Source organism: Cheilinus undulatus, linkage group 9 (genome assembly GCF_018320785.1).
Source record: "Cheilinus undulatus linkage group 9, ASM1832078v1, whole genome shotgun sequence".
NCBI classification, from domain to species: domain Eukaryota; kingdom Metazoa; phylum Chordata; class Actinopteri; order Labriformes; family Labridae; genus Cheilinus; species Cheilinus undulatus.
The window spans coordinates 14,891,512-15,106,655 of record NC_054873.1 but is presented as its reverse complement, the minus strand read 5'-3'; the positions used below and the strand labels follow the sequence as shown (position 1 = coordinate 15,106,655).

Sequence of the window (215,144 nt, the reverse complement as noted above, 5' to 3'; positions counted from 1 at the left end):
ATAGCCTTTTTTTTGCAAAGTTTGGGGCATCTGATCAGGATGCCTCCTGGGCGACTTCCTGTGGAGGTCTTCCAGGCACATCCAACTGGGAGCAGACCCCAGGTAAGCAGAAGAAGATGGAGGGATGGAGGGCTCAGACTCAATGAATATAGAAATTTTCTAATGATGATTGCATTGTACAGGCCTATTTAAAGCCACAAAGCACTGCATTTCCTCCTTTCCCATTCACTCCTAATGGCTGGCCCCCACATCCTGCCCCCAGTCGACATTTGTGTGTCACCCAGAATCACGTGACTGCAAACATCCGACAGGGATCTACCTATTGGTAAGCTGCATGATATGAAGACATTTGGGGGCTTTCTGAGGAGCTTGGGGTCCTCCACGGAGACTTTTATGAAAATAAACCCCCAGTTAGTTGTATTTTTCCCTCTTGGTCCTTTCTTTTTCTTTTAAAAAAGCATATTGGCATTAAAGCTTATTATATTCGACACATGCCTCATATTTAGAAGTGTACTTCATATTTGGTGCACACCTATGCTGACAAAATCCCGAGGCCCCAGGCAACTGTCTGTCTTTACTTAATGGTCAAACAGCACATGAGCATCCACGAATGATGTCTACTTTTGACTATCTTACAGTTTCTCTGCTCATAATGGTTGCAGGATCTGCGTCAAAGAAACAGGCATTAAGTTGTTTGTAGCTGCACCCACAGATCATTATAGAGATTATTATGATTGTACTTTAGATGCAGTGAGTGTTGGAAAGAATGCAGAGGATGAGGTAAAAACCACAGGAGGGAAATCAGTAGTCTGTCATTTCAAGAAATACAAGCTCTCCCGTGGTTTTCTAACTGAAACTGCAAATAAGTTCTTCTCTTGTTGTCAAAAAGTGGCGAGTTTCTGAATATTTTCATGATGTGATGGCAGTAAAAGTAAATAAATTGTTGCTGAAAATCGTAAGTGATGTCCTGAAACCTTCCCGCCATCGAAACCATTTAGTAAATAAACTCTTAAAACCTTCACCAACACTTTCTATCATTAAAATGAGCACAATGGTGGCATTTGAATCCTGCAAAAACAAAACTCCATTATTTTTCCCAGGACTGGGCTTGTTATTTGGCTGCAAATAAATTACACTGCACTTCTACATTCACTGCTGTGACCTAGAAGGAAGACTGATTTCAGCTCAGCTCTGTTTACCCTCATTTTTTTAATGCTAAAAGTACTGATCCTCCTGGGGCGAACTTGTCCTCTGTGTTTGACCCATCCTGAGTATTTATAGTAGGGATTTAGAAGCTCATACCAAATACAGACGTTGTTTTAACTCTAGACACAGTCAAACTCAGGGCCTGAAACATGATTAAACTATCTTTAATTTAATAATAATTACAGCTGATTCATAATTGGTGGACTGTGACCTGCAGCCAGTATTAGTTCTGTATCCTGATAAGAGGCTGTTACAGAGGAAACGCTTTGAACCAGTGACAAAGATAAAGTCATTTGCTCTAATTTCATTCCTCCGTCCTTTGGGATCACACCATTAATTTTTTCAGATAGTTTTTGCAGGTTTGTCCTCGTCTCAACTCGGACGTGCTGTGCCGGGAGTTTGAAGGTAATGGCATTTGGAGAGATATTAAAGCTCAGCCACCTGCAGGAGGCCATGTTGGGCTTCTGATCAAATTTTAGGAGAGCCAAGCTGAAAAGTGGTATTGATCCAAACAAGATGATGCAATACAGGAGCTGTTTCAGCAATCATCAGCATTATCAGTGTGTAATTAGAGGCAAAACTCACTAATTAGCTCACTCTGCTTTGAAGCAATTGTGCAAGTTTGTTTATTATAGATTTAAATGTTGAAATAAAATAAAAATGGCAAAAAAAAGTAATGAAAAGATGATAAAATGGAATCATTAAAATCATCTCCCATCTCCAGGTGTGTCAAACTCAATCAGAGCAGGGGCTAGATTCAGAATTCAGGTTTAATCTTGGAATCTAACAGGGTCAACATTAAACCTTGGACTGTCAACCTCCTTTTACCCAGTAATGAATTATGGTTGTAAAAAGATAGTACTGATGATAAATGGTTTTGAGGTAAAGAGGTCAAAATTATAGATTTAAAAGCTCAAAATCTGACATAAAAAGATCAAACTTTTTTGTTCAAAAGGTCAAAACACAACATGTGAAGCCAAATTAATGTTTTAAAAATGTAAATATAAGATAGAAAGTTGAAATCATGAATTTAAAAGATCAAAATATGAGATTAAACTCAAAATCATAACTTTTGAAGATCAAAATATGTCATTAAAGTTAAAATCATTAGTTTGAAGGGTCAAACTGTGAGATAAAATTCAAAACAATAACTTCGACAGTAAAAATATGATATAGAAGTCAAAATTGCAAGTTTAAAAGGTAAAAATATGGGATAAAAGTCAAAATCATGACTTTAAAAGGTCAAATTATAAGATCATGAGCTTAAAAGGTCAAAATATAACTGAAAATTCAAAATTGTAAATTAAAATGGTCAAAATATGGAATTAGAAGTCAAAGTTAGAAGTTGAAAAGGTCAAAACAAACTCTTGATGAAATCTTCAAACTTTATACCAGAGGGGCAGTTATAATAAAACTATGATATGATCTTACTTTTTCTTCTCACTTTGTCTCACAGTAGTTCAAGTTCATGTATTTTCATCCTGTCGTTTTTATCCTAGAAAGTCTAAAGCAACAGGCCAGAGCCAAATATGTGATGGGCTGTGTCTAAATAAGCACACTGCTCTATTTTCACTCCCTTTTAGCTTTCTTTTGGGGAACACTTCTAATGTCTGACCTACTAAGGTGCTGTAGAAATACACTTGACTGGCTCTGCCCTCTTTGTCTTAAATAATGACAGTCATAGAAAGTAGTAAATTACTACTTTCTATGACTGTCATTATTTAAAACAAAGACAATTACTACTAGTAATTGGGACAAAAGCATTGTGAAATAATCTAAGAAAAGAAGAATTAAAGTGAAAAATGGTATTGTCTGGTATGATATTATCTTTATGATTGTTAATGTCATGATAAGATTGTGACATTTCATATAAACAGACTGATTAAGACTTCCACTAGCTCTGTTTCCCTCTGTGACTGTAAAGCAGCACTAATTAGAGAAGGGATGATTAACTGCAAGCATTCGTCAAAATGACAAGTGGTCTTTATCACAAAATCTTTTTATTTTTAATCTGGAAAAAAATGAGGAAATTTGCAGAAAGCATACTTTACCTCTGTAAGTGTAATCCTCAGGCTCTTGGCTGCAATTAACAGTAAATCAAACACACCCTTTCAATCTAAAACTGTTGACAAGTCACCCACCATTGCTTGCTTAATCAAAAAACATGAAACGTTCTTTTAAACTGTTTCATTTTAGAAGCTGATGGCCAGCTGATCCCAGTTATCGCCTCCCAGCTCCCACAGCCAATCACAGCTCTTTCTCTCAACATAGAGGTGTATTTAAATATGCCGTACTTCTCACTAATCCCTGCCTGCATTAATGCTTACGCACCAGGTTGCTGCTGGTGGAAAAGCTAAACCTCCTCCACCCCAGCCACCTCCTTTGTAGCATAAAGTTTGTTGCACCCTCATACTGAGATTCATGTTACTATGGATTAATTGTTTTTAAACTAGTATTATTGTATTCAGTACACATTGTTATTAATGCAGCCATCCCTTCAGTAGCTGATGATTACCAAATATTAATTGGAGAAAAAAATATTTTGAACACCCAAATTTGCTGCCGTGATTTTGAATTTTGAAACTGACACAAAAAATCTTAATAACAAGATGGTCAAAAGTTCATTTGACGTTTATCCTCTGAAAATATTTGCAGTGCAACAGTGATATGACCATACACATTGTATTATTCTGAAAGACTACTTTGAGGAAGCTTGCTTTATTTGTTATGTTTGTCCATAAAATCACTTAAAAACCACACAACATTTCAGCCAAACACTTTTATACTCCTCTTGTTTTCCTTCCTTTGCTTCTGCTCGGTGTGGTTTACCACTGAAGCACTACTTGGACACTCAGATCGGCTGCTTTAAGTGGACATCACGATAAAAGTAGCATTATTATCTGATCCAGACGGATCTTAATGTGGAGTGTGTGCCACAGAAGATCCGGCCTGAGCAGACAGGGCATCAGAGAGGCAAGGCTTAATGGAGTTTTAATAGATAAATGTTGGCAGGATGTATCTCTGGCTCCTCAGTAACAGCAGGATGTGGAAATCCAGACAATGGTTTTTAAATGGTGATGGATGGCGTCAGCTGGATTCATACGCACAGATGGGAAGAGATGGTTTCAGGCGTACTGGAAGAAGAGGTCAAAGATGGAGAGAGAGGAGGAGAGAGAGCCAATGGAGAAAGCAGAACCTTTGTGTAAAAGTCAGAGCTTATTAGGAGAGCCCCAGACAACCTGGTGACAAACTTCTTGGCTGCCCGCGGTCTTTGATGCGGGCGGGCAGCGGCAGGTGTCTGATTTGAAGCGAGGTGTTGAGGTCTGACAGGGTGAGACTGTCAGTCTCCTCACCATGTTTTTCTCTTCTCTTTGCTTTAATGATGTTTTCTTATGAACTGAACTGGATGTGGCTCTGTCAGCTGGAGAGGGTCATCACTTTGAGGCCAGATGAATCATCTCATGGTGTATTGATTGGCTTTTTAAAAGAGCAAAGACGGTTCATTCAGAGGCTTATTGAGCCTGTCTGGCTGATAAAGAGGATGCAAAAGGTTATCGGATAAGTGTCTGAATACAAAGTTTTCCTTCAGCCTTCAAGCAGATGGTTGAAAAAATAATTTCTTTTCAATTCCAAAATTAATTTATCTTAATTATTTCTTATAAGTTTGACAGATATTTAAACCCCTGGACCAAAATGTGACTGTCCAATTACAGATTGGCAATCAATTACCTGGAACAAGAAGCTAAGCTTTATTAAAAAAAGTACAAGATTATCTTCATAATCCTTTCCTATGTGGCGATTTCACCTGAAAATGCCTTCTCACTTACCAGCAGGACAAATGAATCCCGCTTTCATAATCCAAACATCCAGTATGTCACATTGGTAACAGTTTAATCTTAAATTCATCTTCTTAATACCACAAATGCCCTTCACAACACTTCATCAAAACCATAAACACCCTTTGACTTGCAGCTTTAGCCTCAGGCTTTTAGGATAACATAATGTATGCAGCCATTATCTGCATGTAAATGAGTCTCATTTACATGCACACTGTGTTTTTCACTTAGCTAATTGAGCTAATGGTAATTAACAGGCTAGCTACATTCATATATTTCTTTCATTTCTGCCTGTAAAATGACTGAATAACTCAACAGGTGGTTGTGTCCCCCTTTAAAGACAACAATCAATTTTTGATCAAATATAAAAAAGTTTGTCTGAATTTTTGTGTCATTTTACAGTGCAAATGTAGCTGCATTTGAGTTATGAAAGAGAACTTGATGAGAATGTATGCACACAAACACAGGACCTATCCTGCCCTAGATATCAGTGCAAATGCTCATCTCATGCACAGCACAGTGCAGCCCTGATCAGCTAAGACAAGAGGGCAGAGATCAGAGAGAACACACAGGAATAGCAGGTCAACGGCAGCGATTATTTTGCCTTTTTGGGGTTGATGCCGTTCATTTCGGCATGATTCCATGATTTTATTGCTTCCATGGGTGATTACATTATAAAGTTAAAAGCTTCAAAGATTCTGTGGTATTATGTAAATTTTGTGGTTTTTCACCTAAAAAATGAATGTTTCTTCATTAATGGTGCTGCTAAAGCTCTGCCACCCACTGACCTCATGACCTTTTGCTTGTGCTACAAGATGAGACGTGATGTTAAAATAGTGATGATTTAAGATTGCATTGTGTTGTGTTTTGAAGCTGTCTGAACACTTAGCGTTTGGATTGATCTGCTCTTTGTGGATTACTGTGGTTTGGCAGAAGCCAGTAGTTATGTTTACATGGACCACATGTAATCGGAATACATGCCTGATCTGAAAAAAATGCGTCATATAAACAATTAAATCTGAATAAAATCCTGATTGAATCCTGATAAATTCCTGATTCTGATTGAGAGGGGTGGTTTATGCAGACAGTCGTTTGGATCAGTGTCCATGAAAACACTTGATCTGATCAGTAAAGCCGGTTACATCCAGATCATCTCTTCCTGTTCAGGGTGATTTTGCCTAACTGTGCATGTCTGTCCCACAGACAGCTTTTGTAAACGAGTTGGGGTAAAGAAATTGTGAGTGCTGACTGCTTAATATTAACAAAGGCTAAGAGGAAGAATTTCTTCTTCTACGGCAAAATTTCCATAGATTTGGGACGATGCTGCACATGTCAGAGCAGTTTTATTTAGATTAAATGTGTGATACATGAGCACACACATCTGAATCGGATCATATCTTTTAGCGTCCATGTAAACATTGAAGTTTAAATCTATAATCAGAATAAATACCATCGAATAGTGTAAAAAAGCTCATGTAACTGCAGCTACCGCCAAAGGTGCTTCTGCATGCCAGAGCTGGACCAGTGTGTGGGCAGTAGAACCACTCTGATTGGCTAAAAAGGGATCTATTTGCTCTGCAGTGGGTTTTGCAATCCCAATCATAGCATTGTCCTGTATAACTGCAATTGCACATTAGTATCAAACCATTCTACACATCAGTAAACCTTGTTTTCATATCATTGATAGATTTCAAATAATGAGGGGAAAGGCTGTTAAAAGTGGCTCACCCAGCCTCTCCAGGTAGGCCACTTTTAACCACTTTTCTCTGTCATTATGTAAAATTCATAAATGAAACAAAAATGGTGGTTTACTTTTTACTAAATATGTCATATGAAGTGTGGTGTTCACTGAATAATCCTACATATAAAACAGAAAGTAAGCAGCAGAAATGGGCAGAGGTAAGCACATTTGTTAGTACTGTTTTGATTAAGAGCCCCCTAGTGGCAGAATTTGTATACTCTGCAAAAATAGTCTAACAAAGAAGTTCAATTGTTCAACTTAGCAAGTAAAAAGACATATAAATAAGTTGATGTAAGCGTCAATTTATTATATTAAGTGGAAATATATTACATTTTTACATGTTTAACTATATAACAGTATTATTATTGAAATAGTTGAGACTCATCTGCCAAAAACAGAACTGTTTCAGGCCTCTTTAGGATTCAAAGGCTTGATAAAATAAAATATATCATCTTCTGCTAAAGAGCACTTGACACACAAAGGGATTTAAACACACTGGAAAAGATAAAACTTTATTTCTCCCTGTCGTGACGATACAAAGTCAACAAGTGCAATAACAATCCAACTGAAAACGGTACTGGACATTCTATCTAGTAGTAAATACATAGACAGAACGTGGTGCACATTATCACCACCGTCACCACCACCACACACAAAAAGTGAGGTACCAACCACTACAAAGCTTCTGTGTACAGGTGGGTATTCAACTGTAAGGCAACTGTTACCTGGAGAGACTGAAACAGATGTGCGCTCCCCTCCTCCTGTTTTTTTTTCCCGTTTTATTTTATCAAAGGAGGAAGGTAGAGCTGATACGATTCACAGTACCACATCACATCAGTCCAGAGTCGAGACTGTTTCCCAACAAAAACAGAAAAAACAGCACAAAACCATTGAAGGCGTAACAATTTTAAGAAACAAGGGGGAGAGATTCCCCGTTAATAACTGGAGGGAATCTGTTTGTGACCCTGCTACTGCTTTTCAGAGGCAAGATTCATTGTTTTTATTTCCCTGGGTGTCACTGGTGATAATATACATACACCTTCTTTGACTCACTGAAAAGCCTCTTCAAGTTTTTACCATTTATCCAGTATCTAGAGCCATTAACTTCTCCTCTGTGCTGCTTAAGGCTGGGTATTAAAAATGTATTTTAATGTTAAAAAATGTACCAGTACCTGTACCAGAACCTTTTAAGTAAAAAATACCAATGCAGTACTTAATTTGATACCTTTCTACCTACTTTATTTAACATCAGCCATGTAAACGGAAACATTCAGCAGTGTAAAATCACACCATCACTTCTCCTAAAACAAACAATTTAAACACAAATACATTGCAACTGCCATCTTTGTCATAAACCTCAGTTGTAGGTGCTATGGTGGTGAATGAATCATTAAATTTAAGGTTTGCTTTGAGTGGCTGCAAGAAAACCTTAACAGCTGCTCTGTGTAGGACTGGACGATACAATGGGTTAAATTCAACAGAGATGTGCCATCTAACAAAGCAGTTCTCTTTGATTTTGTGACTCAAGAAAGTGTGCAGTCGCACATGATTCACCATCCTTTTACAGCAGCCATTTTCCTTTGATAGCTCGCTCAGGGTGGAACTTAACCACTGTTATGATGATGTGGCCTGTAACCTTTTTTTCCTCTTTGAAAATGTGAGGCATCAAACAAAACTTTCTAGAATGATCAGCAATCAAAAAAAGTAATGGACCGGGAAAATATGGGGTGCATTTTAAGGCAAAATGTTATCTTTACTGAGTCATTACATTGAAACAGCTCAGTCAAAATGTGTCACCTTAGCATTTAATAACACGTGTGTGATGTGTCAAAATTCACCTTTTAACTATCTGCATCTTCCTGATATTTATTCTTTTGATGAAACTTTTGCTAATCCACTTAATTTTGTTGTTTTGTTGTTTCTCTTGTCCCTCTTGCTGCATCTTCCTCTTCTCTCTTCCAACTTCTCCAACTACCCCATTTCCAACTCCAGCGTGGCTGTCAAAATGAGTGTGGTCCTGCTTGGGGTTCCTGCCCGTTAAAGGGGAGGTTATCCTTGCCACCGTAATAAGGCTAAATGCTGCTAGTGCTGGGCTCATGGTGATTAGCATTGGGTCTTTATACTTATGAATCAAAGAGTATGGCCTAGACCTGCCCTCTTTGTAAAGTGTCTGGAGTCAACTTTACTTATAAATTGCTGCTGCACAAACAAAGATTGACTGATTGATTGATTGATTGACTAACAAAATGTTGGCTGTGAAGCAGATGAATTCTAGTGTTAGCTGTTGTGACTTCGCCTTTGACATCTTAGTATTCCTTGCTAACTTTAATTTTGGCTTGGAACTTAAGTTCTTACTATACCGCGTAACTCTGTGACTACAAAAATGTTACCGTAGGATTTTTCTAGTGCTAATTATGGATTTTGTTGCCAAGCCATTTGTATCCCAGGATTGTTAGCTAATGTTAGCAAGGAACTTCATATTGTCAACATATTAGTATCCCGAGATAACTTAAATTTCAGCAAGGAATAAAACTCTCCCCCCTTTTTTTGTGTATGACAAAAGACTAGGGAAAAACACCGACCAGCACACTGGCATTTGTGTTAGCTAGAACATGGTTGAATGCTAATTTTATCTGTTTTGATGTAGAAGCCATTTAAGAAAAAGATGGGTCACTAGCCAACTTAAATGTTTGCCAAAAACTTTGTAACAGCCAATTATATAAGCTGACATGGGTTAATGCTAATGTGAGCTGTTGTGACTTCACAGCTAGTACCTAAGGTTGACTAGGTAACTTCGGTGTTAGCTAGGTAGTTACATCTTAAACACCGTATTAAACAACTCATAAAAAACAAAAATGACAGCAAGAAAGAAGGTGGGACTAAGTCATAAAGCTAGCGTTACTGTTATCTATAAATTGAAGTCATTTCCAGTATATTGTTTAACTTCATGACAATGTTAGCTAGAAACTGGCTGTATGCTAACTTTTGCTGCTCATTAACACAAGTTTATATTTTATTTTGACAGATCTGAAGTCATCCTGGCATTTTCTTGTCCACTGTTGTTTGATTTGCTGAGCAAACACGACGTGTTGTGATTTTAATGGTTTAGTAAGATTTCCTACATTTACCAAATATTCAAACTGGAACACAGCTGTAGAAAATTATCCTTTTTGAAAAACAACATTTAAGCTGCTGCGTGAAATGGTGAATTTGGACAGACACGACAAAGAAGAATTAGGCTGTCAGCACTGAGACGCAGAGTCATCCCACCAGTTACTCATAAAACATTTGTTTTAAATTTTTGAAACTATAGGGCTTCCATTTTATTTTGTTTTAAAATTCCAGTGTACTCGCATGTGAAACCCCTCCCTAGTTGAACTGAATTTTATCCATGTTACTCAGCCCTTTAACTAAATATGAAAAAAAAATTGCCTGTAACATTTTTTAACAGTTTAAAGACAACTAACTACTGGGTCAACTCAGCACAAATTTTAAACATATAGAGTATAGCCCTCAAGCTACCATATCTAACAAAAAACTTGCCTTTTTGTTTCATAGGAGGCAGGAGGAAGAGGAGGAATAAGGAGGCAGCCGCAGAGTGGAAAGCCAGAGAGTGTAATTCAGAACCACTGCTGATCTCTAGGCCAATTATTTCACTTGGACACATCCTTTTCCTCTGCCTCTGAAAGCTTGAGCCTGCTGGGGCACACACACAATTAAACTTTAGCCACTGAAATGGGAATTACCTTGCTCTAACAACTCAGCAAATATGAATATTATTGCTGATAAATGGGGATGACGCCTGCAGCACTTGACCAGAGTTGAGAGGGCTCACTTCAACCTCATGGAGAAGAGACGGTAAACATAACGGGGAGTCTCGTGGCCTGGCTTGTTTCTGTCTGTATGAGGCAGAAATTTGGAGGTGAGCAGATTCAGCACGCGTACAGGCCCGTCAGGTACAAGTTGAAGATGCAAAGATTGGGACGGACACTTTTCTTCTTTTGAACCTGCCATCTATCCTCTGGGTATTCAGGCGCTATCGCTCATGGACTGTCTGGCACTAAGATCTGCTTTGTTTGAAGAGAATTAATTTCAGAAGTTCATTCAGATTTGGGCATGGGTAACTTTTCTTGAGGGTGAAACAATTGGAGAACCACAACAATAGGCCCATGTATCATTTGATTTCATTTATTTTAGGCCTAGACAGAAAATTGTTTTAATATGGTGTTTCCATTTTTCAAGTAACAATTCCATAAAGTTTGTACTCAGCTTCTCAGGTATTGGAATTTTATTTTATAAAGTGAGAGAAAGTACTCACCCCTTGAATGTTTTACCCTTTACTGACTTAACAAATCAATCATGGTCAATACAATTTGGCTTTTTCAAAAAAAATAAAGAAACTCTTTAATGTCAAAGTGAAAACAGATTTTCACAAAGTGATGTCAATTGAATATGTGATGTAAAATAAGTGACTGCATTGATATTCACCCCCTTCAAGTCAGTATTTAGTAGATGCACCTTTGGCTACAATCACAGCACTGAGTCTGAGTGGATAGCTCTCAATCAGGCTTGCACATCTTTGACACTGTGATTTTACTCCTCTCTCTTTGCAAAACTACTCAAGCTCTGTTAGGTTGCACTTGGACTGGGCATGAACAGCCCTTTTCAAGTCCAACCACAAATTCTCTATTGGATTGAGGTCTGGGCTTTGACTCAGCCACTTCAGAACATTCACCTAATTGTCTTGAAACTATTTCTGTGTAGTTTTCCCTGTATGCTTTGGATCATTGTCTTCCTGGAAAATAAATCTTCTTCTGCGCCGTAGTTCTCTTGCAGACTGAATAAGATTGCCCTCCAGGATTTTCCTGTATTTTCCTGCATTCATTTTACCCTCTACCTTTACAAGCCTTCCAGGGCTGGCTGCCAAGAAGCATCTCAACAGCATGATGCTGCCACACCATGGGGATGATATGTTTGTGGAGATGTATGGTGTCCCCAAACATAGCGTCTTGTCTAATGGCCAAAAAGCACCATTTTGGTCTCCTCAGACCAAAGACCTTTCTTCCACTTGATCATGGAGTCTCCCACACGCCTTTGGTGAACTCTAGTTAAGATTTAATATACTAGTAAGTTTTCTTTGACAGCGGATTTGTCTTTGCCACTCTCCCATAAAGCTTTCACTGGTGAAGAACTTGGGCAACAGCTGTTGTATGCAGAGTCTCTCCCATCTCAGCTGCAGGTTAACTCCTACAGAGTAGTCATAGTGGCCTCTCACTAGTCTCCTTCTTGCACGGTCACTCAGTTTGTGAGGACAGTCTGATCTAGGCAGATTTACACATGTGGTATATTCCTTCCATTTCTTGATGATGAATTTAAGCTAAACTCTTGGGGATGTTGAGTACCTTGGACTTTTTGTATCCATCCCCTGACTTATTCTTTTCAATAACCTTTTCTCTAAGATGTTTGGAGTGTTCTTTTGTCTTCATGGTGTAATGGTAGCCAGGAATACTGATTCACCAGTGACTAGACTTTCTAGAAAAAAATTATCTTTATACTACAATCCCTTCAGACAAATTCACTGCACCCAGGTGATCCCCATTTCACTCACTGCGATGGGGTAAATATGTATGTAGTTATTTTTTTTACCATACATATTTTTATTTGGCATTACTTTGTAGGAAACTGTTTTCACTTTGACATTAAAAAGGGTTTTTTTATTATTGTTTTTGACATTAAAATTCAAACTATATTGACCATGACTGATTTCTAAAATCAATAAAAGGGAGTGAATACTTTTTATAGGCGCTGTATGTCTTTGATAACCAGAAGACACTACAAAATGGCGAAGGACTTTGTTTTAGCTATTTTCTGACCCTTCATAAACTAAGAAAAAAATGGTGATGTGCACTTGACTCATTCTCTTGAGTTATTTCCAAGACTCCATACATGATAAAAAACTGAAATTGTAATTTCTTTGGATGTCAGTTGTTTAAAACAAGCACTTAAATCCCTACTCTTGGGGTTTCAGAAATAATATAAGACAGTTTGACCAATTTTCTGACATGTAAAGGACCAAATGATTGAGAAAATAACGTCACGGCATTTTCACCTTCTTGTAAAGTGTAAACTAAGCTGAACCCTTCGTGATACACCTCAGTGAATACCCAGTGCCATTTGGCTGACCTCTCCGACTCTTAAATACCATGTTATCCTTCCTATTTATGCTACTGTACATTATTGCTGACATTGGAGGGGATTCAAATGTTTTTTTTTTCCTTTACATTTTCCATTATGGCTAATCGCTTACAATTGTCTATTAAGAGTGTGGGATATGGTGTGCTCCTTATAAAAGAGCCAAATGGATATTCATTTGCATCATATTGCTAATGGAGCTGTTTTTTTCAGGCATCTCCGGTAATGAGGAAGGGTAATCGAGTCATAGATGGGGTTACCCTGGCTGTCTCGCTCTAAACTTTCATAAGCAATGGTTTAAATGGAATCCTAGGCTCAGAGCCAAGGGTTAAGGTCAATTCAGCATAAAGCTTTGTCCTTTTGCAAAAGCATCCCTGATCCTCATTAATGTTTTGGGTGAATAACTTATTGAGTGTCAGGAGTTTCCTCATACAAAATCTCAGCAATAACCTACTGTAAAACCTTTAGATCTACAGCAGTTCAACTGTATGGCAGTGTGTCCTTGTCAGACACGTTATAATAAAGACAAATCACTGACTCTGCAGAGAGGAGATCTAAAACATTTCATACAATTTCAGCATGGCTGCAGAGAGGTTTCGTGTCTGCTCTCAGTAACAAAAACAGTCTACTCTACTTGAGATGCTCAGCATCAACCTAAGCTGTCACATGTTCCTCCGAATGTTAACCACTCACATATTTCTCTGACTAGTTCACATAAATAAATCACCAAATAGATAACCCACGACTGTGTCTAACTGCTACTCAACACAAACTGACACAGCAGTGTAATAAACATTTTCTATCTAGAAAGATGAGCTTTGTTTGTTAAAAACAGGCGGGGCTCCTTCTCACTTGCCAGTACAGTTTATCCAGTTCAGCCTGGATTAGTTTGGGAGAGTCCAGGCCTTGGCAGCCATTTTGAGGGATCACTGAACACCTGTGAGTGGCTGAATGTGTCTGTCGCTCCTCTGCTGTTGTCCTCCGTGTTTTCATGTCAGCCTGCTCCTTTCAGTCCACGGGTGTTTTTGTGCTCTTTAGAAAGGGTCAGTAGTCACGTCTAACTACTACAATATGGCTAGCCCAGCACTGAGTCAGTGTCTGTGTCGGGCATCTCCACCGTACCATGTAAGGAAACAAGGTGTTGCTACTCTTCAGTTTGTCCACCAGCAGCATCTTTCTGCAAAGAGAAACAGAAAAAAAAAATGCATTAGTAGATTTGACTGAAAGGCCCCCCTCATGGCCTTTTAGCTTACTGGCCTATTCTTGGTCTGTTCCTGGCTGCCAGTCAAATTATTAGCATGCTATCTTCCCTTTTAACATTCACCTTATACCTATAAAAGCCTTACTGCTAATAGACATAAAAACATATCAAACCAAACATGCAAAGTTATAAATAATTTTCAACTCTTAGAAAATCTTGTTTTTGTATCTCTAACTGTTTCACACTTGTTATGTTTGTAATATTGACCTCCTTTAAGCCAGGTACAGACTATGCAATTTCAGGCTGATTCAGACACAAATTTTGATTTCACTCAACTCAGCTGGAAGTTAGGTCAACTTTTGGCCTGAACATGTGGCGTCAGATGGATTTCTTGCATGTCTGATATTTTGGACATATGACTGCACATGCTTGCAAGTGAGAGCAGAACCACAAATAGATCCTCCAACTTTCCTGATTTTTTCTTCTGTGCAAAATGTCAGACAGTGTCTGAATTTACCACACAATAGCAGGGATGTCTCTTTGATGTCCCTTCTATCCTAAAAGACACAAACAAGCAGGAGATACCTGTAGACCTCCATCTGTAATGATATGTTGTTCGTAGACGAGTTTATTCTAAAAACCTGCTCTTCTATGTGAATGATGAGAGTGTCATTTTTTCCCTCTCTTTATCATTATCACATATACCTCAGAGTAAAGGTCTTTACTCCACATTGTTTGGCCACAGGCACAGCAACCACTCATGGCAAAACATTGACGTTTTAAGCCAAATATGCAAAGTAAGTTTTCCAGTGGAAAAATGTGGTTTAGTTTAATCATGACGAATTATTTCAAGAAAAAAATGCACAAACATTAGTCACAGGTCAAATGATTGAGTCTCACAGTGTTAGCTGACATTCCACCGCAAATCGAGTGAACTACTGCAGTTCAGATGCTGCCATATATCAGCTGATTACACATATGCTCTCATCAGTTAATTCACTCTAAGCATGCAATTGGCTAATAGCACTCATGCTGCCTTATTTAAACTGCTCTAACCTGTCTACTCTTTGCTTCCCCATCTGCAAACTGTTTTTTGTATCCCTCCTCCACCCCAGCTCCTCCTTTATTCTGCTTCTGACTTTATCAACGTTGTTGTCATTGATACTTGCTCTGCTCTGGATTTTTGCAGCTTCTCTCCCTGCCTCGGGCTTTCCTTGTTGGCATGGGAAAAGCAGGAATGTGGGCTGTTCGTGCTTGATGCTTTCCATGGAAGGGCAGGAGGATCCCAGAACAGCCAACAAATTGACAAAAATAAATAAGGACCATACCTGCAAACTATTAACTGCTAATAAAGACAAATATTTATATCTGCAAATCATGTGTGTTTCTTGTTAAAATGGTCCCAACTGAACCGTTATAGAGTTGCCTTGAAATCACAGAGTGTACGCCAAGCTTATGACGGTGAAGTACATTCCTAACTTGATGTCCATTACTGAGCCTTCCCTGACACAGTTCATACTGTTAGGACCTTTCCACTTAAAAAAAAAAAAACAAATGTTTAGACTTTTGACTCCAGTATAGATGTACAAGCTTGTCAAAGATCGCCTCTGGCATTGCATACTTGCTATTTTGGTTCTATTTTGGCCTGGTTTCCAGTTTCAGTACACCAGTTAAGTACACAAGAGACTGAACTAATACAGGGAACAGATGCACCCAGCTGTCCCCGAACCAGAATGCAGTCTAAAGTATTCCATCTGGTTTACAGTAATAATTTCCAAAAGCAATGGAGCCTCTCTTTCATTGGCTTTGATTTCTTGAATACTTACTTTGACAGTGCTGTTCAAGACCTCTACAGCTTTGTAGGCTTGGATCCTTTTGGTTTTTGAACATATCAACAAAAAGACCATAGAGCCTTCCTGTCCTGACCTGACCTGACCTGGCTAGAGTAGTATTTGGTGCCAGTCCAAGTTCCTTGTGTTGGTTCCTCAAATCAAACCCGACCCTTGGAAAACTAAATTATCTCCACATTAACCCACAATATCCAAATGCATTTCAAGGCCATAAAAAATATGGTCAAAATTTGGTGAAAACCATGTAAATCAAGTACAGACATTTAAGGATCACCAGCATCCATATATACATTCTCAGATATTTTCAAGACTTCATGCAAATGGAGCTAAGAAAGCATAAACAATTAACAAATGAAAGAAAGAAAAGAATTTTTGTGTGTATGACTGTATTCCTCTGAGGTGTTTAGGAGAAGAGGGGCGCCTATTGAACAACACAAACATGGCGTGGCTGCAATTGCCTAAGATCACAATGTGTTTTCTTTGTGCTTAATAGTCCTCACCAATCTTTATAGAAGCACATAATGGCTAAAACATCAGCTCAAGGCCTGAAAATACAGACTTGTAAAACTGGTCAGCTTTGCCTTTCAAAAAGCAATCAGATTTACAAGAATATCTCACACTCCTATAATTTTTATAAAGACTTTGAGCTCGCCCAAACACTAGGAATCTCATCCATTGCTCTGGTTTCTGCTGCCCAAAATGATGAAAACTACATTGTTTATTGGAAAATACAAGCATTCACCTCTTCTTCACCTTATGATCTTGGATTACAAGGAACAAAAGATATCAGTAAAATGAGGCATCATTAATGCCACTGATCCTGACTGGATGCTTTTAGGACTTACTGTCATCCTGATCCTGAAGTATGAAATGCACAGTGTTTAATTATTAATAGATTTCATGAAAAGTCAGACATACATCTTTAAAATGTCTATGACCTCACTTACTTAAGACAATGCCAACCGTTGTTTTACCTGCAGAGAGTGAAACCTGTTCTCTTTATCTTTAGCCTGAAGCACAACTCTGTGCCTGGCTGCCTTTGTAGCATGTACAATGTTAATTAACTCACACCACATGGAGCGTGTTGCTTTAATTGGACAAGGTCTTGGCATACTGCTCTGTGGACAGGCAGGCCAGGATGGAATATAGTATTTTTTACATTTACAATTCTATTATGACCACAGAACACCGACCAGTAAGTTCAAATATGGATGTGAATGTGCAGAGTGAGGCTTTGATCTCATTCTGACAGGGAAAAAAGTAGTGAAATGTTGTGTCAGCTTCCTGAGTGTCATTTCAGGTGTTGCTGCTGGCGTTAGGGATGGATGCCGAGCACCAGAGCGGTTCCAGACAAACTGAGTGACAGTGACTTAGTTCACTAGACTGGGTGATATCGCTGAGTCAGTGTAAGAGGAAGTGTTACGATCAGTGGTGAGTCAGGTATACGCTCAGTGTGGTGACAGACGCCACCTCACATGGACGGCTCTATCTGTGGTTGAGCTCAGCAGATAAAATAAGCGTCTGACCTTGAGTTGAGTAGGCGGTTACTGGCACAATATGCTGCTGTAACGTGACGCCAAGGGATTTATGAATCATAAAGCGACTCTTTGACGTGCTCAAGTTGATTTGCAGTGGTGCCATTTGATGTTGCCCAACATTTCTTCCACTTTTATCTACGGCTCTGATGGCTTATGCTTAGCACACATTAAACCAAAGATGAGTCATCGATCCATTCATCCATTAAATATACTCACTTATCCTTGAGGAACACAGGGGGAGCTTCAGCCCATCCCAGCTGACATCAGGCATGTTGTATTTTTAATGCAACCACCAAGCATGAGCAAAGTAGCAGCTTGTGTTTTCTAATCAGGATCTCACAGCTGTTATCGCACTGTAAGTCTTGATCAGCCTTGACTAACGACAAATTTATAGAAATGACGGCAACAGATGAGATACTTCTGTGGTTCTATGAGTGCAGAGTTTCAGAGTAAAGCTTAAAAAGAATGTAAAATGAAGATAATGAAGGAGATCACACTACAGGCTTCCTTTAAAATCTTCCTTCTGGAGAAATGATAATGATTGTTATGATGCTGCTGCTTTCCAGTAACACTAATAGCAGGAGGGGGCTTACTAGACAAAGAGGGCTGGCACAAACACAGGATATATCAAACTTCTGCAGTTTGTTTCCATGAAGTGGTCTGGCTTTGTTCAGAGCAGTTTGGTACCATTTGGTAGCCCTGATCATGCATTCAACAGCCCACTGTATCCCTATTTGGTAACTATACTGCTACAAATGCAGCCACACAACCACACAATTAATCAGTGAACCAATTCACTGATTAATTTCCAGCAACGACAAGTTTATAGATCAACTTATAAAACTTAACAGAGTGCCACTAGTCATGCAGTGTTAATTTTGGCAGCTATTTTTCATTTTAGTCTTAGTCTTTAGACAAAATGTCTTTTAGTTTAAGTCATGTTTTAGTCATTTTCATCCTGTTTAGTTTTAGTCTAGTCTTAGTCCATAAAAGTCCTCACATTTTAGTCTTTACCTTTAGTCCAAATTTTCTTGCCTGAATCTGTTATCTAATCATGCTAGTGTGATCTATACACACTGCCAAACCTGGGGTCCCTGCTTTCTACAGAGGAGATACAGCTGTATTGTTTATTGACAGATTTACCCACAGTGGAGAAATATCATGGATTTTAAATGTCCTTTAAATGTCTTTTAGTGTAGTTTTAGTCATCTTGATGAGAAATAAACTTACTTTTTGTCAGTTTTAGTCATCATAGATCTATTTTTGTTAGCCTTAGTGTAGTTTTTGACATGGAAAAAAAGGCTGTCGACGAACATTTTTAGTCATAGTTTTAGTCAACAAAATTAACACTGTACTCGTGGGATCAGTTCCTTCTCTTGACACTTGTTTGGTACATGTCTTCCTCATATCTTGAAGTGAGTAGTAAACACTGTGTTTACATTAACAATCACCAGTAATAACAGCATCAGATGAGCTCAGAGTGACTGGTGATCAGAACCCACCATCTGCTCTTCGTTTCTTAAACCATTTTTTCTGTGCACAGACGTAACAGTCTGGTGGTTAGCTCTAATTAGTGGCCATGCTAAGTAGTGACTCTAAGCTGACTTCAAATGTAGTTGCCATCATTACAAACAGAAAGAGTCTTTGCAAATCAAAGCATAGGCCAAATAATTGGCATGGCCTTATTTATAAGGCTATACTCTATCTGCTGCGTCACAAGACTTATTTTTGTTATCTGTGCCCAAAAAGCATCTTGAAATGGATAAAAGGAGTTTCAGGTATGCTACTGCAGCCTGAAACCTGCTACAGGAAACTCTATGTATTAGAGTGGGGGGATGGCTTCAAGGATTTAAGACCTGAACGTTTTCTTGAAAGCCCTGAATATTTTAGACTTGTGTAAGTATTTTTTTCAATAAATGCAAAATAAATTATTTATAGTGTACAAATGGAAATATTCTTGTAAGCAAACTAAATAAAATCAACCATTTTAGATTTTATCCATTGTATCAGATATTAACATTTTCTCTAGCTTTTAAAGTATGTCTACATCTAGAACTCCCCATTTGACTTTATGTTCCTTTTTAAATGAACAGTGCCAGTTGTAAACATTTAAACTCAATTCAAACCCCATGTTGTGTAAATTTAAAACAAAGAAATATTTAACAGTTTCTGCATGGTTTAGGCAGAAGAAGTGAAAACTATTGCTCTTCAATACATGGTGTTAGAACAATGGGCACATTTTTAGAACCGTAGCACTTAAAATAAGTTATGTTGGCTGCAAAAGATGCTTTTTAAAAGACAAAAATTGGTCATTTTTTTGCTTAAATGATGTATAAATTTGTTGGTGTTTTAAATTTAAATTTAGCATTTCTAAAGCATTGAAATTGCTTGAAAATAGTGCATACAACTGCCTGATGAGTGAAAACCAACCCTTGACCCTCCCCGCATAGCGAACACCTCTGGCTTCGCCTCTTTATCTTAGGCAGCAGGTCTCTCTGAATCTTTTCACAGTAGATTTAAGTCGTAGGAGGATGATGCTTCTTGTTGCAGATGTTTTTGACTGATGACTGTGCTCTGTGACTCAGGATTGATTGATCTGTGTTTGTAACTGTTATGTTTCATGTCTGTAACTCTGTTAAATGTGCTGCTGCCTGGCTTGGCCAGGACACTCCTGTAAATGAGAATCTTGATCTAAGTAAGGCTGTTCTGGTTAAATAGATTCAAATAAATAAATAGATAAACACATTTGTCTTTAGTTTTTCACTACTAGCCTCTATAATCCATGTAAACTACAACTCACAGCTGCATCGCGTTCATTTTTGAGGGATGCGTAGCACACGTGCGCTTGGTTGATAACCAAGTCTATCTCCAGCTGGAGCCAGCAGGATGTCTAGTTCTGGCCTTTAAGGTTGGATAGGTACACTTACTGCCCCAATGTAGGGCATACTGAACGGTTGTTTTGGTACATTTCCTATCTTTTGACATCGAAAAGGCAAATAATTGTGCATCGTACTGAACCAAACGGAACAAGAATGCTTGGTGGAAATGAAGCATTAACATCTTAACAACCATGCATGGACAGCTAATCAGTGCTTTAATGCTGAGTAGGACTGAACAGTCAATTTACATACTGTTGAAAAAGGCAATTTATTGTGTAGGCCTAACTGAAATTATACTAAGTGGAATTTCTCCATGTCAGACTAACACACCTAGATAAAACAGTCTGGGGTTCAATCACTCTTGTGTGCATTATACCTTATTCAGAACCATACTGGCCTTGAAGCACGCTCCATTGCATCTTTGCTAGGCTTTGACCCAGAGGCTGAACGGCATAAATCTATAGCGACACAAAAGCCGCCTTTGTAAGCTACAGGGACAGAGTGCTACACATTTATGCCAAATTTTAAAAGGGGCACATTAACGAGGGGCATTTACGAGAGATGTAAATGTTCAGAGATGTCTCATAGAGAGCTAGAAGGGGCCATATTGCCACCTACCATAGCAAAGTTGGATATACTTCCTAATAAATCAATTCTCCTTGTTGCTTATACAGTACACTGATGCAACAATAGTAGTCATATTTAACGGTATAATTGAGATCTAACTGTAGCTCAACTTAGCTGTACATACAAAAAAGTGCTAACAGACCAGAACTTTTAGAAACAGCAGAGTTTACTGTCATTTGCCATTTCATGAGAGCTACTCTTAGAGCTGTGACCCTAAATTGTTTATCTCCCCTATTCAGCTAGACTCTCTTACATAACAGGAAAAAAAAACTGATGCCCTTGCTCTGTTTTAAGATTACATTAGCAACCAAACAGCACCTCAAAGCTCACAAATAAACATGTTGGGTGATGTAGATGGTGGATTTGTGAAACATTTCTTTCATACAATAAGCCATACATTTGCTATCATCTTGCTGTTTGCAGTGCTCTCTCATTCTGAGTTTTGTAGTCTCTCTTATTTCAGCTGTCTTGGCACAGTCAGGATTGCACCTTGAGCAGTTGCCCTTTTACAGCTGGCAGCCGCTCACTAAATAGTAATCCTGCATTTGTCTGAATTTCCTCTCTTCAGTGCAAATATGTGGGCATGTAGTCTTCTGAATCACTTTCTAATTTTTCAAATCAGCAGAGCGACTTCTAAATCTTTTAACTACAAAAGTAGACCCAAGAGAACAAATCCTCCTGATTGGAAATCAATGTTTAAGAGAATTAAGGTCTTTATTTTCTGACATTATGCCTGGGTTTGAAGATTAATCAAATCAGCAGTACTGGCTGCAGGGATTAAGAGTACCCTGTGCCCACGCCATGTGCTAATGCATGAAGAGACCGGCCTCCTGGCTGTAGAACTGAATGCGATGTTGATGGTATGAAGTGGCACATTACCAACAACAGACAACATGAATAATATGACTAGTGAGGTGCATCAACAATTGCCTTACAAATCAAGTTGTTGTGAAAGATTTTGATTAACCTGACATACCAGATAGACTGTTTCAAATATCCATTGCATAGGATAAGTTTCACAACAATATGGGACAATTCCCATACAAATGTTTGGGAAATATCAAAAACAGCTGATATCAGCTAATAATTATGTGTAAATGATCCATCAGTGCATCCTCAGCATTGATAGAAGTTGCTCTCATGACAGTGCAACTTTCTGGAGGACCTAACAAGAAGAGAGGGTGTCAGAGCAGTCAACCAACTGGAACTGAGCTGCCTTGTTTTCTCTCACTGTTTTAAGGCTTGTTTGTAAGCCTGAAATCCTGTTGCTTTTGCATAACGCTGTGTAAATGGCAATGCCAAAAAACACCAAATATTTAAAAAACATATATCCTCACTGCCATTTTCAAAAGCAAACATCAAAATAAGCCTGTATTATCTTCTATTCACATATGAGATTTGATCTTAGTCTCCTCGTCTTTTGTACAACCCATCCAGGTTAGAATCTATTTTGCTGAAACTTCTGTATTATTTATAGTATATGAAATGAAATTGAACCATTTATTTAGGCATGGCAAACCCTTTCCTGAAGCCACACCTTGATAACATGTCAGTTGTTGAAGAATGGCACAGGTTAAGATTCTTTCAAAGTTTCAAACTGCTCTGAACACATGAACGTGAAAGTTAAATAAAGGTTATCCACTGAGAGAAAGCAATAACAGTTTCCCAGGCCGCCTACACCAAACCCCCAGCAGATCTGCAGCAGTATATACCAGCCTGCTCTCGTTGTGATATGGTAAACAGTATTCCCACACGCAGAACGTCAAGCTGTACTTCCTCTCTGAAGAAACGTTTCTATGCATGTGGAGTAAAGATTTGTTTCTTTGACTGAACATCAGGATCGCTCTGCTGCATTGGTAACCATTCTGCCGGATTCCTGAGTTGCTGTGCGACGGGGTTGTTTTTAGATGCTGCTTCACCAGTTGTGGGATTTGACCCGTCTTTGTTTGTTTACATTTGGCCGGCAGATGTTGAACTAAATGGACCTGGTTTCTAAGCCATTTACCCTGCATCCTCTCTGGGGATAAAAATCCGTACCCCCGCAAATAAACCATGGGCCATCTGATGACGCACTGTGTGGGCAACTTCATCTGTGCTATATGTACCGTTTCCTCCATTGAAGTTTCTTCACACGTTAAACAAAAGTGTAAGTGTTATCTGTGTTGTGAGAAATGCTTCACTGTGTAAACCTGCAAATAAACTCTTTTAAACTTGCCCCAGAAACTCTATTTAGCCTCCAGCATCTGTCACTTTTTGGAAACAAAGTGAGCGATTACCTAAGACTATTCTTAGCTTTATGCTAATTCGGTCCCGTTTATTAAGCTCTGCTTTTTATAGCAGAAGGTGTTGCACAAGATAATCCCACACCGACATCCATCCTGAAGCAGTTCCCATCATCAACATGAATAACCAGGTACTTAGCATACTTTCTAGGCTCAATTTGTCAATGAGCATTTGCAGCAGCTTTTTATAAATATAGATAAGCTTAAAGCTGGAGAGCAGATTCTACAGGTCAGCCTCACATCCCAACGATTGATGAGTCCTTTCATTCTGAGCAGCCTCCATGTCTAATGAGCAGGCTCCATGGAAATGTCCACTGTTAGTTAACCTTGTTTCTAGCGGCAGAGCAGCCTCAGGATCCCTCTGCAGCATCCCCGCTCCTCGCATCTTCAGCTCTCACAGTCCGCACAGCTTCTGCTAGTCATTTGTCAAACCTCTGCCTACATTAAATTATCATGACCCATGAGAGATATCTACCTCTAGGAAGAGACTCTGAGCTCCAGTTAGACAGATAGGGCACACAGTGCCTGAGATGGAATGAAAAATTGACCGTGAAGAGGCTAGGTTTGTTCATGCTTTGCTCTGTGATTGTGTTGCTGTATTATAAAAGCATGAACAATGTCTTCCAAAAGAGGAGAAGTTCCCTGCGGCTGCTTGGTGTTAAAGTTCACCCCTGGCGTCGTAAATCATCCTGTATGTTTTAACAACAGCCGCACGCAGCCCTGTACACACTGAGACTCCTGTGACTGCTCTCGAAGGCAATAAAAAGATAAACAGAAATGACAGCAGATGGTGTTTTGCCACAGAAGCTTTCTTTTGTGACTCAGAGTCGAACTGTTCAGGTTAAATATGAGTTAGGGGCCCCTGGCGGCAAGTGAAGCTCCCATATTATGCTGTTCTTTTCTATCCATTAGTAATGACAACCCCCTAATGAGCTGGTCCGTCTTAAAAACCAAGAAATGTTCTTTTTTTAAAATGGTGAGACTGAGTGCAGCTATTTGGAGATGAAAGACCAACACAGATCAGATGCTATAAAGAAATCTATACAAGGGTAAGAGGGCAGAATTTTCAAACTCATCAACTCTGCGTTTGAAAAGCTTGTATTAAATTGAGTGTATTCTTTACCCTGGTGTAATTTTAAAGTAAAATAAAGTCAGCCTTATCTTCTGTAGGCATTAATCTTGTGTGCATGTTGTTGTGCATGCTGCACTCTTAATAAGGAATCCGAGTTACAAGGAGCTCGATGTATGAGCTTTCTCCCTGATATCTTGGGAATACTTTGCTAGAAATGCTCTAATTCCTGTCTTGTTAGTCACACTGTAGCGCTGAAATGTTGCTCTCTACATGACAAAACACAGAGTACAAAAGGAAAAAGGCACAAAGACGTAAAAGTACACCTCTAAATGGTACTCGACAATTCTCCTAGTCATCTGCTACACTCATTGCTTTCCAAACAACAACAAAAACAAGTGTCTGCATTGTTAATGAGCTCATCATAGGAGAGCGAATCATCTTTGGAACAGTCAGTACAGAGTTACGCAACACGACCGACTGTGTAGCTGTCATTTTGGCTGTGGTTATTAGTCATTTCATGGAGTGATTGATTAAAATACAGATTTTCATAATTGTTTGAATTCCTCACTAAATTCGAATATTGAGAGATCAACTTTTAACATGTACTGTAACATGTACTGTCTGTGAATGAAGATTCTACAGGTTCTGCACAGTTAAAGGGGCATAATTATCATTTTAAAGAAGTCACAGCGGGCTCTGGAAAACTATGATGATGAATCATTACAAGTCTGACGTGTAAAAGAATTGCATTTGAAAATGATAAACAGTTAAATATGAAGCAAAATAGTTTAATCCACAGCCTTGTGCCATGTGTGGAACCTCATTTTAAAAAAAATCCTCTTGGCGTGCCTTAGATTTTTTTTTTATTATTTATTTTCTCTGTGATTTTTTGGGGGGACTTTAGCCTTGGCTGTTTTATTTGGGCGTCTCGGCTGCGTCACGCCTTGATTTTCAATTTGGCTTACACGTGAACAAGTCTTTCAGACTGCCTGTGTGAGGGAATGAAAGACTCAGCTATGTTTTCTGTGAGAATGGCTCAGCCAAAACAGATAAAAAAATGATCAGATCAGAGCCGTATTTACCTTTTTATTTAAGCAGATATGCATGTCCACATTGCTAGAATATTGTATGTTTGTAGTGTGTTTCTTAAAGTCCCTGATGAAGGCCACCAACCAGCAAGCCATCAGAATAAAGCTGTTCACTAAACTTTAACTATTGCAGGAGCAGAATGCTTCACTGAGGCACAGTATGATTACACTTCTGATTTGTACTTTTAAAAGCAAAACCCCAGTCTAGTATTTCTGTGGAGAAACATACCTAATTTGTACAGAATGATTTTATCCTTTCCTGGCTCTGTTCAGCTATACATTTAATCAAGTCCCTTGCAGGGAGATTTATTTAGGTAAAACTTATGAAGAAAGACCGGACTACAACAACAGGGAGGCACAGCTAACACGCAGCACACATGTGCTTTCTATGAAAGTGGTGTGAGCAGGAGAGGACACGTGCTGTAGCTGCACACAGCAAACACGTACCCAGTCTTACACAGGGTTAGATATGACAGGAAGCATGGAAGGAGAGAGAGTAGGGGAAAACATGCATCAAATAGTGCTGGCATCAGGGCTTGAGCACCTGATCTACCAACTAAGCTAAACCACTGGCTGTGTGCTTTTATTGAACAGAAAACTCACTTTTACCATGGTTAACTTGTACTGAAATGTTGCCTTAAAGTAAGAAAAAAATGGCCTTATCTGCATTTTGCACATCAGCAACTGATGTGCAAAAAGCTGCTCAAACACAGCTGCATTCTGCTGAGCGTAAAGATGAAAGTTTTGTCGTGATTTTTTTATTTTCAGGTTAAACTCTGATGGCCATAATTTCATTGGCATTTCAAGAAAAAAAACAGCAAATCAGATAGTTTGGTTTCGATTCAAACACTTTCTAACTAGGGCTGTCAAACGATTCATTTTTTAAATGATAATAATTTAAACATTTCTATTCACTTTACGTAGCCCCACCCAATTGATCCACTTGTCGTTTGGCTTCCACTCTAGCTTCTTTTCCTCCAATAATGGCAAAATCCTCCCACAGAACAAATAATAATTGACATAATAAATAAAGATAAATAGAAAACTTGATTTGAAAAAAATGCCATTTATGTTTGTCTAAAACTCTGCACAAAGTCACATCTAATAACTTCTATTTCACACAATGTCCAAGCCACTCAGACAATTGAAGTGGCAGACACTGGAAGTCAAAAAACAATCAGAAGTATAAATAGTTAGCACTGATTATGGGTTTGTGTACAAAGTCGACTTTTTTACTTCATTTTCAGAGCACTTCCCACCAGCGTTTATTGTTGCTATGCTGCAAAAAATTAATCCTGCTTTCCTCAGAAGAATCTGCAACATTGTTTTAAAATAGCTCTAAGTGCTTTATATTTCTGTATTTCAAAGAAATATCACATAGAAAATATGCAGACAATCTGAAGAAATCCTATCCACAGGTAGCAGCTGCAGACCTGAAAACTACCTCCGAAAAAAACACAAGGAGAGGCAAGTTAGATCCATTGCTCCTCCGCTATAGGCTCTATACATGGCAGGGGGTGGCGTATTTCCGGTGGAAAATAAGACCGTTTCACAACTTCCACCCAACTATACGTGCAAAGTCAAAATGGAATCTAAACTGCCTTACTGCCTTAATTTGTCCATTTCATTGGGTTTTTTTGTTTTGATTGTTGTTTGTTTTACTCTATCATCATCGCTTGGCATCCAAACATGCTAAAATGATGTTTCAAAAACAGGTTAAAAGCACTTCTGGACATCGTTGCTGTATGCTGCAATGTACATCTTCAGCTAAATTTAACTCGTCATTGACAGTCAGCTCAGGTAACTCATGCAAACAGCGAGTGAACCGCAACGAATTTGCCATCATACACCTTTCTCTTCTCCCGACTGAAGTGTGGGAGCGGTCTAATGCCAAATGCGGAAGCAGTTCATGCATAGAGCCCATTGTCAGAATCCTGTCCTCACTTGATTTTGACTGGCAGGTGAGTGAGAAGTGACACTGATTAGTGCAGCGCTGCTCCAAACGAGAACACTTTAAGCACAGCGACAAAAACAGCGGCTACTGTTTCTTGCCCTGGATGCTTAGCACTGAGAATGCTGAACTAGATTGTTTTAAAGTAAAAATATGGGCTGCCAGCGCTTAAAAGGTCAGCTGTGAACACAGGCTCAAATCTTCTTTTTCACATCTTGAAATTCCACAATTAGCATTTAAAACTGTTTTTGTTTGATTTGGGATTTTTGTCTTAATCTAAGTGGTAAGTGACTTCCTGTCTGGATACAGACCTGCTTTTATTCTGAAAGACAACATGGCACACAGGGTAGATCAAAGATCATGACATGAATCTCCTTGGAAAAAGGAACTTGCTATGGATTGTAAAGGAAATAAGAAACAGTTAAAAAGTAAAATGTTTGATAACAAAAAGTGCTGTTAACGTTTAACTTGTCCACTGAGCTGTCTGTGAGTATTCTAAAAAAAAAAAAACAAAAAAAAAAACAAAACATTAAAATGTATTGGTGGACTGATTCTGTATTATTGTAGCTGCAGGAAGACACTGCAGCGATTTCACAAAATTAAGGCACTAATTATGGACCATAACCACATCGTAGTTAATGCAATAATACTGATAACTCTCTTAATAACCTACAATATCAAAGTTAAATAATATACCTTTTATACTTTAGCTATGTTCTTTATATTTTGTGGCACCTCCTTTCTTTAATTCTAATTTTAGAATTTTCATTAAACATTTTATTTGATTTAATGCTCCTGCAAGTAACTTAAAGTTTTTGTCAGTCTTAGCATCCAGATTTTCTATGGACATTTTACACCTGCATTTGGATAGATTGGGAAATAAAAAGCAGGAAAGGAGTGACAGATTGGACTATCCTCTGTACATGAAGCAGGACCTAACTGCTAAGCTGCTGGTGCCCTGTCAGTAATGTCTTTTATGTAACAAAATATCATTTTCTGCTTTCTTTAACTGTCAAATGCATCACTCATCAAGAATATTTGCTATGATAAAGGGAAAAACTGTGTAGGCAAGGTGCTATTAATCACTTAATCTGACACCTACGTGGCTGTGATTTCAAGCATTGGTTATAATAATGTAGAGCTAATCTTTCATGCTACTGATGGTCCTGTATGCTTTTGAGGGTCATAAAGATATATCAGTTTGACTTTTATTTTATTTCATAACCAGTTACAGACACCTCACAGGACCTCTTAAGTTTATTTTTGAGTTTAACTTGAGTTTAGGCATATATTTGTACTTAAATCCCTGTGAGAGAAATTTGCAGTTTCGGGGTTTCCAAATGACAACAGTCCAACTGTCTTCTCCTCCCACCTGTCTATCTTGAATAAATTATTTGCACATTGCCAACTCTCCCATGCAGACACCAGCTGTGGTTTATCCAGGATGTTTGTGACTCAAAATGTTTTCCCTATTTGCTGATTTTTGCAGCTTCACAGCAAACATGAGCCAAACTGAAGATTGGCAGTTGTTATGTTACAGTGACTCACCATGCTGTGGATGTGTTGTAGGGCAGGAGCGTGGGGCTGTGGCTCTCCCCTCTGAGGCTGTGTCTCGGCTGGTAGTGGCTGGGAACCATGGGCTGGGCTTGAGCCTGGGCCTCGCTCTCCTCCGGCATGGATCTGTGCCACTGACTCCTGGCCTTCTTCAACCAGCGTCCCCCCAGACCCCATTTCTCCAGGTAGACCCGGCACAGCTCATAGTTTATGGCTGAGTAGTAGAGGAAGTCCAGCGCTAGCAGAACCATGACGAAGAAGCCGTAGATCCACACGCCGACCAGGGCTGTATAGTTACTGGGATAGAGATGGACAGAGTATGAGAACGGGGTTATCAACATGCCACCAAGAAACCCTTACAGGCTCAATATATGAATTTTAGACCAAAACAGAGCTCCTGCCTCCACATCTCCCTTGCAACTCATGTCCTGTTAACTAGCAAGTGTCAGACAAGTGCTGATTCTGCATTAATTTCAAGCAATGAAAATTGTTATCTCTATGTCTTTTAATTTCAAGAAAGTCTTTCCTTTTGGTTTTGAAATTCTGTTGGTTCTACTTCAGTGAAAGTTCAAGCAGGAAGACTTTTTCTACTCATTCATTAGTCACCACTTGTTCCTTTATCTCTCTTCTTCCATTCTTATGCTCTTCCCTTTCAGCTCTTCTCCTCTCTTAAGTACTCAGCAAATCAGATTCTGCCACAACCTCATTTGACCAATCATCGTGCACCTCTCATATTTTAAATCTGTCATTCTCTCTTTCACAGTCCACCTGTCATATCAGTGTGGACACAGAAACCCTCCTCCACCCCAGCCACCTCCATTCAGTTCATTTACATCTAGTCCAGATCCTTACAGCTCTTCTGCTTATCTCATCCTGCATACCTCAGTCTCCTCCTTCAAGCCACCTGGTCCAGCATCTCGAAAGTCCACTCCTTATCTGATTGTGTCTAAACTCCATGGGGGATGTCCCATTCCTGCTGTTGTCATCAGAATGAAATCTAAATGCCGAAGACATTGCACATTTCTCTTTCATTAAGATTCATAGAATAAATTATTGTTAAACTAAGTCGCTCCTTGTACTACTGTGATGATACTCTGTTATCATACCCCCAGAAACAAGCCCCCGCATGGGCAGGGACATTTCTCTTTCCCCCCTTGGTTGCAGGGCTAAAGACTGAGAGGAGAGAATTAGATTAATGAACGTAACGTATGCTTGAGCCTCTGAGAGAAGATAAAGGAAGCACTGTGATGCTGGTGTAAGCACAAAGCTGAAAACAGCAAACCCAGAAAAAGCTTGACTTCACAATATGGAGTCTGTATATAGTGTCTTTAAGATTTTTGCTACTGATAATAAAAGTTTATGATTTTACATCTTTGAACCTGGGCTTTTTATCCAAGTAGCTACAGGAATGTTTGCAGCTTATGCAGCAAGACTAAGACATCTGTTTAATCCACTCTGGATAAATCAGTTTAAGAAATAAATATATTCATTAAATGCTTTTATATATATTGCTTTGTAAAATTGGACGGTTTATTGGAACAAAATATTCCTTTCACCTCTTGTTAATTTCTTCATCTTGTATGATCCAGCTGGACTCATGGGAGGAATTTTTAAACTGTTTTTGGTCCATTTACATCAATAAAAGTGCAGCAACTTGCTGCATTGCCAGAACAGTGATGCTCAGTCTTTTGGTGAGATTTCTCAGTTTCTAAGGAGTCAAGAACAAAAAAATCTGGCAGTATCAGACAAACTGAGAGTGATTTTGTCCTGTTGGAATGCCTCTTGAAGACATTACCGAAAATCTATTATTCTTGCTTGTAGGACAGAGAATCTAAAGTGTTTACCAGTAACTCAAAAACAGAGAGTCATTTAGAAGGAAATCAGTGTTTTATTGCAATCTGACCCACTTTGCAGTTTGTTTGACGGCACTGATTAAAGCCCTTAAAAATGTGATATTTAAGTGCCTGTAGTTCAGTAAGTCAAGAGGGAATCCACTTCTCTGTGATGTGGCCTTCAGAATATTTATCAGAATAAATGACTTGAACATTTACACATAAGCTGCTAAAGCAAGCACTTAGGCTAGTGAAAGCCGACTGCACTCAAATCTAAATGTATCCTTAACTGCATTTGCCTCTCCCCACCTCTGCGTCTGAGACATTTACCTATAATTTAGTTTAAATGTCTGCTAAGGTACTTTGTGAAGGTATCAGGTGTTCTGTGTAGGATTGAGTGAGCCGTAGGGTAAGTAAACAGCATTATGTGCTCAGTTCCTGAAGTGATCGATTGTGACCACAGAGCTAAAGCGAATGTTATCCAATATTTAACACTGCTTCCTTGGAGAGGAAAAGTAGATGCAATTGATTAACTGTCAAAGAATTGCAGCTTTTCTTGTTGTTTAAAGCATATTTCTCTAAGGTGACACCTTCATACTGGATCTATTTGAACTCAGCAGCATTTTAACCACTCTTTGACTAAATAAGGCACTGTAATGAAATCCTCTAACACCTTTATTTTTACCTTAAACTGCAGTAAAACTCAAACTATAACAACATTTTCTCTGCATTGTATGAGCAGAGAGCAGAATTAAACACAGTTTAACTCACTTGTGGTGGTAAATATCAATCCCACAGTCCTGACGCCCAGTGAGCCAGGATGAAAGAGTGGCCCAACAGGCCACCTGACACTGAAATGAAATATCACGACCTGCTGCAGGGCAGTGGGGACAGTCTGCGACAGAGGCATGCTGGTAGGGCATTAGCACAGAGAGCTGTGGTTTGGACACCTGAATCTCCCGCTGAGAGCTCACACAGACCAAGAGGGTCATTTTTCTGTGTCCATCACTCAACTTAAATCTGCTTTACTGCAACGAATGGTTGTGGAACGACTCTCCTGCTGTCATATCATGTGGGCTTTTTCCCATTTTAGTTTTATGAGCGTTGTATCTCAGTTTTAGTGCATTATTGATTCAAGTTGTGCTGGCAGTGGCATTGGCGTGCAGCACTGTTAAAATAGGGTAGTCCACAGTGTTTTCACTAAGGGCCACATAGAAAAACATAAGGATGACTGGGTCCCAGAAATAATCAAGTGTATGCTAAAATATTCTTTATGAAGGAGAGTACCAATAGAAAATAACAGCTTACATCACAAATGTTCATTGAAAGGTGAAAGGCCTATCATTGTTCAGAGAGTTGGGGTGGCAAATCTGAATTTAGGGGGCCGTGGCTACCACTTGATCCACCCCTGGTCAGGTCGAGGATGAGCTCTGTGCAGCAAAGAGAGGAGTGGCTGATGGCTCATATCCATCCACGCATAAAAGAAGAGACAACTGCATGAAGCAACCAACTTTATACTTTTGTGACGACCCCTCCCATTCAGTTTCCATTCTGCCTGATTGCCTCCATGCATTGTCTCTCAGCCATGATTCCTAGTTGAGCTGGGAGGCTCATCAGCTGGTTCCTGCACAGCTGAGCAGGGCCTCTAGGAAGGCATATAGGCCTGCATGGTTGAGATGAACATTCTCTCTCAGCTGGGCCTCCCTCTTTTGTTTGGTTTAATGCAAAATCACACTACACATCTGCTCATCAATGCTTTTCTGAATTAACTAATAACTTATATTTACATATCACATCAATTAACCTGTTAGGGTTAGGATGTTTGATCTAGGTCTATCAAAAAAAGCATATTTTAATGGTGAATAATCCCAGAATTTCTGCAGTTAATCATAATTAATCACACCCTTTACAATCACATTTGAAAAATTCCATCATATTGCATTTTAAACTGTTTTGTGTCATTTTTTAATTTTTCCGCAGTCTTTAACTGTCACTGACTTCCTGTTTGACTACAGACCAGATTTTATTTGCAGATTGAAGATTTTAACATAACCATGGAAAAAGGAACTTATCATGGACTGAAAATTAAATAAGAGAAGATTTAAAAGGTTCAGATGACTTCTGCCTTGTCCACTGCGCTGTCTTTGTTTCTTATAGTACGATGGGATATTGAGGAGCAGTTGTGGACTTAGTTTACATCGCTGTGGCATTAGGGAGACACTGACATGCCTTAACCAAAGTATGTTTAAGGGGAAAATAAAACATTCAATTCACTGCAGTAAAAAAAAAAAAAGCACTAAGTGCACTAATTGTGGACCTTGATTAATCACAATCAACTCCATTAATCTTAAGCTAAAAAAATAACCTTAAAGAAACACTAAAAGTGTCCTGAGCAGTCAATGTATGCTGCCTTTACAACTGTTTTTGCGACTACGTATTGTGGTCTTGTTAAATCAGGGTCGGGGGGTATCCTGGATGAGGTATGGATTGGCACACTACAACAGTGTTTTTCATTCACAGCGTTCATATTCAGGCCCAGCGTTTGACAATGGGCTGCAAAGTCAACTGTTTACTAATTTCACTGACATCACAATTTTGTCATGAAAAAAGCAAGTCAACAAATTCTTCCTATATCAAACTGTTTGCATGCAGATTAACAAAGAAAGACATAAAAAAAAACTGTCAAGCACAAGATTCATGTTTTTATTTAGGCTACGTTTAATTTTAAATTCAGAACCTCCTGCAGGCCAAATAAAGATGTATCACAGGCCATAGTTGGCCCACGGGTCGTAGTTTGGGCATGCCTGTTCTAACTGTTGATGGGCACAGGAAAGTGCACCCGTCAGCACCCCCTATAATTAACAGCTTTCAGTGAAACAATCATGTGTTGTTAAAACGGGGCAGTGTTAAGTAGAGACTGCAGTGATTGCCAAAGCTAGAAAGATGACAGTAATTAGTGTTTTTAATGAATAATGGCTTTTTTTAAAATCCTGTTGGTTTCAAAGGGTTACTCAGAATGGCTGGTGTTTTGTCAAATAGGATGTGCTTTCAAGCCGCTCTGTACAGGCACAGTGCCACAATCAATCCATGCCTATACATTTATGCAGCCTTTCCTTTGTGAATAATATTAAAGCACCAAAATGTGAAAATGCAAATGGGGTCACTAGCTACTGTACAATATAATATAGTGATTTTGTACCGGGAGCTTTATCTGATAGAGGGTACTGGTTCATTGAGATGCTAATCTCCTCATATATTCTCTACATCTATTGTAATATGGTCAAAACATGATCCTCTTTCTGACGGTCTAAATTTAATGATTAGTAGCGTAACATGAAGTGACACACTACTGGCAGCATTGTTTGATAAGAGATATTTATCTACTGAGATATGCCTCTCCTCTCGATTCAGCCAAAGGCAGCATTTTTCAGCAGAGGAACAAATCCTGATAGAACACCAGCACTCAGGTCGAGGTATTAGTGTCAGTATCAGGAGGGATAAAATGTTATCTGAAGATCTTTGTTACTTTTTGATATCAGGTCCAGGTTTCTAAAGCTTGCCATAATAAAGTCCACACAACCCTTGCACTTACAAAGCTGTAGTGACAGCCACTGCCTTTCCTTCCCTAGACAGGCTTTATGAACATGTCCTTTCTCTCCCTTGCTTCTAGAAAGGAATCAGCCACTCTGATTCAAAGCACCTGGGCACGGTGCGCCCAGGGCATAAAGCACAACCCCTGAGTTATTTGCTCTCTTCTCTCTCTCATATTCAGCCCAGATTCATCCTAAATGAAAGGCTAAAGAAAGTTTGTCAAATAATACTGTAGATGTTAAAAATGGAAGAACAGTGTTAGGATTAAATACCCACAAAGGATCCTCCAGTTAAAGTACATAATGAGCTAATGATGGTTTTTGAGCTGTTTGCACAAAAAAAAACACACACAGGATAGAGCAGAAATCCAAAAACAGAGCACACAGAAGCAGTCTAAATGGGAGAACAGTGAAAAAAATAACAACAGGTCTGATTGCAAGCACTAGGGAACCATCAGGGCCCTCCAGACCAGTTGCTCTCAACTAGATAGGCGTCAGGACCACCACAACCTCCTTCAGAGAAATCACAAACCAAAATTTGGGTGATGTTCAACGTCTCAAATTTTTTTAAGGGGAAAATGTTTGGACCCTAAATGGAAAAACCCATACAGAACAAAGAGAAAGGACAAAACAAATGTTTAAAAAGCCCATTATTTAAGAGGGACCTGCAAGCATACAGTACCTATAAAATATATTCACCCTCTTGGATGTTTTACCCTTTTTTTAATTTTATAAATCAATCATGGTCGTTATAACTAGGCTTTTTTGACAAAAACAATTACAAAAAAATCTATTTAATGTCAAAGTGTAAACAGATTTCTACAAAGTAATGTGAACAAGGCAACTGGTGAAGCATCCCCACAGCATGATGCTGCCACCACAGTGCTTCACAGTGGTTATGGTGCGTTTGTGGTGATGTGCGTTTGGTCTGATGGCCAAAAAGCACCATTTTGGTCTCATTAGACCAAAGAACTTTCCCCCACTTGATCATGGAATCTCCCACATGCCTTTAAGTGAACTCTACTTGAGATGTGTTTTGTGTTTTCTTCAACAGTGGCTTTACTTTTGCCACTCTCCCATAAAGCTTTGACAGGTGAAGGACCTGGGCAACAGTTCTCCAGTATGTGCTTTAATGGCTGTTTTTTTTCATAAACCTTAACACTTTTTAAATAAGTCACTGATCTGCTACTTTAATACTGTTATATATTAACAGTGCTGCTTATTTGTGGTGGCAGATTTCAGAAAGTCACTGCTCCTGGTCCTGAAGTGTCTGTCTCTCTCCTGGCTGTGTGGGATGTCACGATGTGTCTTACATGAGATGTTGGTCTTGTGTGGTAGGGAGGTGGGAGTAGCTGCCACTTGTTTACACCACAGCCTGTTTTTAGTTTTTATAATCAAATGCTAATGGCGTTTGTGTAAAAGGAAGCTTTTTGTTGTTTCAGAATTCTCTGTCTTTATTTTCCTCGTTGCATTGTTGAGGCTGGACTTGTAACTGATCTATGGCTTTATGCTATTCTACAGAAGCATAGAAAGTAGGGCTGCAACAACGAATTGATAAAATCGATAATTAAAAAAGCTGCCAACGAATTCACGTGTTGTGTTGCGCGATTATGGCGTCACTTGGCGTGACACAGAGCAGTTTACGTCACACACAGACTCACTTTGTGTTCTAAATGTTCGCTAAAACAGGAGAGAGGAGGAAAAGCTTGCAGTCACATGGCTGTTGGGTCTGTGTGTCGGAGAGAGGTTGTGTGTCCATCCGTGAGTGTGGGTTAGTCTGACAACAAGTATGAACTAACTAACGTTAGCTTGTTGAATACGCGAGTGATAAATGTTTATAAGTTAACATAATATCAATAACTTTAAGAGGCTGAGGCTTACCTGTGGCTTCTCTGGGATAAAATAATTGCAAGAAGATGTAATAAAAGCAGAATTCCACTATAAGAGTCTGTCATTCAAATCATATCCTCAGGCTGTTGTCATTAGTATGATCTTAAATGTTTATGTAGGATGTAAGGAGGAAGGCAAAGTAATAACATAGAAAATATCCTTTTAATTTTTAAAAATAATTTATTATATTTTTTGTGTTTATTCTGTGGAATGTTCAAGTTATTTGATTTAACAGAACTCAAAAAATGTTTTGTTTTAGTTTTAGAATAAAGACATTTAAACTAACATTATTTTTGACAGCTTTGGAATATCCATGTTAAATTTTTGAATAAGGGATGCTGCCCCCCGGGAAACATCCGATTCTTCGATTAATTGAGAAAATAATCATCCGATTTATCGATGATTGAAATCATTGTTTGTTGCAGCCCTAATAGTAAGATGGACTACCATTGGAAAGGGGCTACAAAGGTGCGATGCATAAGAGCCTCAGTTTACTACTGAATGCAAACATTCCTTTTTGGCACAAGCAGTGTGAAATCCAGGAGCGAGCAGGCTCAGCATTACAAAATCCAAGCCATTCTTTGTGAACATGCTAAACACATAAATAAAGAAGTAAAACTAAAAACATAGCAAGACAATTGTTATGAAGTAAACTATAAATAGCACAGGAATTACTTTCTTGCAACTGCTCCATGAGTGCATACTATAGTGATACTCTATACACCAGCCAGAACTTAACACCTGCCTATGTGAGCTATCATGTGGAGGCGCCTCTCTCTTACAACTGCTTTCAGCATCTGCTCCTCTCTGTGCTGCTTTTGAATGCCTCTGTAGGTGGAGATCAATGTCAACAAACCCTCTGAGCACGAGGCAAACGGTGTCAATGAGAGCGACACTGTCATGGGAGCCAAACGTTTGTGAGCAGGCAGACTTTCACCGGCTGTTTTCATTTCATCTGAGGGAACTGAATGTGTTTGTTCCCCATTGTGCTTCCCATAAAACCCCACACAAGATTTTTATATTTCTGTATAATTACTTCCACCAAGACAAGAAGGTTTCTGTCAGTCCCTGGCTGTTTGTGTTTATAAGGCATCTCAGAAACTACAGATTTCACAGTTTTAGGTGAAGGTTTTTTCCTTTTTTCAAGGAAGACCTGATTATCTGCTAATAGAGTGTTAATGAAGCACTACAGTTTAATAATAGGACTCATTATGTCTGAAACAAGAGGTTTAGAAGTGCATGTCTTTCCTGACATTAAATGGAACCATCAGCACGTGCTGCATTTCCATCATCAGGAGGACGCCACAACATTCACTAGCCAGTCGTCAGGGACAACGCATGTGCTTGAATCATATCCTGGTCCAACACCTAACAACAATGCGATCAAAATCAGAAAAATGTCAGTAGTTGGGATGAAATTCTAAGTTAGGAATAATTTTGTTAAAATTGGTGCATGCTCCTGTGATCTCAATCATTCTGTTTTTCTATAAGGCTGTCTTTTTCTCATCTTGGCGTTACAGTAAAGTCAAATGTTAAATGTTATTGCAGGTCTTAAGTCTTCTCTCATGCAAATTTTTTTGCTCAATGACATGACCATTGCCAACAACCAACAGAAGCAATCTCTCCAGCACCATACAGGAACAGGAACGGAGAAGGAAACAAGGCTAGGTTAAAACTTATGGCTGACCACAGCTATCTGGGATGTCTGTTGAAATGCCGGACAGGGGAGAGTAGTAGCTCCACCTACGTCCCCAAACAAGGCATTCACAGCGCTACAGACAGAGCATGGCATTAGCTGAAATCCACTATGGTCCATGAACTACCATTAGATGTCACTACTCCTCCGCTGACGCAACTCTGTATGCCTCTGAAAATATAGCCAGGCAGGCAGGCAATTTCAGCCCACCTCTTTTCCTTCTCCACTCTATCATGATCCAAAGGGGAGGACACATCAAAGTTCTGATTTAAGCCAGAATAATCCCATGAAGGGGACTGACATATTGCACTGGTGGCATGATTTGGAGCCAAAACATGAGCAGAAGGGACCTGGAGAGCCAAACCGTGGCATTGCAGCCTCATCTCTTCCACTAACCAGTGCATATTAAACTCACAGGTACAGCTTACATCAAAACAGTCCTGTACTGGTTTGAAGCAGGTTATGGGGAGTTCAGTGACTGTATTGCTATTTTTTTTAAATGTTTCCTCCAACCTTTCCTTCTCTACCCTGCTAGTCTGGTTAAGAGCTAATTTTTTTCAACAGATCAGCTGGCAATAATGACATTACATCCATTTTTTATATATCAAATAACTGAGTAAAACAAAATTACTTAGTTATCATCATGATTTATGATTATGGTTTGCAGGATGCAGCTAACATTAGCAATGATGCTGGCTCTCCATCTGCTGGTCAACGTTTCACGTCGGTGCTGAATATCACCTTTGATACCCTTCTATCACCAAGGCAGTTCTAGGACACGATTCAGAGAAGTAGTGCTTAGTCAAGAACCAGTTCTTGGGTTTTACATGGCCAAAAAACTGGCTCTGCTGCAGAAAAGCTGATTCCAGCATGGAACACCTTGCTGGACCAGCGGAAAGAACCTGTTTATGTTGGGGCCTGTGTGCTTACGTTGTGCGTACGTTGGGAGCTGGGGGTGACATTTGAAAGTACAAGGACGAGTACTGTATTCAAACAGTTGAGCTTGGCTTCAGTGTAGACTTCAAAACCATGGTGAAAATACACATGCCTGAATGAATAAAAAATAAAATATGTTGGCGCCAGCTACTAAGGGATTCTACTTTAACTGTTCAGCTGGTGCACATCCTTAGTAAGTTTTGAATCTTAAACCCAAACTCACAAACTTTATCAACTTTTAGCCTCTGTAATGCTAATGCTACTTGTGCTACTCATATATCGATCACACACTAAATGTTGTGACTGTTGTAGTATAGTCATACAAATAAAGATTTTTAGATGCCATTTTCAACATTTTATTTCTAACCAAAGGATCTGCAACAAGAAAATCTAAGTGAAGCCCCCTTCTCTCTCAGTGGGCTCTACTTTTCAACAAAATGCAAAACATGTTGGTGAAAGGGTTTGGTGACCGAGACAGCCTGTGACTGGCAGCCTTGCTTGATAATCCATCCATGGATTTTATTTTCCTCCAAAATCAACATAACTCACTGTCCGTTATCATGTGCACTTTAATCATTCTACAATTTTCTGAATGTTTTCTGTTATTAAAGTGACATATGTAGTACAGCAGCCTTGGTGGGGGTTTGTACTCTTTGAGAGCCTTTTTCATAATAAAATGACAAGAAATCAATAATCAATAATGTGTTTAACTGCAGCGTGATTACAGGTTTTTTTTACTCACTTGTGTGCATAACCGTCTGAGGTGGTGGTGAGGTTGATCTGCATGACCATCTGAAACTCGGTCTCGTTGCAGCAGTACTTGAAGGCCGTGTTGTTGTGGTAGCAGCAGAACATGTAAGTCTTGTTGTCTGTGAGGCGCGGGCAGTGAAAGCCAAAGTGAGGGCGCCCCTTTTGGTCGTCGTAGGGTTCACACACTCGGTAATGAGCTGATAGGGCTGCAGTTTGGAGAAAGACAGAGATTTCAGGTGTCAAAAAAGTGTGGTTTATTAATGTAAAACAACTTGAAAGAAGGCATCTTTCAAACCGCAGAAGCCAACTGACTACTGAGTGCCTTTTGTTCCTTTGAAAGCACGACTAGACTGACGGTGCATGTATTTTAACAGTGTAGGAACAGAAAAAGAGTGTACTTGCAAAGTAAACAGATTCACATTTAGCATTCATGCACCGAAGGCAATGTCTCTGTAACCTTTAATTATTGAAGGAACACAATAACCCCCCCCCAAAATTAACTCTAGGTCATTATGCGAACATCAGAGTGTCAGTGCTTCTGCATGGATGCACAAAATGTGCCCTGAGACTGGTTGCAGAATTAGTTATGTCAGAATTACATTAGACATTCATGGATGCTGTTTTTGGTGATGCCAGAGCAAAAAAATTAAACAAGAGGAGATGAAAGTGAAGCGTATTTTTCTCTTTACAAGCATGGCTCCAGCATCTCATCAGCTGTTCTTCAAAGGTTTAGTGAGCGTTAAAATACCTGGATTTTTTTTGACAGATGGAGCCATACAGAAGAACAGAGCCTAAGTTTATTATAGAGAATGCTCAGATCTGCAGTAGAAGTAATGTATAGCTTATTTGCATTTGTCTGTTACTATAAATCAAAGACCCTGCAGCTTCAGCGAAGCAAGCTAAATCCATGCATTGTTTCATTTACAAAGGGAAAAGAAAAGCAATATTGTTTTTCTTATGAAATCTGGCAACCAACACAATCTAGTTATATGAACTCCCAGTCTACTTTAGCAGTACCTGAGACTTTGTCTGAAACATGCAAATGGCACTTTCCTTCAGAATGCTGTGGAAAAAAATGAGCTAAATTAAAGAAGCATCAATTTGTGGGTTAAATAATAATCATACTCACCTATTCAGGACCTTCATAACTAATGAGTCTGACATTTTTAGCACCTTTTCACTCCTATCACATAAATGCAACCAAATAATGAACACAACATTTTGCTGAAACTTAGACAATGTAAGATGTGTTTCAAGAAATACATAACACTTACTGACACAATTATAACTACAACTACCCCCAGGAGGTTAAAAGCCTCCTCAAGGTAAACAGACAGTAAAGGTAGAGGGTAAATAAGAAGGGCTTGAGTGGATTCTGTTGTAGTGGGTTTACAGAAATCTTGGAATAAACCTGAGACCCACTGAACCTCATGTTCATCCCATCCCAATCCCATAAATGTTCTTGACATATAAATTTCACAAGCCAAGTTTAAAGACAGTCCCTCAAGTGAACATGAGGCTCAATGACCTTGATTTTTGACCTCCAAAATCAAATCAGTTCATCACTGACTCAAAGTGGCCATTTGTGGAAAAATTGAAGAAGATACCATAAAGGTTGCTGGGTTATGTTTAAAAGAATATGAATGACAGAAAGAAAGAATGGACTTGGCATGGAGGCATATAAACGCTGCACATCCATCCAATTGAATTTCCTAAAAATAAATCAGATAAGCCTTGTTTAAGAGTAAGCGTGTACACAACAGCAACAGAGAATTACAACTAGAAAACATGCAGCAATATCCAGGATTTAAGTTGCACAAATAATAACCTCCAATTCTACATGCTCCTCCTGCCAGCAGAGCAAATCACTCCCTTTCTTGTCAATCTTTGCAATTCCACTGCCCAAGCACTGGTGGATCGAAGAAGCACCAGGTCTGGAGATACGGGCAGGTCTGTTTTCAGCACCAGCTACTGCCAATTGCATCTATCCTTGTAGAGCAGATGGATCCAAACAGACGGAAAAAACACGCAAAGTATCCAGTCAACTTCAAAAAGCTCACAACGCACGAACTCCTGATTATAAATCATTATTTTATCTGCATTACGTCTCAACCTGTGGCACAAGCAAACGGTCATCTGGAAGTGGGTAAGTCACAGACCTACTACGGTACCACTGACATGGAAAAATTAACTTTTGAGGTGGGGAACCACATGTCCTTTACACATCATAAACCTTTTAACTTCATAAAGTACTAACCAGTGATGGAAGCAATAAAGTCATGGAATCATGTTGAAGTGAATAGCATATCAAACCCAGGAAGGTAAAATAATCTGCTGTTTAGATATTATTCCTGCATGAACTCATACTTCTTCTATGATCATGTGTCTCCAGCTACTCAGGGCTGCACAGTGCTCAAGACACGCTTCCAGTATGATTGTTTAGATCGTTTCAATAAGGCAGGGTAAACTGTAAACTGAATTGCCCTTCGGGGATTAATAAAGTTGTCTGAATCTTAATCTGAATCTGAATCTGTAATGTTGCTTGCCTAGGTCACAAGGCTGCACACAGGTGGAGTATGTGGAAATTGGAGGTAAGAAACAGCCTACTTGACACCGTGTTCAGCAAAGTTCACAAGATGCAGTGTCTTTGCAGCTCAGTAGCTCATTCTATCTTGCCATGATCTCTGCCTGACTTCCTGGCAGGCGGCACTCCTGCCTGCAATTTACCCGTGTGATGCAGCACACCTGATGAGGATCTCTAATCAAAGATTTACTTTGGTTAGAAGGCTGGTAGCATGCAGCCGCCAGAACATCTTTGTTCTCTCAGATGTTACCAGCCATCTTATGTTTTTTTAGATCTGTGAACAGATTATTTAGTATTTAATCCAGCCTCTCAGTTTTTAATTTTGACTAGAAATCTGAAGAGTGATATTTTGTTCAGTACTTTTTTTTTCTTTTTTAATTAGTAAAGTTTTTCAACTTCTACTACCTTGTGTAATTTGTAATCCCTCTAGCAACCAGTATGATGGTTTAGCTCTTAGCCTGTGGTGATAGTTGTGAAGAACAGACCCACTTCTAACTGCACTGCACACTTTTTGTCTTCAATTGAAGATGCTTGTTAATACAGTACAAAATGATTTCCTCTAAATGCACAATTATGACCTTATGTGGGAGAAAAGCTATTAAAAGGTGGTACTGCCAGCCTCGTCTGTGTCAATTGTCTCAGCATGCTTTCAGCAATAACTCAGCTACTTATGATATACGTCAGCATTAGTTTGTTTGCAAAGTTAAAGTAATGATGAGTGGGTGGTAATGATGTATGTCACAACATTTTACACTGGTATGTTGGCTGGATTAGTAGAACACAGCTAACTTCTTACATGAAAAAATAGGTGTTAAAAATGTGTTGTACAACAAATGTCACATTAAATGAGGTGAAACAAAATATGCAACAATCAAATTTGGCTGAAACATGGTCATAAAATAGCAAAAACAAATGGATTATATCATATTTAAATCCTAATATGTCATTCATTGTTAGACCTGCAATGAAAGAGGAATTTTCCACTTTAAAATAAACTTGTCTGCTCTCTCAAACTGTGTGCTAATGTTAGTGTTTCTAAATCACCATGAACTCATCTTTGGCATTTCATTTCTGCAGTTTGCTGTGACTGATTTGCAGATATGCTGATTTAATTTTCAGCACCAAAACCTAAAATCAGACTGACATCTGCTGCACTGATGTCTAAATCAGGCTCTATTTGTGTGTTATTTGCCAAATGTGTCATAAAAGTACCTCTTTGATTCCTCAGCCAAAGTATAAATCAATTGATGTGACTGTGTTAAGTGTGTCCAGTTTTGGTCAATTCTCCCTGAACTGTCTTTGTAATGTGTGTTTTCTTTCATCAGAAGAGACTAAAAATCTGTCAGTAGGACCAATAAAAATGTTGTAGCTCTGATTTAGTTCAAGGTGCACTTATGCTGCGGTGTGATAGAAGTCTGTCTGTAATCCCAGATGGGAGCCAGATCAGCATTTGAAAGGAGAGAGCTCTTTCAGGTTATAATGAGCTCAGTGCGGTCAGCCATCTTCACTTCAACAACCTTACTGTGAGCAGGAGAAGGTCCAAAATGAGGGGATCCTGAAGGACATGGGAGAACCGGTAGTCAAGGTTGCAGATATAGTAAGAGAAAACTCTTCATTGACCTCTGCATGAGCTCTACAAGTAATTCATCTCCCATAAATCCTTGCACATAAAGTAGGGGTCAGCAGTTGTTGTAGCTTAAACTCACAATAACATAACAGATGCCCTTGACATTGGAAGTGAACCATAAAGTCCTGTAACGATGCTCGATTTAAAATTTTTGAGGGAGAGGGGTTCAGGGGAAGTCTCTTAGGCTTCAAATGAACAACAGCTGGTTCTGGAAAGGGTACTGTTGTAAACACACCCACCTGCTTAATTTCATTAACACCTCTTGAAATTTAAGATTCCCTTAACAGCTTGGCTGGATGTTTACAACCTGCGGTCTGAAAGCTGCCATGACTGTCTCCAACTTCATCGAACAATAAGCAACATCTGAGCATCAGTCAGCGTTCGCACGTCATTTTTATTTATTTATGGCTACAATCACACGCACAGTTTGTCTTCTTTCTTCTGAGAAATCAAAGAAATGTTAGCTTTGTCATGACTGAGTTACTCAGTGTTCATCACCAAACAAAAGAAATACTGACTCACCATTGGCTCTTTAGTTAGAGATTACTGAAGAGGGATAGTAAATTTCCACTCCCCTTACCTTGGGCTAAGTGTGTTGCACCTTCTTGCTGTTAATAATGCATTAAAGACAGTAGAAGGAAAGCCTCAGTCTGTATGCCATCAGTGCATCAATAGAACTAGAACCAGCTTTCATCAAGCAACACAAGCTGGCTCCAGCTTTTCAAAAGTGATTTTTTAAATCTCTGTTTCATATCATTACTAGAATATATTTAGAGGTTTAAGACAAACTTGATTATTTGCCTTTCATTTCTTCATTAACCAAATTTAATCTAAAGACTGTTTGGGTTCTCCAGTAATGTTGTGGGGTTGTTAACTTTAAAGTGGCTCCTTGGCTCCTGCATGGAGAATGAAAATGTGTGTTCCTCTGTTAAAATAAAATTTGTTGTTTTAATGTTTTAAATCACTGATGCTACTGCACATCAGTAACCAAATCCAAGATAAATAGCCATCAGGGCAATAAATGATATTTTATATTGTATCGTTTCTTATCACGTTATCGTATCATATTGTATCACATAGTTTTATATCCCTTCTATAACGTATTGTATAGTATCGTGTCTTATTCAAGTGCCAACCTCTGGTCCTGAGAAATGAAGCCAACGCAAAAGTGCAAAAAATTGCAACAAGGTGAGTGTCTACTTGAGGCTGGCTACAGGAACACACCGGAAGTCCCGTGTGAACACATGTTAAAAAACGTTTTTTACGCTAGAAATAAACTGGTTTACAGCCTGGTTCAAAAAAGTGAAACGTCTCATTAGCTAATGTCTTCATGTGCTCTCACTCTACAGGGGGGTGAATTTTTTTGATTTTGATTTTTTTTAAATTTTGCCTTCAGTGGCATAAAAGACATCTGAAAATTGTATTACAAATGTTATTTTATTGTAAAATAAATAAAATAAACACAAAATACAGCACAATACAACTGGACTGCCGCCACGGGACACCCGATACGCCCACGTCCTCTCCTGCTTGCGTGTCCCCTGGCACTGCCTGTAAATTATAAAAGTAATATAATACAAAATGTTATATAGATTATATATATAATCTATAATCTATAATATAGAATTTTTTTGTTCTTACCTCTTTTTCTGCCAACAGATGGTGTTGCAGAACTGCATGGGGCTTGCTCTTCTCTCAAGTAGCTTCTGAAATCACATAAGTGAACGCATGAGTGATGGTTTCATACGATAAATTTGGCTGAAATTTCAGTGGGTTCCTAACGTTAACTTACCTCCATCGCTCTGGGGTGGAGAACAAGATCCACTCGGCTCACTCGGCAGCCATTCCTCAGAGTCTGGGCTGGAAAAGTCCGTCTCTGAAGTGTCGTTGCTGTATGCATCCAGCTGGATAGCGGGTGTCTTTTCTCTCCGACGCACAGGGGAAACCTCGCGGCATTCTTTAGCTTCTTGGCCAGCCGAGGCAGATGAATGAACGTACTGATCGCTGGATTCGCTGTTGGTTTCAGCGAGTAACCAATTTCTAATGCAAAAGTTTAGAGTTTCTTCCAGTGTCCGCTGGCGAAACTGGCCACTTGACTCCCTCAGTTTTTTGGAGGGCATTTTGTGCCGATACTGAATATTTTAGAAGTTTTAGCTTAGATTACCTCCATCCTGGCGTCTCTACTTCATGCTCTGATCTCAGTGGCTTTGATCTACCGTCTCTTCCGTGTTCCAACTACGTATCCCAGAAGCCCCAAAATTACAGGGAGTGTGAGAGCGCCCCCTGTGCCAGCCGCCGAAAAAAACACTTTAACGCATATATACGTCAATGGCACTCAAGCCTTGGCTTTTAAATGTTGTATATATACGTCAATGGCACTCAATGAGTTAAGCCTGCCACGGATTGGCTTTAAAAGCTGTTTGAGTTTGCGTATTGTAAGCAGACGACTGATGTCACACAGGCTTTGTGAAAGTCTTTCTACAGTCTAGAATCTTATTCCATCAAAACGTATGTATCTTACAGTATCAAATTGTATCCCATTGTATCATATCATATCCTGTCGTGTCGCATCTTATCGCGTCATGTTGTATTGTATTAACCTTGCAAAGCAGTTGGATACGCCTGTTTCCTTGTTTCTCACTGGCGAATCCATCTTGTGAAGCTCCCATTTGAACCGTTTGGGCCCGATTAGAAAGTGACAGGACCAATCAGCTACGAGGGGCAGTAGAGTCGTGACGTAAACAAGCAGTAGCAAGAGCTAGTGCAGTTATGGAGGAAGAGATTAGCGTGGATGCTGCTAAAGCGCCAGTTTTATCAGAACTTGACAACATTTCTTTGTTAAAAGAAAAACAAAGAATAGCAGGGAGCAGGGAGTTGTTTACTTTTCAAAAACGACAAAAGTCGAGTACTTAACATGTCTGTTGTCGCCATGTTATTCCTCAGTAGCTGTGCACGCGCAGCTCGATAGCGGCTATGTCACGTGTTTTGTTGCTCTGATTGGCCCATAGAGATGTGACAGACAGGATGTTCACCCAATCACACTCCGAATTGTTATCAAAGCCTCCGCCTTTTCTCAAACGTTTCCTCTTGAATTTCCAGGTCAGGTGTCAGGTTAGTATTGTATCATATTGTATCATATCCTGATATGTCTTACATCTAATTTTGTATTGTATAACGCTGCATCTTTTGTCTGTATCATTGTATTTCCATTTGTTTCCTTTAAATCATATCTAATTCTACCATTCACTGTTTTGTATAGTTCCATATCATTTCTATTGCTCTTCATTGTATCGTACTGTTTTGTATCATTTTGTTTTGTATTGTATCATATCTGTACTGTATCATTTCAATTGCTAGAATTTGAAAAAAACTCCACATGAAAGCCAAACGGGCTTTTTTTGTGTTTTACACTGAGGAAAGGCTTCCATCCAGCCACTCTGTCATTAAGCCCAGATCTGTGGAGGGCTTAATCCTCCCAGAAATTTGTCCCATCTCCACAGAGCTCAGTCAGATTGACCATCTGGTTCTTGGTAACCTCTCTTACTAAGGTGTTTCTTCCTCTAATTGCTCAGTTTGGCTGGGTGACCAGCTCTTGGAAGAATCCTGGTTGTGCCAAATTTCTTCCAATCAAGAATCGTGTAGGGCACTGTGCTCTTGGGAACCTGCAACAGAAATTTTCTGTAGCCTTCCCCAGATCTGTGACTTGCAACAATCCTGTCTCTGAGCTCTGCAGGCAGTTCCTTTGACCTCATGGCTTGTTTTGTTTCCCTGATATGCATTGTCAGCTGCAAGGTCTTCTACAGAGAGGTGTGTGCCTTTCCAAATTAAATCCAGTAAATTTAATTTACCACAGGTGGAATCCAACTTGGTTTAGAAACATCTCAGCAAAGATCCAGAGAAATGGAAGGTATCTGAGCTAAATGTTAAGTGTTCTGGTTAAGAGTCTGATTTAAATAGGATATTTTAGCTTTTTATTTTTAATAAATTTGAAAAAAATCCTTTTCAACTTGTCATGATGGAGTACCAATTGTAGATTAAGAAGAAATGAATTAGAATGATTGTAGCATCAGGCTTAACATAAAAAAATGCTCATCTTTTCCCAGATTTTGATCTTTTCCTGATATGATGTTCAGGGTTGCATATCATCACAGCATTGTCAGCCTCATCTATTGTTTAGTCAGAGGAAATCTAAGTTATGCTGTGGTGAAGAAAATTCAAATGTATTCTTCTTGTCCTCCAAAGAAGGCAGAAATCCAGGTACAGCACTCTTTCTCTCTGGGGCACTGAATGCATATCTTTATATACTGAACTTAAAAGGTTGTCAAATTCCTCTTTGAATGAGGTGGATTAATCCAACCTGCTTTATACTTCTGCTGTGCTGATTTCCTCCTCCATCCTGCTCATGCCCTATTTTGTCATTTTTAAGACTTCAGTTGGCATCTTTTCCCTTGTGCATAATGTATATTCCATATGTGCTGGCTGAGCTTTTCCCCTTGGTATCTTTTGAGGTTAGAATGTACTTTCTTCACATTTTTACGCTACATGGCCTCATTTAGAGAGCACCTTAAGGTTCAGAGTTGTTCCTGCCAAGAGCAGTCTTTTTCAGGGGGCAATGAATGCTTTTAAACCTCTTGATGTTGAGTGTCTCTGACTGAACTTTTGGCCATCAGATAGTAACTTCAATCCTTAAAATTGTGTCCTCTGAGGTTGTTTGCTGTATTAGGTTTCATGCACTGGTGGCTCACCCAGAAAAAGGCTGAAACCAAGATTTTGGAGCATCCAAATCTTGCAAAAAAAAAAAAAAAACTGCTCCCAGCATCCCACCCTGAAACTCACACATTAGAGACTTGAGGCTCCAGTTATGAAAAATCTAAACTTTTGAGAGCCACAAAGGCTGACTTTATGATAAGCTCTCAGTAAACTTTACTGACCTGCAGTGGACAACAGCAGGAATATGACCGTCAGGATATTGAAGGACTGCCGGCTGGTGATAGTCATCTTCTCCTCCTCATGTGGGAAGAAGGGAGGGAGCACAAGGGAGGGAGAAAGGCTGCTCTTCTCTAGCTGGACGTGGGCATCCTCTGCTGTGTGACGGCTCCTCTCACATGGCTGCTGCTCAGAGTCAGGACTCCTGATGAGAACAAGACAAGCGAAGAGAGGAAAGATTAAGCCATTTGATTAGGATTTCAGGAAGTTCCACCCCACTGTGTGGACAGCTTGTCTGGCGGTGAACGCCCACGTTGCCTTCTCAAATCTGTCCTAAGGTTTATTTAATAGGATGGCTTAGACAATAATTTGAATGGAAATTGGCATTCTGACAACACATGGGCTCTGATTCGTTCCATTTTTTTTGCATAAATTCTCATTTTGATGACAGTTTTCAGCTTTAGACAGAAGAAATTGTTGCACTTGGATCTGCTATTTTAGAGGTTTAGGAGACACTTTCTCCTTTCATTAACCTATAATGATTTTATAAACAAGAAACTACAAAATAATGACACAAAGCCGTTAGGAAATTGCTTGTACATTTGCCTCACTAAGTCAAGTTGTCCTATTTTACAACACAGATTTTCAATATTCATTATGTTTGACCGATTATAAATGCCTCAAAGACTGTTACATACTAGGGAACAGGAGTATGGACATTAGTCTCAGAATCTGACTTTAATCTTAGAATCCTAACTTTGATCTCAGAATTTGACTTTAAGAATTCTAACTTTAATCTCAGAATTCTTACTTTAATCACAGAACTTGACTTTAATCCCAGAATTCTAACTTTAATCTCAGAATTTGATTTTAATCTCAGAATTCTGACTTTAATCTCAGAACTTGACTTTTATCTCAGAACCTGACTTTAATCTCAGAATTTGACTTTAATCTCAGAATTCTAAATTTAATCTCAGAATTTGACATTAATCTCAGAATTCAACTTTTATTTCTGAATTCTAACATTAATCTCAGAATTTGACTTTAATCTTTGCATTCTAATTTTAATCTCAGATTTGACTTTAATCTCAGAATTCTAACTTTAATCTCAGAATTCTGGCTTTAATCTCAGAAGTTGACTTTAATCTCAGAATTCTGACTTCATTCTTCAGAATTCTGACTTCAATCTCAGAATTCTGACTTCATTCTTCAGAATTCTGACTTTAATCTCAGAATTCTGAAAGTCTTAATTCTGATTTTTTTTCTCACAATTCTGACATTAATCTCAGAACTCAGACTATTTTTTTAATCATGATTCTGACTTTAATCTCAGAATATACTATTTCTCACAAGTAAAAAAAAAATTGTGTATCAAAAATGTTTTTTCAGAGGCCCTTATCCTCTTCCATAACATACAATGCATGCAACTAAACACTCTCGGTCTTGAATTTTGGGAAGCAGAAAACTCTTACTCACATTTAAGACAACAAAAATAGCTTGACTAAATCTAGAAAAACATTGGAGAATAACTGATAGTCACAAAAATACTTAGGTAGGACAACTTTTAGCCAACAAACTTAAAGGAAATTGGACTTTCTCTATTCTTTAGGAAGTCATTACTCAACCATGATTTATTCCAAATATCTGCCATAGTTAGTTAAATATTCAATAATTTAATTTAAGCTCTTCTGCAAGAGTTATTATGATGAATGCAGCCCTGTTCATGCTTCAGTTGCCTTTCCTTTATTGCCTATAGGGCTTTATTTCTCCGACAGACCACATACTGCCCCTTAAGGCACCATATATTAGCAAGTTTCAAAGACAGGACCATGGCTAGATAATAAATGCCCTCTTTGTAGAAATATATTTAATTTATCATGTTGTTCCATTGATAACAGCTTCTATACGCTGTTAAATATTCACTCATGCAGCGATACTTTGGAGAAAAGTGCATTAAAGTATCAGTTTTTCAGAGAAAGTGATGCCTTTACCAAATATTTAATGAATCACACAGAACTTGCTTCTTCAGCACAGTGCACACAGTTTTGATTGTGGAACTGCTGAGGAGTAGTTTGCTTGTAAATGATGCATCATGGGAGTTTGTAAACTCTTCTTCTTCCAGCTGAGAATCAATGTACAGTTACTGCTTGGTGCTGCGTCACAGCCATCCGTCCTCTGATTCTAAGTGAGATTAATGGGGACGGTGGCACATTTTGCTTCGCCATGCTCCTTCTGTACTTGAGAGGATTTATTTCTTTAATAGCACCAGAGGGACACACATAAACGGTCCCTGTCCCTGACTCACAGGTAAAAGGTGGTGCTTATGGTAATTTATTACGAGCTCTGTCAATGAAGCATTTACATTTGGCAGAGGTTTCACAAAGTTAATAACATATGTAACACCCTGCAGTTGAATGTGACTTTGAAGCAGTTCAATGTCAGCCACATGTGAAAGAGAAAAGTGAATAATAATCATTGAAGAGGGGCTTTAATGAAAGACACCAAAGCTATGGCTGTCTGAACAAGATTTACACAAAGTAAGATGTTCAAACCGTGTGGAAAATCTATTCCTCTTTCCTTAAACCATAAAATCTTCACCTCCATGATTTATGACATGACTTCAATTCTAACTTAAGTACCAAAATCTTCCTTTGAAATGACCCCAGCACCACCGAGGCTTTTGGCTGCCGGTTTGTGCAAAGAAAGTTAAAACATCCTGTCTGTGGAAGCTGCATGGAAAGTATTATAAAACCAAAGTCCTGAATTATTGAGCAGCTGACAGCAGCTGACAGCTGAATGGAAACCACATATAAGGATCAAAATCCATCGACAGAAGGCCATTGATGTTTTTGCTCTTTTTGTGATTAAAACAATGCAGTGGTGGATCGCATCCGGTTTAATGTTGCATCATCAACGTTTACTGGTTTTATTTCTTTCTTAAAGAATTTACAAGCTGTTGTGGCGAACGCTCTGTGCCAATTGTGGAGCAGCAAAATTTCTGTTTGGATAAAGAATAAAAAGCTTTAGTCCGGCGGTATGTTTCTCATAAAGACACAAACAGAAAATTGACGTCAGCAGAAAACCTGGTGGCAAGTTTAAAACCAGTCCTTATTGTACCTGTGTTAACACGATCAAGGACATAGTTGCAAATTTTTTAATTTTAAGTCAGTAATAAAAAAATATCGGACAATTGAATTGACTACAGAACATGTTGCTAATATTTCTCTAATCAAGCCACATCTGGGTGTGGGCTGTAGCAGATATGAGGTGCTTGGTAGCTTTTACCATTCCTCCTTGAAATTATCCTTAACTGTTCAATAGCAGGTTTTAGTTACTGACTAGCTGAGGTTAGGTAATCTTACCTTCAAATGCTTCACATGTATAAGCTCAAGTTTGAGCAACTAATAATGTTTCAAGTCAGAGGGTTAGAGATTACCTATATATGACAGCCAATGATTGTAGCAGAGAAAAAAATTAAGTAAATGATCACAACCTAACTTTATTTGATGTTGAGCTCACAAAATATTGGTTAACATCTTCCAGGTGTGTCTGGAGAGTTTAATAGTTAATGTAGCTACACTTTTATGCCTAACTGTAGATGCCAGTAATATGCATTTACTGACCACTTTATTAGGTACAGCAACTCAGTGCATTGATGCATGCAGACCTGGTCAAGACAACTTACTGAAGTTCAAACAGAGCATCAGAATGGGGAAGAAAGGTGATTTAAGTGACTTTGAATGTAGCTTGATTGTTGGTGCCAGACGGGCTGGTCTGAATATTTCAGAAACTGCTGATTTACTTGGATTTTCACCCACAATCATCTCTAGATTTTACAGAGAATGGCCCAAAAATGTTGATGTCAGAGGTCAGAGGAGAATGGGCGGGTTAATATGAGATGATAGAAAGGCAACAGTAACTCAGCAAGGTTACAGCCAAGGTATGAAGAATACCATCTCTGAACGCACAACTCGTAACCCTTGAAGCAGATGGGCTACAGCAGCAGAAGAACACACCAGGCACCTGTCAGCTAAGAACAGGAAGCTGAGGCTACAATTCACATGGGCTTACCAAAATTGGACAATAGAAGATGGGAAAACCATTGCCTGGTCTGATGAGTCTCGATTTCAGCTGCATTCAGATGGTGGGGTCAGAATTTGGTGTAAACAACATGAAAACATGGATCTATAACGCCTTGTAGCAACAGTTCATCCTGGTTGTGCAATAGTATGGGAGATATTTTCTTGGCACACTTATGGACGCTTAGTACCAACTGAGCATAGTTTAGACTCCACAGCCTACCTGAGTATTGTTGCTGACCATGTCTATCCCTTTATGACTAGAGTGTACCTGTCTTCTGATGGCTACTTCCAGCAGGATAATTCATCATGTCACAAAGCTCAAATCATCTCACACTGGTTTCTTGAACATGACAATGAGTTCACCGTACTCAAGTGGCCTCCACAGGAGATTTGCTGCTGACAAATCTGTAGCAACTGCGTGATACTACCATGTTTATATGGACCAAAATCCATGGATTTTTTCCAAAATCTTGTTGAAACTATACCACGAAGAATTAAGGCAGTTCTGAAGGCAAAAGGAGGTGCAACTAGGTAGTAGCAAGGTGTACCTAATAAAGTGGCCGATGAGACTATATCATGCAGTTTCCCTTGTGGTTGTTTTGGGTTTTCAATCCAAGTGGAGAAGTTAAGAGTGCTGGCCAGAGTTTGGTCTTATTAAGAATATAGAGTGACATCTGCCTCGTAAATACCAATGTGCAAGCCTGCAGGTGCACCTAACAGGAATGAGAAGTGACAGCATGATAAGTTTTAATGTCACACCCAAAACACAGCTATGCAGGATCAATCAACTTAAATCAACCTCTTTGCACGCTCTGCCTCTTTCAGCACCCACATTTTTGTACACACCCCAAATCACAGTGCTTTGCATCATCAAAATAGGGCTCTGAGTTTATGCCTGCTATTCCCTAATATTGTAGGATCATCAGGGCAGATAAGACTGTTTGGCTTAGCCTCAAATCTGTAATGACCCCTCTGTTGCTTGGAGGGTCAAAATATACCCGAAATCTGCCAGATTATTCTCTGCTGTGGAGCCAGCTTCAGGATGCTCTACAGGCTAACAAGCAGCCTCTGTCAAAAAGAAGATCGCAATAGATGTAATTTGTCTGAACAGATTAGGTCACAGTGGTTCACCTCATGTCAGCACACATTTTCTCCTGTGATGATTCTGATTGTGTGTCCACTTGGTTACACATGGATACTAAACATATTGACACACACAGACCTTCAGCAATATAACACATTATTACCTGACCTGATGAGGATGTAACTTCTTTTGACCTGTGACGACCTGTTTACTATTTTTAGACCCCCAATCATAAGAGGAAATACAGTGCATAGACCCCCTGGTTTGCTCTAAATGTGGTGTAGTCACATAAATGTGAAGTCAGGCATTATTAAGAAAGTATAGGCCTGTATAATTGAACCTCCATGGATAAAGAAATGTAACCCTGTTCCCTTCCAATGACTGCTCCAGCCTCTACTTGTTACCATTTTTCTTATGCACTCCCAACAGTATGGACTAATGATCGCACACGACCAGACCCATATATATAAAGCCACTGCTGTGGATCAAGTGGACAGAATACGTACGCTAAGCACAGCAGGCTGTTTCTGTTGGAGGCTTTTAAAAGGGGTTTCAGATCAGACAAGCTGTTCCTTCTTCAGAAAACCAGGCAGCTGAGGTCCCAGGAGGCTTGTTAGAGTGGCATTTTCTGCATTTTTTCCCCATCTTTTTACTTCTGGTGAGAGCTGCCAGATGACAACGCGCTATATACAATGAGGGATTCCCATCATTACGAAATCTCCCTCACAAACTCCTCATCCTTTCGACTGTTGTAGTCTCTACGAGGTTTTTAGGTACAATATTTCTCCTTGTTTTTTTCACACAGAGGAGTCGTATCATTGTCACATTACTCCCTGTGCTGTACACGCTATAAAAGGGCAAGGTTCACTCCGTCACAGGGCTCGGCTTGTTTGCAAAGACAGAGAGTGTGAGAGGTTTGTGTAATGAGCCTGATGGTAGCGAAGCAGAACATGTAGTGTAAATACACAGACGTGCGCGCATACACACGGCATAGTACACAGCTCCCTGCGACTGAAAATAGAACATACCGCCCGGCTGAACAGGCATGCAACACAGATGGAGGGGTCCAGCTACTTGCTGTTTATATCTAAGATCAAACTAAAATATACATAAAGACCATGACAGCCTGCTCCCACTGTAACCACTCTCAGAGTAAATGTAAAGGAGGTTATGAGCGGCAATATGTAAAAAATTAACAGACTCACAGGGCGCACAGAGCTCTTATAGTTGTTGTTGCCTGAGAGAAGAAGGAAATATTAAGTGACCAATTACTGCAGCAACCACTGTGAATGTAACTGCACACTTTCATCACAACGCAGCAGGAGACCCAAATCTGTCAGACAGTTTGATGAGAAGTGCAGCAGGAAGTTTTAAGGCTATTTAAAGATTACATGCTGAGCATATCTTATGATCATTCTTGTCCATGTCTTAGTTTTGTTTAGACATTAACACCAAAGTCTGCAACACTTTATCATGCTTTCTAGAGATCATTATTTATTTATTTCAGCCTTCTCTGTCTTTAATATCAGTCCTATGGGTTTAAGCCATGCACTCGACGTTACAACTCCCTCTCTCTAGAGAGCTTAAGTTATTTTTAGGTGAAACATTTCAGCCTGTCATTTTGAGTATTCACATAACCGTTTTTCCGCCGGATTATAACACTGTAGGTGGATATTTATTAGATATTTATGCAGCCGCTGAGCCTCGTTATTAGGTTTGTGTTTCCCTTAGAACTCACAAATACACTCTCTGTTTCAGGGATCAGCCCTTAATAAATGCTAATGTGCATAATCAATCACACTAAAACACATGAGTTCATGAGCATCGGGAGTGAAGTACAGTTTAGAGATGAGGCTCCCACTTCACACTGTGACTGAGCGCACACTAAGTGATTTCATTTCATATCTGTTTCTGCTGATGGGCTAGCATCCAAACACTGATCAGTATTCTGCTGCAATCAGCTATGTGTTTAATTGATGCTCCCTTTAACTGTCATCATAATCAAGTGGGTTCATTCACTTTCAGTGACTCCAAAGCTTCACTCCATCATGACTAAACTGATCTCATGCTGCTTTTGGATATTGGTTCAAAATGGAGTCAAATGGCTGGGATAGTTACATGTGACAGCTGGGCTGATCCCAGGCTGATACTATTCAGATGAATGGATGCCGTCTCACTGATCTCACCCGCTGGTTTCTGAAGGGCTGTTCTGATGCCCAGCAATGGCAGTTGCTATACTGGAAATGCTGACTCCAAGTAACCTTTGGTCATCCTAGAAAAGACAAAGTTGGAGCTAAATAGCTGCCTGCCTGCAAGTAAGATAACACATGCTTTAATATTATCAAACTGTACACTGTGTGACATTAAAGACATGCTATTCAATGCTAAATTATTATTTGAACCATGCTGTAAAAATGTCTATTTCTACTGGGTGTTTCAGTGTTTTTGTTCATGGGACATGAGTGTTTTCTTGCAGCCAAACTCAAGTGGACACTTGATAAATTGCACGATCCTAGTTTGCACACTCTGATGCATACAGTCTAATAATTCAACACTAGTATCAGATGGTAGCTGTTTTTATTTCGACTTAAGTAACAGGTGAATCCAGACTTTAAAAGATTGATTTCTTCTTTGAATTGGAGCCATTGGGATTGAAGACTTTGTGTTTTTGTATGCAGGTTGGTTGTGGCCAAGTTCTAGCTTGAAACCATGAACTGGTTGGTTGGTGAATGCAAGGATTAAGATGGACTAAGGATGTTAAAAAACAAGGTCAATGACATAATAAAAAGTTAAAATGGATCAAATACAGATACACAGAGAGTTTGACAGTTTAAGTAAAACAATTTTGTTAAAAACTGCAGAAAAAAAGGGGTGGCTCCTTCACTGCATGTCTCTTCCCCATTATTTCTCTTCGCCCTCTTCACCCCTTTTCCAAATAAAGGCATAAAAAGCCTTTATCCATCATTACTCCTCACCCTTTAAAGTGAGTTTTAATCACAGAAATTAGTTAATTTGTTAACCCTCAAGCTTTAAATTGTGTGTTTCAAGAACTGAAGTTTTAGGTCTGAACTACATTTAAATATCAGTATCGATATGAGTATCAGCTAAAATTAATTTGTACATTTTAGCATATTGGACATTTGCAAAAATCCATTGTTGTGCATTCTTAATTTGAACAGTTTTCACATTTTTTATAGGGTAGTTGTAACGGTCCTTGTCTTGTCAAAGCCTTGACCGAAACCCCATCAAGAGCACTGCATGTTTATTGTTGCCAGATGTAATGTCAGAGTGCTACAGAGGGCAGCAAGAGCTGCAAATAGAAGCTGCTGTTCTGGTACTGGATCACATTTATGTCATCATGATGATTCTGCATATTCAGTTGCCTGAGCAACTGTAACATGCAACTCCGTCCAACTCCATTACAGTGTTGCCCCACTAGACATTTCCAATCAGAGTACACCTCACTTTTTACTTGTTATTTACATCTGAGGAGGCAACTCAACAAAAACTGTGCTCCGTAAGGTATATTTACCACTGTTTTCATTTCATAGATGAATTTCACATAATGATGGAGACAAGCTGTCTTGAAAGTGGCCTTCCTGGTAAACACCAGAACCAGAATGTTTTACATGGAGCTCACAGCACATACTAGGAAGGCCACTTTTATCAGCTTTTCTCCCTGCAGGTGTGAAATTCATCCACAAAAGGAAAAAAGTGCTTCACTACGTAGCACAGGTTTTTTTTTAAGGATACTAAAAAAGCAAGCAGCAGAGATGGGTGAAGCTAAGCAGCACTTCTGTACACGTCATCTTATTATTCTGATTGAGAACCCCCTGGTGGTGATATTTAAGATCAGAGGAGTCTGCTTGAGGCTACACTGTGATAACCTTTACTTGCACACAATATGTATGGCCTGTCAAGTTATAGACAGCCATTACACCTAAGAGAGGAAAGATGGATGCGGATTGCGAGTCAGCTGTCTGGAGGTGTTTCAAGCTTTGTACGCTCACAAACTCAAAGGGAACTTGCAATACCTGCAAAGGTGTTGCATTTATTCTACAAAGTTAGAAGAGTGATGTTAAGCCTGAATGCGCCTTACACATCAAAGCCAGACCCCAGTGTCTTGCACACAGTGACGCATACAGCTTAATAATTCAAAACTTGTATCAGATTGGTAGCAGGTGTTCTGTGATACTTACGTAACAGGTGTATCGATACTAGGATAGATTTCTTCTTTGAATCAAAGCCAGTGATGGGAGACTTAGTGCTTCTGTGTGCAGGGTGGTTGTGTGTAAGTTTTAGCTTTAGACTAGTAGTGGCTGGTTGTTAAATGCGTGACCAAGCACAGTTGTGATGGACTTGGGAAAACAAAATTAGGTCCATGACATGATGAGTCATAGCTGCAAACCAGGGCTTTCCTTTCATGAGCCCACTGCCACTGGTTTTCATCTAAATATACACAAACTTTGAAAACAGGTTTATTCATATTCTACAGTCTTCCCAACAACCCTAATGTCTAATTCTAATGTCTAAATATGTTTCTAGCTTTTGATATTGTTACTTTTTGTGTTATTGTACTGTAACCACGGCTGCCCATAAGGGAGGAAAGCTTTCTGGGGTCCAGCCCTATGGAGGAGCTCTGGTTGAATCCTATAAGATATGAAAATCATATTTAATACTTAAAAACTCAGTTAGATTGATGTATATTAACAAAGATCATGGCAAAACTTTACTTTTACAAATGTCTTAAAACATATGTAAACCAATTTTCTTAGGCTTTTGTCCATGACACAATTATAATTAGTAATGTGCTTTTTGACAGTATATCACTTTTTGATTTGTGTGATCTTTAAGGAGCTTTTTTTTTTAAGGTACAGGTATGGGTAGCTGCGTTAGAGAGTTGTCTTTTTCAGCAAAAATGCAGCCTGTATCAAAATGTAAACCTCATCTCCTTAAAATTGTTCCAGCCTTTACCAGTCAGTAGGCTGGGCACTTAACTGGTGTGCCTCTATTTTGGATTGTACATTGCCATAAGTGGATCTTCGAAAAGTTAAGATCCAAAAAACAAAAGGAAGGTTAAGTAAAGGATGGAGCTGGCTCACACATTTGACAACAACATGGTAACAGGCTTATTTCTCAGTCAGTGCCAAAATCTAATCAGAGCCAGGTAAAAAAGGCTAATTTTAGCCAAAAGGCTACCACCAGTACTACTGATCAGATCTCCTTGCAATGAAACTCAGCGTTAGTTTATCCAAAACACAACAGTCATACGCCCAGCCATGATCAGCTGATGTCCCTAATTACTGCCTCCCAGCTCCCACAGCCAATCACAGCTCTTTCATTCAACACAGCGGTCCATTTGAACATGGCATACTTCTCACTAATCCCTGCTTGCGTTAATGCTGCTGCACCATACTGCTGCTGCTGGCACAGCTTAACCTCCTCCACCCCAGCCCCGTCCTTTATAGCATACAGCTTGTCGCACCCTCATTCAGATTCATGCTACCATGTATTAATTGCTTTTGAACTAATTTCATTGTATTCAGTACGCATTGTCATTTATGTACCCATCCATACAGTATGGGGGTCTCTAGCCATGCGCTCTCGTGAAAGCCAAAGCATGCTGCTTGACTAACCCAGGGAGCAGCTTTTGAGCAGGGCCTTCTCTGCCAAGTTAAATTGTATATCCATTTTCAAAAAAATGGTTAAATGTATGACGAGAATGTTCTTGACTGAAATGATATTGACTCACATTTTCCAACCGTCATCATGACTCTTTCTTCTGAGCTGTGCAGTTCTTCTATCTCACCTATTACACACATTTTGGATTGTTTGCTGTTGATTTTATCTTATTATTTTTTAGCCCCATGACTGAGGAATATTATTGTCCAGTTTTCTACTTGTATATCCTACTTTTATATTTGTTACTTTGGCATCCAAACACCAAAACAAATTCCTTGCATGTTTAAATTTGCAATAAATAAACTTCTAAATCCAATCACTGGCTAAAAGAGGGTTACACACCAGCAGACATAACTGCGTAAAAACAACTTCTTTTCTTGATATGTCTGAGAGGATCTCTTCAAACTGAAGACTGGTCAACACAAGAACCCTCTTTTATATATAGAAATCATCACCAAGCAGGGAATACAAGGGGAATTTTTGTAACCAAAACAGAATTTTAAAACATCACTGACAAAAAAACTTTATTTGCGTTGGATCGGTTTCGCAAGTCCAAGACCTGACCTACTTAGCCAAGTTTTTATTGGCCATGAAATGGATCCAGTGGTTTGGATAACCAAAAACCTTTAATTAAAACTCAAACTGGGATTTTAAAATGAAAGAGAAAAAGAGAATTCAACACAACAAATGACCATTTCTATGAAGTATTATGTTTCCACAGCTGGAATTAATAAGAATTCACCAAACAACTTGACTTAAGGTCAAAAGCAATTCATCTGACCGTAAATTTCACTGGAAAATTATTTGCTGTTTAGGTTTCCCGTAAGTGTTCTGATTTATTTCTTTTACACCATTCTTGTAAAAAATAAATCTGAGTTGAGTATTATGGGTCCTCAGAGCCAGCTGTAACCCCAGGCTCCAACCAAATTTAACACTGGGCGAAGAGATGCTGATCCAATTTTGATTTTGCTGTATTTAATAAAGATGTGCTGTAAACAGGAAATGCAATCTCATGAGCATCAAGTTTATTTTTATTGCCCTGCAAGCCTTTGAATAGCTCCCCTATGAGTCATGGTTTTGTGATAAAACCTGAATGATTTACACGTCTTCATATCCAGTTACTGTGAATAATCTAAAAAGGACAAAATAAAGATACACTTGGTAAAGAAAAGCAATAATTCCTGTTAATAATTCTGCAAAAAGAAATGCTTTCATTTTTTTCCACTGTTGTTCATACAAATTTTTCCATCACACGCTGATGAAGCACTGTAAGTGTAACAAACACTGAATATTCATTTGTGCTGTATCATTGCAAGCTCAGAGCTGCAGAACCCAACATAAATCTGAGTGATGAGCTGAGTTTCTTCTATGGTTTACATTATCAGACACTGGAATAAATCTTCCAGATCTAATATTCTAAATAAAGCTCAGAGGCAGAAACGTGTTTTGGTCTGGTGGCTTGATGTCGCTAGGGAGACGCTTGCGTCACTCCAGATACAGAGAGCATGTAACATGTTGTAATTAGCATCCACAATGTAGAGCACAGGAAATGAATACAGTTGCTCTAAAGGCAGAATGACACATCAGGGTTGCCATAGAGCTTTTAGCAGAGAGATCGGCCAATATGGCATCATAATGGGCTTGGTTATTGTGTGCACTGTATGTGGATCCACCTTGCTGCATGGGTGGACTGTTTCTCTTTCTAACTGGGTAATGGTTTGTTAGCCTAACACAAGGAGAAGATGAGCGAGAGGATGCAATCAAACGTACATCTGCTGCTGGCTTGTTGGGGTCTCTACCTGCTGAGGGCTGTCAATTTGATGTAAACCTTTCTGCCTCCTTGTCTCACACCTGTAATTCATCATCTATTTGGATCCTGAAAGCAGATTGGAAAAGAATGGAGGTATCTGGCTCAAAATCTTCCCATGCCTAACCAGGATATCAATTCTGATCAACAGCTGTGGTAATGGAGAAAATGGAGGAACAAAATAAGGCTTTGTAGGGAAAATTACTGATTATGTGGAGGAAAAATTATCAAAGCCTCCAATCATTATGGCAAATTGGCAAGTTCGTGATTTCTTGGTCTTGAAATCCACCTCATTCCCATAAAAGCTGTGCAGAATTTCATGAATCTCTAGGGTAGGACAGCCAAAATCATTAATCTAATATGGTACATTTTCATCTCTCCTGTGGCCTTTTTTTTAACAACAAAGATCTTTGTTGTTGAAATGAAATACATCCCTAATACATCATGTGGCTACAACATAACCTGGGGCTTCTGGTGTAGCCAGCAATTACAACTGGTGTAGCCAGCAATTACAACTTTGACGCCTGTATTTCCTTTTCCTTGTTCGTAGATAGTCGTTTAAAAGATCATATAAAGTTCACTCTATGCCAGATGATTGCTGAGGTTACCCTGTTGCATTAATGCCAATCCGTCACATCTCTTATGCTCAAATCATGACCTGTACTCCTGTGTACAGCCAGAAACACAGGGATGTGTACTGTAATCATTGTTGTCATTTTTACCCGCAAATTTCACATACTCAGTGTCCACAGTGTTCCATGCATGTAGTGATTCTGCTCTGACGGTCGGCGCAAGCCTAAAGGGTGCAAGGGCTTCAGCGTAGAGGAGCACAGCCTTGGGGAGCTGGAGTTGAGAGATCACAAGGGAACTGCAAGTTCACATGGGAATTGCAAGATCACAGATAGTGAGTCCAACCTAAGAGTAGAAGGTAAACAACAGGTTAGTTTGCCTTTTGGCAATTGATTTGCTGTTCATTTCAATATTATCCATTATTTTTTTGCCTCTATCATGAGTGACTTCTCTATGTAATTAAAAGGTTAAGTATGTTTTCTAGAAGGAAAGTTTGGTGTCATAAAATCCGGGGTTTTCCACCTCAAAAATCAACTCCAGTTGTCCATGGTGTTGCATTGCCTGTGTGACTCTGACACATGGGCTGATGACCTGCAGCTTGTGCCACAGAATGGGAAGTAATGCTGATAAAGTGATGGGCCATCTGGAGTCTGTGCATTGTGTTGTATTATTGTTGATTCTGACTGCAAGTTTTATGTATTTTTGCAGCGGCCTCTACTGTAAATAGACTTGGTGCGTATCTCAGAATGGAGTGGCACTTCGGACATGTGCTGAGGATGGACGACAGTGCGACTGTGGAATTGCTAAGATTGGCTTGTAAGAGAGGAATTTGTTTCAAAGCGCACTTCAAATGCAAATCACTGTGCAGACAGAGTGTATGGGGTTTGAGGACTGGGCTACAATAGTTCATCCAATTAGGGTTATACTGTATGTGTTACAGAGCTTGTTGAGTTTGCGTCACTAAATATATATATAGATAAACTTTACATTCATGTCTAATTTCTACAGCCAGCTTTATTCATTATTCACAGATGCAAAGCATGTCAGATTACATCAGCAACAACTGCACGTCACTCCAGTAAGTGAGTGCATATCATTGGCATCAGGCCAAAACCTCTTATCCCCATTTATCGTAATTGTGAATTTTTCATAAATCAACGCTGCTGGTCACTCTTTACATCTGTCAGTAACCTTGCAATGCAGATGAATTTGCCAGACTTCATCTCTGCTATCAGGCAAATCCACCTTGAAAAGATCACATCCACAATACTGGGGCCAAATCAAGTACTGTTTGGACCATTCAGTGTCATTTGAGGAGAACAAGTCAGTAGCTATGGGTGGGATGATGGGGATGATGTTTTCGCTCTTCTGCCGACCTGCCTCAGCATGACTTACTGAGAGTTACGATTGGGGTCTACCGGTGTGTCCTATGGCTGCTGCTGTGGTAGCTATTAGCTGGGATGTAGCTGTAATGTTATTCACTGAGAAGCTCTGATGTAAACATTCTATGGCAGCGGTAACCTATCAGCCCAAGCAGCGCATGCTCACAACCTGATTTTGTCTTGTTTCTCTGATTGGCCTTTAATGAATGTGACCAACAGATTGTTCCTCCAACCACCCTCCGAGAACTTTTGAAAAGCCCTGCCCTTCCAAAATGGCTTCTATGGGAGCTTTCCCAGATGAATGTGACATACATCAATGCAAAGGACATTTTAAATAGTCGGTCTGGCTGTCAGCTTAGTCTGTCAGTGGGTTTTACAAAATTTTAAAGCAATAAAAAGTGTAAAAAATATGCTGATCCCTATTCAGTGTTAAAAGTAATTAAAACATATAGTGTTTTTTACGTTCCCTGAAAAGTGAAGATTTTGGAGATAGGAGGTTTTGGCCCAATGACAGTGATATAATAAATAGAAAATTATCTGTCACACATGAAGCAGTAGTTTGAGAAACAGGGGATAACAACACCCAAAGCAAGAAATATGGCTTAAACTTGCATATGATAGAAATACTAAACCATATGCACCTAAAGCACAAATAGAAACCAGCAAAGAAAAGCAACAGGATTTGCATCATTTGCTACAGCTCTGATAGCACACATTGCAGTGATTTTTCCAGAGGAAAAGATAGAAGATTAGCCTGCTATAAATGAAAACAATGGCTGGAGATACGCTCCTATAAAGTTTTGTGTAAGGAGACGGCTTCTGGAGTTGATGGCGTTTGTCGAGCCACAGTACAAGCCAAAGTCACAGCCAAGAACAGATAAGAGAAGGAAAAACATCATTGAGGAACGTGATTTGCAAAATGTCGATAAAGTAGTTGTTAATACAGACTCATGGGCAGGCCTCTCAGTGGATTCCTGCATTAGCAATACTTGCCATTTCACTCAGAACTGAGATTTGATGGCTGTTGTCCAACAAAGATGCAAGACTGATGAGTGGCACATAGCAGAAGACAAAGTAGTAAATATTTTTCAAGCAATCAAGTATTTATTCATAAAGTTATCAGAGTATTTGAATATTGAAGTCATTGATTATGCCCTAGTCAATGACACTTTGACTGCAAATGGAATCCAGAATACTTCAACACCAAAAACTACTTCATTTTCTTATGGATTCTGGTTTCTTCTACCCAGTATGCATACTATATTAGCACAGAACATCTATTCTTGTGTCAGTACAAAGGAAAAGGACAGCAGGTTAAGTTCCTTCTGCTTAAAAATCAAAATCAATCTAAACTCAACACTTACACATTTACAATGAGGTCTAATGATGCCACTAACTTAAGAATCCATTTGCCTATAAACTACCCTCATCAGTGGGATTGCCATGTTTCTCTCTCTTTATTTTAAGTTAAATAAGCAACTCTGGAGTGGAAGGAGAAAAATACATTTTATTCAATTTCAAAAACTTTGAATATATATGAAAAAAGGAATGAGGATATTAGAATAAATCAAAACTTCCAGCTGAAAAGTGTGATCTAATATCTTAGAAAATCTATCCTTGACCGTATGAGTATAAAACGGGGCATTTCTTTTCTCATCCACTATGCATGCAGCGAGGGAGAGACAACTAATGAGACAGCTGCTGGAGTCTAATAAGTTGAATTCATTATACAATCAAGGTCTCAAAATCAGCTGGGAGAGGAAAATCTTTCAGAGCCCCTATCTGATATAATGCAGACCACATAGACCAGTTTCCATGTGATGCAGAATTAATGAATCCAGCTCATTCGATGCTATGTGTAAATATTTATCAACCTTTTATTTTACTGTGGAAGAGGAGCTTTGCTTAGCTTCTATCTCTTTGAAAAAAAGCACTGAAACATCATTGATTTGTCGACATAATATAAACAATTAGGCTGCTTCCACATGTATAGCTTGCTTGCTTTGTTCTGATTCAGATTATAAAATCATAAATTGCAGCACTTTTTGTGCCTTATGCCATTTTGCCTTCACAGTGAAAAAATGGAAACAGACTAAAGCACAGATCAACAGAAGGTCTTCACATCATTATGTCACAGCCTGCTTTTCTCATCAAATACACAAACACTAGTCACACTTCAGCGTGGATGCTCAGAGATACTAGTTCGTCAGTTTATCGACTAATAAAATAGGTTGCATATGTGGAGATGTGGATGAGATTAACAAATTTGCAAATCAGAGCATGAATGACAAGGGGCTTTCATGAGGAGCTGCTGGTGATACAGTTTAGCATCTGACCATCTTAACTGTTGCTACTGGAGTTCTCGTCTTGTCTTGTCTTGTCTTGGAATCGACTTTGTTTAGGTTTTATCAAAGAAAGACGTAGCTCGAGAAGCTGATGGACTGGCTGGATTCCACATCTGTCATCAGCAGATCTTTCTTGCCAAGTTTCAAGCTGAAACACTTGTTTCCATTCACAAAATAATCACATCAGCCTGTGTCATTAGAGGAAAAAGAGGTGTAACTGAGGGTGTGGTGTAGCTGAACTGCAAGCCTGTAAACAATGGCAGCCAATGATGGAATTAGTATGGATTCAGCAGCCCATGCCCACTATTGCTCTTAATGATCCTTAATGAATATAACAGAAAGATGTTTTTTTAATTTATTTTTGAAAGATTCTGCCCTTCCAAAATGCATCATCAGGATGGTTAGGAAATATATCCCATAGCATGGATATGTGAACAGTCTGTCTGGCTGTCTGGTTATATTTGATGAGCCATTTTTGATATTAAAACAAAAAGATAAACAAACAGGCATTTGTCAGATGGTGAGTAGTATTATCCTACCACTGTTTTCATGCATATTAGTGCCCAAGCACTTTTTGTCATTCTTGAAGCCATTGCAACGCCCCATTGATGCTATCCATGCCTTTGTAGTCCTTACAGAAGCATTTCTAGCTACCCTGGAACTAAGACAACCTTTTAGGGATTTTAAAGATTAAATTCAAACTAGGATTTTTGTTTTCCCAGAATGCTTTGTGAGGGGCTGTCAACCAATGGCAGGCTGTTCCGCTGTGTCAAACTGTGCATACCTAAACATTCAGATCATTATGGTGATGGCCTGAATAGTGCCTAATAGAGAGAAAGAGAGACAGAAGCTGTTTCTAAAAGCCAAGGAAGGATCCTTCAAGTGACATTTTTGTAGGATTTTACATCATCAACAGCCGTCAGAGGACTGTTTTAATGTCGAGGATCCTCAAAATCTTTCCAAGGACTGAGTCACTCAGAGAATTTCCAAGGATGCAGATGTGCAACCTCCGTTCACAGGAATTACCCACACTCCAATGAGCATTGTTTTCTTTCTCTTAAAAAAGTAGCATAATATTAGGAGAAAGCCAGGTCCTAACGCACTCACTACACTTTCAAATGTCCTGTTTCCACCGTGAATATGTAGTCATCATTATTTTATATCATCAAAGTAAAGCTGGATGGGTCAAAGTAGTGCCATATAATATGATTATATTATATAATAATATATGTGATTATATCAAATAATCAATATGATATTTTATTATACATTATGATAATATGATGTTGAAATAGCTTTTTAGATGGCGCAGGGTAAAACTTGTGAAAGTTTTTGTTAGCACCCCTACCATTTTTATTTCTGCCGCCGCATACATGGGAGCGACCCTTCCTAAGATGTAATCACGCACACTTGTTAACCTGTTCCAAATGTGTGTTCAAGTGTTGCCAGGAAGGACTGGCCTCACTTCCAGGAGACCTGACTTGGGAGGATCCTTCCCATAGAGGAAGGATCCTGGACTTTGAGAAACAGCTAGAGAGCCTGTGATGTGGCCCTCTGTATGAGTGTTATTTTAACATTTAGCAGTAAAACTCACAATAGTTAGCAAGAAGAACAACTTTAAGTGTCACAGAGAGGTTGAACATTACAATTCTATTTGTTGAACCTTTTCTGAGTTTTATGTCGGTCTAAAATAATGTGCCAGTTTTCCACAGCACAGTCAATCCAGAAAGTTTACACTGGTATTGAATCGATACTCGGTATTGGCAGATGGTATTGGAATTGATATAGGGAAGGGAAAAATAGTAATGGAACATCACTTTAAACACTACTACTGCTACTGTTTATACTAAGAGGTACAGGAGTTTGAAGAGTCGGATAATTATTTGTGTCATTTCCTCCAATGGGTTTTAATGTAAGTGAGGTGAAAGCACCCCCTTTGAATAATCTCGACCGGCTTCTTCCACATAAATGAACACAACAGTCAGAGTTTGATTGTTTACATACATCCAAACTAAGCAAAAGACTTGTTTTGAATTAAAGTGTGAAAGCCCCCCCATAAAGCTGTTTCACTCACTGAAAGGTCTCTCTGCACATGACCCTTTCCCAGTTGGCAAAGCATTATGGGACCACTAGTTTCACCTGTGAGGGCTAGAACCATTTCCAGGGTTTTAAATAAGATATATCTGCCACTGACAATACCAGATTTTTTTTTTTGTGATTTCACTGTATTTTTTTGGACACTATATTGTGAGTTGGATCTAGATCTATTCCAATACATAATGAGTTCTTCCTTGGCTCAGGATAAACCTCCCACAAATAATCATTCAGTATGAGCAGGCTGTTTTTCTACTGGCAAACAAATAAACAGCAGCAAAAAAATGAGGTAATAAAGCAGACAGACAAACAGAAATCATATCCAAGGGCTGTGTAAGAGTTGAGTGCTTCACATTAAAGGTCAAAGTAAAAAAAGAGTGAGATGTTTTCATATTTTTCTAGGATTTATTTTGGGTGGCTTTTTAGGCCTCCGTTGTAGATAAGACAGTGGATGGAGTTGGGGAATGACGTAAGGGAAGCCAGACTCGATCCCATGCCACCCACATTGAGGACAGCAGCCTCTTAAATCTTAACCTTGGGAAACATCAGCTATCCTATTCTTTCAAATTCTATTAACTTTTGATCATATATGCCTTATTTTGAAAGTTTTTCTGTTTACTGATCAGAGGAAACAGATTTTTCTGATGTAATATTTTGTGTTGAAAACCACAATGGGCATTTGGCAGCTTCTAGACATTTTAAAAACTTCAAAATTAATCAACTCATCAAAAACGTGTTGACAGATGAATAGATTATGATGAAAGGATTTTGCTCACAGTTCTGCTTTTGATTTGATTTTTGTTGTCCCTGAGCTGCATCTCTACCATTCAGAGTTTTGCTTTGATCAAACAAACTCAGAGAATTGGCTGTTGTTGACTTTCACAGCTAAACATCATACAGATACAGTAGCTGTGGCAACCATGGCCCTTTCAAAGCAGCAGAAAACCATCCAGGAGTGTATTCACACACACAGCAGCTCTCAACACTTGTAGTCTCAACAAGGTTTTACTGTCCTACAGGCTACGCAGAGGCCTCATCTGTCAGCGCATCAACGCTTCGGCCCTCAGATTCAGTTTTCCGTGGTAGCAGGCCTGTGACTCGCACACAATCACTGGACTTGTTTTGGCTGCGGGGTTTGGGAGACATATCTTGTGGACTGTTGGGTGTCTGTGATGCAGACAGACAAGACTATATCTCCCAGACACAAGGCTGCTTTGTTTGTTTGGATTTGCTTTAACACCCCACTCTGGGCTCGGTTGGTTTCTCTTGGAAATGTTTCCCTTCATCATCCGCCTGACCCTGGATTTAAAATAGCTCTCCACCCGCAGACAAGTAGCCTGGTGGGAATTTGAAAAATGAAGAAAAAGGATAATATGACATGGGACAGCAATGCATGACAAAACTGCAGCTCAAACTGAGCAACTTGATAATCCTTGTTGTCTGCCCTGAGGCATGTTTTAATATTCTCAATTTACGACCACCATGATTGTGAGGAAACAACAAGAAACAACACAACAAAGTTGGTTATTTATAAAATTACGGTTATGGATGTCCCAGCGGAGGTAGTTATGGCTAATACACCAAGTAGTACATCCATTGCCGGGAATAAGGCATCATAAAAGTGCCAAAAATACCCTGAATGGCAACTTGATGATGCATCTTCAAAAACAACAAAAACTCCGCAGATCCTCATTTTGAAATCCCTTATACATCTACAGAAATAAACATTTTTAAAGCCCAGCACCGAAGGGTTTCTGGCGTTATAAGGTACTTTCCATATTCATAAAAACTTAATGTAGGGGTGAATTTAATGCACGTCACCTGTTTAAATAATTAAGGCTTAAAGCCATGCATAATTAAGAGCGTCTACCCTCAGAGTGACAGGTGTGATGCTAGCCGTCTGCTGGCGTCACCTCAGCTAATTCCAGTCGCTGAACTTGATCCCATGGGTATCACCTCTCTCACCAAGGTAAAGTCACTTGGACTTGAAGAAAAAAAAACAAGACAAAAAATAATGTTATTTAGATTTGCTGTATGACAGAGGTCCTGAAAAACATCAATAAGTATTTAACAGAAGTGTCAAAACCATGAAAAATAAGGCCCTAATATCTGCTCTAGAATGCTGCAGTCAACTGTGGTCAGTTGAATGCACTGAAGCTGTTTCCACTCATAAGAAAGGCGAGCCTCTCTAAAATAAAAAAAATGCCACAACCTGAAAGGAGGACTCATCCGTCTGGTCTATAGGACCGGCCAGCTCTGTCTCAGCCACCAGAGTCACAATCACTTTCAGAGGCTGAGTTTTCTGCTAATAAGTTTTCAGTTTTTTTTTCCAACATTGAAATACTTCAGGCCTTCTTTAATTTTATTTTCTATGTGTGATGTGACAAGTCAAGTACGTCTCAAGTACATATCAGATGTCTGAGTTGTTAAGATGTTGTGGAATGCACTCATGGCTCCTTTAAGAACAAAAGTCTTCCATGAAAATGTAATGAATTTGTAATGTATCTATCTTCAAGTGACACTGTGACAACCACTCCAGCAAATAGCCTGCACCCATGACCTCAGAGCTTATAGCTGTGTGGCTCTGTATCAGAGCAGGAGAGGCAAGAGTTTGGGATTAAATTTACAGTTTTCTGTCACAAATCAGTAAGTTCAATAACTCTGAATAATCTGCCAAAAACTGTGGCTGGTAGTGGAGTTGTTCCAATTCCAATACCAGTACTGGAAATGTGTCCGATACTGCTTAAAATGCAGGTATTGGTATGTTTTACCTTATTTAGCCATGCTATATGTTAGCAATTCTTCTTCACTGATTGACAACACTGCATGCATGAGCTTTTAGGAGCAGCGAAGAAGAACCAAACAAAGAACCCACAGCAGCTGCAAAGTTTGGAGGCAGCACAACATTGATTATTTTCTATATCATCTGATAAAAACCCTCCCAGATAGGCATTGTTTTATAGTGAGACAAGCAATCAAAAATTAAATAACTTTCAGACCATTAGACATAGCCTTTCACTCTTTATTTCCTCTTGAAGCTAGTCGCTTTTATCCATGTCTTCATAGTACTTACAGAAGAATTTCTAGCAAGCCTAAAACTCTTGTGACTTTCTGGGAACTCAAAAGACTAAATCTACAAAATTTAATCTGAAACTGAATGTCTTTTTATCCATTTTAGTCAATTTTCTCTCATTTTTCCTCCTTGCTTGAATGCTTACAGCCATATTGATGCTTTGTGATGGGCTGTTAACCAATGGCAGGCTGTCCCCTCATCACGTCATGCTTTCTCAAACTGGGCTTGCGCTTACATGCAGATCATTACTGCGACAGCCTGAATTGACCAAATCTGAGGAAAGATAGATAAAGAGCCTGTGATGTGGCCTTCTGTGGCACTGTTTTTTAATATTTAGCTATCTAACTCACGATATTTAGCAGGAAAAACAACTTTAAGTTTCACTGAGAGACTGCACATTACAATTCTAACAGCTGAGCCATGTCCTGAGTACTGTAGGGCTAAAATAATAATAATAATATCTTGGGTTTATATTGCGCCATTCAAGGAACCCAAGAACCCTTTACAAGAACGCATAACAGACATGGACAGACTATGTGAGGGATTGGATGAGTGCAAGGGGTAGTTTAGTGAAGACTGTAGGCTGTGGTGAACAGGGAGTGCTTATAATAATAATGTTAATAAACCAGGAAAACCAGGTATTGAAACTTACATCCCTAGCTGGTAGACTGCGCAAATTCACCTGACACTGAAGGAAAAAATGGCTGGCTGATTATTTACAATGAATGCATAGTTGGCCAGCTAGACTACAGAATATATTAAGATAGCTATGAATACACTGCATGCTTGGTTTTTTCATACCACTGTGGCGTTATGGGGTTGGGATAAATCATTCTGGGCCCTCATTTGTCACTAAGGCTTGCGACTGGCTTGGAACCAGTCCAGGGTGTACCCCACCTCTTTCCTAATGACAGCTGGGATAGGCTCCAGCCTCCCCACGACCCCGAACGGGACAAGGAGTATAGATAATGTATACGTCACTTAGTCACACTTAGCTCTGCCCAAAAACAAAGAAATAACTTGCTCAAAAGTGGTGACAAACCACTGGTATTTTCTTATTTGGGCTTGTTGTTATTTTCTTTATTGGCAGGAATCAAGACATTGCTAACTTAAAGAAAGTTACACCACTGCTATTAGGTATGTATACATTTAATTCTTCATACACATTTAAGTTATTGTTGTATTCACACTTGACCCTGCAAAAAGAATCTCCTTTAGTACAAAAGCCAATTGAAAAGTAATGAGTATTAATTAACAAGAGACAGTTGTTTTTTGGATGAAAGGACACATTATTCAGCCAGAAGCTGGATAGGAGAGGTTAGACTTGTGCTCTGCCATGTAGTCAAAAAGTCACAAGGCACTCTGCTTTGTGAAGAATAAAAAAGCCTTTATTATATGAGCTTGACACGAACAGGATAGGCCTCAAGGGCTTGATGCCTAAAAGGGAGGTTTTTTTTAAAGGCTTTTCTTTTTCACAAAGCTTTGTGCCTGAGAATTTCTTAACTTTGACTTTTTGACTTCAAAGCTGAACACAAGTCTAACTTCTCCTCTCCTGTTTTAGGCTTCAATTTCTTTTGTAATTACAAAGTTTTATCTTATCTTATGTGACTGCATTCTTGTTTTTACTTGTGAAAAATGTTGAGAAAAAGCTGTTTGAGTATCTCTTAAACCTTAAAGACTGAAAAATCATCACTTGTAATTGCTAAAAAAAATACAGTACATATACATATATGTTATTTATTGCAGAAGTCATTTGAATGATTGCTCAATGATCACATCAATCATGCAAATAAAATAGAACTACCCCCAAATTTCCATAAATATGACCTGTTGCATTAACTCACTGGCGAACGCAGACCAACTCAGAACTGCTTATTGGAAAAGTAAGTTCAAACATGCACATCATGCTGAAAATTTCTGTAAATTTCAGGATTTTTTTCTTGCGTGTATGAAACCCCACCAGAGAAGTTCTTCTTAGTGGCTTTTGAATGCTTCAGATCCAAAATTGGCAAAGCGCAAACAGAGGAGGGTATGAGTTTCCCCTCAGATAACCTCTCTGAACCACAGTCTGTCTTAAGAGGTTTAACACCTCACACCAAACCCCATGTAACTCAGCCCTGAAATAGCCATGACAGATAAAAACCACAGAGACCATGAAGGGATTTTATACACCTCCAGGTCCCAGAGGTCAAACAGGGCAGTGGTCACAGACAACCTCCCCCTGCACCGCCAAGAATACCTCAGAGGAGAGCCGCTAATACTCCGCGCTTCTCTGAATCCAAAAGCTAATGGTGTTTTGGCAGCAGGGTTTATACAGCCTGTTAGAAAAACCCTTAAAATTCAAGAAAGCGTTGATGTAGTGTTCCAGCAGTCATTATTGGACGTGTTGGTTGACTGGCCATCGTGGTGGGATTGCACCTCATTAATGAGGCTGTCCTGGTTTTGACCTACAGTGAATGAACTCAGCTTGCTTTGCATAAGTTTGGCAGCTCTTCTATGAATAATAACTTCCTCTTATGTCCTCAAATGCTCCCATGTGAGTTCAACTGTGAGCTCTAATATTTTAAATTCATGCTAAATGCTGTGAAGTTTGTTCTGAAAAGGTTAAACTGAGATGATTCCTGAGTTGAATTTATTTTTTATTATCAGCCTGAACAATAGCAGTCACCTGCTGTTTCTCAGTGATAAAACGTGAATGTGATTATCGTCTCTTTTTAAATTATTAGTCATTAATGGGGAGAGGGATTACAGTGAGCCATTATATTGCACAGTGAATCAAGAATTACAGTCATTTGAGCCCATTATGACTCATGGATTATACTGAGTCTTTATGCAACACATTTTCTCTGTCAGCATAATGAGCAGTCATGTTTGGTCCTCTAGTGTACACACATTTCAAACATGCATGCATCTTAGGGATGGGATTTTACAGTAAATTCAGAACTTTAGAATCTGCCCAGTCTTATGAACGAGTACCTGGTGATCATTAAAAATAAAGCATGGTTTATTCATCTCTCTTGGTGGAGTCCCCCGTGACCCATGAATTTCAGACACTTGCTATTTCTACTGAAGTTAACAAAGTTAACTAAAGTGGGCAGTAACTGTTGAGCACTGTGGTGAAAACAGATGGGACCATAGCTGTCACTAGCTACCAGATCAGCTAGTAAAGTAAATTCAGTTCCAGCTGACCGTTTCAACACATAGAGGGCACTTGCTGTGCACATTTTAAGTCTAAAATGAAGGACTTAAACATATTGTGCTCAAATGTCAGGATTTAAACCTGAAACGTCACATATTATACAAAATACACTTTTTTAGGCTTTTCTAACAAAATATGTGCCTCTGGCCCATCCACAAGCCCCCCAGGAATCAGGAAAATCAATTCCCTCCCCCCCTGCCTCTTTCTCCAGCTTTTAGAAAATGTGTGCTTAAACAAGCCAGTCCCAGATTTTCCCCTCATGATGTCATGTGGGGAGTCAGCACCGCCCCAAGGTTTGGTTGGCCCTCCCTGCTTGGAAGAAAGTTCCGCCCTCCTCTCCTGATCCTTGAGGATCAGGAGAGCCACATGCATTTCCTGAGAGGGGCGGAGTCAGACAGTGCATTAATATTTAAAGACACAGTTACAGAAACTGCCCCCTCTGAGCAGGGCTGAAACAGAGGGTCTTTTAGACATGCAAAACTCCAATCCTGGAGTCTTTACTCAGCAACAAGCTTTACAGGCATGTTTTGGGAGCCTCTGAGACCAATATAAACTTGTCTTAAAGAGGTCAAATATGTGACCTTTAACTGATCAAGCGTTTACCCATATACGAAGTGGTCTGAGGCATGGTTATGATGGTTTAGGATTTTTTTTTTTAGTTTTAATTCTTTCTTCGATTTCAACTTTCGTTTCAATTTTAATTTTAGTTTGAATTACTTTTTTTACTTTTTTTCATTTAGTTTAGTTTTAATTTGCAAAAATACTTGGTTTTCGTTCAGTTTTTTTTAGTTTTAGTTTCGTCAGCAATGTGGGATACCAAAGGTCTCTTCACTTTTCACTTTATTATTAGATTTTAATGTTTGTATGAGACCTAAAATTACCATTGTGTGAAGTTGTCTTCAATCAAAGCAGGTGATTTTACTCTCTCCAGCCTCGGGTGTTCATGTCAGACAGTATGCTAGTGTAAAAGACTACAAATAAGGAGATTTTGTCTCTAATTCTGTTTCCTTTAAGTTAGTTTGGTAAGCACACAATACAGTTTTAGTTAGTTTTTGTTTTATTTGTAAAACTCAGTCTTCATTAAGTTTCAGTTAAAATGATTTTTATATTTTAGTTTTAGTTATTTAGTTAGTTTTAGTTAACTATAACTATAACTATACCTTAGTCTGAGGGTTTAGTTACAAAATATAAGTAGCACAATGTGGACACAACGTGGAACTTACCCTGCGGTGTCTGAAGCAGAATTTCGATGCCCTTCCATGTTGGTTGCCATATTAAAGATGGTGACTCTACCTAATGTTGGCTACATATTAGATGAGTTCAAGCCCAATTTCTGGCAGGACTGCCCTCCAAAAAATTAGGAATTCTGATACATCCAACATGTTCAATGTTTATGACACAGACAGCAGACTGAGTATTTGGATGTGTACTTTTACATCTCTATAACATTAACACAACTATTCCATCTTCTCGGCCAGGATTTCACTCTTCTTCTTTTTCCACATTTTTAGTTTGTTTTCTTTGCTCCACAAAACAGAACACACACAAGGACAGCCAGACACTAGACAGCGATTTGTGTCTGCAGAATCTCCACAGTGAAGCTGTCACCACAAAAAGCTGGTGCATGCTTTTACAGTCTAGCTGAATCATAAAATGTGTGCGTGTGGAGGATTGTAACATTACAAAACAGTTAAAACTTAACTTATGTCTGTGCTTAGGGGAGAAAAGTTAGAAAGATTCTAAGGGTCCACTTCTGAAGGGTCCTAAAAATTATAACAGAACATTAGTGTTATTAATTTCTGATTATTAACTTATCAAACATAAGAAACTTTTCTTCAAAAAATATGAATAAATGGCACCAATGAGACACATTAAGGTTTTATTTTCGACCCACTTCAAAAACTGAAAACTCTCAACTGTTAATTGTATTTTGCCATAGAGATTTTCCAAAAACCTTCCACTGGCTCAGAAGCTATTAGAGATATTAAAGGTCCATTAGAGTCCTTGTAAAGGAGGTCTTTTGATACAGGAATTATGAATAGATCAGAGTTTTATTAATCTTTTCAAAGCTTGAAAAAGTTATTGTCTGCAAACCCTTGAGTACATGAATGAGATCTGCACTGTTGAGTTAAATTTAGAAAAGGTTATGAGACAAAATATCCTTCACTAAAGGAGCCATCAGGAATAGATTCACAGCCTACAACAGCAAATGCATTACAGCTCCATAAGTTCAATTTCAGCCGCCTGGCTCTCTGCTTCACTGTTTTAGTTCACTCTCACGACTACAATGTTGTTTTCTTGCTGCAGCAGGCAGCAGCTGTTTTTTCAGTGACAAAGCTCTAAAATCCCACTGTACTCAACGTGCTCAGCATCAGTAATCAGACAGATAAAGTGAGCAGCGATCTGATGGAACTAGTGCAGCATTTAGAAACAAAAGAAGCTCTTATTTCTCTGAGGAACAGACCAAAATGAATAATAAAAAGAGCGCACATATGTTCTTATGCTTTTTTGCCATTAATGTTTCTCCTAAAGATCAATAAGGATGTTAGGAGAACACATCACATGAGAATGGCCCAACATACAAATCTAGGATGACATAATGTCTGACTTTTATTCAAATAAAACAAATTCTATTAATTAAAACCAAAAATAGAGCAGACCTCTAATAAATAATCCAGAGGTTTTGTGTCCAGCTAATCCTCCAGCCGTCTCACTCTCTCCTTCTTGTTGACTCTGTAGATGCATTTAAGCTGTTACCTTGACATGCTCCTTTTATCTGGTGATAAAAGCTTTTCTCTCCGTTGCACGGCTTAGCCAAAGTGACAGAGGCTCTGCTGCACCTCCGGCTCTGTAATCAACAGCACGAGCCTGACATCAGCGTTTAACCCTTCGTCCACTCCCCCAGCATCTCGGCTGTCAGTCAGTTTGTAACTACAAGCCGTCAGTATGGGAGGACAGCCATGCACATATATGTCTTTATATGGAAGTTGTTGTGAGGAGCAGAACAATCTGTTTAGTCTGCTTTGGATTTGGAGGCATAAAGATTATCTTAAGGTTTTACTGATGTTGTGTGGTTGATTGTTGCCTCTGTTCAGCATCTGTCCTGACTTTACTTTAGTTATGTGTATTAGATATTGCCCCTCAGAGGAACATGTGCAGCTCTTTACTGCAGACATATTTTAGTTTGGGCAGCAGGTAGATGATATCAAATGGGTATGTTGTCTTTAAGATGAGTTATACTAAGAAATATGTGAACATTCATGTATTTACAGCACTAGGTTTTAGATGTCAGAACAATCTGAATTTTGCCTTTCAACCCATTAGCAACACCAAGCTGTACATTCCTGTGTTGAAAAATGGAGACCAGTGCTGAAGTGCAAGAAACTGCAGTTCCTCAACTATCCACTTGAGGCTGGCTGCAGAGGCAAAGTAAATCACTTTCACATCCCATGTTAAAATGCTCATTTTTATTGCAGATGTAAACATGTCAACAGCCTGATTCAAACAATGATGTTTATGTTGTTATGGGCACACACTGCAAGAGGGATTTTTTTTTTTTTTAACAAGCCCTTGTAAGTCTTAAAAAGGTTACGAGTTATGCAAAATTAAAGGTATGTCTACAACTGCAACTACAACTGCAAGCAAGCGTATTTTAATTACTGGTATTTGTCAGAAACTTTAAGACCCTCCTCAGCTCCATCTCTGTCTGTTTTTTGGTTATTCTGTCAACACCCACTGACTTTGTTTTCACTGTGCAGCACTGCCAGACAGCTTGGCCATTTGGCTGAAATATTCCCGCAGTAATTAATCACACCTGGTCATACTACTTAAGTGCTATACCATCAGTAAATTACCTTTTATAAATAGCTAAGTAACTCACTATTTACTCCCATGACTCCAGCTATGGTGTTCCATGCTTCATCTTTTAATGTTATCCTTGTAGAAAAGATGGATGGTGCCATAAATTATTTTGTTGTTTACCACCTCCAAGATCAACTGTTGATTCCTGGCTCGGCTGCGACCCATTATGGCATTTTGTCGATGTAGTAAAGTGAAATACGATCTGGCATCAACACAGAGTATTTTATTCTGAAATTTAACCAGATATTTATATTTGGTTTTGGGTGAGACCTCCTGCCTCGCTAATCGTTCTCCATGTACATTTATGCGCGGGAATCCAAAAAGGAACAGAAGTTCTGTGTATCTGCTGCAAAGGGCTCTGGTCTGCCAGAGCTGTGACGTAGATGTGATGGAGCCACGACGGAGTGAGAACAAAACACGGCATAGCTAATGGAAGAACTCTCATTGACTTAAACTAAAACCTATCAGCGCGTCTGGTGGAATTTAGGTGTAAAAACATTCCCTGTTAGTACTACTTTGATGAGTGCTTCCCATAAAAACAGTTGTCTCGTATCCTGTTCCAAACTTACAATCACCATTGACAAGCATTCAAATCAACTTCAAATATAATTAGCTGTTTCACACTTCAAATACTAATAAAAAATGATATAGATTACATTTTTATGCATAAGATTGTGTAAAAATCAAGCAGATTTAAAATTAGCTCCACCTATTAAAAGCCCTGCATGAATAAGTTAAAATCTATTAAACTATCAACAAAAACTACATTACTTTTGGTGCATCTTAAAAATGGTTCTTTCCACTTTATTGATTATTGTACCCTCTATCCATCCATTATCTATACTCCTTATCCCATTTGGGGTTTCAGGGTGCTGGAGACTATCCCAGCTGTGATAGAGCGAGAGGCAGAGTACACCCTGGACTGGTCGCCAGCCAATCACAGAGCTGATATATAGAGACAAAAAGGCAGCAATGCTCACACTTATGGGCAATTTAGTCACCAATTAGGCTTACCAGCATGTTTTTGGACTGTGGGAGGAAGCCAGGGTACCCACGCATGCAAAGGGAAACAAACTCCTAAAAGACTGGGATCTGAACCACAAACATTATACTATAAGGCAACAGTGTGAACAACTGTGCAGCCCATAACTGTAAATTATTCTGAGTATTTGAGAGATGTGGTACCACCACTGTATTCAAAAAGGAAAAATATCTGCACCTAGAGCATTTGGTAATAACTCTTGTTATAATGTTAATGTCAAAAAAAACATTGTTATGTATCTAACATGACAAAAAGGCCAGTTTACCTTTAGTAATAAACTGATTTATGTTTGTACAAAAAGAAAACATGATGGTTTGATCATTACAAGTTTCCCATCATTACAGGGCTTGCGTAACACTGATCTATGAGGTGCTGTAATGGAACAAGTCAACAGGAGGTTAACCATAGGTCAAAGAGGAGGTCATGTGGAAACGCCTCGCAGTCACAGGTCAGACCCCGGCACACCAAATAATGAGAAGTGAATGGGGTCAATGAGGAAGGAAAGGGGTCATGCATACAGATTTCAATGTCAACCTGTCAATAAAATTGTTATGCTCTGAGAGTTTCCTCTTTTCAAATTCACCCCTGAGAGAAGACCCCTGACCCGCTCTCCTCAATTATGGTTGTTAAGAACTGTTTGGGAACTGATTGCACTGAGAGGAGTACAAAGCACAGACAGAGCTGATAATTTATGCATGAAGATGAATGATAACCATAGATACTGATCTGCATAATGGGTGCACTCCAGTAAATATTTACCTGACCTCTGGGTTCCCAAAGTGTTCTGTTTTTTTTTCTTTTTTTTGCTCTTGTTAATGATCATTTGTGTGTGATTTAACAGTTTCAGGGGGTCAATGATACAATGATTTTAAAGGACTGAGTTAGTGGGATTCTTCTTTCTTTTTCAGTAAACCAGACTCGCACGCAGACACAAAAACACAGAGGAACTGTGCATTAATATTCAAAACAGCCACTGGGTGAACCTGTGTCTGAATTTCAACAGCTTGTTCACTATTTGATCATTCCTTCAGCCTCTCGTTTCACTTACTGCACAAAAATACAAACACATCTCTCTCTCTTCTCCTAGATACACACAAAGCTTAAAGCACTGTATATAGACATAAAGGAATGAAGATGAAAACGAGTACACTCTTACATATTGACATTTTGATACAGAGAAAGCATTTAATGGGCTGATTTATCTGCTTGCTGAGAGTAAAACGTGCAGTTATGTTTTTGATTGAAAGCAGACATGTTACAGCTCTTTGCCTAAAGGCGGGTCAAGATGCACGGAGTCAACACATGGAGCAACAAGCTACTGATATCAGCATTGACAGTGTAATGGGACAAAGTGCGAGCCGGCTTTCTGCCTCTGGCGTGGTTATGGTATTAAAGCACATGGGGGTCACATGGAGAGAGAGCGACAGCTGATGGTTAGACTGTGTGATTCCCTCTACAGGCCTCCCTTAGATTATCATCTGCGGTGGAATCAGATACGAAGGGAAACCGGCATCAAAGGCAACGTGAACGCTGCATCAAGGAACCGTCTTCTGTCAGCCTCTATCTCTGTTTTTTTCCTTTCTTACTCGCTCGCTAACACACAAAAAAAAAAAACAATAGATACGCACACGCACTTGTATTCTCAGCCTCACAGCGTAAACACATGAACATTCATACTGTACAAATGCCGACTCTCTTTTCAACTCTGCCTCTCTAACAATCACACAGGCATATGTCATGATCAACACAAATTAGAATGCGTACACACACTGTGCAAACACGCACACTGATCTGAGACCGGGGCACAGGAAGTCGGTGTGAACCCGGGGGAGAGAGAGATGTCACGATGACAGACAGGCCAAATGAAAATGAATGCAGAGTTTTCTGCACCGCAGATCGGAAAACAAGACACTTGTGTGCACGCAGCGCGGCCGCACGCTGCTGTTTATTTTGGAGGGGAGGACGTAATTATTCGGCTGCCAATGCTACTGTTGGTGTTATTAATCAGTTAAACTCTCAGCTGGAAACTGTTCAATATGATGTTTCTGAAAGGGGTGAGAGGGGGGATGAGGGCAGGCAGTGCACTCAGAAAGTCAGATAAAAGGCTTTGCTCTGTTCAGATGTGCAAATATAGACGCGTCTTCATGCTGAGCTCCGGCTTTTAACTGAGTTTTGACTTAAACATGTATAATCAGCATCCACAGAGAAACTATATGCCATCTTTCTTTATAAGGATGTTCCTTAAACCCCTCAGACTACTCTGAATGTTGGAGATATTTATGTAAAAAAGTTATACATAAGACAGTTTCTTGCTCAGGTTCAATAAAAAGATCAGTTGAGTTAACCATCATATTGTCAGCCTGCACTCACAACATAATCCAGAGCTCAACACAATTCTTGGTGGAATAACGGTCATTCTTGTGTTGTGAGCAGAGGCAGACTGAAAAAAAAATGGCCTTCGAGATTAATGTCTCACAAGACAAAAGTTCAGAGATAAAAAGTTAGTCTAAAAGTTGCTTGGCCCAACTTTTACAATGATAGATTTCATTCCTCTTTTCTGTTATCAAACAAAATATATTTAGAAATTTTTAGAAATCTTCATCAACCCTTTATTCATGCAGATGAAACCATAGACTGTATATAAACATGGATATAGTCTCAGTGATGTCGCTCAGTGTTTTCTTAAGCACATTTTTGAAGCCCATTGGTAGCAGTTGACATATTGGAAATACTGTCAAAACTAACTTTAATAAGCCAAATGAAGAAACTAGTTATGCACAATATAAATAGCATGATAGTGGCATCACAAGATGTTAACTTAAAAATTAAATTGTTGGTTTTGGCAGATATGAAATGATATGATATGCAGATAATTACAACTGATCATTTATCCATGAAATGCGCCTATATCAGCTGGCAATATTCACCGTAAGAACTAATAAGTTAATGTTTTTTTAGGCTGGACCAACCGGCTTATGTCAGCTGCAGTCTCTCTCTTTATTCATCACCATTTCTTACAGGAATAAAGTGAAATTTGTATTGTCTATCCTCACTTAAAATTGTGTGTATTAAGGACTGAAGAACTACATTTAAACATCCATCCATCCATTTTCTACACCGCTTATCCCATTCGGAGGTCATGGGGGTGCTGAAGCCTACCCCAGCTGTCATTGGGCGAGAGGCAGGGTACGTCCTGGGCTGGTCACCAGTCATACAGTACAGAGACATACAGACGACCAGGCACGCTAACACTAAGGCCGATTTAGAGTCACCAATTAACCTAATTAGCATGTCTTTATTGGTGGGAGGAAGCCAGAGTACCCGGAGAGAGCCCACACAAGCGGGGAGAACATGCAGTTCCCCACAAAAAGGTCCTGACCGGGAAGCAAACCAGGAACCTTTTTGCTGTGAGGCAACAGTGCTAATCCCTACACTGCCATGCAGCCCCTTCTGCAATATCTTTGCTGATGCCTGCATCAGCTAAAATTAATTTGTTAACCTCATCAAAAATCCATTATTGTGCATCCCTACTAGAAACCTACCTGGCATGCCATATACATGGTTTCATTTATCTATTGCATGGGATATTTTTCACATCCACGGGGGAAAAAGTCCTTACACAGGTTTGAGAAGGGCAGAACCTTTAAAAAAATCTTGGAGGGTTATTGTCTGACACGTACAATAAAGGCCAATCAGAGCAAAAAAAACATGGCGTAGTAGTCCTGTGCCATCCTGGGAAGTAAAGTACTGTTCATTAACAGTGGAACCACTTGGCAGATTAAACTCTTGCCAAAGATGGTTGGAGAAAGAGCAAAAAAAAAAAAACTTTTTCCACCAAGAAAAGCTTTCAGTGTGACTCTCTGCTCTTCTTTTAATAAAGAAATGTTTCCAGTTCTCATAAAACTGCCTCTGTAGATGCTTTCACACTAATAATCTCTTCTTGGCTGTTGTGTTTACAGTCCTACAATCACTTCGACTAAACCATGCCTGTAGCTACTGCTTCATTCTTATCAAGTACAGCTGATTGATCCTGTCATTTTCTGACCTGGAACAGCTGTTTTAGAAATGAGCCATATAGACCAAATTTCCAGTTTGAACCAGACTAAAATGTGTTTGTGCTGTAAAAATGGCTTTCTTTCTGAAAGGGTGTGTATGTGACTTCCAGGACTTACACTTCCAGCCTCAAGTGGACATTTGAGGAACTGCAGTTAAAAACTAGCAATTCTAAAGGTCGCTGTTTGGGAGTATTTTAGACACAAAGCACAAGAACCATGATGTTAATAAACAAGCAACTGGGAAAAAATAGTTAAACTGCAAATATTTGTCAAAATCAACCACAATCAAATGATTGTACACAGAAACCATCTAAGGCCAGATGATCCTGCCTACTTCAAAGCTTTGTGGCTTTAAGTACTTCATACTGGGCTTAAAAAATGAGATGACACAAAGTGTAAAAGTGCTTATTAAACAAATTCACATCATAGAATAGTTACTTAATAACATGATAATATCTGAACATTAACTGGTAGTCTTCTTTGAGGCCTGTATTTGTGTTAGTGCTCTCACCAGCAGGGATCACGTGGATCAACACATCCCGATGTGGTTTGCAGCTTCCCTTCAATCAGAAAAGCAAACAAACCACAGGTCAGAACAGCTAATAAAAGTGCTAAAGCAAACAAGCCTAGCAACAGATTAGAGGGGAGGGCAATCAAACCCCCCTGGTTCTGGCTCAAACTGATCCACATCACAAATAGTCAAAGTTACTCCTTAATCAGTGTCTTTCCCTCCTGGTAGATGAGAGGTAGAGGAGAAAGGTGGCACAGGTGATGTTGACAGGCTTGTCTATTTTATTCATTGACTACTGATGTCATGTTGGCAATTTGTCTTATAGAATTGTTGGTACGTACATTTAAAAAAGAGTTATGTCTGTGTTTTAATAATAGAGGCTGAGAGTCTCAGTGAACTTCATCTGCAGCGAATGATTAAGTTGTCTTGGTGTGTTTTCAGGCTAATGTTTCTTTCAGATAAAGCATCATTGTTGAATCTATGAGATCATTTGCAACCTGTATCTGTTTCACTCATTTTGTTCTGTTGAGTGCAGCAGGAATTATGTTTTGTTTTTTTGTCACACAGAAGTAAGCTTCCCCTGGTCTCTCAGGAAAAAAGCAAATTGATTTTTCTATTGGATTTTGGATTATTGCAGAAAATGAGTTCTGTCGTAAACAGAAGTTTATGATACTTGTGCCTTTTGTTCAGAAATATGATCTCTGAAAATGAACAATACTTTCATGATTTTTAAGCACAAATGTCATCCATACATGTAGAAAAAATCCTCAGCAGAAACAAACATCTAGCTGTGCATGATGGCAACATAACACCAATAAAATTGCCCGTGTTCTCCATGGTGAGTATCAAGCTCAGTCCCAGGACTCCTGTTTGATTTTCACTCTAACCAGAGGGTTTTTCAGGGGCACATCCCAAACCAAGTGTCATGGGTAATGCTTCGCTAATGACTAATGCATTAATGTATATAATGTTGTATAAATGTATTACAGTCCTTTTAATTTTGAACAAGCATTCCAAAGTAATGCAAACAGTATAAATGTTGGGTTTCAAGTGTCTTCACTCCAGGTTTTGCCCCACCCACATTTGCACAATATGTAACAGTAGTGGATCATCGATACTGATGCCGGTAATTAGTAGTTCATGAAACCAACAACCAATGTATCAAACTGATATGCAAACGATTTACCAGATCAGCCACTAAAGAGTGAAATTTCTTCCTTATAACTTACGTATGTCTAGACATACAGCAATCAAATAACAGCAGTAAAAACTGATCAATAATAGCAGCGTCGCCATAGCTAATGTTGATTGCTTTATCTTGTGACATCTGACCAATCAGACAGGAGAATGTGCAGATTGAAAAGCAGTGCTAAAGGGGCACACTTTTTAATCTATTATCTTTATTGGTGATCTATAAAACAGTGTTAATTTCATCGACTAAAACTATGACTAAAAATCAACACTCTTTTATTTCCATGACAAAAACTAGACAAAGACTAGCCAAAGATAGATCTTTGATGACTAAAACTGACTACGGGTAAGTTTAGCTTTCGTCAAGATGACTAAAACTAGACTAAAACTAAAAAGGGTAGAAATGACTAAAATTTGACTAAAACTAAAAGATGTGATCAAAAGATGGAGAATAAAACTAAAATTTAAAAAATCTGCTAAAATTAACACAGCTTTAAAGTAAAATATCAATACACATCATTGGCAAAATCTGCCCTGATAATCAGGAAGGCCGATAACTGGTCTATCCCAAATGTTAGATGATCCAGACGTTCAGGACTTTTGGTCAAGTATGGCCTGTCTTAGCCAATGTTAGTGAAACATGGTTCCTTTTTCACATAATATTATTACTGAAATCATAATTTTGCATAAATGTAACCCAGTCTCTGAGAGGACTTGACGTACAGATGCCTACTAAAAGTTTGCTAGTATTTAGCCTTGCTGAAGCTTAGTTAAAGAAATGGATTCCTCTGTTACTGTACATTATCTGCTTAGAACTTTCAACACAGCGGCGCTATGGACAGTTCAATAGAGACTTTGTCAAGAGCCCAGGAAAGAAATGAAGTTAAACAACACAATCTATGCACTGCTGTAACATCAATGACTGTTTAAAGTTGTTTTACCTTGCTAGATGAGAGATCAAATATGCTAACATTTGTATTGATATTTTTTCTGTTTTTTATAAATTCATTTTAACTGTCATTAATATTATCAAGTTACTATTAAGTTTGGATCGATGTGCCATGGGTTGGTCAGTTATGTGGGGGGGACTGAAGAAATTAATTTGTCAGCCTATGATTTAACACGATATTTATTTCAACCTCTACTGTGGAAAATGACATCTAATCAATTAAATTTAGCAATATTGTTAGTAGGGATGCACGATACTGCATATTTTCTGATATCTGATGTGCAGATATTTATAAAATCATTTTGGTTGATACTGATATTTAAATGTAGTTTAGACCTAAAACATCAGTCCTTAATACACAATTTAAAGTTGGCAGATGAACTAATTTCAGTCCTTACAACACACTTGAAAGGTTAAGGAATAATGATGAACAAAGAAAAAGACTTCAGCTGATGTTGGTCTGACCTTAAACTGGCAGATTTTTACAGCCAAAATATCAGCAGAAATCTCCTGCAGATACCGCTGGTTCAATTTTCAAGCTAATATGTACCAGTATCGTTATCATGCTGATAATGTCATGCATCCCCAATATTTGGTAATTAAAAGCAAGAAATTACCCAATTATGCCTTGGACTCCTAAAGCTGTTGCAATGGTACTGAAACAATAGCGGATATTGTTTGAGTTAAGTTAGTACTGAATCAAAACATCCTCTTTTTTTGTAGTTTGAGAACAATTTAGGGAGAGATAATAAAAACAATTTCATAACCAGTGAAGAATTAATTTTGTTGGCAACTTTAGATTTAGTTAAGATTAAAATGTTCTTTAGTTTTAGCCACATTTTGTCCTTAATAACCTTTAAAGTTTTAGTCTAATTTAAGTTGATAAAAACAACTGAAAATTTTAGTCCAGTTTTGGTCAACAAGAAGTCCTTGCATTTCATTCTTTTTATATGTCACATTTATTCTCTGAGAACTAATTTAATGTAATGTAAAACACTCATATTACTGTCATATCAATAATTAAATTGATTTAAAATAAATGGATTAAAATAATAACAAACCATATATACACAGTGGGAAATATCATTGATTTTAAATATCCAACAGTCCAGCACTCACATTTTATCATACAGCAATACCAACATCGATCAATAACAAGAAACTAGATGTTCTTACCAATTTTTCAGGTCTCTCCTGCAGCACATAATAGGTGAGTCAGAGAAATGGAGTTACTAGGCTGACAAAATAATCAATTTCATGTCCAAAATAGTCTTCAGGTAGCATGTGGTAAACTGAGAACATCTTTCCATCTAACTGCGACTTAAGATAAGACAAAACAGTCAATTTGAGCTCCCAGCTAAATAACTTGCAGTGTCTACACCAAGATATGTCCAAATAAATGTCAGGGTTATGTGTGCAGAAGAAGAAATGTTGCTCGGTATAGCTCCAAGTTTATTTGCCTCATCTGAGGCGTGATGAGAACCACCGTCCGTGAGATGACGATACCACAGTTATATTAATTTCAGCTTTGAGTCTTTGACTTTTATGTTTGAAAATCAGACACCGAAAAGTCTTCCTCTGCCAAAAGATTGTCTGCATCTGGTGCCGCCAGCCACTCTGCAGCTTTTTCGACACCAGTTTGATCATCTGTTCTGAATTTGAAATGCTCCTCACTCAAAATTTTCACCTTGAGGGCTTCTGCCAAGTCACCGGTCACGACGCCTCTCTCCACTCTACCACTTCTCCTGGTGTGAGTGTGGGTCTGAGTGTGCTTGTGTTGTTCTGCTTTTGTGCATATGCCTTGAGGGGAATGTGAGTGTGTTTTCTGTGTGTACTGAGCAGGCATTAACACCATCTCAATGTCAATGGCTCCTGCTGGTAGGGAAAGTCAGCGAGCTGCTGATGGCCTCAGTGTAACAGTCCCTGTGAGGCAGGACTGAGGGTGTGTTAGTGCGTCTGAGACAAGGTGACACAGGAAAACAGTCCTCTACTGATGACTGACGGCCAGATCCAACTGTCCTGACCTCGCTTATGTGGAGGTGACTGTGAGACAAACACAGTCTGGAGGATAAACATGAAGAGAGGACGGTCAAAGCGCTAATCTGCAGCTAAAAGGAAATTCTTTCAGTATAAACACATTAGGCTGAAAATAGACCGACACTTCACCACCACTGAAATGAACGGACAGTGCAGCTTAGGCTTGTGCCGTATCTCTCCTTTTGTGTCAAAACATTTAGGAATAATCACCCTACGTGCCTCCACCTGTGTTTACACTGAGAACAGGACGCTCCTTCCTTTTCTAATAACACTTATAACAGGAAATCCTTGAAAACTTGCATCAGGGGCCTTTGTTTCCAGGAGCCAGAGGGTAACCTCAGTGTCTCCAGGCACACTGAAAAATAGCTGCAAGGATGCTTTGTGACAAACACAGAGCAAAAAGGGTCTTTATTGTTGGATTTTTTTTTTTTTAAAGCTGCAAATAAACACAGCCGGAACAAAAGCAGAGTCCTGAGGGAGCTCATTTATTGTATGAAATACTAAACCGCTCATCCATCCATTCATTAAAGAAAATTGCACACTTGTTCATCCAGGTATCACAGAATTTCAAAGCATGTTGTAAGGTTTTCAGTTATTTTCCCCATCCTGGCTTTGTGAGACGGCTTTAAGGTGTGAACAATTTCTTCCACTTGTGATAATTAAACATGAGGGCTCACCTAGGAGACTCACTACCTGCAACAGACACCAGAGAGACGTATAATCTGTGCACATGCAGGCACACAAACACAATTTCTATGCACACGCGCTTACAGTAAACACGCTCTAACAATGCTTACTGTCATGCAAAATCATAAAAGCTCCCAACTGCTGCCCCTGGGCCGGTTTTCACACAGACACGCAGGCGGGAGCAGGATTTTTCACAGAGGAGCAGGCTTTTGTGTGAATGAACAAAGGGAATCTCCTTCCTCTTCAGCCTCCTCATCCCCTTCTAAATCCTATCATGTGCCACCGTTCGTCTCCCACACGCCTGTTTCCAAGTTACCGGCAGAGTCGGCTGCCAATCTCTCTTAATTGCCTCCTGTGCAAAAAAGTGACGGCTGCAGGAGAGACGAGCGATGAGAGCAAAGCTGTCCTCGCCTCTTCCTGCAGCTCGCTCACTGCTGAGGCTCTACCTGTGAACCACAGCGTGCACCTTTGGGAAATTACACAGTTGTGTTGACCTTGTGTGAAACTTCAGTAACCAACCTGGAGACTTAGAATATCCTGATAATGTGATTTTTATATTCTAGAAAGAAACTCACAGCTCTGTGAAGACATTTAATTCACACCTAATGGACACAGAGGGATGAAAAAGAGATGGATATGAAATGCTCTGAATAGAAAACATCTTTATAAAGAGGAAAAAAAGTCAAGAAAAGGGGGTACAACAATAACGGCAAGCAGTGTTTGTTTAAACGATAAGCAGCTTTTCCTTACTAACCTCGCTCAGAGAACAAGAGATCTTCTCGCTCACTCCCGCTCGCAGAATTTGCCACCCTGTTGCTCCTTGTTCCCTCTGCCTTTGTTGCCTCTTCCTCACAAATAGATCCTCCTCATCCCTGGGACCGGTGCTGGAGTTAACAGCTCATGAGGAGGTGGGGGGGGGGAGAAAGGAAACACACCCAGAGAAGAAAAGAAACACACTCTTCTCGCCCCTAAGTCCTCCTTGGCAGTGTATCCCCATCCGTCAGAGCTCAGCGACTGCGAGAGTGTGAGAGAGAGAGAGGGAGGGAGAGAGAGAGATGAAACGATACTGAGTAAGTGGGCGAGTGAGAGAGAAAGTGAGAGAGGGAGGGAGGGAGATCCGATATACTGTATGAGCTCCTGTTTATCTCTCCGTGTCTCCTCTGCATGCATTCTTTCCCGACTGAAGCCACAAGGTCAGGGGCTTTTACTGTAACAAGACTTTGTTTCCTCTTGAGGGCAAAAGACTTCCTGTTAGTCCTCGGCTCGACTTCCCTCATGAGTGAAAGCACTCTACGTTATGTGGTTTTCAAAACCTCTCTCTCTCTCTCTCTCTCTCCTCTTTTCTCTCACTCTCTTTAACACATTCTCATTCTCCTCTCCTGTCTTTTAAATTATCATCATCCAAGTGAGAGTTAATCTAATCTCCTCTGTCCTAGCACTGCCACTCCAAAGGTTATTCATCTGACAAAGGATCTGCAGCAATTTAATTTGGATACACCCTGAGAATATAAGCAAAAAAACCCAGCAAACAACCAGGGTGGGTACCTGCTTATTCACTTGACATGGCTCCATTTTTATTTAAGGAGGCACAATGTGATAAACCAAAACAGAAACAGAGTGATAAGGAAATGGCCAGTAAAAGAACAAATAAAGAGCATTCATGCAGCACAAACATGATCCGATTCTGCTGTTGTGAGAGTAAGGAAAAAAATCACAATATTTGTGAATTTGAACCTTCAATGTAAGGATCTGGAAGAGGAGTGACCCCAAATAGTTGAATATTCAAGGATTCGTTCTTCAGAGCTTCATTTGACCTTTCAAATGGTGCCACATTTGTAAGGAACATACATTTGTGGGATGAGCAGCAGAGCAAAGTATGTAAAAAAAATTGCCAAACCCTCACTGTCAATGCCAAACAGCTTAGTTAGTCATTGCTCTTGTTTGACATCCTGAGAAGACCATTTCCTCACCCTGTCAGCATTTACAAATTGTCAGCTGTCATCTACAGATTAGCAGTCAAGCTTCGCAGGATGATATGCCCATACAGACTGCACACAGCCAATGTCCGGGCACATAGGGCCACCAGGAGGCATGCCATGACGGCCCTTCACCGTCAGGCTTGTTTGCACCAGTGTCTGCAACACATACACAAAAACCTGAACATGTGGAGGGACGATATGTTCTGCAATGAGTCCAGATTCTGCATACAGCAGTTGTACTGCAGGGTCAAAGTGTGGAGAACACGACGCTGATTGCTGCAACGGTAGAGCAACATCATTTGGTGGAGGCAGTTTGATGGTATGGGGTGGCATCTCCCTCACAGGAAAGACAAGGCTTGTGATCATTGGAGAGAGATATCAAGATGAGATTCTGCAACCAGTGGCATATTTCCACAGTCTGGGACTGAACTTTGTCTTCCAAGATGACAATGCTTGCCTCCATAGGGAGGGACTTATCAGAGACTACCTCCAGAATTTGGGAGCGGAGAGGATGGAATGGCCTGCCAGCAGTCCTGACCTCAACCACATTGACAATTGTGGAACAGGCTTGGGTGTGCTGTTGGTGTCAGAGTGGCCAACACAATCACATTGGCTGATTTGCAACACCAGCAGCACACAGCAGTATATGACCAGGTTGGTGACTACCATGAGAAGGAGGAGCCAGGCTGTTGTGGCTGTGTATGGTTCTACTGTACACTACTGAGGCTCCTGTTTGTTAAATAGTCAGGTCAAATTCTTGTTAGGAGCAACTTAGGATGTCCTACCATCGCCCTAGAACCTAAAATGCTGGGTGGACGAGGACCCATCATGGCTGTAGTGCTCAGGGACAGAAATTTTTAGGGTTTGAGGCCTGACGTGCTATGGTCTACCTACTGTATAGTTTACTCTATAGAACTGACAGTTCCCTAGGAGGACGGAGGAAGCTTATGAAAGGAAAAAAGCTTAGATATGCAGATTTAGGAACAGAAGCTGAACAGTGAGGATGGAAAGTTAGGGTCTGTCCAGTAGAAGTGGGGTGTAGAGGGTTTATAGCAAGGTCAGCAGTGCCCGTCCCCAGAGAACTGGGAGTTTGTGAAAGACGGTTAAGATAAAAAAAGTTCAAACCAGTCAGCTGATTTAGATAAGGAGGTATAATTCTGGCTAGGGGCCAAATAACAGTTGAGGAAAACCCCCAAACTCCTGTTCTTTCTTTGTCTCTCTTCCCTCTTGAAAATGAGGGAGCAGGGGGATGCAGAGCATCAGCCTCATCTGGCAGTATTAGCCCCAGATAGGGTATCCCACCCTTGCTCTGCCTCTGGTAGGTAGTATCACCATTGTCACTATCTGGAGCTTGCATGTAGGGCACCTGGGTCCTTTATCCTGCTCCCCTCTCTTTGGCATTCATTCCTTTCCTTGCCCCTCCCTTCCTGTTTTACCACCAGTGTTCAGTAATGTAGATCTTATGAAGTATCTATTATGAGAAGCAGTATCAATCTCTATGTATTAAAAGTGTCTTTCCTAAAGTCTGGAGCTCTGCCCACCTTTGGTGCAGGGCTTTCAGTTGGAGATTATAACCTTTATTTAGCCAGGTTAGTCTCATCAGGGGTCAGAGAGCCCTTTTTTAGGGGAGACCTTACCAAGAATGGCAGCAATCCACTGTTTCAACAGCCAACACACCTAAACTAATAGAGTACACATTAAATGATATGTTATCAGTTAAAAAAGTGACATTTGTAAACTTTGATTTCAAAAGTCTTTACTAGGGATTTAACCCCTGTAAAGCCTGATACCTCAAATAATAGCCAGAAAATTCTGTTTATCAGAAGTGAGATGTTTACAATCTACCATCTACCAAAATCCAAAAAATGAAAAAATGTCCATAAAATTTTTTTTTTTAAATCCCATTTAATGCATTAAACATTTCTACTTTTGAAGATGTAAAGACCACAAGTTTAGTTTAATCTGCATTTAGAACAATTTACAGTGGACATAACTGATATTGGGCTAAATCAAAGATTTGAAGATTTCTTAAACCTGTGCAGGCGTAGCTGCACTGCAGTAGATAAGCGTATCGTCAGCATAAAAGTGAAAACAAGCGTTTGTAAATTCTGTCCAAGGCAATTAATATAAATAGTAAATAAGAGGGATCCCAAGGCCAAATCTTGAGGAACCCCCTTGTTGAAAAGGAGGGATTCCAATGAAATAAACATGTTTAAAACATGCTTGAGCCTCTGAGTGATGTATAAACAAGCTGAAGGAAGCGCCATCCAGTCCATGTGAACACAGACCTGAGATCAACAAACCCACTGAGTTCTACTTTACTCTCTTTACCCCACAAAATATTAATTTTGGGACATTTAATTTTTGTTTTGTGAATATTCAAAATGTTGCATTCTTTGCCGTAAAAAATAATTCAGATTTAGAAGCTGTACCATCACTGTTGAATTTACTAAACTTAAGCTTGCTACTCAAAAACTTGGAGAGGTTTATGTCACCATTTACATTTTTTTCCTTCCTTTAAAAGCAGAAAGCCTGGCAAGAGTTCCTTCATGAAGGAACTCGAAGAAACTGCTAGAACTCTCTAGAGGACTTGGCAGTGATGAGGAGTTGGACAGTCATGTGCAACAATGAATGAATTAATGGAGGGGATATCCAAATCAAAGAGCAGCAACGTGATAGGCCAGTAATGAATTACTTGAAGATCTTCTTGTTGGTTAGATTTATGTTAAAACTAAGACATGTTAAAGCCAGGCTTTACACCACTGTAACAACCAGCTAGAGGGAATTGTTGGTTTTGTAACATTTAAAGGTGTAAAGACAAAATTTGTCAGTTGCGACTGTCTTTTGCAAGTGTCAGTACAGCCGGTGTGTATGAAACTTGGTGTTTCTGTGATGCCTGTTTGCTCTGCTGACTCCTGATGTGACATGGCAGACAGAGAGCTTAAGGCTCTCCCCTGAGTACGCTGCAAGGTTGCGTCAGTATGCACACGAAACAGTGAATCAATTACAGCACACACACATTAGTGAAAGGTGAATCAGGGGCCAGCTTGACAGCTTCCTCTGTAATGTTGATAAAGTGTCAGAATGTCATGAGTCATACAGACAGACACGCACACACCACAGGAGAAGTGACAGAAATCCTCAGTCACACCACAGATGAAGTGAAAGAGAATCTCTTCAGAGTGGGGAAACAGAGGGGACGAACATATGGCCGTGTCGTCTCATGGCTGCACGTTGGCCCGCTGACCGGGCGAACAAAAGGTTCTCCTGCAGAGCACTGTGGGCACTGAGCCGCCTCTGTTAGCGGGTGATCCTGCAGGATACAAGCTCTGCTGACGGAGCTCAGATAAAGCTTTCTGTCTGAGGACGTACAGGGAGGCATCCGGCCTATAGTGTGAGGACTGGGCTGTGTGTTGTTCAGCCAGGAGGAGCTATGGTCAGGAGCATCCTTACTGTGTGTTTGTGTGGACTTGAGTAAGAGGAAATAACTGTAATACTCAAAGCCAGCATAGTCATTTCCGATCCAGCACATCATCCAAACGCTGTTGTTTGTGCAACTCTCCCTCTGAGACCAACAATCAGTACAAATACAAACACTTGAAAGGTTTAACAATCAGGCCAGATCACTTCTCAAAATGCTTTTGCATGAGAAAATAAACAGAAAAATGTCACCAAAATAATTTCATTCTTCACAGAGAAGAGCTGTGATCTAAATCCTGCTGTGATTGCTGTTTTTGCACTGAAGCTGACTCTCAGCCACAGTGCCTCATAATAAGTATTACACATTTCACTTACAACTCTCATGAAATATTAAGTGTCTTGAAATGTTCTTAGAAAATGAGGTCATGAGAAGTGAATGCAAAGCAGATTGCAGATTGTCCGCTGGCGGCACTTAGTCACAAGATAAAACCTCTGATGACTGAGCATCAGACGCCAAATGTACTAATGTCCTCATACAGTGAAAACATCAGGCATTGTTTTAGCTCCAGACTGGATCATCATTGGACAGAGGAATACACAAAGAATTCAGAATGTTTACATGCTCAGTTAGTTCAGCTACAGTTACAACTCAATTCAGGTAATAATTGTAACACTGCCCTCATTTCAGCATGCATAAAAGAAGAATCCGTTTATTTACAGAAGTGTGACGGGGGTGGGGATATGCCCCATTTCATTTAGAAAGTATTGGATCTTTTTCTGGTTGACTGATTATTAGAGCTGGGTGATATATTGAGTTTTACAGATGAATCAGTTTATTCACAAATGAAATAAAGGTTCAGGTATTTTTGCTATAATTATATGCTGTTGTTTATTCAAGAAAAAAAATCGTTGTCAGCCCTTATACTCAGTCAGAAGATTTTTAACAGTAACAACCATTAACAGCATTATGCCAAAGGATCACATGCTTACTCTAAATGGTTTTCATTTTCACTTGGAGCATCTGCATTATTAGTAAAAAGACTTATTATATCAATGCCTGTTCATGTCATGGGGACAAAAGTAGAACCAACAATCAATACTGGGTCCTTTAGGGTTTTAATTAATGAAAACTCAAAGGCAACCTCCTGCATGCTGTTTAAATTGCAAGAATATGTTGCCAACATTTGGAATGGAAAAAATGGATGGAACTGATGCGAAGCAAGGGTGACTTATAAAACCCTCGCCCCTCACCAGCTCCATCATCATGCTGCCAACGTATTTGCTCTATACAGAAAGTGCTCTCTCTCCTTTGATTACAAACAGACTAAATGTGAAGTTTCTGTACTTTTAACACCATTTATCATTAAAATAAAGATTTTATCATTATGAAACACATGATATTAAAGAGGATAAAAAAGTCTAACAACCTCAAATGTTGCCAATGTTTTTTCCATTGTTTAGACAGTGTGACAGAATTTGTCCGCAGTTTTTGATAATTAAAACTTTTCTTCCCTAGGATTCAATGTCTAGGACTCTTTTTTTTGTTGGCGTGGTACCAAACGGGTTTCAGTATCGTTTTATTTTTGCTAAAATCATATTTAAGTCTGTAATTCTGGATTTGTGCTAACTATTCATTATGTCTTTACAGAAAAAATATCAAAAACATTTATTGCCATTCAGGTAACAAATATCAAAATATAGATTGCAGATGGCCTAGAGAAGTGATAGTCAACTGGAGGCCCGGGGTCCACATAAGGACCCACCAAAACTTCCCATTCGGCCCCCACAGGATTATCAAATTTAGAGACAGAGCAAAAATATGGCATGCTATAACTTAACTTCTCTTTTTATGAGTCCAAAGAAAACCTTCAATCAGACAGGAGGCACACTGGTATTTCTGTAATTTGGCATAGTAAACACAAACTTATTATTGTTATCTAGAGAAAAGTTGCATTTTTTGCAGTAATTCTCCACTTCAGGCTCTTTGAGAGTGTAAATTCCCTCAGATCTGTTTCCTGCATTTGTTTTGGCATCAGGAGGGCTCCAGAAATAGCTTAAATATCTCAATCACCCCTTTGTGGCTGGCTGCAGTAAAGGTGATAGGGACTGATCTTATTGTTAAAGAGTTAATGTTCCATTAATTTTGGATGGAAACAATGTTTTTAGAATATTTTAATTAGAGAAATAGCTTTTTCTCAGCATCAGTCAAGAAACAGCTGGCCCTTGTGAAAATGGAACTGATGACCCCTGGCCTAGCGGTTAGGTTGCCCCGCCCGTATGCAGGCGGCACAGGTTCCAGTAAGGCCTGTGGGTCAACCCCACTCTCTCATCCCTATTTCAGACTCTATCCACTGTCCTGTAAATGAACCTAGCAAAAAAGGTGAGGAAATTTGTGTTTGGTAGAGTATTTTCTTTTGTTGTAAAAATGCATAACAAACAGGAGCTTCAGTAGCATTTAGAAGAACCGTACACAGCCACCACAGCCTGGCACCTCCACCTACTCATGCTGGTCACCAGTCCGGTCACACACTGCTGTGGGATGGTATCCCATTCTTCAAACAGCATTCATCAAATGTCAACCAGTGTGGTTGTTTCAAAATTTGGTGCAGAAACTATGAAACATGCCAAATGTCTAAGCCTGTTGACAGTAAATCAACTGCATTATCATGTTAAGTTAGTCTATCTTCAACAAATTTGACTTATTGTGATTTCAATGTCAACATATACTTTAAAAGTCCAGTTGTACTTGGACTTGCATCATAAATTCACTAGTTTTAATCATGTAAACAAGTCAGTGATTAAAATGACACAGAGTATATTATCCAGTATTGTCAATAATACAGATAAATATTGGCATCATTGTCACTATCATACCTCTCCCCTGAAGGGATGAAATTAAACAATCCAGCCCTGTTCTTGTTTTTTTTTTTTATCTCTGTTTAGTGTCCCTCTTCCCTCTGAGAAAACCAGCTGATAGGAGTTTTTCCTCTCTTTGTGGCCTTTCTTCGTATTTTCCTCCAAGCTCTGGGAGATTTCTTTGAATCCTTTTAGGAGGCTCTATAAATGTAGAGGATCAGCTTACACGGTCCAGCAGTAAACCTGCAGGGTATTTGATACAGATGTGACTCTCAGTCTTCAAAAAACAAGATTTCCACTTAGCTGTGTTATATTGCTCATGTGTAAGGAAATGACTTTTTGAGAAAGCCTTGACTGTCTTTTCTCCTTTTAATGCCTCAGTTGGGTGCTTGGTTTTAGAGGGAACTCAGGTTCTTATTCAAAATATTGCTCCAGCTATGAATTAGTGTCCTGCTGCTGATGCCATGAGGTCCCATGGCAATAAAGTGAGTGAATGTTGTTGTCAGGCTTTTCTCAGGGGTCCCGCTTAAACCCACTAGATGGAGGTCAGAGGAGACATGGGGAATTGTGCAAATCCCTGCAAGTCATAGCATGTCCTCTTGTCTTTGGATGGATGCTGCTAATAGAAAGCTGCTTCCTGCTGCTTCCTAATGACACCACCAATCATCAAATGACACTTTTGGACATGTAGGTGATGTTTTTGCTTTTTGCTATGGTTAAATTCAGAAGTAACATTTGCCATTTAAATTCCCCAAATGAGCGATTTGTTACTCTTTCTGTTTGGTCTAAAAGTATTAAATTCAGGGTTGGAACATTTTTTCTGCTTTTAATTAGCATATTTGTTGATTTTAATGCATATTGCAACACCAAACACAGGTGGAAGGATGCCCCAGCTTATACGATCTTTTTCCATATTTTGTACAAGCACAAATGCAGAACACATGAGACATTTCTGGTGTTTGATTTCTTTTATATAGTTATTTACTATAGTTATTTATAGTTGTTTAAAGGGATACACTATTTACAGATCACAACTTGTCCACGAGAGCGTTTTGGAGTTGTTGGATTGTGTATTTGATGAGTTTGATGAGGGAAAGCAAAAATTCCGTCCGCTAAAATAGCGTTCGCGGTGCAGCTGGTTTAACGGTCCCCCCAGATCTAGAAACAGTTTGCACCGACAACTAAAGGAAATGAACCTATTACTAAGACTATAGGAATTATGGCAATGGGCAAATTTTCCAAAATGTTGAAGTATCCCTTTGAGATGCAAAGATTCTGTTAAGAATATTCCTTCCTCCTCTTCATCATCTGACATTCAGCAAACAGTCCCCACAGCTTTAAAACACATCATGTTTTCCTCTTCTAGTACATGCCAGTAGCAGGATTTCATTCAGGGAAGTAAAACAGATCTTTTTTCTTTCTTGATACCAGTTATGATAACTGAATTTGAATAACTGCGGATCTGCTGATTTTAACAGCTTAAGTCTGCTAACTCTATACAAATGTGTTGTAATTGCTTTCTTTGTTGTAATGCCTGTCTGAGGTAAAGCCCTAATAAAACCAGGTAAATACAGACTGATAATGTGACAAGTCATCTTTTCCTAGATATTTACATTTACATTGTAGACGAGTTTGATATTCTGGTATTGATGGTAAAATTTTAATCTGTAAATCTTGGAAAATTCAGCACTTTTGCATGGTGAGGATTGATTCTGCACATCTCTCTCTCTATCAGTTCCTTCCTGGTTTGAAGCTCAGTCCAAAAGGCAACTGAACTTGATTGAAGTTCTTGAAGATGTTTCATCCCACATCTTAAAGGCTTCCACAGGTCCTCACTGCCCGTTTGAATCTTTACATGATGCCAAAAAAAAGTCTGTTTATGGTGTTAGTCTGAATAAAACTACAGCATGTGGAATTTTTGCATTGAAATGACTGTGTTAATTAAGAAAGGACTACTTCTATGTCATATGTTTTTAATTTATGTGAAATATTTCTAGCTGTTTTCCACACCCGAGGGATTCTCAGCCAAACAGCCAAAACACAACAAAAGTTATAGTTTTTAGCTGCAATCGTTAGTGTGGAAATGTTGCCCCAGCTTCCTTAACACAAATTCTTTAGCTTGTACATTTTTGAAGAGAGCATCTACAAGAGATCATGGTGAGAATGATGCCCTTCCTCCACCCTCATGTGATCATCACATACTGATACCAACATCTTTACAAAAATAAAACAAACACATCATCAGCTCCTTTTCAGCTGATTTGCTGACGACTTCTTGTCTGCTTGCTTCCCCTCATTCTAAGGGACATTTTGCCAAGACAGTAATGCTGCTGGTTGAATATCTGTAAACATATTGAAGCAATGGGTGGGACTTAACATCAGTAATTACATGATACAATCCCAAACGGCTCAACCATAAGTAAATATTTAGATAATCTCTTTCTTCATCCTGCTAAAAATAAAAAACAAGCCTGCTGAGCAAACTAATATATTCCTGAACAGGTGATTGCCTTTTCCCTCTACTTCTAGTTCATTTTGTTTTAAATCAAGCAGCTGAATAAGGGACAGGAGTCAAAAAGTGAGTCATTAAAAGTGAGATTACAAGCAAAGAAATTAGCATTTATTGTTGCAAATGTAACTTTCACTGGCATTTGAAGGTTGCAGTATTCCTTGGTGGGGGTTTCATCACGTTCAGAGAGTGTTAAGAGTCAGCTTTTCTTATTTTAAGGTTTTGGACTTACAAAAGAAGTGCAGAGGTCCGCTGACAGGATTGACTCATTCCTCCCCTGTGTTTTGTTTTCTTTGAAGCAGTTTTGTCTGTTGGTTGTGATCTCCTCCTAAAGTGAAGTGACACATTGGTCCCGGCACCACACTGGAAAAGCGTCTTCCTCTCCAGAGTCCCTCTGTCCAAACTTCAAACTTTTATAAATGTCATGCGGCCAAGAGTCAGGTCAGCTTAAGTGTGACTTTTTCTTTTCTACCATCATATCACCATCGGCACGTAAGTACTGACATTTGTACTGTCAGGAAAACAAAAACAGTGACGGTTGTTCCTCCATCTGAGCAGTGTGTCAGAGTTGTTGTTTCATATTAAGTGTTATTTAGAGATGTTGTTTGGTTCATAAAGAAAACAGTTGGATAACATAGTAGTTTCCATCCTTTCTTCCTTAGGGCCCCCAACTCATATCTAAGAAAAGCTAAAAACCCTCCCTGGACCCCCTTGTCTCACTGACAAAATCCCAACATAATATGCCTACATACACTTGTTCTTGACAAAAGATCTATGTATAAACTATCCATTATAATGAGAGTGTACAAGAAAAAATATAATAAAGAGGATCTTTTAATTTTCAGGAAAAAACACAAAATTCTCATGTTTAAAAAGTTGCTAACTTACATCGAGAAATGTAGATATTTTTTTATATTTCAATTTTTGTTCAGATAAGACTTTATAATCTTAAAAATGTATTTTTTTTTCCTAAACATTTTGACACTAAATTTTTGCACAGAAACTAACAGATTCTCCTCATTTTTTGACAATTTTGACAACATCAGAGCATCCAGGGTCCCACCCCCCCCAGGTAAGGAATCACTGGCATAGAACACATTCAATCTGTTAAAACTGCTGTTATTATTTCCCCAGAATTCAATGGACTACACCAAAACTAAACAGTGCTTTCTTTGCTACATATTGTCCTTTTAGGGATAGTTTTTCTGTCTTGGACTTATTTTACATTCTAAAAAGTGTATTTGATTGTTAGTTGAAGTAATGTAGTAGTTTGCATGAATCTAATCCAGTTTGTCCTTGGTAGTGGTAGTGTACTTTCATGGGCTATTTCAACTTGAAATTTTGGGTTGTTCCTTTAACGAAGAACAATGAAAATTGTTTGAAAAACATCACTAAGTCTGCAAGACTTTTCCCAGAATGCATTTGGGCATTAGACACTTTTGCTCCCATAGGGACTGTGGCTGTTCCTCAAAGCCAAGGAAAGGCTTGAAAAGCCATGTTTGGAGGATAACATGTCACTGACTGTCGCCAGAGGACTGTTCCAATCTCGAGGATCCTCAAAATTTTTCAAGGACTGAGTCCTTCAAACAGAGGATGAGCATATGGATCTTCCACTAGCGCGATTTTATTAATGGCATCAAAGTAAAGCTGGGTAAAAGTTGCAGAAATTGTCTAGCCTGTTCCAAATGCATGTTCAGGAGTTGCCTCACCTCCAAGGAACCTGACTCGGGGGGGGGGGGGGGTTCCCTCCCACAGAGGAAGGATCCTGGAATTTGAGAAACAGCTATTGGATAGTCTACTGACCATGACAGAAGAGAACTTCCTTGTTCAGTGTGTGCTAGTAGTCCCTTAAGTGTGCCTGATGTAAATATTCAAGATTTAAGTGTGTGATAGAAAAACATAAAATCAGGGACGTAATCAATTTCAACAAAATGTGAGCAATTTAAACTTGTTCAGTTTTACAGTGTAGGGTAAAGCAAATAATTCAGTGAGACTTACAGTAGACTTTTAATGGACTTGCATTAATTTTAGATTGCTGCAAAGATCATTTTCGCTTTGAAAGAAATCAAATTAGTTCACTACATTTTACCCAAAGGAACTGTGTTAACACAACATGTCAATTTGAGTTGGGAAAACTTAATTCAATTCTGTGTTACCAGAAATCTATCTTTATTCAGCGTAGTTCTGTCAGCATAAAAAACAGATATAAACTTTGAAAAGATAAAATGCTACAAAAGTTGTACCAACCAAAATACTGTTTCCTCAAAACCGAACACTTATTTTAGACAAATTTCTCAAAGAAATGCCTGCAGATGACAAAGTGTCAGCACATGTGGGAAGTCTGGGTCTATTTAGAGAAATGTTTGATAAACCATTGTGGAACAAAGCTTTTTGTTCAAAATAATCTGAAGATGAAGAGGCGACTGAAGGATACCCAGAACAGTACCATCAAATATTAACCAGCTGTCAATAATATATCTGCACTTTTTATCCGTGTGTCTGTGACAACAAGAGAAGCCTCAGAGCGCCGCCACCTATCATGATTTCACTGTGAAGCCTCAGAGGAGAGAGCGACTGTCACTCACACTGAATCAGACCGATGAAAATAGAGGTCTGTGTAAATCTTTTATGAAGGTTTTTTGGGGGGTGAAGCTTTCAAAATGAATTTATGTGAATATCTGGAACCCTCCCAGTGTTGAAGCATTCACTGGGGAAAAATACAAAGCTTCCCTCGTCATGGTCACGGTCACCGTCACGGCCGGTGGTGCGGTTTTATTGCGGTCATAAAGTGCTGGAATTACTTTTGTGTTTGTAAATAAACATGATGCATTATTACAACAATTCCCCCGAGATGATGTTTTCTGTGCAAAGTTTAAAAGATTTTCCGCCGTGTCGTCTGCAGTGATTGATGCCTTCACTGTCGATTCTGTCCTGTGTAATTACTGAGAGAGCAACGCAGGGATTCTCTGCACTAGGATCAATCTATCGCCGCTCTAGAGTCCCCGGCTGTGAAGAGGAGTTTCTTCTTTACAGCACTGATAAAACAATAAGGGTGCTTCAGGACAGCAGGTTGTAAAAACGCAGTGACTCATGAACAGCAAGAATGTAAATCAGGGCCTTTTAACTTAGGCCACATTTACATGACAGCACTCAATCTGAAAAGAGAATGGTAGCCTTTTGTTTCATTCTGGCTGTTTGTTTACTCGTCAACTGTGTTTTGGCTGCCTAATAATGGAAATTTTCAGAGAGCACATTTTAAAAACTCCATTCATCCTTCTCATTTTCATGCTATTTCTAATTCCCACTGGAAACTGAGACTTTACACACAGACCAAAGAACAAATCCCACTTGATCATGGAGTCACCCACATGCTTTTTGGTGAACCCTAGTTGGGATTTAATATGAGTTTTCTCTTTGCCGCTCTCCCATAAAGCTTTGTGAAGAACCTAGGCAACAGTTGTTGTGCGTAGAGTCTCTCCCATCTCAGCTGCTGAAGCATGTAACTCCTTCAGAGTAGTCAGAGGTGTCCTGGTGGCCTCTCTCACTAGTCTCCTTGCACTTTGCAGAGCTAGACCTCTGCTGAATTTGGTTTTTCACTTTAATGGGGATGAATATTTATGCAGTCACTTATTTACCTTTTGATGTTTTTGTTTAATTGACATTTCTTTGTAGAAACTGGTTTTCACTTAGACATTAAAAGTTTATTTTGCAAAAAAGCAAGACTATATTGGCTATAATAGATTTATAAAATCAATAAAGTGGTAACACATCCAAGGGGGTTAATACTTTTAAAGACACAATATTATTTTGATATTTTTGTATTTTCTTCTTGTAATGACCACCACTAAACACTGCCGTTACAGAGAAAGAACAGAAACCTCTCTAAGGCAGCATGAACTGTCCTGTATTAAAGCAAAGATTAATTAGGAAAAGCAGTCATGTGTTGCCTTCAAATCTTTTAATGAAGCACCTGTATGACTTAATGTGCTTTTTTAATTTACTCCTTTAATACCTCAAGAGAGAACGTGAACCTCTATCTATTCAGGTGCAGATCTTTAACAGATTTTGAGTAGTATTTTAAGAACTTTCTGCATCACCTCTAGTAAACCTTTTACAGCTCAGGCTTTTGCATCATGCCAACTCCACTGACAGCTTCAGCAATGTGCTGCTACAAATCAAAGTCAGAGCAGTAACGTGCGAGAGACCATCAAAGACAGCAGGTTGAATTACAACTAGTGCTGGCATTAACGCAAAAATGTTAAACAGTGACACAGAGCTGCAAATCTCTGAGGAGGGAGGCTATTGTTTTGTCTGCCCGAGTCAAATCTAACACACCTGGAAGTCTGGATCCTCGTGTCTCAGGCAGTGATTCACAGCTCTCTGACTGAGTGACCCCACGCGCTCCTTTAGAGGGAAAAAAAACATGTATTTACCTTCTCGATCAGATTCTTACAACACACAAGCAGGCTTAAGTGCTGAATAAAGCAGCAAGTGTTGCTGTAGGAGTATTGTAAGGCACATTTATGCCTCGTGACTGTTTTATTCATGTTTCTCCGGTTGAATTTGGAGTCATTGGCCCATGCCATTAGGTGGAAGAAAGGAAGCCCATTATAATCTATAGCGGTTGAGTAAGCTGCATTTACAGTGAGGCAGTGACTGATATTAACTGCGGTATTGTGGTGGGAGAAGAGCAAAGAAGAAAAGTCAGAAGGCAGCATTCAGGGTGGATGGATTGGTCAATCAAAGACATTAAGGTCCTTTTTGAGACAAAAAGTTGAAGCTGAATTTTTTTAAAAGTCACCTCAGTGCATCACTAGATAAGGTGACATCACTTCCTTTGAAAGTTTTTTTTAGAGTTTTCAACTCTAAGTGGTTGTAATGGATAAACCTAACTTATGGACTTCTATATTATATTTATATATTATCATTATTATTATTATTATTATTATTAGTAGTAGTAGTAGTAGTAGTACTAGTAGTAGTATAAGTATTATTATAGGTAGTAGTAGTATTATTATTAGTAGTAGTACTTTTATTATTATTTATATTTAGTTGCAAATACGTATATATGTACTTCAAATATATCTAACAGTTTTTAAAGCCAGATAATTTTTTCTCAATCTTTAATGGGCAGTGTACATTATGCCAACATATAGAGCTGCCTAGACATGACATGTTTAATGTTGTCATGAAAACACATGATGTTAGTCAAAGTCTGATAAATAATGAAAGCTGCCGTTCAGGTGCTACATCTCACTTGTGTTTTGCGCTGTTTTCTTGTGATGGACCGTGACTGTTTTCTGCCATTGGCTACCTGTTTTGTCACTCCATCCCACCCCCATTTAAGGCGTTCATGCCCCCCAATCTCCTTAATGTTGTAGCCCCACTAGAGAAGGGGTGCACTGCTCTAACTATACTCCATAATGTGAATTTACCAAACACTAAGCCACAGTTATTGTTCGATGGATGAATCTCAAGCAATGAGGAAAAAAGCTGTTGAAGTGGCCTTCCTGGTTCATGCTGCAAATGATCCCAGAGCTTTCGTCACAAACCAGGAGGGACACTTTTATCATCTTTTTTCCCTTATTATGTGACATTCATCCTCAAAACAAAAACGGTGGTCTCCTGTCTGATACATAAACTTTGTTAGTGCAGTTTTTACAGAACAGAGTCCTCACTGCAAAAAGCATCAGAGGTTTGTCACAACTCATCATCTTTTCTTATTGTTTTGATTGAGAGCATAAAGGTGGCAGAATTTACACAAAATGCATTCCAGAAAACTCTGTGCATGGATAAGGGTTAGCATTGTTGCATACTTCTTGTCTGAAAAAGCTTCTAAAAGAGTAGAGGTTCAATACAGAAAACGGCCTCCAGACAGGAATATTTTCATCCATTTCTAAGAAAATCCAATTAGGCTTCACCAACCTTTAAATATCTGATCTCCAGTTTCTGTTTATCAGCTCTGAGCCTCGGTGCTTTTCAGATCCCCCACTTAGACTCAACTCTGCATCAAAATAACCTTCATTTTAGTCTTTGAAATGTTTTAATGAAGTTCTCTGAAAAATTCCCTGTCTAGCTTTGATTTACCTTAGAGTTTACAAAAACATCTTAGTGCGCTTACTGGCAAGCATGTTCCTCAGTACAGAAAGTCAAAAGCTATAGTGGTTTGTGGCCATAAATGTCTGAATCCATTTGCACGACAACTGACAGAGCAACTTTAAGACAAGAACAACAGATTTTCTCTTGTTATCTGCACCAGTGGCTCAGTGACGACAAGTAACAATGGCAGCCAAACTGATATTTTCTGTTTCAGTTTTAAGATATAAAAGAAAAATATTTGACCATTCCCTTTTGAAGATCAACTTTAAATTCTGTGAAGAAACTGTTTTGTTAATAATTTAGCTTCAAGTTGTACCATAACTATCTATAATGCAATAATAAAATGTGATCATTCCTAAAATATTCAGGCTGCACTTACATTTAAGGTACAGGTTAAAAAATAAAGTTTTACAACAATCCACAAATCCCTCAGGAAACTTCAAACAAAGGGATGCACAAATTGAGCTCAATCCTCTTCACTCCTACCCCATCTCATATCTTTTGAACTTTTATCATTTTTCATAAATGTAACTTTCATCTGTTTGCAATATTAAGATCCTCTTCAGTTCACTGACACAAATATCACGTCTGCTGAGGCTCTGCAATCCTCCACCGAGGTCTCTCAGACACCGTCAGCTCTGCAAAGTGCTATTCATACAATGTTTACATGTGAGGCTTTTAGAGACATACTTATCCAGAGGAACATAAAATGAGAGAGTAAGTAATAGCTCAGGGATATGAACATGGTTGCTGTGGGGACCAAATCTCTCTAACTTCCTCTGTAACTACAACACAGCCACCACACTGCGCTCCTTCCTGGACAGTTTAATGGATAACAATAACTTATAAAACACGACCCTGTCCCAGAGCTCCTCACACTGTGAGCTCTTACACTCAGAACACTCACTCTAGGTAGTTTGTGCTGAATTTATGTTTAATTCGTAAAGCAATGAGTGCTCATATTTGTTATATTTTACAGTTATTATCTAATCACAGCTAAGCATTTACACTGAAGCACATATGGCAGTGTGCTCCCTTGCTTCCTCTCTCTATCTCATCGCAGATTTTGCTTAAAATCAAGACTGGAGATCTGAAGCTTTGGTCCTTTTTGATGCTCATCAGTCTTCTAAATAACGGTCTATATCATTTTTAAACAGGTGGTTTCTTTCATTTTGGCAACCTCAGCGGTAAAGTTGTTGTCTCTGAAGTTGCTGCTGATTAGAAGAGGAACCATGATCAGCGCATTAATGCTCAATCACCAGAAGAGCCACCTGATGTGATTGCACAAGGTCGTTACTCAGACAGCCATTCAGTCCCATTCAAGGACCCATTCCTGGCTGCAGTAAATCAAGAATCCTGAGGATGTGAGTAGGGCTCTTGGGAGCACACTCCTCATGACTGCTGAACTGACCCCTGACCTGAATGTGGATGATGGCACTGAAGCATCCTTCAGACTTTATAAAGGCTGCTCATGTTCTGAACCTAAAGTAGGAAATGCAAAGACATAGTGATGAAACTTCAATAATGAATATTTTATCATATACCTTGTCCATATCTCTCCCACTGGGTAAACAGCAGAAGCTTTTTGGCTGCCTTTTCCAAGGGTATGTACTGTCTGAAGAACAAAGAAGAGGTACAGCATAGCATTACGCTATTATTTAGCTAATGCTTCACTGCTTTACTTCAGGATCTTGTCTTGCGTGATACTTAATACAATGAAAGGCTCTATAAGCAGGTATAATATTCCTCCTCCACCCCAGCCACCTCATTTTAGTTTAGTTTCAGCTTTCAAAAGTCTAAACTCCATAGGGGGTATCCTATTAAGGCTCTCTTCCCATGACTTTCCCTTCTCTCCCCAATTTCCTAAAATATCTACTGTGCTGTCTCTCTAATAGTAGCATAAAAAGCCTGAAGTGAATCTTTAAAAATAAAATAAACAGCATCATGAGCATGTATTTTTTATACTTTGAAACCAGGGGTATATGATATTATCGGTATGATTTTAGCAGATATTAGCTCATAAAGTGAATTTTCAGTATCAGCAGGTATGAAAAATTTTTGCTGATTTTTACAACCCATATTTTGGCTATAATAATACAAATAAGTTAGCTGAGTTTAAAGCTGGACCAACAGACCTAATTTAGCTGAGGTCTTTTTATTAATTCATCATCATTTATTTTACTTTAAAGTGTGTTTTAAGGACTGAATAACCTTCAAGGACACTCATTCAAATCCAGCCATTGATTTTCTCTCTTTAGCTTTCACCTTCTAATAAAAGTTATGTCTCATTGTGGTTTTTTATGCTTAACCTGGAATTTTAAAGAATACTTTTTAGGTAATCCTGAATTAAAGGTCTCGTCTTGTGCGTAACATGGAGCTCTGCTCTAATGGTATTTTGCATTCAGTAACAGTGCCTTGTGAGAATCGACCTTTAACTACCATGGAGACTTAACCTGTCCAGGAATATCTTCTGCTTTTTTCCTTTACCTTTCTCTGTCTGTCAGTAGCAGTTTAGCACTGAAGTACAATCCATTTTATCAATTTTTCACTGCACCAAGTTGAAGTTTCACACTATTCTGACTTTAGTGAGGAAGGTAAAGGTAAAGGTTTCAATCTTTAATTTATGCAACACACTCTAAGGATGAAATATGCACTAGGGGCTTTGTCAAAGTTGGATTGCAACATGTAAAACATTTCAGATGAGGGCACAGAAAAAAGTTGATTAATCTCAATGAGGTATTGTTCTCGTGTAAAATCACTGAACTGCTAAAAGCATGTTAAAGGCTTGCATTAACAGCTACTGTTTGTGTTACTGGCAGCACTCGTTTTCAATACAAAGCCAATGTAGTCCATTGTTTTAGTGCTCAGTGTCCTGAGCGTTCAAACACCCTCAGCAGCAACTATTTTTTTAACACTGCACTCTCAGCACTCTAAGATGAAAACAGTTCATCTTTTGGAACAGCATCATTGTCACTTCTCTCTGCTACTGGGGTTCAGTTAAATCCATCATCAAGACATGAAAGGTATTGCACGTGTAATTCGGCCGTCCTAACAGACTGAGTGACCATGCAAGAAGGAGACTAGACACCCCTGACACCTATGACTACTCCAAAGGAGTTACAAGCTTCAGCAGCTGAGATGGGAGAGACTATGCATACAACAACTGTTGTCCAGGTTCTTCACCAGTCAAAGCTTTATGGGAGAGTGGCATATTAAAGAAAACTCATTAAGTCTGGATTAGAGTTCACCAAAAGGCATGTGGGAGACTCCATGATCGAGTGGAAGAAAGATCTTTGGTGTGATGAGACCAAATGGTGCTTTTTGGCCAATGAGACAAGACACCCATTTGACATCAAACACTGCACATGACCACAATCGCACCATCCCAACTGTGAGGCATGGTGGTGGCAGCACCATGCCATGGGGATACTTCTCAGCTGCTGAAAAAAGCCACATTATATTGACCATGATTGATTTTAAAAAATCACTAAAAGGGTAAAACATCCAACAGGATGAGTATTTCTATAGGCACTGTATTTTTAATTGAGTAAAAGAAAATATTAAGCCCACAGAGTTACTTAAAACAGCCCATCCAGACACTAGCAAGAGAAGCAGAAGTTAACTTGTGCACAATAGATGCTGATTAGAAGTGCTGTGAAACTGAGGTTGTGGGCATTGCTGCTGGGAAAAACAGTAGCTGTGGACACATACTCTAATAGTTGAAAAAAATCACATTGCTGATATTAAATGCCTGATAAGCACTTGTACATTTCATGTTATAATAGAAGAATTTTCATGATGAATTTGCTTATTTGATTGTCTTATAAACACAAGCATCTTAAGTACATCTACAGGCTTTGTGACCTTTAAATGAAATGCTTCTTATGGGAAACTTACTGTACTATAAAGTCTTATGTTGTGGTAATGCCAGAGCTGATATCTAAACATCCCTGCTATGCTTTGATTAGAATGATCAGAAACGGTTTGAAAGCTGCATTAAGGAATCTCAAAGCAGCTTTCAGAACAGCTGATAATAAGCTGCAGACCATGGATCACTGAGTGTTCCTAGTTGGCTTTAAAAATGATGTGTCTCTGGAGTGGTGCTTAATCCTCCGATTTAAAAGAAGCACTTTGAGCAGCAAGGGATGAATACAACTGAATAGACTGACGCCTGTGTAGTGATACAGCAAACTGTATGGAAATCACAATGACTCCTCATGGATCAATAAGCTTTTTGATATGTTTCAAGCACATATTGAATGCTTGTATTGTACATCTCTAAAAGGTTTATATCTTTTGGTCTGTAAGAGAGGGGCTGTATTGATGACTTTGCATCACTCACCTTTGTTTGACAAATGGAGAAAATGTTCAAGGAATCTTCAGGTAGCTCACAAGTAAGACATACTTTGACATGCATGCTGTCTTAGTTTTATTGGTGATTATCTGTATATATTGTACCAAAGTGCTGACCAAAGGTTTTCTTCACAATAATAGTGTCAGAGCTATAAGAAGTGCTTCTGTTTGGGTGGAGGGGTTTAGGAAAACTGTCACAGGAAACCCTTTAACCTAGTTTCAGTCACGAGTTTAACCACTGTTCTTACTCACTGCATGAGGTATATTAAACTGCAGGTAACCATAGCAACAGCACTTCTAATTCATGCTACATTCTCAGTTAATTCTCACCGGTAAAACTGGCACACTCACTATGGGTTTAAATGAGCTCCTTCTGCCCATGGCCTTGGGGAAGAAGTTATCATATTCCTGCAGGTACACATAATGTCATAATGTAGAAATAAGGCCTAAAGAGTCTATATTAAAAATGTATTTAGGTTAAGTACATTAAATCTTCTGAAGAATGTGTACTTTACTGTACTATAAGGAGTGTTCAACAAGTCAAAACAGACTATTTTATTTTTTTGATTTCTACTCATTATCTTGAAAAAGCAGACTTGGCCATTTTAGAATGATAAATACAGTGCTGTGAAAAAGTATTTGCCCCTTTCTGATTCCTCACTTTTTTTTTTACACATTTATCACACTTAAATGTTTTGGATCATTAAACAATTTTTATGTTTCACAAAGACAGCCCAAGTAAATAGAACATGCAGTGTGTGAATGATTATTTAATTTTTCAAGGGGGGAAAAAAATCCAAACCTATCTGGCCTTATGTGAAAAAGTAATTGCACCCCTTGTTAACCCTTATGCCCTGTTCAAAAAGAGTTGCTTTCGGTTTGTTCATTATAAAGTTTGTAGTTTGACCTTTAAAATGTAATAACTTTATGAAAGATCAATATTTTCCAAACTTTTTCCCCCAGTTTCTTCATGAAGGGGTTCTTGATTAATTTATATCATGATTTAATGAATCGCATTAAAAATTAACCCTTCAGATGCCATTTTTGATCATATACCACTGCTTTTTTGAAAAATACACTAGAAGTCATTATTCAAAACATTTTTTTGACTTTTGACTTTGACTTTTGACTTTGTCTGTTATCAGTATCACCGGCTTAACAATCATGATAATATGTGAATAGACTGATTTTGGTGCATTAGTACTTTTTGCATCATGTCAGTTTGTCCAAAAAAGTTACTTTGGGTTTGTTCACTACAAAGTTTGTACCATAGACTTCCATTATAAACACATTTATTGATCCCCATGTAAAACAAAGTGAAAAAATGATTTTCCCTGTAATTTCCCATTTTTCTGCAGCAAACTTCGTGAAATTATGTGAAAAAAAAAAGATAATTACAAAATTGATTCATTCCATCACCCCAAACACCACTCACCAAATCTTGCAAAATAACAGCGTTTATTACAACAGATATCAAACAACAGAACAAATAATTGAATTGAAAAGGGAAAGTGGTGTGTTTGTGTGTGTGTGTGCGCGTGCATAGGTGTATACGTGTACGAAAGTAAAGAAATGGAGGGGATACAGATTTGCAGCCCAATATACCTACATACACATGTACACACACACACACACACAGACACCATCTTATTTTGTCATGAACATGCAAGTAGAAGTCCTTACCATCCATATCAGAACAAAATTCAACAAATGTGCCTTTTTTGGGTCACAGTGGCCTGTAATCCTGAAGTTTGACAGAAATTCTGCAAATCCCTTTTTTTTCTAGTTTGTGACAGAGGCATGGCGGTTCCTCAGTGGAAACTATATGAAATATAAAAAAAATTGGCTAAATATGAGTAAAAACATCAAATTTGAGGCCTAACCTTCAAAATGAATGCAAAATCTTGATTTTATCCTGCCATGGCCAAAGAATAAGAAATACTAGTTTTATGGCTTTTTATGAGTTTACAAATTTGCATATTTTCCCATAAGAATTTCATCGTCTGTGGGTAGACAATGAACACACCTGGAAATTTATTTTCATTTCAACCCTTCTGACTGAAAGATCTTATCACTAAGTACACATCAAAACCATTTTAGTTGTAAGAAAGTTTTTTTAATCTGGTCTGCAGCCATGTCAATTACTTATATGGCCACCGGAAGTCAGTATTTTTATTTGGGTGGGTGGGGTGATGTGAAAATGGGGCAATTCTGTGATTGACTTAATTTTTTACAAAACTTCAAGTAGTTTGCTAGCCTGATGCTACAGTTAAACAACATTTTTGTCATTAGTCTACACCCATTACCCCATCATGACAAAGTGAAAATGACTTTTTAATTTTTTTTGCATATGTATTAAAAGTAAAGTAAGTAATCAGACCTTTTTCAAAACACTTGAAATTCAGCTCTGGTTGCTCCCATTTTTCTCAGTCTTTGCTAAGATGTTTTCACATCTTGATTAGAGTCCCACTCTGGAAAATTAAGTTGACAGGAAATTATTTGAAAAGGCACACTGCTCTATAGAAGGCCTCACAGCATATGAAAGCAAAAACCAAGCCATGAGGTCAAAGGAACTGCCTGCAGAGCTCAGAGACTGTTGCACAGATCTGTGGAGGGCTACAAAAAACTTTACGCTGCACTGAAGGTTTCCAAGAGCACAGTGGCCTCCGTAACATTCAAATAGAATAAGTTTTGCACAACCAGGACTCTTCCAATAAATGGCTGTCCAGCCAAACTGAGCAACTGGGGGAAAAGGCTTTAGAGAAGTGACCCTATGGTCACTCTAACTGAGCTCTAGACATAATGTCTAATCAGTTTAACTTTCCGTAGGTGGACTCCAATCAAGGTGTAGAAACATGCCAGCAAAGATCCAGAGAAAAGAGAGGAAAGTGTTACTGCACAGGGTCTGTGTACTTATGTTGATGTTTTATTCAAAACAAGGATGCAGTTCTTTTCCCCACAAAGTCCTATTTATTCTAAATTTGATCACTCATCGGTCCCGTCTTTTTCAATAATGCTGTCTTACTTCGGTCACTATCGAGTCTTACACAGTCATTTAGCTCATCACCTTTCAGTCATCCCTTGCAACGAGCTAAAGTTAATATGCTCCCATAGAAGCTAACGTGGAGTTTAATCTAGTAGATTTTATTCATAAGGAACGTAGTTTTAAAAATTGAAACTGCAAATTGATGAGCAACTTTTCTTGAGTAGTAAAGAAGAAAAGAGAAAATATACCTCCTTAAGAGGAGGATTTTGAACACCCTGCAAAGTATCTTCAAAGTACATGAAATTAAACAAACTTTCTAAACTTATTTCACTTTTCAACTCTGTATTGACTGAATGACTATTTTCAGGGCCGAATGTTTCCAATCTTACATTTTTTTTTTTTTTTTTTTTTTTTTTTAACAAACTCAAGCAATAAATAATTCTCTGTTATAACCATCACAATATTAGACAGGGCAGGCCAATGTTAGGGCAGGGCAGGCTTTCTTAGGATGAAACTGAATGATGCATGAAGACACAGTATAATGAATAACATATCTTTAGTTATATTATATATACTGTGTTAGAATCGGTTCTTGTTTTGTATTGTGATTTTAACAGTGACTTGCATATTTGAATAAGCTTGAGGCTAATGTTGCTACAATGCATCAGATTGTAGCACTAATATTTAATATAAGACATGCTCTTTTTACAATTAAAATCAATAAAAGTTGTGAAATCAGCCTTTATGCAAACTCTGTACTATGAGGAATCACATTATATAAGGTTTAAGGGTCAGAAAAATAAATTCTTACATTTTTTCTTTTTTCAAAACTTTCTTTAAGGTATTTTTTCATTTTTTTAAAGGGTAGGATACATTTTTTAGACACTAAAGATGGTCTGCTGATATATTTTCAAAGGGCAATGCATAAGTGCCATTAAGAAACAAAATAAAGCCCTAAATGCATCTTTTTCTTAATCACTTTCTTGTTAAAGAAGCATTGAACACTAACATTTTTTTAATCTGTACACTGAGGTAATTTAGTGAACTATAATAAAACACATCAGTGTTGGTGTTGTAGCTGAAATTTGCACCAAACTGATAAAAATCTGGATTTTACAGCTTTTAATTAGCTCAAACAGACATCTGCCTTAAAAAATCTTTTCTGAAAAGGTGGGGCTTATGTGACGTAACCGACAAGGTAGGTTTCTATGTCACAAACTCGATATAAATCGTAGAGCGTTACCGCCTCTAACTGACTTTCCTGTTCAGAGACCACTCCCATCCTCTCCTGCACTGCTTCGGCTCTGAGAGCTCGGCTGTAGTAACGCCACTGCTGGAGCAAACGACCCGAAAAGGAAGTGCTCAGGACCACCACGGTCCGCCACCACACTATAGCCTGCATCAGGGGACTCTAGAGGGAAAAATTCCTTCACTTTAAAAGATCGCTATGAGGCAGACGTGTTGTGGGAATCTGTCTGTGTCTTTCTCTGAAAAGGGGACATCACTGTCACTACTGCCTCAACTGGAAAACCCCATCCTTTTCTCCTCCCTCCTCTCAGAACCAAACTGCTCACTTTCTGGGCATTTTTTGAATTACGGGGGTGGGCGGAGTTAGCTCTGAGCCAGGGTTCACTTACACTTTAATAAGCAATCAAAAACAATCTTTTATCTTCCACAGAATGCAGAAAAATTAACAAGTACCTGAGCTTACTCCGCTTGTCCTGATTGCCAGTAAAACACTGGATCCAGGATCCTGGGCATTCACACAGTGTCCTAAAAAAATTGTCCTAAAATCAAGCTGTAAAAGAACTAGATTCCTCTCATTAATATACAAACCTCTGTTATTCCATCCGGTGTGTAGGGGTTTGGCTGCATAAGACAAAGCTGTCAACCTGTTTTGAGAATGACTCATCAACTCCAAGATCATTTGTGAAATCAACAATGTAATTATAGTAGCTCAAAGGAAAGAACAGGGAACAGGCTGTTCAGGAAAAGGCAGTCTCAGGGTGTTAAAATACAGTCATAATTCAGCGAAATGCAACTGCAAAAATCAAGCACATAGAGCTTTATCTAAAGCTCACAGCATTTCTACACTCAATCTCTCTTGTACACTTGTAACATAATATTAATCTAAGGCTCTGCTTTCAGTCTGAATAAAGGCTGAGAATCTGGTAACTCTGAGACCCTAACAAGGAGAAAGACAGGTGGTTCATCCCATAGTCCCCATGTGCACTTTTGATACGTCATCCATCAAGAAATGTCAGGAATGGAGACATGATATAAGCCTTGTGTAAAGTCTGGGCAAATATCAATCATCTCCTTCTTCCCTCTTGTGCTCTGTCAATATTTAAATTATCAACATTTGAGCAAATGCAGTAGAACTCTGAAATCCTCGTCTTCACCTGTGGGGAGTCCTCAGATAACTCTGCAGGGTTAAGAGGGTGAAGAGTGTATTGCATAATAATTTTCAGATCAGCCGATCTATCATTCTACTAATTATAAATATGGGAGATGCTTGATAATGGCATGTCAGTACCACAGCTGCTGCAGATAGTCTCAAAATTAGACAAGACCCATGCTTTTGTAACAGGCAGGTGTCTGTGACTTTTATGCGACATCTTTGAAACATGGATGAAAGAGTTTTAGGGAAGACATTTCGATATTCTCTTTCTTATTTTGAATCTGGTGAGCTGTGTTCATGTGTTTTTGTTTCCCACAGATCTGAAGAAAACCTCAAATCTAATCATAGCAATATATTCTCACTCCAAACCTCTTCTGAGCGAACGGTGACACTGGGTTTTTTTGCATCGCCTTGAGGATAGGTGAGATTAGCTTTGATCGTATACACACACAAACACACAGACAGACGTATTGTGCCTTGTCTTTCATCTGTTCTCACTGTTTGAATCCATCTGTCAATTCCTCCGGCTTAATGCACCTCAGGGTCTGTGCTTTGTCTTTCTGTGTGTGTGTATTTGTCTCTTCAGATGAAGGGAGGAAGACGAGCGAGACAGACTGCCTTTCCCTCTCTTTGGCCTTGGAAAAAAGTAGACAAGGTGATTGCGATTTGATTTGTCATGAATCACAAAACATTACCTCAACATGATACGAGACAGACACCAGACACAGGCTGTGACCGAGCACTTGGAGGTCGACTGCATGCAGAGCTGTGGCCGCTGCATGCACACTGACAATGCCTTATGGGCTCTTCTGTTATTTGCTTCAGCTTTTTATTATCAGGATTTTACAGGTCCAGATCATTTAGATACATTGCATATTTGAGCAAGATGTCTGCATAGGTTCTCATTCATCCAGATCATGGTTTTATACAATTTTTTTGTCAAAGAGGGCAACTGGACTTGCTTAAGGTTCTTAAAGTCGTTCCACCTCTCCTGCAAAAGCTTAAGGCTCATCTGAAGGATGCAGGACATTCCTTTGTGGACAGCAATGTTAGGATATTGGCCAGAGAAGATCGCTGGTTTCAGAGACAGTTGTCGAGCTGGAGAACCATCTTTGAAGGGAGGCAGCAGACTGAGACACATCTTATTCCCTACATAGAGTATAATCAGTCCTGGATTTCTTTCAACAGCAATCTAAACGACACTTTCACACTGGGCCACAGGCCCCAACATCATGCAGGCGTGGCAAACCTGGAGAGGCCCAGAAGGACACGACTTTAGGTGAAACCAGGTCAACGACACTGCTAACGACTCTCAGGTGACCCGGTTATGAGAGATTCTCATGGCTCTCTGTTCATTTACATGTGGATTGTCAACAAAGGTTATAGATTCCAACTGTGGCCCCAGTCCCAGTAGAACAGAAGAAGATTTTGGAGGAGAGGCGAAATGTCTCCAAGAACCCCAAGGAAGTCCCTTAATGAAGAACTAGATATTTTGAGCAAGCTTTTACATCTAAAAAAAATGAATTTTGCTATCTAGTTCATAACTGCCCAAAAGAAAGCATTGCCTTTACAGCTGTCTCTACTTTATTAAAGATTTTTTTAGTTCAAACACAGTCTCTGTACAACTTTGCTGCATGACCATAATGGTACTGCAGTTTTTTTAGATCCAAAAAATCTGAAAGAGTAATACATTGCAATCTTTGTGAAATTTACATCAAAATTGGAGTTAATATATAATTTAGCTGCTCAGGCTCACTGGAAAACAGTGTTCTTGTATTGCCAACCACTCCCAACCACACACACAACATGGGTGTCAAATCCTGTCTGTATTCTGACAATCCATGTTAAAGGCAATATTGATCTGTTCACTTAAAAACCACCCTTACTAAGTTTCCTCTCTGAATGCAGAAAACCCTAATTCATTAGATTAAACAAAATTATTCTCTTGTTTGACTGCATTCTTAAATCCCACAATTTTGCATTTCAACTTCAACTTTCATTTTGTATTTTTGTACTTCCCTAAACTAATGGTAACTGACTTCCTGTTTGGGTATAGCCCTGCTTTTATTTTGAAAGAAATTAATGAACCTTAGGTAAATTGCAAGAATGGCATGAACCACACAACCACAAAAAATTGTTATGGATTAAAAAAAACAGTTTTTACTATTCTATTAAGTGCTTGAGCTTTCTTGATCATGAAAATATTCTAATACGACTCCCAGGGGAGGTGGTTGTTTCCAGTGCAACAGGGATTCCAATAAATGAGTATTTTAACATCAATTTTACTGTCCTTTATACTTCAAAAACATGCAAGACATAGATTTTATTTTTAAGCTCAACATATGTTAGAGAAAATAACACCATATGTTGATCTGTGTTTAGATTTGTCAACAACAAATGTCTCATGTCTTGCAAAGAAGCACACCTAGAAGAGCATGCATAGATGCACATGAATGGTGGAAGAGGAAGAGAGTGCAGTTCGATTGTTCAGTGAAAGGCTGATGGAAGATGAGTGTTGACAGTGTGCAGACAGAGACAGGCAGACAGACAGCTGCCTTCAGCTTCACAGAGAACAAGCAGCTGGGTGGAAATTTACAAAGGGAAGGGTTTTTGATGAAAAAGCATTCTGCCTACTGGATAAAACCATTCTTGTATTGCAGTAAATGACTGAGTCTTAAGTGTGCTCCATTAGGCTTTTGAAGTTGGCAACATTATTGTTGCTATGTGATTTCACAAGTCAAGACTTGCCTTTTCCTCCAAAACTGTTCTTATCATCCTTTTAATCACTTTTTGAGACTTGGTGAAATCTCTGAAATCTCATAGAACACGTTCTGCATATAGCATTATCGACCAGATGATAACATGAGACACATCTGTGGAGGTAGATGTCTCTTTGAGCTGTTGGTAGTCTCCCTGGTTTCTAATGAAGTGACAAAAAAAGACTGGATGTGAGACCAGGCCTGGAGGAGCTGGCCAGGCTAGGTGTCTGAGTGAGCACACACAAAGAGTCTGCCTTACTGATGCTTTTCTAGCCGCAAGGACAGGAATGTCAGGGAGTCTGTGGAGCATGTGTAGGAAGTTGAGCAGTACCAATGATGTGTGCTGACTTGAGCTTACCTCGCTGCACTGTTCTGGCTCTACACGAAATTTACACTGTTGTGGCCGGACTCTTTTTCCATTACGGGCTGTAACAGGGCAAGTTGGGTATATATCTTTTGCAATAAATCCCATCCTACAAAGAAAAATGAAAAACACAAGTTACTGTGGAGCAGTCAAATTGGAAGTTAGTAATAATGATGAAACTTGAGTTTCATTTCAAGTGTGCAATTTCCTCTGACTGAGTCATTATTCTTCTTTTTTCTGTCATACTTTGTTTCATTTTCACAACTCATCTTAAGCCCCTTTTACATAGCTAGTTCAAGAGAGGGACATTACAGCCATATGCCACCTCCTTATCAATAGATTTTTCTCTGATGTAGCAACAGAGTAACATCAGTGATGCTGACTTAAAGGGGACATATTTTACCCTTTTAAGACAAGTTTATATTGGTCTCAGAAGTACCCAGAACATGCCTGTTAAGTCTGTTGCTGTAAAAACACTCCAGTATATGACTTTTGTAAGTCTAAAACCCTCTCTGTTTCAGCCCTGAGAACAGCTTGTTACAGCACACATTTTCTGAAGGGGGTGGGTTCTGGTACTTGAGGGGATTGTTGACAGGCCAGGGGCACACATATTTGTATCTTCCGTTTCCATTAATTCCTAATGGCTGTCCCTTACTTTCTGATACCCAACACACGTGATTGCAAAGAACCTTTAAGACAGAGTTACAAGGAGAGTAAATATTAGGCTTAAAGATTCTTTACATGGCAAGGAATTCATTTTTCCCTGAAGAACCCTAACCCTAAAGAGGCAATTGTTTTTTCCTGGGTTCTGTGTCTCACAAGCTCAGTGGTTGTTGAATTGTGCAGTGTGTTGAAACGATTTTTGGTTTACACTGAGTTTAACTTGTCACTTAGAACCTCTTTGCCTTATGCCATAAACACACAGACTCACAATAATGTCAAAGATAGAAGAAGGCAGAAATAGTGTTAGAAGGGGTTGAATTCAAGTGTCTTGAATTCTAGAACATATTTCACATTTTCAATGGTTTCCAAAATTTCCATCTGACACGGTAATTTTATTTGTAATTTTTGCATTTTCTAAATATTCAGTGCCTACCACAAATTAAGTATTTCAAATGTGAAGTTCAGAAATTGCACATCTTGAATACAAATTTGTATTCAGAGAGCCTTTTTTTCTTGGTTAACTAGGGGACAAATCTAATTCGGCCTTCAGGTTCCATCTCTTGAATTATGTATTATACTCCACCAGGTCTAACCAGGCTGATGCACATTAAGCACCAAGTCAACTTTTCACTGTAAAAGCCATTTAACTTCATTCTTCCCATAGATTTCTAAAATACATGGATTGTGTTTGTCTTGCTCTGCCTTTTTTTACAGCAACAGCCCCCTTTCATTTTGAATTCTAATTACACACAATTTCAATTAGCTCTAGTCTGTAATATGTGGCAGACAGGGGTTAGAAAATAAGGACAGTGCGCCCATTGTTTATGCAGGGAGAGAGACAAAGAGGGAGGAATAAATAAATAAAGCAAGCACATAATACTTGTCACTGCGTCTGCTGTCCCTTGTGTGCTGCGTGTACGCATGTTTACTTCCTCAGTCTGTATGTTAGGATGCCCGATCATTACATAACACCACAAACAGAGTGTAATTAGTAATATTGGCGTGGACAGTCTTCTTTGATGTTAATGAAAAGAAACGTTTGAAGAAGGAGAAGAAGGGGAGACGCTAGGCAGCAAAGCCCCCCAGTTGCCATGGCAGGGGCTGACGCAAAAACGCCACCATCCGCACTCCCTCCTCACATTCAAGCACACACTAGCAGTTGTTGGCTATTTTAAGCCACACAAGACTGTAATTTGAGTGCTCCATTTTTGACCATTGTCCCTCAGGGTGCAGACTGGAAAAAAAGAGAAGGATCAGAGACTGACAGGGGTGGAGGTTGAGGTTGGAGTGAGGGAGTAGCAGGTGATGGTATAATGGGAATGGAGCCCGAAGTGGCAGCAGGCAGGGTCAGGAGAGCCACTTGTTATCCAGGCCAACTTTGCCCCTCTAACTCTCTTTCATCCACTTTCACAGAGAAAGTTCTCATGTAGACAGACAGCCTCTTCAATGGCCTGTCGAATGTAGTCTTGAAAGCATTTTCACAGCATGAAGAAACTTCTGCCTCCTTCTTGTTCAAAACATCTAAAATTGTTGTGCTTCTTTCTGCAGAGAATTGCAGAAAATTGTTCCCAATATCTCTTTTGGATATTTTTCTGTTGCTGATCACTGCAGGGGACCTTGGTGATCTCTCAGTGTGACACAAATAAACAGCTTTCCTGACTCATAAACGTGCACCAAATACAGTATTTTTATGTTCTACCATCGGCAGCAGCTTCTGGACAGACGCCACCTTGGCTTCCTCTGCCAGATGAGTGGGTAGAAGTCGGATCTATTCTGAGGCCTGGAAGAGCTTGCTTTCCAGACATCAATTAACCTGGAAATAGCAGCGAGTCGGAAAAATTATTAGCAGGGTGAATCAGAGAGGCAGCAGACACCTGCGCCCTGCTGTTCATAATGGAAGTTCTCAGGCAGCTGTCAGGAACATTTGGGTGGCGTCGGATAAGCTTACACATGACTTATCAAAATGTGTGCCTTCTTATCATTAATAATTTCCATCATAACTCTGACTTCTGAAATGTTTGGTGGATCCATTATGCTTGAGATTTTAAAAAATATATTTTCAAGTTCAGGGTTGACAGGTTTAGAAGAGTAAAAGAAGCAATCTTAAGGTTTTGCAGTTTTTCTTGTTTTTCTTTTTGCCACTTCAACAGGCAAAACAGAAACTACAGGTTAGGTGTGATTTTTAAAATCTCCTCTAACAGAGAGCATTGTAACAACCAGACTTGAGCTTTAGTCTTTTTTGACTTGTTTTTGGAAGATTCATTACCTGTAACCATCAATATTTTCAGAGTTTAATCAGCCAGTTTATCTATTTACTCATCTACCATTGATCAGAATGCAAGTAATCGACAGGTCGATGAAGAAGACATTCAAGTCTTGGTTTGATCATTGTTAGGATAGTCTTGTGCAAACACTGACACAGACAGGGGTCTCAAATTGATCGTTGCATGCATTTTTTTTTTTTAAATTTACTAACAATCAACTTTTAATCAACTATTCTCTTTTCACTTACATTGTATCTGCATTTAGTATGCAGGTAGTGGCTGCTGGCTGCATGTTACTTTTATTACTAGTTTATGTAAATTACCTACAATCTCCTGTAGTCTGTGGCCTTTCCCTAAAGAGGACAGGGCTGTAAAAAGCATGGGAAATCAGGGTGAAACCTGAAGGATCAGCTCCTATAGATGGGATGCTACCTAACCCCTAGACCACTGATAATCGACTGGAGGCCCAATTCAATTTAGAAAAAGTGCTCAGGAAAAAAAAAATATTACTGTATTTAGGGAATCTTTTCTTTCTTTCCTTTATTTAAGTAACTCTAAAAATAAGATGGATTGAAATCTTTCAAAAAAACTTAATATTTGATCAGTTTTACAAAAATCCAAATATCAACTGTTATCAGCAATTAAGATGTACAAAATACAATTATTTAGAGAAAAATGTTTCTTTTATTCAGAGCATTTAACATGCTGGCCCTCACAGTGCCTGCATGGACATAAGCTGGCCCTTGTACAAATGTAGTTGATGACCCCTGCCCTAGACCATCAACAATGCAAGTAGCTGTAAACTTTGCCATACTCCAAAAAGGCCTGAATGATAAAGCATATTTCTATGTGTGCATGCATAGCAGTCACATCCTGACAGTCAGGTGACCTGGCACACATTATGCAACTGCTTTAGTGTTTTTGGATTTTAGCCAAAATTGCATGTTTTGTCATTTTCTTGTTGGTCTGAATTCACCATCAGGAGTCAGAGAAGTGTATGTGTAGCAAAGTGAGTTTCCGACTACGACAGGCTACAGGTGGCGCTGGTGCTGTCGCGATGCCTGTATGATGCTTCAGGCAGACTCTTAGCTTCACAAGACTGATCCTAGGTGAATTAACTCCCGCTATAAATGACACCTGGTCCTGGTGCTCACCAATAAAGGGATGGCATGGATGTGCTTATTGTTTATTTTACAGCTTAAATGTGTATGCTGCTGGTGAGCATTTGTTCAACTATGAGTTGCACTTTTCATGACAGCTAAACTGAACTCTGAATGTTTTTACAATTGGTTGATGACATTTAAGGAGCACAGTGGCGAGTTTATTTGTAAAGTAAATGAAGAAATGAGTCGTTCCATTTACCTGCTCTGTCTCTTCTTATTCTCATCCTCTGTCTGTGGGTAAGAGTCACTGTCGGAGGCTGCATGGTGTGATATTCCAAATATGAAAATGGCATGCCAATGGGATAAAGATGTAATATTAACTATTTAAATGTAATAAATTTAAATATAAGGCACTTAATTTATCTGGTTTTATCATCATTTTTAAGATCTCCGTGAGAAAAAACTATCACAATGTCTTTTTTTTTTCCAAATATTGATCAGCCCTACAAGCTTCAAAAGCTGTTTCACAGCACTGTTTAGAGTCCATAAACTGATATTATGGTTCACAGATGCAGACTCCCCGTTTGTTTTATGTGACTCTAAATATCAGACCTAATAATGTCAGCTGAATGTTTTTATTATTTTATCGCTTTCCATACCAATGGAGTTCACCGAAAAGCAAAAAAGTCTAAATCACTGACTACAGCTCCCTACAGATCATAAAGTCAACTCTCTAAAACAGTTTCCGGAGAGCAGAACATTATAACCCCTATAAGGCGAAAGTTAACTGCAGGACTTTTCAACATTTTTAATGCTTCAAAGCTTTTCCTGCCATGATTTTTAATCAAAAATGGCTCTGCTCCAGGAGAGCAGATTAGCAACTAATCAGCATCTTACAGCTGACAGCCTGGCTCAATTTTCACAGTCAGTAGGAGCAGAAGTCGTGTTTGGTGTGGACGCACTGCTTCTCTTAGTGCTACAACTCCCATCCATCACTGTGATCCCATGGCTCTCACACCCACTGCATATTTCTCATGTGACTGGATACATTTGGGATTTCTAAAGAGGGATACTTCAGGGAAAATTTAAGGAGTCATAGTGTTGCTGGGTGTAAGGGTGCAGCTGAACTCTGGAGCAGATCTGTTTTAAATGAAGCTGTCATAACAACCACACATTAAGCACAAGCATGAAGCAGCTCGGGAAAATTAGTGTTGTTTGCTGATCTGTAGCAGAAGTGGTCAGAAAAAAAAACAACACTGGGTAAATGTTCCACCACACTTCTGACAGCAATTTTAAGATCCTATTCTTGTTTAAAAGCAATAAACCACAATGTAAAGGAAATACTGAACAATTTAAGAGTCCCACATTTAAAACCTTCTATCAAAATTTAAGTAACTCAAGAAGTTCCAAAGAATGAGAGCAGTTAAATGTGACTTCCTGCTTTCCACAGTAACCAGGCCCATATTTGGGGGCAAACAATACACAGTAGAAAGAATTGGACAAACCCTGTGTGACGTCAGCCATCTGCTTACAATAGGCGGACTCAAATGGCTCTTGAAGCCAATCCGCGGAGGCTTCCATAATGAAATTGCAGTCTCAACTGAACTTTGGATCAACCTAACAGCCCGCCCACTAAGCACGACTTCCTGTCAGCTAGCTAGCTAACATTCTGGTTGACAGAAACGTAGCCTCTGCCTGACGAGCTATCAACAGGTGTCCAGACGGGACTTCCAGTGTTCCTGCAGCCAGCCTCAAGTGGACACTCGCGGTATTGCAATTTTTTGCACTTCCGCATTGGCTTCATTTTTCAGAATCGGAGGTTGCCGCTTGGGGCAAAAGCCCCGAGAATTAGGGATGCACAACAGCATGATATTGGTAAGAGTTGGTAGGGACAGGGCTGGCATCAATTGCTTCTGTCAGTTCTGTAAGCAAGTGTTTTATTTCAATGATAATATACACTTAGAGTAAGCTGTTATAGTAGAATGGGATTCAGACATAATCTGTGGTCGATGTAAAGAGGAAGGGTTTCCATATCTGTTATGCTGACGGTTTGTTAAAAAGTAGAAAAGCATACGTAGTGTTCCGAGTGTCCAGGGTCTTTAAGTGGCATACAACCACCAGAGCAATGCATAACCACATTTAACATCGGCAAAAGCTGGTGCTGTTTGCACTGCTTGAATTAGGGACCGTCATTATGGAGACAAGTTTAGCAGTATCTGCAAAAGTATTTTATAATATCAGCATTTTGTCCACAATGAACCAGCTTTTTGGGAGCCTGAAAATGCTGCTCTTTAAAACCGGACCCCAGAGTGAAAAAATCTGTATGCACAGACTGTTTTGTCTCCGTGTACAACCAAGCACATCCTTCCTGAGACGATTATGTCAACCAACTTAACCCACATACTACAAGAAACTCAAATTAATATTCAAGTTACCTACTAGAACTTTGCATTGAACAATAGCTTCAATCATAAGGCTTTAAAACACTACTGTATATATGATGACAAGGAAGTGTACGCTGAGGCAGTTTGAGCCTGTGCTCCTCCTGAGGCAGTTCTAACTAGTCCATAGACCAAACTGCAAATCATTATTATTTAACAAATGGCTGCCATTCAGAAAGAGGAAGAAAAGGAAGGAGAGAGAAAAAGACGAGAAGGTTTAGTGCGAGTTCAAAGGCAGGAGGAAATATGAACCATCTGCGTGAGCCCTGATGTCTTTGGTTGTAAAAGACATTTTTTGTATATTTTTATTTCTAATAACCGGGCAGTGCGCCTTGTGGCTGTTTTATGGTGAAGACTTCAGAGTCTACTGGCAAACAACTGGAGAACCAATTAGTCAATGGTAAAACATCCAGTGAAGAACAGTCATGCCACTCAGAAATGCATTCGTTTCACAGGGGTCAGATGTAGTTTACGGTTGCAAGACATTCCTGGCAGTAAAAAAAAATAAAAATCTGCTCTTGGTTTTGTGTGTTCAAATACAAGAGTCAGCTGTTAAAATAAAAAAAAATGTCCTTCACACAAGTATCACAGTCTCTTTAACCTCCTCTTGTTTCCCTCATATCTCTGAGAGCTCTTATGATAAAAGTGCTCCATGTCTTATTCCTCTCTGTCAGAAATCGAGCATGTTTCCATGGCTACCGCGCTGCCGTTAGCCAGCTGTCCAAAGTGAGATAACGTACTGTAGCAGGCAGAGTTGAGAGGGAGTTCTATAAATTCTCAATGTGATCACATAGATTAGGGAAAGCTGTTGTGTCTGTGCTGGTGGGAGGTGTGTGTTTACCTGGCGTCAACACAAATAGCTCAACACTGCTTCGTATTAGTTGATTTTATCTCATTACTGGAGTAGATATCTGGACTAAGTCAGCTCCGGTTTGGAACAGGGAAAATATAACATAATGGTTTTGTTTAAAGGTTTATGTGATTTATTTCCCTTTAATATGCAGTTTTATGTACAGTATAAACTCTGGAGCATTACATTACTTATAATTCATTAGCATAATTGTTCCCATGAGTTTTCCATGTATTTAACACTCTCCCTGACAAAGTACGACTGACTGTACTGTGCCAGTGCATGCCCTGTGGCATGAATGCATCAGTTGGGCCACCATCTGGCAGCTTTTGCAATATTTGTCCTGCTGTGCTCTGCAAGTGCCCCCGCTGAAATGGCACCAATGGTAATGTAGAAACAGCTTGTCTGAGAAATACAAGCCTTATTTACATCCCTGTCCCTGAAAGAAAAGAAACCAGCTGGAAGGTTTTGTTTAAACCTCTAAATCTGCACGAGGGAATCGAGATAGCACTCATATCTTTATGCACTATTTAAGCACAGCTCTTGGGTCATGTGTGAATGTACATAATGTACAGATACAAAGGTGAAGTATAGCTCATAACTGTGCAATGAAAAGGCCAATAAGACTGAGAAATGTGCATCCTTCCTCGCTAACACTCCCAGTGTCTAATAAGTTACCATGACAACCGGAGAGTGGAGAGGATTGCCCTTGTTGAGCCCAGAGCTCCTCTTTGTTGGAAAGGTTTTCCTTTTCCTCCTGTGGGCGGCCATAATCACCTCCTGATAATGGTACATAATCTCCATATAAAGAATATGTTTTCAGAGAATAAAATATGAGGCATTCAGAGAAGACAAGTGAAAGACAAGCAATTTAAAATCCTCCTCACTGACTCAGCATTCAGTCCACCAAATGAAAAAGTAGACAGCTTTGGGATAACTATGTTAGAGCTTTTGAAAAACAAAGAAATGTTCCACTTAATGTGACTAGTTGTTTCACAAAGATTTCAATTTGAAAATCTAAATAAAGACAGAAAATTAATATTTCTCATTACTACCTGCAGCAGCAATGTGGAACACTCATGGAACCCCTCATAGCATTCCTGTAATCAACACTCCTGCACCTGTTGAAGAGGATTAGCATTTGAGCCCACTTTCCCCCTCTAATCCCATTTTAATATGCACTTCATGTAATAATGAGCTGCTTGACTTCTCTGATAGCACGGCTTGAATCTGATTCAGAGCAACCCCATGGCTTTGAGAGCTCTCTCTGTGCCTCAGCAACTAAACTTTGTTCAGCTTTTTTGTATATAACCTTTCCCACCTCTCCATCACTACCTCCTCCCAGTCTTTCACCGTCTGCCAAGGGAGCACATGGAGCATCAGCTCCTTGTCTCCTGGTGCCTGTCTGATACCAAAAAAGTCATGAAAGAGGGGCCTTGTTTTCTTCCAGGTGCATAAAAAATCAGTGGGGGCCAAATTTAAATGAAAGTTTATAAGGCTTCAAAGTTATCTTTTAGTATAGTTTACTATAACAGTGCTAAACCATATTGTTCCTGTGAGATGATATCAGTGCTAAGTTAGCGGTTGTTTATATTGGGTTAAAGAGCTTTAGGGATCAAGGCAGTAGTCATTAAGAACAACTACAGTGGCAACTAGTGGTAAGATTTGGACCTAAACTGATAAAAATGTAAATAATTAGTTAAACTAGCTTTGCCAACAACAAAGGGATCCGATTATAACTGTTTAGCCAGCTATTAGCATGTATCATTTGTCCAAAGACATGCTGATTAGGCTGGACAGTGACTCTAAATATCCCACTGGTGTTCAAGTGGGAGTGGCTGCTTGTTCATGTCACACTGTCAACGCTGTGATTGACTAGGATCCAGTCCAGAGTGTCCCTATCTCTGACCCAATGACAGACCTCCTTATATTTTGTGTAACCTAGAGGATATGTTGCGAGAATGCGTTAATATAAACTAAAAGTTGTCTAATCCTACTACATCTACTGTCTTGTGGTGTTGGGGTTGTTTATCTCCTAAGACGGCAAGCACATGGCAAATTATGTATGCACGAAAGCAAATCTACCTCTCTGCACAGGCTCAGTATTGCTGGAGACTATGCAGGGAAAGTGGGAAAGTTTGACCAGAGCTTTCTCATAAAGCACAATTTTAATTTAAGTGAGGTTTTCCTGGTTAACCAAAGGCTTAATATCATCAGCGGTATGGAGGGATTTTATGTCATTGCTGCGAGTAATGAAAAGGCTGAAACAAAGGTAATTGGATAGGGTAGTTGGATTGTAGTCAACACAGAATCACATCGTACAGAACGGCATGGACCGCTTGGAGCTTATAACGAAGGCTCTGTCTCTCTTCGGAGAGGTTACAGTTAAATCATCATGAGGACGGTAAGACTCATTTTTCATTTGAAATGTAGAGCTGCAACGCAGTGCCCAGTTAAGAGAGCACTTTTGTTATGTGTTTAGATGCTTCATTGTTGTCAGTGGAGGATGGTATTTGGCTGTTGTAAGCTGCAAAGATATGATAGTGGCCAATGTGCTTACAGGCTAACGGTGCTGATGTGAAGCTAACTGTTGTTGTTTATGAGTTTAACGCTGGCGTATATTGTGTAACTGACTGTGTGTGTAAGGAAAAGTACGCAGCTTTCATTTTGATACTTTAAACCACTTACAAAAAAAATAAGAGAGAGATTTATGCATTTTGCTGCTGTTAATGCAGCAAAATAATAAATAAAGCAAATGCCCAGTAGTTGTTCTAAATGGCCAGAATTCTTGAGGACTGCTGGTAATTTTGACCAGGGACAAAAAAGTCTAGCAGAAACGCTGCTGCATACGCTTATTTGCTTAACCCAGGGCTGATTCTGTTATAAATATGTGAATTAATGAAATGCCTGGTTTTGGGGGTGACAATGGAGTTAGACGTTAGTTCTACACTTTGAAGTATATCAGAGGTTGATAACCGGGATTTCTTATTTAGATTGTCATCTGGGGCTTATTCTTTGTCATTCGAATGAAACATCCCAGAGTTAAGCTTGAATAGTATGCTGTTTCAGAAAGAGAAGAGCTGAACAGGAAGACCGATTTTTTTCTTTTGGTTTATTTTGACCTCATCATATCCTTCCGTCATTTGGATTTAAAATACTTCATTGTTTTTGCTGACATAAGAAGTCTGAACTAAGAGATGGGTGTAAGGGTTATGGGATTGAGAGATAAAGGGATGACAGGAGGGGTTGAGGTTGAGGGATATGGAGGAAAGGGATGAATATATGAGGGACAAAGCAGATTGCAATGACCTTTGATCAGAGGCAGATGGACGCCAAATGGATGTTTGATTGCTACGAGTAAGTACTGTTATGACGTGGGGAAACCTGGGGATTTGCGATTCAAAGTGGTTGAGCCAACTGAGATCTAATAGGTTTATGAGACTGGTGGGGAGCCATCTTTTAGTCGCTCCCAGTAAGGAGCCCCCACTGGTTCCTGTATCAATACAAAGAGAATAAAAATGGGTTGTTCTAATAGTACTGTGATGGATGCCAACTTTGCAATAAAAGTTTGTGAAAATTTGTGAAATTGTATCCCTATTGGATATTCCACAGCCATGGAATATCTTATGATATTATTAGAAAGCAGAAGCATTTAGGAGTAACAGCAACTTAGCCACGAAGCAGAAGACCACTGTAGTGTAGGGTGGAGCGGTTAGCTTGGCTGAATCATTCGAATAGTGGCAGTTTAATCAGAACTGGACCACATAAAACAAGAGCAAAGAGCTCTGTAAGCCTAGCTTGACAGAGAAGACGTTTCCGCTCTTCTCCTGACTGGCCGCGGCATTTAATCCACAGCATAGTCCACAGTTCTTAAACTATGGTAGCGTTTACCAGTAGGTTTGCATGCTACCATGTCACCTGTATTGTCACTCTGATTGGCCTGTGATGAATGTGACAGACGGATCGTTTGTCAAATCAAGTCCAAACTTTCCCAAATGCTTCTATAGCAAACTTTCCCAGATGAATGTGAAATATCCATGCAATGTCCATGCAAAGATTTTTAGGGCTTGGAAGGACAATGGTATGGGGCTGATTTTCAGGGTTTGAGCTAGGCCCCCTGTTGCCAGTAGTATACTCCAACATACCAAGACATTTTGGGCAATGCTATGCTTCCAACTTTGTGGCAACAGTCTGGGGAAGGCCCTTTTCTATTCCAACATGACTGTGCCCAATTGCACATGGCAAGGACTATAAAGACAGTTTGATGAGCTCAGTGTAGAAGAACTTGACTTGACACAGAGCCCTGACCTCAACCCCATCAAGCACCTTTGGGATGAACTGAATAGAGATTGGAAGCCAGACCTTCTCATCCAACATCAGTGCCTCGCCTAATAAATGTGCAACAGAATCAATGGGCACAGATTCCCACAGAAACACTCCAAATCTTTTGGACAACCTTCCGAGAAGAGTGAAGATGTTACAGCTACAAAAGTGTGGCCAACTCCATATTAAAGTATGTGTTTTTAAATACAATCCCTGTTGGTCTAATGGTCAGGCATCCAAATACTTTTGTCCATATAGTGTATGTTTGGCAATGTTAATGGCTTTTTTTTTTTTTTTTTTTTTTTTTTTTTGAGGCATGGTCTTTGTTTCTGAGCTAAATTTGGAAAATTAGGCAGTAATAGTTTAGTCTGGGGTCTTATGGGTGCAGAAAAGTTCCGCTTGTACAGAATGGTGCAGGCTAATTTACTGCATCAGAGCAAGCTCTGTCAAAAAAATCAATCAAACAAACAGAAAGCCTATTTCAGGTTAATCGTTCAGGTACTTTCCTCATTGTATGACCTGTGGTGACAGCTCTGTCTCAGCCTGTTTGATATCAGTGATAATGTTTTCCAAATATCAGTCTACAGAATATTCCAGTAACTTGGCACTTATATTTCTTAAAAACAGGAGCTGTCATAAGCATTACACCAACATAACTGAGGTCAAACAATCTACCCTCAGTCCTTCTATTTCTTTAGTGTACAACAAATTAACCATAACAAAACAGCAGGAAGCGCATGATTTTATTTAAATGTTCTTGACCTATTTTACTCGTCTAGAACATGTCATCCATCATCACATGCTACTCATCCTCCATTTTTACACTCTATTCCCTCTTTGTGCTGTTATTTGTTAACACCCATACACAGGAAGAGGGTTCAAGACTCGACTTGTTTACAATGAATTTACTTATATTTTGTGTCCTTACAACTCAAGTATGGTATTACCATGGTGAAAATACAAGACACGACCATTCATAAAGCATAAGCATATGATACGAGTGTGATCTATCAAACAAAAATATGCATTTATGAGGAAGCTGGTTATAAAATAATCCCCATTTGTTCATTATGCCCCTAGTTGACCAACAAAAGTGGGGCAGATCACCAGCAATAAAAAAGAAAGAAAGAAAAAAAGAAAGGAAGAAAGAAAGAAAGAAAGAAAACCATTCCTATGTTGTTTATTTTTATGCATCCCAGTTAGAATCCAAAGACTTTTACAGTATGCAGACCCAAAACCATAATTCACATGTTCTGCAGCAATGTTTTTTAACAGTAAGTAGAAAGCTGGATGGTAGAAGGGGAAGTAAATGATATGAGCATGCAAGAACTTGGCAGGGTCGTTAAAGAGATACAAATCTGAGAATTGAACAAGGAAAGTGACAGACGAAAAGCAAAGCTACTAAATTGAGTATGCCACAGAAAGTAGTGCAGGCAGGAAGGTAGCATCCAGTTGCAAAAGGTTACAGACATACTGGTGCTATTTGCAGCAAAGGTGAAAAGCAAGCAGGTTTGGTAGATAAGCAGGAGGGTACAAGCACAAAAAGGGTTAATTTAAAAGGCTATATGCAAAGCCAAACATCCATAAGGCAGAGTAACCTGGTGGTTACTTGATGGATGTGAACACAGATGATGATTGGGTCACCTTGATGTGTTGAAGTGATCCAACCTGCGTGGAGGAATGTTGTTGCAGCAGCAATCTAAAACCATAAATATCAAACATGTAATGATGTATGATCTGATCTTCTATTGTGTAGTGAGAACCCCATGGTTAGATGAGCAAGCACTTCATCATGGACTTTATCTATGTCTTTTGTCTTTTTTCCTTGTGAATTTACAATCAAATTGAGTTCAAAAACTCTAAGAAATTGTACCTGTCCATCATCCACCATGTTTCTTTACAGCAATGTAGCATGCAACTATGAGTTTAGTGAGAGTTCTACTTTTAAGAGTCAGGACTGTGGTTGTGCATGAATTGAATGTGATAGCATGTGAAATGGCTTTTAGGTCCATCATTTTCACACACTATACGAGTAAAACTGCTAAATCTATATTGTTTTCATAATGTGTAGAGTCTCTAGTATTTTCAACATCTGTTAAGATTATGAAAATATTTTAGTTCTGGCCAAGTGATGAGAAAAGTAGAAAAGGTGCAAGTAAACACAGAAGAGCCCAGTATGTACTGAGGGAGACTAATTAATGAGGTGGAGACAGGTGGGAAAGTGAGGTTGACTGTGTCAGCTGTTTGCATGGCTGTTTATAACCGGGAACACATGTTGGGCTGGGAAAGGTGGGGATTTTCCAAGGGCATCTGATAAAAGGGCAAGTTCCTATACATGTCTCCTGATGATGAAGCTGCGGTCAACAGATTTGGAAAAGCTCTGGAAATGGCGAGAAACCTACAAAGTGGTTGCATATTAATTACCAGAGGCTCAGGAAAATAATCTGTTATAACATTAGGAAGTCTACGCCTTTACTGTGTCGTAAAGGATGGATGAGGTATGTAAGCATATTCAAGGGTACAATCTGGGCATGAAGTAGGGTTGCCACCAGTGGCGGCTGGTCAAACACTCTCCACAAAGAGAGGACAGATCTTAAGTTTATTGAAACAATTGCTTTAAATATCAATACATTTATATGAATATAGATAAACTATATCATTCACTGTATAAAGACTATTTATTAAGAGATTTAAATGTATAATGTGCAATAAATCAGTAGATCACAAATGTTCTATGCGTTTGCCTTTACTTCCTGTTCACTCATTTCCTCTCCTGCGCCCACAGCCTTCCATTGACTGCAGTTATAATGCTACACCTGCGCATTCACTCCTCTTCAATACAAGAGATAAGAGCCCTGTGGGTGCAACATGACTGCGCCCCGAAGGGATTACCACTAACCACTCGCCAGACACCAACAGGTGGCAGCAGAGAGATACGCTTCGTAATTTGAGACACACAGAGGAAGTCATGTACCATGGCAGTACATGTCTGGCTTTCTGCCAGAAATTGCGCCTGCATTCGTTGTTTAGCTCATCAAGAGATGCTGGGAAGGCAAAATGCAATAAGAAAACTCAGTGGAGTATTTAATAATAAGGCATTTTGAGAGGAGGGCATTGGAGGAGAAACTTAGAATTAAATAGCTTGGCCAGATATCAGGATGAAGCAACGAAGCTGTGAATATTAAGAAGTTAGTAAGTAAATCAATCAATAAATAATAGTTTTGTGGGTTTAAGCATTTTTGCTGCATTCAGGTCTGGTATATATATTTTTTTTACTCAACAAGTCACTATTGCAGCAGTGACTACTTGCACCTTATGCCTTCTGTAAATTTTTCCATTTAAAATAAACATTCAATCAGCTCTTTAACATCATTTTGTCATGTATTGAGTTGATAATGTGTGATAAGTTAAAAATTTAAGTTGACTGTGATAAGAGATACACTCAGCCCAGACTGTCCTCACAATACAGTTTTCTTCATGATTTATAAAGGGTCAAAGGAAACCTGCTTATTTTCAAGCTTTGTGATGCCTTATTTTACCAGGCTTTTTATTTTGTTAAAAATCCCTCAGCTAAGAAATTTTTTATCAGCCGAAAAAAATAAATAGTGGTTTTGTTGTCTCATAAACATGTCTGTGCACATTTTGGTAATATTATTTCCCTTTGGATTGGGTCACAAATTTGATTTACAGATCAGATAAGCAAAATGATAAAAATGAAAAATAATAAATTAGCTTAGTCTTCTGCCTATTCTTTTAAATTCTAGGGGTGTCACCCTTGAATCCATCCCTGAGTAAATCAGTATTCCAAACACAAGAAAGACAACCTCTTTGAATAACAAATTTAGTCTTATCTAAAAAAAAAAAAAACCTTTTTTCATTTGATTGAGCTTAGACAAAAGTAATGACACAGCATGAACACAGCAGCATATTTATCCTTGCACAGGCTGCTCTTGCACCAACTTCTATGTGAACATTTATTAGCCTGTCTTAATATTTGTTTAGCAAATCTTAACTCACCACCTTCAGCACTCATAAAATATTTTCATCAGTTGGCCTTACTCCTGTAAGGACTGAGTTTGATCTGATTGTTGGTGTGTATAAGCATGCCACAGCATAGTTTTGACATGCAGACAGTAAGTGAGGAAGAACAAAGCTGCAGGTGCACCAAAAGTACTTAAGTACCTTAGGTTTATTAAATCAACTACCAACAATCTTGGTAAAAAAGAATGTGCCCACCATGTGAATCTACCCCTCTTGCCAAATCTACCAGCATTTGCTGTTTAGCAGGTGCTAATTTCAGATCATGTTTACACCTAGGTTGCCTATTTCCTGTCTTAATAATGAATGAGTTTTTATTGTGAAAGGCTACTTCTGTACTTCTGATAAACTGTGACGTTAACTTAAAGGTGCAGTGTGTAATATCTAGCCTAGTAGCATTTAGCTGAACAAACTTGGTAAAATAAAGCAATACATTTCTAAGACAGTCTATCTAAATAAGTGTTTAGTCATCTAAATTCAAAGATAGCTATTTTGAAAAAACAACTCAGAGTAAACCTTTAATTCATACATAGGGAGGGTCCCCTCCATGGATGCCGCCATCTTGGATTTTTACATGTTTCCATGGTAACATAGAGGAAAAAAGGAAAAATAAAAGTTATTCTATTGTATTGTATTGTATTTACATTACAGATACACATTAAATTCAACTGGTTGCCACAGTTTCCAGCTGAGAAATGCAATGTAGAACCCACTTCTAGATGTTGATATTCAGTTTTACACACTGCACCTTTAAAAGATGTTTGATGTATTAGTAACCTATGACGAAGCATAAGTTCTGCCATCAAAATGTCGGTTATGTTTTCTCTTATGTTTCTCTCTCTGTTACCTGCAAAACAAGTGTGAAGAAAGTTCTTGCAATGTACATGCAAGTTTCTGATTCTATCTACTGTCCTATCTGAATATTGTAGATTCATCTCATAGAAAGTGAAGTATTTCAAGGCATTTTTTATTTCAATATGATTGTTATGGCTTACAGATCTCAAAAATCCACAAACACCAGTCCAAAAAGGATTTGTAATACAGAAATGTTGGCCATTTAGAAAATTATGCTCATTTCTGGACTGAGTAATTGGTTGGAGCTTTTTGCACAAATTACTGCATGTGTGAAGTGGCATAGAGCCAATCAGTCCGTGGCACTGCTGGGGTGTTATGAAGCCCAAGTTGTTGAAAAAGCAGCCTTAAAATCATCTAGATTGTTGAGTCTGAAAACACTGGATTCCAAGCACCTTAGATGCTGTTCCTCTGATCTGTCTCCAGACTCTGGGACCTTGATTTACAAATGAAACGTTAAATCAACTTTCTTCTGAAAACAGGACTTTGAACCAGTGATCATCTGTTCAGTTTGTTTTCTTCTTAGCCCAGGTGAAACGCTGATGACACTGTCTGTAGTTCAGGAGTGGCTCAACACTTGTAGCCCATCTTCTGGACACGTCTGGGTGTGGTGGCTTGATACTCTGACTGGAGCCTCAGTCAGCTCATTGTAAAGCTCCTCTTAGTTGTTGAATCTGCTTTGTTTGACAGTCCTCTGAAGGCTGCGGTCTTCCTTGTTGCTTGTGCACCTTTTCTTACCAGTCAACTTTCCATAATATACTTTGATAAAGCCTCTGACAACAGCCTGCCCTTAAAGCAATGACCTTCTGTGGTTTACCCTCCGTGTGAGGAGTTTCAGTGTCTGTCTTCTGTATAATAGGTTAGCAGTCTTCCTCATGATTGCAGTTGTGTTTACTGAATCAGAGAGAGAGAATGAAGGCCCAAGAAACCTTTGCAAATTTGGAAAAAAAATCTTGAAATATTTCACTTTGTATGAGATTAATCTAGAATGTATGGAAGTTTAACTTTTTGAATTAAATCACAGGAAAAAACATTATATTATAATTTTTTTAAGGTGTACCTGTATCATCTATAGCAGGATGCCCAGGTGCTGTCTTGAGTTGGATACACCGTTGCTGCCATGTCTGTGTGCCTCCATTCAGCTACAACTGTAAGAGACATAAGGATTATGAACAAGAGAAGTCAAAGGTAGATTCTGTGCCTTGCAGATTAAGAAATGCAAGCATGTTTTATGATTCTTTAGATTTCTTCTATAGATCTGAATCATTCCTTAAGTACATCTGTTTTCAAATGTCTTGCAAGTTTGCTCTACATCCTTAGCATCTAGTAAAGAAAAAAAAAGTATTGTCTTTAATTAACTACCTGGCAGGACAATTCACCTTCACAGCAATACTGAAGTCAAGAGGGGCTGCCATATTTTTACACATTCAAAGTTCTTCTCAGCTGTTTCAGCCTGCATAACAACAAGCGTGCATTTCATTCCATACTAGAGCAGCACACTTGAGGTTGAGAGTCTCATTTTCTTGTTCATACAGATGTAACACATCCATTTTCTCTCTCATTCTGCGGTAATCCCAAGACAACCCTATCCGCCTTTGTTATGGTGTTCTTTGTTTAATTATAAACCACTGATTAAAATTCAACTCATTTGGAGTAGCTTGAATTAAATTACTGAAACACACAAACAGAGACAACAACGCAGAAGCTGACATTTCAATATTGATTCCCAGCTTCAGTGACACAATGAAGGATTGTAGCCACAGCAGCGCAGTGGAACTCATCAAGGTGAGCATGTGATAAATGAAAGTGACAAATATTGTGACGTGAAAGTTAAAGGTCGTATGTGACTCTCGGCACACAGACTCCTCTCTGAGTATGAGAGTGAGCCATGTCATTATCTCCTCTTCCAGCTCAAAAGAGGGACCAGCGGGGCGACGGCCAGCTAAATGTCACATCTGCCCTGCCAACGCATGCCGAAGGAGCAAGCTGACAGCCAGGCGAAGCCGCAGGCTGCCGCCGCTGCTCTGCCAGTCCATTATACAGCACCCCGTCTAAGTAGTGCCACACAATAGCTGCTGTCTTAATGTTACCTGAGCACACCGCCTCCAGCAGACAATGGGCACCAGTACTGCTGCTTGCATGGGAGTGTGTGTCTGAGTGTGTTTGGGAAGATAACGAAGTATAACTTGGACCTTTGCTCAGCTAACCGAAAGCCTCCTCCTCCACACCCCGCTGAGTGTTCCTCCTCTTCGTCGCTTCCTTTTTAAATGCAAGAAATCCCTCTTTGCTCACAGAGTTGTATTTATGGACACCCTGTCTCTTTTACTTATTTATTTCTAATACTGCGAGGATTGCTGAACCAGCTCAGAAAATAGGGAAATACCAGAAGCAGCTCCCTACTTTCAAAGACAAATGCCAACTTCACAATGTGAATCTGTGTCTGTACACTGGTAGGAATAAGTATGAACAACATGTCTGTAACCTCTGACCAGTACCCTTATTTTGCAGTTGAGAAATGAGATTCCAAAAAAAAAACCTCCTCCTATATCTGCACATGATTACACGGAAGCCCACTTAAAAAGAGTAATATGTGGAAGTTAGGCGAATCCTAAGAACGAATCCTAAATCATAATTATGAGATAAAAAGTCAAAATTATGAGATAAAACGTCATAATTATGAGATAAAAAGTCAAAATTATGAGTGAATGAATGATAATTTTTATCCCATAATATGACTTTTCATCTCATGGTTTTTACTTTTTATCTCATAATTTCATTTTTATTATCTCACAATTACGACTTTATTATCTCATAATTATGACTTTTAATCTCATAATTTTGACTTTTTTCTCATTATTTTTGATGTTTTATCTCACAACTTCGACTTTTTATCTCATAATTTTGACTTTATTATCTCATAATTTTGACATTACTATTTCATGATTATGACTTTACATCTCATAATTGAGATTTTTCTATTTCATTTTTTAATTTTAATCTCATAATTTCAACTTTTTGTCTAATAATTATGTTTAATCTCATAATTTCAACTCTTACCTCATAATTTTTACTTACCTCATAGTTTCAATGTTTTTATCTCAAAATTTGACTTTTTAATCCGATAATTCGAATTTTTATCTCATTATTTCAAAGTTTTATCTCATAATTATTATTTTCTCATAATAATGACTTTTTATCTCATAATTATTACGTTTTATCTCATAATTTGGACTTTTTATCTCATAATTCAAATTTATTATCTCCTAATTTTGACTCTATCCCCTAATTTTGACTGTTTATCTCATACCTTTGACTTTTTATTTCATAATAATGACTTTATTATCTCATACTCACAACTTTGTATCTCATAATTATGACTTTTTTGTCCAAAATTTGCCCTAATTTCACATTTTTTTCTTTTTTATTTGGCGGAAACAGGCTTTCATATGATAAAGATGCTGCCATTACCAGGACATCTGGAATGACTGACGAAATTTTATGTTTGCATTTAGAGCTTTATGGCTGACAGGGCAATACATCAAAAGAAAGGCTCACTTTAGTAAATTTTCAATTGAAAATGCTGCTTTACAGGCAGCAATGTAAGCAGTCTCTGCATGTATAGCAGCTCCCATTTATGATGTTTGAAGGAGATTATCCGAGAAACATGGACAATATTTCATAATAATATAGAAGGGAAAACAAGTATTTATGTCACAAGCTGAGGGCTGCATGATTTCACCCATAAAGATAATCATGCTTATTTTAGTCTATAATATCCTGACTATTGATCACAATTATTTCATTTTAAAAAGACATTTTCTTTTATACTTATTATTCTTTATTTCGAAAATGTCCATGTCTCAATATCCATAGAACTGTAATGTTTGAGTCCTTCCTAAGTTCTATTCACACTTGTACAAAAACCCTGAGCCCACCAAACCCAATCCTACATTTTGTTGTTTTAAGTCTTTTTGTGCATTAGAGGAAGGAAGCTGCTGGTTTTTGAATATTTTGTTTTCCATGTTTGTGCTTTAATATCTGGAACCTTTTTCCTCTGAATCAAAGGAGACAAACTTGTAAGCTATAGAGGAAAAGGAAAAAAGTGTGACACATATTGAAGGATTATGCGTCGTCATTGACATTTGCAGAACATTTTTATTGAGCTGTATTCATTATCTGGTGAATTACTCCCTTTTTAGCACCTAATCAGCCCGCCGAGGATTAGTTTCAGCTCATGTAAAATTTATTTCATGCTTCAGCTTCCATGGAAGCAGCATGAAAAACCACTCAGACCATTGAATGTGCCACAGGCGTGTAAATAAATGGCACTAGGGCTCGCTTAAATGTTATGCAAGAGTGTAATAAAGCCTAACAAGCAATTATCTCAATATTTTATAGCATAACATACAATTTTACTACTGCTTGGTGCATTTTTTAAAGTCCACTGAAGACATTTCCAAGGATGTCAAGGCAATGCATTGATTCACTATTTGATATTCATTTCTGTTTCATGTTACCCAGACAAGTTGCACTGTGACTGACCTTTAACTGGTGAGAGAATTACAGATCCAGCTGGCCTATTTAAATGGAGAACAGTACCTTATTAATATGTAAATACCTGTCAATTCTTCCCCGCTCCGCTTTAAAGAAGGAAATAGTTTGACCTTTGGAGACAACCTGCCAGCAAAGTCCAGCCAGCCTTATTGAAAAGTTGGTTAATGTCTGTTGTCCTTTGATCCAGGCGAGCATGAAAAGCACTTTGGAATACACCAATGGATTCACCAGACAGGAAAAACACGGCACAACAAGAGATCAATAATACTGCTATGAATTATGAATTTATTCGAGGGTCTTCCTCCTTGTACACAACCTCATTATGGGCTAGAATCAAGGCCCATTGTTAAATCATGAATGACATTTTCAAAAGAAGCTTGAAATGACCACTTACTTAAACTATTAGCTATTACTTTTCTGTTCCAGCTTTTTAAAAAATGTCTTATACTAATATCATGCATTCAAGGAAAACGGTGAATATACTGATGAGTAAATAAACCACTTTGCAACTTTTAATAACTGAAACAGCCATCAAGTGTCAGACATACTACACATTCTGAAGCAGTACGTAGTGTGGCAGTGTGTGATCCACTATTAAACACAAAAGAAAAAGAAGAAGTAACAGTAGTGCAGCTCCAACAATCTTATGACTGGCTAAACATGGTGTCACTGGTGGGTCAATTTTTCAGTGTTTCAGAGGAGGATAACATGACTGTGTTTGTAAGTTATGTGCAGCAAAGACTGCAAAGAAAGGGGGAAAAAATCCCCCATTTTAACAGAAGGGTTCTCATAAGTCTAATTAGAGTCGTCATCCTAACTCTACCAACTAAACACAAAGTAGCAGTAGCCGCTTGCATAAGCAACAAGCAAGCGGTAAATGCCAGTGGACTGCCGATTCAGCTGGAATTTTCAGAAAGTTTGCCAGAGACAGCCAACGGACATAATCAGTCTCACAGTCTCCAAAGCTGCAGCTTCTTCTTAGACGAATCCCTGCCTGCTCTGTTTGTTATGGTTTCCACTCACATTCGTAGTCAGCTCGACAACTTTAATACATTCAGCCAAGTATAAAATCATCATTTTGTATTAAGGGGTATTTTTTTTAACCATCTTTGATAAGACTTCAGTGTCAGAGTATTTTGAATAAATTCTTATGAGAAACATCAGCCCCCTTTAGCTCTAATGTGACTGAAAGCAGCACAGCTGTCCTTGAAATCTTTCCATTTATTACCTTCACCAAGGAGGTTATGTGATCGGCAGGATTTGTTCGTTTGTTAGTTTGTTAGCAACATAACTCAAAACGTTATAGACGGATTTTGATGACATTTTCAGGAAATGTCAGAAATGGCATAAGGAAGAACTGATCAGATTTTACGAGTGATCTGGATCACCGTCTGGATCCAGGAATTTTTTGAAGGATTCTGTACTGTTGGGAGATAGGGCTAATGGCGGAGGTCTGTGCTCTCCAAGTGCCTTTCTAGTTACCGTATGTATTTTTTTGCAACAGGATTTAAGTTCCTTAATATCATGTTACAGAATTCATGCAATTTTTGGAAAATGACCGTTTTCATATCGGCACACATGACTGATTTGACATATGTCAGCTGAATCTTCTTTAGTTAATGAAATGTCAGATTTTAAAGTTTGTGAAAACCTTTAAATTTAATTCATGACAACAGTGGAACAAAAAAAAATCTTTAAAACCAAAGTATCCAAGCTGTTAGTTTATGACATCCTTTGTTTGTTAGAGACATGTAATAGTTAAAGTTAAAATACTAGTAACAGTTTAAAAGTCAGAAATTTTCTTTGTTTTTTATGTAAGCATGAGTGATGCCAGTTAGGTCTGGTTACAAATATCTGTGTTCATGACATGCCAACTACTCTAACCTTCAGATGTACATAAATACACAAAATATACGTTTTTTTAAATCAACAATTTAAAAGAACATAGGTTATCTTATGAGTACCAACCATCAGGATTAGGTAAGTCTAGGTTATAAGTATTGGCTTTAAAAGAAAAACCTCATCCTTTATGACTTATTAGTGTGGTTAAGAAGTATAAGTAACTCAATTCATACTGGCAAACCAAAAATCAGTAACTTCTAGTGTATCTCCATGAAAAAGAATCTTTGGTTCAGTTTACTTAGATTTCAGAAAAGGACAACAAAAAGCTTCTTTCATAGTTTGATTATCTTCAGATGATATAATATAGACTATTGATGTTTGTCACATTAACCAGCCAAAGTAAAAATAAGCTTCTTCTAAAAATAAGCAATGTTTTTTCCATTCCTTAAGACAAAAGGGGTTGATTAAAGACTTCAGGATAGGACTGGATCATGCTTTTGTGCCAAGAGGCTTCAGGATCCATGAGGAAAATTTGCTCCTGGACAGCTGTTACCCAGAAAAAGAGCTTATTGAAGAGTGATGTAAAACACCTGACACAGGAGAGCTTGCAGTAGGGGATGTGTGTTATGTAATTTTGATTTTAACAGCTGGATCAATAGGGAGTTCACAAGGGAAAATCCATTTAGCAGGATATAGAACATATCTTTAGATTGTTTGAGGATGTCTGTCATTGTCAACAACATTTTCCATGTTCATTCTTGGATGTAGAGGAGCACAGTGTGACAAACAACAATATGTCTCATGAGACACTAAAGAAACTTCATTGATCCTCAAGTGAAACTTAATTACAAGAGATTCTTCCCCTTGTGTCTTTAGTTTCATGGTGCCCATCAGTTATCTCCCGCCTGTACGCCAAGAAATGAACACACGGACCCTTAGGCCACAGTGATTTATGACTGGGCTTCATCGATGCTCTGGGACTTCAGAGGGATATAGGTGGGGTCCCTGGTGTATGACACCATGGCAATTTATGTGATGGAATGAATTGACATTATAGCGCAACTGCTATTTAAGTCAACCTGCATGCTGCGAGCAAAGCTATGTTTAAGTGTTAAGCTTTGTGAAGCGTTATAAAATACATTTTATATATTCTATAGGAAATAAAAAGGATGAATTACAGAAAACAGATTTATTTTTATACGTTTAATAGCTAGAGAGTGTCCAGCCATTTTCTGTTAACTTTTTTTTATCACAGAGATCAATATTTTGAATAGATAAAACTGCTGATAATTTTCAAGTCTACCAAAATGCATTCTGTCCATGCTGCTTGTTTGGCATTTTGACATTTTTTAGCATGTTAATATTTCACAATGCCCGCGTTCTTTTCAGGTCAAATGTTTCTACAGCTGAATTCATAGAGCCATTCAAAGCAGATATATTTACGTCCCTATGATGTTTGGTCTTCACTATGAACATCACAGGAAAGCAAAGACATGGGTGAGGCAATCCCCCCTCTGATCTGTCTTCAGAGGTCTTAACAAAGGTATAAAGGAGGCAGGATGGAAACAAGCAGAGCCAGCAGGAGGGTACACCAATCTGTAGCGCTGTGCCATGCACATTCGTATGTCGTGACGAGATCTTGCGAGACTACAAGATTTCTCATTGAGATGAAAAATTGTCTTGCGTAACTAACAGATATGGCTCAATTTAAGGGAAACATGTCCTGCTGTTGCTCCTGACACTGTAAAACCACCTGTGTGGCAGCTATTTAAGAAACAGAGCATTGCTGATCCCCTGTGAACTGTTTGAACAGACGCTGACCCCCCCTCCCCAGCACATGCACGCTCCAGTCCACACAGAAAAAAGAAAATAAATCATTGCACTGCGCAATAAATCTGTCACTGCTAATAAACCTGTTTGAGCCATGGCAGACAAACTTTACGTAAGCAACGATATTCAGTGCAACATATTTAATAGTTCAAACTTTGAAATGGTCCTGCAATCTTTACATTTGTTGTCTTTCACTTGAATAAAAATAACATTTTCCGGTCATATATTGTCATAAAACTACAAAAAAATGTGTAAATTCTTGTCTTGTTCATGTGAGCTTAGTGTCTCATCACACCCCTACTTCTAATACAAATAAATGTTCTGCTATTTTAGTATTCAACTCAATTTTGTTCAGTGCAGGTGCATCTATACCAATAAGCCTTAATGGCAGAAGTGTTTATTGACCCCACTGAATCTTACCTTGAAGACTGCTAACTTTGTGATGATGGTAATCTTTTACTTGCATCATAGTCAGTTTAAAAAAGAGCAAAAAAAAAAACAAAACCCTTGTAATGTATTATATTAGCTTAACCCTCTAAAAATTCTGTTCTTTTAATTCTAAAAAATAAACATTGCGATAATGAATTTGCTGGATGATAAAAATTTCACTAAAATTTGATGAAGAAAAGTTGTCAAGATGAAAATGATGGCTTTGCCCACTAGTTGATGTCCATTGTTATCTGCATATACAGGACTGAGGTCTCTTCTTATTGGCTGCATAAATGAATCAGGTGAATCAAGAATGGTTTGGTTTAAGCTGCAGAGCCTGAAGCCCTAGTTGGAGTTTCGTGATCTTGACATTAGCAGCACAGAAGGCCGGTCATCCTGCACACAGTCAATGTCTGTAAAAGCTCTGAATGACTCAAAGGTCAACCTCAACACTCAGAGCACATTCATCCCAGAAGGCGAGCTATGACTCAGACACAGGGGGTTTGATACACTTGACCGAGTTCGGTTGGCGACAGTAATGAGAAGTGAGGAAAATTTTACTCAATGTTACCATCACATCCAACTTCTATTCCTGTCTTTGTTTTCTAAAACCCCCTGTCTTAGAATTTTTGGGTTCCAAATTATTTCTTAATATCTCTAACAGAGGGATAAAATCATTTAGGGCTGCAGTGCCACACTAATAAACTGAACCAGAGTTTGGTGAGGTGGCTGGTAACAGGATTTCATTTCTTCTCTCTTTTAATAAAGCAGCTGATGCAATTCAATCACACTGCACTGTTTAGCGGGCACACAGGGGTTAAGTTTACCCATGAGTAAAACAAGCTTTCTGCCTTTTAATTAACTTTAACCTGGATAGAAAATGTATGACCTCCATTCACTTTTGCAGAGAACTACTGGAACCAACATGATTATCATCAAAAATGATTTCCTCCCACACACGCGTCTCTAGCAGAAGCCCCCTCCCCATGGGAAGTCAGCCTATAATTAAAAGAAATAAGTCAGACTTTCACATAAGAGACAAGTTAAGCTTCTGACACAAACATTCAATGCCAGTTAAAATGATGATGGAACAACATTTTTTTTTTGTTTTTAATCCTTGTAGTGTCCAAAGTTCAAATTCTAGCTCAAGGTTTTCTTTAAAAATCCTAAATTAGATGATAAAGTGATTGATGGAAACAGGTGGAGCAAACTCATCATTCAGTTATTCAGCTTCCAGGTATGTCTTGGTTTTTGGACATTTAGGCAGAGTAACAACATTTGTAGGGGTGTCAATCTTTCAGTATCTCACAAATACATTCAATTTGATGAGGTCACGACTGACAATATCTTTCTAATTTGCCGAGATACCTGCATCATTTTAATCATCAAATTGCAATATTATAAATACTGAAAAGCCAATCTAAAACAAAAATAACATTTTATTTGTGCTTAACCTGCATAAAACTAATCTTGCAAAGCCGATAAATTGGCCAGATTCTGTACCTGTCAGCCAGCAGATCCAGCACTTCAGTCTGAAACATTTGTTCTTAAAGAATAACTGGACCAATCAGCATCATTTAAGGAGGAAGGGGGTGGTTTAGCACCGCAGGCCTGCCAGTAAAGAGATTAGCATCCATTTAGCTAAAGGCATTTCTTTATTAAACGAAGAGCAAAGAACCACAATGAAAGGAGGATAAGATGGTTTTGCTCTTCTCCAAGACAGTTTTGGCAAAAGACTGCTTTACCAGCTGGCTCCACTGACAGCCAACAACAATAATGGTTGCCTGACGAGCTTGTGCAGCAGTTTGGCATGTCAGGTTGGCAAAATGCTTTAATGAGAATAAAATGTTAAGGCCTAAGTTAGCTAACTATCAAAAACTTTCCAGTAAAGTAGTGTCATGATTGCTTTCATTGTTGACAGCACTGCTCTGACAAGGAACAGATAACATATCTTCTCATTTTTACTGTCTGCTCAGAATTCACAGGAAGATCAGTAAAGTGATGCTGAGTGCATCAGTCAGCAGTTGTTAGCTGATGTTCTTGTTTTAACTCTGGGTGGCCAAGTATGCTGCAAGTTCAGACGTCTGACTCATTTCTGAGGTACTTCACTTTCGTTTTGCAGAGCTTTCATATTGAATATGTCAGGTCAGGCTTCATCTTACCTTGGGGATTTTAGAAAGTGCACCCTAACACTTGTTTTCAATAAAACTGGATGGTCTGAATGTCTAACAGCTCCATAGACGGTGCAGGCAGAATGTTGGTATGTCATACACAGCTATGCATTACGGATGCTGGGAGGTAGCCCTGACTGACACACGCCCTGCTTCAGCAATGTGCCAGGAGAGTTGGAGAGGGTGCAAACAAGAAAATGCCAGCAGCAGGTTTGCGATGCTCAACCTGACTGCTGGAGAGAATTTATTTAGGATGAAAGAAAGTGTGATTACAAAGCAAAGTTTTGGATGTCTGAATACAAACAAAATATTCCAGCAGTACAACAAAATAATCACATAGTTTCTTGTTGCAACCTAAATGAAAAAGAATAACATTTTGTAGCTTCCAGTAGTTTAAGTCCCTCCAAAGCCTACATTCTGAAAAGAAATCCACTGTTGCAGAAAAGGGCATCTGTAAAAGAAACATGTCTAGTTTTTAGTTTGAACAAACATAACCAAAACATTTCACATGTCCATATTTAGCTACCATGATAGAATGCAACAGAAACATCTCTGACATCCAGATTTAATTTGCTTAGCTGGGATCCCCGACTGACAAAACAATTAGTGCAGCTGTGCCACAGAGATGTGATGCAGATCTGCTGCCAGACGCTCGTCCTGACATAACACTGATCAAGCATGGAAAAATACACTGCCACTCTACAGGTTTAGCTCTGTCATTCACAAAACCGGCCTCATTAGCAAGCAGACGCTGTGTGTGCACTGAAAGGCAGCCAGTAAAAGGCATATCAACACTGTTAAATCAATATATGAGCTGTGCTATCTCAAAGATATGCATGTTTGGGGAGAATTAGAGGCAGTGATCCTTAAAATCTTCATGGCAGAAATCTTGATAATATCAGCTGTATTTAAGGGTTTTTTCTATGGAGAAATCCTGATAGCCTTTTGAGGCTATTGCTTTAATCAAACAAAGAATGATGGTATCACCAGTGCCCCATTTACTCACCTCCTGTGTTTCCAATTTGTCTGGAGTTCTGCACAGTTATTCCCGCTCAGACTAAGTGGTCACTTATTTGACTTGTTTGGGGAGATTTTTCTGGTTTGGCCTAAGCTTGTCTCTGTACTTGAGATGTTCCTAGGAGAGTGATTTTACTATCAATTTTAAACAGAACTTAAACTCAGAAGAACTGAGAACAAATACACTTAAAACAATCAAAATGGAGCACAATTTATTCAGTGTGGCTAACAACTAACCTGACACGCCAGATGGATGTGTTTCACACATCCATCTGGGAAAGCTTCAATAGGAAATGTTTGGGAAAAGGCAGAAAAAACTCGGAGTGTGCTTGGATAAACATTCTGTCTGTCTCTACGGGCCAATCAGAGCAACAAAAAACGTGACGTAGCCGCTATCAAGCTGCGCATGAGCAGCTACCGAGGAATAACACGGAACATGGCGACTATAGACATGTCAGTATTCAACTTTTGTTGTTTTTGAAAAGAAAACAACTTAATGCTATTCTTTGTTCTTCTTTTAACGAAGAATTGTTGTCAAGTTCTGATAAAACTGGTGCTTTAGCAGCATCCACGCTACGCTCTTTTGCCATAATTGCACCGGCTTCTTGCTGCTGCTTGTTTACCTCACGACTTTGCCGCACCTGAAAGTACTGCCCCTCGTCGCTGATTGGTCCTGTCACTTTCTAACCGGGCCCAAATGGTTCAGACGGGAGCTTTGCAAGATGGATTCGCCAGTGAAAAACAAGGAAAGAGGCGTATGCATCTGCTCTGCAAGGTTAGCTGACAACAGGATCACAGCTTCTGCAGGTAAACGTTTGAAGAGTTTGGATTAGCAGAGCGTACAACCCCAGATTTTAGTCATATTTGTAGGTTAGCATCCACAAACCTGTGCTCGTTGAACAGTTTTCAGTCACCTGGCCTCTTGAGAAGGATGTGTCTGCAGGATCGCATGCAGCAGTTTCCGGACCACAGATATAGGACAATAGAAACAGGACCCTGCTTCTGCACATGCACGTTGTTGAGGAGTATTTGTTTCAATACAGGCTGCTTGCTATTGCTGTTGCTACTATTCCCGACAGTGATGGGAGATTAAAAGAGCATTGTTTTTGTGTTGTATTTAGTGGAAAATAAAGAAAAGTTTGGAAAAGAGTAAGTGAATTTAATGGGGGGTCAAAGACTTAGGGGAAACAAAGGCTTAACATTTATAAAACACTTAAATAAAATAAATGACATCACAAAAAAGTAGTTAAAGTTCATTTTAAATTCTTGCCGATCATAGTCTTGTAAACTCAAGCATTTTAACTGCAATGCTTATTCGCTTCGCTGGGTTGCGGAAAAACCCCAGTCCTATTTCTACGGTCCTGAAACTGCTGCCTGCAAGCCTACAGATAGGGACTACTGGACCTCCTCAGAGGCCTGGAAGACAAAAAGCTTGTGACAGTGGCAGCCACCACTCAGCATTTCATTCTTTATCTTTACAAAGCCGCATGTAGGTTTACATCACCTGCCATTAATTTAAACTCCAGTGATTGTCACTTTGAACCCTTTAACAGCATCAGAGGCTCTATTTAAATCACTGAAACCAGAAAAATCTGAGCCAAAACTCAGCTTAGGTTTATAACCATATATCTACGTACAGTATGAAGACTCCTTTACCTAAGCTGCTGCCAGGATCAAAGTCTACAAAAGTATGGGCAGTTTTATGCTTTTTGGATGTGTTTTGGTCAATAACTATTTATAGTGAGGGCTAATAAGCTAAAAAAAATTAGCTACTTCACATTATTTTATAATCCGATCAAGATCACGGTCAACTGTCACTTTCAGTCTTTTGGTGCCGTTATGTAAAAACAGCCCCGATGTGTCCTCAGCTGATGTTCGTCTCATGAACCTCCACCTTTGCTCGTTGTGACAGGAACTCTGTCTCTTTTTCAAGATCCAGATCATTTAGCTTAGTTCAGGAGAACTGCTCGTTACAGTTTAGCTTTTTGAAAGTGGACTAAATAACGACAAAAGATGGAGGAAAGGAAACAGGAGTTAGCGACCACAGCTAACATGAAAGAGCCATTTAGCCATTAGCCATTTCGGTCTCTTACCCCATAAAGTTTATGACAAATGATTATTTTTTGACTAAATTGTCATACTGTTTTGTAAAGTGTGTGAATCATATTTAATGTATGAAGAAATGTTTTGATGATAACTACAGCGTAGAGGTCCATTCAGAGCTGTTAAGTACAAACTTTCTTCCATCCTTATTCATTCCTAATGGCTGTTCCCCACAACCTGACCCCCAACAGACACTCAACAACCTACAGCCTTAGCTGGTGTTCTGTAGAAGCACAACCCAGGCTTGTGCTCTCATCAGCAACATTTTTTTTTTTCAACTAAAAAAAATGAAAAATGAGACTGGCAAAAAGGTGTAGGTGGAAACCATGACCATCAACTTTTCTATAGTGTAAATAAGAAGGAAGCAGTTCTTGTCCACCAGGGGGCAGCTCTATGAGAGTGCAATGCCACATATACACTATGAATATACAACATCCATCTAATGCGCTGATTTGCATCCAGGAAAAAATAGAGCATTATAGCAGTACTGCAGCCATTTAGCAGAGTCATAGCCCAGGCTGGTGGTGCACACCCTATACAAAATATCTGACTAGCCATCTATCCATTCTCTACATCGCTTATCCAGTTTCAGGTTGCAAGGGGCTGGAGCCTATCCCAGTTGTCACCCTGAGCTGGTCACCAGTCAATCAGGGCTGACAAATAACCAGGCATGTTCGGTAATTTTGAGTCACCAATAAACCTAACAAGCATATTTTTTGCAGTTGGGAGGAAGCTGGAGCACCTGGAAAGAACCCATGCAATTCTGACACCAACATTTAATTGTCCAGTAAACTCATCACACACCCCAGTTTGATATACTGAAGATCTTATGTAAGTTTCTTTTACAAAATAAAGTTACTGTGCTCCTCTCGCTCCATGTACGCAGTCTGCATTTGGGCCCAACTTCTTTATTCCTGTTTCCCTGCTCAGACAACCATAAAATAGCCGTCATTAATTACATTTAAATGTAACTTTTGCAGGCATTATCACGAAACTCAAGACTATAGAAAGTAGTTGCTTCAATTTAAAACCTGTGTAGAGGCAAATACATCTGACTGAATTGGTTTCACCTGTACAAATCTGACCAGAATATTTCTGAAGCAGCTCTGGCTTTCAATCTGTCTTGAGCTTTTTTAATCTGTCCAAAAAAGCAATTAGTCACTGAAGGTAGCTGTGCTCTTTGTGAAGGGTAATTGTGAGTAAACTTCATAACCTTTCAGAATCAGGACAATAAATTAATTTTCCCCACAAATCTAAGCTTTCGCCTTTAGGGGTCCTGACACTTACAAAATCCTGCCCACATCTCTAACACTGTTTAACCTGACACAAAAATTCCCTGTTTGAATTTAACAGCAGGCTTGTCAGAGAGTGGAGCAACTGGGAAAAAAAAGGCTTTAACTCACTCTCAGAGTAATAGTGTTGTTGTCCACGGGCTGTTCCTCGAAAACTCTGGCTGTTCAGTTAATTTCCCAAATGGCTTTAAGGGCAGGGGGAGAGCAAAACTCCCCGGTGACAGACACTGCCATTTTAAATGGTATTTGTTGTCCTCCTCAAGAACCATTTAAGTTGTCAGCTCAAGAGGCCCTGTTGAAATCACAGAGGGGGGAAGGTGGTGAAGTGAGACAGAGACAAAGGGAGGAAGAAGAAGAAGAAACTAGCCAAGTGGCTATTGGACCATGTAGAGGATTTGCACTCTTACTATCTGAAATTGAATGGCTAGAGATAATGTAAGTGGGAACACTAGCTAAAACCCCTATGTAAGTAAGGGTAGTTAAGAAAAATTAAATGGCTGTCTCAAAAACCCTCTTTGTTATTTTTCCTCTACTTTGATGAGCTGCACCACCTATATGTTATTAAATATAATAACCATACATTTTGAAAAGACCTCCTCTCTTATCCCTGTGAAGTGTTTTTATAATTTCCGCTCATTGTATTGGTTTGAACAGCGCTGTTATAAGTCCAAGACCTTTTCCACAGCAGACAGATATTCAAAGCAAAAGGGATCTGATATAGTCCATTATTCACTACTTGCTCAGCAAAAAGCAAGCAAAGCTAGTAATAAGACAGACACTTTCCCCAGAGATTAAAAACTAATGGAAAAAGAACTGTCAGAAAGACAGACATGATCAGAAATGAGTCACTAGCATTACTTAGGGGACCTGAGATACACTGCAAACTAGGGATGGGAATTTACAGTAAGAGCTTCAGTGCCTGTATTACTTTATGAACAAGTACCCAAGCACTCTATGATTATATTTTGAAAAGTAAAAAATATGCTGATCACAGACCTGCTGAAAGCACACCATGTTCTCTGAAGTGTGCAGATTATCAGGGCTACAAAATTGAGTTCTGGCTGAAATAAGTGATGGTAATATAACAGAGGGTTAGTATCGACACCTAACAAATATAAAGCCCACATCAACATGGAGTGGTGGAGTATGACCAAAGCAGTCCAAAATTTATTCGGCTATTGCAATTGACTCCTTGGAGCACTTCAGTTTTCACCCTTTAAAATAAAAGTACCCAAGATATACTGTTAACCAGAGATAAACTGAAATTCACAGAGCTACTCAGAAATCTGTCCATGAGTTGACAAATGCCATCAACTTTCAGAAGCCTGCTCCCTCTACTAAACTTTATGCAAGCAAATTTCCAGACTCTTTCAGTTAGTAGATGGTTAAACTTATGCTGTGGTATCATCACAATGGTGAGTGCTACCTGGTGCTAACAGGGCTGGCAAAAGATGTGATGCAAGACTGTTTCTTTTCTGTCTCCTCATGTTTCTCTTCCTGCTTTGAGTTTATGTGGATAACCATCAAACTAGTAACCTTGCAAAGCCTGTTTGCATTCACACATGCAGTACACACAGTGAAATTATGAACATTTTAAGGAGTTTGGTTATGTGTGAACAGGTGAATAGAAAGTGCTTCCAGATTTACTGTTCTGTTTGTTATTAGCAGAGGTGGAAAAGTATGAGTACCCAAGCAGAAGTACAATTAATATGGTAAGAACTGACTTAAGTAAAGTACTGATCTCTAAATCTACTCTTCCTTCCTTATTGGCAAAAACGACAAAAGAATAGTTCTCAAACCAGTATGTTCAGGTTCCTTTTTACACCTAAAATCACAGGTGGTACATCTAACCCAGTGGGTAACTTCATTCATGGTGCAAATGTGTCTCATATCAAAAACAACAACAATCAGGATGCTGGTGGCATAGTGGTTTAAGGCGCGCCCCATATACGCAGTCGACCTGGGTTTGAATCTGGCCTGTGGCACTTTCCCACGTCTCTCCCCAGCTTTCTCATCCCTGTTTCCGATTCTGTCCACGATCCTCCTCTGTCAATAAAGGCACAAAAAGCTCAAAAAGAAATCTAAAAAAAAAACCCAAAAACAATAATAATCCACCAGAAACATGACCAAAAAACACAGCAGGGATAACTGAACAACAGGCAACATCCAAAAACAACTAAACATGCATAAAATACATCTGAACACTTCAGTAGAAGTAAAAGCACCCATTCAAAGATGTAGTCATAAATATAGTTTAGTAATAGTTTCTATAATCTAGCTCACTATGCAAACAGAGTCACTTTCTTACTTCTTTTTATTTCTATTTCATTAAGTATGTACAAGTATAAAGGTTCTCATAGAAATTAATCTTAAAGTATTTTTTTCTGTTCAGTTTTTATGTCCAATAGGAAGAGATGCAAGTCAGCAATCAACTATTTTACCACTATAAAAATTCTTCCACCAAGGTATATGTAAAGTACCCAACAGATGCACTTGACTCCAGGCTTAAAGAAGGAAAAGAAGGATACTTAGGTACAAAAATATAAGAAAAATACCTTTGATGTCAAAGTATAGTTAGTATCAGATATTTTAAGACTTCACCTCAAGTACTATCAGAATACTCTCACTTCTTCTAAAGGTATTTTGTATGTGATATCTGTACTTGTACCTCTCAACTATGCATCATCCACCACCGCCTATGAAAACATGCTCTATGATAAGTTTCCTGATGTCCACTGTGAGATCTTAAACTTGAGCGTGTGTGATGCCAAACAGCTTTGTGTTGTCTGACATCCTTGTGTGTGTCAGCTGCCACTCCACAGTCAGATGCCACTGTGACTCTATAACTGTCAGAGGGGATTAGAGTCTGTCAAAAGCCTTTGATCAGCAAGCAAACACGAAAGGGACAGACACCCCACTCTCCAACAGCTAATTATCTTGAGTGCACTACCAGGCCAGTGACACAGTTTGGGCAACAGACAGTCTGCTCCCTACTTCTTTGCTTATCAATTTCTGTCACAGGTAAACATATCATTACACGGACAACGCGCCAGGTCACAGCATTAGTGCTTGGTTGTAAACACTGACCTTTGAAATACAAATTTCCAGCAGACAATCGGGTCTAAAAAAGTTCATTTTTATCGCATTATCACAAAAAACAACCTTTTTAAGTTTAATTTAGGAGGACAGACAGTAAAACATACAGTTCTGTTTTAACTGGCATTCAATAGAAATACAAATAACCACAAAAAAATGACAGTACATGACTGATCTATAGGTTCAATACTGTTTAAAAATGCTGTAGCCTCTTCAGAATTACACCTTGAAAAATAAAGTATGTGGGCATTAAATTCTGTGAGCATCTGAGAGAACACCTTTTATCACAGGGCATTACTTTGGGAGTATTTGAGATGCTTCTTAAAGCTGAAGATTGCTGAAATGTGTCTTATTTTATCCATAAGAGATGACAACCAGAGGAGGGATTTACATCTCCTTGAGAGAGTTAGCCTCACTGATCCTGCATTGTTTTATCTTCAGCATGTATTAATGTTACGCTTTTCTAAACAACACTCTGTACAAAGCCAGGAAAAAAAATAGAAGCCGTACTTTACTGTAGCAAGTCAGAAATGAAACTAAAATGAATCGAGACATGCATTTCATTTTTCTGTGATATGCTGGAGTCACAAGTGAAGTAAGGTCAAAACCAAGCTTCATTGAACTGCTCTGAGCTGGTGACAGCTGGCCTAATGTGCAGTGGTAACCATGGACATTTCCTACAGAACCTCGAGCTCAGATGAGAGGACAAATGCTGACCTTTAGCCTCTGCATAAAACACATCATTACGGCAAACAGAAAGAGCGCAGCTCACAAGCACAGACATGCACATGTCCATGCCTAGTATTGTTGTAAATGGACAAACATCCCTGCCAAATGGAAGAGACATCCCTTTGATTATACTTGACAAAAGAGAGCAGTGGAAGCAGTGGAAGTATACTGTAGCTCAGGGATCATCGACTACATTTGGCCAGCCTTTATCTTGAAAGACTCTACGGGGGCCGGACTTTCAAACAAGCTGAAATAAAATCACCGTTCAGGTCTAATTAACAACTTACTTAAATGTCCCTTAATCTTTGAAATGTATGCAATTTATTGTCTGAGATAAGATCCTATGGTTTATACTGCCGCAAGCCACAAGGGGGGATTGAGAAATTTTAGCTACATTTCTCTGGGGTTGTCATGTGGTCAATGCTGTGTCATAATAGGTGAAAGCACTTGCAGGAAAAAGATCTTTTGTTTGATACTCTTAACCTTCCTTTATTTCTATCAAGTTATAAAATTGTGACGTTTTTAGTTATTTAACAGAAACTTGTAGAGCCGAAGGCCTCCTTGTCTGCTGGCTGGATAGATTTTTTTATTGTAAATAAGTAAAATGGTCATAAAACTTTGAGTAATATAATAGACATTATATAAAAACTGATCAGGGATTTACAGCTTATAACTCTAAAGGTAAGACATGACATTCAAAAACACAAAACATAGCATTTTGCTATTCCCTCAACTTCTAGTTTTTGTTCTTTCCTGTCTGTTGTGTTTGGTTTATTTTGTTCTTCTTTACTTGCAGTGAAAACACCAAGAAACATGTTTAATATTTCAAATAGATCTCATGGTTTAAATAAATAAATCGTAGACATCTTCAGATATTAAATCTGTGTCTGAAAAATTCTCCCTGGAGTAAAAACTATTTTATTTTCAACAACCATCTTTCTCCCAGCCCTGCACACAAACATCTTCCCACTGTGTTTTTCCTGACATTTACACACAGTGAAAGCTCCATGAAAGTATACAGCATAATATCAGGTCGTCTGGAGGTGAAATAAGCAATGTCGGCAAGCATCTCAGCACAATCATAACTTAAGTGAGCGATAAAATCCTACAATACAAGATTTTTGTGGTCCAAGAAAACACAGAGGAATCCACAGGTGCTCTCATTTTGAAATCAATACCTGAAGCAGGAAAAACAAGGCGCGTTTGAGAAATTGATGTGGAAAACAGCGCTCCTCCACCTTTCATCATCAAAGATTGTTTGCTTTCATTCAGCCTAAAAAGGACTGTCCTTTCAATCAATCACCATATAAGTAGATGACATTTTCTACTCTTTGATAAGACTGAGGTTCTGGGCAGATTTAGGCTTATGGTGATGTGCAAAAATAAAATGATTGACAGCAGAGGAGAGGAGAGGCTGGTAGGCAAATGCATGTTGTGTCACATCAATGAACAAACTGCAGCCTGCGAGTCCTATTTGCTCTGACTGAGAGGAGTCACAGCTGAAAAACAACAGGGGTACCCACAATCCATCAGCTTTGCACACACACTGAGCCATTGGCTCTTTTTTTACTAAGAGATAAATAACTATAGCATGTGTCACAAAAAATAGATCCTACATAACAATTTTGCTGCTTTTTTCCAAGGATGAAATTTGAAATAATGTGCAAACATTTTGTATAATAGTTTCAGAAAATGTCAAACTTCCAGTAACTCTAAACCATGACTATGTGCATTATTGAGTGATATCAAATTGCAGAATACATTAACACATGAATAATTGATATTATTCTGATGCTGGCATTTGAGAGCTTGGCGTAGGCAGTCGAAATATTACAACAGTCTGAAAGGACATTCCTTGTCATATCATATCTTTGTCAAATCCGACCTGCAGAAAAACAGGTGTGCTTACTTGCCGCCCAGAATAGTAGTTAGAGGATAATGTATTCAGTTATAGCCACTTTTACACTGTTGGCAACAACAGTACGCAACTCTAATGTGCCGCCACTTGTGCTAGGAATGCTGTATTAATGGCTGAAAATGGAGTGAATGGCTGCATTGCTAGTTTAACAGGGAAGGCACCTAAGGGCAAAATTGAACTGCCTGGCTGCTATTAAGCTGTCTCTTCCTCTCAGTCTTTTCAGATATGATAGTATCCCTACATTAGCATGCCCTGGTTTTACTGCGAGGCCATTCAATGTAAATTAAAATGGCTGTTTTTCCAGAATAATATCAGCTTATGGTTTTAAAGCTCTTATGAGGACAGGTTGCTGTCAAACAAGAATGTGTTTATTTTTTTCACAGCAAGGAGTTAAAGAGTGTGATACCTTCAACTGCTAAAACAAAGCAGGACATTTTAAATTAAAATGCACAGGAAAGAGGCAACATTTTCACAAACCAATTTTTCCTCACAAGAGTTCAAGTCCCTGAAAACTTTCTCTTTCAGTGTCTAATTCTTTTCCTAACAGTTTCTTACTTTCTCTGTTCTCTTTACAGTGGATTTCAGTGGAGAAAGCTTTGTTGGAAAGATCTGATTCTGTAATTTTTTCTTTTGTTGCTTGATAAAAACTAGTTAAAACAATGAGATCATATAGGCAAAGTTCTGAGTATCAGATCAGCTAAATTTTTGAGTTTTGAGATACTGCTCTAAAAACTTCATTTTGTCTTGATTTTGTAGGCCATATAGAGGTATTTTGTTAATATCTGTTTCATAACAAGCTAAAAACTCTACAGCTGAACAATATCGAAAGCTCAGGTGAGGCGTTCGCTAAGGTTCGAACAGGGAATTGAGATTAACCACACCGCAGTCAGTGGAGGAAAGTGTGGCAGAGGCAGATTCTGTTGTTTTAACTGTTATAGCCAACATTGTCTGCTTTACTAAAGAACCCAGAAAGTCAGCCAAGTTCTCTAAGAGCTATGAAGGCATAAATATCGTCATTAGAGTAGCACAACAGAGGGCTTTTAGAAGGAAAAAAAACAAATACGTGCCTACGAAAAGTTATTTAACTTTGAATGACACACGTCTCTTCTTGTTGTATGACAATGCTGTCTTTAGCGAGTTAACAGACCTTTAAACCTTTAACAGAATCATGGATGAGACTTTATAATATCAGCTTCTTTCTTCTGGAGGGAGACAGCAATGTCTGTGAGGTCTGGACATCAATCATTACTCAAAAATATTCCTAACAGTATAATCATTGATTTCCATGTATTTATTTAGACTGCATGCATATTAGGGCTGAACGATTTGCAAAAATAATCCAATTGCGATTGTTTTCCCCTAATATTGCAATTGTGTTTTGATATGCGATTGTCATTAGGTTCCTTGTCTTGTGTGTTTTTCAACAAATACAAGCAATAAACCATTCTATATCATAACCTACATTTAGTCAGGAACTCTGCCATCATACATTTAACCATTTTATTGCAAAATGAATATGCTGTTTAACTTGGCAGAGAAGGCTCTGCTCAAAAAACACTCCCTTGGTTAGTCAAGGAGCGAGCTTTGAATTTCCAGAGTGCATAGCTAGACACCCCCATATATATAAGTATTTTGATGACAATGTGTATGGAAAACAATTAAATTATTTCAGAAGCAATTAATCTGTAATAGCATGAATCTGAATATGAGGGTGCAACAAGCTTTAAGCTATGAAGGAGGAAGCTGGGGCGGAGGAGGTTAAGCTTTGCCAGCAGCAGCAGCGTTCTGCATCAGCATTAATGCAAGCATGGATTCGTATGTCATATTTAAATACCGTGCATACTGCGAGAAAGAGCTGTGATTGGCTGTGGGAATGGGTGGCAATAACTGGTATCTGCTGGCTATCAGCTGATTGCAGCTGAGAAAAACCTACATCAAAAGGAGGACTGTTGTAAACCATTTAAAAAATGACACTTAATGACTGCATCATATGCATAAAATTTCTGCTGCAAAAACAGAATATGTTAAACTGCTATTTTGACACATTTCAAGTTAAAGAAATATTGCAACGTCTGTGGTTTTAAAATTGCAGCAGGCCAGATTGCGATTTAATCTAATTTGTGATATGGCATGATCCCATGCATTTCTCCTCTCTCTGTCATTGTGAGCAGCAGCAGACATGAGTGTGGCATGTAGCCGATGTCAACGCACCATGAATAGACAGTTTCCTCACCCCTTTATGAATAAAAATCAAGATCATAATAATAAGAAAGAGTCACTTCTTTATTGCAGCGCCATGTAGTGTCTCAGAAATAAATCATATCCTGGATTATGTTTAAATTTATTTTGGGTTTTTTTGGCAGTCCAAACAAGGCTGAAGTAACTCTTTCATATAAAACTGCATATGAACAAGCTATTGGTGCAAAGCTACGGCTGTAGAAAATCTGAAGAAATGCTCTTCTTTGCAGAAGAAAGAAATTGAAAGACTTGATTTGTAAAGAAAGTATTTTTATTTGTGAATATAAAAAGATAAATTCATCTATTTGCTTTTTCTGTTCATGAACTTAAAAATTAGTCTTAGGAGCTGAATGAAAAATGTGATAAAACTGAGATAGTGATATTCTTTCCATATCGCCCACCCTTAGTAATCACATGAAATTATTAAAAGCACACTTATGCTCACATTTTCCATAGCAAATATTTTTCAATGAGTGATTTTGTTGGTTTAAAAAAAAATTCACTAAAGACATGAAGTACCACTTGGTCCATATGGAACACCAACAGCTCAGACCAAAAGCTCCTCTTTGGAGTTTTAATGACAACCATATTTGAAATTTTATGCACCTTATATTGCTTATTTAAGGGTTGACAATTTTGTTTCTTCATTAAAAAAAGCCTTTAATCATGTGGTTTCTATTATTATGTCAAAAGCCTGATTCATTTTTTAAATGGTTTGATTCTCTTTGCTAACATATTTAAGAACTTCCTATTAACTCAAGCCTTTTGGTCAATTGTTTTTAACATGTATCATAGTTTTTGGATTCTTCACTGTCCCTGAGAACTGAACTGTAAACTCAGAGACTTTAATGAATTATTATATATGATGTCAAAGTCAAAACAGGTTGTGACTTGACTATAAAATCTAGTTATTTTTATCACTTATTCATTGTTTAATGCATTTTTAATACATACTTTAAAGTGCAAGTGAGATATGAATTCAAGTTAACAGGACACTTTAAAAGCAGACTTTAGCATTTGTGGTAGTGTGCTGTTCAAAAACAGGCTTATGAAACTTCAATCAATTTTGAACAAACTATTTAAAACACAGTTAACAAGGGGCTTCAAACCAGAACAGTGCTTTCATTCTCTGGGACTGATGCCTAGTGATGTAAATCTGTAGGAACTGCCAAACAACGCTGAGTTAATGTAAGAATGTGTATATTGAAAGAGACAGGTGATTTAAATTTTGCCTTACAAACCGGAGCAGTCATTCAATTCTCACTTGGCAAGTTGTGACAGCTGTTATATTCATTGTGGTAACAAGCTGTTACAGTGTCTACTGTTCTCCCCTCTGATTCCTGATGCAGACTCTGTCATTCATTTTCTCCATCAGAGGAATCCTCTAGCCAAAAACCATTATGACACCGATTTATGTCACACTCGCTGGCACGGCTATCTTTCATTTGGCTACGCCGGAGGTCTTCCAAGTGGCTCCATTAGCAGACTTTTCATCACTGTGTTTACTCTGGTTCTGACACATATGGGGGGATGAAACATTCCCCATGCTCTTGTCACTCCATCTCATGCTGGATAAATTATTCACAAGTGATCACATTCCAGTCGTATAATTATCACTGTCCGACACGGACACTTCAGCAGTTTCTTAGCAACTGCTATCTGCGCATTTACCGCTTCCACAGCTACTGTATTTTCCATCTAGATGGAACTAGGATTTGTGTTTGTGGAATCTATTAGATAATGGCATAGAGATTGTCCCTAACACAAAGGAACAAACTGTACTCTGTAATCAAAGCTATTATACAATTTTCAAACTAACTTCATGTGTCATGTAGTTCCAAACATGTCTGCTGTCTCTCTCTGCTTAGCTAAAGAGAACTCATTCTTGGATGTATCAGCTCTTCATCTGTGAGTTACATAGTGAAAGAAAGGGAGACAAAAGATCCATGCACTCTGGTTAAAAGGATAAAAAAACCTCTGGACTGAGCTCGTGTATTATTCATCCACCCTTTAGAGCTGGCCTGAGCTCTGTATGTCAGCATGGATGGCAGACGAGCACCCCAGGCTCCAGGCTGAGGGAGTCAGCCTTGGTCTTAGTCAGCGAGCTGGTGGCTCAGATGGCGGTGTGGATGGCAGCCAAAACAAGCAGGAGGGATGTTAAGAGAGCAGAGCAGGGAGATTCTTGAGGTTTTGTTGGGAGCATTTCAGATCGGTGATTTGAGAATTTATCTACTGGGTCTTTTGACAAGTCTTTTAGATATTAAAGTCTGGTTTGCTTCTTAGAGCGTGGACCTCCACCAGTTTATAAGAAATGTGAAAACCTCTAACTGTTAAAAAACTCTATGATTTGGGTCATAATTAGTATAATTGGTAAAATTTTCTGAGTACTCAAGCACCTGTCGACATTATTCCAGTAGCGTTTCACTACTCCTGTCCTTACATAGTTTTAGGCTACAATAAATCAACTCAAGAGTGGATAAAGGGATGTCTGAGCTACTTTGACAAAAAAGCCCTTGATAGCATGCAGTGCAAGAGATGTGACATTAAACTCTGCATGTCATAGGAATATTAGATCAATGCCTAACTACATGTGCTTAAAGCACAAGGAGAAACCAGCAGAGACAGACAACAGACAGTCTCATATCACATCATTTGAAAGCACTGCCAGTGCATGTTCTTATGATAACAGAGTGGATTAGCCTGATAATAATGAAAAAGGAGACTGAAGATATGCTCCTTTTAAGTTTTTTTGAAGGCTTCTGCAAGGTGATGGCATCTGACAAGCCAGCGTGCAAGACACCAAACACCAGTGGAAAAGATGTATGAGGAGCAATGTTTCCCACACATGGACCATAATCTGGCTGGCCTCAGTATATCCATATAAGCTTTTAGGTCTCCAGTTTCATTTTTAATGTTTCTCCATTTAATAACTGAGCATCTTTAACATCCTGCTGATAAATAAAAGAGATGCAGTGACTGTGAAAATGAGGGCCATTGCTGATGTTTACAGAAACAAATTTGCCAAATGATGATGCCGACGGTTTTTGTCATTCCTTTATTTTGCAGGTCTCCCTACATTTTCTGTCATGTTTGACAACAAAAACCTATCAGTTTATACAACTAGACAGTTAACCTGTCCGATAAAAAAGTTCAGGCAAAAAGGTCAGGATTTGGGTGTGCCAGATTGCCGCATTAAATTGATGCAACACAACACTTTAACATCTGCTACGGACAACATGCTTAGGGGCTGATATCTGTCAAGAAGTTGTATTAAATAACATAAACATATTAAAAAATATATAAATATTGTCAAAAGAGCAGAGGCACACTCAAAAAAATGTAAGTACATGAGGCTGGCAGGATAACAGACTGAGAGGAGAGGGGCAGATGTGTTAGTGCATGTGGGTGTGTTTATAAGAAAATGAAGAGAATGGAGGGAAAATAAAACCCCACATCACAGGTACGCCTACCTGGTGTGTGGAAACTCAGTAAAGCCCAGCAGAAGCGAGAACTGATTTAAAGCATGTCAACATTGGACAGCTTTCATAACGGAGTCATATGCTACTATCACTTGTCATGCCATGTAGAACTTGGATTTGAAGATTGCTGTCCGACAGTCATGCAGTAATAATGACTGGAACACCACAACCTAGCAGGGACACATCTGAACAGCTGCCAAGAGTGGGCATGTAGGATAGTGTGAGGGTTAGTCAGTGGGGTCTGCGTCCAAAGTATTCTTTAATGGTTCAAAAGGCAATGAGCAAAGTCAAATAATGACGTTTCTGAAAATGCCTATCCCTATAACTAGTGTATGAAATCATGAGTTTTGACAAAAAACGTCTCTGGATGACGTATGGCCATTGAAATGGAGTCTGTTCATCCTGGAGTCTGAATGGACTGCAAATTTGAAGATCATCACTCAAAGCATGTCTGAGAGAATGCAAATATATAAGACAGATGAGAAGAAGATGCCACTGACTAGAGTCATAATGGGTTCAGAGGAATAAAAAAGATATTTGAATTTAATATTAATCACAGATTCTTGTAACTACAACTACAAATACAAAATATCACTATCAAATACACAACCATGAAGGAAGCAGTGAGAATCTGATCAGTCTCTCCAAGCAGGCCTGACAAAAGTACATACTCTGTAGTCCAGCAGTATACCTTCTGAAATGATAGCTTTTAGGGGGACATGATGCTACACAGAAACCGATAATGTGCCATGTCTCCTGTGGTCGAAACTCAGCAACAGATTAAAAAAAAGTTTCCTCTAGCCAAAAAGGAAAATTGCTCCTGTGATTCCTGGAACTGAGGTGATAACACTTTACAACACACACTGGTGATGGTTTTGGCTGCTCTACAGGGAGGCAGTGAATGGGTGGTGATGTGTTCTAAATTTAACCGCTATAAATCTGTTTACTGGAGGAGGCCATTTATCGCATCCATGGCTTTAACACGGCTGTCACAGCATAGACCTGTGTTTGACTGAAAATCACAGTAACAGCAACTTTCCTCACTCCCACCCTGTCCATCTATAATTGGGAGGAAGTGTTCCGAATGGAACTGACGATTCAATCGACACAAGAGCCAATATCCTGTTTCTTCTTCTTCTCATCGGATATTAAGCTTGAGGCTCATGGTCTGCCCTTTTTTGTTTTCTATCAGTGTACCTAGGCACTAGGCCTTGATACTGATACAGGAATGATACCCTTGCAGATAAAAACATTAGTGTGATAAGAAATAATTCAACCTTTTCTGGTTAAATAGCTTTTAACAGTCTGATACAAAGCTTTTTGGGTGGTTGACTGATTCCTTGCTAAGCTTTTCTTTACCAGTCTTGTTTACACAAAACAATGAGAGATTCTGACAGATTCTTTGAGCATCAGACCATTACAAATGCCATTCAATAAATCCTTGTCTTATTTGACTATTGATATTTGAATTATGCATCAAAAATGTAATTCTTGGTATTTTATCATATATGTATGGAATGATTTCAAAAGAGGTATTGAGATGGGAGTGAATGCGTACAGTCAGAGCAACACAGATCCTGTAGTAAATTCAAATATAATCAACATTAACTTCAGCACATTCACTCAATATATAAAAAAGTAAAAATTACTTTTCATTTATCAATGATATTTTGGATTATTATGTTCAATTACAACTTGTTAAGAACTGCAGATTTCAGGTAGATCAGGATTTAAAATAAGTGCCCAGTCCAAATCAGTGATCCAAGGATAGAAATATTATCATATTTTTGAGTCACAGCTACACGTCTTTGGCTTTTTAGTTTCTGAAAGTTATCTGAGAGCTCATTTTGTTCACTGCTTCACAGCAAAGGGAGTAGAGGTGTGTATGGGCAAGAATCTGGCAATACAATGCAAATCCTGATACAGGGGTGCTGATATCGATGTATTGCGATATAATGCGATATTTTTGTTATTTATACATATGTATAAATTTGTACATATATGTGGGTGTGTATATATACAGTTGCAAGAAAAAGTATGTGAACCCTTTGGGATTTCTTGGATTTTTGCATAAATTGGTCATAAAATGTACTCTGATCTTCATCTAAGTCACAACAATAGTCTTACCATGGACACATGAACATCAAGGCTTTTAGAGATACTTTTGTAACCCTTTCCAGCTTCATACAAGTCAACAGTTCTTGATCATAGGTCTTCTGAGAGCTCTTTTTTTGCCAGGCATGGTTCACGTCAGGCAATGCTTCTTGAGAACAGCAAATTCAAAACTGGTGTGTGTTTTTGATAGGGCAGGGCAGCTTTAACCAACACATCCAGTCTCATCACATTGATAGGACTCCAGGTTGGCTTACTCCTGGCTCCAATTAGCTCTTGGAGAAGTCATTAGCCTAGGGGTTCACATACTTTGTCCACCCTGCACTATGAATGTTCACATGGTTTGTTCAATAAAAACATGAAAACATATATTTTTTTGTCCTGTATTAGTTTAAGCAGACTGTGTTTGTCTATTGTTGTGACTTAGATGAAGATCAGAACACATTTTATGACCAATTTATGCAGAAATCCAAGAAATCCCAAAGGGTTCACATACTTTTTCTTGCAACTGTATATATGTTTATTTATAGAAATAAATAACTATGTAATTTAAGGTAATATGGACAGAACAGAACAGAATTAAGCTATTAATAAATGTATTAAAATTATATTTATAGTATGTAAATAAATATATGGAGTATTTTAAAATATATGGTCCTGCATCATCTAGAGTTTTAACTCTTTTTGTGCAATTTGAAGATGAGGATTTTTCCCATTTGTTGTCATGAATTAAAATGCTTTCAGGATTTCTAAAAGAAGATTGAAAAAACAAATGAATATAGAGTTAATGTACTAAAATCTTTTATATTTCATGGTACATCAGCTTGTATGTCTTAACGTAAAGACAAGGTGCTTATGGAGGAAGACTGATCGTCACGTCCAGCTTTAAGGGCTGATGGACTGTGCTGTGACATATCTTACATATGATTTTAACCCTGTATAGGTCTGTGAAAATGAACCACTGCGGAAAGACGGCAAATATGAGGGCAAGACTAATGCAGCTAAACAGTTGAAAAAATTGTATATATCGCAATATATTGCAATGTATGGTATTGCAATATTCACTGTATTGCAAAGTGTTAAAAATCATAATAATAACAAAACGTGACCCAAGTATTGTGATAGTATCGTATTGTGGTACCACTAGTGATTCCCACCCCCAGTATCCCTAATTTTATTACAATTAATACACATTTCCAAGTACAAGCAAATACGCTGTCAGTGATGTACACTCCTAAGGGAGGTATGACCAGATGTTTGGTTTGTTTGTTTTTTTTTTACAGTTTGCCTCTTTTGAAGTCAGAACACATGTGTTTCATGTGATCCACTGGCTTTACACATCTCTAGTATTTGTTATTCAGATTGGTTTGCTATGCTCTGTACACTCCTGTCAGTATTTAAGTCTCTGCTCTCACAGGGAGGTAGGATCATTTGAATGTACAGCTCCAAAACACAGAGCATGATTATTTCAAACAATGTTTTTGGACATTTCTTTCAGTCTTAATCAATGGGCTTCTATTTTAATTATATTGCAAATGATGACAACTTACAAAAGACATTTGTAATTCAGCATTTTATGCTCTTCAGAAGAAAAAAGATTCTGTAATTTGAGTGTTTTTGGCCTTGTCTCTGAGATATTGTCTTGCCTATCATGTTTAGTACCTGGAAAGGAAACCTGTTTGACAGGAGATTTGTCATGGATGTTGACCATGCACTGACGCTCCATCACTCCCAAGTCTCTGTGTGAGTGTTTATGACCTACCATAAGTGGACACAGACCTGGATCAGCCTGCTGGTTGGTTAAAAAAATAAAATAAAATAAATTACCACCATGGCAGAAACAGGTTGAAGGTTAGGACGGAAATCCAATAATAAATCTAGCTCAGTCCGTGCTGGCTTCTGCATCGACATTCCCTACGAGTCAATAGATCCACTTAGTGATAGAGCAGACTTAGCGGGGTTGACACTGAGGAACTTTGTACAGCAAATGTCAGAACTGGCTGGTCTCATTGACCGACCTACGGCCCCCACAGAACAAGTTGACTCACAGGACAATGATTTCTCTTTAACAAAAGATAACGACATGCTGAGTCAGAAAGGAGGAGCTGAATGGCAAAGCTGTTGGAGGCTTTTTGACTTTCTTTATACTGAGTTATTTTCAGCAAATGTTATGCAAGTACAAGCAAGCTCCCATTTACAGACTGACTTGCTCCTGCCTTGTTCTAAAGGAGGGGGATCAAAGCTGTCATTAAAGCACCCTCATATTTCCAGCAGGATGCTGGCAGATTATGTCACTCTGGCCTGTGAAATGCATGTACACGTACTTTGAATGTGCAGATTAGTGTTTCCAAAGCTTGAAGGTATACTTCTTTTTCTATCCAGCAAATGTAATGAGACAGGATTAAAATGGATATGGTTCAGTTTCTCCCCATTTAGTCTTCTCTTTTACCAGCACACTCTATCATATTTTCAAGAGATATTATAATATGAAACTTGGGCTCAATCAACCTGCGCTGTTTGCCCTGTGTAGTTGTCACAATACCACATTTTTAAACCACAGTACAACTGCAGTAAAAATCAAATATCAATATGCTTCACTGTCACAGCTACAAAAATATAAAAGCCAATGCACCCAAGATGGGGTCATTTTTTGTTTTAATCAAACATGCAAGTAAACTTCAGTGCAGTCTAAACTGCACAAGCTCATTTCAGTGCATTTGAAATGCTCACAGATAACCCTGAGTGACAATATTCAGTGTGACTGACAACACCAACATGCAAAGAGGATTGTACACGCGTATTGCTGGCACTGCTAATGTTGGCTACATTCAGTAAACCAATTCACATCATTTACCAACTGCCAGATATGCACACAAGTCATTTTTTCCAAGTCCAAGTCAAGTCTCAAGTCTTTGGTCACAAGTTCAAGTCAAGTCTCAAGTCTTTGGCCACGAGTCCAAGTCAGGTCTCAAGTTTCTGAGGAATTTAAATCCTGTACTGTATTGTCACCATCAGTAGGGTGGGGTTTTGTCTGTGGCTGGCTCGCCGTGGTGTGCACATGTGTACACTTACATATGAACTGGGCTGTCTTGGGTTGGTTGAAGACCAGACTTGCTCCTGCGTTCTGGATCATCTGCTGAGGTTTAACTGTGCATGCAGGGAGGCCTGCCAGTAATGAGTTGCAGTGGTCAATGCGCAAATCTACAAGAGTCCGTACCAGGAGCTGTGTTGCATGCTCTGTCAGATAGGGTCTGATCCTCTTGATGTTATAGAGGGTAAAGACCAAGCAATCTAGGCCAAATAAAGCTAAGTTGCAGATAGATGATAGTTATAAAAAGCACTGGGTGCCTTACTGGGATTTCTATGTCCTAAAATATCCAAAATAGTAACACTGTATACTTACACGCCAACAAGCTAGTTTCTCTGTTAAATTCAGGTGTCGTCTGCTGGTGAATTACCAAAACAGACCGGCTGTATGATTGATCCAGTACTTTCTCTGTTCCTGTTCAGATAATTTGGCAGCATAAACAGACAAACAAGCCTCCTGCTCATCACTCTACTCACAGGTCAGAGTCAAGGGGTTTAATGAGCCAGCCAGCTGCCATGAAGTGCAACTGAGCTTGGTTACTCTGGTGCCGTGACCTGTGCATTTTTGGAGCTTATTACTACAATAGTGGCTGTGAGAGACTTAATGTGTGTCTGTTATTATCAGATTTAACAGAGTGCTGGTGCTAAAAAAACCCCACTGATGTCAGGTACATCACACAGCACACTAGCACTGCTAACATACAGCATTGTTTACCTGTTAATAATTTCAAATAGTGTCCTCAATGTTGTCTGCCTCCAGGGGGTTTTCTTTCAATAAGACTAATTCAGTAGTTTTATATTTGACTGCCTAAGAACTTAGTCTTTCGGGAACTTGAAACCACATAGTGAATGAAAGAGTGGAAATGATATTACAGTAAGGAATTAACTGAAGCACCATATGGTTCTGTGATGTACAGTACATCCATCTGTTACCATGGTGAAATCTAAACTATAAATCAAAAAGCACATAACTGTTTATCCACTGAGTCAGATATAAATCCAGCCTTTGTGGATGTCAGAACTCATTCTGAGCAAGAAATTGAGTTTATTTAGAATTCAAAAGAAAATAATTCAGCTTCAAGTTAATAAAAAAGATACATGACAAAGAATCCAACACAAGCCCAACATAAAGACATAACTCAGACTGCAAATACCTGAAGAAAAGGGCTACAAATGTGTTAAAAACACTCTTCTGTTCAAAATGATCTTTCCTGGTTTATATGCATGTGATCTCAGAATAAACACCATTTCAGTCTGAAGACCTCATGGACCACATGGAGACTCATAGGTCTGCGATCAAAGGAGTTCCTATGATTATGTCCTCTAAATTTGATTTGGTCAGAAAGACAGATGACTTCCGATGACTCTAATTATGTTTCAAGAGGCCAACCACCACAACATCAGTGGGAATGTACTCTCCTCGGTATATTAAACAGTCTGCTTCACCATAAATTATGCACATCATATAAATGTTAAAGTGGATTAAGTGCCAAGATTTACACAAATTAAATTAAGCAAAGAAATGCTATGTGGAGTCGAACACTTGTCACCCTAATCTCAGCCCTACAAACTGACAGCCGAATCCAGTCTTCTGTCTGGGTTAACTATTGTAAATATTCTGTTTCTAAAGCTTTGTGATGGATGTTCTTTTCTAATGACATTAAAAGATTTAAAAGGCAAAGAAAACAAAAGATACCTTGGAGATTAAATTATAATCCTAAATTATAGCCTGTTTGCCTGCACAACAGATGTTTTTGTTTTGTTTTGTTTTGTTCTTTTTCCAGGAGCCTTTGACTAAAAAGACTGTCTCTATTAAGAAAAAATATGGTTTGTGCCTGTACAAATAGCCGATGGCACTTGTGCTTTTAAATCCAGTGGTGATTTCCCAGAGCCTCATGATGCGGTACAATATAGTACATATCCCAAAACAGACACCACAATACAAAACGTAACCGGTTACATGTTTATTTGGTATAATTTCATGTCCTACACCGAATTCACAATAAAATTTGTTCTTTATGCAGAGGATAACATCACAGTTGTACAGATCCTACACATTAAAACTATCAAATTCAGGTCCTCATTTAACCAAGAAGTAAATTTAAAAACTCCATTCATAATCACCGAGCTACCAATAAATGCACATTCACCATGCTATGAAATAATCATGGAACATTACAAGACAGAGTTGTTTTTAAGGTAAATGCAAAGCTGGAACTACACTCCAGACATGGCTGCTGCCCTGTGTCACTCTGCCCAGTGGTTTACTCAAGAAGTACTTAAAAGTATTTGCTTCATGTGTTGTTTTTTTCCATAATTACACGTTATTTTATAGTGTGGGGAATGTGCAGGTCACAACTTGTCCATGAGAGTGTTTTGGAGTTGTTGGATTGTGTATTTGATGAGTTTGATGAGGGAAAGCCAGGATACCGTAAGACTCCGTTGCTTTGGCAGAGCAGCTCCTAACTCAGCAGCGCCAATCTAAAAATAGCTTGCACTGACAACTAAAGGTAACTAACCATTAGTATGACTGTAAGGATTATGGCAATGGGCGAATTTGCCAAAATGTTGAAGTATCCCTTTAAAACTGCTGTAACAGCATTAATGGCCATATCGATTCTGTAACACCTGTATCAATACACATCTGCAGGGAGAATGTGACAATATTTAGCCATACTATTTTTCTGAGCACAGAACTATTCTGAAATATTTTTTAAAATAAATTATTAGGAATTTAGAAAGGCCCTCATGCAAAAATGGCTGTAGCATTGTCATTTTCTTTGAGTAAACATCCGCTTTATGTGAAAGACAGTTGTTTTATCTGCTTGTAAAACCAACCACCATTTGAAATAGTTCATTCCCCCACTAGTCAGACAGTGTTACAGTTTTAGATCTATTTTTCCCAGATTATTTTCATCTTTTATTGCACTGGATCTTCATTGTCCCTGCTCAATTTGTTTATTCAGCTGTCTGCCTAACTTTTATCACGATTTGTTTTCAGGCTTTTTTTTTTGTCTTGTTTTGGTCTGTTATCATTTTTTTATTTGTGTTTTATTTTATTTCATTTTATTTTATTCTATTTTTTTATGTACACACTACTCTGAACCAATTGTCCCTAGAGGGATTACCAAAGTTGTTTGAATTGAATTATATGAATAAAATTCAGACAAAACCAGACAAACTGGTGGCTGATTCAAGTTTAATTTCCTGATTTCTTGCAAAAAGTGTAGGAGGAATGAAAAAGTCTGGATAAAGTTATGTGTTTAGGGTTAGGTAATTTAGAGTTTGCACTATTGCTCTATGCTGTGGTTCAATGAAAAAAGCAGGAACAAACAGGGCTTTAAATGCTTATACTTATACTTTGACTTTGTAAAAATTTGTCTCAGTGCAGGACTTTCCCCCGATACTTCAGAGTTTAGCTGGGATAGGGACATCACACTTCAATTTGTTCAACGCTTCAATGTTTCTGAAAAAAATCACATGGTGTCAGACTGGCACAAGCAACACCAGAACCCATTTTTAGCTGGCTTTAACAAGTGATAAGACGAGAACAGATGAGACACTGCGTGAGGGCCATGACACTGAGGAGTCAGAAGGAGCGTCTTAATAAACTTCCAGCCGATCTCCCGATCTAAAAAACCCTGAACCTTGTTAAATTTTTCCAGCTGAGCCTCAGGAAAAGCAGCCTATGTCTCACTTCATACCATTCAATCACTCAATTTTTGCACAGCCTCTCAGCAGCACTTTGAAAGAACACCCTCTAGATCCAATCACTTACAGGAGGCCTTCATCTTCTGGATATTGAGCAAATAAATCTCATAGTGAGCATTTTATTGCTGGGTTACATCAACCTTCACATAAACAGACTGTATGTTCACTTGTGTTCAACAGAGATATCATAAAAATTTGCTTTCACAGAGTGAACTTGCTGCACTTGCTGAATACTTTCATTGTTCACGCTGTTTGAAAACATAGTCAGAACATTACAAGTTGGATTTCACTGAAAATCATGCAATAAAAAGTGGCATAAATCCTTCTAATTGAGCATTTTTATTTTTCCATTTAAACTTGAGCTCAAACTTAGTAATCTTACCTTTATAGCCTGCCAATTTCAAATCAATAAATTTCCCCTTTTACAGATATGCCACGTTTATTTGAGGGCATATTGTCTTACATATCATAGTACATGAACTTTGACCATAAATCACATACTAACACAATAACCCAAGCCTTTATAGTCCTTGAGGAAGACTCTTGTCTTTGATTGGCAACTAATACTTTGAAACCATTAACCCTAAACAATTTAACCTTCAAGTTGCCATGATATGATTTTATTCTTTGTTCTGAATCAGTTAATGTGCACCTTTAGACAAAGAGAGGTGGGTGACTCATTTCCTCTGGCTAATTGCTTCGACCAAGCTTTGGACCTGCTTTATTTAAGGATTATAACCAAGTCCTTTCCTCGGGGATTATAAGAGGTTTGTTGGTGTAACTGACTGCCAACATGCTCTTCTTCAAATCAGATCATTTAAAGAGGTCAAAATACCAGGAGGTGTGTGCCAAGGAAAAACTTTTTTTCAGTCCAGACACTGAGGATTTAACATTTTCCCTGGCAGTACAAAAAGTGTTTTTAATTTCTCTAAATCTGTGGTACTACATAAACTTATTCAACACAACATGTATGGCTCCCTGATTTAATCATGAAGCTTTATGAAATCTCAACAGACTGTATGCTGGATTACAAAGAATTGCACCATTTGCGAGGGTGAGGAGTGGGGGAGGGGAACAATTTCAAACTGAATCAACATTCTTTGTGAAGTTTGCGTATGATTAAAGTGGCTACAGAGACCCAGTTGTTAAAAGTGCGTCCTATCCGAGCTTGGCCCCGGAGCAGGCAATAATCTTGTCAAAGAAATCCAATTAAAAGCATCTGGATCCCGAGGAAACAGGGGAGACTGGTACCTTTTAAAAAGCTATTTCTGTGAGCCGCAGGCTACCAGGGGCTACCAGAGTTCTGTTCCTAATAATCTGAGGGAGTCGGGGTTCCCTCTTCTTACCACTGATGCCCTGAGACGTGTTTTAGGGAACATGCAAGCAATCATCAGACACTGTCTTTTAATCTCAAATAAAGGATAAAAGTTTTAGAACTGATCCTGAATTAAGTTCTTAAATTTTTTGCTTTTCCAGTTATCAAATCTGACCTGATCCAAATATTTATCTAAATGTTGAGTAAACATACACTGAAATAAAAGCAGCTCTCTTCTATATTCGGCCAATCTTATTTTTTTCAATTTATTTGATACCAATACTTTAAGTCTGGCTCAAAACTACAAGGCTCTAAAGGATGAAAAAAACAACAAATTTCTGTCCTTAAAACCCACTTTGAGGTGTAAGTAATGATGAAGACTGAAGGAAAATACTTCAGCTGAAGCAGGCCTGTTGTTCAAGTCTTAAACTACAAACTTATCATTTCATAACAGCCAATATTTACAACTGATATAGGCAAAATCTTACAGTCGAAATATCTCTCCTAAATATCAGGAGAAATGTTTTATAATATATTCTGATATACCGAAAACACCATGCATCCCTAATTTTGATGTCATATCACGATTAAAAAAAATAAAACATTTGCAGTGGCTTACCACTTTTACCTGGTGGCAATAATGAGTGTTATATATCATAGTGATCTGTACAAGAAGTTCTTAATGGCAGAAGACACTGGTTGTTACATAACAGATACTGTCAGTCAGCCTCTCCTACAGTACAATATTTTCTCTCCTACTTGTGATGTTCAGACTTTGCTTATTCTCTAAATGTGTTAAGTTGCCATGGCACACTATTAGGTTTTCAACTTGCAATAATCACACCTATGGTAAACTTGATAGTCCACAACAGTGCAATATGAGCATAAATTTAAAACAAATACATGTTAAAGTGTGGAGCTGAATCATCAGCACATATAAAAGCCAAGTATTATACATTGAAAAAGAACAATAATCTTTGCAGTTTCAGGCTCTAATGACCCTAAATATGATGGACTATCTTTTGACAGCCCCTAATAATCAGAGGGAGGAAAAGAGCACAGAAAGATAAAATGAAGAGTGGAGAAGACCAATCACCTGAATGCCTGAAGGGTTTTCGGTAATTGAGGCTGAAACACAATCACGGTGCAGCAGGATGTCAGGGTGTCACAGGAGGCAGCTAATTGGGGGCAACCTCTTGTACATCCACAGTGATTAAGAGGGAGATGGCATTAGAGGGTTTGGATCGAGTTTAATTGGGTGTGTTGAAAAATTTTATAACTTTTGAGGCTTCTGTTCATTCGTGTGATCTCTACATTTCTGGTTATCTACCAAGAATAATGGGCTAATTCTTCTGATCGCCTCTGAGGAAGGAGGAAGGGTAGGTAGTAGTGATGCAACAAGGTTGTCCATAATTGACCACAAATCAAAGCACCTCTTTTAGATTTGCACCTGTTTAATTTTTTTTTAATAGCACCGTCTGTGATGTCTCACTCTTTGAAGGGAAGCCTGGCTTTCCATTCAGAGCACTGAGTTGTAACTGGATTTGTGATAAACAGGATCAAAACAAAAAGCCTGCTGCTTTTTAGCAGGTTGTAAATTAGCAGGCTGAACAAAAGATCTGAGGGACATGATTGAAAGTAGTTTTTGTGTACTAGGATCTTGAAAATATCTTCATTTGTATTGAAGTACAGAGTGACTGCTGTTTCAATATCAGACTTGAGGGAAAAAAATTTAAGAGCATTGAGCAGTAATGTACAGAACAAGCATTCATATTTCAGAGGCATTGCCAGCCGCTAGTGACAATTTTATTATCAACCACGATTCCCTAGGGGTCTGTAGCTTTCAGTAAAATGTCGGTCCGAATTTGTTCTACAGCTTGTACTGAGTGTAAGGGGAAATTACTTCCTATGACGTGGTGGTGTCTTCCTCCACAACTGTCAAACATGGAAAGAAAAACCAATTCACAGAAAAAAGAAGATTCTCACACATTACCTAAAAGAACTGAGAGACAGAGAAAGACAGAGAGGATACACTGGTTTCCATAGCAATTGTCAGCACTGTCACATGGTTACCTAGAAACTAGTCCTGTGATGCTGTGCAATTCATTTGTTTATGTTTGGCTAGTCTCCAGCTGTCAATTTCATAGAAATTGAAAGCCATAACTAGACTTATAGTTTCAGATGGAAGAGGAGCTGTCACTGATACTTGTAATTCAGCCAGAGCTTGAAAGATATGCTAAAATACTCCCTCACTTATCTCACATAATTAGTCTGGGTACCATAATTAACATCTAGAAAACACTGGGTCATTCGCAGGTCAACAGGGCCACACACACAACATCAACACTGGAGCTCTATTTAGTGCTGAGTAATCAATGCTCAGTGATTGTGGGCTTCAGACAGCAAAGCAGTGCATCATGGGTGACACAGAATGAAGAATAAATATAAAAGCCGACTCTCATGTAATCAATGTAAATATGGATCGCTCTTCAAAGTCGTAGTTTCACCTTTGATCAAGACACCAAATGCTCCATTTGTCTTAAAGCATGATCCATTTAAATAATGTGATTACCAGGGCTGGGAGGAGACAAAATCACATTACAAGATACATGAGTCCATAATTAATTAAACCAAAGCAGTGCACTGCTACTCTGGATACTTCTGCTGAAAAACATATCTTACTTCAGTAGCAATATTGTTAAAGTACTTAGGAATATAAATTCTAATGTTAATAGCAGTTTTGGGGGCAAACATCGATACCAACATTAGAGAATTAAAAAGTCTGCTCTTTGCTTCTTATTGACAAGTTAGTGAGTGTTGAGCATCATAATTGAGGACTCTTTGATATTTTGCCAACCCCACTCATATGCACCAGATAGAACACATGAATATTAGGAACACATCTTAAAACAACAGCAAAACTCACTATAATCTCAGCAATGAGTATAAATAAGAATGAATCATATCTCTGATGGTGTCAACAACATTTATGAAGTCATTTACTGAAGTAGAATTCATGGTAGAGATGTTGTTATTGCATTATATTTCACAGATGTGTCTAATAAAGTGGTCAGCGAGAGCTGTTACAAATGATGAATTTATCACTATCAGTGGGTAATAGGTAGGGATAAGCACTGTCATAAAAGCCACTGGTAAAACACGATTTGAGATGTGCTTCTCTGATGTCTACTGGATAAATAATAGAACGCAGACATCATGTCTTAGTAAAACCAATCATATTCCCTGCACTTTATTTGTGAAAATAAAGCGTTAACATCGGTGTCTAATGGACAACCTTTGGCTGTATAACGATTATTTTTAATGGGCTATAATGGTATTAAGTCAGGCGGATGTGTTATTAACCACCAGGCCAAATTTCAGTCATGACAAACATCTCTAAATATATTAAATAATCTTAAAAATCATGAAAAATAAGGTAATAATACCTGCTCTAGGATGCTGTAATGTGTCGGTTGGATGCACCGCAGCAACGCCCAGTCATAAGAAAAACGATCCTCTCTAATTTTTTTTTTTTTTTAAAAGCTGCAAACCTGAATGGAGAACTCATCTATCTGCTCTACTGGATGCTGCAACTCTCTTTATTAGCTTGTAGAGAAATTATCACATTCATGCCATGACAGGCAGAAGTTTAGTGCTAAAAAGTCTGAGTTTGATTTTCACATCCTGCATTCAACACTTCAGCTGTTCCTAATATTTCATATAAAGCAAAGTTTGATGTGAAGTAATGTTTCTCTCCTGTTTATAAGAAATCTCCGTTGTTGAGTTCCTGCTGAACACACTTCATTTCTTGATGTTGCTCTCCAAAATATAAGTCTTCAATGACGATAAACATTTGAGACTATTATTTTGACAAACTTTACAGGAAGGCAGTGTGTCTATTGTCCAAAACTTTACTAAACTTTAGCATCGCTACACTAGCAAAGATTAACAGTTGCTGCTTCGAGAGAGACAAAGCCCCACCCTGCTTCTTGTAATCATCCAGGACAAAAGACAAGTGGAATATGGATTAAAACACATCTTCAGTGGATAAGCTGTTTGTTCAAGTGAAGAACAGACATGCACATTTAGCCTGCCCCCTGACCTTACGGTGCACTATAGCCAGAGTGCGGCTGCCTGGCTCTGTGCCAGAGCAGAGACAGAAGTCTGGGATTAATATTATTGTTTCTGTCACAAATCACTCTGTTATGATACCTTTAATGACTCATAAACCACCGTGGCTGGTAGAATTGGCAAATTTACCTCATAAAACATATGAAAAAAGCCACAAAAGTGGGGAAAAACTTTTCCACAGTCTTATTCCAATATTCAAACACACATACTGCAGATCTCAGTATTTTCACATGTTTACATCAACCTTATTCCAACATATCTAGTGTGTTACGATACAAATCTTTGAAAAGATTTGAGATGGCAAATTTTAGATGTATAAGAAAGAACCTACAGGCCTAAAAAATGTGTCTTAAAAAATACAAATTCTTAAACTTGGGAAACAGATCAATTTCTTTTGTAAGATTTTAATAACCAGAATGGATGGTAAATGTAAGATTAAAACATATGAAGACAACTTCTATTGATGGGAACTAGAAGGACCTTGATTTTGGCAGTATGTCTTAGTATTATAAGGATTACCTAGGTCAGTTCTCTCACAGTTGTCTATTTGGCTTGGTATTAACTAATTTGTAAATTAGCGCTGAGCAATTAATCGAAAATATGATTAAACTGCAATATAGTCTGCTGCAACTTTCAAAATTGCAAAAGGTACAATATTTCTTTGAAGTGAAATTTGTGTCAAAGTACCAGTTTTACACTTTTTTGTGCAGCAGCGATATTATACATTACATATGCAATCATCCAGGTGTCTAAAAAAAAAATCCTGCCTTCTTCATTAAATATAATAATGACAAAAACCCATCAAAGCAATAATTCATATCCAGTTTGCAATACGAGTCAAAATCATCAGAATTAGACACTTTCAAAGAACTGTTCAGCCCTTGTTAAGGAATAAAAGAAGGTTAAGGAATAATCGCATATCAAATCACAATTGCAATATTGGGGACAAAAATCGCAAATAGATGTTTTTCCAAAATCGTTCAGCCCTATTGTAAATATGAGCTACAATTTTAAATGTAAGGCTGAGGTAAAGGTCAAACACATCATAGTTCAAGTATCTACAGACCAGGAGAGCAAGAATATGAAGTGAGCTTGTATGACAGCTTGCATGTAAGTGTTTACAGTGTGACAAGAGGCTTTGAGCTCATCTGCCTAATGAGAAGACTTGATTACCCATCCACCCCTGTGACTACCTCAGAGCAACCACTCTTCTAATCAGAGATCACAGCAATCGCTTCTCTACAGAGTATGAAAACATAACTGTGCAAATGTTAGCATCACTTCCTAAAAAGGAATCTGAATCACAGAATACTACTACGCTCTGTTCTTTGACCTGACTATCAACATCAAGTTACACAAAATTATGGTTTCTGCTGCTAAAATCTTTACCATTTATCCGTAAATTGTTTCATTACCTGGCCAAAAACATGCTGTCTTGCATTGATGATATTTCACAGAGACAACAGTGTTCCTCTACTATTCCTCTACGACTAGGTTGTCTCCTCACAGTCACCATCCAGAATCCTGTGTCAGAGTGCCCTCTTCTGTTTTGGCAAGGGCATTGCAAAACAGCCAAAATTATTAGTTCAACAATCTTTCACTTAAAACAGAAGCACAGAAAAACACAGATATGTGTCTGAACTCTCATTTTACTCAACTCTGAAATAATTGTCCATGAGTATTAAGACATCGTATCCATAGTGAAGACAAAAATACTTAAAAAACACAGAAATTGTTTACTAAAAGTTACTGCAGCTGTGGGGCTGTTTTTGTTTTACTGGAGTGCCTGAAAAACACAGGGGCTTTAGAATTAGGTTTACTATAATGTCAAAGAGGGAAGAAAGACAATGAATTAGTTGGTTTATCACTGAAGAGAAAACGGATGAAATGTCAACTACATCAGTCTCTCCAAATCACATTTAAAACTTCTCAAACAAAGATAATACAATTTAGTTCATACCACATGAGGCATGTCATTTAACTGGTTGTTTCATCTGTTGTGAAAATTGTATTATATTACTTACCCTCTACGAGTAAGAAATAGCTGTAAAGACAGTGCAGGACACAATGTGAGCGAAATTATCATATTTTTATAGAAATGTCCTGTATGGATGTCACACATATGTCACACATATGTGTGTATGTCATTTTGATTCTTCACTAATAGAAAGTTTTTATTTAGATCTTGGTAGTTAAATAACTATCATGTTTATATGAATATTTGGATATACTCACATTTTCAGTTTGATTTCATATTTATTTGTTTCATTTCTTTTCGTTCTTTTATATGTTATAAACTAAGAATGGCGTGTTGTGGTCGTCTCGCCTGGGTAAACTGTGTAGGATGAAAACCAGATTATTAAACATTTAGATGTGAGAAATTAAAAGCACACGTGTCTTAGATGAATATGTGGACAAACTTATCATTTTCACTTCTATTTGACATTAATCATGTTTGAATATTTTTGTTCTATTTTAATTTTTCAAATGAAAATGGTAATTTTTTATGCATATATAACTCTAACAATTAAGACTAGCCTAATGAGGGCCCACTTTTTGTATTTACTGTACTGTGATTTACTGGTAACAGTTACATTTGACAACATTATCAGTCCCCTGGGAGACTGTCAAAAATTGCCATTACCGACTTTATTTCAAGTCGTCAAGGCGGGGTATTGGGTAAAGTTTTCAACTAGCAATAATCGCGCCTCGGTTAGACCTCATGGGCTACGATACTGCCACTGCGCAAAGCTGATGGGAGCAGAGCTCCAGGAGGAGCCTCACTGACCAGTGCTCACCCCTCTCTTGGGGGTGTAGCATGCATACCATTGCATGACTGTACAACATTCCTGCCAAACCACAATCAGTACAGTACTGAGGCTTAAACCTTCAAGGTAAACTGGATGAAAAACAAATTTTCAATCATTTCTACAGTGGTTGGTCAGTTTTGTTTTCTTGGTTTGTCTTTGGTTGTGCAAATATTGCAAATTTCTATTTAAATCTTTGCAATTAAATCTAAATGTATTGAATGAATATGTGGACAAACTCATCATTTTCACTTCTATTTGACATTAATCATGTTTGAATATTTTTGTTCTATTTTAATTTTTCAAATGAAAATGGTAATTTTTTATGCATATATAACTCTAACAATTAAGACTAGCCTAATGAGGGCCCACTTTTTGTATTTACTGTACTGTGATTTACTGGTAACAGTTACATTTGACAACATTATCAGTCCCCTGGGAGACTGTCAAAAATTGCCATTACCGACTTTATTTCAAGTCGTCAAGGCGGGGTATTGGGTAAAGTTTTCAACTAGCAATAATCGCGCCTCGGTTAGACCTCATGGGCTACGATACTGCCACTGCGCAAAGCTGATGGGAGCAGAGCTCCAGGAGGAGCCTCACTGACCAGTGCTCACCCCTCTCTTGGGGGTGTAACATGCATACCATTGCATGACTGTACAACATTCCTGCCAAACCACAATCAGTACAGTACTGAGGCTTAAACCTTCAAGGGAAATTGGATGAAAAACAAATTTTCAGTCATTTCTACAGTGGTTGGTCAGTTTTGTGTTCTTGGTTTGTCTTTGGTTGTGCAAATATTGCAAATTTCTATTTAAATCTTTGCAATTAAATCTAAATGTATTGAATGAATATGTGGACAAACTCGTCATTTCCACTTCTATTGGATATGTATCATACCCAAACAGTTTAGTTTTAGATTTTAACAATAACAATGGTTATTATTTTAAACATGCATAAGTCTTAAAATGAGACTTGCCTCAAAAAGCCAAAATATTAGTATTTATAGTAACATCATTTACAGGTCAATGTTACATTTGACAACATTATCAGTCTCCTGGGAGACTGTCAAAAATTGCCATTGCCGACTATATTTCAAGTCGTCAAGGCGGGGTATTGGGTAAAGTTTTCAACTAGCAATAATCGCGCCTCGGTTAGACCTCATGGGCTACGATACTGCCACTGCGCAAAGCTGATGGGAGCAGAGCTCCAGGAGGAGCCTCACTGACCAGTGCTCACCCCTCTCTTGGGGGTGTAGCATGCATACCATTGCATGACTGTACAACATTCCTGCCAAACCACAATCAGTACAGTACTGAGGCTTAAACCTTCAAGGTAAATTGGATGAAAAACAAATTTTCAGTCATTTCTACAGTGGTTGGTCAGTTTTGTTTTCTTGGTTTGTCTTTGGTTGTTAAATATTGCAAATTTCTATTTAAGTCTTTGCAATTAAATCTAAATGTTTTGACTGAATATGTGGATAAACCCGTCATTTTCACTTCTATTTGACATTAACCATGTTTGAATATTTTTGTTCTATTTTAATTTTTCAAATGAAAATGGTAATTTATTATGCATATATAACTCTAACAATTAAGACTAGCCTAATGAGGGCCCACTTTTTGTATTTTCTGTACTTTGATTTACTGGTTACAGTTACATTTGACAACATTATCAGTCTCCTGGGAGACTGTCAAAAATTGCCATTGCCGACTATATTTCAAGTCGTCAAGGCGGGGTATTGGGTAAAGTTTTCAACTAGCAATAATCGCGCCTCGGTTAGACCTCATGGGCTACGATACTGCCACTGCGCAAAGCTGATGGGAGCAGAGCTCCAGGAGGAGCCTCACTGACCAGTGCTCACCCCTCTCTTGGGGGTGTAGCATGCATACCATTGCATGACTGTACAACATTCCTGCCAAACCACAATCAGTACAGTACTGAGGCTTAAACCTTCAAGGTAAATTGGATGAAAAACAAATTTTCAGTCATTTCTACAGTGGTTGGTCAGTTTTGTTTTCTTGGTTTGTCTTTGGTTGTTAAATATTGCAAATTTCTATTTAAGTCTTTGCAATTAAATCTAAATGTTTTGACTGAATATGTGGATAAACCCGTCATTTTCACTTCTATTTGACATTAACCATGTTTGAATATTTTTGTTCTATTTTAATTTTTCAAATGAAAATGGTAATTTATTATGCATATATAACTCTAACAATTAAGACTAGCCTAATGAGGGCCCTCACTTAAAATATTAGTATTTTCTGTACTTTGATTTACAGGTCAATGTTACATTTGACAACATTATCAGTCCCCTGGGAGACTGTCAAAAATTGCCATTGCCGACTATATTTCAAGTCGTCAAGGCGGGGTATTGGGTAAAGTTTTCAACTAGCAATAATCGCGCCTCGGTTAGACCTCATGGGCTACGATACTGCCACTGCGCAAAGCTGATGGGAGCAGAGCTCCAGGAGGAGCCTCACTGACCAGTGCTCACCCCTCTCTTGGGGGTGTAGCATGCATACCATTGCATGACTGTACAACATTCCTGCCAAACCACAATCAGTACAGTACTGAGGCTTAAACCTTCAAGGTAAATTGGATGAAAAACAAATTTTCAGTCATTTCTACAGTGGTTGGTCAGTTTTGTGTTCTTGGTTTGTCTTTGGTTGTGCAAATATTGCAAATTTCTATTTAAATCTTTGCAATTAAATCTAAATGTATTGAATGAATATGTGGACAAACTCGTCATTTCCACTTCTATTGGATATGTATCATACCCAAACAGTTTAGTTTTAGATTTTAACAATAACAATGGTTATTATTTTAAACATGCATAAGTCTTAAAATGAGACTTGCCTCAAAAAGCCAAAATATTAGTATTTATAGTAACATCATTTACAGGTCAATGTTACATTTGACAACATTATCAGTCTCCTGGGAGACTGTCAAAAATTGCCATTGCCGACTATATTTCAAGTCGTCAAGGCGGGGTATTGGGTAAAGTTTTCAACTAGCAATAATCGCGCCTCGGTTAGACCTCATGGGCTACGATACTGCCACTGCGCAAAGCTGATGGGAGCAGAGCTCCAGGAGGAGCCTCACTGACCAGTGCTCACCCCTCTCTTGGGGGTGTAGCATGCATACCATTGCATGACTGTACAACATTCCTGCCAAACCACAATCAGTACAGTACTGAGGCTTAAACCTTCAAGGGAAATTGGATGAAAAACAAATTTTCAGTCATTTCTACAGTGGTTGGTCAGTTTTGTTTTCTTGGTTTGTCTTTGGTTGTTAAATATTGCAAATTTCTATTTAAGTCTTTGCAATTAAATCTAAATGTTTTGACTGAATATGTGGATAAACCCGTCATTTTCACTTCTATTTGACATTAACCATGTTTGAATATTTTTGTTCTATTTTAATTTTTCAAATGAAAATGGTAATTTATTATGCATATATAACTCTAACAATTAAGACTAGCCTAATGAGGCCCACTTTTTGTATTTTCTGTACTTTGAATTTACTGGTTACAGTTACATTTGACAACATTATCAGTCTCCTGGGAGACTGTCAAAATTGCCATTGCCGACTATATTTCAAGTCGTCAAGGCGGGTATTGGGTAAAGTTTTCAACTAGCAATAATCGCGCCTTGGTTAGACCTCATGGGCTACGATACTGCCACTGCGCAAAGCTGATGGGAGCAGAGCTCCAGGAGGAGCCTCACTGACCAGTGCTCACCCCTCTCTTGGGGGTGTAGCATGCATACCATTGCATGACTGTACAACATTCCTGCCAAACTACAATCAGTACAGTACTGAGGCTTAAACCTTCAAGGTAAATTGGATGAAAAACAAATTTTCAGTCATTTCTACAGTGGTTGGTCAGTTTTGTTTTCTTGGTTTGTCTTTGGTTGTTAAATATTGCAAATTTCTATTTAAGTCTTTGCAATTAAATCTAAATGTTTTGACTGAATATGTGGATAAACCCGTCATTTTCACTTCTATTTGACATTAACCATGTTTGAATATTTTTGTTCTATTTTAATTTTTCAAATGAAAATGGTAATTTATTATGCATATATAACTCTAACAATTAAGACTAGCCTAATGAGGGCCCACTTTTTGTATTTTCTGTACTTTGATTTACTGGTTACAGTTACATTTGACAACATTATCAGTCCCCTGGGAGACTGTCAAAAATTGCCATTGCCGACTATATTTCAAGTCGTCAAGGCGGGGTATTGGGTAAAGTTTTCAACTAGCAATAATCGCGCCTTGGTTAGACCTCATGGGCTACGATACTGCCACTGCGCAAAGCTGATGGGAGCAGAGCTCCAGGAGGAGCCTCACTGACCAGTGCTCACCCCTCTCTTGGGGTGTAGCATGCATACCATTGCATGACTGTACAACATTCCTGCCAAACCACAATCAGTACAGTACTGAGGCTTAAACCTTCAAGGTAAATTGGATGAAAAACAAATTTTCAGTCATTTCTACAGTGGTTGGTCAGTTTTGTTTTCTTGGTTTGTCTTTGGTTGTTAAATATTGCAAATTTCTATTTATTTAAGTCTTTGCAATTAAATCTAAATGTTTTGACTGAATATGTGGATAAACCCGTCATTTTCACTTCTATTTGACATTAACCATGTTTGAATATTTTTGTTCTATTTTAATTTTTCAAATGAAAATGGTAATTTATTTTAAACATATATAAGTCTTAACAATTAAGACTTGCCTCAATGAGCCCAAAATATTGTATTTTCTGTACTTTCATTTACAGGTCAATGTTACATTTGACAACATTATCAGTCTCCTGGGAGACTGTCAAAAATTGCCATTGCCGACTATATTTCAAGTCGTCAAGGCGGGGTATTGGGTAAAGTTTTCAACTAGCAATAATCGCGCCTCGGTTAGACCTCATGGGCTACGATACTGCCACTGCGCAAAGCTGATGGGAGCAGAGCTCCAGGAGGAGCCTCACTGACCAGTGCTCACCCCTCTCTTGGGGGTGTAGCATGCATACCATTGCATGACTGTACAACATTCCTGCCAAACCACAATCAGTACAGTACTGAGGCTTAAACCTTCAAGGTAAACTGGATGAAAAACAAATTTTCAATCATTTCTACAGTGGTTGGTCAGTTTTGTTTTCTTGGTTTGTCTTTGGTTGTTAAATATTGCAATTTTCTATTTAAATCTTTGCAATTAAATCTAAATGTTTTGACTGAATATGTGAACAAACCCGTCATTTTCACTTCTATTTGATATTTATCCATGTTTGAATATTTTTGTTCTATTTTAATTTTTCAAATGAACAATGGTAATTATTTTAAACATGCATAAGTCTCTAACAATGAGACTTGCCTCAAAGACTAGCCAAAATATATGTATTTACAGTAACTTTGATTTACTGGCTCAATGTTACATTTAACAACATAATCAGTCCCCTGGGAGACTGTCAAAAATTGCCATTGCCGACTATATTTCAAGTCGTCAAGGCGGGGTATTGGGTAAAGTTTTCAACTAGCAATAATCGCGCCTCGGTTAGACCTCATGGGCTACGATACTGCCACTGCGCAAAGCTGATGGGAGCAGAGCTCCAGGAGGAGCCTCACTGACCAGTGCTCACCCCTCTCTTGGGGGTGTAGCATGCATACCATTGCATGACTGTACAACATTCCTGCCAAACCACAATCAGTACAGTACTGAGGCTTAAACCTTCAAGGGAAATTGGATGAAAAACAAATTTTCAGTCATTTCTACAGTGGTTGGTCAGTTTTGTTTTCTTGGTTTGTCTTTGGTTGTTAAATATTGCAAATTTCTATTTAAATCTTTGCAATTAAATCTAAATGTATTGAATGAATATGTGGACAAACTCGTCATTTCCACTTCTATTGGATATGTATCATACCCAAACAGTTTAGTTTTAGATTTTAACAATAACAATGGTTATTATTTTAAACATGCATAAGTCTTAAAATGAGACTTGCCTCAAAAAGCCAAAATATTAGTATTTATAGTAACATCATTTACAGGTCAATGTTACATTTGACAACATTATCAGTCTCCTGGGAGACTGTCAAAAATTGCCATTGCCGACTATATTTCAAGTCGTCAAGGCGGGGTATTGGGTAAAGTTTTCAACTAGCAATAATCGCGCCTCGGTTAGACCTCATGGGCTACGATACTGCCACTGCGCAAAGCTGATGGGAGCAGAGCTCCAGGAGGAGCCTCACTGACCAGTGCTCACCCCTCTCTTGGGGGTGTAGCATGCATACCATTGCATGACTGTACAACATTCCTGCCAAACCACAATCAGTACAGTACTGAGGCTTAAACCTTCAAGGGAAATTGGATGAAAAACAAATTTTCAGTCATTTCTACAGTGGTTGGTCAGTTTTGTTTTCTTGGTTTGTCTTTGGTTGTTAAATATTGCAAATTTCTATTTAAGTCTTTGCAATTAAATCTAAATGTTTTGACTGAATATGTGGATAAACCCGTCATTTTCACTTCTATTTGACATTAACCATGTTTGAATATTTTTGTTCTATTTTAATTTTTCAAATGAAAATGGTAATTTATTATGCATATATAACTCTAACAATTAAGACTAGCCTAATGAGGGCCCACTTTTTGTATTTTCTGTACTTTGATTTACTGGTTACAGTTACATTTGACAACATTATCAGTCCCCTGGGAGACTGTCAAAAATTGCCATTGCCGACTATATTTCAAGTCGTCAAGGCGGGGTATTGGGTAAAGTTTTCAACTAGCAATAATCGCGCCTCGGTTAGACCTCATGGGCTACGATACTGCCACTGCGCAAAGCTGATGGGAGCAGAGCTCCAGGAGGAGCCTCACTGACCAGTGCTCACCCCTCTCTTGGGGGTGTAGCATGCATACCATTGCATGACTGTACAACATTCCTGCCAAACCACAATCAGTACAGTACTGAGGCTTAAACCTTCAAGGGAAATTGGATGAAAAACAAATTTTCAGTCATTTCTACAGTGGTTGGTCAGTTTTGTTTTCTTGGTTTGTCTTTGGTTGTTAAATATTGCAAATTTCTATTTAAGTCTTTGCAATTAAATCTAAATGTTTTGACTGAATATGTGGATAAACCCGTCATTTTCACTTCTATTTGACATTAACCATGTTTGAATATTTTTGTTCTATTTTAATTTTTCAAATGAAAATGGTAATTTATTATGCATATATAACTCTAACAATTAAGACTAGCCTAATGAGGGCCCACTTTTTGTATTTTCTGTACTTTGATTTACTGGTTACAGTTACATTTGACAACATTATCAGTCCCCTGGGAGACTGTCAAAAATTGCCATTGCCGACTATATTTCAAGTCGTCAAGGCGGGGTATTGGGTAAAGTTTTCAACTAGCAATAATCGCGCCTCGGTTAGACCTCATGGGCTACGATACTGCCACTGCGCAAAGCTGATGGGAGCAGAGCTCCAGGAGGAGCCTCACTGACCAGTGCTCACCCCTCTCTTGGGGGTGTAGCATGCATACCATTGCATGACTGTACAACATTCCTGCCAAACCACAATCAGTACAGTACTGAGGCTTAAACCTTCAAGGTAAATTGGATGAAAAACAAATTTTCAGTCATTTCTACAGTGGTTGGTCAGTTTTGTTTTCTTGGTTTGTCTTTGGTTGTTAAATATTGCAAATTTCTATTTAAGTCTTTGCAATTAAATCTAAATGTTTTGACTGAATATGTGGATAAACCCGTCATTTTCACTTCTATTTGACATTAACCATGTTTGAATATTTTTGTTCTATTTTAATTTTTCAAATGAAAATGGTAATTTATTATGCATATATAACTCTAACAATTAAGACTAGCCTAATGAGGGCCCACTTTTTGTATTTTCTGTACTTTGATTTACTGGTTACAGTTACATTTGACAACATTATCAGTCCCCTGGGAGACTGTCAAAAATTGCCATTGCCGACTATATTTCAAGTCGTCAAGGCGGGGTATTGGGTAAAGTTTTCAACTAGCAATAATCGCGCCTCGGTTAGACCTCATGGGCTACGATACTGCCACTGCGCAAAGCTGATGGGAGCAGAGCTCCAGGAGGAGCCTCACTGACCAGTGCTCACCCCTCTCTTGGGGGTGTAGCATGCATACCATTGCATGACTGTACAACATTCCTGCCAAACCACAATCAGTACAGTACTGAGGCTTAAACCTTCAAGGGAAATTGGATGAAAAACAAATTTTCAATCATTTCTACAGTGGTTGGTCAGTTTTGTTTTCTTGGTTTGTCTTTGGTTGTGCAAATATTGCAAATTTCTATTTAAATCTTTGCAATTAAATCTAAATGTTTTGACTGAATATGTGAACAAACTCGTCATTTCCACTTCTATTGGATATTTATCATATCCAAACAGCTAAGTTTTAGATTTTAACAACAATGGCAATTATTTTAAACATGCATAAGTCCTATAATGAGACTTGCCTCAAAAAGCCAAAATATATGTATTTACAGTAACTTCCTTCACGGCTCAATGTTACATTTAACAACATAATCAGTCTACTGGGAGACTGTCAAAAATTGCCATAGCCGACTATATTTCAGGTCGTCAAGGCGGGGTATTGGGTAAAGTTTTCAACTAGCAATAATCGCGCCTCGGTTAGACCTCATGGGCTACGATACTGCCACTGCGCAAAGCTGATGGGAGCAGAGCTCCAGGAGGAGCCTCACTGACCAGTGCTCACCCCTTTCTTGGGGGTGTAGCATGCATACCATTGCATGACTGTACAACATTCCTGCCAAACCACAATCAGCACAGTACTGAGGCTTAAACCTTCAAGGTAAATTGGATGAAAAACAAATTTTCAGTCATTTCTACAGTGGTTGGTCAGTTTTGTTTTCTTGGTTTGTCTTTGGTTGTTAAATATTGCAAATTTCTATTTAAGTCTTTGCAATTAAATCTAAATGTTTTGACTGAATATGTGGATAAACCCGTCATTTTCACTTCTATTTGACATTAACCATGTTTGAATATTTTTGTTCTATTTTAATTTTTCAACTGAAAATGGTAATTTATTATGCGTATATAACTCTAACAATTAAGACTAGCCTAATGAGGGCCCCACTTTTTGTATTTGCTTTACTGTGATTTACTGGTTACAGTTACATTTGACAACATTATCAGTCTCCTGGGAGACTGTCAAAAATTGCCATTGCCGACTATATTTCAAGTCGTCAAGGCGGGGTATTGGGTAAAGTTTTCAACTAGCAATAATCGCGCCTCGGTTAGACCTCATGGGCTACGATACTGCCACTGCGCAAAGCTGATGGGAGCAGAGCTCCAGGAGGAGCCTCACTGACCAGTGCTCACCCCTCTCTTGGGGGTGTAGCATGCATACCATTGCATGACTGTACAACATTCCTGCCAAACCACAATCAGTACAGTACTGAGGCTTAAACCTTCAAGGTAAATTGGATGAAAAACAAATTTTCAGTCATTTCTACAGTGGTTGGTCAGTTTTGTTTTCTTGGTTTGTCTTTGGTTGTTAAATATTGCAAATTTCTATTTAAGTCTTTGCAATTAAATCTAAATGTTTTGACTGAATATGTGGATAAACCCGTCATTTTCACTTCTATTTGACATTAACCATGTTTGAATATTTTTGTTCTATTTTAATTTTTCAAATGAAAATGGTAATTTATTATGCATATATAACTCTAACAATTAAGACTAGCCTAATGAGGGCCCACTTTTTGTATTTTCTGTACTTTGATTTACTGGTTACAGTTACATTTGACAACATTATCAGTCTCCTGGGAGACTGTCTGCCATTGCCGACTATATTTCAAGTCGTCAAGGCGGGGTATTGGGTAAAGTTTTCAACTAGCAATAATCGCGCCTCGGTTAGACCTCATGGGCTACGATACTGCCACTGCGCAAAGCTGATGGGAGCAGAGCTCCAGGAGGAGCCTCACTGACCAGTGCTCACCCCTCTCTTGGGGGTGTAGCATGCATACCATTGCATGACTGTACAACATTCCTGCCAAACCACAATCAGTACAGTACTGAGGCTTAAACCTTCAAGGTAAATTGGATGAAAAACAAATTTTCAGTCATTTCTACAGTGGTTGGTCAGTTTTGTTTTCTTGGTTTGTCTTTGGTTGTTAAATATTGCAAATTTCTATTTAAGTCTTTGCAATTAAATCTAAATGTTTTGACTGAATATGTGGATAAACCCGTCATTTTCACTTCTATTTGACATTAACCATGTTTGAATATTTTTGTTCTATTTTAATTTTTCAAATGAAAATGGTAATTTATTATGCATATATAACTCTAACAATTAAGACTAGCCTAATGAGGGCCCACTTTTTGTATTTTCTGTACTTTGATTTACTGGTTACAGTTACATTTGACAACATTATCAGTCCCCTGGGAGACTGTCAAAAATTGCCATTGCCGACTATATTTCAAGTCGTCAAGGCGGGGTATTGGGTAAAGTTTTCAACTAGCAATAATCGTTAGACCTAATGGGCTACGATACTGCCACTGCGCAAAGCTGATGGGAGCAGAGCTCCAGGAGGAGCCTCACTGACCAGTGCTCACCCCTCTCTTGGGGGTGTAGCATGCATACCATTGCATGACTGTACAACATTCCTGCCAAACCACAATCAGTACAGTACTGAGGCTTAAACCTTCAAGGTAAATTGGATGAAAAACAAATTTTCAGTCATTTCTACAGTGGTTGGTCAGTTTTGTTTTCTTGGTTTGTCTTTGGTTGTTAAATATTGCAAATTTCTATTTAAGTCTTTGCAATTAAATCTAAATGTTTTGACTGAATATGTGGATAAACCCGTCATTTTCACTTCTATTTGACATTAACCATGTTTGAATATTTTTGTTCTATTTTAATTTTTCAAATGAAAATGGTAATTTATTATGCATATATAACTCTAACAATTAAGACTAGCCTAATGAGGGCCCACTTTTTGTATTTTCTGTACTTTGATTTACTGGTTACAGTTACATTTGACAACATTATCAGTCCCCTGGGAGACTGTCAAAAATTGCCATTGCCGACTATATTTCAAGTCGTCAAGGCGGGGTATTGGGTAAAGTTTTCAACTAGCAATAATCGCGCCTCGGTTAGACCTCATGGGCTACGATACTGCCACTGCGCAAAGCTGATGGGAGCAGAGCTCCAGGAGGAGCCTCACTGACCAGTGCTCACCCCTCTCTTGGGGGTGTAGCATGCATACCATTGCATGACTGTACAACATTCCTGCCAAACCACAATCAGTACAGTACTGAGGCTTAAACCTTCAAGGGAAATTGGATGAAAAACAAATTTTCAATCATTTCTACAGTGGTTGGTCAGTTTTGTTTTCTTGGTTTGTCTTTGGTTGTGCAAATATTGCAAATTTCTATTTAAATCTTTGCAATTAAATCTAAATGTATTGAATATGTGGACAACTCGTCATTTCCACTTCTATTGGATATGTTTCATACCCAAACAGTTTAGTTTTAGATTTTAACAATAACAATGGTTATTATTTTAAACATGCATAAGTCTTAAAATGAGACCTGCCTCAAAAAGCCATAATATATGTATTTATAGTAACGTCATTTACAGGTCAATGTTACATTTGACAACATTATCAGTCTCCTGGGAGACTGTCAAAAATTGCCATTGCCGACTATATTTCAAGTCGTCAAGGCGGGGTATTGGGTAAAGTTTTCAACTAGCAATAATCGCGCCTCGGTTAGACCTCATGGGCTACGATACTGCCACTGCGCAAAGCTGGTGGGAGCAGAGCTCCAGGAGGAGCCTCACTGACCAGTGCTCACCCCTCTCTTGGGGGTGTAGCATGCATACCATTGCATGACTGTACAACATTCCTGCCAAACCACAATCAGTACAGTACTGAGGCTTAAACCTTCAAGGGAAATTGGATGAAAAACAAATTTTCAGTCATTTCTACAGTGGTTGGTCAGTTTTGTTTTCTTGGTTTGTCTTTGGTTGTGCAAATATTGCAAATTTCTATTTAAATCTTTGCAATTAAATCTAAATGTATTGAATGAATATGTGGACAAACTCCTCAGTGGTTGGTCAGTTTTGTTTTCTTGGTTGTGCAAATATTGTAAGTTTCTATTTGACGATGACAAGCCAGAATGAAAACAAGCTGGAATGAAATAGGAGTAACAAGGCTATTTTTAAAATGTAAGGAGTAGAAAGTACAGATAAATTTGTGAAAATGTAAGGAGTAGTAGTAAAAAGTCGGCTGAAAAATAATAATTCCAGTAAAATATAGATACCCAAAATTTCTACTTAAGTAAGGCAACGAAGTATCTGTACTTTTTTAGCTGACACCTCTGCCAGCATGGCAGTCTCAGAGCAGTACAGCTTGCCAGAGTCACAATGTCATCGGCACCGGTATCAAACTGCCTCCACGTGGAAAATTCTCAGCAAAATTGATCTGACAATAGACAGCAAAAAGACTCTCATATTGGGTTATCGCATGAGCTACCATCCACACCAGCTCCACAAGTGATCCCCACATAAAAATGGTGAGTGTGATTTTGAGGCACCTTCAACAACACTAAGAACTGCACTCCAAAGACAAGACTGCAGTCACTCAATCCAGCGACAGCGCAAGATGCGCCTCTTTAAAACTCTTAATAATGCAAAATTAATCTGGGACTCCTGCACCAAACCAAAGGGACTTTTACTGGAACTTATTCACTTCACAGCATATTAAATAAAGTAGAGCAACTAAAATATCAGCTGGCTGATTCTGACTCAATCTTCTCCAGCTTCTACTGTTAACATTTCAGGACATAATCAATTCAGAAGGGACAGAGGGATTGGCCAAGATAGAGGACTACCCGTTTATGTGAAGGAATGCTTTGAATGTGAGCTTACTGAGTGGCCAGTGGATAATGAGATTAAATATATTGGTCTAAATATTATTCTTTCTCCTGAAAAGAATTATATTATTTATTATATGCTCATGCCAAAACAAAGCAAGAATCTGCAGCTATGATTCTAGTGTCTGATTGGCTCCAGAACTCCTGTTTACATCTCAACACAAAAAAGACTGTATGCATGTTTTTCTCCAACCAGCCAGCAGAGGACCAGCAGCCATGTTTCCTAGTCAATGGAGAGAGATTAGATGTGGTAGAAAAACGTACATATCTTTATGTAAAGTTTTGACTCAAATCTGACTTTTTAAAGACCATGTTTCGTAATATAAGACCTTTTCTCACTGCACAGTCAGCTAAAGCTTATATGCATGCAATGTTTTTCTCTCAAATGAAGTACTGTAATACAACCTGGTCACATACAACAGCAATACAATAAAGCCCATCATATCTCTCTTCAAGAAGATGGTCAAAATCTTGGACAGGAAACCGTTTCATTTCCATTACGGTAATATCATTACTAAGTATAATATTCTATACTTTGACTCTTACCAAGCATACTCTGATGTTTGTCTCATTTTTAAATTTTTAAATGCCAGCCTTCAGTACAAAACAATGAGTCACTCTCCCTGTCTTATTGTTCCACAGTGTTATTAAATTAGTTATAAGGAGTTTCGCAATATACTGTGTAATTAACCACCGATAGCAGGACCGCTCTCACGGACACTGTGACTGAGTTTCCCGGGTTTTGAAACGTGGACGGAGGAGTTGAAAGACGATGAAAGGTGCAGATGTTTTTCCATACATATCAGTAGAAAATATGTTCAACGTGATCGTTTGATATGGCGAAATAAATAATGACTGCGCTACAAGCAATTCAACATGAAAACTCACCATCAGGATCTAATAAATACACCCAAACTAAAAAGATACCAAAAGCGGAAATGACGTACTCGTGTGCGTCTTCTTTATAAGTCCCCCACACTCACTGCAGAACTCAGCAGAATACATGTAAGCACCTTGCCCGTTCGAACCACGTACGTTTTAATCACGGTTATCCGATTTGACCGATTAAACCGCATCAAAACCCCGTCTGATAATGTTTCCATCTATAAATAATCGCACTGGTCAACGGGTACTATGTAGGGACGCTGTGCTATGTAATGTGCGAGCTCCGGGAGAGGTCTCCCACTCACGTTTCTGTCAGGGTTTCAGTATGCATATAGGCGAATGTGTATTAACCGGCTTAACTGTCAAACCTACTACATACTTTTTTCTTTGTTGAGGCGTATTAAGATACACATTATTCACATATTACACATCGAATGCCGGTTCAGTTTTGATTTATTGGCGTAGCATTATGATTTGCGTGTAGCATTTAATGCCGTCTATTTGTTCACAGTCGTGTCGTCATCTATTTAAGCAGCCTACTGGTCAGAAACACTTAGAATTTGTTTCAGGAAAACTTAGAAATGGATCTCTGATGTTGTGACTTTCAAGTCGGGGTTTGAAGCACCGAAGATAAAAAGGTATAACATTCTTACTTTTTTCTGCGAGTAAAAATTATTATTTCTTAATAAACTTCCGTTGAATTACTGGGTGAATTAACGTTAAATCTTGTCCTCTTAATATATCGTAAATAGTTACTTCACATGCAAAAAAACAAGCCAATCAGAAGAACATTGGGCCTGATCACTCTGCCTCTATTATGAAGCAAGTCTTTTACATGGACTACAGCCTCACGGATGGCATCTGCTTGCAATGATTTCCATTGATTGTACTTGTGGGACTATAACAGTTTCGTGTCCTTATACAGGGTACCATCTACATGTTGTATTGTAGCGTGCCGCGCTAGAGATGTAGCACGACCGAATAATTACTTCACTTGGTATATTGAGTTCTACCATTATTACTCTTCACTTTCAACAATGTTATCAGTCTCCTTAGAGACCGTCAAAAATTGCCATTGCCGACTATATTTCAAGTCGTCAAGGCGGGGTATTGGGTAAAGTTTTCAACTAGCAATAATCGCGCCTCGGATAAACCTCATAGGCTACGATACTGCCACTGCGCAAAGCTGACTTCAGAACGGCATGACAGGGAGAGTCATTTCGTTCAATGCGCTCTTCAGTTACGGGTTTCGACTTTAATTAGCTAGAAATACATTATCCTCTAAGCACTTTTCATTATACGAAAACAATTAACTCCTACCAGACACAGTTCGCTCTAAATGTGTTTTAAAAGGTTTAACGATCACCATGCCGCAATGCATTATGGGATGTAGCATACCAGCCTCTGATTTAACTAACTCGCCCACAACACCATGTAGATGTTTTTTTTTGCCAACGTAGGAGAACCGCAGACATTTTAAGTTGTGAAAAGGCGATGCCGTAAAGGTCATTTAGAACTAAAGAGAGTATTTTCGGAATTTGGGGGCTAAAGATCTACTTGGATGCACCCCGGAAGTCAAGCTGTTGTTCCGGAGGGCTGGAACAGACGCACAAAAACATAAAATAAAGAGTCTAGTTGGACCGTTAAAAAGGTAGCGTTATCAATTAGAAACGCATTGAAATACATCATAAACCTTGGCTTTGTATCTCACTTTCCCCAACCCGGAATTCATGTTAAATTACACTATGGCACCACCTGATAGTCAACGACGTTGTGTTACTGGAGCACCACCAGATGTCAGTAAAGGCAAAGATAACCCTGCTTTCCTCATGAGAAGCTGAGTGTTGTTTTTAAAAGTATTTGAATGCGTTAATATCGCCCATATAAGGTAAAAAATTAACATGCTAATCTTTATTAAATTGGAATGGTATATTTTCGAGCAGAAACGTCAAACTCGACGACACAGGTGGATATTAAAAGAGCTCATGTCACTTAAACCGTTATGAAAATTTACATTTTCTGGCATTTAACACCGTACAGTTAACCTAGCATCAAACGAAACATTTGACATTGAAAAAAATAATACATTTAAAGACAATTTAAAATATATTTAAAATGACCGAGTGGTATGTGTTCAGACTATGGCACGCCAAGCTAGCTGCCCTCTGTTCACATACTTAAGCAAGTGCAAAGTTTGACCGTACTCACCTGCTCAGTGTTGCGGCCTCCGCGAAAAGTTGAAAAAGGAAAAGTTTTAAAGTTAAAACTTGCCGAGTTAAAAATGTTAAGTCCAAAATAACGAGAAGGTAGTCGGTAGACCTTGTCGTGCAAGTGATTTAGAACGCAAAGTAACTTACACTTAGTCCATATTTGTGAAAAGAAAGATGCTCCCGGTGATGCTGAGCTGTTGTGTAACTAACTGGCTCAAAATGGCCGGACAGGAAATAGATTAACCCATACGTCTTTTCTACAGTTCTCTTGTGTATTTGAATGTCATGCGTTAAAAGTAACTGATTAAATTCACTCAAATTAGTGTAACGGAGTGGTTTTGTAAAGCATTTTTACTTTTGACTGCATTTTAGAGTTATTGCTTTTACTTCTGCTTAAGTTAGGGTTAACAAGTGTAACTGTATACTTGAGGACAATACCCTTTTACTACACCTCTGTTGACTACACAATAGCACATGGGGAGATTATTCTACATCACATCACAATACACAATGTACAATACACAGCAAAAACTGGAGTGTTTAGATCTCGGGTTAAACATTTCAGAGGTGATTTAAACTCCCAAAGTGTAATTTCAACTCCATTCTAAGTGAAATGGTCTTCATTGTCAAAGTTATTTGACAGTATTGATTCAGTAGTGTCAGTTCATCTCTGTACAGTCAGCTGATCCAAACTTTGTCCACTGCAATTTCAAAACTGAGGGGATGTGTGGGCGGACTTTCCCTTCATGGCCTTGGGCAGAGTTTTTAAATGTGTTTGGTTTTGTTTTGATAGATTCAATGTGAATCATTACAGAAACATTCAAAGTGTTCATCTGAACTCCAAAAAAATCTTATTGACAGTAATTCTTGTCTGTGGAGAGGTGTGACTTTTTTTTGAACAACCTGATTGTAGATCTAATCTCTTGTTGTTCTTGCTAATATGGAAGAATCATATTTTTCTGCTCTACTATTTCATTCAAAATAAACTTTGCATGGAATATTTTTTTCTTTTACTTTAGAAGAATTATAGACCAGTAATTCCATTTTTACTTAAGTCAGTTTTAACCAGCGTAACTGTACTTTATTTGAGTATAATAGTTGTGTATGTTTTTCTCCTCTGCATTACCACTGGCTCTGGGACATTTTTTTTACTGTAAACTATGGAAAATAATATTCAAATTCATGAAAGTATTCCTTAGAAAGCCTTAACGGATAATTCTGCTTTCCCTACTGTTTTCCTACTTTCATCTATAGCCTTCTCGAAATATTATTTTTGTGTTTAGAAGATGCAAGAGACAAATGAGCATGACAGCACAAAGACTGTAAAGCACCTGTTACAGTAAAGAGATCAGCCTGATGCTGTGTGCCAACCTTAATGGCCTGCATATTTCAGTTTTAAGACAATTTTTTTTCACGTTTATTACTTTTCATTGAGGGATCAGCTGCAGCATTCTCAGAGCCAGCCGTTACATGAAATAACTGGTCATGTCTGATACTGTACGTGTATTTTGATCAGGTCATAATCCCAGAGTAATGGTATGCAAAATGCAGACGTGCGTTTGCAGCATGGCACAAACTGTAATTTCACCTGCTGGATATTAGAAGCCCTTTCACTTGTTGTGGAGCTTCACTGGGATAATGCAGGTGCTTTTGGGTGCTCAGCAGATAAGCATTGGTGTGCCAGGTGTTAAAGCTGCCTGGGCTGACACATTAGACAGGGATTTTCTCATGCCAGAATGTCAGGCCAATGAGGTTCATAGAGGTACGTCTGGATCACTGTCAGGGACAGGTAAGTATGCAGATAAGGGGATTACACCATGTTTGGGCCAAGTAATCTCAAATGAATCCCGCCAGCCTCTGTTTCATCCTCACATGGAAAGCCTCAATTTCTCTATTTTCAACCCAAGAAACACATTACATGAACATAGTTCAATTCACACTATGATCCCTCTAACTTAGCTTAGGAAGCATTTGTGGACACATTGGTTTATGGTCATTTAACAGCTGTGACAGCATTAATCTTCTCCTTAATTCTCTAAGGCTCCTGATTACTTTTTTATATTAGCACTCTTTCCTTTATCACCAGAGCTGCTCAGTGATGCATCGTAGGCTTTTATAATCACCTGGGCCTTTCTTAAATGAGATCTGGTTTTGTGGTCCCTGGCTGCAAGGCTTAGACTTGACCTGTTGAACAAATAGGACTCTGTGAGAGAAGTTGAACCCCCCTTTTGGCTGTTGCTTTCCCCCACTGGTAGACAGGGAGATGAAAATAGAGTGTAACAGATGGCTTAGCTGTTTCTGCCATTCAGCACAGGCTGCTGGGCAGCCCACATAATACCATGCCATCCAAAAGGGGCTCAGTGGGCAGCCCGTATAGTCTTCAACATGCTGAGAGCTATTTTCCCCCTGAACCATCAATCACACAACTCAGAGAAAAGCGAGAGAAAAAAATCAATGCCATATCATAACCGGGTCACGTTTAACCTATCTTACACCATGTGGAGCAGCTCATAGTGAGTTAAGTGGAAATGTTTCGGTTTGGGGAAATGTAAGCTTGTCACTAAAGTCTGTAGACGATGTATGTGCCAACAAGGCTGATCCAGCTTAGACCACATAGTGCAGCTTTCTCCCTATAATCACACTTCTGCAGACCTTCTCCAAGACAAACAACCCTCTTTGAATTTCTGACAGTACTGACTCACCAGGGAAAGGATGTTGTGCACAGTTTGTGTAAAAGTGCACTCATGCAAGCAGGTGTGTGCATTTGTTTACAGAGAAAAAGGATTTATACCTGCACATGTATTCAATGCCACATGAAAGTTTAATAAATCACTTCGCTTCAGCCCAAGGCTTTCTTCAGGCGGGAGTTTTTGTAAATTGGGGGCTTGGCTCATACATACATATAGACTTGTCCACCAATAGGCTGACAGGCAATATGACAGGTTGGTCAAAGACTCAAAACACCTGTTAAAACTGGACACATATATAATTAATAAAAATACATGCAAAATATAAAGAACAATACAAATGCTTGCATTTCAAGTACACAAAAATATGTACTCTTTGCCTGATTGTCTCAAAGCATTGTCTCAGCCATGTTTCCCTCTTTCAGGTGTTTGGAGTTGGCATTTGAGTGGCGCTGTGAGGGTCAATTAAAGACGAAGAATTCAGACACTCGCACTCACTTTGGTGCACTTTGAAAGCCATCATGGAAAAGACTGACTAGCCTTAGATACTAGATGTTATTTATAATACCTGTAATCAGTGCCGTGGGGAAGGTTTTACTGGGCATTTAACAGCATGCTGAAAAAACAGACAAAGAATCACAAGCAGCGATACATCATACAAGCCAAGAGATAAAATGTATCACCTTGTCTACAGAGGTTGCCACTATCGCTACAACTTGCAAGGTTTTCATAGGAGCTTGACATAAGTAGTATGCATTTTACTTCACAATTTAGTTTTAGAGTTTAGAGTTCTTAGATAAACCCAACAAGTACAATACATTAGTTTAGAAGTTCATGTAATTTATTATAGTTAGTTTTTCATACAATGAATCTTTTACTGAAAAATGCATTAACTTCTGACAGTTACATTCATGAAATAACCAAATTACAAATGTTACAGACAAAGAAACATTGCACAAATAAAACAAAGAGATCAGGGATCTAATCCTGGATCATATCACTCAGAAATCTATTTTAGAAGTAGTTACACAAACAGTGGCCCACTTTAGCTTTTAAAGCATTAGCTAAAGCTAACATAGCTATGCTAGCTATGTAATTAACAATGCTACATAAGTCAATGTCGCTGAGTTAGCAGTAGCAACATAGCTAAAGCTAACTTAGTGTAGCTCCATTATCTACACAGCTCTTTTGTCTGTTGCTTTGTTGTCTAGCTTACGCAGCTAAGAGAGCTCTGTGAGCAATGTTGGCTGCTTAAAATGTTTTTATGGAGGACAAGCTTTTTTTTCTGTTTGCAGACTATTTATTTGGTTTTACTAAACATTCTGTAACCAGATTTTGGTACGCTAACATTACCCAGGGGTGGAAGTAACTAATTACATTTACTCAAGTGACTGTAACTGAGTAGCTTTTTTGTGTACTTGTACTTTTTTGAGTACTTTTCACAATCCTACTATTACTTTTACTTAAGCACATTTTGAGGGAAGTATTATACTCCACGTTTTAAAAAAACATCAAGTACACAGAGTTAAAAAATCAAAACTAAAAGCCAAAATGAGGAGGTTCTAGCTTTCTGTCAACAAGAAAATGGCCTAAAGATTGACTTTCACAGCACATGATGGTCAGAAGCAAGAGAATGATCCCATATTTCATTCTAAGACAGCTGTTGCATTTGACTTTAGGTTAAATCTCACCTTATCATAAAAATCCTGGTTATAGATTCATATTCCCTTGTAGTTATTTCACACTAAGAAAAAATCACATTTTACAGTATAACCTCCCCAGGTATCAAAAGTAGCTAAACAGAACTTTAAGTAAATTTTAAATAATTTACCTCTTAATTTTACTCGAGTACATTCCTAGGCTGCTACTTTTACTTCAACTCAAGTAAATTTAATCCAAAGTAACTTTACTTGAGTACAATAGTCTAGCACTTTTCCACCTCTGCCATTACCTCAACCCTAAACAGAAGTTTAATCTAATTTTATTTTGAAAGTTTAAGCATATGCATCTGTTCTAAAAGAGACGGCGTCTCAGATGAACACGACAGTGACCATCTGAGATGAAAGGGCTGCAGCCAGATTAGGCAACACAGCAACATAACAAATGACTGAGTATGTAATGCACTGACATAACAAGTTACTTTAAAAATTATAGCTACCCAGCACTGCTTGTCAGCCTACTGGTGTACAAATCTGTAAATATTTGTAGCCAGAGATGCTGCTTGTCCAAAGGCAAGAAAGGCAACTGCCTAGGCCCCAGGCCAGTGTGGGGCCCGCAAGGGCTGAGAGATTTTACACCACAGCAGTGGCAAAACAAAAAATGTGCAAGTTTTCAATGACAGTGGGGAACCCCCCTAAGGACGCCCCATCTGACTGCATTTGCTCTTGCTGCTTTGCCAAACATGGCATGCATTATTCCTGTGGAAAAAAAGTTGGTGACTGAATGTATTGAAGAAAAAGGAGCATAATTATCCATCCAGGAGAGGAAAAGAAAGGGGTTTCAAATGAGAAACTGAAAGCAAGACTGTGGCAAGTGGGGCATATATGATTGTTAAATATAATAGTTTAATGACTGTATGCTGCAACCTTAACTGTAGGGGAGAGAAATTTGAATGACATGATTTCTGCTATGCTTATGTTGTATGCTCTGTGAAATTTGCCATTAGTTCACTTAATTAGCAGAGCAGAAACGTGTTCAGATCTTCAGGCTATTACTGAGTCGAGTGCAGGTTGCCAGGAGTCACAGTCAGATTCCAGAAGTCATCTTGTTAGCATCACTAGCAGACTGACAGGATAGAAATAAGCTTGTAGATACAGTATAAAAAATTCATAATTAGTCAAGTTGGTACTGGTTAGTGTTGCTAAAGTAAGCCAGGTCTCTGGTAGTGCTATTTTAAAACATTTACCATGTCAGGTCATTCGGAAAAAAAAAAAAAAAATGTGATGAGTGAATGCTGGGTATAGGGCCTCCTGAGATTTTTTCCCAAGAGTCCTAATATACTCTAGAGTTGCCACAGGGTGTGGTAGCCCCCAATTTTTAGAGAAAATGGAAATGTAGTGGCATCAAGTATGAGGGCATATCTTCCTTTTCTGCCTGCTGTTCTTGGATTGCCCTGCAACCACTCGTCCTCTTTATTTGTTTACCCCATATGTATTTGGGTGAAAACAGGGCATGGTGTAATCTGAGCTGCATCACATCAGTCTGGTTAAGGACATTTATTGAAGCGGAGAGTCCCTCTGTTCCCTCTCAGAGAGGGGCCACCTGGGCAATACACGATGAGCCAGACAAAGTGTGATTAGATTGCGTTATGAGCAGAGGGAAGAAAACAATGACATTTTTCTTGAGGGAAGGGACAGCTCAGCTACTGCAAGGAGACATCTGATAAGAGAAGACAAATGTCGCTCATGGTGCCTTTTCGTTTCTCCCTAAACTTCAAGGTCAGGCACTGTATTTTAGCTTCACTCCTTAAAGCAACAGCAATATATAGCCGGAGTAGCCATTGGCACTGTTATATACCTCACATTCAACCATGCGGCATCTTTGATCATCAATCTTCTTAGACAAATATTATGACTTTCTTCAGTTTCGACACACACATGCAGACTCATACACATGCTTGCAGATTGTTCACACCAACCCCCACACTGCTGCCACCCTGCTATTCCCAGCTTGTGGTTATTCCCAGACTGAGTCAGGATGGCACCATAAGCCTGTCTGTCCGTTTTATGCCAAACCTGATGTCTCCTTGTCGCACATGCCTTTGCAAAGGATCCGAGTCCTGCATACAGTAGCCACAGCCTGCTGGCTCACACATCCCTCCCTCCGTCTCTCCCTCCCTGCCTCCCTCAGTAATTACTTATAAGTCATATTGACAGCTGGAGGCACACTTAGCTAGGTCAGGAAGCCATTCAAATCAAAGTGTTCCTAGCGCTTTAAATAACCTTCCCTCTGCCTCCCTTTGAGTCTTTCTTCACACCTTTATCATTCACCACCATGACAGTTTCCTGTGTCTGTGAACTGCTCCATCTGTTATCTCTGCATCTTTAGGTTTGCCTCCACAGTGTATCTGGCAACCTCCACCCGGTGATACAGAAAATAACAAGACTGATAGATACCGACAATACTGCGGCATAGCAAGGGCAAAACCAAGGGTACAATGTGAGAATGTGTAGAATAATAAAGTGGTTTCGAATGCTTTGGTAGCCAACATGCCAAGTGACATCACTGATTCAGTTGCAGTTGGTGAGATTTATTACAAATCATATCTCATTTTCTCTCATCTTCACTGTAAAACAATTCATTAAAGGCAAAAAAGCAAAACAAAAAGTCTTAAAAAAACCTTGAAAATGTTGTGCTTCTTGCACGTAGCTTGAGGACATGACAGCATTTACATCCCTGTGGTTGACTGATGCAAGCTTCATTTCGACTAAGTATAGAGATAGTGCACAAGCTGGTGTACTTTATTGAACAAATGGCATATAATTAGCACATCATCTGTTTAAATCATATGTTTTAAGACAGCACTAAAGCTTTTGCAATGCATGAAAAAGCTGTCTCAGTGTAATATGCCTTGAAATCTTGGAAGAATGATAAACATTTCTTTCACCAAAAGTTGATTCGCTCCTCAGAGCGTGACACTATGACAGCATCTAGACACTTTTGCAAGCCATTAAACTGAATAGTGATTGAGTACAAGCTGTGGTGCTTTTAGAGTCTGTTTGGGCTTGAGGAAAAACTCAACCAAAGGGTCATCACCGTTATGTTGTAAATGACCTGATTGAGACAGCATTTGCAAACTATTTGCATTTTTTAAATTCCAAATTCCTGTTATTTTGAGGTATAAATTTTGGGAGCGAATGCTGTCAGATGGGGTACCCTCAGGGAGGTTTACTACTGTCATTGCAAACTTTGCACATGTCGAGTCACTGCTGGGGTTAAAAGTTTATCAGCCCTTGAGGGCCTCTCCTGTGGCCTAGGGCTAGGACCTTTCTTGCCTGTTGACAAACAGAGCCTGTTGCTGGTATATTTTGATGATCAAACAGCAGATGATAAGCATTTCTGTTAGAAATCTGTCAGAATTGTCAGTGCACACATTAGCAGTTCTCAGTGACAAATGAGAAAAAATACAAAAAAGTGTGACCTCCAATTCTTAATTGTAATGCACATTTGTTTCATCTGATCTTTGCAAAAGCAAACAGCTTCACTGTTTTAATGAATTTACTTTTCATTAGCTTATTATTTTTACTCACAGTTTCTAACTGTATTTGGCTAAAAAGGCTTAAATCACGTGAGGAAATCATAATAATCTTAATGGCAAAAAATCAGATACAAATGATCCCCATTATTTCTCTGTATGATACATAGTTTAGATATTATACAGTATGAATATCCAAGGCTGCCCTTAAGGGGGGATGATGGGGTAAGCTTTCTGGGGCCCTGCTAATAGGGGGGGGCAATGGAGTTCAGAAAAATCATGGTCCATTATAAAGTAATTCTGTGATAACTACATCTTATATTTAACCTGAAAATTAGCACTCAACCAAAAAATAATATTTATTTATGCTTTAGTACAATAGAGCATTTTCAAACCCCTTTCTTACAAGAGAATTCATTTTTTTATTGATAATGTTCACAATGTGGACGAGCACATTCACTAAACCATTTGGAAAGTATTGTCAGACATCATAGTCATGGTGTGAACAAACGTCAGGATACCAGAGAATAAAGTAGAAGGAACTAAAATAATTTAAAGGGAAAAATTATTTGAATAATTGCAAAATAAAGGTGCAAATGTGCATAAAAAGGGGTAAAAGTGGCAAAAAATGGGCATAAATAAGTGCTTCAAAGTGGTTAAAGAGTGGAAAAAAATTCTTAGAAGAAATGAAACAATTTGAGAAAGCAGCAAATATTGGTTAACAAAGGAAGAAAGTGGCAAAAGGGGGCAGTAATAATGGTGAAAAGCAGTTAAAAAGTGGCTTAAATGCGTTGAAGTGGCAAAAAGGGCAGCTAAAGCAGTGACAGAGGTACAAAATCTGCAATATTGGCAAATATGGGTTTAATCTGGAAACAATTAGGTAAAATAGACACACTGACAAAAAGGGGTTTAAAAGTGGCCCGAATAAATAATTTGAACATCATAACCCTACACCAGCTTGAGACTCTCTTTTCCTTGGTAACAAGAGAACTGTTAGCCAGGACACAACCAATGCTAATGATCCAACACACATGCACTGCTTTCATCTAGAAATCACAACTGTGGAGGGCCCATTCTCTGGGTTTTTTAGGGGTTCAGTTGGATTCAGTTGCAAGATGCATTCCAAAAAGAAAACAAAGAGTAATTTTGAATGGTTTTAAATAGTATTAAATATAATTTAAATAGTATATTTTACCAATTTGTGTATAAAAAACTATGCATAAAACAAGTTAAATTCAAAATAAAACAGTCATTTGGTGAGATTTATGCTGAAATCAAGAGAAGTTTTAAAAAATCCTGTAAATTTAAGTGTGCATACGTTAATTCATGAATGTACACTCCTTTGTTCAACTATGTCTCAACCATCCTGAGGTACAGAGGGGGTCCCTGGTCTCTGACACTGTTATTTTGGGGGCAGCAGGCGGAAAAGTTTGGGAATCCCATGAATGAACAAAAAGACAGCAGGCTTTCCATTAGAGGAACCCTAAATTAACATGCATGATTTTGTTAGTCTGCTCCTCAGTTTTCTTAATATTTTGTGAAACTAACACATTAAAATGGGGAAAAAAGTTTTGCTTTTTCCAAAAAAATTTATAAAATATGTTTAGATCTTGAGAAAAACAACCAAAATAGTTGTTATCATGGAAAAACAGCAAAATAAAACGTAGGACTTTAGATCTTCTGTACACCATGAACTTTATGTCAGCTTTTTTTAGATACATCTTTCAGACCCACTAAAAACAGGTCCACATCCCACTTTTGGGTCCCGACCCACAAGCTGAGAATCAATGCTATAGATGAATAAAACAACCGTGATTGTTTCATTGTAAAAGACATGGTATAAAAAGTATCAGTATGAAAAATGTCGACAAAGGCTGATAAATAAACCAATAATGGATGAATGTACTCTAAAACAGTTATTATACCTCATAAGTTAAATTAAGGTGTGCATATAGAAAATTGCTGCATATCAGTAAATACTTACAGCTGAGTGCAACCACTCTGTTGTTTAATAATAGGTTTATTAAACAATACAAGCTGCCACCAACAGAGGGCAGTCTAACCACATTGCAATAGCTGCTGAACTCTGAACCTTACTTTGATATGAACACTTCATCATTATGGACAACTGAAATGCTGTGTCATAAATTAGATTGTAAAATATGCTGATAGTCAAACATTTTACAGGCTGGACCATCTGAGGGACACTGTATGACTAATGGTTCTGTTTGACACCAGCATGATAACAGATCATCACTATTCAAGCAACATAAAGGCAGGCTGCAGGACGGTTTAGGAGCATTGATCAAAATGTCATCACAGGCGGGCCACGAAGTAGAACAAAGTGAACTTCTATTCCACTTTAGTGGATTTAGAGAGCTCTGACTCGGCCTTTGCGGCTACCAACACCCCCTGGGCTAGCATGTACCCCGACTCGCCAGCCTCATTGCTCTTAAGACAAACAGGTTTAGACATATTGAACTCAGACCCAAAACAACCTGGCTCTAGCCGGCCACTTTCCACTCTCCCGGCTCTATTTGTGATAGGGAAGTGTTTGTCTCTCACACTCTATCTCTCAGTGTGTGTTTGCTTGACACTTGTCTGGCTTGGCCTAGTTTCTCCTTGATCTCATCCGTCAATGTGAAGACCTGTGAAGGCCATCTCCCCCATCTCGCTCCATGAATCTCTGCCAGCTTCTGGGCCTGTGTCAGCAGTAAGGGACCGTCTTACACCCACACACGGTCTCTGGGACCAACCAGGCAAAGGCAGCACACTTCTCCCCAAACAGACAGCCTCATTTACATGCCCATAAATCACTCACAAAACTGACACCCAGCCACATAACATGGCATTACACAGAGCCGCAGAACTCACTGTGCCAAATGCAGTGTTATATGATATAAAGAAACAAGCTATTCATATAATCTGGGGAAACGGAAGAGCCAATCAAACTCAAGGAGTACTTATACACATATTGCTCACATCGGAAATCAGAGCAACTTTTTAGCATCACATCGCACAAATGTGTGAATACAATCCTCTCCAAGAGATCCAAACATATGGCCGATTCAAAGGTTTTTACATATTCATAGGGCGATGAGAGATTGTCCCACTTTCTAAAACTTGACTTAAGAGGTTTGAAATTACACTTCTTGTGATTAACGATTCAGCAGCTGAAGTACAGAAAGCACACCAATAACATATCTCATAATGAATACTAATACAGCTCTTGTAAGGACACAGTCAAATGAGGCTCAATAAACATAAATAAATGAGGAGTAGCTGCTCTTGAAAATATTTTTAAACCGAGCAATGTCCCCTAATTCCCTGCTTACACTAATCTGTTTCCATTTGCATGAAATAACCAATGTTTAATTATGTTTTATTTAGTTGTTTTTTTTTTATCACAGGGAAGGTGCGGTTTACATCATTACATTCAGGCGCTTAAAATATAACAGATGTATTGCATCTGATTACACAGTGACAGCTAATTTACAATTATAGTCTCTAGGTGGGCTTTAGGATAATTACAAAATCTAAAATGAAGGCAGATCTTTCAAGTACCAACAGGAGAACAGTACATTATAATTCAGATCCACATCGTCATAAATCACAAACATTAGGACATGAAAGTAAATAATCACAGTGACACAGCTACTACATCTAAATCTTAAAAAGTCACTTCAAAAGAGAACTAATAAAGTTTTATTTAAGGCAGTTCCTGCTGAGGCTTCTGCTGCTTATGCAACGACTGTAAATGGAAAGTCGCTGTTGATGCTCAAAGGACCAAGGAATGACATTTGAAAAACTCAGCAGCATTGTGTCTCTCTCTAGAGATCTGACAGACCTCCCTGTCAACAGTCAGCAGCAACTGTTTCCTTTCAAAAGCAGTGTTTGGCAAAGCCGTACAAAGTGAAGTCTGCTCATTATCAAGAGTAAACACTGGGATTGATTCTGAATAAACACATGCTGAATGGTATTTTTTACTACTTTTATGGAATCGATTCAGATTTGCAACCAAGTCAGGAAAGTGTCAATTCTGCATTCTTTCTAAAGGCCTGCAGGGTGTGATCGCACTGTTTGTAAAAAAAATAAATGATTGCATGGAACCAGATAAGAAAATTATCCTAATTCTCACTTGATTAACTACCTTTGTAAGCTTTTTCCTAATGAGATTACACTCTCAGGTGGGGGTATTAAGTCTTTGCCAAGAGTTCTCAAAGCTTAGTCCAATTTAAATTCAAACCAGGGCTTGGCTCCCTTTGACTGAAAAGTTGTTGCCAGACCTATAGACTATACTTCTGTTTCTAAAAACCAGAAGTGATAACATTTGGTTTATAAAAGACCTTTAAGACTTTGCTAAAATTATCACCAAATGATATACTTTTCTTGTGTCTCTATTTAAACAGGTCGCCCTCCTCTCATTCACTATGAGTGAGAGCTGTCAAACACCACTTTCTTCTTGCATTGAATACATGATAGCACATCTTGCTCCGACTGTGATTATCAGTTGTGCACGATTTTCTTTTCACAATGCATTGTAGCGCAACATGTGCCCACTACAGGTATGACAATGCTCATTCACAGTTTGGACAGAGCTATAAAATGCCCCAGGCCTCTATATTGATCAGTCCATCAACAGATGCCACCCTGCATGTTTTCATGTATTTATTGTAGAGGAAATTTAGGCATGATACAGCAGGAAAGCAGAGACTTAAATAGGGTAATTCAACAATAATAGTTGCATCAATTTAGCTGCATCACTTCTTAGCAGTGAATGTTGACTCCCCGTCATAGCTTACTGGAATACAAGAGCTTTGTTGATGTTAAAGCAACTAAACTGTGTACAGGCCAAACAACCCTACTTTGAAATGGTGAGAGAGGCGTAATTGTGTCACTTGGTGGGAAAGCTTCTACACACATACGAGAAGGTTTGTTCATCTGTTAGTATCAACCTACAGTCAATGAAGGTTTTGTCTTATTAAAACTAATAAAAAGTGTAAAAGAAACGCCTTTTTGTTGTTGGGTGTGTGTCACCAGAATCTGGTGTTTAATGGGACAAAACTCAGGCTGGGAAATATGAAACAGAAGTATGTCTGTATCTTTTAGTTGAATGGTAATGCACTGAATTTATTTTTTTCTGTACTGAAATAACAAAAACAAAGTCTGTCCTAATCTACATGGGCCAGATAGAAAATGACACTAAGGCTGTCAGCATCAATGCATTCATCATGAGGAGATTAGGGTTAATAATTTTCTAAAATGCATTTATTGCATCTGCTATTGTCCCTTGCAGCACACTTTGGTTAAGCCACTGCAGCGTCTCCCTGCAGCCACAGTGGTGTATATAAGTACATCACTGCAGCTAAATGTCTCATTTCAGTTAAAAACTCACACAACTCAGTAGACTGGTCAAGGTAACACTCTAACGTAGCTCACCTAGCTCTGTTAGCTACGTCAATAATGTAGCTAATTCAAGTGTGTAAGCTATGCAGCTAATGCAGCTAAAGCTAAGCTCACAGAGCAGCTACATATGTAGGTACGTTATCTACAGTACATAGCTATGCTAGCTTTTGCAACATTTGCTAAAGCTCATGTTGCTAAAGCTAACTTAGCAACATTGGCTTGTATAAAAACTTTAATTACAAAGCTAGCTTAGCTATGTTAGCTAAAGGTAACAAAGCTAAGGTGAGCTACCATTCATGTAACTACTTCTAAAAAGGATCTAGACATAATTCAATCCTGGATTAGACCTCTGACCCTTTTTATCTGTTTTATTTATTAAATGTCAGTAACATTTTCAGTGTGGTTATTTCATTAATGCAACTGCCGGACTTTGTTTGTGAATAAAGTTGAATTTAAAAAACAATCATAAACACTGTACTGCCAAATTATGGCACTCACGTTTTGAAATAGATGCGTCTCAGATGCAGTCTGTGAGAGTTGCCGCCAGAGATGTATGGTCTGCAGCCAGACTGTATTGGGGGATCATTTCACATTTTACTGTTCTCTGTTTTCCTTTTCAATCCATAACAAGCTCCTCTTTCCCCTATGGTCAAGTTCATGTCATAGCCCAATCTGCCTATTTCCCTATTTTCTTTCAAAATAAAAGCAGGTCTGTATCCAAACAAGAGGTCAATCACCCTTTGTTGAAGACAGTAGAAAATAAAAAAATGAAACCAGAGCAGTTTTATAAACTGCAGAATAGTGGAATTTCAAATACAACAAAATAGGAGATTAATCGTGTTTAATAGAAGATAACTGTGATTAAATTGGCAACCCTAAATGACACACAAGCACTTTGATTATGATAATGTATTAAGCCTGAACATTTACAATGGACTGACCTGCGGTAGCATCATATGGTTCTTACTGTATAGGCTTGATAATATTTTAATGACAAACTTTACTGGCAGCTTTTTTCTCTCATCAACATAAACTAGGCTATTGATTAAAAAAGATGCTGTCTACTAGTAGCCTATATTTCATTTAAAATAATATAAAACTCGATACATCAGCCAGCCCTGAACCAGACCCATTAGCCTACTTTTGACTATGCCCCTGTGAATATTTCTTATTTTGCCTGGAATGACCTGGAACCACCCCTCAGACCCCTGTTGGCTCCGGACCTCACTTTGGGAACCACATCGCTCTCACCGCCCGCGGAAATATTTCGGCGCGTCGGTGAACAGACGACACAACTTGTTACCCCCTCCTCTCCCTTTACTCCCCTCTTTTCCTTCTACTACTACTACTTGCAGCTCATTGTCTCCTCACAGCGTCTCTCAGCCGGCGGTGAGTGTGTGTAGCGGGGAGGGGGGAATAATTCCTCTCTATACCCGGTAGCTGCTGCTCTCCTTCAGCGCGCTTCTCTCCCCCTCCCTCCCTCTCCTTTTTACTCTCCTCCCTCCGCGCAACATCCCGCTTTTTAAAAACGCGATGACAGTCGAGGCGAGCGCGTGAGCGGATCCCACAGGTGTGTTGTTAGCAGCCTAGAGCCGCCGCTCTATCGCGTAGACTCTCACACGCACACACCTGGAAATTACCATGTGACTCGGCACCTGGGCGTGGAGAAAGTCCCCGGTATTGAAACCAGAGACTCTTTTGTTGAGGAGTTGCCCGGGTCGCCTTTCAACAGGAATTGACAAATCGGTCAACGAAGTAGCTGGCGCATGTTTTCTCCGGAATAGTGCCTTCCAGAAACCTCTTCACATCACGGGACGCGCGAGGAGAGTATAAAATGTGAACTTGCTCACGGACTTATTTCCTAATGTATTATTTCACCGAAGGGGCGGACTTCTTCAATATCTGGACTGTTCGTGTTTGTGAAACTACTCTCTTCGCTCTCTTTTCCTCCAAGGTGAGTTCCGGGAAAGCAGCTGTATCCCGTAAAGAGTGAGGTTGGGACTATTTTTTTGTGTCAGCGTTAAACCATAGTATCAATTCCAGAGCCTGTCGCACGTGAGCACCAAGTTTTGATAGCCTATTACACGCCCTATCGATGTAGCATGGGTGCGTAAACCGTGCTAGACCCCTAATATTACCGCTGGTTCTAACACGTTGCTGTTTGATTTACTAAATTAACGTTAAGTACTGATACACATTCTGCAACCACAAGCTAGTTTTAAATGATAAAAATGCCAAATGTAAAGGTAAAGTCATTGGTACAAATGTGTTATTATTCTGGAGTCATGCATTATGTGCGCTTATTAGTTGTAGTCACGTCTGGCTGCGAAGTTGCTCCACTGTAAAAGTCAGCAGCTGTGTTTGGAGCAAGAGAACTCCCTGTAGACTCTATAAAACCATGCATTTCATCTCAGGAGCATTGGAGTCACAGCATCTGCCCAGTCACCTCACAAGGAGCCGTCTGTCCCCGTATACACAGGCAATTTCAATGAGAAATGACCATGTGAACTGTGCTCCTCACCTCTGGACAGTAGGCTGTACATCAACAGCTGAGAGGACAGAAGCAGCAGTGAGCATTGGCTCTTGTTTGTTTTTTCTTCCTCTTTTTTCTTGTCTCTCTTTGGAGAACAAGGAGACAGAAGCACTATTCATGTCCCTGTTGAATCTCTTGTGCAGTTCTGTCGGTCTGTATCTCTCTGTCCCTGGCGTGGCTGCTCAACAGACCCACTGTATTGCCTTGTTGTCTTTCTAAATCGTCCTTTTATTCCCGTCTTCCGTCCTTTTGCACAGACCAACTGTACTGAGGATGCTCCTGCTCCTGGGGATTATACCTATTAAATGACATTACACAAGCAGTCTCATAGTGGGAATGGATTATTACAGGCAGGAGGAGGAGGGGGTGCATGTGGAGGCAGGAAAAGTGGCTGCTGGTGGTAGGAGTGGTGGTTGGAAGGGGGTCAGAGCAGGGGGTCAGCCTCCGGGCTCCTGACTGAGCAGGGTTGGTTCTCCAATACATGCCATCTGCTCACATGTACACACAAGCAATCGAAGCTGCTTTCTTGTCCTCTCCCACCATCCCTCTCTTTTCTGTCTTCCTTTTTTTGCCCCACAAAGCCTCATTCAGGGTTTATCTCTCCCACTTTGAATAAATAGAGACACCTTATCTACGCACAGGAGAGTGGTGATAAATGCATCCCCCGGCTCCCCGCAAGGGTGAAGAAGACAAGCGTACCACACTTCTTCATCATAGATGCTCTTTTCAGGCCAAGAGAATAGAAAACATTTCTCATTCAGGTCATGCTGGTGTTTCAAGATTCTGCAAAACAATCCAAAAAGCCGGATGCAAACTCATACCCTGTAATAGGAGGGAAACAGAAAATAAACAAAGCAGGCATTTCCATGAGTCCTTCTTTTTTGTGATAGACCGCTGGCGCTGGAAACGCAACTTTGTGGTGAGATCCCACTCAGAGTATTTTTGGATTCAGGAAAATAGCCTCTGACCAGCTAAGAAACTGGAGGTAGGGAGCACTCGGCTGTTAAGCTCCAACATGTTTTGGGTGAGCTAAAGTTCATCCCGTCCTTACTGTAACAGTTTTTTCTCTGATAGTATAAATCATGTCGTCTCCTGGAGGCACGCGCTGTGTTTCACAGAGCAATATTTTTTCAGGTCAAATGAATTTGAACTTATCCTGTGTCTCTTTTGTTTTCCTTTGCATTGGATTACTGACTTCTGTCATTTTCATTTTGAAAATAAAACCATAATCCTTGTAAGCAATAAGCAATCCTCTGCCTCCTGTCTGCCGCCTGCAAACATAAAACGGCACAAAAAAGCAACGTGAATAGTGCATATGGGTTTGTGCAGTCCAAGTGGCTCATTTTGAATGACTTGTTAATCTCCTTTTTTCTTGTCCTTACTGAAAACAGGATTTCTTTTTAATCTTATTCATAATACGGCATCTGTTAGACCTACTTTTACTTGAAGAGGTGACTGTTAAGAGCTGTTTGACCATTACATTGTGGACTTTGCATACTTCTAGGTCATAAAAAAAGGTGTGGCGCACATGAGAAAAACCCACATGTATCACCTTATTTCCCTGTCTTATCTAAAGTACACATAGACTTTGGGGGCGTGTGGACAGATGCGTGACGGGCGTGTCACTCAGCCCAGTATTAGACTCCTGAAGAATCTGGGGAAAAGAGATTTCCTTCAGATTGGGGATTGGCTTGTCTTTTCATGTCTGAGGATTATCCTATGATGAAGGAACGTCATGCTGAGGTGGATTTCTGATCTTATCTCCATCGGGTTTTACAACTGCCACCCTTGCCCTTGGACTTCTTTGGCCTTGTCCTAAATTATCCCTTCAACAGCTTTCCTTCCCTGCCCTCTTATCCCATGTGGGGTTGTTTGTACTTCACACACCAAACCCTCGCCAACCGTACCACTCAACACTCCTCGCCTTACTATTTATTTGTGATCAGAGATAACAAGGCTGATGTATGACAAGGTGTGATCAAGCTTATTCTCCTGCCTCACCCCCCAGCAGCAGGCTATAAGCATGGGCTCTGTCGAGGGAGATAGCAGCCTGGCACTGCTCTTCACCCCCTGCCATCTCATGAAGCTTTAACTTCACTGAAATCCAGAGTCTAATCTGGGTTGTCCGCAAGCTTCCAAGCACAGCACTTCAGACCTTGGCAAGTTCAGCGCAGCATGGTGTACTTTTACCTTTAAAGAAACCCTGACATTTCTCAACCAAGACTGTCTTTCACCCCATGTCCATGTCTGTGTGCAGCTGCCAACTGGGGTTTCCTGTCTCAGAATTGACATATCAGATCATTATTGGATGAAACTTCACTTAAAGTTTGTCTGTTGAGTCTAGTGTTTTTCTTTTAGTTACATCATTGTAGGCAGGCTGTAATCGTAACAAATCAAGTCTAAAATGACCTTTCAGTATTGATTGTTCACAAGATCTATCATAAGCCAAATTATAGCTGCATAGGTCCTCTCTCTCACAACAAACAGATCCACAGATTTAAACAGTTCAAGACTCAAAATGAAGCAGTTTCACATCAAAAACAAACCAGAGATGCACCAGTTGTGAAACTGCTTCATTTTGAGTCTTGAACTGTTTAAATCAGTGGATCTGTTTGTTGTGAGAGAGAGGACCTATGCAGCCTATGTTTAAATTAACATTTAGACAATTATCAGTACCAAGGCTGACATTTTTTCATCCCATTTATGGTGTAAATCTCACAAAAACCGACCAGAGTTTGTCTAACAAGTCGTCTTCTGCCCTTTTCTAACCCTTTCTCCTGAATCAGGAGTTAGGTGTGCAAGGTTGCAGCAATAAATTAATGCAACACAACAGATAAACATCTGCTTCTGTCACTGGTTCAGCTAGATTATTTGCTGATGGTCCTATGATTGTCAAGAGGCCTGATATCATCTGATACCGATGATAAACTAATGCATCGCGCATCCTTAAAAAGTGTTTTCTTGGCTGTGGTTAGAGCCTGTTATGCTTTAAGTATGTAGCCTGGATTTATGCTATATATTCCCCCGTTTCCTATCAAACTTCCATGACAGATAAGCTGTTTTTTTTTTTTCTTTTTTTGGGGGGGGGCTTTTCCGTGCCTTTATTAGAGAGAGAGGACAGTGGATAGAGTCGGAAACAGGGAAGAGCGCAGGGAGAGACATGCAGGAAATGGTGCCATGGGCTGGAGTCGAACCCTGGTCGCCTGCGTACATGGTGTGCACCTTAACCACTCCACTACCGGCACGCCCCAGATAAGCTTTTTTTAAACTTGACATTTAGACCTGTAATAATAATGAAAATAAGATTGGTGTTGCAGTTCTATCAACGACTGTGCAAAGTGGTGACTTACAGTCAAATTGAAATAAAGGGCATATTCACAAGTACTCTTTCTACCTTTTGGAACAACCACATCTAATTGCAGACAGCTGAGGTCAGTAGTGAAAGTGATACATAGGAGTGTACGTCTGTGTACAGAAGGAAATGCAGAAGTTGTTTTCCAACCAACAGCCATCAGCTGAGCTCATGCCAATACCTGATGACAGAATTAACATTATAGTAACCTCCTTGAGTCTCTCCATGTTTGTTGTTTACATCCCACACATCAGGTAGCTGTATAGGGCCTGAACTTTCTCAGGTATGCTCTAGTGATTTCCTTCAGTAAAATCTGTTGCGTATAGTAAAGCCTATGTATAAGAATGCTTGTAACAGCAATGTTTATTTTCAGCCTCAGTTGTAGTGTAGCAGTTAACTTCATCAGTAAGGTGTATAAGGATACTGCTAAAAAAATGTTTTCATTGATTTTTCTTGCAATGAATTTTGTCTTTATAGATATGTTTTTGTAAATGTCATAATGTGATGGAGACAGTTTGTAACATTGCTTAACTTGTTTTTAGGTTGGCATTCTTTCACTAGTTATATCGTTCATAAGCTTTTCACCTGGAACCAATTGATCCGCATTGCTCTGCAAAGTAGAACAGATAATCATAACATTCAAACATACAGAAAAAGACAATACCAAGCTAAAAATTAGTCTTGCTCTGAGACTCTCAGAGATAAATTGGTTGTAAAAATTAGGCACAGTACCAATACCCATGTTTAAGGGTGCTTTCACACTTGGGTCATTAGGTCCGGACTTTTGATCCGAACCAAAATGATAAGTGTGAAACCTACCCTGGACTATGATCTGGACCAAACAGCCAGAAATCGGCCCAACCAAAAGAAATGGTCTCGGTGTGAAAAATAGGGCTGAATGATTTGTAAAAAAAATCTAATTGTTTTTTTTCTTTCTTACTGCTCTTTTGGTTGGCGCTGTTGGTAGTAGTTAATAAAAAAATATGATTGAGGAAATGACTTTTTCATTCATTTTCTTTCACATCCAAGCTGCACGCATTATTCAATGTGCTGATGTCAGACACCTGCTGCCCAACTAACCATCCACTGTAAACTACAGGGACACGGTGATGAGAATATCACAGGTTTGTCATGTAAAGTCTGTTAGTCTGTTTGCAATAATTACAGTGTGAAACCAAAACCAACTTAACCAAATATATACAATGTAACATAAACACAAACCCTTGTCTGGAACCTGGTCCGGACTTTTAGGTGTGAAAACACCTAAAACAGCAATTTAGCTGATTGCAGATATTGATGTTTGTCAGCATGCCAGCATTTTGTCTT

The 215,144-nt window shown here is 38.8% G+C and overlaps 1 protein-coding gene, 20 non-coding genes and 1 pseudogene across 22 annotated transcripts; all 22 read right to left on the bottom strand.

Moving 5' to 3' along the window:
- Positions 1–11,287: 11,287 nt before the first annotated feature.
- Positions 11,288–135,884, bottom strand: shisal1b (shisa like 1b). 2 transcript variants are annotated; one of them, XM_041794746.1, is made up of 9 exons: positions 135,820–135,864; positions 134,437–134,468; positions 118,220–118,334; positions 89,254–89,513; positions 83,636–83,684; positions 48,854–49,053; positions 39,704–39,917; positions 29,012–29,314; positions 11,288–14,152 (listed from the first exon to the last, which is right to left on the bottom strand). In XM_041794746.1, coding segments are annotated over exons 6-9 (585 nt in total). In that variant the 5' UTR covers positions 48,921–49,053; positions 83,636–83,684; positions 89,254–89,513; positions 118,220–118,334; positions 134,437–134,468; positions 135,820–135,864; the 3' UTR covers positions 11,288–14,151. The 2 variants fall into 2 exon arrangements, with proteins under 2 accessions (XP_041650680.1, XP_041650679.1); XM_041794745.1 differs by lacking the exons at positions 11,288–14,152; positions 134,437–134,468 and having other exon boundaries at positions 29,008–29,314; positions 135,820–135,884.
- A 42,541-nt stretch (positions 135,885–178,425) lies between these two features.
- On the bottom strand, positions 178,426–178,566 carry LOC121515806. The gene has a single exon (XR_005992397.1). It is a non-coding gene; the product is annotated as a U4 spliceosomal RNA (small nuclear RNA).
- Positions 178,567–179,051: 485 nt separating this feature from the next.
- On the bottom strand, positions 179,052–179,192 carry LOC121515805. The gene has a single exon (XR_005992396.1). It is a non-coding gene; the product is annotated as a U4 spliceosomal RNA (small nuclear RNA).
- A 481-nt stretch (positions 179,193–179,673) lies between these two features.
- On the bottom strand, positions 179,674–179,814 carry LOC121515804. The gene has a single exon (XR_005992395.1). It is a non-coding gene; the product is annotated as a U4 spliceosomal RNA (small nuclear RNA).
- A 484-nt stretch (positions 179,815–180,298) lies between these two features.
- Positions 180,299–180,439, bottom strand: LOC121515803. The gene has a single exon (XR_005992394.1). It is a non-coding gene; the product is annotated as a U4 spliceosomal RNA (small nuclear RNA).
- A 492-nt stretch (positions 180,440–180,931) lies between these two features.
- On the bottom strand, positions 180,932–181,072 carry LOC121515814. The gene has a single exon (XR_005992404.1). It is a non-coding gene; the product is annotated as a U4 spliceosomal RNA (small nuclear RNA).
- A 481-nt stretch (positions 181,073–181,553) lies between these two features.
- LOC121515802 lies at positions 181,554–181,694 on the bottom strand. The gene has a single exon (XR_005992393.1). It is a non-coding gene; the product is annotated as a U4 spliceosomal RNA (small nuclear RNA).
- Positions 181,695–182,178: 484 nt separating this feature from the next.
- LOC121515817 lies at positions 182,179–182,317 on the bottom strand. The gene has a single exon (XR_005992407.1). It is a non-coding gene; the product is annotated as a U4 spliceosomal RNA (small nuclear RNA).
- A 484-nt stretch (positions 182,318–182,801) lies between these two features.
- Positions 182,802–182,942, bottom strand: LOC121515815. Its single transcript, XR_005992405.1, has one exon. It is a non-coding gene; the product is annotated as a U4 spliceosomal RNA (small nuclear RNA).
- Positions 182,943–183,432: 490 nt separating this feature from the next.
- Positions 183,433–183,573, bottom strand: LOC121515801. Its single transcript, XR_005992392.1, has one exon. It is a non-coding gene; the product is annotated as a U4 spliceosomal RNA (small nuclear RNA).
- Positions 183,574–184,066: 493 nt separating this feature from the next.
- Positions 184,067–184,207, bottom strand: LOC121515812. The gene has a single exon (XR_005992403.1). It is a non-coding gene; the product is annotated as a U4 spliceosomal RNA (small nuclear RNA).
- Positions 184,208–184,687: 480 nt separating this feature from the next.
- LOC121515800 lies at positions 184,688–184,828 on the bottom strand. The gene has a single exon (XR_005992391.1). It is a non-coding gene; the product is annotated as a U4 spliceosomal RNA (small nuclear RNA).
- Positions 184,829–185,312: 484 nt separating this feature from the next.
- On the bottom strand, positions 185,313–185,453 carry LOC121515811. The gene has a single exon (XR_005992402.1). It is a non-coding gene; the product is annotated as a U4 spliceosomal RNA (small nuclear RNA).
- Positions 185,454–185,937: 484 nt separating this feature from the next.
- Positions 185,938–186,078, bottom strand: LOC121515809. Its single transcript, XR_005992400.1, has one exon. It is a non-coding gene; the product is annotated as a U4 spliceosomal RNA (small nuclear RNA).
- A 484-nt stretch (positions 186,079–186,562) lies between these two features.
- Positions 186,563–186,703, bottom strand: LOC121515808. Its single transcript, XR_005992399.1, has one exon. It is a non-coding gene; the product is annotated as a U4 spliceosomal RNA (small nuclear RNA).
- Positions 186,704–187,181: 478 nt separating this feature from the next.
- Positions 187,182–187,322, bottom strand: LOC121515816. The gene has a single exon (XR_005992406.1). It is a non-coding gene; the product is annotated as a U4 spliceosomal RNA (small nuclear RNA).
- A 485-nt stretch (positions 187,323–187,807) lies between these two features.
- On the bottom strand, positions 187,808–187,948 carry LOC121515837. The gene has a single exon (XR_005992425.1). It is a non-coding gene; the product is annotated as a U4 spliceosomal RNA (small nuclear RNA).
- Positions 187,949–188,432: 484 nt separating this feature from the next.
- LOC121515818 lies at positions 188,433–188,567 on the bottom strand. Its single transcript, XR_005992408.1, has one exon. It is a non-coding gene; the product is annotated as a U4 spliceosomal RNA (small nuclear RNA).
- Positions 188,568–189,051: 484 nt separating this feature from the next.
- On the bottom strand, positions 189,052–189,184 carry LOC121515819 (annotated as a pseudogene).
- Positions 189,185–189,668: 484 nt separating this feature from the next.
- LOC121515807 lies at positions 189,669–189,809 on the bottom strand. The gene has a single exon (XR_005992398.1). It is a non-coding gene; the product is annotated as a U4 spliceosomal RNA (small nuclear RNA).
- A 476-nt stretch (positions 189,810–190,285) lies between these two features.
- On the bottom strand, positions 190,286–190,426 carry LOC121515834. The gene has a single exon (XR_005992422.1). It is a non-coding gene; the product is annotated as a U4 spliceosomal RNA (small nuclear RNA).
- Positions 190,427–193,483: 3,057 nt separating this feature from the next.
- Positions 193,484–193,624, bottom strand: LOC121515822. The gene has a single exon (XR_005992411.1). It is a non-coding gene; the product is annotated as a U4 spliceosomal RNA (small nuclear RNA).
- Positions 193,625–215,144: the final 21,520 nt, after the last annotated feature.

Bases quoted from the DNA above. Each gene is read 5' to 3' on its own strand.
- shisal1b (XM_041794745.1), bottom strand. From the start codon at position 48,920: ATGACTATCACCAGCCGGCAGTCCTTCAATATCCTGACGGTCATATTC. The intron at 39,918-48,853 runs GTCAGTAAAGTT...TCCAAACTGCAG, and splicing joins CCTGCTGTTGTCCACTGCAG to CCCTATCAGCTCATTACCGA. The intron at 29,315-39,703 runs GTGAGTAAAAAA...TCTCTATCCCAG, and splicing joins TCAGACGGTTATGCACACAA to TAACTATACAGCCCTGGTCG.